General features: G+C 41.4%; 2 protein-coding genes across 2 annotated transcripts; one reads left to right on the forward strand and one right to left on the reverse strand.

The window, feature by feature from the left end:
* Positions 1-22,810: 22,810 nt before the first annotated feature.
* PGM5 (phosphoglucomutase 5) lies at positions 22,811-232,829 on the forward strand. The gene is made up of 11 exons (XM_019966038.2): positions 22,811-23,608; positions 44,807-44,969; positions 51,797-51,943; positions 55,070-55,195; positions 61,774-61,964; positions 62,563-62,717; positions 144,451-144,566; positions 167,695-167,830; positions 171,321-171,504; positions 187,258-187,392; positions 231,357-232,829. The coding sequence occupies exons 1-11, from the start codon at positions 23,348-23,350 to the stop codon at positions 231,444-231,446; spliced, it is 1,704 nt and encodes a 567-aa protein (XP_019821597.2). The 5' UTR covers positions 22,811-23,347; the 3' UTR covers positions 231,447-232,829.
* A 5,837-nt stretch (positions 232,830-238,666) lies between these two features.
* On the reverse strand, positions 238,667-242,337 carry TMEM252 (transmembrane protein 252). Its single transcript, XM_019966039.2, has 2 exons — positions 242,060-242,337; positions 238,667-239,010 (listed from the first exon to the last, which is right to left on the reverse strand). Exons 1-2 carry the CDS (start codon positions 242,335-242,337, stop codon positions 238,773-238,775), a joined length of 516 nt encoding a protein of 171 aa, XP_019821598.1. The 3' UTR covers positions 238,667-238,772.
* Between the last annotated feature and the right edge of the window lie 1,456 nt (positions 242,338-243,793).

A 243,793-nucleotide genomic window follows, 5' to 3' on the forward strand; every position in this document is an offset into this window, starting at 1 on the left:
TTGCTGTCCCCATTCATGTCAAGCTCACTTCTTCCTCAGGACCCTTGCACTTGCTGATTCCCTTTGCCTGGATATTCAAATGGCATTCCTTTACTTTCTTCAAGTCTCTGTCAAAAATCCCCTCAGGAGAGAGGCTTTCCCTGGCCTCCATGGTACAGAGAAGCAGAAGGCAGCTGCAAGGGGAGAGCTTAGGGCACAGCTTTTATTGGGGTTTCCATTAGGACTGGGTAGTTTGAGAAACCGGAACTTTGCCATAGAAGGTGGGGTCATGCATGCATTCACCAGGTTCTGTGTCTACGTAGACCATCTCAAGTGCTGTGATGAACTCTCATGTTCAATGGGAGGGAAGTGGTTTTCAGCCAGGAAAACTGCTTAGAGGATTGAAGATTTTTGGAGCTGACTTTGGACTTTGGCAGGAAAATAATGGAAATAAAGAAGGGAGATTCCTGGCAGAGAAGCACCTCTGGGTTTGTTTCAGGGAGAGGTTGAGACACCTATAGAATATTACAGGGGTGAGAGATGCCTGAGGGCAGAGTGGGGGGCATTCCATGCCAGGCTGAAATGTTTTGATTTTCTGTGTTTATGCAGAGGAACTATGCGAGAATGGCACACCTAGGAAGGACTCTAGAGATCATTGAGTTCTTGTTCTTTGTGTTATACAGGAGGAAATTGAGGCCTCAGTTCACACAAGTACTAAATGGCCAACATCAGGCAATTGTGGAAGGGGCAGAGTTGGAGGGATTGGCAAGCTCTTGTGATAAACACTGGTGGGTAAGGGCTAGGGGTCACTGGGTGGGGGAGGGAGCTACCCTGGATACAGGCTCCAGTCTGGGGCAAGGGAGGTCCTGGGATGCCAGCAGGGACTAAGGAAACAGGCTGAGGCAGAAGCTGCACTGTGTCCTGTTGCACGAGGTCAGCAAAGGAAGAATTAGCAAAATGGCTCAGGAGACCTGAAAAGAGGCAGGAGAGACCGAGACCATCTAGTGCAGAGAAACCAAGGCAGGAGAGGATTTACAGTAGGCAGGACTTACAAAGGGCAATCAAGGGTTCAAAGAAATTCATAGTTTGGGTTAGTTGGGGAGCAAGGAAATGGCTTTCTGTATCACTGCTGTGAGAGGCACCGAGACTGCAAGAGGGGATGGGCACCCCAGAGAATTCTAGATGTTGGCTGAAGTCAAGGAAGAGAGAGAGGATGGGCTCTTGTGGGAGTAACAAGTTAAAGAATATGTCTTTAGGAGAAGGGAAATGTACTTGTGGCTTGAGGGAATAAACTAATCTGCATAATGGGATTAAAGTTTTATTTTTCTTTTATCTCTGAGCTTTAGGTCTTTCATCTTGAAACCAGGGATTAAAAAGAATCTATGTCATAGGCTTATAAAGATTAAGTGGGAAAACACACAAAAATGTTAAGCACAGTGCCTGGCACATTCAGTTCAGTTCAGTTGCTCAGTCGTGTCCGACTCTTTGCGACCCCATGAATCGCAGCATGCCAGGCCTCCCCGTCCATCACCAACTCCCGGAGTTCACTCAGACTCACATCCATCGAGTCAGTGATGCCATCCAGCCATCTCATCCTCTGTCGTCCCCTTCTCCTCCTGCCCCCATTCCCTCCCAGCATCAGAGTCTTTTCCAATGAGTCAACTCTTCGCATGAGGTGGCCAAAGTACTGGAGTTTCAGCTTTAGCATCATTCCTTCCAAAGAAATCCCAGGGCTGATCTCCTTCAGAATGGACTGGTTGGATCTCCTTGCAGTCCAAGGGACTCTCAAAAGTCTTCTCCAACACCACAATTTAAAAGCATCAATTCTTCAGCACTCAGCTTTCTTCACAGTCCAACTCTCACATCCATACATGACCACTGGAAAAACCATAGCCTTGACTACATGGACCTTTGTTGGCAAAGTAATGTCTCTGCTTTTCAATGTGCTATCTAGGTTGGTCACAACTTTTCTTCCAAGGAGTAACCGTCTTTTTTTCATGGCTGCAGTCACCATCTACAGTGATTTTGGAGCCCCCCAAAATGAAGTCTGCCACTGTTTCCACTGTTTCCCCATCTATTTCCCATGAAGTGATGGGACCAAATGCCATGATCTTCATTTTCTGAATGTTGAGCTTTAAGCCAACTTTTTCACTCTCCACTTTCACTTTCATCAAGAGGCTTTTTAGTTCCTCTTCACTTTCTGCCATAAGGGTGGTGTCATCTGCATATCTGAGGTTATTGATATTTCTCCCGGCAATCTTGATTCCAGCTTGTGCTTCTTCCAGTCCAGCGTTTCTCATGATGTACTCTGCATATAAGTTAAATAAGCAGGGTGACAATATACAGCCTTGACATACTCCTTTTCCTATTTGGAACCAGTCTATTGTTCCATGTCCAGTTCTAACTCTTGCTTCCTGACCTGCATACAGGTTTCTCAAGAGGCAGGTCAGGTGGTCTGGTATTCCCATCTCTTGAAGAATTTTCCACAGTTTATTGTGATCCACATAGTCAAAGGCTTTGGCGTAGTCAATAAAGTAGAAATAGATGTTTTTCTGGAACTCTCTTGCTTTTTCCATGATCCAGCAGATGTTTGCAATTTGATCTCTGGCTCCTCTGCCTTTTCTAAAACCAGCTTGAACATCTGGAAGTTCATGGTTCATGTATTGCTGAAGCCTGGCTTGGAGAATTTTGAGCATGACTTTACTAGTGTGTGAGATGAGTGCAATTGTGCGGTAGTTTGAGCATTCTTTGGCATTGCTTTTCTTTGGGATTGGAATGAAAACTGATCTTTTCCAGTCCTGTGGCCACTGCTGAGTTTTCCAAATTTGCTGGCATATTGAGTGCAGCACTTTCACAGCATCATCTTTTAGGATTTGAAATAGCTCAACTGGAATTCCATCACCTCCACTAGCTCTGTTCATAGTGATGCTTTCTAAGGCCCACTTGACTTCACATTCCAGGATATCTGGCTCTAGGTCAGTGATCACACCATCATGATTATCTCGGTCATGAAGATCTTTTTTGTACAGTTCTTCTGTGTATTCTTGCCACCTCTTCTTAATATCTCTGCTTCTGTTAGGTCCATACCATTTCTGTCTTTTATCGAGCCCATCTTTGCATAAAATGTTCCCTTGGTATCTCTAATTTTCTTGAAGAGATCTCTAGTCTTTCCCATTCTGTTGTTTTCCTCTATTTCTTTGCATTGATCGCTGAGGAAGGCTTTCTTATCTCTTCTTGCTGTTCTTTGGAACTCTGCGTTCAGATGCTTATATCCTTCCTTTTCTCCTTTGCTTTTCGCTTCCTCTTCTTTTCACAGCTATTTGTAAGGCCTCCCCAGACAGCCATTTTGCTTTTTTGCATTTCTTTTCCACGGGGATGGTCTTGATCCCTGTCTCCTTTACAATGTCATGAACCTCATTCCATAGTTCATCAGGCACTCTATCTATCAGATCTAGGCCCTTAAATCTATTTCTCACTTCCACTGTATAATCATAAAGGATTTGATTCCATCATACCTGGTACATTATAAACATATAATACATGGTAGTTATTTTTTAATATTTATTTTATTTACTTACTTATTTGGCTGCTTTGGGTCTTCGTTGTAGTGTGTAGGATCTTCAGTCTTTGTTGTAGCATGTGGGATCTTTAGCTGCAGCATGTGGAATCTAGTTTCCTGACCAGGGATTGAACCCAGACCCTTGCACTGGGAGCTAGAAGTCTTAGCCACTGGACCACCAGGTAAGTCCCCATGGTAGTTATTTTTAACATTTTATTTATACAAGCTTGTGAAGGGCTCATCTTAGAATCTTGAGTAAAGTATTACTTGCATTTTAAATCTTGGTATCATATATTTATCATTTTATGGAGTCCAGTTGATAAAGAAGTACAATTTCACATATTCTGAAGAACTGAGCTGGAAATAGGCCCAAAGATGATTTCTTTTGCTCTCTCACATACCTGTGGAAGTTATAGATTTTAATTAAGTGCTATTGTGTGAGCCAAATTGCCTCCTCATGGGTGCTGGTGAGAGTTCATGTCTTGAGGGAGCATTTAGTTTTGGATTTATTACTTACATCTGCAAGAGGAGTAAGTAAGAGTAAGAACAGAACACTCTCTGATAAGCAACTTAACTATTTTTTCATTTTGATCTGAAACCTGTAGTCCAAGATTGAGGCAACTTTTCTCATTTTTTTTTTTTACCTTTTCCAAGGCTGGAATGCTCTTATTTAAGCAAAGATAAATCATAGATGATAAAGAAAATTTTCTTTTGAAGGATTCCATCTCTATTCTTTTTGATACAAATTTTGTGAAAAAGAGCCCCCAAAAGTGGGGGACTGCCAGGAAACCAAGGCACAAAATCTTTTTAAAGAAGACACCTGTGATGCCAGCTAGAGAGCAGGGCCACATGGAGTGGAAAGGAATTAGTTACAGCCCTAAAACAGGGATAAATGCATCTGGTGTCAGATTAACTTCAGCAAACAATCTTGCTTACCCTGAAGCACTCTGACTCAATAGCATGCTGATTTCAGTGTGAAAAACAGATGTGTAAAGGCGACTTCTCAGTAAGCAAAATGTGGTTGGGTGCATCTTACATGGATATAAAGCAGTGTCTTAAAATCATGATGTTGAGTACAATGATAAGAAAAGAGATTTCTAATACAGTTCCACTATGTAATTTATGCTAAGCCTTTGACTGTGTGGATCACAACAAACTGTGGAAAATTCTTAAAGAGATGGGAATACCAGACCACCTTACCTGCCTCCTGAGAAACCTGTATGCAGGGCAACAAGCAACAGTTAGAAATGGACATGGAACAACGGACTGGTTCAAAATTGGGAAAGGAGTATGTCAAGGCTGTATATTGTCAACTTGCTTATTTAACTTCTATGCAAAGTACATCTATGACATTCCAGGCTGGAGGCAGCACAAGCTGGAATCAAGATTGCCAGGAGAAATATAAATAACCTCATATATGCAGATGACACCACCCTATGTCAGAAAGTGAAGAGGAACTATAAAGAGGCTCTTGATTAGTGTATAAGAGGATAGTGAAAAAGCTGGCTTAAAATTCAGCATTCAAAAAATTAAGATGATGGCATACAGTCCCATCACTTCATGGCAAATAGATGGGGAAACAATAGAAACAGTGAGAGACTTTATTTTCTTGGGCTCCAAAATCACTGCAGATGGTGACTGCAGCCATGAAATTAAAAGATGCTTGCTTCTTGGAAGAAAAGCTATGACCAACCTAGATAGCATATTAAAAAGCAGACATTACTGTACCAACAAAGGTTGGTTTAGTCAAACCTATGGTTTTTCCATAGTCATGTATGGATGTGAGAGTTGGGCCATAAAGAAGGCTGAGCACTGATGAACTGATGCTTTTGAACTATGGTGTTGGAGAAGACTCCTGAGAGTCCCTTGGACTGCAAGGAGATCCAACCAGTCAACCTTAAAGGAAATCAATCCTGAATATTCATTGGAAGGACTGATGCTGAAGCTGACACTCCAATATTTTGGCCACCTGGTGTGAAGAGCTGACCCATTAGAAAAGACCCTGATACTTGGAAAGATTGAAGGCAGGAGGAGAAGGAGATGACAGAAGACAAGATGGTTGGATGGAATCACCGACTCAATGGTCATGAGTTTGAGCAAGCTCCAGGAGTTGGTGATGGACAGGGAGGCCTGGCATGCTGCAATCCACCGGGTTGCAAATAGTCAGACATGACTGAGCAACTGAACAACAACAAATGTAATTTAAAGCCATATATGCATACAAAGGGGCTTCCCAGGTGGTGCTAGTGGTAAAAGAACCCACCTGCCAATGCAGGAGACATAGAAGATGCCGGTTCGATTCTTGGATCCGGAAAATCCCCTGGAGGAGGGCATGGCAACCCACTCCAGTATTTCTGTCTGGAGCACCCCATGCAGGAGGAGCCTGATGAGCTGCAGTCCATAGAGGTGCAGAGTCGGACACGACTGAAGCGACCTAGCACTCATACATGCACATGCATACAGAGCAGCCCTCCTCATTTCTACAGGGATACATGCACATTTAAGGACATATCTCTAACAGAGAGGTTGCCTAAGGAATAATGCAGTTGAGTGTGGGGATCAGAAATGAGAGGACAAAAAAAAAAAAAGAAAGAAGAAAGAAAACAAGGGAGGGGATTTGCACAAACTGATAGTGACGATGTGCTATGAATTGAGTATGAATTTAAAAAGAGGTCTTTTAGTTGTTGGTCTTTTCTTTGTTGCTCTATAATAAGTCTGGTGCAAAGGCAAGTGTGTTTGGGAAAACACGCTGTCCTAGAGGGAACATGGCTTTCAAGGGATTCTTCAGAGCAGTTTATGGTGGCTTCCTGAGGTGAAAACAAAGGGACTGTTGTTCAGTTGCTAAGTCCTGAATGACTCTCTGCGACACATGGAGTGTAGCCCTCCAGGCTCCGCTGTCCATGGAATTCTCCAGGCAAGAACAACTGGAGTGGTTTGCCATTGCCTTCTGAGAATCTTCCCAGCCCAGGGATTGAACCCAGGTCTCCTGCATTGCAGGCAATTCTTTACTGTCTGAGCCACCAGGGAAGGTGTGATTTCCACCAAATGTCAGATGCAGGGCACCACCTGCAGCAGCACCCCAGGGGACATTCTTCACACAAGGAGGAATGGCTCCAACCTGCCTACTTGAGCTGAAACCCAGAGCCAGACTCCTTCAAGGGTTTTTCAGGGGCTGTATCCCAAGATATTTTACAACTAATGCTTAGACCTCGTTCTGGTAGAAAAGTTATTTTATGAGGATGAAAACAGGCTGAGAACTGGCATTTTTACATTTAGAGAAATATGAATATATAAGGGAACAGATGAAGTACTTTAAGTAGTTCATAGTTAAACTTTTTTCATCCTTAAGATGCTCGCTTCAACTTCAGCTTATTTATGGGTCTAGAAGAGTTCTTGGCATGAGTTTGAGCTTTGATCTGTATGGTATGGTCTGCCTAACTATCAGGATTCTCAAAATCTGGTCCCTAGACCAGCAGCATCAGCATGGAACTTGTTGGAAATGCAGATATGCAGGCCTCACCAGAATCTCCTAAACCAGAAACTCTGGTGCTGGAGCCAAACCATCTGTGGTTTACCAAGCCCTTCAGGTGGTTCTGGGGCAGTTAAAGTTCTAGTACCACTGATCTGGACTCTTGTTTCTTAAACTTGGCTATACAGGCTTTAATTTCTTATAACCTGCCAGCTTTTTCTAAGTGGAGGAGTTTTGAAAAAACTTAGGCCCAGATCAAACCCCAGACACTTAACATCAGAATATCTGGGAGGTAGAGCCCAGGCATCAGTATTTCTTAAGTCTCCCCAGATGGTTCTAATGTGCTGCCAGGTTAGAGAACCACTGATCTAGACTAGGGCTTCTCTAACTTTCACATGTACCTGAAACGACTGGGATCTTGTTAAAATGCAGATTCCCATTGAGTAGGCCTGGCATGGGGCCTAAACTTCTGCATTTTTTATAAGCCTCCAGAGCATACTAATGCTTCTGGGTTGCCAGCTACATTTGGAGAAATAGGATCTGGGGATCAGAGGAAAGAGCATTAACCAAGGGGTCAGTGGATGTGGCTGCCATCTTGCTTGGACTGTCACCTTAATTCTTTGGGCCCAGCATTTGTTCTGTCTACCTCCTCAGCATGTTGAGAAAACTGAATGAATAATGCAGAGTTGTTTTCTTGAACATGTGCACATATCTCATGAATTTAGAGCGTGTGTGGATAAACATTTAAATTTTTTAATAGTTGTGAATTTATTGTTATGAGTAGTTTACTTAGATCAAATGTTATTGGCCTTCAGTATATAGTAGCTCTAAAGCTGCCCTTTAAAAGACATATATTTAAGTTTAGAAAGCAAGGCCATTTAAATAAATAACAGTAGAGATAGTTGATAGAGCAAAATTATGAGGATAGGATGAGAGTGACTCAGGTTTGAGAAGTGCTGAGAAAGCAGATGCAAAGGAGGCCATGAGGGCTAAAAAGAAAAGTAGTGCTTGATTTTGATGAGTTAAATGAGTTGATATGTTAGATCATTAAGGGGGTATGCATTCTGCAGAACTCATGTACTTGGTTGCTAGAATCATTTATTCAGAAAATATTGATTGATTGCTGCTTTACATTAGATATTCTTTTGGTCCCTGGGGAGAGAGAGAGAAACAAATCATTTATGTCCTCAAGAAAATTAGAGGAGGATCAGAGGATCAGATGAAATAAACAAGTCTGCACTTTTAATTTATTTTTTAATATAAATTTATTTATTTTAATTGGAGGCTAATTACTTTACATTGTATTGGTTTTGCCATACATCAGCATGAATCCACCACAGGTATACTCATGTTCCCCATCCTGAACCCCCCTCCCACCTTCCTCCCCATACTGTCCCTCTGGGTCATCCCAGTGCACCAGCCCTGAGCATCCTGTATCATGCATTGAACCTGGACTGGCAATCCGTTTCACATATGATAATATACATGTTTCAGTGCATTTCTCCCAAATCATCCCACCCTCACCCTCTCCCACAGAGTCCAAAAGACTGTTCTATACATCTCTGTCTCTTTTTCTGTCTTGCATACAGGATTATCATTACCATCATTCTAAATTCCATATATATGCGTTAGTATACTGTATTGGTGTTTTTCTTTCTGGCTTACTTCACTCTGTATAATAGGCTCCAGTGTCATCCACCTCATTAGAACTGATTCAAATGTATTCTTTTTAATGGCTGAGTAATACTCCATTGTGTATATGTACCACAGCTTTCTTTAAAATATGAAAAAATAAAGTCTTGCTCACTAACAGCAAGGAAAGCTGTCCTAACAACAATGACTATTTTATACACAAATCAAAATCCAGGGGAGTTGAAAGTATGAATTCTGAGAGCTTCTAATGGATATATTTCATTTACTGGATGTTGGATGTATTTCATTTACTGGGTGTGGGGAACAGAGCCTGGGTTCATTTCTTGAACTTGCTGAATGCCTTTGTGTGGTATGATGCCAGAACATCTTGTGAGAGAGCCTGAGGACAGCACTCAGTGAACCTGGAAAAGAATAAGGATTTTCTGAGATTTCTAAATGAGGAGCCAAGAATGTGGTACAGTTCATCAATACCTTGCAATCCCAGGCCTCTGCCCTTGGATGTGAGTGGAAATTGTCTGTTGATCATCTTCCCTTTCATTTACTTAGGGCTTTGGGAATATATAACTTAACCTTCTTTGAGCTTCAGTGTCCTCAGCCATCAAATTATAGGATTGGGCAGTCACTAGACTCCCTAAAGGCATAACATTTTGGTATCTAGGACTTTAAATTTGAGAAGGAGTATCTAGTGGAGTATACATAAAGAAGAGTGGAGGGCTTATTAAAAGTGTAGTTACATGCTGAATTATAAGAATTTCATTTTCTACTAATATCTTTCCTCAATCAGGGTTTGTAATCCTACCTGATTATGGTATCTGGAGGAATAAGCAGATTAAAAATAAAAATGCGATAAAACAAGATGTTATTTGAACTTAGAACTTAATAATACTGCTAGTTCTTTGATTTGAGGAGGTTAAAGCTATTGAAAACGTGTCCTGAATTGGGTCTATCCAGACAAAGTAAAGATGGAGTCACTGTGTGATGAATTTAATCAATGTAGCCAATAAAAGGGGCTTCCCAGATGGCTCTAGTGGTTAAGCACCTGCCTGCCAATGCAGATAGATATAAGGGATGCGGGTTCAATCCCTGGGTTGGGAAGATCCTCTGGAGGAGAGCACGGCCACCCACTCCAGTATTCTTGCCTGGAGAATCCCATGGACAGAGGAGCCTGGTGGGCTACAGTCCATAGGGTCACAAAGAGTCCAACTCCACTGAAATGACAGCATGCACATGCATGCATGCAGCCAATAAAAAGGAAAGTTTAAACTCCTTCTTTCATCAACACACATATATGAAGGGACAGACAAAATTTTCCAATCCTAATTGTAGGGTTTGGGGAATTGAAATGCATCCACAATTGCTTGCACCTCTCCACACCTGCTTACTTGCATGCAGAAAACAGAAAGGGCTTTTCCAGGGCAGATCTCCCTACCCAAGCCTCCCTCGCCTGTAACCTGCCATCTGCAGACAGCAGTCTAAGATTTATCTTACTTTAAACAAGAAAGAGCCAAGGGGAGTATGGAAGTCTGATGACTTTGTTGCTCTGTGTAGAAAGGAAACAGATTGAGTGAATTTGTATATGATCCCTAAGGAGAAAGCATCTTTGTGCTGTATTTCTTTTTGTCCTGGAGACCCTGAAAGTAAGCTAGTTGGAAGAGGCAGTTCATAAAGTTTGGATTTGTTTGAGTTTGGGGGAGAGCCTTGATTACAAAGGAGGAGGTGCTTTATTTATATACACCAGATGTAATACAGGATTCCCTAATTTATTTTTCCAGAAACTGGGAGCCTCTGGTGAAAATCAGCTTGTCTCAAGTGGGAGTCATTCCTCATCGATCAGCAGAGCCTGATATGAACATTTCCTCCCCAGAATTTGCTGGAATCTGTGTATTAACTTCAAATGATGACAAACTAATTGCACTGGCTTCCTGTCCTGGGCACGGTCTTTCTGCAGATACTGGGGGAAATCAACCTTTCTGATGAGCCAGCTTGCTTTTCTTTGCTGACATGGACCAACAGCCTTGCACTTAACAGCTCTTACTGTAAGTGGTGCTGTTGGACCATTTTCCCGTGTACACTTCCAGTCAGTACCTAAGTGCATTTAGAGGGTGATCAGAAGGATTGTTCCTTTTGACTAGCAGAATAAGCTTTCTTCATTTAATAATCTCTTCCTCCTGAGATACGTGGAGGCAGCTCTGTCTCCTTCTAGTTTGCAAGCCTGAGATTTCTCTAGGATGTGATAAAAAAAAATTTAAATAAACCAGTAGGGATGAGTTAATGGTACCTACTGCATATACCTGTCTGTTCTAACCTAAGAGAAGGTAAGGGGTTTGAGGAAACCTAGGAGCTGGCAGACAGTACAATAGATAGTGTGGGGAAGTGGGGGAGGGCTACAGATTACAGAAAGTTAATTGGTCATTTATATATAAAAGAAGTTTTAATAAAAGGCGCTCAGAAAGATGCAGGAAAAGGAGAAAAGATTTGCCTTGATAATTAGCCAGGAGAAGTCATTATGGGCTAATTACATGTATGTAAGTCATACTTGTGTATATATATAGCTGCATATATGTGTATGTTATTTTTATAATTAGCAAATGGATTTACTTCCTTTCCCCTGGCAGGTTCCCTTGCATTTAACAGCTCATCCCTGAACACTGAAGGACAGCTGAGCTGCATAACCCAAACATTGCATGTCTAGGTAGCGCACTGTTTAGAGAAAATGTGTCACATTTTAAAACTGTGACTCATTTTTTTTTTTTTTTTTTTTGCTGTGCTTATTTCATAAACTTAAGAGACATTTGACTTGTTGTTATTTTCATGGAGAAGTGAGTTTAGTGGCTGTTATAATTGATAAACTTATTTTCCCCCAAGTGCCATCAGCTAAGGCACTGCAGCAAGAATGCGAGGATGACCAGTGCCCCTGCAGGGCATATTTGAACCGTTTTAACAGACTGAAAATGCAAGAACTTTAGTCTGGGGCAATCTGGCAGGAGAAGGCTGGTATACTTGGTTTCCTTCTGTCACACTTTTGGTGGAATGAATTAGACTTTTAAATCAGGAAATTCAGCAAGATGAGTTAAGTCTTTGCACAAAAGCAGTGGAAGATTTCCAGCTGGTTGGGGGTACAATATGGAGATGTCTTGCTAAATCGGGGTCTGGTGGAATGTTGCTCTCCTGGCAGTCAGGCTCTGTTTCTCAGCAAGCAATCTGTGGGTTGCATGTAGGATGGAGCACGCTGAGAGCATAAGCATCGCCTTGCTCGTGGAAGACTTGGTGGTTCAGATGTTTTCCATTAGAAACTGGGCGTGGGCTTTTTCAATTTAAACTAAAGCAGCAGTTCTAGTAGGAAGAAACTCCCCGATCTGTGTCTTCCGTTTCTGGATGCCGTTCCTCAGAGAGCCAGATTTCAGCAGAAAGAGTTGTTAATGGTGGACTTCGGGCAACCGAAACCCCATGGGAAGAACAAGAAAGATGGAGAAAGAGGGGGTACTGTCATGATCTTCAACACTTTATTAGAGGCTGTTGATGCTAGAATAATCAGTCAAGATGAACAAAGGCACTCACTTTGGATGAAAATGTTACCTTCTCTTGCATTTCAGGTAATACTGAGTTCTAAGCCTTACATAACCACACATTTTCCTAACTGATGGCCGATTTTTCTGGTTGTGCAAGCAGTGTCGAAGTGATTAGGCAAATAGCTGGTTCCAGAACAAATATTTTGTACTGTACTGAGACAATCACAAATTCTTGCCAAGGTAAGGCCTGATCTTTCCTTTCTCTCCATCATATAATTTCTGTGTGTTAGGTATGAACTTCCTCTTGGTTTGGAGGATTGACTCTGATTTAACCTGAATGAAGCTCTTAATATCCTTTTTCAGACAGAAACACAATTTGACTCATGGTTCCTGAGTTCATATTCATGTTTCTTACTGCTGGATACCTGGGACTTTTCTGCCAAAGGGCTAGATGTTGCTGTACTCAAGGCTATATGCTCTATCCAGAATTGTGGCATGGCGGGAGGGGCTGCTGCTCAGAATTCAGGATACAAATGGGCGGGTGTGAAGGTGGGTGATCCTGCAGATTCTTGTGTGGGAGAATTAACTGCCCACACTCTTCCTGGCAATGTGTGTGTCCTTGGTCAAAGAAGAGCTAGATGAGAATGTTTGATGAAGAGATGAAACTGATATTTATCATCATATTAAAAGCAACTCAGATAACTAGTTTTCAGACAGTGATCAGTCGCTGATCCCTTAGTTAGGGCATGTTGAAGAGAAAACCGTGGGGTGAGTTTTCTTTGTCACATCCTATCTTGCCCCTACTCCTCAGGGATGCCCCCTGCTCACCCAATCTGACCCTCCCCTCCAGTGCCTTGCCTTAACAAGGGGAACCAACAAATTTCCCATTGTTAGCATATATTTAGTCTTTCAAGATTTTTATTTCTATTTTTATTAGGGAGCTCTAGGAGAAGAGCTGAGCACTCTAAGCTCTTAAGTTAAAAAATCTGAAATGATGGACTTCTTTATAACAAAGGGAGATATTTGGGGGCAAGTTGAGCTTTCTGGATGAGCGGGGAGTGTGGGTGCCAGCTTCTTTGGTACCTGAAATATGCCTTCATTTTAATAGGGCATTTCCACTTCCTCTTTTTCAAAATTTGGGACAATACTTATAGTGGTTAGGTGATTGGAACCTGAATTTTGCTATTTACCAACTGTGTGACCTTAAATAAGTCACTTAATCACTTCAAGCTTCAACTTCATCATGTACAATGGTAGTAATAATAGTATCTTTTCAACGAGTTTTTGTGAGCTTCAAATGGGTTAATGCAAACACACACACATATATAATTTATATGGAATATTCTTTAAGGATAGTAAAAATCTAGAAACATTTATTTCTAGATTAACAAGGAGATAAACAAGGGCAGTACTGGAAAACTTCATTGCCCTTTTGTATTTTTTGAATTTTGAAACTTATGAATGTACAATTTACATACAGTATTAAAATTAAAATGTCCCTAAATAAAAAGAAACACAAGCTGGAATCAGGATTGCCGGGAGAAATATCAATAACCTCACATATGCAGATGACACCACCCTTATGGCAGAAAGTGAAGACGAACTAAAAAGCCTCTTGATGAAAGTCAAAGTGGAGAGTGAAAAAGTTGGCTTAAAGCTCAACCTTCAGAAAATAAAGATCATGACATCTGGTCCCATCACTTCATGGGAAATAGATGGGGAAACAGTGGAAATAGTGTCAGACTTCATTTTTGGGGGACTCCAAAATCACTGCAGATGGTGATTGCAGCCATGAAATTAAAAGACGCTTACTCCTTGGAAGAAAAGTTATGACCAACCTAGATAGCATATTGAAAAGCAGAGACATTACTTTGCCAACAAAGGCCCATCTAGTCAAGGCTATGGTTTTTCCAGTGGTCATGTATGGATGTGAGAGTTGGACTGTGAAGAAAGCTGAGCGCTGAAGAATTGATGCTTTTGAACTGTGGTGTTGGAGAAGTCTCCTGAGAGTCCCTTGGACTGCAAGGAGATCCAACCAGTCCATTCTGAAGGAGATCAGCCCTGGGTGTTCTTTGGAGGGAATGATGCTAGAGCTGAAGCTCCAGTACTTTGGCCATCTCATGCGAAGAGTTGACTCATTGGAAAAGACTCTGATGCTGGGAGGGATTGGGGGCAGGAGGAGAAGGGGATGACAGAGCATGAGATGGCTGGATGGCATCACCGACTCGATGGACATGAGTTTGAGTGAACTCTGGGAGTTGGTGATGGATAGGGAGGCCTGGTGTGCTGCAGTTCATGGGGTTGCAGAGTTGGACACGACTGAGCGACTGAACTGAACTGAAATAACTTACCAGGAATTTGGTTAATATAAAGTAATGCCATCTAAATGGTGACTGTCTCTTATTCAGTGCAGGTTACTGATGAGTGCTTCACAGAGCTGGCCTCATTGAATCCTCACAAGTGTTGTATGGGGGAGATGTTCTAGAGGGACTCATGACTGGGATATCAAAGTAGGGACTTTGGCAGCTATATTCTGTATGTGTAATAATTTAAAAATATGTTTGTCATAAAATACTTAAAACATACAGGAAAATATGCAGAAGTATTTTTCTATTATTATTTAAAGTGTTCTGAAAGGATGGTTATAGAACTTAGTATCCAAACTGGAATACTCTTGAGAGAGAAGGGGCTGCTGTTGCTAATTATGCTGGGATAACAATGCAGCCCCAGGCAAACTGAGTCATACGGTCACCTGGAAATCAAGCATTACCATAACCGTTGAAGCTCCTCTTTAGGCCTCTTCCTGGCCCATGTCTCCCTTGCCTCTCAAGGCAATCATGATCTTGATATAGACGTGCACACTGTTCACAGTTTGCTCATTCTACGTACGTGTGCATAATAAACTGAACAGAGTATTCCTTTGTGTGTTTCCAAATGTTAGATAAATGGTATCTTATGTTGTCACTTTTTCCTTCTTTTTCTGAAAAATTAGAGGAACTGGGCCAAGGAATAATGATGTATTAGCTAAGGTTCTTCTGACTGAAAGCAGCAGAAACTAATTTTGGCTAGCTTAAACCAGGGAGGGATTTCATGAAGAACCTTGGGACGTCTTAAGTACCTCATGACTGGGAAAGAGCATTCAGGCCAAGTTCTGGGATCTAAGCAACAGGTAGATATAGATTCTATTGCTCCCACACCTGTCATCAATATCAATATGGCCACAGTGGCCCCCAGTTTCTGTATGTCTGGGTTCCAATATTCAAGTTCCAGAGACAGTAAAGAGAATCCAGTTGGGCCAGCTGTCCGTCCTAGTCAACATCCTGTATATGGTCAGGAATGCAGGGTGATACAGAAAGGAAATAACCACCAAGAACTTGTCCATTTGGGGCTGTTCCCAGAGGAGGAGAAATTGTGAGCAAGCAGGGCATCTAAAGAGGTGACAACCATAGTGAGCAGAGAAAATTTGGAGATGAGAATGAAATTTCTTATGTTTATGGCTTCTTCTGAAAAGGAATATAGGGAAAAACACTTGTCCATTTGGGGATTCCTTTCTGGCATTTCTGAGGGAAATTTAAATGGACTCCAAAATTCTAGATTCTGAGAAAAATCAGTTGAAAAAAAAATTGGAAGAAATGTTACAGTTCTCCTGTGAGAATTAAAGCTTAAAAGTCCATTACTTATTTGAAGAAATTCACTGATTTCAAGTTGAAAGCAAGAGCAGGAAATATTGCTGTGTAGGATCAAAGGTCAAGGTCAGCATTTCTGGGAACAAGGACATGAGCAGTGGAAGGAAAGCATCAGTGAGACTTTACTGCATCTTCTGCTCTAAGTGTGTTCATGGCTCTGTCCACTGCCAACAGTGTATTATTCTTACAGATAAATATTAGTAAGTTTATAGGTCTAAGATACCTTTTACAATCCTATGGTGGTCTAAGACATACCAGGTATTGGAAGCAAGATACATCCTTAAATTGACTTCTGACATTTGCTTCTCTGTAGTACCCTTGACCTTGCCTTCAAATATTACTTGAATTCTATTGGAAAAAACATTTGATGCTTTATGGGGTTAAAAATTTCATTTAAAGAATAAGAGTCTTTGAATGTTTGTGGAATTATCTTCCAATTTAAAGATTATTTTTATTTAGCACCATTTTGTGTTAATGTTCATTTCTTTTTAATGTTTTCTATTATCTTGTGTGTCTATCGGGTGGAGATCATTTTTATATAGTATTGGATTTTATAATCTCATTGCAATTTGTTGGTTAATTATAATAATAATACTTTTTATTATTAAATACCAAAATCCATACTTTTGGTATTATATCTTTAAACAGAAGACCATGAAAACTTTTCATACAGTCCTATCACGGAAAAATTATTCTCTGCTCATTATTACGGTCACGTAATATTTTTAAGAAACATGTAAGTACAAGTGCTATGAGAATTACAGAATACTGACATGAATTCTGGAATTTCTAAGAATTCTCAGAAAGTCTGTCTCCTCACTCTTGAATCCCAATGATTAATACCTGTCAGAAATTTGGATACAGTGAAAGGGAAGAACACCCTCTGTTGATACCTGGCAGGTCAGTGATGGAAGGTTACTGTTAAGCTCTGAACTGCTGTTATGAGCAGTGTCCCTGAGTCAGTCACACTTGTTGGGGGATGTCAGATACACGAAGAGAATTGTTGTTGACTGCAAACCTCTGGGTTGATCTTGGCTCCTACTGAAAGTTGGAAAAATCAATTCCATGATAAATGAAAAGTGACTACTTTCTGGCTTTCAAGGAAATACTAGAAACAGGGTGAAGAAAAATGCCAGAACAATGAAGATACCCTTGGGAAGCTGGGAACTATATTTTAGGCTATGAAATGCTAACCACTGACACCACTTTTGGGTTAAAACAGCATGTCCAGAAAACTCTAGGTTAAACTGCAATGATCATGGTCATGTACATTGTTTCTCTATTTGGTTGAGTTACTTTTCAAATATGTGTCCTCTGTAGATGTGCTCTGAGGGAATGAGAGAAAGGCTGAAAGGCTCTCATGGAGAAAACTGACCTGTCAGGGTATATAGAATTATTAGGCACAGTGGTTCCTGGTTAAGTGGGTGAGTAAAACCTGAGTTGAACCTTGGCTGAGCTAGAAGGACTTGAGGATGGCATCAAACTGATGGGTCCTGATAACACAGTATTTCACTATCAGTCATGCAGACTCATTCAGAAGGCTTATATGGCAAGCCATGTTATTTAGCTCCATGAAATAGATGGATATAAAATTGCTTTTTAAAAATGACTACATAGGAATATTAAAATATTTATTCAGAGATTAGCCATATATGGGAGGGGGGTCCCTTTCTAAAACCCAAACATAAAAACCACCAAAGGAATATTTGATATAGGCTGTGATTGCAAACAACTATTGCAATATAATGTAAGTAAAACTTGGAGTATACATTTTCTTTTTAATAAAGCTCTAAATTGTGTTCCTTTTTGAAGCCTTTAAAAACAAAATTCATCTGCTGAAAAGTATTGAGATTCCTCTAGAAAAGTAAGCTTTTTTTTTTTGCCTTTTATAGAATTAAGAACTTTGATAAAATTCTTTCTAAAGTTTTAAATAATCTGTTACTGTAATCATTGTCATTCCTAGATATTAAAGGGGGACACATGGAAATGGTATCTTTATTCTTGGCAGATCAGAGGCCTATTATTTTTAGGTAAAACTGAATTAAAATGAAAACTTTTGCTTTCCCCAAACCACCATTTTTACAAGTTAGTTAACATTAAGTGTTTTTCAAAGTTGAGGCCAGGGCATGCAGCAGTCAAGAGACCACATCTGCATTGGTTAAGCCAATCACCTCTTGTGCTGGTCTCAGGAGATTTATAAACAGCATTTCAGTGTTCCTAAGCATGACTGAGAGACTGAACTGAACTGAACCGAAGCATCCTGTGGTTACCTCCAAAAACAAACTCCAGAGGAACTGGAGTTCCATGTGTGAGGCTGATGGCTCTTTTTGCACATTTAAGGGTCAATAAGAATAGTTTTTTTCATCCTTAACCCTAGTTTCCTGATTTTCATGTGATCTCATACAGATACTGTCCTACAAAGGTTATTCAGACATAGTATATTGTTGCCTCAAAGACAATACTATCTGATACAAAGATTAAAAAATTATTATAGTAATAATAATTGTAGTAGTTATTATAGTAATGATTATAATATCAGTGATAATTACTTTGTTGATAGTAATATTAATATAATAATCACAATAATTACATCAAGCACTTATTAAGCCCTTAAAATATTCTAGGCCCTGTGCTAAGCAGTTTTTACATATTAGCTTTTTGAGTATGGTCATAAACCCTAGAAGGTAGGTAGTATTGTGTCCATTTTACAGATTCAGAAACTGAGCTTTGGAGAGAGTAAACAACTTGTCCAAGGTCATGTGGGTGGTTGCTTATGAAGGTGGGAAACAGAGTTTTGAAGCCCAAATGTGAGAAATCAGAGACAACCGCACAAACATTTATAAGATACATATGTGACATGCGCCTTTCCATCACTTGAACATTCACTCAGTGGCTTTATACTGAAGGAAGTAGAGAAGCAGTAAGTTCTGTTGGAATTAGTGTGTGTTATTTCATTTGTTGGGGGACAGAAGGCTTAGTGGAAGGTAGTGTTTTAGGAGAAATGTGTAACTAACTTTCCCCACTCACCAGAAGATGTTGGGTAGATTTAAAAGGGAACTGGCGCTTCCTTAGAGGACTGCCTCATGATATTTTCCACCTGCTTTTTCTGCCTCTAGTCCTGCACTTTTGGTGTTTCTTCTGCTCTTGGAGTCAGTGAGTCTACTGCATGTTTTTAACATGCCCTGTGTGCACAGAAGCAGACTCAGTAGGAATATAGAACTACTAAGGGCCAGACATGTGTGCCTGCCTTTCCTGTCAGCCAGGAGATTAGGGGTGGGGCAGAAAATAAAATTATATGTATATGTGTGTGTATATATATATATTATGTATGTAAAATTCATTTTAAGTCTCAAAACCATTTAAGGATTTTTTTTAAAAGTGGGCAATTTTATCTGCTCCTGTTTGCATATTCTGATAAGTTCCTAAATGGAAGCCTGATAGGAATTAATCTTTTAATGTCTCATAAGTAAAAAAGCAAATCATAGAATGATATGGCTGGAAGGGACCCCAGAAAGCTAAAGAGTTTCATGGAATATTGATGACCTTGATCTCTTAATAGATGATTTGGAAATGGACCCCAGGGTCAAATAAAATTTAGAAGTGCTGGGTTAAAGTTAAATAGGTTTTTTTCCTATGGAACTTCATGGAGTCTTTCATATGCTAATATGCTTTGTGAATCTACAAGAGGGTGGAGAAAGTCTGAAATGTTTCAAGACTGATTTTACCCAAATTCCCTTTTGGGAAAGGCTGATGTAGCTGAGCTGCTAGCATAGTCTCTACAGGAAGATGGCAACTGACACCTTTTTGAGAACAAGGAAATCCCAAGGGGAAGGAAGGATATAACAGTGGCCTCTGTTTCAGGCCAAGAATTCTCAGTGAGAGGACTTTACCTGAAGACTCAGGAGGCTAGAAGGCACCTGCAGGCAAACAGGACACGCTTCACTGTGACACACTGTAGAGAAATTGTGAATTCAGTGCAAAGGGGTGACCAGCCCATTAGAATCAGGACAAAGTATTTATCCCTGACCTAGCCCACTGAGGACACAGGAAGGGGGAGGAGATTGTCACCAGCTGCAGTCCCAAAGTCTGAGTCTGAGTCCCTTTCCCCAAGCAAATTGGTTGTGTGGGTTTAGGTTGCAAAGTGCAGGTTTAAAAAAAACAAAACAAAACATTAAACTTGTATCTCTTTTTGCAGAGCCTTTCAGAGGTTTCAATATGAAAACACACATCAGGAAACTCCAAGAATGAGATACAGCATACAGGATTTTTAAAAGTTACTTCACTGTGAAATGCTTGTTTGTGCAGCATTTGGAAGGCACTCATGTTCTAAGGAAAACCCTTTGGGAAACACTGATCTCATCAGACCTCTTTTACCTGTGAGCAACCATGGGCAGGCATATCTTACCTGTGAGGCCCTCTCAGATTCCTTTCTCCATCAGTGACACATTTATTGGAATTAACTTGATCAAAATTGGGGGCAACTTTGAAGAGATTTCTTTAGTTCAAAAGCCCTTTTTTCTATGTTTCAAGGACAAATATTCTATATACCTTGAGTTTCCATTGTCAGAAACTACAGAATAATTCAGCCAAACTTTATATAATATCACCTTTGCTCAAAGATGTTTAAGTACAGTGGTGGTCTATAAAGATATAAACTGTAGTTCTTACTATATAGGACATTAATCGTAATGACAAATACATTGCTGGCAATAATATGAATATCTAACATTTACTGAATGCCTTTCTATTTGTCAGGCACTGTACTAATATTTTCATCCTCCCAGCAATTTATGAGGTTGGGATTATGATAATCCCCATTTCACAGTAATGATTCTTAGGTGAAGAGAAGATAAAGAATTATTCCAAGCCACATATAGTTGGAGGAGAGAAAACCTATTGCAAGATTTAGCAGCACATGGAACATTCCTTTTGAATGATACCAAGTGCTATATGAATTCAGGGAAAAGAAAATTTTTTGAAAGACTTGATCAGTGGAATTTTCAATTGTGTGGTGGACAATTATGGTTCGTTTGCCCATCTTTCCTCCTTTTGGGGACCAGTACCCCCTGACTTTGGAGGAATTTTTTCCCCTTTGACTATGGGGTTCCTGCTATGTGGTTGGGTGCATTGCCTCAAACTGGACCAGTCAGAGTCTCTGGTCTTTGGGGATTAGACAAGGAAAGAGGCTTTCCTTTAGGCTGGTAAAGCTCTAAAGTCGTGTCTGAGATGTACCTGACTTGTCCTCAGCCCTGGGGAAGGAGCTGGGCTGTGTCAGGAGAGAATGATGGTGATGTCAAAATAGAGGCATGCCTTGAAAGTGGAGAGATGGAGTCTTGGAGACCTTCTGGTTATCTGTGAAGCTTGAGGGCCGAGTCGCCAAGTCTCCAAGTCTGAAGATTGTCTTTTCTGGGACTGAGCACTTAACAACTTTGTCTTGTTTGGGGAATGATGCTGTGCTTCCCTGCAAAATGAAGTGTTTTTAGATAGTGATTAAAAGAATCCCACACTGTAATAGAAGGGTTGACATTCTATTTGGTGCTAAGGCTCCCTCAACCATAAAGTCAGGAACTTTAATTTACAGGGGAATGGACTTTTGGGTGCCTGAGGATAGGGTGGATGCAAAACAACAACAATAACCACACACACAAACACAAAAAATCTTTGCTGTCAATAGGATTCAGTTAATGACTTCACACTTTAAAGATATTAATAAAAAGGGGAGGGGCCATGTAAGAATTTGGACTGAATGTAGGCCATCTCCTCCACTTCCTTCCACCTCACAGAAAGCCTTCTTTCTTATCTGTAAAATGGGAATGATATGAATGCCATTACTACTTATTTTAGATGTTTTGAGTCTCTAAAGACTGATGCAAAGCCTTTTGTCAACTGCAAAACAGCACATAAGTGTGAACTGTTATTCACAGTCCTTTTACTATGATCAAATACTTTATAATCCTGCAGCAAATTGAACTTAGTCCCAGGAAGTGGATGATATTTAGAGAAGAAGCAGCAGCAGGAGATTTTAGTGACTCTGTTGGGTGCAAAAATGCTTTGAGGGTGAAAAGAGAAACAAAAATAAGAACTGTTTCTTGGAACTTGCCTGGTGGTCCAGCAGTTAAGACACTGTGCTTCCACTGCAGGGGACACAAATTTGATCCCTGGTCTGGGGACATGCTGCATGGCCAAAAAGTTTAAAAAAAAGAAGAAGAATTGTGTCTTCTGTTTTGGGGCTTTATGCTTTTTGCCTGTTTTCTCTTCACTCTGATTTTCTACAGGGAATTTCTTGAATTGGGACATTTTGGTGGGCTTTATGGAAAGAAGGCCCTCTTTGAGCCCCCTTCCCTCCAGAATGCCAGAATGCCTGTGAAAGGAACAAGCCCAGTTCCTGGTACCCAGTCCTTGTTTAGTTTGGGTTTGTTCATTCATCCCTGATAGGACCTTACAAAGGGCTTTACCCTCCTCCCAGTGAAAGCAATGGATCCTGGTGAGAGCTCAGCAGTGTGGACAAGTACAGTGTGGGACAGCCTGTTGCTAAGCAGGAGCGGGGCTAGGGAGGGTGAGAGGGTGAGAATAAGGAAACAGGCATCTGTGCGTCAGTGTTGCTGCTGTTGCAACCACCACAACAAACAAGCAAAAAAATGTTTTTCCTTCCTGAGAAGTGTGCTGCCTTCAGACAGCCTGGGGAAGTGTGGATAGCTGGGTGGGTCCTGCTGGATTGAAGGGCCTGACAGTATGTGATTCCCTGCAACAAATGGTAGTGGTGGGGGTGTGTGTACACACACACACACATTCGAAGCGCCCAGCCTCCAATTTCAGCGCTGGCAGAAGATAACAATTCTCAGCTCGCCTTTCCAGGGTTATTTTTGGCTGGGGCTGTTCTCTGATGGCAAAAGGTTTCAGCCCCCTCCCAACTCCACCCCTGCCCTTGTTCAAAAGAGAAACCGGTGCTTGTGAACCGCTCATTCCCTGGGAGGCCGGGAGGCTGGACTGCCAGGTGGAGGGGAGAGGGGCTGTGGGTGCAGGAGCGGACCCCGGATCCTGCTCAAACTTTCCCCACCCCGCCGTTGTTTTCTAAAGGAGGGTGTGCGGGAGAGACGCTATCACCCGGGGAAGGCTCAGGTTAGGCCAGCCAGGAGGCGTCCTAGAGTCAGTGAGGGTAGTTGGCACTGGGAACGGACTTTTGGGACACCCCGAAAGTGAGTCCAGCAGAAAGAAGAAGCTTCGGGCACATCGAGCTCTCCGGCCAGAGAGGAAGTTGGGCGGGAGCAAACTTTCTTGGAAGGTAGAGGCCAAACTCTGCCGGGGCAGCTAGGGGCCGCGCGCAGAGGGAGGAGCGGTCTGCACGGCGGGAGGGCGCCGGGCGCGGACCGGCCGCGGAGGGGGCCGCTGCGCGAGGCGGAGCTCGGGCGCGCCGCCAGGCTGGTGGGGGCCCCGTCGGGCTGCAGATTCCCTCCGGCTCCGGGAGCCGCGGCAGGACCGGCCAGGAGGCACCATGGAGGGGAGCCCCATCCCGGTGCTGACGGTGCCCACGGCACCCTACGAGGACCAGCGGCCGGCCGGAGGCGGGGGGCTGCGGCGGCCCACCGGGCTCTTTGAGGGCCAGCGCAACTACCTGCCCAACTTCATCCAGAGCGTGCTGTCGTCCATCGACCTGCGCGACCGCCAGGGCTGCACCATGGTGGTGGGCAGCGACGGCAGGTACTTCAGCAGGACGGCCACGGAAATCGTGGTGCAGATGGCTGCGGCCAACGGGGTGAGTGACCCGCTGTCCGTGGAGTTCGCCACCCCCTCCTCCAGCCAGCCCCGACCCCCATCCTGCTCCTCGGCTCCGCTGTTCTCCCAGGCCCTGTACCCTTGCCCCACCGCTGTCTCCCCCTCAGCGTCCCCAGCGCACCGGGGACGCCTGGGCTACGTTGTGTTAGCCACTCCGAAAGGCCTTAGGAGTTCCTAGCCTTTCTCTGAGCCCCGCCGGGCATCCCGATGGATGCCACATCGCCCTCACCTCTCCCTGGACTCTGACCATGTTCTGCACCTGCTCGCTGTTCTTTTCAACTTTCTCTTCCTCCGTCCTTTAAAAATATTTGCTCTGATTGCTTTCACTACCCTCCAGCTACCAATATAGTTCTACCCCCACCACTCGTGTATTCTGTTTGCAGTCTTCCACTCTAAATCTTGGCTCTGCCAAATTTAACAGTAGTGTTGGCTCAGAACACACACACACACACACACACACACACACACACACACACACAGTGTTTATCTCTGACATATTTGGCAAGCGTGAAGGTTTTTAATATCATTGGTTTGTGGAGTTATTTCATAATTGATTTGACTAGGAAAGGGATAGGGGCGGGGGTCAATTTGAAACTATACAGACTGGGATCTCAGTTCCCCGGAGGAAAATCTAAATGGTCGGAAATGAGATTTGCCATGCTTTTCTTAAAGCTATTCCCAATTTCTCTCCTAGATGCCCTTTGACAGTTGACAACATTTCAGGCCCCTTCTCCCTTGCAGTTTTCATTCTGTCCCTTTTCCCACGACCTATGTAGTCTCCTTTTGCTATCTGAATTCTCAGACCTTGAGTTTTTTTTCTTTCTCCCCTCTTTCTTCCTGTCCTACAATTTGATGCACCTTTTGGCATATCCTCATACCCTGATTTCCTCCTTTCCAGAGCCAGCAGCATCTCAAGGGGAATACCTAATTTCAAGGGTCCCTGAGTTTTCTGTGGGAAACATTGTCTAAATGAGGAATTTCAGCCTTTTTAATACAGTCAGATCCACACACATAGAACTTTTCTCTAAGGGAAGCCTCTGCAGAGGTTTAAATAAATGAGTATAAATGAATATGAACATTTTAAAAAGTGAAACCAAACAATTACCTGGCATTTGAATTTCTTCCCCTCTCCTTTCCAACTCGTTTTTAATTTTCTCATGTCTTGCTTAAAAAAAAAAAAAAAAAAAAAAACAGCTCTAAGGTTGTTCATTGTTTACATTTATCTACTATAATTCCCACTTCTCAGTGTTTCCGGGAGGGGAAAGAGGATTTTTTTTTTTTTAATAACCAAAAAGCAGTTGGGAAAAACAGGGCCTGGTTTGGGTGGAAGTGGGGGTGAGGGGACTGGAAGCCCATTCGGTTGTGGAGTTGTGATCTCTAACCCCAGCAGATGCTGCTGCCGAAGATACAAGACTTGTATTTCTCTCTGGCTCCTCACTTGGGATTGATGAAAGTTGGCTTGAATCAGACAGTTGGAGAGAGGTTGACAAATAGTCTTTTACTTTTGTCTGACAAAGCTGTTCCCATGGAATGATGGAGAATAATGAGCCTTGGAAGAGCTGTGGCAGCTTTCATACTCCTTCCTGGGCCAGTTTTTCTAAGGAGAGAAACATAGCCTGTCTAGTATTTATTATGGGTCTGGATATTTTTGAAGCTATGGTTGGTGATTTTCATTGGCAAATTATTATTATGCTGTATTATTTATTGGCACACTTTACCCTAAGGACTCTTCAGTCTCTTACTTCAGTGCGTCTTCTCTGATAAATGCACATTAACTTTAAGAATGGAGTTAGTTTTAGGAGATAGTTAGCATATGTTAATATATATGCCTAAAATAGAGTCAAATTTAATCTAGCAGTTACAAAGGAAAGAATAAACTAAAGTCCACACAGAAGCACCATTTCTTAAATAATCTGAAAGTACTTCTAGGATGGATGAGCATGGGGGAAAGGGATGGTTGACTTTATCAAGATTTCAAACAACCAATTTTTTCCAATCTTTTCCTCATTTTGTTCACCTTCTTTGGAGCTTTTGATAAAGCAAAGTGGAGAATCAGAAGGCTGCCTTCAGGAGAAAGGTTGTTCAAAGGGACCACTGTAAGCGAAATTGGCCTTGCGTGATTGCAAATTGATGGGGATACACTTACCTCCTGACTTGACTTGCTGACTATACTCAGGAATAGGGAACTTAGATTCCAAATACTTTGGCCATTTTTTATTTCCCATTGGATATTCATAAACTACCTAGAAAAATAGTAGAATCTAGAATTTATTCTCTTTGAATTGACTTGAATCTGACCAGGTGGACTGAATTCTCTCTCTCTGGAAAATCTTGATTTTAATAGAAAAAGTTAATTTTACAAAGCACATTTTCTATAAAAAATGATAGTTGGTCTTTGATTATATAGTAGCTGGATGAAAACAGAAGTTTTCAGAATTTCTAAAATGATAAAATACACTTGTTGTTGTTCAGCTGCTAAGTCATGTCTGGCTCTTTGCAACCCCATGAACTGCAGCATGTCAGGCTCCCCTGTCCCTCACTGTCTCCCGGAATTTGCTCAAGTTCATGTTCATTGAGTCAGTGTTGCCATCCAGCCATCTCATCCTCTGCCATTCCCTTCTCCTTTTGCCTTCAATCTTTCGAAGGTAAAACTACACTGTTAATGTTTTAATATCTCATAGAGTTTGAAATAGATTGGACAAATACCTGTACAATTTGAGATTTAAAGAATTTTTGTAATAAAGCTATGAAACTCATAAGCTTTCAGCAAAGTGGAGATAATAAATTACAACATCCACATACCCCTGTCCTGGATTGTTCACATTTTTCTATATTTGATTCATCTTTTTGAGGAGCTAAAGTATATTTAAAAAAATGAAATTTTACCCACAAGTTCTTCAGTATGAATCTCTAAAAAAGAAGAACATTTTACTTGATAGTTATAATATCGTTAGGGCTTCCCTTGTGGCTCACCTGGTAAAGAATCCCACTGCAATGCAGGATACCTGGGTTCGATCCCTGGGTTGGAAAGAACCGCTGGAGAAGGGAAAGGCTACCCACTCCAGTATTCTGGCCTGGAGAATTCCATGGACTGTATAGTCCATGGGGTTGCAAAGAGTCAGACATGACTGAGCGACTTTCACTTCACTACAATATCATTAACATCCCAAACAAAATTTAAAAAATATTTCTATATATTAGTTATGACCCTGTCTACCTTCAGATTTCCTCAGTTATTCTGAAATGTCTTTTATACCTGATTATTCAAACTTGTTTCTTATAATCAAGGAACACACATTACATTTGTCTTTGGTCTCTTTTAACCTAGAAAGTACCTCCCTCTTTATTTTCATTTTGTTAATGAAATTGACTTGAAGAGACTAGGTCGGTTGTCTTTCTATAAAATGTCTCCTCCACCTCCTTTCTGGAATTTTATGATTGCTTCTTCATGGTGTCATTTACCTTTTCATTCTGTTTCCTCTGTGTGTGTGTGTGTGTGTGTGTGTGTGTGAACTAGAAATCAGTCTAGAGGCTTAATTAGATTCAGGTTTAATACTTTTCTTTTTCCAAGATTATTTCATGGCAATGGTGTGTATTCAGTTGCATAATATGAGAAACATAATCTCTGGTTGTTTCATCATTCGTGATTCTGAGATGATTATAGAGATATGGTGGTATGGTCCATTATTTTCCCCTTTGGGACTAGCAGTAGCCTATGGGATTAATTCATACCATGTGAATATTCAGTTCTTTATCAACTTTTACCCGATTGTTTTAGCATTCATTAATGTTACTGACTTGAACTGATTATTTCATTAGAGATTTCAAAATGATGACTTTCAAATTCTCTAATTCCATCTGTATGTTTTAGCTGACATTTTTCTATAAACTGGGTATTTTTCTCACTAGTAGGCTCTTTGATTATCCTGTAATATAGTTCTTTATAGAAAGACAGAAGGTATGTTTATTTCCCTCTCATTTTTTAATTACTGATTTTCAGAGTAAGAGTTCATTGAAATAGCCACCTCCATTGGTATGAATTTTTTTTTTTTTTAATATAATGGGGCTTCCCTGGTAGCTCAGTGGTTAAGTATGTTCCTTCCAATGTAGAAGACACCGGTTAGATCCCTGGGTCAGGAAGATCCTCTGAAGAAGGAAATAGCAACGCATTCCAGTATTCTTAACTGGGAAATCCCATGGAAAGAAGAGCCTGGTGGGCTACAGTACTGGTTGCAATAGAGTCAGATACGACTTAGTGACTAAGCAATAACATAAATATATTGTTGGATTTTTATATGATTAATTTGAATAGGTTAATGAAAAATGTAAAAAAACTACCTTTTTACAGTAGTTTTTATGGGGCTATGTGAATTTATCTGAAAAATCTCCAGAAGTATTTAAATCCCCCTTTAAAGATTATGTCCTGCTATATAGAGCAAAAAACAAACTATAGAAAACTAAGTACATGGAGTAAATAGTGTTATTTAAATGAAGTGTGATTAAACTTAGTTTGTAGCGAGTTTATTTTTATCCTATTTCTATTTCCAACAGCTTTAGATACTCCTCAGGGTATCTAAAGTTGATACTCTATGTATCAACTTATTCTAATGTTTTAAAGAGTTGAAAAGCTAAATGGATTATAATATTAGGCTATAAGAATGCCTTTGCCCTTCCCTGGGTAGATCCATCAATGGCTAAGACCACCTGTCTATTTTCTCCTCTTTGTTACATTCTTCTTTTTTAGTCCTAAACTATCTTTAATATTGAACAGATGACAGCACTGTGCCTGCCTTAAGATGTTTCTGACTTTTTCTAAAGTCTTCTTTCTCTAAGATGATATTGTATATCAGCACTGTCTAATAGAACTTACTGTGAGAATGGGCATGTTCTGAAATCTGCACTGTCTTAGCCAACTAGGACACTTCACTGTTGAATACTTGACATGTAGCTGATGCTGCTAAAGAACAAAATTTTACATTTAATTTAATTAATTAAGATTTCAACTTAGCCACAGGTGGCTAGTAGCTACCATACTAGACAGCACAGTTGTGTAACTTAGCATTTTAAATGTATGTGTGTGTTTCATGGAGCCAGATTGTTATAGCAATTATTATTTTTTTTTTAGCAATTATTGATTAGGTAAAATAAAAGTAGGTCACCAAGTCCTGTGCTGTGCTATGCTGTGCTGTGCTTAGCCACTCAGTCATGTCTGACTCTTTGCCACCCCGTGGATTGTAGCCCACGAGGCTCCTCTGTCCATGGGAAGTCTCCAGGCAGGAATACTGGAGTGGGTTGCCATGCCCTCCTCCAGGGGATCTTCCCAACCTAGGAATATTACCGGGGTCTCCTGCATGGCAAGTGGATTCTTTACCAGCTGAGCTACCAGGGAAGCCCCATTAAATACTACAGATACAGAATTGGCAAACCCAAACCTGATTTCTTCATATGATAACCACACTGTCTCTTGACTTTAGTCCAAGAGGCATGAGGTATGGTAGAGAAAGCACTGAATCAGCAGCTGGAAGGCTTGCCTCATTTTCTAGCTCTGCCAAACAAGTTGCAGTCCAAAGCTTTAGCCTCTTGACATACCTAGGAACCATTTGTTTTCTCATCTATAAACTGTGTATGACTGCATTTCTGAATTATCCTGGGAATCAAATGAAGCACTGCTTATGAAAACATTTTGTAACATCCACAAAACTAAGAAATGCAAGGGGGTATTATTATAGTCAACTGAATACATCTCACATAATAATTTGACTCTATGTATGAACTGAAACAATGTAGAGCTCTGTTACAAGATTTAGCCAAGAGAAAATCCATTTTTTGGCTAGTCATGCACTGTACTGGCCACATGATGATCAGCATTAATGATAGTAATATTGGCCTGCAGTGCAGCTTACAGAATTAAAGAGCTTCTCAATGTCTTGTGAAATCTTTTAGAGGTAGAAAATAAAGTGAATATGAGGAATGCTAGGTCAGCAAGGGACTTGGGTGTGCTCTCTGGATAGAAGCTGTCACAGATTGTATTTGATTCCAATAGATCGTGAAGAGGTATTTGCTGCAGAGAATGAGAATATATGAACCTTGGCCAATTATAAGAACTATCTGAGGAACAAATTTTGGTTTGGTGCCAAAGACAAGGAACATTCATTTGGAAGAGAAGCAGATTGGGATGTGGTGGTGGGTGGCAAGTAAGGAGGAAAGAAGAAAGAAGCAAGAAGCAAGAGAGGGAAACATGTACTTCAACACGAAGGCTTCCTTCCGGAAATGGATCTGGAAATCTGGGTTTGGCTGGCTCCAGGTCCTGTCTCTAGAAGGGAAAAGAACTGGATAGTGATTGCTCTGTATTTTCTACTCGTGTCAACTTCAGAATAGGTGAATGGAATGGTCTACTATGGCTCAGACATTAGGAAGGACTGGTGTAGTACATTAGAAAAGCCTAAAGGACTCACCATAACTTTATCTTGCTTCCCTTCCCAAATCTTCATCCCAGAATTGTGGAAATAGGAAATCTGTTATATAAGCAATAGCAAGTTTTAGGGAGCCCTTGGTTCCATCCATCTCCCTGTTTGGGTCAGTTCATTCTTTAGTCTTGTAGCCTTAAGTCCTCGTTTACTTTTTTATGAGGAAGTAAAAGGAGTAGGAGAGGTTTTGAGAACAGCTGGGCCCTCCCAGTTGCTGGGGTGGGTTATTTTAAGCTTTGTTTAATGTGTCCACAGACCCAGATGGCATTTTTAACTAAGCTGCTTTATTAAATCTTGTGATAAAACATAATGATGTTTGTTGAAAAGGCAGATACATATCAGCAGCATTATGCTTGAAACTTGCCCTAAAATTCTTCTGTAAAACATCTGTTCCCTTTGTGAACTCTGGAAGTTTGTTAATTTCTGTACAGCCTTGAGGAATAGAAGTTGGAACCTATTTAGGGGGAATCTAAGCAGAGGTATTGGCTTTAGCAACCTTAACCTTCATCTTTTGGGCCTTGGCCACTCTTCTTTTAGACAACAGTGACATGAACGAACACTGTAATATTGAATATGATTATTTGAGAATAATAGGCAGCAAACACACACACACACACACACACACACACACACACACAAACAACAAAAAAGATCTATGTTGCCCAGGGATTTTTAAATTGAAGGTAGAAAGCTAGTACTGCAATGTCCTTTGTTAGTGTACAGCCTTGACAGCTAATTGCAAATACTCAAGATTTGGCCAATACGCCTTTACTGTTTATATTTGCATAGCCAAAGGGAAAGTTTTGCGTTCTTTCATCTGACTTGACTCACACTAGTTATGAATAAGAGGATATCTAGGATATACACAAGACTTGTTAAAGCCCACATTTTCTGAGTCTTTAAGTATCTTTCATCTCCTACATTGTTAGTGACATCAAATTTTAGAGTAATGCCTGTAGTTTTTAGGAATATTCAGTCCCCAAAGACATTTTTTTCTTGGCATAAGGTCACAATTTTCTTTCCTTTTCCAAGTCTCTACTAATAGGTATTTTGTACAAATAGAACAATTATTGCCTTTCAGTTGTTTTCCTCTAGTGAGAATCTGGTTTGCTAACTAGGGATATCTGGCTTTGTATTTAAGATATTTACAATGAAAAAGAGAAAGGAATTTGAAATCATAGGACCAGAGTTTATCCTACTTGACAAAAGACCCCACAGAATATTGGGAGGAGAGTTTTACAGCAAATGGCTAGTATCATAATATATGAAATGTTTCTGAAATTAATAAAAAATTCAAACAATTTATAAGAAATATTGTCAACAACTACCAATGTATGAAAAGATGATCAGTGTCACTAGTAACCAAAGAAATACAAATAAAAATAATCCATTAATTTGAAAAAACATAGAAAATACTCAGCTGGCATAGATGTTGGAAAATTGTCATGTTTGTTCACTCTTGGTGGAAGTTGAATTGCTACAACTTTTTCGTCAGGCAGTTGGTCAGTATGTATCCAAATTAATAGAATACTTGTCCAATTATCTAGGAATCCCTGAATTTAAGAATCCATCCTGTAAATTTCTAATACAAATGTGGAAACATTTATGTACAAGAATATTCACTGCAACATTTTGCTAAAGAAAACTTGAAAACAGTTTATATGTTTAGCAGTAGAGAGCAGGTACATAATTTATGACACAACTATACCAGGAATGCATCAGTATCCATAAATAAAGGAAGTGGGTCTATATGTGACTTGAAAAAGATGTGGATTATAGTTTGTTAAAGTGAAATAAAGCAATTAGTAGAAGATCATGTGTAGCATGATGTAGCATGATCCTACTTATGTGTATATAATTAGGTATATAAAGTACGGTTGGAAGGACATACTGCCTACAGTTAACAGTGAATATATCTAGGGCATGAGGGTGTGTGTGGTCGGGGGAGAGGAATCCTTTCCCTTTCTACTTCATATATGTCTCTTTATTAAGTAATTACACACGTATGTATGCATTACTTTCATAGTTAAACACATCCCTAAAAAGCAGTGAAGAAAGGAGATGCTCTGAACTTGAATTATGGTACTACTGTTTGCAACATGTATGACTGTGGGGAAGTTGCCTAGATTTCTGGGATTTGTTTCCTCATTTATAAAACTAGGGAATGTCATAATACTTCTCCCACATCTTCCAGGGGTTTTGGGAGGATTGAATGAGGTAATGGATTATTATCAATTATTTATTGATTCATATGACTCACTTAAAACCAAACTATCCCTCCAGGTAAAAGAAGGACATGTGCATATGTGCTTTTTACGCTGAGTAGCCTTACTGGTAGAAGGTGCCTGTTGATCACAGTCCCATAGGCACGGCTTTTGGCATTTCTGCAGGCTGCTGGCTATGGCTTGGGAGGCACCTGCTCAAGTCATGATCCTCTCCCCTCTCACACACGCGTGCACGCACGCACACACACACACACACAAATACACACGCACATGCACCCTGTCACGGTCCTTGAGGTGGCAGCAGCTGCTCTGGCATAGACTGTAATTCAACATACAAGACTTTTTTTTTGCATGATCTGTGCATTATTTCTTGTTATGAATCAGCTGAGTCAATGCCATGCTTTTCAATCTAAAATCTTTCTGAGGCTTAGACTGTGCTAAGAGCAGACCCACCCCCTCTATACCTGCTCCACTGAGGCCAGATCGTAATCTGTTCATTTCATGAGGATTTTAAAGCCTAATAGACTGGACCATGTGAGAGATTACTGAGAGGAACAGACTGAGCAGAGGCTAAGAAACTCCATGTTCATTTGCTGAGTCGTCTGAAAACGCACAGCTGCAAGCTCTAGTGATGCTTTAAAGTATTTTGTCAGGATGTTTGTCAGGGTGCCTATTCCTGCAGTCCTGCTGAATGTTTGGTTAGGAGGCATAATCTTTTTTTGGACAGGATCTCCCAAATGTAAAGTGACAGATGCTAATGTGGAATATAATACAGAAGACCCAGCTTTGCTGTCGTAAATAACAGTAAATTGTTTAATCTTGCTGAGTTGTAAATCTATGATTGCCAGAAGTCTTTAGTTCATTGGAAAATAGTATAACGGATTGAGTCATTTAGCAAATGGACAGTAATTACTTCCCAACCAGATATTGGTCTGATGGAATTTATTTAAAGATCCACATATTTGTATTTTAATTGACTGTGACAACTATTCATAGCTATAAAGAGAGACTAGAGCATAGCTATAAAGAGAGACTGAGATTTTTCTGGGAAAAAATATATACATATACTGGAATATGTGTAGAATAATACGCTATTTATAAAAATGCTAAAAATACTGAGTTTTGGGTATTATATATATAAAACAAATATTTATGTGTGTGTGTGTATATATATATATACATATATACACACACATATATATATATAATTCTCTCTACCTATAAAGGTTCCAAATGGAAAGTATTCTTAAGCATTTATATAGTTTATCAAGTAGCATATATGTGTGTATATGTGCCTGGGACAGCCTATCCCCAAAGATACATGTTCTTCCCTGGGTATATTCAAGGAGAGTGTGGAGCAGAGTCCCAGATGTCAGAAATATCTGAAGACAGCACAGAGTTGAAGGAAGTGACTAAATGTTCCCAAATGCCCTATGTTTCTGTGGTAATAAATAGAATTTGTGCTAGAGCTGGATGGACTGCTAGTAAGAAACATAAGTAATATAAATCTTGCTATTCTAGTTAAGAACTAATCTTGCATGGACAGCTTTCTACTGTGAGCTCAGCAACATGGGCAGGTTAGCAGCCTGGCATGGGACATACAAGTGGATGGTGCAAGTCAGAGGCATAGATGGGGCAATGAAAGAAGAAGATCTGGGCCAAGACAAGGATACAGACATGGTCCTTTCACTCCTCATCATGGACTTCAGCAGTTTTTTAGTGAGCAGGTTTGGTGGTTAAAGGAGAAAGAAGACATTTCACTTGTGCAGATTGTAGACATGTTATAGGGGCTTCCTTGGTGGCTCAGACATTAAAGAATCTGCCTGCAGTACAGGAGACCTGGGTTTAATCCCTGGGTCAGGAAGATCCCCTGGAGAAGGGAATGGCTATCCACTTCAGTATTCTTGCATGGAGAATCCCATTGACACAACTATTTTTCTATTTAATTAGTGGCAAACTACTTTCAGTTTAATTTATTCCATAGTGTGAGTTAGTCCTCAAACATTTTTTCAGTTCAGTTCAGTTAAGTTGCTCAGTCGTTTCTGACTCTTTGTGACTCCATGAATCGCAGCACGCCAGGCCTCCCTGTCTATCACCAACTCCCAGAGTTCACCCAAACTCATGTCCATTGAGTCGGTGATGCCATCCAGCCATCTCATCCTCTGTCGTCCCCTTCTCCTCCTGCCCCCAATACCTCCCAGCATCAGGGTCTTTTCCAATGAGTCAACTCTTCGCATGAGGTGGCCAAAGTATTGGAGTTTCAGTTTCAGCATCAGTCCTTCCAATGAACACCCAGGACTGATCTCCTTTACAATGGACTGATTGGATCTCCTTGCAGTCCAAGGGACTCTCAAGAGTCTTCTCCAACACCACAGTTCAAAAGCATCAATTCTTCGGCACTCAGCTTTCTTTATAGTCCAACTCTCACATCCATACATGACTACTGGAAAAACCATAGCCTTGACTAGACGAACCTTTGTTGGCAAAGTAATGTCTCTGCTTTTGAATATGCTATCTAGGTTGGTTATAACTTTCCATCCAAGGAGTAAGAGTCTTTTAATTTCATGACTGCAATCACCATCTGCAGTGATTTTGGAGGCGAAAAAAAAATAAAGTCTGCCACTGTTTCCACTGTTTCCCCATCTATTTGCCATGAAGTGATGGGACCAGATGCCATGATCTTAGTTTTCTGAATGTTGAGCTTTAAGCCAACTTTTTCACTGTCCTCTTTCACTTTCATCAAGAGGCTCTTTAGTTCCTCTTCACTTTCTGCCATAAGGGTGGTATCATCTGCATATCTGAGGTTATTGATATTTCTCCCGGCAATCTTGATTCCAGCTTGTGCTTCTTCCAGCCCAGCGTTTCTCATGATGTACTCTGCATATAAGTTAAATCAGCAGGGTGACAATATACAGCCTTGACGAACTCCTTTTCCTATTTACGTATAAAAACTTAGCTAAAAGAGCACATTTATATTGGTCAGTAAACCATGCTACCTTTAAATAATGGAAGACTATACAGCACTAAAATAACGTTGTGGAAAAATATTCAGTGAGAGAGAAAGATAGGCTCCATGGAAGGAGTAGATATATTAAGTGAAAGATGTTGGCTACATCTTTCCCTTTTGTAAAAATATATAAGTATGTAAATGAAAGAGAGAGGAGGATACACAAAGACACATGGACAAAAGGTAGACACTGAAATGTTTACTGTAATCACTTTTAGATTTACAGATGATTTTTTTTCTTCTTAAGAATAATTCCTAAATGTCATATATTCCACATATGTATTTGTCATATATGTATAAATGTCACATATAAAATATATAAATGTCATATAGGGCTCCCCTTGTGGCTCAGCTGGCAAAGAATATGCCTACAATGTGAGAGACTTGGGTTCAATCCCTGTGTTGGAAAGATCCCCTGGAGAAGGGAATGGCTACCCACTCCCATATTCTGGCCTGGAGAATTCCATGGACTGTATAGCCCGTGGAGTAGCAAAGAGTTGGACATGACTGAGTGACTTTCACTTCACTTCACTTCACTTCTTCAAATGTTATATATATATATATATATGATTAAAAAATGACTGCAGGTTAGTAAAACATCAAAGTGTTCAATTACTGTGAATTAGAAATTCATAATTAAGAATTAAGAAATGATACCAGCAAGGAAGACAAAGGAAATACATCAAGGATTTATTGGGTGCCAGACACTGTACTGGATGGAGTTCAGCTTTGTTGCTATCTTTCACCCTACATCTTTTGGGTAACAAAACTGAAATACAGAGATTTCAGAATCTTTTCAAAAGTCATATAGTTGGTAGGTGGCAAATCTGTTTTTACATCATTTCCCATTGAATACCAAAATCTCAGTTTATCTCAGGGCACTCAATCCTGCCTTCTTGACCTGGATAGATCCAATAGTTCTTATCCAGGTATCCAATGGCTTGATCACTTTGAAAAGCGGCAGCAGATAGGCCCTTTTTTTATTTCAGTGAGCCATGTCCTCTATCTTAAGGTAGAGTTCAGTATCTTCCAAGCACCTAATTACCAGTAGGAACGTAAGCTCCAGTTTTGTTGCCCCCAGTTTGTACTTAAGGAAAGCTTGATATCTGCTCAGTGAGACCTTGAGGATTGGTGGACTAATTGAGGAACAGAACTTGGGCCAAACTTGCAGATACCTGTGACTTTTCTACACCTGTAGAGAGGTTTGGAATTGAATGTGAAACCCATATTGGTTTGGATCTAATGAGAGCTCATCTCTCCTTCTGGCTCCTGGGTGTGTGTCAAGACTTCGAGGGCAACAGGCAGCTGAGGATGAGCTCTGTTGCTCCCATCTGGTCTCCCCGTAACAAAGTGTGTAACTGCACAATTATCCATGTGCAAATGGAGAAGTCCCTTGATGTTTGGATAATCACATCCATGTCTTAAGTTTGTTATCTCTCAAAATTCCACTTCACCATCTCCTGCTTACTCGTGTGCAGCACTGGTCAGGGGCTGGCACTCGTCTCTGACAGCTGGGACAAGAGCCTGAAGCCCTGCCATCCACGGCAGTTTGACTCTGGGTTTCCTTCATGGCTTTTGTTTTTTGTTTAACCAAGAAGATGAGAAACAGGCATCTTTGTGTTTATGACTTTCCATGCACTTCGTAGGTGGATGTGGTGGAGGCTGTGTGGTCCTGACCAGCACTCTCTGTGAACCATCAAGGAAGTTTCTGTCTCGTGTGCTCTTTAACTCTCTCTGATTCACTTTCAGAATTACAGGGATGTGACATAGTGAACAGAGGATACTGAAGAATGTCATGCTTACTTTTTCTTTTCTCTCTCTGGGACTCTTTATTTTTTATTACTCATTTAAAGTTAAAAGGAAATCATAAAGGGGAAATCTTATTTACGGGAGTTTACACATGAAAACAATCCTGCTTTCATTAGTGTTACGTTGCTGGGGAATAATCATTTGGAATCAAAATTCTGCATCTACTTTGAGATTTTAGCCCCAGGGTTTAAATTATATATTGCTGCTCTCTAGAACTTTAATCTGAGTTAATTAGAAACTGAACTCATACTAAATCTAATTTTGAAGAGTAGTTGTTAATATTCTGAAAAGAGGGAGCCATCAGAAATAAAAGCAGTTAAATAATTCGTTGTATATAGCACGTGGTATAAAGTATGGACATGCTGGGAGAAAGCTTCATATAATAAAATTTTCTCTTTCTCAGGACACTGGTCTTTGGTGTGTGGAGGGGCATATCGAATCCTGAGGTACTTGCTGTGCCCATTCATGGGTGGAGTAAACAGTGATGCAATCTAGGTGAAGTTTAAGAGTCGGTGGAAGACATTGGAATCTAGAAGAACAGACTCAGAGGGATTATGAGTAACTGCATCATGGGATATGATTGATGACAATTGTACATGGGTACAGCCGACACCCTCTCTTTCCCAAGCATTTAGAAGTTAAGACGGGGTGACAAGTTCGTGCTGGCTCTGTGGATCTGTGTGTCTGGGGAGGGGTGTACCTCACGTGTGTCTGCAGGCGCCTGTGTGACAGTGTTCTCATGGCTCCCCGTGGACCCTGGGGCCTGTGTCTGTGTGCCTTCATGTGAATGTGCGAGTGACCATGACTCGGGTCTACTTTGCCCCCTTTCCTAGTGGAACTGAAAGACGTGTTTCTCAGGGGCAGCAAGGCCCACCCAGGTTGGTGCAGGGCTGGGTGGGATTTCTCTTCTTCCAGCCAAACACAGACATTATCACATACAGTTCAGAGAATCCTCAATTTACAAGAAACTCTGAAATGTATTTGAATTCTTAAGAAAAGGCCTCCAAAATTCTTACTAAGATTTTTAATAATCCATTAAGTGAGGCCTAGAATATCACTTTAACAATAGGACTTTGCAAATTGAAAGACAAGCCAACCATGTTACTGAAGTGCCCCTTCACTTAAAGGAACTTGTTGAATGTGTTAAAAAAGAATTAATGAAAAATGTATCCTGTTAAGTGTCAAGGCTATTCTCAAAATAAAACAATATCACTTAACAGGAAAACAAATTCTAGTTGAAGTATATAATTGTTAAGATAGTTGTTATGGCTATTTTTTGAGATGGATTTCATCCCTTAAAGAATTCAATTCTTGTACAAGGATTTTAGTAAATAAACTCTTCCAGCATGGGAACATGAAATCATCACATGGAGCATTGAAGAAGAATGGAATAAAATTGATAACAAAACAAACAAAGAAAAGACAGATCATATGGTGTGGGCATGGATTTCCTCCAGTGCCCCTTTGAGAGGGTCAGTGAGGGAACAGCAGAGTGACACAGCTCAGACCTCCCCAGGCTGCGACTGGATTTCACATGTGAGTAAAAGTCAGATGTTGCCTACTTTAGTGCTGTAAACAAAACCAAAGCCAGTATTGGAAGTAGACCATCTTTTCTTTGCAAGGTAGCAGTCTGCAACATTGGCAGAGGATGGTACTTCTAAGACTTTCAGAAAGGGAAGTGGTAGTTTAAAGGATTATCTAAGGTCTAAAATTAAATTTTAAATGGGGGAGGGGAGACAATTTGGGTAAGGCAATAGCATGATTTGTGTCATGTTGAAGCTCATAAAGGGTTTATGTAATCCCATCTTAAGTAACTTTTCATGACTCTGAACCTTCTTGACTTTGCAGATGAAGAACCCAAGCCTCAGAGAAATTACATGATTTGCCTTAGATCAGGGGTAGAGCCAAGACTTAAATCTAGATCTTTTAACTTTTGGGGTGCTTTTTACTTATACAACAGGGCTTCCAAAGGTTATATTTCTTTAACCAGTTATTAGATCTTGAAAGCCATAGCTTTTCTGATGACATTTGCCTTGGTTCCACATTGGGAAAGGAGTACATCAAGGCTGTATATTGTCACCTTGCTTATTTAACTTATATGCAGAATATATCATGCAAAATGCTGGACTGGATGAAGCACAAGCTGGAATCAAGGAGAAATATCAATAACCTCAGATATGAAAATGACATACACTTATGGCAGAAAGCAAAGAGGAACTAAAAGCCTCTGATGAAAGTGAAAGAGGAGAGTGAAAAAGCTGGCTTAAAACTCAACATTCAAAAAACTAAGATCATGGCATCTAATTCTGTCCTCGTGGCAAGTAGATGGGGACACAATGGAAACAGTGGCAGACTATTTTCTTGGGCTCCAAAATCACTGCAGATAGTGACTGCAGCCATGAAATTAAAAGATGCTTGCTCCTTGGAAGAAAAGCTATGACAAACCTAGACAGCATATTAAAAAGCAGAGACAGTACCTTGCCCACAAAGATCCATGTAGTCAAAGCTACGGTTTTTCCATAGTCATGTATGGATGTGAGAGTTGGACTATAAAGAAAGCTGAGTGCCGAAGAATTGATGCTTTTGAACTATGGTATTGGAGAAGACTTTTGAGAGTCCCTTGGACTGCAAGGAGATCCAACCAGTCAATCCTAAGGGAAATCAGTTCTGAATATTTATTGGAAGGACTGATGCTGAAGCTGAAACTCCAATACTTTGGCCACCTGATGAGAAGAGCTGACTCCTTTGAAAAGACCCTGATGATGGGAAAGATTGAAGGCAGGAGAAGAGGATGACAGAGGATGATATCGTTGGATGGCATCACCAACTCAATGGACATGAGTTTGAGCAAGCTCCGGGAGTTGGTGATGGACAGGGAAGCCTGGTGTACTGCAGTCCATGTGGTCGCAAAGAGTTGGACATGACTGAGTGACTGACCTGAACTGAACTGAATTGGGAGGGGGAGAATTCACAGAGGAGAACACAGACACACAGAGGTGATATGAACACAGGTGGAGACTGGACTGAGGGTTGGTCTCTGCTGGGGGCAGATGGAGTCCTCAGTGGTAGGTGCAGCCATGTTGGCCTCAGTGTATAGAGGTCCATGTGGTGAGCCCATGCTTGACCTCTGTCCCTGCCATCATTGGCCACTGTGTTCACGAGCCCATTGGACAATGACAGGAGTTGCTGGGGAAAGAGGCTGACTGGTACTGACGGAGCAGGTCATCTTAGCCCCTTGATTAAATACTCTTCTGCTGAGGGCCCCTTTTGGTGAGCGCTCCTGTGGTACACAAATATCTTCATGATTTTCCTTGTCTTATCTTAGAAGCCTCATCACTTATTCTCCTCCGTCTCCTCCAGCACTTGTTTCCTTTTAGAATTCTCTCAACTAGAGTTATCCTCAGTGTCCAGCATTGCTGTATTTTGGGGGGCATATTAGGGGGTTAATGAGTAGATCTACACAGGTAAAATTTCCACTGATAACTAAAATGTTTTAGGTTGAAATTTTATTCAAGTGTATTTTTTCACTTTAAACAGATTAGATGTTATCTTTAAAAAAATTCAAATTTAACAAGATAAAGATATGTTTATAATCTTTGCTATTTAACAAACTATACATTTTTATTTCTTTGCATATTTATTTATTTATTATTTTCTAAGTGCTAGCCCCAAAGTGTACATAATTGTACATTTTTGTGATAGCTTAAAAGTTATTTGATTTCTGCATTTTTGACTTAGCATTAAATTATTGTCTATGTTCCTTCTCTACTGCTTAAGAAAATGTAAGTTGTTACAGCAAATAAACTTGAAATTTAGGCAATTTTTATTGCCTTAAAACAATAGAAATTTTTATCTCACTCACATAATAGTCCAATGTGGATGTTGCTGGTGGGCAAAGACTCTTGTCCATCCAATGAAGAGGTAGGGACTCAGGTACTTTCCACCTTCTAGTGCTGGCATCTCCTAGAGCTGCATGGTCACCTGTGTTAAGCTTTTGAAAGGGGAAATAAACAGTGAGGAGAAAGGTGTATTAACGTCTCTTAACATGTTAGCCAGAACAAATGTTTCTAGCCAGAACAAACACGCATTACTTCTGTTCTTTCTCACACTGGTTTTTCCCTCATTTTGAAAATTGGTCACATGGCCACACATAGCTACAAGGGTGGGTCTGGAGAATGTAGCCCTTGGCTGGGCATCTGTTGCCCAGCAACAGCTCTGCCCTATGGAAGAGGAGCATAACTCTGGACTGTTCACCCAGTCTGCCCAACTGGTCGATCTTCATGATTACCCTTGTAGATGGCTGAAGAATATTCCTTAAGTTCAGACATCACACTTTGATAGGTTCTTCATTATTAGACATTTATAGGAATTGTTTAAAAATTTTCACCTCTAATATCTAGATCCCACTGTAGGAAATGTGTACACACACATAACTTTCCGTCCTTTGAGAATTATTTCTATAAGAATAATTCTGAAAAAATGGGAGAGAGAGAAAATAATGAATTTAAGTTACAAATATTTTTCAGGCTTTGGAATATATAAGCCTACTCCTTGAGAATAGTTGCATTGCTGCATATGCAAGGTCTTCAACATTGCTTGTTTCATGGTAATACTCAAAATGAGTTGAATGATGAAATTAAATATAACAAAAGCACCTGGAACATGATTTATCATGGCTCTGGAAAAAATGAATGTAATTTTTGTCCTATATCTTTCCCATCTTAATAAATGTTACCATCGTTCATCAGATTATTAAAGGTAGAAGCTGGGAGTTGACTCCTTTCCTCACTGTCCCTGTTTTATTTATTTCTGTGTAAGAAATTATGACAAAACTTACAGGCTTAAAATAACAATGGATATTTATTATTGCTCACAGTTTCTATGGGCGAGGAGGCAGGTTGTTTTGACTCAGACATAGCTGCATGTCGGTGGGGTCTAGACGGTCCAGTGCAAGATGGCTCACCTACACACTTAAACATAGCTGGAAAGTGATGCTGGCTGTTGGTGGGAGAACTCAGGTGCTCTCGGTCCAGGTGGCTGCACAGGGCCTCCTTGAATGTCCCAGTGACATGGTGGCCACTATTTCCCAGAGTGAGCAATCCAAGACAGCAAGGCAGAAGTGGCAGCGTCATTTATTGGGAAGTCACACACCTTCACTTTTGCAGTGTTCTACTAAACACCCAGATCTTCCTTATTCACTGTGGGAGGGGACTGCACCAAGGCATGAATGCCAGAGGCATGGATTGTTGGGGGCCATCTTGAAGGCTGGCTACCGTAGTGTCTCCATTCCATATTTCATTCTACCCACATGTTCTGTTCATTCTCCTTCCAAAGATACTTTCAGATAGAATCACTTCTCTTCATTTCTACTGCTTCTAGTCTAGTCTAAGACAGGGTCCACACTCAGCTCTGCCGTGATAGCCTTCCATCTGATCTTTCTCCTTTTTCTCTTCTACTTCTCACTCTCTAATGCATTTTTTTAACATCGCAGCCACTCACTCATCATTCATTCATTTTTTTCTATTCATTAATTCTATTCATTTTTTATTAATGAATAAAATTTTTAAATTAATGAATAGAATTAATTAATAGAAAGCCTATTCATCACTTATTTTTTCTATTAATTCTGTTAAATATATTTATTGCATACTTACTATATGCTAGATTTGTTCCAGAGTCTCAAGAGTATAGCAGTGAAACTTATATGTAGTGAGGAAATAAGATGGAAAATATTAAAGGGTAATGTGTGTAACCCAAAGGACTAAACAAAGTAAGGAAAATAGAGGACAAAAGGAAATTAGGGACTTATGTGTGCTGTACTATATAGGACTGTCATGGGTTCTGTCTTTGATTAGTTGACATTGAATAGTAACCGAAAGACAGGAGGAGGCAGGCATATGGATACTTTGGTAAGCGTGTCCTAAGCAGAGGAAAGAGCAAGCACAAAGCATGTTTGCTGTGTGTGAGGAACAGGAGACCAGCCAGTGTCATTGGAGCAGAGAGAGGAAGGGGAGTGGAGAGTGGCAGGTGATGGGGTCAGATCACGGAGGGCCTGGTGGACTGAAGACTTTGACTTTACCTGGGGTTGGTGGGACATGAGGACAGTCGTTGGAATGCTTTGCTAATATGATATGACTTGCTTTTTAATAAGATCTTTTGGATTGCTCAGCCATGATCTTTATAACTGATAAGGTCACTTCTAGTGCTTAAAACCCTTCCATGGATTCCTGGAATACCTAGAGTAAAATCTAAGCTCTGTTAGCTATTATTACTATAATTGTTATGCTATTATTAAAATTAACACCCCATTATTGTCACAGATCCCACTGATTTTTTTCTGGTATTTATCCAACTAGTAATTACTATTAATACTACTATTACTATTACCACTACTACTAGGTTTATTTGTTTATAATCTACCTCATCCACTTGAGAATATATACTCTGGAGATGTTGTAGCTGAGTGTCTTTCCATACTAAATTATCCCAAAACTGCTTTATTTTTGGAGCTCTTGTGTTTGATCTTTAAGAAATTTTTTTTCCTATATCTTTCCTCATTGTTGTATTTGGTCAATGACTTACTTCCAGCAATGCTATTATTGGTGCCAGGGTAACTTTGCAATTGTGCTGGACATAAGAGCTGGTCTTGGCTTCAAGGCTATGCCAGTACTTCTCAGACTTTAAAGGACAAGTGAATTATGTGGAAGGGTAGGGATCTTGCTAAGTGTGGGGTGGGCCTTGAGGTTTGGCATTTCTCCCAAGTGATGCCCATGCCACTGGTTTTTTGAGTAAGGAGAGGGTTTGATCACCAAACTTGACTGGATGTTGGAAATGCCTGTGGAGCTCAGGCTCCTCCCCTGCCATGCCTGATCCTGAGGCACTCTTAGTAGTAAGAATCTTCCGGTTCTCATTAATGATTCTAATTGGTAGCAACATTTGAGAACCACTGCATTGGATGACACTGGGTCCTATTTGAAAACAAAGCACTCAGAGTAATGCTCTACAGGGCTATGCTGCTTTCTTTCTTTTTTAAAACTCAATTTCATGGCTATAGAGTCTGGCCACACAGATGGATGACCTCCAGATCACTGCCTAGCATGGCTGGATTTCCCCAGTGTCCCCAGCACATGGTATCACTTAGTGGCCAGAATAGGACTTCTGCCCTCAGGAAACTGGGGCTTCCAAGTGCAGTTAAAATACACTTGCTGACAACAAGGCTGTAGCAAGTCAGGTCCCTCCTGTGTGAGCTTGTGCTGAGGCAGGGAAGGAAGGTGAAGCAGAGAAGTGCTCTGTTTTTCTTTCTTGTAATTTCCAGAATGTACAGGTGCAGTTTATGAGCCAATAACAAACTAAGAACTTCTTACATGAGTCAAGCTAACCCTTTGGTCATCAGAATCAGGTGTTTTAAACTGCTGAAAAGCAATGAGGCATATCTCCCTTACAGGTTAATAAGTGACTACGAGACATGGGTGTCCCATATGGTCTTGGAGATATTGGGCCAGAGAGGTGCCTCCCCGTGCCCCCACACATCTCTTCCCACCTGAAGCCCACTCAGTTCTTTTTGCCAAGTGACCAGTATGTACTAACAGAGCCTGGGACACTTTCTCATAGAAATGTACTTCAATCCCATGTAACCAGATTGATTTTTTTTTTTTTTCTGGCTAATCTAGATTGGTCGACTGATCATTGGACAGAATGGCATCTTGTCGACGCCTGCTGTGTCCTGCATTATCAGAAAGATCAAGGCAGCTGGTGGAATCATCCTGACAGCCAGCCACTGCCCTGGAGGACCAGGAGGAGAGTTTGGAGTGAAGTTTAATGTTGCCAATGGAGGTATGTGGTTCAGAATATGCCTTAATTGTCATGGTTTCTTTCCTCTTATATCATGGTCTTACAATGACCCCATGATGTCATACAAGCAAGGCAGAGAGGGAATGGCTCAGAAAAGTCTAGTGAGGTGCCTGTAGTAGTCAGGGTTTTCCAGAGAAGCAGAACCAGTAGGACATATAGATTGTCTCCAACTTAATGATGGTTTGATTTAAAGATTTTTTTGACTTTATACTTTATAGTATAAAAGCAATATGCATTCAGTAGAAAGCTTGTTTCACTGGAATTTCAAATTTTGATCTTTTCCTCGGCTAACAATGCTGTATAATTCTCTCTCGTGATGCTGGGCAGCAAGTGCAGCTCCTACCCGATCACAAGGGTAAACAACCAGTACATTTACAACTGCTCTGTACCCATTCAGCTCAGTTGGTAAAGAATCTGCCTGCAATGCAGGAGACCCTTGTTTGATTCCTGGGTCGGGAAGATCTGCTGGAGAAGGGACAGGCTACCCACTCTAGTATTCTTGGGCTTCCCTTGTGGCTCAGCTGGTAAAGTATCTGCCTGCAGTGTGGGAGACCTGGGTTTGATCCCTGGGTTGGGAAGATCCTCTGGAGAAGGGAAAGGCTATCCTCTCCAGTATTCTGGCCTGGAGAATTCTATACAGTCCATGGAGTGACAAAGAGTCAGACACGACTGAGTGAGCTTCACTTTCACTTTGCACCCATTCTGTTGTTCTCTTTCAGTACAGTATTTGATAAATTAAATGAGATATTCAGCACTTTCCTATAAAACAGGCTTCAGGATAGATGATTTTGTACAACTGTAGACTACCAAGGTGTTCTCAGCATTCTTATGATAGGTTAGGCTAAGCCACGATGTTAGGTGTATTAAATGCATTTTTGACTTATGATATTTTCAGTTTACAATGGGTTAGTCAGAAGGTAACTTGTAAGTCCAGGAAGATCTAGAAAGAGATTTATTTGAATGAATTGGCTTATGTGATTATGGAGGCTATGAAGTGCCAAGATCTTTCCAGGAGAGTGGATGATATAGGTCTGATCTGAGTCTGCAGGCCTGAGAAGCAGCAGAGCTGATGGTGTGAGTTCCAGTCTGAGTCCGTGTCTGAAAGCCGGGCGGCACCAGTGTGTCAGGTGGAAAGGGAACTCTCCCTTCCTCAGGCTTTTTGTTTTGTCCATGCCTTTGGTGGGGTAGGTGAGGCCCAGCCATGCTGGGGAGGGCAGTCTGCTTCACTCAGTCTACTGTTAATCTCATCCAGAAACCCCTCACAGACATACTCAGAGTAACATTTAACTGAACATCTGGGCTCTCTGTGACACAAGCAAGCTGACTTGTAAAATTAAGCATCATGTTGCCTCAGGTGATGTGACAAGGAAGGGGCACAATGGGGTCTTATACCCATTTAGTCTCTTGGTCCCCTGCACTCCTCAGCACAGTGAAATGGTTGAATACTGATGCTTATCTGACATGGAAGGACCCTGGATTTTAAAGTTGAAGCAGACCCTCAAAGTCATTTAGATGATTCCCATCATTTTACAAATAGACAGATCAAAGCCCTGAGAGGCTGTTTGCTCAAGGTCACATTGGCAGACAGAGGACTTCTTAGCATAAGTCCTACCTTCTCCCTTTCCTATAGTGTTGACTTTCTCTTACTAACCTGCTTAGAATTATTTCACTTTTTCTTGTATTTATAGAAATTTATAGTTTAGAAGGGCTTCCCTGGTGGGCCAGAGGTAAAGAATCTGTCTGCAGTGCAGGAGACTGAGGAGACGCTGGTTTGATCCCTGGGTCGGAAGATCCCCTGAAGGAGGGCATAGCAACCCACTCTAGTATTCTTGCCTGGAGAATCCCATGGACAGAGGAGCCTGGCAGCTACAGTTCATGGGATCACAAGAATCGGACACAACTGTAGTGAATGAGCATGGACAGTTTAGAAGTCCTAGTGGGGTGGGATATGTGTATAAGGGTGAATTAAAACATTTTTGAACATGTATAAAATGTAGGGTAGGAAGGATAATAATAAATGGATACCATATATTCCTTACTGTTTTTCCATTTGCTTTTTTCCCCTAAAGACTTTTAAGGTAAATTACAGCATGAAGGCTTAAATATTTCTGACTACATCTCTTTAAAATAAAGATGTATTTCTGTATAACTATATGATCATACCTAACAAAAATCAGTAATTCTCTAATGTCATCTAAAATCTCATCTATATTTAAAATTTTCTGAGTGTCCCCCAAATGTTGTTTACATCTGCTTTGTTAAAGCCAAGTTTTGTCCCAGAACCATGCGTTGCATTTGGTTTTTAAGTCTCTTAAATCTCTTTTAATCTAGAACACTAAGTCTTCATGTATATGTGGGTGGGAGCTGAATTTTAACCAACAACTGTTGCCCTTAGGAAGCATTCCTGGCCCAGGCACAGTAGCACATCTTGAAAAGGAAGTACATGATTGCCCCCTCCTTGCAGCCATTTTGGATATTATTCAAAGAAAGAATGTTACTCAAGTCAAGTGTTTAAAAAAAAAAAACAACCTTTTATGAAGAGCCTTATTTTTGAAGGTATGATTCAAGAAACCCTGCTTCACCAAAAAGCACACCTTGGGCCAACATTTAGTCTTGCAGAAGCTACTGAATATTTCAGGAAAAAATATGCAAAGTGCAGGTATTCTATATACTTATAATATAGGACATTTCATGTACTCAGAATATGGCAATGAAATGTAATATATAAGTAATATAAAAGTTGCTAAACTAAATAATGTATTTAAATATTTGAATTAATATCTGACTGAATATCTTATAAGAGAATCTCAGTCATCTCTGTGATAATTTGTGAGGTATAAAAGGAAAAGATACTATTTAAATAACCATTTTTTAGACTGAATTTCAGGAGGTTATGAGACTTGCTCAGTCATATCCTGAATAGGTGAAGGGGGTTGAATTTATCATTTAGCCTTTAACTATGTTGAAAGTCTTTCCTTTTACATTTATTTCTTCATGTTTACATGTCTTGGTGTCATTAATGAGACTAACATTCCTGCTAGCATGGAGAGATTCAGTTGGCTTCTTCCTGCTTAGAGTGAGTTTTATCATGACATCTTTCATCCGAAGTTGCAAGTTGCACACAGTCATCTCTTCCATTGAGTGTCATACAGATACATCTCATGGAATAAGTTAAAAGGCAAAATGTCTACAGAATTGGTAGGTACATCCAGAGAAATAGGACACATCTAAAGCTATGTTGCTTTTAAATTATTTATGGAACAGGACTTTTCTGAGCATGTTTGTAAATAGGGGAGAAGATGCTAGAGGACAAAAGGAATCAATAATAAAAATACTTTTTTAAATACTTAGAGTGTACCAAGCTACATACTCGGAACTTTACATACATGTTCTCATTTAATCCTCATAACAGCCTGATGAAGTCACTGAGGAATAAAAGTGGCTTAAAAAACTTGACCAGTATCACAGAAGTCATGAGTTGTGGAGCTCATTTGGAACCTAGATTCCAAGAAGTGGGCAGAACTTCTGAGTGAAAAGGCAGAGCTGGGGGAAAGAAGCATCTAGAGGGGTATAGAATGCAAACTTTGGGAAAGAGTTGCTTATCCCTCTTGTAAAGGAAAAGGAGGAAATGTTGCCTGTCAAATTTGTCAGTCCTAAGGAAAAGGAAATCAGTCCTGAATATTCATTGGAAGAACTGATGCTGAAGCTGAAATTCCAATACTTTGGCCACCTGATGCAAAGAACTGACTCCTTGGAAAACACCCTAATGCTGGGAAAGATTGAAGGCAGGAAGAGAAGGGGATGACAGAGAATAAGATGGTTGGATGGCATCACTGACTCAATGGACATGAGTTTGAGCAGGCTCTGGAGTTGGTGATGGACAGGGAGGCCTGGTGTGCTGCAGTCCACGGGGTTGCAAAGAGTCGGACATAACTGAGCAACTGAACTGTACTGAAGATAATGGAGCAAGGATAGCTAAGGGACTTGGGATAAATAGAGATGTTTTCTAAAAGGTCCTCTGGGGAATTTGTTGAGGATACCTGAGGAATTGTGGGGATCAAGGTAAACTTAAGCAGCCTCATTTTTTGGGGTAACCAGTTTGGATTGTTTCACGACTGCCTTCAGCAGCACGTGGGAGTCTGGTAATGGCAGCAGTGGAGCAGATGATGGCGGTGGGGAATGACAGTGTGGGCACGGCAGAGCAGCAGGAGAGCTGGTAGTTGTTAAGAATGTCTGAGTTGACATTAGACTCTTACGATTCAAACCCACCCTCTGTTATACCAGTGATGTGGCCTTGCTTAAAGTCATCTCTTCCAAGTTCAGTTTCCTTATTTGGAAAATGAAGATATTAATAGTTCTCACTTCATATACTTTTTGTGTGTGCTAAATTCCACATAAGGCATGAAATGTGTTATGTGTAAATTTCAACAAATGTTGGCTTGTCTTATTATTCTAACAACGAACAGAAAGGCTCAAATGCTAGACCAGAGGGTCCTTCTGGGATAATAAACCAGTGAAATGAGAATGGACCAATAGTCTGGGAGTAATCAAGTGATGATGGACTTCTGTATAGGAATGGAGAGCAGGTTCAGCAGGAGTATGGAGTAGAAGTAGGGTAGATAGAAGATTAGGAATTTGTGGAATGAAGATACTCAAATTTGATATTTTTGAAATAAGAATTTCAAGAGACAGTTTCTGGCATGACTGTACTAGGAACTGACTTAAATGAAGAAGAAGTCATTGGAGCAGAAGATGTTAAGAACTGGGAGGATGTAAAGAGATGACAATGGAGAAGGGAATGGCAACCCACTCCAGTATTCTTGCTGGAGAATCCCATGGATGGAGGAGCCTGGTAGGTTACCATCCACGGGGTCGCAAAGAGTCAGACGTGACTGAGCTACTTCACTCACTCACTCAAAGAAATACAAAGGATTTTGATGACCTCAGAGGTTATCAGCATGGCTGACTAAGCAGCATCTAGCTGGTTACAACTTGTTTTACTTTTGGAAATCCGTGTGCTTTGGCGTAACAAACTCAGACAGAGACTTTTAAAATGTGATGGAAGTATCCCAAGAACATAACGCAGTACCTGAGGGATATTCATATGTCATCTGGAAAGCTTAAAAAAAATGCAAAGATAAGTAACTCTATTTAATTTTTTAAGTTTTGCAAAAGAATGAAAAATGTAAGGAGTGAAGTTGAGAAGGACTATGTTTATTTCTTTGTGGACTTCACTTTTCTTGTAGAAGAACATGGGGGTATTAAAATATATTAGGCTTTTTTCCATCCAGTGAAATGGTGCTATTGCTATTCCTTTCCCCTCTCTCCCCACTTCATTGAGGTGTAATTGATATATTAAAAACCTGTACATATTTAATGTATGCAGCTTGATGAGTTTGGTAATTATTCCTTTTTATATGTTCAAGGAACCTTTTTGGGAGGTGATAACAGTGAAATGGGCTTCCCTGGTGGCTCAGTGGTAAAGAATTCTCCTGCCAATGCAGGAGACTCACGTTTGATCTCTGGGTCAGGAAGATCCCTTTGAGAAGGAAATGGCAACACACTCCAGTATTCTTGCCTGAAAAATCCCATGGGCAGAGGAGCCTGGAGGGCTACAATCCATGGGGTCATGAAGAGTTGGACATAACTTAGTGACTAAAACAGCAACTACCATGCTATATTCTAAGGCAGCACTGTCTAATAGAAATATATTGTAAGCCATACATGTAATTAAAAATTTTCTAGTAGCCACATAAAATAGTAAAAAGAAGCAGATGAAATGAATAAAATATTTTATTTCACTTGATATATCCAAAATATTATCACTTCAACATGTTACTATAAAATTATGAATATAATCTATTCTGGTTTTATACTATTCAAAATTTGGTGTGTATTTTATAATTATAGCACATGTCAGTATAACTAGTCATATTTCAAGTGTTCAAGAGCCACATGTGGCTAGAGGCTATTGAATTGAATAGCATAGTTCTAAGGGCTGGGATAGAAGAGAAATGAAGAAACAATTGCAGTTCAATGGAAAATTGTAACTAGTGAGTGAGATCAATACACAAAGCTATCTATCTGTCAATCATTTATATTTTAGATCTTCAATCTACTTATTTACTTGATTCCCAAACTTACTGCAAAAAATCCAAAGTAGCTTGCAGTAAGATATAAAAATTAAAAAGAAAAAGGAGGACAGCTATTGATTTTATGTTCAATTCATTTAAAGCCTATCACTTCACCTTAATTGTCAACTTGACCTTGTGAAGATGTGCGTCAGATATTTTAAACTTCACTTTGAAAACTTGGGAGTCACTAGAGAGTATGAGTTGGGAAAACTAACGTACCCTGGTCAACTTATACACCAAATAGGCAGCAGACCTGGGAGTAGAAGCCATACTTTCTCTGGGTGCACTTGGGAGGCTGCAGTTTAACCCTGGAGTCCCTCACTTCTGTCAAATGCATATCCTGTTTGTGTCTCATATCCTGAATAAAGCTGATGACATAACCGGGTCTCCCTGGCAGGTGTGCAACTATTTTTAGGGAAGACGTCTCATTGCTTAGAAGTGGATTAAAACAAAGCAACATGTGGGTTATTGGCCTGCATGAACAGGTGAGGCTGGCCCCGTTTCCTCCAGAGTGGATGGATAAGAAATACTGAAGCCATTTGAACTGTGAACTGTTGACTGTTGTCTAGAACACAAAGAAATCTTGCTCCTGCTTGGTGGAGGAAGAGCTAACATTTCTCTGATTTATTTTTTATGCAAATTTATTTTTGGTGGCGTATTATTTTCCAATTTTAGGTCCTGCTCCAGATGTCGTCTCAGACAAAATCTACCAAATCAGCAAAACAATCGAGGAATACACTATATGCCCTGATTTGCGAATTGACCTGTCTCGACTAGGAAGACAAGAATTTGACCTGGAGAACAAATTCAAACCATTTAGAGGTAATCGGGAAATTGTATTTTGAAGAAAATTAGAACTCTGTGGATGGAGGTGACATTTTTTCTTCAGAGGAGAGCACATACAAAAGTGATGGAATTATCAATTTTAGGAGTGGCACTTGATAAATAGATATAAACTGAGTGTGGTGCGGAGGGAAATGAGAGCAGCCAAGATATTTGGAACTGGCAACTTTCAACAACTGCTTTCCAAATTCTATCATTTTTGACATAGGGAACATTTCACGGCTGACTCTTTTACAGTGTTCCAAGAATAGACTGTGAATTGCCAACACATGTCTTTACTTTTCTAAGCAATTAAGGTGAAGATGCTGAAATACTTTAGATAATTAAAAAGAGACCCAACAAGGTAATGGAGTTATTGAAATTTCCCATGGAAGATAGGTGTTTCTTTTCCAAGCTAGGATCATGTAGTTTATCTTGATTCAATTCACGGTTGACCACCTGCTCTATACCATGCTCCATGATAGAAGATTTTACAAAGGAATTCACTAAGTACCAAATGGATTTAGGAAAATGGTTCAAAAATTGAAAACCAGGATGAAGTTGCCAAAAGTATTATCCTGTATGGTAGAGTGAATAAAATTTCTAAGTCCTCAGATTTAACCTTTCAATTTGTAGATTAGTATTGAACCATGTAATAACATTAATACCAAGTAAATGCATATTATTATTCACCCTCTATTTTATCCTGTTGCTTTCTCCTAGAAGGCATACAAGTAGCAATAAAACAAACTTTTTTTTTTAACTCCTTCAGTGCCTCTATCAGCTTAAATCCAGTTTGTATTAAGATGGTATCCTTATTTTACAAGTAATTTATTTAGTTCAAAAGGTGAAATACCTAGTTCATGGCCACATGGTATTTTAGGGACAGAGAGGAGCTTGAAATATACTATTTGGAGACACAGTGTTGGGCCAACTCTTCCAGTTTTCTTGGAAGATTTTGAGTCAATTGCTTGCTTAGCTAGTGAGCAGAAGTTAATTGAAAGCCATGTGATACTTACAGGATGCAATGATTCCTGATTTTATTGATCTAGTTGGGAGTATTCATACACACAATGGCTTGACAGCTAAAAGCAAGGGATATTTTATTTAACTAAGTGATTTAAGTATACTTGATTACATATGTGTGGATGTACTGGAAAATAAGATGACAGAAAAAGCAGGTATTATTATATTGTCAGGAAGAAATTTTGTTGGTTGATTGAATCTTCACAGTTGTGTTAGTTGTCCAAGAGACCCAGATCTTTGGTGGCTCAGATTCAGGGCCACTGTTCCAGCTACATTGCTCGCTTGGTGAGTTTTCTACGGGGCTGCAGACACCATGAGGTAGAGGGAGACATTCCCTGGTCTCAAGACTTGGAAAATGATTGGGATAATTTATGTGCTGTATTCTTGCTATTTAAATGTTGAGCAAGGCTTGAGTTAATTGGAAACAATTTAGTCTTTGGCATTTCATCTTAAAGGATGAAGAGCAAGAACCATGTCATGTGAGCTTTCAGTTTTCATGGAAATCTACTTGCTTCCTTGTTTTTTTACATTTTTGTTTGGTATTAATGCTATTTACCTGCTATAAATACCAAATGTATTTAGGCAAGTAGTTTAAAAGTTAGACCCAGAATGAAATTGCCAAAAATATTATGCTATGTTGTAGAGATAGTAAAATTTCAAACATATTCACAAGCCATAACCTTTCATTTTATAGATTAATTTTTTATTGTGATAAAATATATGTAATGTACACTATGTTAATAATTTTTAGATGTATTTTGTATAAACTTTTAATTAATTTATTTTATAGATTAGTATGGGCTTCCCTGGTGGCTCAGTGGTAAAGAATCCACCTGCAATACAGGAGACGCAGGACATGCAGGTTTGATCCCTGAGTCAGGAAGATCCTCTGGAGAAGGAAATGGCAACCCACTCCAGTATTTTTGCCTGGAGAATCCCATGGACAGAGGAGCCTGGTGGGCTATAGTTTATAGGGTTGCAGAGTCAGACACAACTGAGCATAGATTAATATCCTCCTCCTATTAAAGATGATTAAAAACTATCTGTGTTCTTGAAAAAGTTATTATATTTGAACTTGATTTAAGTGCAATGAAAGTATTTTTAGTGTGTATTTGACCAGATGAAGGGATATTTTCATGTTACATATAAAATCTCACCCACTAAATATTACACCTAGATTTACTAAAAATTATTAAAGGTGGATTGGTAATATCTTTAGTGCAGGTTTAAATGTTTCAAGGTTCCAAAGTAGTATGTGTTTGAAAAATTTGAAAAACAGCATACATAAGTTTCAAAATTTAACTACAAATTTCAAAAGCAGAGCTCATGGACAAATTTTAGTGCCTGAAATAAAATATTTATTATTTCTGGGAAAAATATTTTCTGGTTACTAATTACGTACTGATCACCAAGTTTGAAAAGTATGATGTATTCTGGGTTTTATGAATCTGTGAAATAAATGGAAAAGACTTGATTTGGTTGTCTGGTCATTGGGTGGTGCAAGAGAGCATGTAAGTTTAATGAAGATTTCTAAATATCTGGCACTCACCCTGAACCTGGTAATAGACTGGGCACATGGGAAACTTTACACAAACTCAGAAAAATATCCTTTATCACCAGTTCAGAACCTGAATCTGCTTGGTACCATGGCATTTAGAAAGTAGGGGTCACTGCTGAGGTTACTTCTTGAATTGTTTCAGGCCAGCTGAGTTATTTTTTGGCCAGTCCCCACAGGAGAGGCAACGGGTTTTGCCAAGATGCCTCTTAGCATCGAGGTGTTTGCAGTTTGTGGGAGGGAGGTGATGGAATGAGAAGAGTGGGGACAATAGGCATAGTTTTATCTTAATTACTTTCTTCTTGTGGTTGATTTTGCACTTGCAAAGAATTTGCAACTTGATATTTTTTATACCATTTAATCATCTGCGAAGTTTGTAGCATCTTGATTGTGCTTTGTGATTTTCTCTGCAAATGGGCACTTTGCTTCCCATGAAAATGTGTGGGGTTATGATGGGATTGTGATCAGAATTTCATGCTTTTTTATGCTTCCAAGAATCCCTCATGGATAGTCATTGGTGTCTCCTCTGGCTTTCCTATCCATAGTGGAGATAGTGGACCCAGTGGATATCTATCTCAACCTCCTTCGGACCATTTTTGACTTTAATGCCATCAAGAGTTTGCTGACCGGGCCCGGCCAACTGAAGATCCGAGTTGATGCCATGCATGGAGGTAAGCATGTGGTCTTCTATCAAGTGGTGAACAAGAAATGGTAAAGGAGACCTCAGTGTGTGTTGGGTTTCTGGGATTACAAGGAAGGTTGGATTCATAGATATTCACATGACATGTATACGTTCAGATAGATATGTGGGATACTCTGGAAGGCTTCAGGGCTCTGATCTGTCTTTTTTGATGCAACTGAAAAAAAAGCTTGAGCATATGATTTTCAGGCTATGCCTGTTAGAGTGTGGAGTGGAAATAGCAAGATTGTAAATTAAAAAAAAATTTTGATCACAGTACATAGTTTAAAAAGTCAGATAGTTCATAGCTTGCTATGAAAAAAATCCTTCACAACTCCTTCCCCCAATTTTCTACTTTCCAGGGTCAGTCTTCTGTTTTGGGGAGGGGGATGGTATTTATCTCTCTATTGCTAAATACTATGAATATACTGCTCCTTGTTGATTTTTCAGTTTGAGGTGTTACTGACTTCATACCATGGAAGATGAATCTGTAGTTCTTTTTCACTGTCTCCACTCACTAAATCCAAGCACACTTCCTTAAACAAGTTCTATCATCATTTTGGTAAGATCAGTATGCAATGTCTGGATTATCATAACGTGGTTGAGCCATGCAAAATACTGTAATTATATTTTCCTTTCAGCACAACTTTTTAACTTCTTTGGAATTAGTAGTCATCTTGTTTTCTCATTATTCAGTTTTTGTGAAGTGTATTTACCACTGTTAACCCTCATACACTTCTAGTGTCAAATCTTCTCTCACTTCACTGTCCTGGAGACCTGGAATCTCTATCTGCACTGGTAGTTCTGTGAGCTGCTGTTGTCCTGAAATCTCCACTTAGCATCATCCTGTAATTCCCTTTACGCCTTTCTTATGTTGACTCTCCTATTTCTGGATCCTTTGCCTTTTGCTTTCTTGATTTACTCCTACATTTTGGAGGAGCACATTCTCCAGTTACTCTGTGAGAGAGAGCTCATGGGAGGTAAATGTTTTGAGTCATTGCATGTCTGAAAATGCCTGTTTTCTATGCTCATTCTGAATTGGTATTTATCTGAATATAGATATCCAGGTTGGATATTATTTTCCTTCAAAAGTTTGAGAGAATTGCTCTATTGTCTTATAGCCATTCCTACCAAACTCGAGAAATCTGATTTTTAATTCATGTTTTGAAATCTTCCCTTTTTTCTTTTCTAGAGGCTTTTGGGGCCTTTGGTGTGTGTTCAGTGTTCCTTCTTTTCACAACGATGAGTCTTAGTGTGGGACTATATTTCCCTATTGTGCCAGGCACTTGGAGGATCCTCTGAATCTAGAAACTTATGTCCTTTCATTCTGGGAAATTTTCTTGCATTACTTCTTGGATGATTCCTCCATTATTTTCTCTTTCCTTTCTCCGTAATGGCTATTGTTTAGATGTTGACTCTACTAGACAGATCTTTTAATTATCCTGTTCTTTCCCCCAACACCCATTTTTCTCCTCTTTGTTTTGTGCTACTTTCTGGCAGATTTCCTCACTTTAGCTCCAAGTCCTTCCGTTGTTTTTCAGTTCCACTGTCATATTTTTAATTTCCCAAAACATTTTTTTTTGTTTTCCAAATAACTCTTTTTAAAAATAACTTCCTATTCATGTTTCATGAGTACCATATCTTTTTAAAATAAGTCAGATGTATTGAGGTATAAAATTTATTTGCAGTAAAACTGATACTTTATTGGTATATAGTTTGATGAAGTTGGACAAACATGTACAGTAATGTAACCACTCAGACAGTCAAGGTATAGAATATTTCCCTTGTTTCCACAAATTCTTTTCCATCCCTTGAAGTTTAACCTCTCCTCTTTCCCCTAGTCCCTGGCAATCACTCATCTGCTTTTTGCCCCATAGTTTTACCTTTTCCAGAAAGCCATATGAATGGAAACATACAATATGTCGCCATTTTCTTCAGGCTTTTTTCACTCAGCATAAGGTTTTAGAGATGCATTCATGGTGTTGTATGTATCAGTGGTTATTTCTTATTACTAATGAATAGTATTCCTTTATATAGATGTACTACATTCTGTTTATCCATTCACCATTTGATACAATTAGGGTTATTTCTAGGTTTTCACTACTATAAACTGCTACAGACATTTGTGAAAAAATCTTTATAGGAATATATGATTTCCTTGTTTTAGATAAATACCTAGGAGTGAGATTGCTGGGTCATATAATGTGTATATTGAACTTAATAAGTAATTGCCAAACTATTTTCCAGAGTGACTACCATTTGCACTAACAGCAGAGTATGAAGGCTCCAGTTTCTCTATGCCCTCACCAATACTTGGTATTCTCAGTCTTTTCAGTTTTATAGCCAGTCTGCCACATCTTGTTGATCTCTATTAGGATATGACTGATACATACTTTAAAGGATGTCTTCTCCCTGTGTAGTTTCTCTTTCTCCCATGTTGTTCTTTACTCTGTTTGTTTGGTCTCATATTAAAGAGTGAATTCAGTTTAGTCACTCAATCATGTCCAACTCTTTGCAACCCCATGACTGCAGCATGCCAGACTTCCCTGTCCATCACCATCTCCCAGAGCCTGCTCAAACTCATGTCCATCTAGTTGGTGATGTCATCCAACTGTCTCATCTTCTGTCGTGCCCTTCTCCTCCTGTTTTTAAGAGTGAGGTGCTAAAAATTTTGCTGGGAGCTCTGAGCCGACGTGTGGAACTTATCTTCCAAGGGCTTTACTCTAAGGTTTTCTTCCTGGGCTGTTTTGTTCTTTCCTATTCAGTTCAGTTCAGTTCAGTCGCTCAGTCGTGTCCGACTATATGGGACCCCATGAACTGCAGCATGCCAGGCCTCCCTATCCATCACCAACTGCCAGAGTCTACCCAAACCCATGTCTATTGAGTCGGTGATGCCATCCAACCATCTCATCCTCTATCGTCCCCTTCTCCTTCTGCCCTCAATCTTTGCCAGCATCAGGGTTTTTTCAAATGAGTCAGCTCTTCACATCAGGTAGCCAAAGTATTGGAGTTTCAGCTTCAACATCAGTCCTTCCAATGAACACCCAGGACTGATCTCCTTTAGGATGGACTGGTTGGATCTCCTTGCAGTCCAAGGGACTCTCAAGAGTCTTCTCCAACACCACAGTTCAAAAGCATCAATTCTTCAGCGCTCAGCTTTCTTTATAGTCCAACTCTCAGTTCCGTCCATGACTACTGGAAAAACCATAGCCTTGACTAGATGGACCTTTGTTGACAAAGTAATGTCTCTGCTTTTGAATATGCTGTCTAGATTGGTCATAACTTTCCATCCAAGGAGTAAGAGTCTTTTAATTTCATGACTGCAGTTGCCATCTGCAGTGATTTTGGAGCCCCCCAAAATAAAGTCAGCCACTGTTTGCACTGTTTCCCCATCTAGTTGCCATGAAGTGATAGGACCGGATGCCATGATCTTCATTTTCTGAATGTTGAGCTTTAAGCCAAGATTTTCACTTTCCTCTTTCACTGTCATCAAGAGACTCTTTAGCTTCTCTTCACTTTCTGCCATAAGGGTGGTGTCATCTGCATATCTGAGGTTATTGATATTTCTCCCGGCAATCTTGATTCCAGCTTGTGCTTCTTCCAGCCCAGCATTTCTCATGATGTACTCTGCATATAAATTAAATAAGCAGGGTGACAATATACAGCCTTGATGTACTCCTTTTCCTATTTGGAACCAGTCTGTTGTTCCATGTCCAGTTCTAATTGTTGCTTCCTGACCTGCATACAGGTTTCTCAAGAGGCAGGTCAGGTGGTCTGGTATTCATATCTCCTTCAAAATTTTCCACAGTTTATTTTGATCCACACAGTCAAAGGCTTTGGCATAATCAACAAAGCAGAAATAGATGTTTTTCTGGAACTCTCTTGCTTTTTCAATGATCCAGCGGATGTTGGCCATTTGATCTCTGGTTCCTCTGCCTTTTCTAAAACCAGCTTGAATATCTGGAAGTTCATGGTTCACGTATTGCTGAAGCCTGGCTTGGAGAATTTTGAGCATGACTTTACTAGCATGTGAGATGAGGGCAATTGTGCGGTAGTTTGAGCATTCTTTGGCATTGCCTTTCTTTGGGATTAGAATGAAAACTGACCTTTTCCAGTCCTGTGGCCACTGCTGAGTTTTCCAAATTTGCTGGCATATTGAGTGCAGCACTTTCACAGCATCATCTTTTAGGATTTGAAATAGCTCAACTGGAATTCCATCACCTCCACTAGCTTTGTTCGTAGTGATGCTTCCTAAGGCCCACTTGACTTCACATTCCAGGATGTCTGGCTCTAGGTGAGTGTGAGTGATCACACCATAGTGATTATTTGGGTCATGAAGATCTTTTTTGTACAGTTCTTCTGTGTATTCTTGCCACCTCTTCTTAATTTCTTCTGCTTCTGTTAGGTCCATACCATTTCTGTACTTTATTGAGCCCATCTTTGCATCAAGTATTCCCTTGGAATCTCTAATTTTCTTGAAGAGATCTCTAGTCTTTCCTATTCTATTGTTTTCCTCTATTTCTTTGCATTGATCACTGAGGAAGGCTTTCTTATCTCTCCTTGCTATTCTTTGGAACTCTGCATTCAAATGGGTATATCTTTCCTTTTCTCCTTTGCTTTTCGCTTCTTTTCTTTTCTCAGCTATTTGTAAGGCCTCCTCAGACAGACATTTTGCTTTTTTGCATTTCTTTTTCTTGCAGATGGTCTTGATTCCTGTCTCCTGTAGTGTCACGAACTTCTGTCCATAGTTCATCCGGCACTCTGTATCAGATCTAGTCCCTTAAATCTATTTCTCACTTCCACTGCATAATCATAAGGGATTTGATTTAGGTCATACCTGAATGGTCTAGTGGTTTTCCCTACTTTCTTCAATTTAAGTCTGAATTTGGCAATAAGGAACTCATGATCTGAGCCATAGTCACCTCCTGGTCTTGTTTTTGCTGACTGTATAGAGCTTCTCCATCTTTGGCTGCAAAGAATATAATCAATCTGATTTCGGTGTTGACCATCTGGTGATGTCTTTGTGTAGAGTCTTCTCTTGTGTTGTTGGAAGAGGGTGTTTGCTATGACCCGTGCATTCTCTTGGCAAAACTCTATTAGCCTTTGCCTTGCTTCATTCTGTATTCCAAGGCCAAATTTGCCTGTTACTCCAGGTGTTTCTTGACTTCCTACTTTTGCATTCCAGTCCCCTATAATGAAAAGGACATCTTTTTTGGGTGTTAGTTCTAGAAGGTGTTGTAAGTCTTCATAGAACCGTTCAACTTAAGGCTGGTTATATTCCACAGAAATATAACTTTGGGCTGGTTACATTCCGCAGAAAGGGCTCTTTCCGTTTCTTGCCTTAGCATTATCTGACCTAGAGGGAAGAGAGTTTCTCTTTCCAAAGAGTTTGAAAATTGTTTCTGGATTTAAGCCTCACTGCCTAGCTTGTACCATGTGTTCATCTCTGAATCAGTCACTCTGGTTGAGGGATGGAGGATTGGCAGACCTAGGTCACCTCCCTAGTTTTGGGGGAAGTAGGATTCAGCCACACTCAGATTACATGAACTGAGATAGGAAAAGGATTGGTTCTCTAAAGAAGACCCAAAATACTGCTATCAGAGGAAAGGAAAATGGGTGCTGGGCAGGCAAATCAAAGTGTGTTCACTGTTTGTGGTTTGTATTCTATTAGTTGAAAATAAACGGAAAGTGGAACTTTTATGTATTTCAGCCAACAGGATTACATGCTTGTCCCCAAATGTGCTGTGTGTTCTACCTCAGGTCCCTTCCCTTGCTCACAGTGTTCTTTGCATTTGGATAGCATCCTTACTTCTGTCAAATTTACATTCTCCCATGTTCTCCCAGAAAGGCTGCTCCATTTTGAAGCCTTGCCTATAGTCATTTCTCTTTTAAGCTGTTGGATTTCTTTATTTAATAAATACATTACACATTGAATTGAACTAGTTGTACAAGTCCAGTCACTCACCTGCAGATGTGACTCATCCCACTGCCAGGCTGAGAGCCCAGACTGAGAGCACTTTGTGTTCCTGGATACCCTCTGTTCTTCACATAAGAGTTCTGGGTTAGGCACTCCATGAATGTGTGTTGAACTGGAAAACACAACTCCTTAGCATTTATTTTGTAAAATGTACTTAGTTGTATATGCTTCAGTGGTTGGCAATGTTTAATTATACACTTGGCAAAGTTAAAACATCTGTAGAGACAAAACATCGCTAGAGCCTTTAAGTGCTTTTGCATATATTTAACTAATGATTTTAATATAAAAAGTAACAGCCCATGAATTATTATTAGGTAGTTGATTTCTTTTTGGCAGTATTTTCGGAAAGTTTTGGAGAAAAATTTCATGCAGCTGGATTATTGAATACAACTTCTATATGCCTAACATAGTCACTGGCACATAGATGCTCAATGAGTAGTAATTGAAATAACCATTTTTCTGTGCTTGAAAAAACTTGTAGAATTTATCTTCTTTTTTCTTGTGCTATGAAGTAGCCTTCTTCTAAGAAGAACAAAACACCCTTGGGGGAGGAGTTCTGCAAAGATCTCACATTGCTGTGTATCTTTTTTAAGTTATGGGACCCTATGTGAGAAAAGTTCTGTGTGATGAGCTGGGGGCCCCAGCCAATTCTGCAATCAACTGTGTTCCCCTGGAAGATTTTGGAGGGCAGCATCCTGACCCAAACCTGACATATGCAACCACCCTTCTGGAAGCTATGAAAGGAGGGGAATATGGATTTGGAGCTGCATTTGATGCTGATGGGGTAAGGAGGAAAGCTTTCTGCCTGCTGATCCTTTTGATGTATAATGAGCCAAACACTGGAAACCAGAGAATTATTGAATACCTCTGGGGCTGACACATATGGGGCATACGAACCTTAACTGGCTCTGCATCTGCCCTTCTATTTAATGGCCTAGTATTGCACGTAAATAGCCATTACTTTTCTTTTTCCAAGTAGCAATATCTTATAAAGTTGTTATTTCTTTTAAAAAATTCATGCAGTACATCTTTATTTATAGCTGATCTTGTTGAGATCACCATGTTAAGAAACCAGCTATTTTAGTAATAATCTCTGTTCTCCATTATGTTTGGGGGAAATGTGAATGAAGAATGTAGAGGCTACTAAAGCCTGAGGAAGTCATCCACATTTCGACAGGTTGGATATTTTCCTAGTGGTGTCAAGATCCTGGGCCCTGCAATATTCAGGGATTTTAGTTTCCCACGCCCTCTTTGCCCTCTTTCAAGTGGTTTTACATTGTTTAAATGTGAGGGTGGCAGTAAGTGCCTTGTGATGATGATGGGAATGGACTGCTAGCAGCAGATGCCTTTGCCTGAACATTTTCACACATTCTTTCCCACAGGACCGTTACATGATCCTAGGCCAAAATGGCTTCTTTGTGAGCCCTTCCGACTCCTTGGCCATCATTGCCGCCAACCTCTCTTGCATTCCATATTTCCGTCAGATGGGAGTCCGAGGGTTTGGAAGGAGTATGCCCACCAGCACAGCCCTCGACAGGTAAGCAAAATGTCACTGTGGAAAACTGCATGACAGGCCTCTGATGTCATTGTTCCCTCTGCTGTGGCTATCACTCATTCTCCCCTCTCACTTTGGGAATATGTTGAATTTAGAGATATGGGAATTTAGAGACATGGTATAGTTAGTAGAAGTGTGAAAAATCAGGTGGCCTGAACTGGGTTCTGCTACATCTTAGCTCTCAGGAACTTGGGAGACTTATTTGATTTCTGTGTCTCTGTTTTCTTATCTTTAAAATGAGCATGATAGTAGTATCATCCTTACATGGATTGTTTGAGGTAGGAATGAGGTGATTCTTATAAACCATGTAACAGAACGCATGGTTCATAGTAAATGCTTCATAAATGTTGGGTAAGAAAACTTACTAAATATGTAAGCAAGGTAGAAAGATCAGATAATATTATTTTAAAATGCTCACCTATCTCAGGCTTCCCTGGTAGCTCAGCTGGTAAAGAATCTGCCTGCAATCCAGGAGACCCCAGTTCAATTCCTGGGTTGAGAAGATCCCCTGGAGAAGGGATAGACAACCTACTCCAGTATTCTGGCCTGGAGAATTTCATGGACAGGGGAGCCTGGCAGGCTACAGTCCATGGGATTGCAAAGAGTCAGACATGACTGAGCAACTTTTACTATATCATCATTAGTTCTGTAAAAACAGGGAAGATAAGTTTGTTGTGAGAATGAAGCAAGATACACATGGAAAATGTTCAACAGGAGACTCGGTAGATAACAGTCTAAGGTTTCTTTCCCCGGCTCTATCCATCCATCTTTTACCTTATCTTAGAAAACAGTGAATTTCAGAGTCTAATATTTTCAAGCAATGTATATTGTTGTGGAAGCAGGATTTGTTCACGATGGAAAGTTAAAAAAAAACAGAAAACTAGGAAAATGTAAGCAACTCTGCCTGAGCCGCTTATGTTAATTGATAAATGTATATTCCCCACTGAATCTCTTTATATACATATATAATATATATGCATAGTTATAAATCATATATAACATACATAATATAATATGTATAATATATATTTGCCTTTTTGTGAAACAGAAAAGAGATCTGAAAGTACATACTGCCTTGTAACTTTTTTCCCCATCAACAATCTCCAAGTCTGTTAATACACTTTGTCTTAATACACTTTTATATCATCTAAAACCAAGATCATATTCAAATTTCCCCCAAGTGTCCTTGGAGTGTCTTTAATGGGTGATTTTGCCCAAAGCAGCATCCTGTCTAACATCATACATTGCATCTGGTTGTCACATCTCTTAAGTCTTTTAGAATCTAGCATAAGCCTTTTATCTTTTAGTTAATGATTTTTGAGGAGACCAGACCAGTTGTCCTGAAGAATCTCGTCTTCTGGATTGTGAAGTTATTTTCTCATGGTGTTACCATTCATTCAATCATTCCTGAAGTAAATTTTATATGCAGTGAAGTGAGTTAAGGGTACAATTCAATGAGTTTTGGAAAAGGTGTACATCTGGGTGACAACCAATGAAAATAAGATATAGAACATTCCCACCCCCCCCCCAAAGTTCCTCCTTCCAATGCTCCATTGTTGTCATTTCTTCTGCCATATTTAGGCTTTGCCTGTTCTTGAGCTTCACAAAAATAGAATCGTATACTACATACTTGTTACTAGTATTTTCATTTAATATATTTTTTTATTCATACACATTCACTGAATTTGTAACTAGTCCATTCCCCTATGTTGCAGTATAGTAGATCAATGCATGAATATATCACAATTTATTTTTCCAGTATCCTGTTGATGAACATTTGGGTTGTTTTCACTTATTAGATACTATAAATCATGCCATTATAAACATTCTTACACATGTCTTTTTGTGTATGCATCTACATTTCTTCAGTTAATATCCAGGAGTAGAATGCTGATTGTAGATAGATGTATGTTTAATTTAACAAGAAACTGCCAAACTATTTTCCATTTTATACTCTTATTTGCAACGTGTGAGAGTTTTAGTTGCTTTATGTCTTCTACAGCATTTGGTGTTATCAGTCTTTTTTATTTTAACCAGTGTAGTGAGTGCAAAATACTGTTTCATTTTGGTTTAAATTTGTATTGTTCTAGTGATGTTGAGCTCATTTTCATATGCTCATTGTCCATTTATGAACTTCTATGTTATGTACCTGTTCGAAATATATTTGCTCAGTTGAAGGTGCATTATTTGTCTTTTTGTTACTGATTTATAGAAGTTCTTTATATATATTCTCAATAATAAGTTTTTTTTTTTTTGTCCATACTGCCAGCTTGTGGGATCTTAGTTTCCTGACCAAGGATTGAACCCAGGCCCTCAGCAGTGAGAGGCCTAACCACTGGTCCACCAGGGAATTCCCTGGATATAAGTCTTTTGTCATATATATGTATTACAAACATTTTCTCCACGCCTGTCACTTCCCCACTCAAATTCTTAATTGTGTCTTTTGATGAGTGTGAGTTTTAAATTTTGACAACGTCCAGTTTTTTTCTTATATAATTGTGTGCTTAGTCACTCAGTCAAGTCGGACTCTATGCAACCCCATGACTGTAGCCCACCAGGCTCTTCTGTCCATGGGACTTCTCCAGGCAAGAATACTGGAGTGGATTGCTATGTCCTCCTCCATAGGGTTTTCCCAACCCAGGGATCAAACCCAGGTCTCCTGAATTGCAGGTGGATTTTTTACTGTCTGAGCCACCAGGGAAGCCCAAGAATACTGGAGTGGGTAGCCTATCCTTTCTCCAGGGGATCTTCCCAATCCAGAAATTGAACCAGGGTCTTCTGCATTGCAGGCAGATTCTTTACCAGCTGAGCTGCCAGGGAAGCCCTCATATAATTAATATATACTTTTTTATCCTCTGTAAGAAATCTTTGCTTATGCAGAGGTCAAAAAGATGTTTTTTTTTCCTGTCCTTTCTTCTAGAATCATTGTAGTTTTAATTTTGCATTTAAGTCTTTGAGGATTTTGAATTAATTTTTCTGTGGTTTATAAGGCAGGGGTTGAGGTTCACTTTTTCCCTATATCCACTTGTTATTGAAAAGAATTTACCTTTCCCTTGATGTGTCTGTCAAAAATCAGTTGACCACATATATATGTGAGTCTGTTTCAAGATTATCCCTTCTGCTCCATTGATCTATTGTCTATCCCTATGCCAATATTTCCTTGTCTTGATTATTGAAATTTTAAAGTAATTGTTTAAGTCAGATGACTCCCCCAACTCTTATTTCCTTTTTCTTCATATAGAAAAAATTATATATCTAATGTCCTTTGCATTTCTATATACATTTTAGAATCAACTTGTTATTTTCTACTAGGGCCTGTTGCAATTTTGATTGAAATTGTGTTGAGTCCACAGAGCAATTCTGGAAGAATTGCATTTCAATAATATTGAGATTTCTAGTCCTTGAATATGATATATCTCTCATTTTATTTAGTTTTCTTTAATTTCTCTTACATACTTTGTAGGTTAGTTTCTCTTCCGTATATTTTGTAGTTTAGCGTGGAAATCTTTACAATTTTTGTTAAATTGACTCATGAGTATTTTGTATATTTTGATGCTAATGCAAATGGAATAGTTTTATAAGTTTGATTTTCCAGTTGTTTTCCACTAGTAATTAGAAATATAATTGATTTCTGTAAATTGATCTTTTAGTCCTCCCCCAGTACAGAGATGAATCAGATGACTTTTGGATGCCCGCTATGTTCCTTCTTTCCCTCAGGTGATACTGATGTCAAATCTGTGATAATGAACCAACCACAGTTTAAAATTCTTGCCTAGCAGCTCCAAAGTGTGGGATGTGTAATTCTATTCTTCCCCATTTGCCTTGGTTTATATCTTTCCTTTTAAAAACAAATCAACAAAACTTGTAGAAAGCAAAGCAAAAACCAGACTGTCTCTAGAAATGGAAAACCCAGAGTCATAGAGCATCCTGAGTTCTATGCAGGTTACTTAATATTCTGGGAGGATATATAAGGTGGCTCAGTGGTTGGTAAAGAATCCGCCTACCAGTGCAGGAGACTTGGGAGAAATGTGAGTTCAATCACTGTGTCAGAAAGAGGAAATGGCAACCCACTCCAGTATTCTCTCCTAGAGAATCACATGGACAGAGGAACCTGGCAGGCTGCCGTCCATGGGGTCACAAAGGGTCAGAAAGACCCAGCAACTGAGCATGCATGTACACTTATACATAATCTTATAATTTATAAGGAACTTTCATTAATTTGAACTCACTTGATCTTTGCAGTAATTTAGAAAGGTATTGGGTAGACATTACTCTCAGCATATTAAAGATGCTGAACCAATTATCAGAGAGATTAAGTGACACAAGTTTACACAGCTAATAAGAAAGTGACCTGGGATTTGAAACTATTGCATCTGCCTAGTAACTGCAACTTAATCAGGATGGTTTCTGAGAGACCAGTTGCGAATATTGCTCAGCTTTCCCGTGGGGTAGTCAGCAGCTTCCCAAACCCTGGCCTGGAACGGCCAGTTTCATTCTGACAACACAACCCATTTGTGCTCTTTTCTTATGGAAATTTCCCAGTTGTTCTTGGGTTCAGTTTATCCCTCCTTCCCAATGAATCTCTGTTTCAGTCAGAAACCAGAAGCCTTGCTTAGAAAGTTCACAGAGGACCTGTTCTGATACCTAAGTGACCATTTAAAAGGATTATTCATGCTTGCTGGTTGGGATTCAGAATTCTGTGGGACTCTGAAGTGGTGATTTGTTTTGGGTATTTGATCTCTTGTGGAGTCCCTGGTGGATTCTCCTGATAGACACTTTATAAGTTTCGTCTTCGTGAAAGAAATGCTGCCTCAAAATTTTATCTTGTCAGTAATTTCCCACTTAGGTTATTTTTTAATTAATAAAATCATAGGAATCTGCCCCTAAATGCCAGACCCTGGAAGAAAGACAGCGAAGTGACTGAGATACATTCCATGGTACACTTGCCCAAACTCTTCGGATTGCAGAATAAGGGAGGCCTGCACCCTTGATGCTGATGAATTATTCAGACAAACTTCCATTGTTTCATGGATAATTGTTGTTCCCCAAGGGAAGACTTTCAGTATCTTTCATTTCTACTCTTACAATATCACTGAAACAAGGATTCCATTTACCCCAGAATAATACCGTCTCAGCCTTGAAAATGGCATTCTTTTGGGCTTTGTCATTCTGAATGTGTCTGATTTGTGGTTACAGATGAATCTGTGTTGCTGAAATAATTTTGGTTCAAATTATTCGAGAAGTAAGCACATTAGAAGTATATTTGTGGCCCAAGATTTGTCTTTACCCTGTGAGGCGGTATTAAATAATCCTCTGTGTTATCATCCTTCAGTAATACTTATGAAGCACCCATCTGTGCTTGGTCCTGTGCTGAATGCCATGTTAAGCAAGGCAGACACGTGCAGACATGAACTCTCCTCATTAAGAGATATTTAGAGCCTCAATCAAGGCTAGGATGCTAGTATACACTGCAAGGGAGCCATATCTAGAAAGTATGTTTTGACTACCGGGAGGCCATATGAAGTCCACCACCCATAAACATGATGGAAAAGAGAACTGGGACTCTTCTACTCTCTTTTTGCTTTTTGTGTCACTCCTGTTGTTCACCGTTTATTCACTCAAGAAATATTTATTAAGGGCCTTCTATATCCTAGACAATTGTCTCTTGCCCTGATGGAACTTACTGTCTGATGCAGAAGATGTATAATAACAAGTAAAGAAAAAGCATATAAACACAAATTGTAATGCATGTTCAGGGGAAATGAACTTGGTATAGTAATAATTGGCAAGTGTGGAACATCCTCCTTGGTAAGGTAGATAATGGACTTTCTGAAGAGTTTATGGGTAGGACCAAAGACTAGAAACATGCAGGTAGACCTGGCTTTGATGCTGAGATTAAAAATGGACCATTAAAAAAAAAAAAAAGTGAAGTTGCTCAGTCGTGTCCAACTCTTTGCAACCCCATGGACTGTAGCCTAGCAGGCTCCTCCACCCATGGGATTTTCCAGGCAAGAGTACCGGAGTGGGTTGCCATTTCCTTCTCCAGGGGATCTTCCCCACCCAGGGATCGAACCCAGATCTCCTGCATTGCAGGCAGACGCTTTACCGTCTGAGCCACCAAGGAAGCCAGAAATGGCCCATAGCACATGTGAAAATGCTTGTTTTTTTCAGAATGTAGTCTACAACTATTTGTTGCCAGTCCCCAATCTGAAATATGTACTGTAGGTTTATCTTGAACATACCCAGCTGGTCATTGGAATCTAGACAGTGTTAAACCAGCAAGTATGCAACATCTACTGATCTACGATGAACTTGGTCCTTGTTACACACTTTAAATCTATGTTATTTTGTCTCCAAGATCAGTCAGGATGCACGGTGGTAAGGGGGAGAGAGTGTTGTGAGCTGATATGTAATTATCCAGTCTTCCATACATCCCCTTAGCAGATAAATATGTTCACGTGTAACCTATATTAAAACAGAAAAGGGAGAAAAAACTCTTTATAATAGTAGTTATTGCCCTAAAACCATCCATAGCTGTTTAATTCATGGTCGAGGGAGAAAGGAAATGGCACCATCAAAGGGGTTTGCTAAAAAGAATTTAGTAATAGTAGCTTTAATAACCTGGTCACAGAAGTATGAACAAAGATAATGAAGGAAACAAACAAAAAAAAAGCAAGAAGTGATGGAGAGACATCCCAGGACTCACAGTATCAGAAAGCTAGTAATCCCCCAGGACTGAAGAGTCAGGGAGGGATTGGGTAACCATAGCCTGAGAAGATTTGGAGTTGTCGGGACTGATCTTGTCAGGGAGGTATAAATACCCTAACTTCTCTCTTTTCCCACCCTCCAGTCTCTTGGTGATGCCTCCTCTGGACCAAACCCCACAGGAAGCAGGGGGCAGCCCTTGCAGCTCAGCCTCCTAGGGAAGCCGACAGGGCAGAGATGGGCGTTGAATGAAATGGGGGACTCTTGGGTGGAAGGGGGCAAACAAGGAACAGCCAGCACAATGGCCAGTCTTTTTGGTAATCTCTACCTGCTTGTCTCCTAGTCTCATCCTCTCCCCAGTTTTTTGGACCTCAGGTGTAACCAGCTGAGTTAATCATGCTCATCATTGAACAGTCCTTTCATAATGTGTCCAGTGGGAGACTCGTTTCTTATTATTAAAAAATTAACGTAGTTCTCTTTTCTTTGACTACCCTCCTCCCAGAGACAATCACAAATGTGTATTTGTTGGGTATCCTTTTGTTTGCGTATGTTGTTTTATTTGCATGTACTTCAAATGATTGTGACTAGTACTATAAATAGACTGTATTTGGTTTCTTATTCTTTTCCACTACAGACTTTATGTTCAGATCCTCTCAGTGGCTAAGTGTGCATGTAGTGTGTTGCTTCTGACTGCTGCATAGTAGTCCATGGTGTGCATCCACAGGTTACTTCCATTCCTGCTCCTCTGAACACTCAGGCTGCCTCTTACCTCCCACATCAGTGAATGATGCTCAGAGCCCCCTTGGGATTTATGTGAGTTTCTTCGACATGGGTATCCAAGAGGAGAATTGTTGGGTCAGGAGTACTGTCTATACTTAATTTGACCAAATCCTGTGTTAGATTGTACTTCACTAGTCTGCTTCCCCTGCTAGTTTCTGCATCTTCAAGTCCAGACCAATGCTTTTATTGACTAATGGAAGAGTCAATGACCAGTGGAAGAGAGAGTAATATACCATTGCTGTACTAAATTTTCATTTCTCATATTACTAATGAACATCTCTTCAAATGCTTGATATTTGGGGGTTTCCTTTCTATTACTGTCTGTTCCTATACTTTGCCTGAGTTTGTATTTAGGATTTTCTCCCCTTTTTTGATGGATTTCCATGAGCTCATTGTACATTCTATGTATTTGTTGCTGTCGTTTAGTTGCTAAGTTGTGTCTGACTCTTTTGTGACTCCATGGACTGTCGCCCACCAGGCTCCTCTGTCCATGGGATTTCCCAGGCAAGAATACTGGAATGGGTTGCCATTTCTTTCTCCAGGTGATCTTCCCAACCCAGGGATCGAGCCTGCGTCTCCTGCTCGGCAGGCAGATTCTTTACCACTGAGCCACCTGGGAAGCCACCTGGGAGAAGTTTCCAAGTTTGATGACCTCTCACACTCCAGTACTCTCACCTGGAAAATCCCATGGATGGAGGAGCCTGGAAGGCTGCAGTCCATGGGGTCGCTAAGAGTTGGACAGGACTGGGTGACTTCACTTTCACTTTTCACTTTCACGCATTGGAGAAGGAAATGGCAACCCACTCCAGTGTTCTTGCCTAGAGAATCCCAGGGATGGGGGAGCCTGGTGGGCTGCCGTCTATGGGGTCGCACAGAGTCGGACATGACTGAAGCGACTTAGCAGCAGCAGCACACTGATGTACCTTTGCATATCCTGTTCTCTTTCCTTGAAATGTGTTCCCTTCACCTTGTCCCACTGCCTACTTTGTTCTTCCTGATCTTTCAAGACTTGAGTCAGCATCACCTTCTTGGTAGTACTCTTTTGATGTCATATTTCTCCATCCAAAGCAGCACATAGAACTTACTCTTCAGAGGTCTCTTCATCACAGTTGTCACAGACATTAAAAACATGTGTTTGTCTGATTCCTAATGTCCTGTAAATCCCCCACAAGCAAGGGTTTTGGCCAGTGCCTGGCATAGGATAGGTTCTCAAAAACGCTTACCAAATGAATGAATAAGATTTTTTTCCCTTTTGGAATATTTTTTATTTGAGAGAAAAAGAAGCTTGAGCTCCACAGATTTAATCACATAATTCTAAAAGTTAACTGCCATGATATATAAACAAGCTTCTTTGAAATTTTTTACAAAATAAATTTGTCAATTTATTGGTTGCAGAGGAAAATAAATATACTGAGTGATAAGGAGAAAAGGAATGATGTATAATTTGTTAGTCTTTTAGGTGTCTAATAAAACTATGCCTGACTTATGGTTTTCATTTATATTTAGGTAAATTTGAGGTGAGTTGAATTTTAGTTATGCTATGTATTGATAATAAAAATGAGATAAAAGGAAGCAATGGCATAGCACTTATTTCTCAGTCAGTAGGTAAACACACTTACCAGAGCCTGAACTTAAGCTGAGGTTTCTTTATTCCTTTTCCTGGTAGGTAGGGTGAGTACTGATTTCATCCTAGGTTAAAGGATACCTTCTTCTATGCCTTTTGTGTCTACCTTCTGGAAAGGATGCTGATGGTGATTCAAGCCTGTTTGTCAGTATTTCTATGAGTTGGTGTCAGATGAGAAAGCAATTTCATGCCCACATTAAGTAGAGGGCATTTATAGATTAATTACCTAAAGTGAGAGGAATAAATTGATAACATTTAAGACTAGAATCTACAAGAACTTTGGAGATGTTGGATAAACCATCTTTTGTTCAGTTGTTCAGAGCTGTCTTGGTTGGGTGTTTGCTCTCTATGTTGGTCAGTAAAACAGTTTTGAATGAACAATCAGTAACCTGAGTTCCAAAACATATAGTTATCATTACCCCTACATGTGGTCTCGGACAAACCATTTTTAGGAATTGGCTTTCTCTGGCCTGCTATATCTGTAGGGACTCCTGGCCACTCTTCAGTTTTGTTTCTGGAAAGGCATAGTCATTAATAACAGTTCCAACATCCTATCCTCAGTCCTTGCATTCCCATTGGCACTTGTTGGCATTTGGCAAATAATTTTGACCACTGGTGAATTCTGCCAATACTGAAAGAAATTCATGTATACCACCCTGGGTGATTGGGAATTAAAGATCACTTAAGGCTGGGTTCCAAGGCCATCTGGTCTACAGCATATAACTAAGTGGCATGTAGTTGTTCTCCAATGCAAATGTAGACTTCATGACCTGTCTTTACTTATAATCTCAGTTTTGGTTTTTGAAGGGTCCATTTGGCTAAATATCCTCCTTTCTTTTTTGTGACTTCAAATACTTATACATTTTAAAAATCAATCCAATTCATTATTGCAAAGAGGTATGAGGTAACTTTTTGGGCTGATAAAAATGTTCTGTATCTTAATTATGGTAGCAGTATTAATAACACAACTCTATCTGTGTACCTATCTATCAAGATTTATACAACTGTATACTTAAAACTGGCAAATTTTATTTTATATCAGTAATACCTTGATAAAAGTGATAAAAATAATCAAATCCTATTTATTTGGAAACAAACCAAAGAACTTCTCTTGGGTCTTCCTTTATGATTAGGGTCATGGATCATGACTTGGTTTGAGTGCCTCTAGTTCCTAGCATCAAGGTTTGCATTTACCAGACTATCAATACACACTGGCTGGGTTCAAGTGAGACCAGTGGTCTTTGGAATTGCTGTCCACTACTTCCTTCTCTCTGGTGAGCCAGAACATGAGTACACTATTTTCAGTCTTGTCTTGGGAAATATTTACATTTAGAGTTGAAAGTTCTAAGATTTCAAGGTCATTAGTCAAATTTATTGGTGGCATAAAGATATAAAGAAGATAGGATAGCCCAGCAAAACTGAACTATATGCTTTGTCAGGCAGCCAGAGAAGCTTGGCACTTGACAATGATTTTAAATGATGGAGGATAGTGATGAATCATCTCAGGCCTGAAGATCCTTTTGGAGTGAAAGAGCTTTTTGTACAAAAATGTACTTTTGGTGTATGCTTTATATTTTGAAATGAACTTTATAAATTTCACCCAAAAAAAGTTTTTTATTGGATTTTAAACCTCAGCCTCTTAGGGTAATCTTAAACTGAACCTGTTGGAACACTGGTTAAATTGCCAAGTCTATCAATTTCACTTTCCAGTAGGGCTGAGGTAAGAATAGTATCTAAGAAAGATGCACAGGAGAATAAAGCAACTCTCCCCAAATTTTGCCTGCTCAACACAGAGTAAGAGGGTGAATGTATTTTTATTTATAGTGGATTTCATTACAGTTTCTTATTCAATGGTCATGGAAGCCCTCAGAAGTATTTGCGTTAAGTGTTATTATTGAAGCTTTATAGGAAAAGTATGATATTGGGAGATTAAGTAATATGTTTCAGTCCATATTAACTGAAGTAGACTTGGCCTCAGGTGGATCTTGACCTAGCAACTTGGTGATACCTGAATAATCCCTCTCTGCTTTGGCCATTATGATGGCCCACAGTTGCCCATCAAAAAGGAAGCAGTCAAGACTGGTACTAGATTGTCAAATTTCAAGTCTCATAACGTCTTTGCTGTTCCTTATTGCTGAGAATAGGAGAAATTCTGATTATATCTTGGGTGAAAGTCATTTATGTCTATCAGTGTGTGTGTTGGGGGACCTATGTGTGTGGTGGGTGACATCAAACATACATAATTTATTTTGACCCCAAAATGTCTTGTAATTTTGACCTTAAACATCACTCTTGTTTAGTAAAGCTCTGGAAGAAGCAATTCTTGGCTGTAATTTAAGACTTCCAGGAAAATGTTGACTGGAGTTCAAGGTAGGGTTTGAATTTTATACCCTTACCTCAGGATCTGCTTGAAGTAGTAAGATCAGCAGTGGTTGTATGAAAAAACCCTTATCACGTTTCAGCAGCGTTTCTCCATAACATTCTGTGTAAAGTGGGCTAAACTGATATGATTCCTTTTAAGAGTTTTTAGTCTTAGGCAACACTGATGAGCAGAAACATAAAAGTTACCAGTTAAATAAAATGGGATATTTTAATATGAAATGTGTTAGTGGTTGGTTATAAGATATTTGATGCTTAGAAAAAGAAAAGAAAAAAAAATTGTGTAAGCCCCTGTATGTATGTCCTACACAGGTGAGGGTAGATTTCAGACCTGGGGAGTCATTCATCTCATCTCTGATCAGGTTTCTGCCCGAGGTTTAAATTTGTCATTTGGAATTCCAAGTTCTTTTAGAGTCCTGGATGACATCAGTGTTTTATATCCTAGCATAAAAGAAAATTGTTTGGTGAGTTGGTGATTGTATTTAAGAATGCACATTCTCTATCCAGGACTCACAGAGAGATTGTATCCGTCAGGATCTTTGCCCTGCAGATGAGAGAACACTAGTTGAAATGGGACCTAAATGATAAAGGGAATGTTTCAGCCCGTATTAACTGAAGTAGACTTGGCCTCAGGGGAATCTTGATCCAGCAACTTGGTGACACCTGAATACTCCCTCTCTGCTTTGCCTTAGAAGGTATCACTTTCATCCTCAGGTTCCCTGCCTCTAGCTCTCTAGGCTGTCTCTTTGAGGGAGCAAGTTTTCAGCCCTCAACCGCTTATATTACCTTGTCTAGGAGGATAAAGTTTTTTTTTTTTAATCAAAGTATATTTGATTTATAGTTGACAATGTTGTGTTGGTTTTAGGTGTACAACACAGTGATTCAGTTATACATGTGTATATGTATATATATATTCTTTTTTTTTTCAGATTCTTTTCCATTACAGGTTATTACAAAATATCAACCATAGTTCCCTGTGTTATACAGTTGGTCCTGTTCTTGTTGGTTATATACGTTATGTACAGTAGTATGTATATATTAATTCCAAACTAGGAGGATAAAGTGTACACACATGTGTGTGTGTGTGTATGAGACAAAGCTTTTCTAGAAAGAAGTAACTGAGAACATGCCCTTGAGTCTTGACTTTGTGGGTGTTTTTATCATCTCTGACCTTTTGACTCACTGAGACCATGGAGTGTGGGAGAGACTGAAAGTTTTAAGCCCTTTCTCCTCATTTAGTGGAGTTGGGAGGACAGTTATTCCTTCCCAAACCAAGTGACAGAGAATGGATGCAGTTGTCTTCCAGGGCAAGCTCTTTCTTCCTCCTTCCAGAATGAGTAATGGTAGCAACTTGAGACCCAGTAGGTGGCCAGGGATGTGAGCTAGGTGAGTGTACTGTGGTTCAGTTCTGAAATGAGAATTCAGGACCTGGTTAAGAACTCCAGAGGCCCTTCTTGTTTCCTCCTCATATCCCTGCTGATCCTCTGCTACTTTCCAGTAACTGACAACAGTGTTAGAATTTGAACGGTGGTGCTTGCCTCAGGTCTCTGCATGTGTTCAGGAATTCATCTGTCTTTCTTTCCCATCCTTTTCTGTCTACCCCTTCCTTCCCTTCCATCTTCCTTCCTCCATTTCTCTTGCTCTTTCCCTCTTTCTCACTTTTTCCTTTCTCCTTCCTTTTTTCCCTGCCTCTATCCACGCTTCCCAGGTGGCGCTAGTGGTAAAGAACCCACCTACCAGTGCAGGAGACATAAGAGACATAAGGGTTCGATCCCTGAGCTGGGAAGATCCCCTATGGGAGGGCATGGCAACCCACTCCAGTATTCTTGCCTGGAGAATCCCATGGACAGAGGAGCCTAGCGGGCTACCATCCATAGGATCACAAAGAGTTGGACACGACTGAAGCGACTTATCATGCACGCATGCATCCTTACCTACCTTCCACTTTGTCAATTTTCAAAAACCATTTTTAGTACCTGCTGTGTACCGAGCCCACTGCTAGGTGCCGAATACATTGCTGAAGTTCTTCTCTTCCACATTCTTTCTTCCTTTGTCAAACTTCACCATCAACAAAATTTATTAATATTCTCTCTGGAAGGTATTCTGCTAGATTCAGAAAGGTTCATGACTTCAATCTGAATGTTAATGAGAGATTTGGAGTGTTTCTAGATCATGATGTAGTATCCTGCAGATTGCCTTACACAGATTCTGCTACCTAAATTTAGGAGTGGGAGGGAAAAAGAGAGTATGTGTGCTACTGGGAGAGGACACAGGTTAAGGAGGGAAGACATTCCTGCCTGCCAGTACACACAAATGTGCTCATGCATGGAGTGGAACATGGCACTCTTTGACTTTCATTGGCTTCTGCATTCGAACTACCTGGGTTTGAATCCTCTGCTCTCCGGTTGTATGTCTTTGGGCTGGTTCCCTAATCAGGTTCTCTCCTGCTAAATGAGATAATAACAGCATCATTCTCACTGGCATTAAATGAGGTAATGTATGAACAGTGCTTAGAGCAGTGCGTTCACAGTAAGAGCTCAAAGAAGGTTAGTTGTTATCATCATGATGTTGAAATTTCATAGGTAGCAAACTCAAACCAGCCCCAGTTCTTTAACACTAAGGAACTGGGACTAGAAATTTAACCAGTGGCTGCGTTTAGACCCAGTATCCCCCATGTAGATACTGGTGATTGAGTGGGGGTTCCTTCTATGGGTTCCTCACATTTCATAGCACAACAAGCTTTTAGAAGACTGCTGTTGTGATCCTCAAGTATCTGTATTTGGTAGTTTTTCAGATTACTTTGTAAATAATGATTGTTAATTTTCTTTAGCTCTTCTCTAGCTGTAAATGGAGCATTTCACTAGTGACCCAGAATTAGACCCATTGTTATTTGATCTTTGGCCTTTTTATTAATATTCTTTAAAGTTGTTACAATGAGAAGTTCTTTGTTCACAGAAGTAGTGGACCCTGAACTATCGAACCCTGATCATCTCATCTTTTTAGAAAAATTGTCTTTCTGGAAAAACATAGGGTTTCTTTTTTTCTTTTAAAACACACCTGTGTCTGTCTGTATTTGGGGCAGAGCAATTAAACCCACATATGTGTGTGTGTGTGTGTGTGTGTGTGTGTGTGTGTGTGTGTGTGTGTGTGTTAGTTGCTCAGTCGTGTCTGACTCTTTGAGACCCCGTGGACTGTATCCCACCAGGCTCCTCTGTCCATGGAATTCTCTGGGCAAGAATACTGTAGTGGGTAGCCATTCCCTTCTCCAAGGATCTTCCTGACCCAGAGATCAAACCCAGGTCTCCTTCATTGTGAGTGGACTCTAGCATCTGAGCCACCAGAGAAGTTCTTTAAATCCCCATACAGAATTCAAAGATTTTTCCCCTACTGCTACTTCTGCTGCTAGTATTTTTATATTGTGTTATATATACATCCAATTAAAACATATAGTGCAATTTGTTTGCATAATATAAGTACTTGCCCATTTCACAGTCTGTTCAGTATTCATCCAAAAGCTAAAAAGTAAAATAAGAGAAACACTAGGACTAAATTATCTACTCTATGATATACCTGTGTGTGGGGAGGAGAGGACAGAGGAGACATTTGTGAAAGTGGCTTTCTTTATTACTAATATAGTGCTAGCTACTCCCTTTCTTAACAGTTAACATCTAAATCCCAATTTCTTGTTGTAATGGTTGTTTCCTGCATTTATAATGACTTCTTAAAAGTTTATTAGCTCCTCTGTAGTCCATTTATTTGCAGATTCTTTAACCAAGTCCTCTGGTGAACTAGGAAGAGGCTTGGGAGGTAGAAGGATGAATATTCCTCCCCAAATGAGGTTTATTTATGTGAATCCCATTAAGCAGGTGGGTGCCAGGAGCATGAAAAATTTGAGAATGAGAGTTGGTTTACACAAGGCTGTTTGGATTGTTGGAGGAAACTTCCATCTGAGGACCAACTCTTGAATTAGGTCAGATATCAAAGACTGTTGTGGCTCTGCGTGGGCATGACATCAAGCCAGTGTGGGATGACTAGAGTGAGCTCTCAGGGAGATACAGTAGAATAAAACAGAAAAGAAGATATATGTGTGAGCATGTTGGTACTTCTGATTTTATCAGTGATACTTATCATTTCTCAAAGCTGATTCACTCCTTCCAGAAGGGAAGTTGTCAGGGCTCGTATAGTGGCTCTTCTCCACAGAGCTCTCAGGGACTCATGTTCCTTCTAGCTTGTTGCTCTGACTCCTGTGGGTGTAGATCTTACTCTCAGATTTCAAGACTGCAGGAACTCCAACAACCATGTCTGCGTTTTAAGCAGCTACTGGAGTACAGGATAAAGAAGGGCAAAAGGAAGAGCAAAAACAGACACACTATATATTTAAAGAGGTTCACAGGGTAGACATTTGATGCTTTTGCTTATATCCTGCTGGCCAGAACTTAATGATATGGCAACACCTAGCTGCAAGGGAAGCTGGGAAGTGGATGCTTCACTTTGAATGACCTGTGCACAGCTCAAATTCAAGTGTTTTCTTATCAAGAAAGAAGAGGAGAATAGTTACCATGGAACAACTTACAATTTCTGCCATGGGCTTAGATGATATCCTAAATATTCTGTGCAGGATAGTGTAGTCTATGCAGATATAAAATATTATTTGATCTTTGACATGATGAATTTTTTTTCTTAGGCTAAAGAAGTTAGAGTGATGACATAATTGATGATGATGATATTAATGATGACAATGAGGAAGAGGGCAAGATATTCCTTATTTACCAAAGAAAAGATAAAAGATTTTATAAATAAGCAAATTGATGCTTGGAGCAGGAGAAGCCCACTAATACCCATCCTTACCTATGGAATTATGATGTAACAACAAAGCCTGGGAAGCAGGGTTAGGGGAAAGGAAACAAGGTGATTTTTAGTTTCAAATAACAGAAACCTGAATGAACTCCAAATGATGTAAACAGTAAGGAAAAACTGTAGCTCACGTGTTAAAATGTCTAGAAGGAACTAGCTCCCAGGTAAGGAGGCTAATTCACTGCCTTGGTCTCATCATTAAGGAGCTGGGTTCTGTCATCCTCAGGGTGTGGTCTTTGTCCTTGGTGAGCTTTCCTCATGGAGCTGCTCCAGAAATTGTAGCTCTTCCCCTATATATGATGTGGTCTTATGGAAGAAAAGAGGCTGCTTTTTATTCATGCATCTTTTGAAAGTCAAAGAAACTTTCCGGGAAACCATTCAGTGCAGTAGTTTTCCTTTCCTATGGTATGTTCACTTTTGCTTAGGATAAATGATAAAGCCATTGTTCTGTTAGTGAGGAAATCAGTGACTTTGGGAGGGGAACTGTCAGTAGCTGCTAACTCATTTAAAGTGTTTGCCCAGCATTAAAAGACATTATAGAATTATGGGTGTTGCCTGAAAATGCCATTGCTTTGATGTCACTTGCTTATTAGAGTTTGTTCACTTACTCATCAGTATACATTTATTGAATATCTTCTCTGGGTCAGATGGTGTTATAAGTGAGTACAATTTGTGCTTACCCTAAAAAAAAAATTATGACTCAGAGAGAGAAACAGATATCCTGAGTAACACTTAAAATGCAGCGTGAGGAATGCTATACCAGGGGCCATGAAGTGCTGAGAGGAAACCATTTATGTTGGCCTAGTCCAGGATCAAGACTATGGTTGTAATGGAACTTTCTTCTCTAGGTTTATGAATGTCTCTCATGGGAAGCTCTTGAATGAGCTTCCTTTTCTTCCTTTTTTAACCCAAATATAATGGTTTGAGCATAGTATTAATCATTCCTCATGGTGGTAAGCAGGGGTGAGTCAAGTCAGGAGAAGAGAAAGTGTTCTGGAGCAAACCATCCATTGTGACCAGAAAAGATGCTACAGCATGACTATAAAGACCTTTAGAGTCACAAAGACCTGAGTTCAAGTCTGAGATCTGCTGTGACTTAGCTGTGTAAATGTAGGGAAGCTACCTAACCTCTCTGCGCTTGTTTTCTCATCTGTCAAATGGAAATTAGAGCACTTAACTGCATCAGATTGTTGGGTAACTCAGTTGGGATAATGTATGTAAAATGATCAGCAGAAAATAGGCATTTGTGGACATTGCTGTTATTATTAGTTAATAACATAGTCTACCTTATTTTTTCCTCCCTCATCTAAATCTTCGATTTTACTGAAGTGTTTGTTGAGGAAAATTCTTTCCTTCAATCAGAATGTTTCTGGCAACTGAAAGTGAGCCTTTCACGTACTTCCTGATACTTTAGTTTGAGAGTCATCGAGTTAACAGACATTTATAGTGTGATTCTGACAAATATCACATGCTAATATTTCCTACATTCTGTTTATTTAGTGTTCTCTATTTCCTAAAATAGGAAAGGGTGCACAGCTGAAGAGTTGCCAACTGTTCTCCACAAGTGGCTGGGTTTTCCTTAATTGATGAAATCACCCTTTGTTGATTGGACCCATTTCCACGGGAATCTCCAGATCTCAGGGCCCACACTCTGCATCCCCTGTCTATCCCCTAAACCTGTTAGGTATTTTTAAGCCAAGAGTGTCAACTAGTCATGGCAGCTGCATGTCAGAGACCTATTTCCTTTAATTGGCTCTGGGGGCCATTCTCTTAATAGTTTCTCCCTTTTATAAAACTTTGTGCCATGTTCCATTTATGAGAAGAACACAGAATTCCAGAGCACGTTGTTTAGGAATAACTGATCTAGCAAATGGAACAGTGACGTTAAGGAGAAATCCAGTTACATGGAGGCCTCTGGTCTTCTGTGTGGCTTGAAGAGATGAAGGACGCTGATGTGTTCTTTAGGGAGAGATATGCAGTTTGACAGGAAACATCTGCTTTCATCTACTCCAACATCAACACGACCGATGTGGTAGGAAACCTGTCGTGACTGTGTGTTCCACTTCCCAAGCCAGGGCTGGGCCTGAGATCAGGACTGTTTGAACAGGCAGCACAGTGTGGCCCCATCTGTCCAAATGTGGACATGGCAAGCAGCAGAGTATCCTGAGCCTATTTCTTATTTAGAGGGAACCATTACTCTCTTCATGTACCTCTCTTCTTTATGGTTTCTCTCGTCACATTTCTATTCTAGACTTTGGTGATGAGTGTATACTTTTCAACCTTCATTTTATACCATATCCTCACTCACGAGTAAGGATGGCTCCCTGTGGAGGAGGATTCTCCCTAAAAATATAAAAATATCTGGGAAATGAGTACAAATAGAGAGATTCACATCCACTCACACACAATTTAGAGATTGTCGTCTACTGCTTAAGATATGTCTGCCTCCCCTCCCCACCTTCAAGATTACTCAGTTCAGTTCAGTTCAGTCTCTCAGTCGTCTCCGACTCTTTGTGACCCCATGAATCACAGCATGCCAGGCCTCCCTGTCCATCACCAACTCCTGAAGTTCACTCAGATTCACATCCATCGAGTCGGTGATGCCATCCAGCCATCTCATTCTCTGTCGTCTCCTTTTCCTCCTGCCCCCCACCCCTCCCAGCATCAGAGTCTTTTCCAATGAGTCAACTCTTCACATGAGGTGGCCAGAGTACTGGAGTTTCAGCTTTAGCATCATTCCTTCCAAAGAACACCCAGGGCTGATCTCCTTTAGAATGGACTGGTTGGATCTCCTTGCAGTCCAAGGGACTCTCAAGAGTCTTCTCCAACACCACAGTTCAAAAGCATCACTTCTTCGGCACTCAGCTTTCTTCACAGTCTCAAGATTACTACCTACAATTAATTACAGCTGTTGTTACAGTATCATTATATAATTGGTTTGCAGGAAAAACTGCCTTGTTTTTCAATATCCATAAGAGTCAAGTTGGTATCTCATAGTGTTCAAAAATATTAAACATTATTCTAAAGAGTAAAGTCAGTATTTGCCTCTGAAGAGTTCAAAGTAAATGAAACTGCCATCAGGTCCAAAATAAATTGTGCTTGCTTCTGGGAAGATGTAAGATCTGAGGAATTCCTTCTACAGATGCTGTGACTTCCTGCTATTCTCAGAAAACCCCATATTGAAATGGTAAGAAAAAATTAAATATTAGATGAAACACTTTGAGTCCAAGGGAGTCTACACAAGGAGTTACGGATGGCTCTGTTGTGACTGCTGCATGAGTGCCTGATGGCGTATAAACACCCCTGTTCCCCTGCCCTTCAGTGGAAGCCTGAGACATGTATTTTCACAGTTTCCTAGAGCATCTTTGCAGGACTAAATTTCAACCACTGTAACAACTGGTTTGAGAACCCAACCTTTATTAGCTTTCTTCCGTCCCATATCTTACTGTTCTTCTCCCCAGTCTATACTCTCTCCAGTTGCTTCCCCCTCAGATTGATGTGTGCACCTGAACCCCTACTTCAGGATTCAGATCTGCTCCTGGGGAGCTCAAACTAATACATCAGAAATATTTATTGTCTTCCTTCTCATTTGGGTTGATACATTTCAACATCCTAATTTCCCCTAAGTATGCAGATCCAATTGTTTGTGCCTGGTTTATGAAAAGTAGGTGATGAGAAAATCAAGGCATGCAGAGAAACTGCACAGTTACGGTGGGATGACTCAGAAGTGTGCCCAGCTCTAGAACTTTATCTCTGCCTCCTCTGAGCAGGAAATCTCAAAGGGGGGGGTGCTTCTAGCTTTCATGATTATGTGTGATTTTGTTATTTTATGAAATCTACTGCTGTGCGACTCTGTTGAGAAAAGACACTTGATAAAGCTAGAAAAATATACATCTGCCACAGAAGGAATTTTATCTCAAAACCACTATTTCCTCCTCAGCTCTGAATGTTGACAGATTCTTTCTTTCCTCATGGGGTTCAGCAGGTTGGCTAGAAAGCCAGGATCAAATACCATTGGGAGGTGTGAAAACTGGGCAAGCTCGGCCCCATGAGTAGCTGTCCTCTTGCTAGCTTCTCCATCCTGATAACTGCCCTCTTGATGGGATACGGACCTGCTAGTGTCTTTATGGTGTCTGTCACAAAGATAGACAAAGTAGATATAGCTTTTAAATTAGGTTTAGCAGAAGGTTCCCTTGAAATAGGGTTTTCTTGTCAAAAAATGGTGAGACATAGTGACAGATTGTTTTTGGAGTCCCTTCACTGACAGTGGTGTATGCTTTTAACTGTCAGGCTACTGCTGAGAAGGACATGTGATAGCTCTCCACTCACTCCTGGGTTTCTGCCAGACCTGGGACCCTCCAGGAAGCAGCAGTTAGAGTCAGAGCACGTGGGCATGTGCTCTCCTGGGCCCTCGGGGGAGAATGAAATGCTGGTGCTTCATCTCCATTTGTGGAGGATTTTGATCAAGTGCCTGCATGACCTTTTTGTGTGAACCATTGGGTCACATATCCTCTCATTTCTGTCATTTAGGGCAATATCCAAAATGGAGGATAGGCATTTTGTAACCACAGAGTTGAATTGAAAAATGAAACAACTGCTGGAAAAGGTATTGCTGCTGCTGCTGCTGCTAAGTCGCTTCAGTCGTGTCCGACTCTGTGTGACCCCATAGACGGTAGCCCACCAGTCTCTCCCCAGTCCCTGGGATTCTCCAGGCAAGAACACTGGAGTGGGTTGCCATTTCCTTTTGCAATGCATGAAAGTGAAAAGTCCAAGTGAAGTCGCTCAGTCATGTCCGACTCTTCGGGACCCCATGGACTGCAGCCCACCAGGCTCCTCCGTCCATGGGATTTTCCAGGCAAGAGTACTGGAGTGGGGTGCCATTGCCTTCTCCGAAAAAGGTACATTATATGTCTAATCAGGCAAGAAGAGGCTAAAAACATATGGTGGTTTAGTCGCTTAGTTATGTCTGACTTTGCAACCCCATGGACAGACAGGCTCTTCTGTCCACAGGATTCTCCCAGGCAAGAATACTACAGTGAGTTGCCTTTTCCTTCTCCAGAGGATCTTCCCGAGCCAGGGATTGAACCTGGGTCTCCTGCATTGCAGGCAGATTCTTTATTGTTTGAGCCACCAGGGAAGCATATGGATGCTACTACATTCTGGGTCAGAATCTATCTTCAAAACCTGTTCAGTTCAGCTGTAGCCTCTGAGCCTTTCTTTTTTCCTGGCTGTCAAGAAAGATTTTTTTCTTTTGTGTTTCTGGAATTTGATGGCATCTGCCAAAACTTGAGGGGAACTGGGGAAAGGGTCTTAGCTCTGCCTCAGTTGAACTGTGTCTCCAGCCTACCCCTGGCTTTTTGGGGACTTGAATTTCACTTTCTGTGTTATGGAATCTTGGGCAGTAACTGCTCCCTGCCTGGTTTACACTTCATTTGAGACAGTTGCCAAAGCCCTCTCTGACACCACCAGGGAGAAGGAATTAATTCTCCTGCCTTTGATCTTTCCTTTTTGCTCTGTTTTTGTCCTGACAAGAGCCAGAACTGTTTTTCTTGGGGTCACTGAGGCCTCTCGCTCTGCTTTCTTCTTCTGTCTGTCACCTCCTTGGATTATGGTCTTCTTGCACTTAAACCTGCTTGCAGGGTCCTGTGTTTTGTTTGCTGAGTTTGACCAAAGGCACCTCAGGCTTGTTTGAACCCCAGAGGCCAGATCTCCCTGCCAAACCCCCATGCCCCATTTCACTGGGCAGTCCCACTACAATGCTTTTTTATTTACCTCTGTGCACTCAGAGGAGGGAGTCCCCTGAGATTTGCCCCGCTAGGTTTCTGCTGCCTCCCCTGCCACTCTGCTTCAGTTTAGACAAAGGCCTCCTGAGCTCTGAACCCACTCAGCCCCTGTGCTCAGCTTGACAGACAAGTGGTCTTATTTTTAGCTTGCAGACCTTTTAGTTGACATCCTGTCCCATTGAGGGTGTGAGAGAGAAGCGCTTTGGAAATCAAACCCTGTCACTGATAGCTTGTCCTGAACTCAAAGGGCGATAAAAGAAAGGATGCCTTATATTTAAGAAAGAAAGAGAACTGGGCGCTGCATGGCCACTGCAGGCTGCTTCTGTTTCTCTCACCTCACCCCTGCTCTCTGTCCAGATGACTCGCTGCTCCTGATGCGCCTGCCCCACGAGGTGCTGTGCTTAATCCCGTCTGAGCCCAGGGGAGTCGGCTGTTATCAGCTGGCTGGTGGGAGTGAGCCATGGCCAGCACCCCTGTCAGGGTCAGGACCCCTCCCTCCTTACCTGCCTGGACCCCCCCTCCTACCAGCACACAGCCTCTTAATTTGGGTGTCTGAGTCTGCCGGAGGAAAGAGGTGTGAGGAGACCAAAGTAGAAGGGAGACTGGGACAGCATGAGGCACCAGACTTATGTAATCTTAATGTCGATTGAGAAAAGAGAATGTGGTAAAGATTTGGTGGACTGTTTTGAAATAGCTGTAACTTTTACTTAATACTTTACCAGGTACCTCCCCCTACCTCCTCTTGGTGCATAGAAATAAACCTCTGCTTTGGTATTTTGACAGAAGAAAAGCAGATTAAAGAAATCTTATGAAATTAACATGGTTTAATATAACACATAATTTATCTCAATTCCAGAGCATATTACTATTTCTTTAGGAGGGAGATACAGGCATTGGGATAGAAGTACACTATGACATACTTTCAATTGAGAGAGAAGATAAACAGAAGGTAATATGCCTTGAGGGTTTTTTTTAAAGGTTTGAAAGCTTTGTGGCTGCTCATAATTTTCCATAAACATGTGGCGTACCCATCACTGGACATCTTATGGACACAACACAGATTTTTTTAAACTTAATTACTGGTATATTTTAATTTTAAAATTAATTTATTTAAAAATTTTATTTTATTTTTTATTGAAGTATAGCTGATTTACAATGTTATGTTAGTTTCAGGTGTACAGCAAAATGATTCATATGCATATACGTATATACATATATATTCTTTTTCAGATTCTTTTCCCTTATAGATTATTACAAAATATTAAGTACAGTTCCTGGTATTATAAAGTAGGTCCTTGTTGGTTATATATTTTATATATAGTAGTGTGTGTATATTAATCCTAAACTCCTAATTTATCCCTCCCCTACTTTGTGCTTTGGTAACTATAAATTCATTTTCTGTGTCTGAAAAGACACATCGGTTTAACGATCAGCTCCCAGACCTCAGCTTTATTCCTCCTCCATTTCTATCACCAGTCAGGCGTCCAGACGGACAAAGGCACTCTGCTTGGGAAGTTGGTTGTGGGTGGAGCCTTGTCTGGGGAGATTTGGCCTCAGCCAGAGCCAGAGTGGGTATTGCTCAGACCCAGCTGGCATTTTGAAGCTGAAGTGGGTGAACCCATATTAGAGAGGAGCTAGGAGAGGAAGCAGGACCCAGAAGAATCCCACAGCTCTTCTGCAAACCATCTCCTTCTGTGACACTCAACTTTGTTTAGAAGCCTTTCATGGGAACCAATACCCACTGCTCCTTTTACACAGCACTTCAATGCTCCCAGTCTGGAAATGTCAGTCACCCGAACTATGCCCTCTGCATATTCTCAGAGTCCAAACAGAACATTTTCATTGTAGAAATAAGAGAACTTTTGGTGTCACAGCTAGGACATACTTTATGTCTTTTGTGAGATGGCCTTCTTCCCTTCCCCTCTGGTGAGAATTCTGTCCGAGTCCGACATTGTTGAGAAATCCTCATTCTGCTAAGTGCTAGCTCTGCTGGAAGACTGTCACAGTCAGATTCCAATCAGGCTGTGGTGCTCCATACCCAATAGTGTGACTGCTTTTGATCTGTAGTCCTGTTTAAGGATAGTTTCCAAAGGCATGGAAAGTGCCTTGATTCCAGTATTTGCAGCTGACACTCCTTGCAGACTCAATCAAGTTATCATCAAGCATTTTATGCAAAGGTAACCCAGGAGGAATACCAGCTATTTAATGGGATTGGCCATTCCTGCCTTACTGGTGGCAGGCACAGCTCAGCCCTCCTTCTAGAACTCTGAAGACCCTGAAAGACTCTGTTACTCCCGGGAGCAAACCTCTGATGTATGGTGTATTCCAGAGTCAAAGCTGCTTTGTCTGTGATTTGGAGGGTCAGGGAAATAGTTGGAAATAGTCAGAAATAGGTCACATCTGAAGAAAAGTCCTCTAATTGGGATATTGAACACAAATGAAGGAAATGGATCCCTTTGAATTCATATAGTAGATCACACAACTCATATTACATACAAGGAATAAAAAAAAACCACCATCCCCTGACTTGAATTTATTCACTCACAATGCCAGTAAACTAGATATGGGTTAGTTACCATGATGCATTTCAGGAATATTATTAGATCACATGGGAAAATGAGGAGCACCTTTGTAAGCTGTCGTGCACTGTACAAATTATTGCTAAGATGAATTTTTCTTAAAATGGGTAACTTGAAGCATAAAGTTAATTAAGAGAGGCCATAGCCTGGGATTAACTTAATATAGCCTTGATCTTAGTCTTAGCCAGATGTGGTAACTTAGAGCCTAGAGGTCTTACTTTGCTTGCCTGTGACCTTCAGGCATTCATCAGTAGCCAGAAGATAGTCTGGTCTTGGTGCCTGGAGAATCTAGGACTCTGGACCTGTTTGTGCAATGCATTAGGTTAGATGCCTCAATCTCTCTACAACTGAGAATGTTAATACACACATTGCCTTGTGGTGGTTGTGAAAACTAAAAAGTGCATGGATGGTTTTGAATGTGATTTGAAACAGTGGAATGTTACAGACATGTAAGGTATTATGATGATCATAGAAGCTTTGAAAGGTTTTAAATTAACTTAGGATTCATATTTTGGTCATGGATAATTTCTTCCTTGGAAGATGAGGCTGGGGAAAGATAGATGAATGAATAATGTGATATGTGTATGTGAGTGCATGCATACGTGTGCTCGCGTGGGTGCCTGTATCCCTGACGGAGAACATATTGTGACAAATATGAGGTTAGATGTGTTCTGGCCAGCTCCACTTTTACACTAAGATCCATTCCCTGCTCTCCCCCTCCTTTGCCCTGCATCTCAGGGAGCAGTGTTTCCCTAAGGTGTCTGTCTGCTACCAGCTTGCTCCCTTACCCCAGAGGTAGGAGGTAGTTCCTTCTGGATGGTTGTAGCACCTGGGCTTCTCCTGTTGTCCCTGTAGCCCTGCAGGTTGTGACCATTTCCTGTTATTGCAAATCTTTGTTGGTCTCATTCTCTTCAGTTTGGCTGCTTACTCCTCCATCTCCTGGATTCTCCATTATTAATTTCCTACTGTTAGAAATACCTACTTTCCTGATTGGACCCTGACTGGTACAAGGTATTTGCTTCATAGGTGGATATTAAATTAAGACATGAGTACCAGCAATTTGTAGAGAGGAAAGATTATATAGAATTTTAAATGAATATTTAGCAAATGTATAGGTCTGTCAATTTGGTTATCCTATTTTAAAACAGGGTACTGTGTTGAGTGTACCCTGAATCTGCTTGAAAACTTAATTAGAATAAGCAGTTTAGCAAAGTTTGTGATCTAATATTCTGGAGCAGATTTTTTAAAGTTTGGTTAACAAGAATTTTTCCCTTTAAAATCCTCTTTTAAAACTTAGAGTAACCAGCCAGATGTTTTATAGTGCCTGGGTTTGCTAGATCTTAGCTTGGATCTAAAACGTGGGATAAAATCTATATCATCATGCAGTAAACATCAGTTCAGTTCAGTCCAGTCACTCAGTCGTGTCTGATCCTTTACGACTCATGAACTGCAGCACACCAGGCTTCCCTGATCGTTACTGACTCCTGGAGCTTGCTCAAACTCATGTCCATCGCGTCAGTGATGCCATCCAACCATCTCATCCTCTGTCGTTCCCTTTTCCTCCTGACTTCAGTCTTTCCCAGCATCAGGGTCTTTCCCAAGGAATCAGTTCTTTGCATCAGGTGGCCAAAGTATTAGAGTTTCAGCTTCAGCATCAGTCCTTCCAATGAATATTCAGGACTTATTTCCTTTAGGATGCACTGGTTGGATCTCCTTGCAGTCCAGGGGACTCTCAACAGTCTTCTCCAACACCACAGTTCAAAAGCATCAATTCTTTGGCCCTCAGCTTTCTTTATGGTCCAACTCTCACATCCGTACATGACTATGGAAAAACCATAGCTTTGACTATATGGACCTTTGTTGGCAAAGTAATGTCTCTGCTTTTTAATATGCTGTCTAGGTTGGTCATAGCTTTTCTTCCAAGGAGCAAGTGTCATTTAATTTCATGGCTGCAGTCACTGTCTGCAACATGAATGAAATAAAAACTCAAGCTTCATTTTACAGAAAGAATACTGAAAGAGATTATAAGGTAAATCTGAGTTCATTCATATTGTATTTACATATGGTTAATTCTGGGTTCTGCTTATGTGTTTATCTTATATATTTGAGTCTCTGTGTCTTTATAAAATTAAGAATAGTATGTAATTTCCCAAGTTCTTAATCATGGGAGGGGCTGGGGATGATTTTAAATGACCGCATTGTACTATGTGATTAATGGACTTTCCAATTTCAAAAGGCAGTTGAAACAGCATCTTAAGAATTCTTTGAATCTTAGAAAGCTATACAGTTCTACATTTTCTTTTTGTCCCTAAGATCTTAACATTTCTGTTACATCTGGGAGAGACTTAAACATCTGTATTGAGGTTCAGAACAAGTATGAGAATCAAATGATGAGTTTTAACTTGGTTTACAGTATCCATATTAAGAATGGAAATGACCAATTAAAGGCTGTTGATTAAATAATCAAAATGCCAACCTTTAAAGTATTAATGTACAAGAGAAGTTACTCCTAACCTTTTATAAAACATTGCATACTGATTATAATTTTTTGAAGTTTAAAGAAGGTTGTCTAGAATCTGCATGTTGTAAGTACTCAACAAATATGTGTTGAGTGAATAAACCACAAATAGAATTCAGAGCAGGATGTACTACTGCTAAATCACTGAAGAAAATAAAAGCAGTAAGATTGAGACAGAATTAGCAAACAAGTATAAAGTACAGAAAGTACAGAACAAGAGGACAGAAGGAAGTCCCTGCTTTGTGTCCATGTATGGATTGTAAATGTAAATGAATTAATATATCTTTTTAAAGGACAGAGTCTCAGAATGGAGTTTAAATAGTTAAGTAAAATGTTAAGCAAAGATATATTAAAAAAATTAGGAGAAAAAAAGCAAAAATCAAGGTAATAAAATGTTAAAGTAATGAAGATGGTTTTTATTGTTTTAAATTAACTTTTATGGGCTTCCCTGGGGTTCCATTGCTTGAGAATCTGCCTGCCAATGCAGGAGACATGCGTTCGATTCCTATTCTGGGAGGATCCCCCATGTTGCAGGGCAATTAAGCCCATGTGCCACAACTACTGAGCCCATGCGCTGCAACTTCTGAAGCCTGTGGGCCTAGAGCGCATGCTCCCCAAGGAGAGAAGCCACCACAGTGAGAAGCCCATGCACCACAATGAAGAGTAGCCCACACTTGCTGCAACAAGAGAAAAGCCCGTGCAGCGACAAAGACCCCAAAGATCCAACAAAGCATAGCCAAAAATTAAATAAAGAAGAATTCATTAAAAACAACTTTTATTAATATTCATGTATTAAATAATAGCATCAAAATATAGAAATATTCTTAAATATGCAATAAACTTAAAAAAAAAAACTCTATAGAAGTGAGAAAACTCACTGAAATTCTGCAAACTTTTGACAGAGCAAGTAAAAGGAAAAATCCCCAACAGTAGTAAAATAGTGATTTGATGACTTAACAAGGTATTTAATAACATCAATTAGTTCCAAAATATCTGTATAGGAAGATTATAGTCATAATTTTCAGAAGAGGTCTTGAAGAGTTGTCTTGAAACTCAGTTTGCATATGAAGAACTCAGTTTTTGTTCACATTTAGTTAAATTATTGGGAGGGATTGAAGGAGATAAGAGTGAGGCAAAAGCTGCCACCCAGTCTTGGTAGCACAACTGATCCTCAAGATTCTCTTTATTCTCTGGTGCTCCCTCTTCCCCATTTAGGAGAGTGAAAAAGGTAAACACATTGGTGAGATGATTAAAGGTAATAAAATAAATTAGCATACTAATAGGAAAAGCAGTAATAGGAAAAAGCATTCTGCAAAGGCAAAAGTACTTTTAAAAACACACACAATAATCTGAATTTAAGAGTAGCAAAGTTCTTAGGATGGCAAAGCTCCTTTGAAGGGAAAACAGCTAAGGAGCAGGGCTGAAAAGCTTTGCACAGTCACAGTTTGAATCAGGGAATAATAGGAATGATGACAGTTTCAGGCAGGCCAGTTCTCCCACTCTCCCTTTTCCCTGGGGCCTGAGGTCCTTGAAGATCCGCTCTAATTAATCCACGAATAATTAGAGACAGCCCTCAAATTCCGCAGCACATTTGGAGTGGGCAAATCATGGTGTGCAGATACATAAGCCTTCCTCTTCCTCCTCTTCTTTCTCTCCTTGCCATGGGAGGAGCAGTGAGTGGATAGGAAAATAGGGCAGCGCTGGGGACACAAAACTAACTTAGATGTAGAAGACGGGGCTGAATTTGAGGAGGCTGAGTGTTATTTTCAAACTCATGCAGGTGTCAATGCTACCATGTCCCTTGACAAAATTAGAAGGAGATGCAGTTTGCGGTCATTTGTCTCCTAACATCTTTTCAGAATTCCTCTCCCTCCCCACATCTACCCTTCAGTCACCCCTGACAGTGTGATGAACAACAAGGGTGAAGTGTCTGGAAATTTTTCCTATGAGGAGCTCTTGACAAAACCAGAGATGTTTAGCAAAGAAAAGACTCAGCTCTGGGATTCCCACAGTGTTTCTTCGAACACTACTCCTGAGAAATGTTAATGGGTGTTCCCCAGCAAGGCAGAGGGATTCCATAGACAAAATACATTTGAAAAGGGATGAAGTAAAGGCAGAATAGAGTTTTTCATTTGTTTTTAAAAAAACTTTTCACAGCCTTTAATGGTTTCTGTGATTCTCCGATAGAGGAGTATAGAGTGCTGCTGCTGCTACTGCTGCTAAGTCGCTTCAGTCGTGTCCGACTCTGTGGGACCCCAGAGACGGCAGCCCACCAGGCTCCCCCGTCCCTGGGATTCTCCAGGCAAGAACACTGGAGTGGGTTGCCATTTCCTTCTCCAATGTATGAAAGGGAAAAGTGAAAGTGAAGTCGCTCAGTCATGTCTGACCCTCAGTGATCCCATGGACTACAGCCTTCCAGGCTCTTCCATCCATGGGATCTTCCAGCCAAAAGTACTGGAGTGGGGTGCCATTGCCTTCTCCGAGTATAGAGTGCAGTCTCTCCTAAACTTATTTGAGCAAATAATCCCCAACCCAGGTGCACCTGTGAACATCTGTTAAAGACTAGGGTTGGAGAAGACTCTTGAGAGTCCCATGGAGTGCAAGGAGATCCAACCAGTCCATTCTACAGGAAATCAGCCCTGGGATTTCTTTGGAAGGAATGATGCCAAAGCTGAAACTCCAGTACTTTGGCCACCTCATGTGAAGAATTGACTCATTGGAAAAGACTCTGATGCTGGGAGGGATTGGGGGCAAGAGGAGAAGGGGACGACAGAAGATGAGATGGCTGGATGGCTTCACTGACTTGATGGATATGAGTCTGAGTGAACTCTGGGAGTTGGTGATGGACAGGAAGGCCTGGCATGCTGCGATTCATGGGGTCACAAAGAGTCGGACATGACTGAGTGACTGATCTGATCTGAGGATTCCTTGGGAACCATTTGGGAGAAATCTTAACCTAAACCATTAAGTGGAAAAGCAATGGGTTTATTCTGTTTTTAATCAGAGGGCAGATGCTGGTGAAAGTTTTAGGGAGAGACAAGATTTAATTCTATATAAGAGAAACGTTAATTATTAATTCTGGTCTGAAAAGGAGTTAAATGGATATCCTTGAAATGGAAGTGCTGAAACCCACAGAAGCTAGTGGGCTCTATTATCCTCCATTACAGGAGGGAATTTATATTGGGAGGGAGGATGAACTATATTTGATTTTAAAGACCTCTTCCAGAATCTGATACACTGATTTCAAGTTGCTTTCCCTACTCAGACATGTCTTCTGATGTCCAAAATTGGCTTTCTTCCTTCTTTATCTGAAATTAATATTATTATGTGATTAAACACATTTCTGGCAAGGCAAATTTGGTATTAGTCTCTGGATGTTCATTAGCTGTTCATTAAAATAATGAAGTTTCTTATTCCAAATAAAAAAATAATTCAAGAATTATAATGAAAGATTTTTTTTTTTTTGAGAATTTTTCTGTATGTTCTTTGCAATGTGGGTCACCTCATCCTTGTTTTCTGCCCTTTGACAGGCAAAAGGACAAGCTTAGAAACAAGCCAAGGTTATCAAAACTTATACATCAGTGAGGGAAAAAAAGAGCAAGAGAAAGACAAGAGAGTCAACTCCCTTGATGACGTGGTAGAAACATCCAAATGGCTATGGTGTTTTCAAAAGGCGACAAGCAAGGCTTATGGTGCAAGTATCCCATTTGGTTAATGATATCATAGCAATCCAATCTACCATAAGAAGGGGAGAGAGAGGTGAAATGTAGACTAATGCAGATACTACTCCAAGGTACTGTTGCTGGTAAGGGGCATTGTCAGTCAGTTCAGTTCAGTTCAGTCGCTCAGTCGTGTGTGACTCTTTGCGACCCCATGAATTGCAGCATGCCAGGCCTCCCTGTCCATTACCAACTCCCACAGTTCACTCAAACTCATGTCCATCGAGTCAGTGATGCCATCCAGCCATCTCATCCTCTGTCATCCGCTTCTCCTCTTGCCCCCAATCCCTCCCAGCATCAGAGTCTTTTCCAATGAGTCAACTCTTCACATGAGGTGGCCAAAATACTGGAGTTTCAGCTTTAGCATCATTCCTTCCAAAGAACACCCAGGACTGATCTCCTTTAGGATGGACTGGTTGGATCTCCTTGCAGTCCAAGGGACTCTCAAGAGTCTTCTCCAACACCACAATTCAAAAGCATCAGTTCTTCAGTGCTCAGCTTTCTTCACAGTCCAACTCTCACATCCATACATGACCACAGGAAAAACCATAGCCTTGACTAGACGGACCTTTGTTGGCAAAGTAATTTCTCTGATTTTGAATATGCTATCTAGGTTGGTCATAACTTTCCTTCCAAGGAGTAAGCGTCTTTTAATTTCATGGCCGCAGTCACCATCTGCAGTGATTTTGGAGCCCAAAAAAATAAAGTCTGACACTGTTTCCACTGTTGCCCCATCTGTTTCCCATGAAGTGATGGGACCAGATGTGGAGACTTTGAATTGTGTGTGTATCTTGGAGCAAGTGGGCTTGGATTTTAGCAAATGTACATTTGATAGTACATTCCTTGTATCAATATAGTACTGATACTATATACATAAGGGAGAGAGAAAGTCAAGAGCATACTCTCAGAGAACATTGGGGTTGGATCAAATCCTATCTTAAGTATTGTCTTATTTTGCAGTTAAGATACCTAAATTCCAGATATCTTTAATACAGTGCGGCATTCAGATGAAATGATTTTCTGCTTGGCATGTGTGAGGGAAACCATCTTGAAGCCATTGTATTCCTTGGTTAGACAGTAGGATAACACCTTAGCAACTTTTATTGACTTATAAGTTAAAGCAAAGTTTTAAGTTTCACTGTCAGTAAACTGAGGACGCACAAACAATGACAAAGGATGACTAAAGTGACTTTCTACAACTAGGATCAAGAGGAGATTGAATTAAAAGCAGACTAGGATTCTTATTTTCCTGATTTTCAGTTTTAGATAAAAAAGAAGCACCTCCTCAGTTCAGTTCAGTCACTCAGTTGTGTCCGACTCTTTGGAGCCCATGAATCGCAGCACGCCAGGCCTCCCTGTCCATCACCAACTCCCACAGTTCACTCAAACTCATGTCCATCGAGTCAGTGATGCCATCCAGCCATCTCATCCTCTGTCGTCCCCTTTTCCTCCTGCCCCCAATCCCTCCCAGCATCAGAGCCTTTTCCAATGAGTCAACTCTTCACATGAGGTGGCCAAAGTACTGGAGTTTCAGCTTTAGCATCATTCCTTCCAAAGAATACCCAGGGCTAATCTCCTTCAGAATGGACTGGTTGGATCTCCTTGCAGTCCATGGGACTCTCAAGAGTCTTCTCCAACACCACAGTTCAAAAGCATCAATTCTTCGGCGCTCGGCTTTCTTCACAGTCCAACTCTCACATCCATACAGGACCACTGGAAAAACCATAACCTTGACTAGAAGTACCTCCTAGTTCTCAGCAAAGTTGATTATCGTTGTTATTTGGTATGTGAAACTCCTCAATGCTACTCTACATATATTTTTTAAGTTAAATGTACTACTTAAAGCACTTTAAATTATTTAAATATCTATTGGGTTAGCCAAAAAGCTTGTTCAGATTTTTCCATAAGATGTTGTGGAAATACCCAAACAAAATTTTTGCTTTCCCAAAATGTTGGTAATTTAAAACCAGCACATGTTTTGTCTATACTAGCCCAGCAATGATTTTCATTTTCTAGAAACAGAGTAGTATAATGGAAAGAAGGACTTTGAGATTATATGTCTTTCTAGTGTTTAAGCTTTGTATTCTAATCTTCATTCTTTAGGCATTAAAAAAATGTGGCTTCATAATCATACTACTTATTTCCCAGAGTTGTTGTAAAGTATCACAGAAGAGAATATGTAAAAGCAGCTTGCAATTTTCAAGTTCCTTACATATCCATATAATTACTTTTTGTTCCTTTCTGATCTTTGTTTACATATAAATGGTTCCAATCACCGTACCTTATACAAATTTGTGTTCTATTTTTTACATCTAACGTTAGGTTGTGCTGTAATCTACTAGCTTTTTTTCTATTGATGGACATTTAAATGGTTTACAGTTGCTCCCTATTATAATAATGTGGTGAAAAACATCTTTTTACATTTAGGCTTGGGTTTTGGGGTTTTTTGTTTTTTGTTTTTTTTGACCAATTGCTCTGGGACTAGTTCCAGAGGAGAGATTATGGAGTCAAAGTGAATGAGCAGGTTTTTTGTTTTTTTTAATCTATCCTGTCTTTTGAGCTTTTCCCTTCATCCAACTACTCCTCCCTTTGGTAACTTTCCTAGAATGTCACAGAATGTTTAAATGCCCTCTTGAAAGCAGCCAGCAGGATTCAGACTCCACATTTGGTGGCCATATTTCCATCTTTAGGCTCTATCAAAATGATTCAACTGTGAGGCCTCCCTCTAGACTACAGGGTCCTTCAGGGCAGGACTGTGTCTTAATCATATGCATCCTTGCGTGGCCTGGCCTGTCATAAGATCTCAGTGAGTGAGTGTTCATTGGAAATGAACTGAGCAGATGGCTAATGCAGGATAGGCTCCTTGCTGTCACCTGACTTGCTGAAACATTCATTCATCAAAGGATTGTTAAAAATGCCAGACACTGGTGCTAGAAACTGGAGCTAGAGAGGCAAATGCAGCACAGGTGGCCTCATTGCCCTAAGAGCAGAATTCCCAGTGGGAGGAGAAGACTTTGGTCTTCAGTCTGCGAATTCCCCGAGAAAGGGTTGCAGGCTGGAGCTGGCCTGACCCATGTAACATGATTTCAGGGAAGCCTCTTGCTCTGGCCAAATATTTTAATCATCTCCCCTCTAATATCAGTCATTCTGTAAGCAAGATCTTGTTACAGAGGTTGCGATGACAGAAGGGGCCTCTCCTGTGGTGCTTGAGAACCATATCCTGTGTCCAGAACTCCATACTGTGCTGTAAGAGCCAGTGAAAACAGAATTCCTTGACAAAGCAGGGCCAGGGAGGATTTCCAAATCCCCTCTGGAGCAGAAAATCCCTTTTTGATCCCATTGAGCATCATAAGGCCACCTGCTGTGGGCATGGATGCTGGGGGGTCTCTGGCCAATTCAGGGGAGATCAGAGCACTGAGCTTTTGAGTTGTGTATAAATAAGTCCATGTTTAAATATCACGTGTATGCCACTTGCCTATTGCTGGACAGCCTTGATAAGGGGAGTAGAAACTGAGTAAACAGTTCAGAGAAGTTTGCCTTGGCCTCAGACTCTGGGTTGTTTTGCAACCAATTCCTCTGGAGTCTCTCTAATTTATTGAAGGCTGGCTGAAAGCCAATCTTGGGTCTACCCTGAAGCCTCCTGTAGTGCTGGCTTAGCTTGAACTCTGAGGGCAGAGGTTGTCAAAGAGGACAGCTCTGCTCCAGAATTCTAATTATTCTTGTTTACTGTGGAAACCCTCAGAGAACTCTGACACGTTTTTCAGACCCCAGATTGTTTGGACATTCACGATTGAGCAATGACTTGGAGTTCTCTTTATGAGACAGAACATTGCAGCTTTCCTTTTACCATATTCTATTAAAGAGCTACCCAAATTTGGCTAAAAATTATGCTGTACTTTTTTATGCTTTGTGGTACAATCATCTGTAGAGTTTAGTAAAAATAAATGTATTGGATCTTACATACAGATGAAATTCAATATGATAATATTAATTAATTATTCTAATTTGACCAGAAAGATGTTATTTGCCCAAGATTTTCACTTAACTTGTTGGGACTAAACAATTTTTCTATGTTTCAGACAGAGTATTAATGATCTGCAAGTTTTAACTGTAAAAAGGGAGATGGATATAGCACAGCTGTCTTGCATGGCGAGTAGGTGGCAGTTTCATATGTGCTGATTTAGTTAGAGGTTTGGTAGGTGTTTGATTTACTTTTGACTACCCATAGGTGGTTTCATTATCCCAGATTTATACTGATGAGCAAATGCTTTCAAACTTTCTCATCTCAGCTCTCGTTTCAAAGGTGCCTGTGTGTCTTCTTTTCTTTGCCTCTGGTGACTGACTTTTAGGCAGGCATAGTAATTCTTTTTTCCCCTGAGCCAGGATCACATCCTGTGTTTCAGCTGCAAGCTAGCAACCTGTCGGGAGTATGGAAATATAGATCTGGAGTTTGTGATTCTGCACAGAATCAGGATTTCCAGGAGTGTCTGTTAGAGGAAACCTGTTCTGTGCTTCTCATTTCTTAATGTTGGCTCTTAATGTTAATTCAAAGCAGCTGCCAGAGACCCAATTTCCCCTGGAAGTTGCTATCTCTAGTTTTCACTTTCTGCAGTCTCACATACACAGAAATCCAATGCAACTGATGAAATTTCTAGGAGTATTTGTGTTTTGCATAACATGCCCCACAATTTAGATTTTCTGCATAGATTCTACCACATAACTGGTGAAATGGAATCCATGGTGCCAGGGTGGGTTCAAATGCCAACTCTATTCTTACTAGTTGGGTAGTCTTAGACAAGTCTTCTAACCATTCTGTCTCTTGCAACATGAAGAGGAATACTGTCTTGGTTTAGTTTTGTCAAGTGGTTCAAGGCATATGGGTAAAGCACTCTAGGGTCTGCTTTAGTAATTGTTCTGTTGTAAGGATTATACCAGTCTTGCTGTAAGGATTATATGAAGTAACACTCTGAAGTTTTTAAAACAGTTCCTAGCACATGGTAGGCTTTTGGTATGCCTTAGTTTCTAGTATCATCTTAAGGATCTCAAGAAAATATTAATTCTTTCTCTCTGAAATGAGCACTAATTGAATACATGCCTACTGTGGGGAGTTTACCTTTTCTTAATTTCTACAGGAGTAAATACAATCAATTGTTAAAAATAATCAACTAATCAATTAACCAACAAAACCAACTAACAAATCAACTAACAAAACCAGTCAACCAATTAAACCAATCAGTTCATATTCTAAAGCAGTAGAGTGACACTTAACTGTACTTCCTGTTAACACAAGGTTCATAAAACACAATCTTACATCAAAGAATTAATCCAACTGCCAATTAATACTCTCCCTTTAAGAAGTATTTTTGGCTGTTATGTCCCACAAAAAACAAAAATCTTTGCCTGACAATGTTGTTTGTCAGTGTTTTTGGAAGTTAAATGAAATAAGTGCATTTTGGAATGAAATAGTATAAAATACATTTGGCATGAAATGTGGTGAAGAATTTCCCCCAAGTACAATTTTTCATTGGTTCCTAGGAAATACACTGTCTTGGATTAAAGAGTACTTGTTCTGTTTGTCCCAATATCTGGAGAAGAACAGGCGAAAGTTCTTTCTCAGACCTCCATCCTAGAGTTTAATCGCTATCACAGTTCTGAATTCTTTCTGAAAAATAATCTATGTTGTTGTAATTCAAGGCAGTTTCCTTTTATTCTGTCTTCCACACTGATCCTTTGAACAACTGCCAGGGATGAACTTGAACCTCACCATCCTGTTACATAGGGAAGAATGCCAGTGAGCTAGAATAGGACTTAGTGTTGGCATTGCTGTGAGGAGGAGCAGTGTCTGGGTATCTGAGGTTGCTTATAATTTGCTTTATTCTCTTAACACCCTTAGGCTTTATTTGAAAGGCAAAACCCAATTGAAAAACTTCTGTTGTTATCTTGAGATATATCATTTGAAATGTAGAAATAACCTGAAAAATAGTTCTCAAAAATTAATACTTTGGGGAATTGGTTTCCTTTTATCTTCACTACAATTTTAAGTTTAACCTTGAGATAGCTGTCCTCATTCTACAGGTTGAGTTTTCCAGCCCAGACTAGAGTGGCTGTTGCTGTTCTGTCTCATATCCCAGTTCTCGTGCTCGCAGTGGTTGTGCATGAGCAATCCACCAAACAGCTCCACGTCTCATGGATAATCAAATAAAGGCATTTCATGCTTTTCCTTTTCAGAGTGTTTACTCTGTTCAAGTAAATTCTACTTACTGATGTTTTCAGTGTTTGTAATCTCTTCTAGTGTATCACTAGTACAAGAGGTAAATCATTAGAGAAAAATTAGGAGAACATTTACGTATATCCCTTTCTGACCTTCACATTTTCTTATTCCCTAATTTAGTCATGATTTTTTCAAGACTCAATGACATTAAATTCATCCATCAACTTTTCAGGAATTAAGTTTACTTGGATATTATTTCTAATCTGGAGACTTGTAGCCCTCATTACCATATGTAGAAATGGCTTCAGCTTTCTCATCATAAGCGAAATCTCAGATTTCCTTTCCCATACCTGTATGTGTATATACTTGAGTTCTCCATGTCTTGTCTCTTATGAGCAGAAACAAAGACAGACAGAAGGTTTGAAAACTTTTAGGTGATTGTTCTTTCCTGATTAGAGTATTACTTTCTCACTTAAGTCTTTCCTTGAATTCAAGTTCTTTATCTTTTGAAATTAAAAAAAATCAGTCATTATATGCATATATGCATCTGATATTCAAATTTTATCAATAAGTAATTTTTGTAATGAATTTTGATCTTTTTTTCCCTCTAGTTTTATAGAAATATAATTGACATATTACACTGTGTAAGTTTAAGTTGTACAGTGTGATGATTTGATAGATATATGTATTGAGAAATAATCACCACGATGAGTGAGTTAGCGTATCCATCTCCACACATTTACCCTTTTTTATGCTGAGAACTTTTAAGATCTATTCTCTTAGCAACTTATAAGTCTACTACAGAGTATTGTTAACTATGGTCACTGTGCTGTACATTACATCCTTGGAACTTACTTATAACTGGATGTTTGTACCCTTTGAATATCTTCACTCATTTCCCTCAACCTTCCCCCTACCTCTGGCAGCCACCAATCTACTCTCTCTTTCAATGATTTATTTTTTAGCTTTCACACATAAGGATTTTATTTTTTCTTTTTGATTCTGTTGTAAATAGACTGTTTATTTTTTTTTCAGATAGTTTGTTGTTAGTGTTTAGAAACACAACTGATTTTTGTTTGTCGATTTTGTATCCTGCAACTTCATTGAATTCATTGATTAGTTCTTTTTTTTTTTTAATTTTATTTTATTTTTAAACTTTACATAATTGTGTTAGTTTTGCCAAATATCAAAATGAATCCGCCACACGTATACATGTGTTCCCCATCCTGAACCCTCCTCCCTCCTCCCTCCCCATACCATCCCTCTGGGTCGTCCCAGTGCACTAGCCCCAAGCATCCAGTATCGTGTATCGAACCTGGACTGGCAACTCGTTTCTTACATGATATTTTACATGTTTCAATGTCATTCCCCCAAATCTTCCCTCCCTCTCCCTCTCCCACAGAGTCCATAAGACTGTTCTATACATCAGTGTCTCTTTTGCTGTCTGGTACACCGGGTTATTGTTACCATCTTTCTAAATTCCATATATATGCGTTAGTATACTGTATTTATGTTTTTCCTTCTGGCTTACTTCACTCTGTATAATAGGCTCCAGTTTCATCTACCTCATTAGAACTGATTCAAATGTATTCTTTTTAATGGCTGAGTAATACTCCATTGTGTATATGTACCATAGCTTTCTTATCCATTCATCTGCTGATGGACATCTAGGTTGCTTCATTGATTAGTTCTTAAAGAGAGTTTTTCGGTGGAGTCTTTAGAGTTTCCTATGTATAAGATAATGTTATCTGTGAACAGAGACAATTTTACTTCTTTCTTTCTAATTTGGATACTTTTTATTTATTTTTTATTTTACCTGATTGCTTTGGTTAGGACTTCAATTACTCTGTTGAATTAGAGTAGTAAGTATTCTTGCCTGGAGAATTCCATGGACAGAGGAGCCTGGCAAGCTACAGCCCATGGTGTCACAGAGTATGACATGACTGAGTGACTAATGCTTCACTTTGCTTTCTTTTTTTGTAGTGTCCTTATCTGGCTTTGATGTCAGAGTAATGCTGGCCTCATAAAATGAGTTTGGAAGTGTTCCTTCCTCGTCAGCTTTTTGGAAGAATGTGAAAAGGATCGGCATTAATTCTTTAAATGTTTGGTGGAATTCACTAGTAAAACCATCTGGTCTTGGGCTTTACTTTGTTGGGAGATTTTTGATTACTGACAATCTTCTTACTCATAGGTCTGTTCAGGTTTTATATTTCTTTGTGATTTAGCCTTAGTAGGTTTTATGCATCTAGGAGTTTATCCATTTCTTCTAATTTGCCCAATTTGTTGGCAAATAATGGTTCCTAGTTGTCTCTTATGATCCTTTGTATTTCTGTGGTATCAGCTGGAAATGCTCCTCTTTCATTTATAATTGTATTCATTTTATTCCTCTTTTTTTTTTTTTTTTTTTGGGTGAGTCTAGCTAAAAGTTTGTCAATTTTGTTGATCTTTTCGAAGAATCAACTCTTAGTTTTGTTAATCTCTTCTGTTTTCCTTTTCTCTATTTCACTTATTTCTGACCTAATCTTTATTATTTCACTCCTTCTGCTAACTTTGGGCTTCATTTTTTTCTAATTTCTTAGGGTGTACTGTTAGGTTGTTTAAGAACTTTTTTCTTAGTGTATGCCTTATACACTTTCTTCTCAAAATTGCTTTTTCTGCTTCCATTTTCATTTGTCTCAAAATAATTTTTAAAATTTCCTTTTTCATTTCTTCTTTGATTTACTGTTTGTTCAGAAGTGTGTTGTTTAATTTCCATGGGTTTTTTACTTTTTCAGCTTTCTTCCTGTTATTGATTTCTAATTTTGTACCATTGTAGTTAGAAAAGATACTTGATGTAATTTCTGTTTTCTTAAATTTGTTTAGACTTGTTTTGTGGCCTAACATATGATCTGTCCTGGAAAATATTCCCTGTGCACTTGAGTAGAATGTGTGTTCTGTTGGTGTTGGATAGAATGTTCTATATATGTCTATTAGGTTCATTTACTCTATAGTATTGTTTCAATCCTCTGTTTCCCTATTGGTTCTCACTGTGATTCTTTTAAATACAGTTCTATGAATATCATATCTGCCTGTTCCCTTGGAATATTTTGTGACCTGAATAAATTCTGACCTCATGTGACCAAGTTTCAGGGCTGTGTGCCATTCAAAGAAACAACCAAAAGCAAATGAACAGCGGTTCTAAATTTTGCTTACAGTTCTCAGAACATGTTAAAGTGGATCAAATGTACAGAACTTGTCTATGATTCTCATACTGTTCTTGCATTTCCTTTTTGTTGGAGGCCACCTGAAGCCTTCTTCTATATTTTCTCTTTTCCATGTCTCCCCAGTCTCTCCACTGTTTTTTCACCTCTTGGATTCTTTTGAGTCCTACCTGTTTCTTCCCATTCTTCTTATTCTGTGTCACAGGAAGCCAGCAATTAAGTTGGGAAGATAAAAAAAATCTCTTCAGAGGCTAGGCAAAGAGGAGACAATAAGCAGGAAGAGACAAAATTATCTTTCCTGGGGAGCAGAGGCCTCCAGGGTTCAGAGTGAGGCTAGGAATACTCAAATAATAATAAATTTTTTTTCTGTCTCAAAAGCATTTTTAAAAAGAACACAGGGATTTAATATAGCTATTAAAGCTCTTGCTTTACTTAGCTGAGGTTAAGCTTTCCAAAAGAGGCAACTTATCCACAGTTCTTAAGCCTATGGCAACGGAATGTGTGCTCAGAGAAACCTCAGATAATATATTTACAATATTCTTCTAGAATTGTAACAGATACAGGGGTAAAATGCACTATTAAGAGTCTTAGTCTATTCCATCTCACAGGGAGGGTTGATTTTCCAGGAGTCTGTGCTGTGATTTTCCAGAATTTCCCTCTAGGAATAGGTAAAGGGGGCAGCTGGTTGGAAGGGGGCAGTGCTGGGGAGAATGATACTCGGGTTTGAAAGCACTGTGTACAAGATAGACAGAATATAATTTTTTCACATCAAAGAATGCATGGAGTGGTGGTGACTGTTGGAGATCAATGCGGTGCCAAAACTACCCCCATGTCCCACCCAGGGAATTCCTACTGCTCACATGTGAGCTCTTTACAGCCCAGGAGCCTTTCCTGAGTACCATATGCCTCAGGTTACTAACATATTCTCAGATTATTTTATTATTCTTGTGGGAGACTTTTTGTAATGTTACTTTTTGTTTTTTAAAATTCCTCCCTCAGTTGTATGTGGCTTTCCAGACGTACGCATACACGCACACACAGACATGTGCACACAGTTTTAATTTGTTTTTTAAACAAACAAGAAAATGAGGTCATACTCACTCTTTGATCTGAAAATTGCTTTTTTCACTTTACAGTTTTTCATGAATATCTATGTCAGAATATTTAAATGCACTATATTGTTTTTAACAGCTGTTTTATTTCATTATATGGTAATAGAATCTTGTACTCAATAATTTCCCCATTGTTGGACATGTAGGTTGCTTTCACCTCTTCATTCTACAAACAGTGGTGCAGTGGATGTCCTAGTATATATGATTTTTACATATTTGTGCTGATATTTCTATACTATGAATTCCTAAAAGTGTAATTTCTATCTTAAAGAGAGTGTGCCTTCAAAATTGCAATTGCTCTTGCAAAATTAACACCTCTCTCCAAAGAAAAAAAACTTTTGCTCTCAAAGGCATGGGTTCTAATCTGAATTCTATTACCAAGTTATACACTTGGAGCAGGTTGCTTCTTTTCTCCTTTGTGTTGGCTTCCTGTCTGTGAAATGAGAGAATGGAAGCTATTTGACAGTCTCTGAGTTTCAGTGGCCAATGAATCTTTACATTTACAAACTGATATTGCCCATTTCAGAGAATTGTTTAGGGCAGTCCCTAACCAGTATGAAAATCTCCTCTTTAAAATATTGTGAAAGCAGAGGTAATTTAAGTTCCTTCTGATTTAGCTTTTATTAATAAACAAATCTGTTAACCCCCTGGAAGATTCTTTTGAGACATTCAAGCTGTGAATTTTTCTTTCAAGGCTTTTTGAAAACTGAGAGACATAACTGAACAAACTCCCATTTAGACCAGATTTTGTTTATTTTGTCCAATTCAAATCAGTTTGATGGCTATGTGTTTATGTGTGCTCTTAAACATTCCCCAGTACTTGGAAAGGGCACATTTGACCTGTTGGTCAATGAACAGATTTAGTTTTAATCAAGTTCCAAGTCAATTATAGCACTCATGTGATGGTAATCTTTCATTTAATGGCCATGTTTTGCGTACTGAACCTTGTAAAAATCAAATACATAAATAAAATGAAGAGGTTGGGAAAGATGTTAAGTTTGGTTTCTTTTAACCTTCTGCTTTTGAAGGGCTCAGAGCCAAAAGAAGTGGAAGGGTAGAATGATGGAGACTTTACTCTTTATTTACTTAGCTGAACAAATCTGTAGAAGTCTGGAACTATCTTCTGGAAAATACAGTATTCACCAGTTCCTAGGAGTCCGTCAAGGAAACAGTCCAGGTTTAAAACAGCAAATATCAAAGTGGATTTGAAAGCTATTCAAACCAATACAGGTATGGTTTAGAGTTAGCATTGGTTAATACTTTCACACCTTCTGTGTGAAAGACTATTTGCAAATAATCCATGTGCTAGTTATAGTTAGCTAAAGGTCTGAAATCTAGTGTTAGAATTTTTAATTTCTCTGTGATGTTGGAACCTAACCAGAGTGAGTGTGCATCATAGATTTTGCCAGTGAATGATATTAATTTGATTTTTAAATGAATTTGAGCCATAACAGATTAGGTCAAGGATGGGCAATTAGCTCAAATGGGGCTTTTTCACATATTGGTTAGTATCCTTTGAAATAGAGGGAAAAAGTATTCATAAACAGAAAATTAAAACACAATCAGATTCTTTTTTTTTTTTTTGTAAACTTGAATTTAGTAATATTAATATATAAGAACCAGGTAATAATCCTCCTTAAACAGGAGCAGAAGCTTTTAGGTCATAAGGTATTAATAGAAAGAATCTGGTGGGGCCATGATGGTCATGAGTGAGTGGGAGTTATAGATAAGTCAGAGTAATGAAAAACAGAACCTGGAAGATAAAGTAAGAAAAATACATATAGAATGGAATATGTGGCTGCCAGTGAGAAGGGATAGCTGGGTTAGGGTGGTGACAAGCCATATGACAAGTCATATGCCCTCCTTGGATTTTGAACTCAGTTGTATTTCCTGCATATTCAACGTATATGCAGAGTACATCATGAGAAACACTGGGCTGGATGAAGCACAAGCTGGAATCAAGATTGTTGGGAGAAATATCAATAACCTCAGATATATAGATGACACCACCCTTGTAGGAGAAAGTGAAGAAGAACTAAAGAGCCCCTTGATGAAAATGAAAGAGGAGAGTGAAAAGGTTGGCTTAAAACTCAATATTCAGAAAACGAAGATCATGGCATCTGGTCCCATAACGTCACAGAAAACAGATGGGGAAACAGTGGAAACAGTGAGAGACTTTATTTTGGGGGGCTCCAAAATCACTGCTGATTGTGACTCCAACTGTGAAATTATAAGAAGCTTGCTCCTTGAAAGAAAAGTTATGACCAACCTAAAAAGCAGAGACATTACTTTGGCAACAAAGGTCCATCTGGTCAAAGCTCTGGTTTTTCCAGTAGTCATGTATGGATGGGAGAAGGCAATGGCAACCCACTCTAGTACTCTTGCCTGGAGAATCCCAGGGACGGGGGAGCCTGGTGGGCTGCCATCTATGGTGTCACACAGAGTTGAACACGACTGAAGCAACTTAGCAGCAGCAGCAGCATGTATGAATGTGGGAGTTGGACTATAAAGAAAGCTGAGTGCCAAAGAATTGATGCTTTTGAACTGTGGTGTTGGAGAAGACTCTTGAGAGTCCCTTGGACTGCAAGGAGATCAATCATAAAGGAAATCAGTCCTGAATATTTCATTGGAAGGACTGATGCTGAAGCTGAAACTCCAGTACTTTGGCCACCTGATATGAAGAACTGATTCCTTGGAAAGGACCCTGATGCTGGGAAAGATTGAAGGCAGGAGAAGAGGATGACAGAGGATGAGATGGTTGGATGGCATCACTGACTCGATGGACATGAGTTTGAATAAACTCCGGGAGTTGGTGATGGACAGGGAGGCCTGGCGTGCTGCAGTCCATGTGTTCGCAGAGTTAGACATGACTGATTGACTGAAGTGAACTGTATTTCCTGACGTAGATGTTTAACTTCAGTTTGGATAGCAATGTGCTTCCACCATTTAAGTGAACCAGCTTGGAATTAAGTGTAAATTCATATTTATTAATGAATTTCTTCACTAAAATTAAAATATGTCATATTTATACAGAAGTAACTCCTGATTTTCTATTATTGACAATAACAGAATTGGTTTATATATAAAAATGTTTGTAGCATACATTTCACTTCATTATCCCTGTCAGGTCACATCACTTTGAAATTAAAATCAAATGAGACATGTCACATACCCTTCAGTAACTTGCAAATTAAAAATTCTTGGCAACATAATGTTTGAGATTTTTCTTTCTTTTACAAATTTCCTCCACTTCATTTCCTCTGAGTGCTTGTTGAAAGAAGAGGTTTTGATGAAAAGATATTCTTAGTGGGGGAAAAAAGAATCTTGGCAAGTTCCATTTAATGTTTTACCTTAAAGAAAAAGGAATTCTTAGTAACACCTCAGGGAGCCCAGTTCACAGGCAACCATCTATAAATTGGTAAATAGCTCTTTCCAAAAACACTTTATACATGTTGCTACATCACAGAGTTTTCAAACAATGAATAGTTTGGCTCCATGTAAGAGATCTTTAGGTATTCAAGGACAGAGATCAAATTTTTCAAAGGAATACACACAGACTCACATAAACATGCACACACATATGCACATACTAAACATATGCATAGTTCAGTTCAGTTTAGTCGCTCAGTCGTGTCTGACTCTTTGCAACCCCATGAACTGCAGCACGCCAGGCCTCCCTGTCCATCACCAACTCCCGGAGTTCACCCAAACCCATGTCCATTGAGTTGGTGATGTCATCAAATCATCTCATTTGCCCCCTTCTCCTCCTGCCCTCAATCTTTCCCAGCATCAGGGTCTTTTCCAATGAGTCAGCTCTTCGCATGAGGTGGCCAAAGTATTGGAGTTTCAGCTTCAACATCAGTCCTTCCAATGAACACCCAGGACTGATATCCTTTAGGATGGACTGGCTGGATCTCCTTGCAGTCCAAGGGACTCTCAAGAGTCTTCTCCAACACCACAGTTCAAAAGCATCAGTTCTTCGGTGCTCAGCTTTCTTTGTAGTCTTAACTCTCACATCCATACATGACCACTGGAAAAACCATAGCCTTGACTAGATGGACCTTTGTGGACAAAGTAATGTCTCTGCTTTTCAGCATGCTGTCTAGGTTGCATAACCAAAGTACTTTATAGAAATGCTACCAGTTTCTCTCTTGGCCAAAAAGAGCAAATTGATGCTCTGCAGTTACATTTTTTAATTATTTGGCTATCATTTAAAAATTAGGAGATTTTGTATGAAAATCCAGATTGTTACTGTTTTATTGAAAAATTAAAGTTCTGGTGCTACTGGACCTGCATTCCCCATAGGAGTGGTTGTTCGGAGCTTATCAGAGCCCTGGCAGAACTGGGCTTTCTAGTTTACCACTGTCCTTATCATTTTTTGGTGTCATAGGTCCAATTGGCTGCTTGACCTCTGTGGCTTGTGGAGGCATGTGAGTTTGCAATCTTTGATTAAGGACCCAAATTCCTTAAACTTTAGCCAATATTAGGGTGATCTGGGGTAGAATCTGAGCAGCTGCAGGTTATCTGTAGCTGCTTGACTGTATTCTGAGAAATGGCTCTCCACGGCAGTTGTGCATCAGCGTCTCCTATGGAGCTCTCCAAAAACCTACATTTTGTCCTCCACTTCCCTGCTGCTGCTGCTAAGTCACTTCAGTCGTGTCCCACTCTGTGCTACCCCATAGACAGCAGCCCACCAGGCTCCCCCGTCCCTGGGATTCTCCAGGCAAGAACACTGGAGTGGGTTGCCATTTCCTTCTCCAATGCATGAAAGGGAAAAGTGAAAGTGAAGTTGCTCAGTCGTGTCTGACCCTCAGCGACCCCATGGAGTGCAGCCTACCAGGCTCCTCAATCCATGGGACTCTCCATGCAAGAGTACTGGAGTGGGGTGCCATTGCCTTCTCCACTTCCACTTCCCAGTTCCCCTTTAAGAGCCTGTAGGTCTGGTGAGAAGCCGGGGAATCTAAAGGCTTAAAAAGCTTTTCTCTTGTTTCTGATTTTAAGTTAGATGATGTATGCATGTTTTATATACCCTGTCTTCCACTGAAAGCAGCTATAAAATCTGGACAGGAATATGGATTGGCTAATTGAGGACTCTGAAAAGTAAGTAGTAGACAGATTGAGGAAGACCATAAATTAAAGCACTACGAAACTGGTAATGAGTTTACCTTTTGTGTGTATCTAGAATCTTCCAGCCTGAACTCATTGCAGCCTAAAACCTGGACATGCACATCAGCGCAGATAGAACTCCAGATAAGTCTTCTACTTCTGGTTCAAGGAGCCTAACTCTTACAGAGTTTGTGTGAGAAAGCTCCCCATTTTTCTTGGTTCCCTCTCTTTTTTCCATTCTCTCATGCCATAGCTCCAAAGAAGTCCAGGGGTAGCAGTAACAGTAGTAGTAAAGTGACTAACTGGGGCCTAAAACTTAGGGGGAAGGAAACATTCCTCTTACCTGGACAAGTAGTTCCAAGACAGTCGGGGAAAATACGACTGCTTTGTTTTTCTTCTGTCTTCCCACTGCTTGACTATCCCTACCCCCAGAAACGGGGGCAGACATGGGAAGTGTATGGTAGAATGGAGTAAAGAAAGTGCCAGCTTTCTGGTCAGAGTACCAAAAAGAGCCCTAGGAAAGTTGGAAAGTATCAGGGAGATAAAAACGAGCTAAGTTGCTTCAGTCGTGTCTGACTTTTTGCAACCCTATGGATCATAGCTCGCCAGACTCCTCCATCCATGGGATTCTCCAGGCAAAAATACTGAAGTGGGTTGCCATGCCCTTCTCAAGGGAAAATTACCAGCCCAAGGATAGAACCTGTGTCTCTTGCTTATGTCTCCTGCATTGGTAGGTGGGTTCTTTTTTATTATTATTATTAATTTTTTATTGAAGGATAATCGCTTTACAGAATTTTGTTGTTTTCTGTCAAACCTCAACATGAATCAGCCATAGGTATACACATATACCCTCCCTCTTGAACCTCCCTCCTATCTCCCTCCCCATCCCATCCCTCTAGGTTGATACAGAGACCCTGTTTGAGTTTCCTGAGCCATACAGCAAATTCCCCTTGGCTATCTATTTTACTTATGGTAACATAAGTTTCCATGTTACTCTTTCCATACATCTCAACCTCTCCTCCTCTCTCCCCACATCCATAAATCTGTTCTGTATGTCTGTTTCTCCATTGCTGCCCTGTAAATAAATTCTTCAGTACTATTTTCCATATATATGTGTTAAAATACAATGTTTTTCTTTCTCTTTCAGACTCACTTCACTCTGTATAATAGGCTCTAGGTTCATCCACTTCATCAGAACTGACTCAAATGCATTTCTTTTTATAGGCGAGTAATATTCCATTGTGTGTATGTACCACAACTTCTTTATCCATTCATCTGTTGATAGACATCTAGGTTGCTTCCATGTTCTAACTATTGTAAATAGTGCTGAAATGAACAATGGGATCCATGTGTCTTTCAGTTTTGGTTTCCTCAGGGTATATGCCTAGGAGTGGAATTGCTGGGTCATATGGTGGTTTTATTCCTAGTTTTTTAAGGAATCTCCATACTCTCTTCCATAGTGGCTGTATCAATTTATATTCCCATCAACAGTGCCAAAGCGTTCCCTTTACTCCACACCCTCTCCAGCATTTATTGTTTGTAGACTTTTTGATGATGGCCATTCTGACTGGTGTGAGGTGATATCTCACTGTGGTTTTGATTTGCATTTCTCTAATAATGAACAATGTTAAGCATCTTTTCATGTGTCTGTTAGCCATCTGTTGGGCTTCCCTCATGGCTGTTAGTAAAGAATCCGGCTGCAACGCAGGAGACACCTGTTCAATTCCTGGGTCAGGAAGATCCACTGAAGAAGGGATAGGCTACCCACTCCAGTATTCTTGGGCTTCCCTTGTGGCTTAGCTGGTAAAGAATCTGTCTGCAATGCAGGAGACCTGGGTTTGATCCCTGGGTTGGGAAGATCCCCTGGAGAAGGAAAAGGCTACCCACTCCAGTATTCTGGCCTGGAGATTTCCATGGACTGTGTAGTCCATAGGGTCACAAAGAGTTGGACACGACTGAGTGACTTTACTCACTTTAGCCATCTGTATGTCTTCTTTGGAGAAATGTCTGTTTAGGTCTTTTCCTTGCTTTTTGATTGGGTTGTTTGTTTTTCTGGCATTGAGTTGTATGAGCTGATTGTATGTTTTGGAAATTAATCCTTTGTCAGTTGTTTCATTTGCTATTATTTTCTCCCATTCTGAGGGTTGTCTTTTCACTTTGCTTATATTTTCCTTTGCTGTGCAAAAGCTTTTAAGTTTAATCAGGTCCCACTTGTTTACTTTTGTTTTTATTTCCTTTACTGTAGGAGCTGGGTCATAGAGGATCTTGCTTTGATTTATGTCATTGAGTGTTCTGCCTATGTTTTCCTTGAAGAGTTTTATAGTTTCTGGTCATGCATTTAGGTCTTTAATCCATTTTGAGTCTATCTTTGTGTATGGTGTTAAGAAGTGTTCTAATTTCATTCTTTTACATGTAGCTGTCCAGTTTTCAGTAGTTGGGTTCTTTACCGTTAGCACCACCTGGGAAGCCCCCAAAAGAGGATGGAGTCAGGTAAAATAACCCTCAAGTTATGCATGAATTACTGGGTTCACTCCTGAGCTGAGCATGCATGGATATGACTCTAAACAGTATACACTGGCTTTGAGAACTCAGAAGTACTGCAAAGTCTTTGAAAAACTGAAATTATATTAGACCACTTTACTGAAAGAATTTACTAAAAGTACATAATAATCCTAAATGTATTTGCTCCTACTAACAGAACTTCAAAGTACCTGAAGGAAAAATGGACAAAAGAGGGAGAAAAAATAGAGAATTCCAAAATTCTAGTTGAAGAAATCAACAGTTTTATCCCAGAAACTTATAGAGCAGCAAAATCAGATAGATTAGACAGAAAATCAGCAAGTGCATGGAAATACTGAACAACACTATCCATCAACTGTGTATTATTGACATTTATAGAACACTCTTACCATCTGCAAAATAAGTATTCAAGTGCATGGAACATTCTCCAAGGGAGACCATATATCCTGGGTCATTAAGACAAACAATAATAACAAAATGTAGAAGAATTGTATGTTCCCTCACCATAAAGGAATTAGACTAAAGTTTGGTAAGAGAATGATAAAAGGAAAATCTCGAAATATTTGGAATTTAAAGAACAGTCTTCTAAATAACCTGTGGATCAAAGAGAAAGTTTCAAGGAAAATTGAAAATATTTTGAACTAATTGAAAATAAATATGACACAGAAAAAATTGTGAGAGGCAGATAAAGCATTACAGAGTGGGAAATTATAGCATCAAATGCCTATATTAAAAAAGCAGACAGTTATCAAACCAATAATGTATGCTTTCACCTTAAAAAACTAGAAAAAAAGGAGCAAAATAAATACAAATCAAGGAAAAGACAGGACATAATAAATATAAGAGCAGAAATCAGTGATACTGAACATAATAAAACAATTATAAAATCAACATCCAAAAAACTGGTTCTTTGAAAATATGAATAAAATTGATAATCTTCAATTTTAATTTTTTTAGTCTATTAATGGGCATCTACAAAATAACCCACAGCTAAAACTATAGTTAATGGTATAAAAATGAATGCTTCCCCCCTCAAGATCAGAAACAAGACACAGTTGTTCACTCTCACCACTACTGATCAACATTGTCCTGAAAGTTCTAGCAATGTGATAAGACATGAAAAGGAATTAAAAGGCATATAGAGTAGAAATTGGAGAAGGAAATGGCAGCCCACTCCAGTGTTTTGCCTGGAGAATCCTGGGGACGGCAGAGCCTGGTGGGCTGCTGTCTCTGGGGTCGCCAGAGTCGGGCACGACTAAAGCGACTTAGCAGCTTAGCAGAGTAGAAATGAAGAAATATGACTGATCCTATTCCCAGGTGACATGATTGGCTACATAGAAAATCCCAAGGAATCCACAAAAAAGTCCCAAATCTATTAAAGGAGGATAATAGGATACAAGTCAGTGCTGAAAAATCAGTTTTATTTCCATATACTATCAAAGTTCAGTTGGAAACTGAAATGAAAAAAATGCAGTGCTAGTTATAGTGTTCAGAAAAATAAAATACTTAGCTATAAATTTAATAAAACAAACAAGGATCTATATGCTAAAAGCTACAAAACATTTGTGAAAAATACCTAAATTGGAAGGGACGTATCATGTCCATGGATTGAAAAAATCAACACAGCAAAGGTGTCATTTATTTTCAAATTGATACATATATTTAATGCAATTCCAATCAATGTTCCCATAGGGTTTTGGTAGTTATAGACAGATCAACTCTAAAGTTTATATTTAAAGGTAAAGGAACTAGAATAAGCAAAATAATTTTGAAAAAGAAAAAGCTGGATGAGTCAGATTTTCTAATTAGTGGAAAGTGATGTGGTACTGTCAAAGGGATAGACATACATGTCATTGAGATGTGATAGAGTCCAGAAGTAGACCTAAATTAATATGCCCCGTTGATTTTCAACTCAAGTGCTAAAGCAGTTCATAGAAAAAGTATAATTTTTCAAACATATTGGAAGAATTGAAACTGTCAATCCAATTAAAAATGAGCAAAAGACTTGATCTGAAGAAATGTATGAATGCCAGATAAGCACATTAAAAGATATTCAACATTATTAACCTTAAGGAGATGCAAATTAAAACCAGGATGATCACTTTTTGTCCTTTTGGTTAAGATCAAGTGTAAAACCGGGATGAGACACCACTACATAATGATTAGAAAGACTAAAACAATCCTGCTAATACCACATGCTGATGAGGGTGCACATCTGGAGCCCTTTTACAGTGTTGGTGGGAATGCAAAATGGGAGATATGGCTACTCTGGAAGACAGTTCATCAGTTGCCTATAAAGTTAAACAGATCATTATCATATACCTCTGTAATCTGTGTAATCTGTAAGCCTGTGTACTTATTCTAGAGAATTGAAACTTTAGGTTCGCACAAGAACCTGGACACAAATATTTATAGCAGCTATATTCATAATATCCTCCAAATGGAAATAACCCCAAATCCTTCAACAGATGAATGGATAAACTGTAATATATCTGTTGCAGGAAGGAGGACCCCTTCCAGGGCCCGAAACTGGACTCTTATCTAACACTAGGAAATGAATTGTCTGAGGAGACACATGTGCTGACAAAGCAAGAGACTTTATTGGGAAAGGGCACCCGGGTGGAGAGCAGTAGGGTAAGGGAACCCAGGAGAACTGCTCTGCCACGTGGCTCGCAGTCTCGGGTTTTATGGTGATGGGATTAGTTTCCCAGTGGTCTTTGACCAATCATCCTAATTCAGAGTCTTTCCTGGTGGCGCACGCATCACTCAGCCAAGATGGATACTAGCGAGAGGGATTCTGGGAAGTGGACAGACACTCGGTGTCTCCTTTAGACCTTTCCCGAACTCTTCCGGTTGGTGGTGGCTTATTAGTTCCATATTCCTTGTCAGGATCTCCTGTCATAAAACAACTCACGCAAATGGTTACTATGGTACCTGGCCAGGGTGGGCGGTTTCAATCAGTGTGCTTCCCCTAACATATCCATACAATGGAATACTATTTAGCAATAAAAAGAAACTACTGGTACACATAACAACTTGGATGAATCTCAGGTGATTGTGCTGAGTAAAAGGAGCCTGACTCAAAATGTCACATACTGTGTGAATCCACTTATATGGCATTCAGAAAGACAAAACTAAAGAAACCAGTGCAGTGGTTACCAGGGGCCAGCACAGGTGAACGGTGTATAAAGGTGTTTTTTGTGGGTGATAGAAATGTTTTGTCTCCTGATTGTGGTGCTAGTTACATGAATCTATACATATCTCAAAATTCATAGAACACAACACATCAAAAACTCCACCTTATTGTTGATTAATTTAAAAAACTACATTTAAAAATCTTTCCTTTTAGTACTGAAGTGCTGTCTGGATTGAATAGCACTTCTCTGGAGCAATTACTCGATGATGGGCCTCTTAAACAACAGAGTTTTAGAACTCTGCTTTAAAAACTTAGATTTGTTTTAGAGAATCACAGTAAATAGTAAATAACCTGCAAAAGGAGACAGGAAGCCATTTCAAAGCAAGAACAGTAAAGAATCTGAAAGTTTGCCTTGTTGCCAAGTCAAACTGAAAACACAAATATTTGTATAACTTTGTAACAAAAGAGCCATATGGGTTTTGGCAGAAAGACCTCTTAATGGCATTTATGGCTTTAAAATAACAAGCCTTGCTCCTATTATGTGGAAATTGCACGCAGATGTCCTGCATGTCAGGGACCATAGTGCTGCCCTGGGGAGAGGACATTAAAGATAAAACCCAGACTGACAAGGAGGAGAATCTGTCTACTTGTGCAGATGTGGTGAGCCCAGTGACTTCTTGGCACTGAATCTTGAGATTGCGTGCACTACTTAGAAGAGTCATTTGGATCACTTTGCAGTTGTGGGTTCATAATTATTTCTATTTTCAGCTGCACAGATAGTATCTTAAGCCTTTTAGTTTAGGGGTGGAGTGATTGGGGATCAAAGGCAAAATACTAGGCTTTCTGGAAAGAGTAGTGTGGTGGGTATTGATGAAGATAGGGGTTTTCAGTACTGCATCCCCACTCATCCAACTGCAAACTCTTATATCCTTTCTGCTTCCAACAAAGATATTTAACCCCAACTTCCCTTTCTGTAGGATTGAATCAAATGCTTGCCTGTTTATGGTTTTGGGTTAAGAAAACCAGGGGTCAAGTAGAGTTCTTGGCATATAAATGACAGGCCAGTTTTAGGTTACTTAAAAGGAATGCAGTGGAAGGATAAGGAGTAACTCTCAGAATCAAAGGAAAAGCTGGTTTTAAAAATAATAGGAACCTGAGGTCAGAGGTCTCCTTTAGCATCAAACCCCTTACCCACCAGAGATGCTCAGAGGGCTCAAACAAACCTTGTGTGCACTGGGACCCAGAGACCCCACAGAAACTGAGTCAGAACTGTGTTTGAGTGTCTCCTGCAAAGGTATGGGTCAGCAGTGACCAGGAGCTCTAGGTGCAGCAGACCTGGGTGTGGCATATGCCCTCTTGGAGGAGGTCACCATTAACCCCATCATAGAGCCACCAGAACTTACACAGTACTGGGGTAACAGAGTCTTGGAGGGCACAAACAGAACCTTGTGTGCACCAGGACCCAGGAGAGAGGAGCAGTGACCCCACAAGAGACTGACCCAGACTTGCCCGTGAGTGTCCAGGAGTATCCAGCGGAGGTGTGGATCGATGGTGGCCTGGTGCAGGGTCGGGGGCACTGAGTGAGGCAGTGCATAATGGGACCTTTTGAAGGAGGTTGCTGTTATCTTCATTGTCTCCACCATAGTTTGGCCTCAGGTCAAACAACAGGATGGGAACACAGTCCCACCCATCAACAGAAAATTGGATTAAAGATTTACTGAGCCTGGCCCCACCCATCAGAACAAGACCCAGTTTCCCCCTCATTCAGTCTCTCCCATCAGGAAGCTTCCATAAGCCTCTTATCCTTATTCATCAGAGAGCAGACAGAATGAAAACCACAATCACAGAAAACTAACCAAACTGATCACATGGCCAAATGCCTTGTGTAACTCATTGAAACTATGAGCCATGCCGTGTGTAGGGCTACCTAAGATGGATGGGTCATGGTGGACAGTTCCGACAAAATGTGGTCCAATGGAGAAGGGAATGACAAATCACTTTAGTATTCTTGCCATGAGAACCCCATAACAGCATGAAAAGGGAAAAGATAGGACACTGAAAGATTAACTCCCCAGGTCGGTAGGTGCCCAATATGCTACTAGAGATCAGTGGAGAAACAACTCCAGAAAGAATGAAGAGATGGAGCCAAAGAAAAAACAATACCCAGTTGTGGATGTGACTGGTGATGGAAGTAAAGTCCAATGCTGTAAAGAGCAATATTGCATAGGAACCTGGAATGTTAGTTCCATGAATCAAGGCAAATTGAAAGTGGTCAAATGAGATGGCAAGAGTGAATATCAGCATCAAATTTTAGGAATCAGCAAACTAAAATGGACTGGAATGGGTGAATTTAATTCAGATGACCATTATATCTACCACGGTGGGCAAGAATCCCTTAGAAGAAGTGTAGTAGCCATCACACAAAAGAGTTGGAAATGCAGTGGTGGTGGTCGTTTAGTCACTAAGTCGTGTCTGACTCTTGGACTGTAGCCTGCCAGCCTCCCCTGTCCATGAGGATTCTCTAGGCAAGAATACTAGAGTGGGATGCCAGTTCTTTATCCAGGGGATCTTTCCAACCCAGGTATCGAACCCAGGTCTCCTGCATTGCCAGAAGATTCTTTACCAACTGAGCTACAATCTCAAAAACGACAGAAAGATCTCTGTTCATTTCCAAGGCAAACCATTCAGTATCACAGTAATCCAAGTCTATGCCCCAACCAGTAATGCTGAAGAAGCTGAAGTTGAACGGTTCTATGAAGCCCTATAAGACCTTCTAGAACTAACACCCAAAAAAGATGTCCTTTTCATTATAGGGGACTGGAATGCAAAAGTAGGAAGTCAAGAAACACCTGGGGCAACAGGCAAATTTGGCCTTGGGGTACAAAACAAAGTAGGTCAAAGTCTAACAGAGTTTTGCCAAGAGAACGCACTGGTCACAGCAAACACCCTTTTCCAGCAACACAAGAGAAGACTGTACACATGGACATCACCAGATAGTCAACACCGAAATCAGATTGATTATATTCTTTGCAGCCAAAGATGGAGAAGCTCTATACAGTCAGCAAAAGAAGACCAGGAGCTGACTGTGGCTCAGATCATGAACTCCTTATTGCCAAATTCAGACTAAAATTGAAGAAAGTAGGGAAAACCACTAGACCATTTAGGTATGACCTACATCAAATCCCTTCTGATTATACAGTGGAAGTGACAAATAGATTCAAGGGATTAGATCTGATAGAGTGCCTGAAGAATTATGGATTGAAGCTCATGATACTGTACAAGAGGCAGTGATCAAGACCATCCCCAAGAAAAAGAAATGCAAGGCAAAATGGTTGTCTGAAGTGGCCTTACAAATAGCTGAGAAAAAAAGAGAAGCTAAAGGCAAAGGAGAAGAAGAAAGATATACCCATTTGAATGCAGAGTTCCAAAGAATAGCAAGGAGAGATAAGAAAGCCTTCCTCAGTGGTCAAGGCAAAGACAGAGGAAAATAATAGATTGGGAAAGACTAGAGATCTCTTCAAGAAAATTAGAGATACCAAGGGAACATTTCATTCAAAGATGGGCACAATAAAGGACAGAAATGATATGGACCTAACAGAAGCAGAAGATATTAAGAAGAGGTGGCAAGAATATGCAGAAGAACTGTACAAAAAAGATCTTCATGACCCAGATAACCACAATGGTATGATCCAGACATCCTGGAATGCAAAGTCAAGTTGGCCTTAGGAAGCATCACTATGAACAAAGCTAGTGGAGGTGATGGAATTCCAGTTGAGCTATTTCAAATCCTGAAAGATGATGCTGTGAAAGTGTTGCAGTCAATATGCCAGCAAATTTGAAAAACTCAGCAGTGGCCACAGGACTGGAAAAAGTCAGTTTTTTGTTTTCATTCCAATCCCCAAGAACAGCATTGCCAAGAATGTTCAAACTACTGCACAATTGTACTCATCTCACATGCTAGCAAAATAATGCTCAAAATTCTCAAGTGAGGCTTCAACAGTACGTGAACCTAGAAATTCCAGATGTTCAAGCTGGATTTAGAAAAGGCAGAGGAACCAGAGATCAAATTGCCAATATCTGCTGGATCATCAAAAAAGCAAGTGAGTTCCAGAAAAACATCTATTTCTGCTTTATTGACTATGCCAAAGCCTTTGACTGTGTGGATCACAGCAAACTCTGGAAAATTTTTAAAGAGTTGGGAACACCAGACCATCTGGCCTGCCTCCTGACAAATCTGTATGCAGATCAGGAAGCAACAGTTAGAACTGTTCATGGAACAACAGACTGGTTCCAAACAGGAAAAGAGTTATGTTAAGGCTGTATATTGTCACCCTGCTTATTAACTTATATTCAGAGTATATCATGTGAACTGCTGGACTGGATGAAGCACAAGCTGAAATCAAGATTGCCGGGAGAAATATCAATAACCTCAGATATGCAGATGACACTACCCTTATGGCAGAAAGTGAAGAAGAGCTAAAGAGCCTCTTGATGAAAGTGAAAGGGGAGAGTGAAAAAGTTGGCTTAAAGCTCAACATTCAGAAAACTAAGATCATGGCATCCAGTACCATCATTTCATGGCAAATAGATGGGGAAACAATTCAAACAGTGACAGACTTTATTTTCTTGGGCTCCAAAATCACTGCAGGTGGTGTCTGCAGCCATGAAGTTAAAAGACACTTGCTCCTTGGAAGAAAAGCTGTGATCAACCTAGACAGCATATTAAAAAGCAGAGACATTACTTTGCCAACAAAGGTCCACCTAGTCAAAGCTATGGTTTTTCTGGTAGTCATGTATGGATGAGAGAGTTGGACTATAAAGAAAGCTGAGACTGAAAAATTGATGCTTTTGAACTGTGGTGTTGGAGAAGACTCTTGAGAGTCTCTTGGACTGCAAGGAGATCCAATCAGTCCATCCTAAAAGAAATCTGTCCTGAATATTCCTTGGAAGGACAGATGCTGAAGCTGATACCCCAATACTTTGGCCACCTGATGCAAAGAACGGACTCATTGGAAAGATTGGGGGGATAAAACTGACGCTAGGAAAGAGTGAAGGCAGGAGGAGAAGGGAACGACAGAGGATGAGATGCTTAGATGGCATCACCGACCCAATGGGCATGAGTTTGAGTAAACTCCGGGAGTTGGTGATGGACAGGGAAGCCTGGCGTGCTGCAGTCCATGGGGTCGCAAAGAGTTGGACAGAACTAAGCGACTGAACTGAACTGAATAGCAGAAAAAGCAGTTTTCTAAGACCTGGACCAAGACCAGAACTCCCAAAGTACAGTGCTAAGAGGTGGCAGGAGGATGCCACAGTGAGTCAGTCACTCTTCCTGGACCTCTGCTTTCCTTATTTACAGAGTGAAGAGGCTGAATTAGATATTCCCTAAGATCCCTTTTTGATAACAGATCTTAAGAGAAATATATCTTGGGGCCAGGGTCATGACTGTATACCTAAGCTGCGCATAAGACTTAAATTCAACAGTTTTCTGAGTGCTTACAGCGTGTGTACTCTGTCGCTCAGTCGTGTTCTATTCTTTGTGGCCCCATGAATTGTCGCCTGCCAGGCTGCTCTCTCCATGAAATTTTCCCGGCAAGAATATTGGAGCAGCTTGCCATTTCCTACTCCAGGGAATCTTCTTGACCCATGGGTTGAACCCACGTCTCCTGTGTCTTCAACATTGACAGGCAGATTCTTTACCATTGTGTCACCTGATGATTCTTAAATGTTTGCATGCATAGGAGTCTTTGGGGGGTTGGTTGGGGAGAGATGTTCTTATTAAAATAAAGATGCCAAAGCCATATAGATAGAAATTCAGATTCAGTCATGCAGAGTGGAGCCCAAGTGTCTACATTTTAAATGAAATGGTCAGGTAGTTCTGATGCAGGTGATCAAGCCTTCAGACTTGCATGCCTGCTGTTCAGTTTTCAGTCAAACAAAAGGAAACCTCCTCAGTTGGAGCTGCAGGTATTTCAAAATGTTTAAAGTAGGCAACAGGCATGGCCCTGAAAGCTCCCTCCTAGGTCCCCTAGATAGTGTGAAGATGCTGGGAAGACAGTGAACACCAGGGTAGCCAGGGGCTCCATTGTTCAAGTATTCAGGCATAAAAGACACAACTACCCAGGGTTCCTGCATTTTCTCCTCATGCTTCTCACACTTTCTGCCTCAAATGTGGCTGTGTAATAAAGCTGTGCAGTAGAAAGTTGGCCCTGAATACCTTGAGAGCTTCCCTTATCGTGCCAATCCTATGAGGCTGTTAAATATACCTTTTTAAGTGAAAACATGTTCTCGGAGTCAGCAGAGTTTGATTTCTGAATTTCTAGTTTTAAGAAATTGAAACTCCAGGCTACACTTTCACGTTCAACACATCTCATCTGGGGAGTTATACTGAAGGAATCACGGTCCATTGTTTTCTTGAGTCTTGTAATTTGTACCACACTCTCTGTCTGAGGATCTCCCAAGTGCTTTTTTCGAGTATTTCACTCAAGGTGCTCTATGCACACATCATTTTAAATGGTGAAGGAATATGCTTTATGTGTATAAAATGCCTGACTCTTTCTCTGCCTGCTAGCTTGTATGTGTATGCCAAGTTGCTTCAGTTATGTCTGACTCTTTGCGACCCTGTGGACCATAGCCCACCAGGCTCCTCTGTCCATGGGATTCTCCAGGCAAGAATACTGGAGTGGATTGCCAGTACAACATGCCATTAAAACCTATAATGGACACCCCAGGGTTCCTTGGCTTTTTGAAACATGATAGAAGAATTTTGTTATTTGGACCAGCCTACGCTTTGAATAGATTCCGAGTCCTGACCAAATGAAAGTAAGGTATAGTCAAGGTGAAAGTAGTTTAAATAGCAGTGTAGCTTATACTTGGTTATAGCCAGGAAACCTACTTGTGTATTATATAATACACAAAGTAATAGTCACTTGAAAATTATATTACTAGGAAGATACTAACAAGTGTTTGAGTTAACTGTGGACATCAATGATTTATGATGTACAAAGCACTTTCCTATATTTTCCCGTTTGATACACCCTCTTGTCTTTATTGATTCCTCTCTTAGGAGCAAGTTTGGATGGAAAAACTTGGTCTATAGCTTCTAACAAAATAACTAAGACCATTTATAGATAAGAACTCTTTGTATTTGTAGCTGACTGTTCCTAAATAGGACTTTATCCTGTTTATCTGTTATACTTCAAATGAAATGGTCCTTTCTTTTCAGATGCTTGAATGGTTGTATATATGGTGTGTGTATGTGTGTCTTTGTGTGTACTGAATGGAGAAACAAAGGCTGGAGCTGGAGGGGTAGATAGATATATGAAGAAATTCTACAAATTTTAATTCTTGCTTTATTTTTCTTTTTCTCTGATACTTGGGGGAACTCAGCATATTCTTTGGCTTTAAGAAATGTTGATATTTGAGAGGAGCAAAAATGTTTATTCTTCAGAGTTAAAAAAAAAAAAAAAGAAAAGAAACCTCAGCAAGTATGCATTCTGATCCATTTGGTCTTGGAAGTCCTTTGCCAGGGAGATGAGCTTTATATCTTCTCTCTGGTGAAACATCCCCATGTCTCCTGATGGACATTCCTCCACTTGCACGCTTCATAAATTAGGAGGGAGGGTGCCATTGTCATACTTGACCATATAAGGGAAAGAGAGGCCCCACGTTATGTGGTCCTGCCCTCATGGCAGAACTGTATGTGCTCTCAAGACCTTTTAAGGGAACGCGGTGTGTGCAGGCAAAACATCCCCAGGCACTCCATCCATTTTCCTCTTGCTGCAGGGCTGCTGCCTGCAGGCTCTGTGTCACTTGGAAGTGTGAATCACAGGGCAGCGCTGGCGCCGAGCGCCATGGAGGAAAACCTCAGAGGACCATGCTCACTGCCTAGTGTTGTCAGTCTCTTCACTTTTATTAAAAGCCTATCTCACAACGTGGCCTTCTGACTTGCAGTGAGAACATCGTAACTTATATATCCATATTCATCTGGACACTCCCCACCCTGCTCCTCGTTAGGAATTACTATGACAGCTACAGCAAGGAGACCACGGCTTCCTTTAGATTTCAGATGAGTCTTGTCTGCACTGTAGCATTTGTCTCTGTACAGCATGAGATCTCGAGTTCAGGGAGGCTGGCCTTGAACCACAGAGCTTCCTCTTCCTAGCTCTGAGACCTTGGCCATGTTACATAACCTCTCTGAGGTAATGACTGTGTGTCTCCTGCAATGTCTTTATCTAAAAATTTGGCATATAAATGTGATAAAATCCAGTTTAAAGTGTTTAGCACAATGCCTGGTGCATAGTAAATGCTTGATACCTCTTAGCTCTTATTATCATTACTATGGCTGCTATGCTGTATCATTACTATATCATGACTAAGAGCAGAAAGCTGTAGTTCTGCTCTTTGCGGCCAGAATTTCCTATAGCTCCCACTGCTCTGATCCAGCACTCTTTTTACAAACATTTTCTTTAAATGCAACACACATCCAAAACTATTCTTAGCTGCCCTGAAGAATGTCTTGGCACAGTTCATTGTACAAAAAATAGGTTCTGGAATCAGGCAGGTCAGGGCTTGAATCCCCACCCAGCCACTTATCAGTTACGGCACTGGACAAACGACTTAATCTCTTGGTACCTCGGTTTTGTGGTCTGTAGTCTGGTGATAATGGTCATTTACATCCACACATTTTGGTTGCCAAGAGCCAGTACAGAGAAAGGGTTGATTGCAGACCTACTAGAGATTTCATGGAAATAAGCTGCAGTTCTGAGGGCTCTTTACTGCCAATGGTAAGTGAGGTGGAGACACTTCTGCTGTCTGTGGTCCAGTGTGACTCCATGTACCAGGTGCACACCTGGTTCAGCCTTGGTCCAGTCAGCTCAGATCACCTGTGCCCCAGAGCCTCTGCACTGGGGTGCTTCCTCTAGAAGAGGCAGCAAGTAATAGACCATGATGAGGAGGATGGTGGTACTTCCCTCCTGGGACTGCTGGCGAGAGTCAGTGCATAACCATAGGGCACCGAGCACGGTGCCTGGTCTGAGGGCAATGCTCACTAAATGTTCACTCTGTCCCACTGTCTCCATAACTCCCTTCCCCAAGAGGAGACACTCCACTCCTGGAGCCATAGCACCACAAAAATGGAGAGGAAACAGAGCACTGATGTCAATTCTAGGGTAGAAGGCAAAGGGAAAGAGACAGCTAAGTTTGGGGAGAGAGGAGGGAAAGAGAAGCCTTAAGAGGAGGGGAAGCTTCTTTCTACTTGTAGGCACACAGACTGTCTCTTCTGGTTACAGTTAATCCTATACTCACTTCCTTCTTTGAATTCTACCTGTTTGAGCTACATTTCCCAGGAAACAAAGTCCTTCAGGATAAGTCAAAAGGACAGAAACACGACTGTGTGTCTCCTGCAAACCCTGGTCCAGCATCAGCCATGCTGCCAGGACAACCAAGTTCACCCAAGCCAAGGGGCCATTGGAGGGTGCACTTAGGGAAACCTGCATAGGACGTCCCTTCAGTGCAGAGCCCTGGTCCCATCCAGAGGGTTCTATCCAGCACCTCAGAGCCCCCTGCTAATTTCATTAAGAAGCCTCCCTTCTATTCTCAAGTTAGGTCAGAGGTTCTCAAGCTGCTTTTCTGTTCACATTTATAGTCCACTCCCATCAGGAGCACCCGTTGCTCCCTGCAGCAGTTCTGAAGCAGATAAAGCTTGGGGGTTAGAATCTCCCCACCTCTGAGTTTCTGATAATCTTTCCTTACCCTGTTAAAATGTAGCTCAGAGGTTGTTTTTCAATCATCAATATCCCTCAAGTACCTGTTAGTACCTAGCCCTATTCAAGAGTTGGTCTTTAGAGAAAGACACAGCCCTGATCCTCCTGAAGGTGTTGGAGGAGATGCTAATGCTAAGTCACTTCAGTCGTGTCCAACTCTGTGCGACCCCATAGACGGCAGCCCACCAGGCTCCTCCGTCCCTGGGATTCTCCAGGCAAGAACACTGGACTGGGTTGCCATTTCCTTCTCCAATGCATGAAAGTGAAAAGTAAAAGTGAAGTCGCTCAGTCGTGTCCGACTCTTAGCGACCCCATGGATTGCAGCCTAACAGGCTCCTCCGTCCATGGGATTTTCCAAGCAAGAGTACTGGAGTGGGGTGCCATTGCCTTCTCCATTTGGAGGAGATGGACCAGGACAACGATGTTTTGCACAAAGCTATGGGAGAACAGAAGAGACACTTGTGGTGGGGTGATCTTGTCACTTTAAGGAACCTCTGTGGGTCTGGAGGTTCTTCCCAGAAGCTGAGACTTAAAGGACATTTAAGAATTGGCTAGCTGAAGTGAGGGAAGATGTATCCCTGAGTCTTGGGGGACAGGAAGCCTGGCTTACCTGGAAATTGCAAATATTTGGAGTCACTGGAAGGTAAAATTGAAGAGTATTTCTTCAAGGGAGGACAGACTCTTTCCTTCAATGCAGAGCTCAGCTATGAGTGCCCTGAGGCCTCCAAGGTCATAGCCTTTTCAGTTCCCATGCCACACCTTCTCAGGAAACACTCTGTGCCGGTCCACAGTGGGGAGAAGCAGGGTGGTGGTAGGTCCTGATTCGACATAGCCATCTCTCAGACTCAGACCCGTCTGGCAGCCCCCATTTCCTTTTAGGCTATCACTAACAGGTGAGTCACTTTTCTTGGAAGCCTTCAAAAGACCCACTTATCCCAGCGAGGATGAGGATTTCTGCCTGTTAAATCGTGCTGCTTTTCTGGCATGCTTACTCTGTGTCATCTCTTCCTTTGAGGACACCGAGACTCACAGAAATCCAGAGACTTACCAAAATAAGTTATTGAAAGATGAAAGATGGATTCAGGATTTGAACCCAGGTTGGTTGATCCAAGAAGCCCAAGCTTGTTCCATTTTGCTGCCCAGTCTCCCTAGAGTGCTATAGGAAAAGAGAGTGGGGAAGTAAACCCATTCCTCTAAGTAGCAGGTATTGCTGTTATTCAAGTTTCTTGGATGTAAACCCCAAACAAGAGAGGATTATGGCCTGTGAGGTTCACAGGACTAAAAGTGTAAGAGCTGTGCTTTGAACCCAGGCTTGTCAGATTTTCAAAGACTGTGCAACACTTGAAGGTTAGGGCTAGTTGTCCTTCTCGCATTTACAGGGAGTGCTGTGGTGAGATGAGAGCTGAATCTCAGCCTTCCAAGGTTTGGTTGCCATCTTCCGTGTCTCCACAAGATAGACTCACGTCTAGGCGAACCCTGATGCTCAGTATCAATCTGAGTAATTAATATTCTCTGAGGACTTCTTAAACCTTGTGCAATATGTACATAAAATTTTGTTTATTAATATTTTGAATACACATACACATGTATATATGTATATCATATGTATTTGTCATGTTTTATCCAAATACTTTATTTATCTTTAAAGGAATACACTAGTTGTAAATAAAGGTTTTTATCTTGTCCAAAGCCTATAAACGTATATAATTAACTTATATATATATAGTTGCATAGGTTAGTTCATCACCACCATTTGTATATATTGATAGTTTTTCTTAACTCACAGGTTTTTATAAACCTTCCTAGAATAAGATTCCTAGAATCTTCTAGAGATAAGAAATACTACTTGTTATACGTATAAACACCAAGACCTACTAATTCAAGATCTTCTAGGAGAGGCCTTTCACTTTCATGCATTGGAGAAGGAAATGGCAACCCAGTCCAGTGTTCTTGCCTGGAGAATCCCAGGGACGAGGGAGCCTGGTGGGCTGCCGTCCATGGGGTTGCACAGGGTCGGACACGACTGAAGCGACTTAGCAGCAGCAGCAGCAGGAGAGGCCTAGCAATCTGTATGTTTACTAAGTACAGACGATGGTTATTATCAAGAAAGAGTGGGAAGGAAGCACTGACCTGTTCTGTGAAGGTGAGTGAGTAAGTGCCACCAGCTATACAAAGGAAGAGGAAAGCTTTTCCAAGCTGTGTGCTAGGCGAGGCCTTTGAAAAACACTATCTAGGTGCCCCATAGAGGTATTTGTACTCTTAAGTCCAGGGTCATTTTACTCTAAATTTATAAAAGTTCACATCGTATGAAGTCATTTTGCCACTTCTCTTTGGGCTGAATATGCATGTTTGGTTTCACGAGGGGATAAAACCCCAGTGGTCATATTTCATCAGCTAGAATGTCTGTTACAACTGAATGATGATGTATTTTTCTGACCCTTGGAGCACTGCCTTGAAATTTTCCAAGAAACTCAGTCAGCAGCCTAGTGCCAGGTTAGCGCGCTGGGCTTGCACTGCATCCATATCTGGCTTTCCAGATGGGCATACTTAACTGCATTGGATATTGGCAGAGAAAGCGGGAGCTGGTTGAGAGAATTCTGGGATGGAATGTTCAGAAATAAATTTGTAAGACCTGCTGAAGATAAGGATAGTATACGCAGAATGTGGTGGGGATGAGGTGAAGGAGAAGATGAAGCACTCCCCGTAAAATCTTACTGTACGAGAAACTACCTAAGGTTCTGACGACAGTTATGCTGCCTTGCCTTGCCCCCAGCACCCACACACTCATCCACACAGGACACATGCATGCAGCCATATGACGTGCATACACATGCCCATCCCCACACACATACTCACACACACACAAGCACACACATGCACACACACGCCCACATGCACTTGGGGCATTTTATTCCTCCTTGGCATTCTTGGCTTTTTGCCTAGGCCCTTTGATATTCATGAACTTAAAAGTAGAGACCTGAAAACAATTATGGTTGACCCTTGAGCGACATGAGTTTGAGCTGCACAAGTCCACTTACACACAGATTTCTGTCACTAAACACCTACTACAGTAACACATGATCAGTTGAATCTGTGGATGCAGAACCATGGATTCTGAGGGCTGACTGGAAAGTTATACATGGATTTTCAGCTGTGCGTGGTAGGTGGCCCTACTCCTACATTTTTCAAAAGTCAACTGTATTAACTCCAAAATGAGGAAAACTGCAATATCAGCATAATTAACTGCCTAGTTTAATGCAAAAAATGTAACATCTTGTCACTCTATTATTAAATTTAGTATCCGAATAATCAGCGCTTAGAAATAATCTGTAGTGTATATGTTCTCATTTTGAAAGAATTCCCAAGTGTGCATAATAGATGAAAAATCTTGTCAATAGTTAATTAAATGAGTGACTTGTAGCGTCATTTCAAAAACAAAATTATAAAAATCCTTTCAAGATTCTTTTGAAACAGAAAATCAATTTTTATGTGAGATGTGGATATTTTTTAATACGGTCAGTATGATATGGGTTGAGGCCTTAACAACACGTGCACACTCACGGAGTGACTACTTCTGAATGCCCTTGGTCAGGGATAAGAAAATGTGCCATTTAAAGCTGTGTCTTCAACAATCCAAAGACTGTGAAAGACTTTAGGGTTCACCCTTAGTTAAATGACCACGGGGAGGGTTCCTCTGCTATGCCAGGAATGTGTTTAAGGGACTTAAGGGCTGTAGCTTCCACTCTGGCTGCATTCAGGTGAAGCGGATGGAGAGCTGCCGCATCCAGTTGCACAGGCTGTGCCCTGTGTAAGGCCCATACATTCCAAGTGGGTAATGCTCACACTGAGAACACTTACATTTACATATTTACTATGACAGAGTTTCTGCAGTTGGCATGAAAGTTCTCTCTTCTAAGAGAAGCAGTGTGTGACAATACCTTTTGAAAGCTGGAAATTACTGGGGTCTCAAGACATTATAGTAGCTCTAGCCAAGGGCACTGCTTCGTCTGCAGTCCTAGGCTGACAGAGAGAGTGGTTCTCCTACTGCTCGTCTGTATCATCCCTTCACCATAGGAAGTGGGATCTTGGCTTGAAGAGATTTGTTCCTCTCACACAAGACTCTTCTCCCACAGTGGCTTTCAATGCCCGGAAGCCATCATGTCCTCTCCCGACCTTGTCCCTCATCTGTGGGCCCCCAATTAGGCTGAGGCAGCATCAGCCTAAAACACAGAATAAATCCACACAGGGGATCTGTGCCTCAGTCTCTGAGAAGGGGGACAGAACAGTTGAGTGGCTTTCTGATTCCCTGTGGAGACTCTGCTTCTTCAATTAATTACAGGAACTGTGTGTTCTCACCAACCTATTTTGGTCCCCATTCCCCAGAGACCACTAGGCCCTCAAGAGAGAGTCTGTCCCACTGCAGGGTCACCCTGAATGCAAACAGCTGCTTTCCCCATCTCTTTCTTCTTCCCCTACTGCTTCCCAGGACCAGACTTACACAGTGAAAAGCCCTGCCATCCATCACCCCCACTAGCTGTGACACTAGGCTGCCTCTCTCTACTGAATGCAGAGCTTCCTGCAGTCTGGGACCTGGTAGAAGGGTATTTGCCTCTCTGGGATGCCCTTCCAGTTAACTCATCTCTCAAACCTCTTTGGGAAAGGCCTCTTCCTGAGAATCCTTGATGTGACTCAAGGCCATTTGACATATTTCTTCTCCCTTGCTTTTCAAAACTGTTCAGTGGGAGTAAAGTCCTTTGAGGCACACCCCTGCCATAATAATATAGGGGATATACTTGGTTTATCTTAACCAGTGTTTTCCAGTATGTTTTGCATGGAACATCAGTCCAACGAGGTGCTACTTATACACACGAGAAATATGCACACCCTCCCCTGTCTTTAAAGTTTTACAGTGAAGTAAGCATTTACTTCTGTGAAATCCCACCAAGGTAAAGAGAGACCGGTTTTACCATAAATCTCCTACCTTTTCACAGTAAACTTAATATAGCACTGGACTTGGTAAACTAACATACCGTTATGTAGAAGTAAGGTTATCAATCTTTTTAGCCAACTGTTTATACGTAATTCCATTTGGAACTTCATCTACCACAACTTAGTTTTATCCTGAGCTTTCAGTGGTCTCATGTACTTCCTCCCTCTGGTATTTGAAATACTTAGTTCTGGAATCTAAATGACATTGGTACCCATGTAGGAGAAGTCTGTGTTCTGATAGACCCTACGATACTTGCATAGAATTAGCAAATGTCACTAAGTACTTGCTCTATACCAGGCAATGTCCTTGCCTTCCAGGGGCTCACAGATTAGAGGGGGTCAGCTGTCCCAACATCTAATGTAGTACCCTGTGCTGACTGTGTAACTGGTGGGGAGAGGTGCTGTGGTGGCACAAAGAAGGGACGGGACAGATTAACGTGGACAGTCAAAGTAGCCTGAATCTGGGGGGCCGGCTGAAGTGTGCTGGTGTCTTCCATTTGCGCCAGGATCCCTCTCCACGCTCTCCCTACACTCTGGCCCATAGGCTGACCTCTATGGACTGTCTTCCCTCCTGATTCTAGTTGGGTTTGGAGCATTGGGAGTACTGCAGATACCAGATAGACAGAGGAGAGTGCAGTCAGGAATTGCTTCCTCTCCGTATTGCGTTTCTGTAGGCTGGCAACATGCCCCCTCTGAAGGTCACGGCTCCTGCCAGGCAGCCCTGTCCACCCAGTTCTGTCTCTGATCAAGGGATGAGCCTGGGGGTGAGGTAGTGCTCACCCAGTGTTACTTGCCTGGGGGTCCTATGCGGTCCATTGTGTGCCCACACCTGTGTAGATGGCGCCTGTGTTAAACTCCCCTCAAACTACTCCATGTGCGTGTGTCATCTATTCCTGTTGGGACTGTAGCCCCTGTCTGCATGAGCTCTGTGTGCCAGCGTCTGAAGCTGCATGGTGCTCTAAGGAGGCTCTATCATCTCAGTTTGCTCTGGCCAGAGGGCAGAGGGAAATGCAGGAAACAGCCCCTGGAGAGGTAACAATGCTGCCAGCTGCCGCGCTGTCTGTCACTGCTCTGGGTGTCCGGGGCTTCCCAAGGATCACCCCATTTAGTCCTCCCCGTATGAGGAAATTCACTGTTATTCCATCTCACAGGTGAAAGAGTCTAAGTAACTTGGCCAGCCAGCCTAGAAGAAGAGTATCTGGGTGGGCACTCAGGCAGTCAGAATTCAGAGTCCATTCTGTCATCTATGCAGATGTATTTGGACTTAATTCCACAGTAGTGTGTGTCTGCCTGCCTTTCCTGTCTACTCAGCTTTGCCTTGTGCTGAGAACATCATTTCCCACAAAAGAGCATCAACTCTTTCAGTAGTTTCTTTCCTTATAACTATGTCTCATTAGATCAAAACTTTTAATGAGGCATGAGCTTTCTTTATACTTAAAGACATTAAACCCAATCCTGAGTAAGAATGAGCATCCTGGAAGAGTAAGTGCAGTCTTGAATGTGTGGTACCTCTCAGTTGGGGTGACTGCTTCTGTGTCCCTTTATAAATGCTCATTTTCTCAGAGTGCCTTTAGGGATGGCTGCCTGATGACTTGACCTGGCTTCCCAGGAAACAGCAAGCTGGGTCATACATTAAGCCACAGATCTTTGAGAAAACTGAGAATGCCCAATATTTCAGTATTTACCTCTGCTTATGGTATTACCCATCGCACAGTGATTATTATACAATCACTATACAATTGATTATTATACAATCAATACAATTAGTATACAATAATATACAATTATTATACAAAATACTTGTTTTCTCTGGGCTTTGTTCTTCCTTTAAAATGAGTATGCATTTATAGCTGCTGTATGTTTATTTGCTGTTCCATCCCCATATGCCCCATCTCTCCTGTTTTATGACATAGGATCAATAAGATTTTTTAATACCATCCAGGAAAAGATGCTAATCGAATCCAGAAGTGGAAGCACAGAAAGAAACAGAAGCTTTGTGTAGTGAGATGTTTTATCTCCTGGGTTAGAGCTGATACATCATTTTGTATTTACTACTTTTAGTCTATAAGTGTAATTGATTCTAAATCTTCCAAGGGTATATAGGCTTTTTAAAAAGCTTCAATGAAGTGTCAGCATACTTTAAAGCAAAACAGAAAGACGAAGATGATTCACTTTTTGCTCTTCAGGGAGCAATCTCATGGGAATCTGAAGGACAGCTGACAGGCATCTCTTTATCTCTCAGCTTAACTGGAACACTTTGGGCTTAAAATTTGCCAGCCCTAGTCCCTCAACAGTTTTTCTTCTTTGAAAATAAAATTAGAACCAGGAGCAGTTTACATCAAAGTGCTGAAGCATCAAGATGGTAAACATAGAAACTTGTTGATTCCAGACATAAGGCTCTGGATTAATTCTAGCTTATGAGAGCAAACCTGTGATTATTTCAGTTTTACGTATTTTTCTCTTGAATCTTTGGTCACTTTCCCAAAGCCAATTTTTTCTTTTAATAAAGATTCTCAAAAGTATGCGTGCCTTATGTTTCCTAACAAAATTAAAAATCATATTGGGAAGGATCCTATTTTCCTTTATAACACCTACCTAAAAGGAAAGTAACCCACTCCAGTGTTCTTGCCTGGAGAATCCCAGGGACAGGGGAGCCTGGTGGGCTGCCATCTATGGGGTCGCACAGAGTCGGACACGACTGAAGCGACTTAGCAGCAGCAGCAGCAGAAGGAAAGTGCCATAGCTTTTAGATAAAGCAGCCAAGGCAACTGGCTTTAAGGTCCACCTTTGTTTTACAGTTGCCCTAAATCTAAAATTTTATAGGAAGTATGAGACATCCTGTTATATTTTTTTATTATAAATATTCTTTAAATGGTATGTTTATTTCCCTTTGGATTAAATGAAAGATTCAATACTCAGAACAGTAACAACAAAACACTGCAGGACATTTTGCAGTTGTTAGAACTCTTTCTTTTCTTTATATACCATCTCATTTGAGCCTTATGACCTCCTTGATAAGGCGGGCAAGTGAGGTATTATTTAATATGTGAGCTTTATGGTTTAGTCTAGGCTGCCACAGGTCCCAGGAACAGGCAGGTGTCTGCTAAAGTTTATAGATTTATATAATATATACAATTTGAATAACATAATAAAGATATATATGAATATATAAAAATGTAAATTGTAGGATAATTTCTTTACAGTGTTGTGGTGGTCTCTAGCATACATCAATGCAAATTAGTTATATATATATATATATATCCCTTCCCTCTTGAACCTCTGTGACTGCCCTGTCCCACCCGTCTCGGTCATCACAGCGTGCCAGGCTGGGCTCCGTGTGTTATATAGCAGCTTCCCGCTAGTTATCCGTTTTACACATGATAGTGTACCTATGTTGATGCTACTTTCTCAATTTGTCCTGACCTCTCCTTCCCCTGCTGTGTCCGCAAGTCCATTCTCTAGATCTGCATCTCCATTTCATCTCTGTAAAGAGGTTCGTTGGTACTGTTTTTCTAGATTTTATATATATATATATATATATACACATTAATATACTGTATTTGTTTTTCTCTGACTTTACTCTGTATCACAGAAATATATAAAATTTATATATAAATGTACACATTTATACAATATATATTTATAATATGTTATATATATTTACATATAAAATACATTATATATTAGCTATATATGTTTGAAAAACTTTTGTGGTCATCTTATTATGACAGCCTCATGTTTTATACTTACTTTACTTAGAAGTATGAGTTGCTATAGAGCTTCCCTGGTGCCTCAGTGGTAAGGAATCTGCCTGCCAATGCTGGAGATGAAATCCCATGGAGCCTGGAGAACTACAGTCCACGGGGTCGCAAGAGTCAGGCACCACTTAGTGACTCTCAACAGCAACAACAGTGAGTTGCTCCATCCAAAAGATGAGTTGAAGAGTGGACTTTGAGATTTGCTATTGGAGAACAAGGCTTAGCTGAACTCTGGCTAATTTTTACTTATGAGCTGAGAAGGCTGCCTTAGATAGGCTTTTAACCTGCAAACTCACTTAAGCCTTGTACCTCAGAGCAGTTCTAGCCAGCGGTACCAGATATCAAAGAAGGGATCCGGGAGTGGACTCATCAATGTGGAAAGACTGAAGGACGGACTCGCTGGTAGTTTTGTTACATGTCTACTAGACCTTAGCCCACCATATCCAGATGCTATTAAACTCCATCTCCAGTGATTTGTTTCTTGGGATGATGTAAACATTACTAATTCAAACATGTACTTAGTCATGAGTACTACAGAGGGATTTTTCTTCTAAATAAATGTTTCATTGAAGCATAATGTATATTTTACATGCATGAGGCACAAATGATGCATAGCTCAAGCACTTTCCATAAAGAATATGCACCCATGTAATTACCATTGTAGATTAAGAAACAGAACCCATTCCTGAAGCTCTCTTGATCCCCATTCCAATTACTGCCTTCCACTCCTCCCAAGAGATAACCTCTATCCTGACTTTGTCACCAATGACTAGCTTTTCTGATTATTTTTTTCCTAACTGTAGAAAAGTGAAAGTGAAGTCGCTCAGTCATGTCGGACTTTTTGTGACCCCATGGACTGTAGCCTACCAGGCTCCTACGTCCATGGGATTTTCCAGGCAAGAGTACTGGAGCGGGGTGCCATTGCCTTCTCCAGGAGATCTTCCAAACCCAGGGACTGAACCCAGGTCTCCCACATTGTAGGCAGACGCTTTACCATCTGAGCCACCAGAGAAGTCAGGGAAGTTTCTAACTGTAAGATCAGATCAGATCAGTCGCTCAGTCATGTCCGACCCTTTGCGACCCCATGAATCGCAGCACGCCAGGTCTCCCTGTCCATCACCAACTCCCGGAGTTCACTCAAACTCACGTCCATTGAGTCGGTGATGCCATCCAGCCATCTCATCCTCTGTCGTCCCCTTCTCCTCCTGCCCCCAATCCCTCCCAGCATCAGACTCTTTTCCAATGAGTCAACTCTTCGCATGAGGTGGCCAAAGTACTGGAGTTTCAGCTTTAGCATCATTCCTTCCAAAGAAATCCCATGACTGATCTCCTTCAGAATGGACTGGTTGGATCTCCTTGCAGTCCAAGGGACTCTCAAGAGTCTTCTCCAACACCACAGTTCAAAAGCATCAATTCTTCAGTGCTCAGCCTTCTTCACAGTCCAACTCTCACATCCATACATGACCACAGGAAAAACCATAGCCTTGACTAGACAAACCTTTGTTGGCAAAGTAATGTCTCTGCTTTTGAATATGCTATCTAGGTTGGTCATAACTTTCCTTCCAAGGAGTAAGCGGCTTTTAATTTCATGGCTGCAGTCACCATCTGCAGTGATCTTGGAGCCCAGAAAAATAGTCTGACACTGTTTCCACTGTTTTCCCATCTATTTCCCATGAAGTGATGGGACCGGATGCCATGATCTTCGTTTTCTGAATGTTGAGCTTTAAGCCAACTTTTTCACTCTCCACTTTCCACTTTCACTTTTCACTTTCCACTTTCATCAAGAGGCTTTTTAGTTCCTCTTCACTTTCTGCCGTAAGGGTGGTGTCATCTGCATATCTGAGGTTATTGATATTTCTCCCAACAATCTTGATTCCAGCTTGTGTTTCTTCCAGTCCAGTGTTTCTCATGATGTACTCTGAATATAAGTTAAATAAACAGGGTGACAATATACAGCCTTGATATACTCCTTTTCCTATTTGAAACCAGTCTGTTGTTCCATGTCCGGTTCTAACTGTTGCTTCCTGACCTGCATACAGATTTCTCAAGAGGCGGATCAGGTGGTGTGGTATTCCCATCTCTTGAAGAATTTTCCACAGTTTATTGTGATCCACACAGTCAAAGGCTTTGGCATAGTCAGTAAAGCAGAAATAGATGTTTTTCTGGAACTCTCTTGCTTTTTCCATGATCCAGCGGATGTTGGAAATTTGGTCTCTGATTCCTCTGCCTTTTCTAAAACCAGCTTGAACATCAGGAAGTTCACGGTTCACATATTGCTGAAGCCTGGCTTGGAGAATTTTGTGCATAACTTTACTAGCGTGTGAGATGAATGCAATTGTGCGGTAGTTTGAGCATTCTTTGGCATTGCCTTTCTTTGGGATTGGAATGAAAACTAACCTTTTCCAGTCCTGTGGCCATTGCTGAGTTTTCCAAATTTGCTGGCATATTGAGTGCAGCACTTTCACAGCATCATCTTTCAGGATTTGGAATAGCTCCACTGGAATTCCATCACGTCCACTAGCTTTGTTCGTAGTGATGCTTTCTAAGGCCCACTTGACTTCACATTCCAGGATGTCTGGCTCTAGGTCAGTGATCACACCATCGTGATTATCTGGGTCGTGAAGATCTTTTTTGTACAGTTCTTCTGTGTATTCTTGCCATCTCTTCTTAATATCTTCTGCTTCTGTTAGGTCCATACCATTTCTGTCCTTTATCCAGCCCATCTTTGCATGAAATGTCCCTTTGGTATCTCTGATTTTCTTGAAGAGATCTCTAGTCTTTCCCATTCTGTTGTTTTCCTCTATTTCTTTGCATTGATCGCTGAGGAAGGCTTCCTTATCTCTTCTTGCTATTCTTTGGAACTCTGCATTCAGATGTTTATATCTTTCCTTTTCTCCTTTGCTTTTCACGTCTCTTCTTTTCTCAGCTATTTGTAAGGCCTCCCCAGACAGCCATTTTGCTTTTTTGCATTTCTTTTTCATGGGAATGGTCTTGATCCCTGTCTCCTGTACAATGTCACGAACCTCATTCCATAGTTCATCAGATACTCTATCTATCAGATCTAGGCCCTTAAATCTATTTCTCACTTCCACTGTATAATCATAAGGGGTTTGATTTAGGTCATACCTGAATGATCTAGTTGTTTTCCCTACTTTCTTCAATTTAAGTCTGAATTTGGCAATAAGGAGTTCATGGTCTGAGCCACAGTCAGCTCCTGGTCTTGTTTTTGCTGACTGTATAGAGCTTCTCCATCTTGGCTGCAAAGAATATAATCAATCTGATTTCGGTGTTGACCATCTGGTGATGTCCACGTATAGAGTCTTCTCTTGTGTTGTTGGAAGAGGGTGTTTGTTATGACCAGTGCATTTTCTTGGCAAAACTCTATTAGTCTTTGCCCTGCTTCGTTCCATATTCCAAGGCCAAATTTGCCTGTTACTCCAGGTGTTTCTTGACTTCCTACTTTTGCATTCCAGTCCCCTATAATGAAAAGTACATCTTTTTTGGGTGTTAGTTCTAAAAGGTCTTGTAGGTCTTCATAGAACTGTTCAACTTCAGCTTCTTCAGCATTACTGGTATATTGAGGTATAATTGACAGATAAAACTACAGCATGATGATTTGATAACTCATACACCTTGTGATGTAGAAGGAAATGGCAATCTACTCCAGTATTCTTGCCTAGAGAATTCCATGGACAGAGGAGCCTGGCAGGCTACAGTCCATAGAGTTGTAAAGAGTCAGACACAACTGAGCGACAAACATACATTGTGAACTGCTTATCACAATCAAGTTAATTAACTCACTCATCACCTCACATAGTTCCTCTTCTTTTTTTGTGAGAATTCTACTTTCAGCAAATTTCACGTATACAGTACGTATTAATAACTATAGTTACCAAGCTGTACATTAGCTTTTCAAAGCTTATTTATCTTATAAATGGAAATTTGTACCCTTTGACCAATATCTCCCCATTTCCCCACCCACCCCCCTAGTCCCTAGCAACCATCAATTTACTCTTCATTTCAGTGAGTTCAGCTTTATTTTTTTAGACTCCACATTTGAGTGATACTGTGTGTAAGTGAAAAAGTTGGCTTAAAGCTCAACATTCAGAAAACGAAGATCATGGCATCCAGTCCCATCACTTCATGGGAAATAGATGGGGAAACAGTGGAAACAGTGTCAGACTTTATTTTGGGGGGCTCCAAAATCACTGCAGATGATGACTTCAGCCATGAAATTAAAAGCCGCTTACTCCTTGGAAGGAAAGTTATGACCAACCTAGATAGCATATTCAAAAGCAGAGACATTACTTTGCCAACAAAGGTCTGTCTAGTCAAGGCTATGGTTTTTCCTGTGGTCATGTATGGATGTGAGAGTTGGACTGTGAAGAAAGCTGAGCGCCGAAGAATTGATGCTTTTGAACTGTGGTGTTGGAGAAGACTCTTGAGAGTCCCTTGGACTGCAAGGAGATCCAACCAGTCCATTCTGAAGGAGATTAGTCATGGGATTTCTTTGGAAGGAATGATGCTAAAGCTGAAACTCCAGTACTTTGGCCACCTCATGCGAAGAGTTGACTCATTGGAAAAGAGTCTGATGCTGGGAGGGATTGGGGGCAGGAGGAGAAGGGGACGACAGAGGATGAGATGGCTGGATGGCATCACCGACTCAATGGACGTGAGTTTGAGTGAGCTCCGGGAGTTGGTGATGGACAGGGAGGCCTGGCGTGCTGCGATTCATGGGGTCGCAAAGAGTCGAACATGATTGAGCAACTGAACTGAACTGTGCACTATTTGTTTTAACAATAACAATTCTTTTAACAATACAAATCTTCACCAGCTCTTGGCAATAACACTTTCCCCAGCATCTTTTCATGTGCTAATCTGTCACTTGAATATCCTGTTATGTAAAGTGCCTTTTCAAGATTTTTGCCCCTCTTTTAAAGGTTATCTGCTATTTTCATTGACTCATAAGAGTTTTTATATGCAAACTACATATAAGTCTTTTGTTGGACATATGTGATGCAGATGGGCTTCCCAGGTGGTGCTAGTGGTAAAAGAACCCACCTGCCAATGCAGGGGATTAAAGGCATGAGGGTTCAGTCCTGGGTTGGGAAGATCCCCTGGAGAGGAAGGCATGGCAACCTACCATGGCTGCCATTTCCTTCTCCAGAAGATCTTCCCAATCCAGGGATTGAACCCAGGTCTCCCACATTGTAGGCAGACACTTTACCGTCTGAGCCACCAGGGAAGGCAGGGAAGTTTCTAACTATATTGAGGTATAATTGACAGATAAAACTATAATATATTTAAAGTGTACAGCATGATGATTTGATAACTGATAACAAATTGTGTTGGAGAAGGAAATGGTAACCTACTCCAGTATCCTTGCTTAGAGAATCCCGTGGACAGAGGAGCCTGGCAGGCTACAGTCCATAGGGTCGCAAAGAGTCAGACGTGACTGAAGTGGCAGCATGTACGCACAATGCAGGTATCTTGTAATCTATGTAGATGGACGCTTTTTAAAAAGGGGCTGAGAGTTCAGTGTGTAGAAAATAGGACCAAGAAGTCTGCTAAGCTCTTTAGAAAGTGGATGTTTGAAGATAAATCAGAAAAAGAGGGACCTGGATCTTGTCCTTTTTTAATCTATTGCAACTTTCTTAAAGTAGAATTCCAAGAACAGCTGTTTCTGCTTGATATATTTGCTATAATTAGTCATTGTTTATTTGGCTGTTCTATAGCAAGGTAAGAGAGTCATTAATAACCATTGGCATTCCAGTAAAATATTATTGCACCCAGTGATGTAACACTGTACAATTAGGTTAATAGATATTTTAATACTTACTATGGGCATGCACTGTGCTGGGTGTGGGAGGCACAAAGATGGATATGCTAGCACTTATATATGTAGTGAGCTTTTAGGGATTTTTCAGGGTACTTTTGTATTTGTTATGTTGTTCGAGCACATGAGGGTAAGGTGACTACCGAGACTGGGAAGATAAAATAATGTGTCTTTCTGCCCTTCAAACCTTTGATTCTCATATATTCACTGCAATAATTCTGTTCTAAAGTCTTGACTTTCAAGAAATGCCTTTGTCTTATCCTGATAGCTGTGTACTGCTGCTACGTATGCTGTTTAGTCGCTCAGTCGTGTCTGACTCTTTGTGACCCCATGGACTGTAGCCCTCTAGGCTTCTCTGTCCATGGGATTCTCCAGGCAAGAATACTGGCATGGGTAGCCATTCCCTTCTCCAAAGGATCTTCCCAACCCAGGGACTGAACCCAAGTCTTCTTGCATTGAAGGCAGATTCTTTACTTTCTGAGCCATCAGAGAAGCCCTGTCCTGATAGTCCCACTGATTAATACCTGGAGAAATTCCCTTTACTCAAAATGATTAAGTTATAATCACTTAATTACATCTTAATATAAGGAGCAGAAGATATTAAGAAAAGATGGCAAGAATACACAGAAGAACTGTACAAAAAAGATCTTCACGACCCAGATAATCACGATGGTGTGATCACTGACCTAGAGCCAGACATCCTGGAATGTGAAGTCAAGTGGGCCTTAGAAAGCATCACTACGAACAAAGCTAGTGGAGGTGATAGAATTCCAGTTGAGCTATTCCAATTCCTGAAAGATGATGCTGTAAAAGTGCTGCACTCAATATGCCAGCAAATTTGGAAAACTCAGCAATGGCCACAGGACTGGAAAAGGTTAGTTTTCATTCCAATCCCAAAGAAAGGCAATGCCAAAGAATGCTCAAACTACCGCACAATTGCATTCATCTCACACACTAGTAAAGTTATGCTCAAAATTCTCCAAGCCAGGCTTCAGCAATACGTGAACCGTGAACTTCCTGATATTCAAGCTGGTTTTAGAAAAGGCAGAGGAATCAGAGACCAAATTTCCAACATCCGCTGGATCATGGAAAAAGCAAGAGAGTTCCAGAAAAACATCTATTTCTGCTTTACTGACTATGCCAAAGCCTTTGACTGTGTGGATCACAATAAACTGTGGAAAATTCTTCAAGAGATGGGAATACCACACCACCTGATCCGCCTCTTGAGAAATCTGTATGCAGGTCAGGAAGCAACAGTTAGAACTGGACATGGAACAACAGACTGGTTCCAAATAGGAAAAGGAGTACGTCAAGGCTGTATATTGTCACCCTGTTTATTTAACTTATATGCAGAGTATATCATGAGAAATGCTGGAGTGGAAGAAACACAAGCTGGAATCAAGATTGTTGGGAGAAATATCACTAACCTCAGATATGCAGATGACACCACCCTTACGGCAGAAAGTGAAGAGGAACTAAAAAGCCTCTTGATGAAAGAGAAAGTGGAGAGTGAAAAAGTTGGCTTAAAGCTCAACATTCAGAAAACGAAGATCATGGCATCCGGTCCCATCACTTCATGGGAAATAGATGGGGAAACAGTGGAAACAGTGTCAGACTATTTTTCTGGGCTCCAAGATCACTGCAGATGGTGACTGCAGCCATGAAATTAAAGACGCTTACTCCTTGGAAGGAAAGTTATGACCAACCTAGATAGCATATTCAAAAGCAGAGACATTACTTTGCCAACAAAGGTCCATCTAGTCAAGGCTATGGTTTTTCCTGTGGTCATGTATGGATGTGAGAGTTGGACTGTGAAGAAAGCTGAGCGCTGAAGAATTGATGCTTTTGAACTGTGGTGTTGGAGAAGACTCTTGAGAGTCCCTTGGACTGCAAGGAGATCCAACCAGTCCATTCTGAAGGAGATCAGCCCTGGGATTTCTTTGGAAGGAATGATGCTAAAGCTGAAACTCCAGTACTTTGGCCACCTCATGCGAAGAGTTGACTCATTGGAAAAGAGTCTGATGCTGGGAGGGATTGGGGGCAGGAGGAGAAGGGGACGACAGAGGATGAGATGGCTGGATGGCATCACTGACTTGATGGATGTGAGTCTGAGTGAACTCCAGGAGTTGGTGATGGACAGGGAGGCCTGGCGTGCTGCGATTCATGGGGTCGCAAAGAGTCGGACATGACTGAGCGATTGATCTGATCTGATCTGATCTGAAAAGGAGCTTTAAATGAGAAAACATCAAGTAGAGATACTTTCCTCCTTGCTATTCAACAATATTCCTTAAATAGTAGATATTAAGTCAACTGAAATCATACAGACTTTATTGAGGGCAAGTCTGACAAGGTACTTTGTTATCCTAGACATTGAAGAGGTATAAAGGTATGTAAGATGTAGCTTCTGCTCTCAAAGAACTAACACATTGGTGGTGGTGGTAGTGTCTGTGTGTGGAGGGAAAGTGTTAAGGAGGTAAAAGCATATACAATGACCACGTGAACATAAAGACCCCATACATACCCAGAGAGGAAGCCTAAGGCAGGAACGGCTACTCTGGGTTGATTATGGCAATGAAAAACAAATTGTATTATTATGATAGTAGAGCTGCTGCTATAAAACTAATCCCAAAATGTACAATGGCTCAAACACAGCAAAAGGTTTTTTCTCAGTTATTAAAAGTTAAAAACAAGTGTTCCTGATTGGTGATGAATTCTCTTCCAAATGGTGATTAAGAGATCCAGATTCTTCCAACTTGTAGGCCCACCATCTTTAACATGTGGTTTCTAGGATGGTGGGGCTTGTCCACATTAAACTGGCAGAAGGAGAAGAAACAGGGAGGATGGGAAGTTTTAAAGCCATATCTGAAAAGAGTATGCGTTATCTCCACTAGAGTTCCACTGGCTAGAACTCTACATGGCCACAACGAACCTCATGGGAGGCTAAGAAATGTAGTCCAGCTGTGTGTCCAGGAAAAGATGCATTTATTGACCACTAGCAGTCTTTGCCACAAGATTCATGATGGCGGGACATTTTAGATAGGTTCTGAAGCAGTGAAGTATTCTGAGAGACTGGAAAGGAGGATTAATCCATGTAACATGAAAAGTACGAAGAAGGACTCAGAAATCAACAACAAAAATGCAACAGCATATTTAAAAAATAAGAAATGATTGGGACTTTCCTGTTGATCCAGTGGTTAAGACTCTGTGCTTCCATAGCAGGGGCTCCAGTTTGATCCCTGGTTAGGGAACTAAGATCCCACATGCTGCGTGTTGACCTCCACCCCCGCAAAATAAAAGAAAAAAAGAGTTCAGTTTTTTTAAAGGAGCATGTGGGAGGGGTCATGAGAGAAAGTGTTGGAAAGGCAGATTGAGGCTATTTCCAACCTGAAGCCACATTTTTAGAGGTTTTAAAATCCACAATGAGGAGCCTGTATCTACCATGTGTCTTTGTTTTCCAGTGTTTTTCCTTTTTGCTGTGAGAGCTCACTCCCATTTTTAGGAAAATTTTGGCCCAGATTCACTTTCTTTCTTTTCCTTCTGGTCTTCCCTAGAAAGAGAGGTTTGTTTGTCTCAAGCATGTCATGGTGGGAGGCAAAAAGAGGGGAGCAGACCCTCAGCATGAGCAGCTTCAGTTTTAGCTTTTGTACCAGAGAGTTTCAGAGACTCCACCGGGGCCTCCTGCCAAAAAGAGGCCAGGCTCCTCCATTCAGCCTGGTATCTGCTGAATGCAATGTTTGGGATGGATCCCAAGTTCAGTAGAAGGAGAAGGGAGGGGAATTCCTTTCTGACTTTAGGACACAATCAACTCATGCTTGGGATCCTGGAATTTAATTACCCATATTGTTATCTTAGCTTGTATAACTGCAACTGTGGCTCATAGTTATAAAAAGTATCTAGTCCTTTAAAATCCAACCTCAGACTTTAGCCTAATGACCTCCTAAGAGTGATTAACTGAAAAGGGTGGAGTTGGGGAAATCCTTTCTCCTCCCTTAAGTTCTGCCAACTTGGCTTTGAACCAACAAGAAAGTTTTAACCAGAGAATATATATCTCACACCCTCTAGCCTTTCTCTTACTCTCACCTCTGCCCCAGTTGCATTCTATTTTGTGATCATATACATTCATTTTAGCTAAATTAATTTTGAGCCAGCCTTCACTGTGAACTGCACTTGAAAGCTTCTGTGTGAATGATTTCTTCTTTGTTGAACTTCTGACTGTGAAATTAATGGCTTTGAAAACTTTTTCTCTCCAGTTTGGGGAGGCTTTATTCCACTATTACTACCAGGATGTAAGCATGATTATGTATTTTTCTTGGAACATTTTGAGAATAAGAGAAAATCAACATTTCTAGCAGCTCATAGAAAGAATGTTCCAGTGCTACTGGCTCAGTTGGTAAAGAATCTGCCTGCAATGCAGGAGACCCAGGGTTCGATTCTTGGATCAGGAAGATCCCCTGGAGAAGAAGGCAATGGCAACCCACTCGAGTAATCTTGCCTGGGAAATCCCATGGACAGAGGAGCCTGGTGGTCTACAGTCCATGGGTTTGGAAGAGTCAGACACAATTTAGTGACTAAACCACCAAAGTGTGTGTGTGTGTGTGTGTGTGTGTGTGTGTGTGTTGGGGGGTAAGCAGTGTACCACAGGGTCTACTATTTTCTAGGAGTTGAATTGCTGGTTCATGGGATGTGTATATATTAATCTTTAGTATGTGCATGCTAAGTCACTTCAGTCATATCCGACTGTACAAGCCTTTGGACTGTAGCCTACCAGGATCTGTCCTTGGGATTCTCCAGGGAAGAATACTGGAGTGGGTTGACATGCCCTCCTCATATTCATCTTTAGTAGATAATGTCAAACAATATTCCAAAGTGTTTGCACCCAAATACCACCTTACTTTAGATTCTCAGATACCCAGTTGGATCTTACCACAAAGGTTAAGGAATATATATAGAAGGGAAACATACATGTGAGAATATGCTATCCATAAACTTTCACCTATGGCTTCACATCTTGAAAACTGTCCATATTGTTCAGGTGTTCTAAAATCTAGTTTATGGCATCAACAAATCTTAAAGACTTGCTTATGTAATGAGAAAAAAAGAAAGGAGAAGTATGGATTGATTGTTGCCTTAAATTCTGTTTTTCAGAGTGGCCAAATCAATGAAGGTCCCTGTGTATGAGACCCCAGCTGGATGGAGATTCTTCTCAAATCTGATGGACTCGGGCCGGTGCTCTCTGTGTGGAGAAGAGAGCTTTGGCACTGGTAGGCTTTATTGGGTTGGTATTACTGGAGCGGGTGGCTGCAGCACTCTGTGACCCCAGTTTGGAAACCTGTGACTCCACTGTGAATCAGAGGCTGGAGAAGGAGTTAGAGGCAAAAAAAAAAAAAATTAGAATAAACCTAGTGGGATACATGCTATGACACACTCACATCTTCTGCCCATTTTTCCTTCTTTTAAAAAATTTCCCTTTCTTTCAAAGCTTTCTATTATGGAAATTAAAATATATATATATGTACATATATCTTATCTTTTGGCTTGCATAGTTCCCAAGAAAAGTGAAAGTTGCTCAGTCATGTCCGACTCTTTGTGACTCCATGGACTGTACAGTCGTTGGAATTCTCCAGGCCAGAATACTGAAGAGGGTAGCCTTTCCTTTCTCCAGGGGATCTTCCCAACCCAGGGACTGAACCCAGGTCTCCCACATTGCAGGCAGATTCTTTACCAGCTGAGCCACAAGGGAAGCCCATAGTTCCCAAGAAGTCAGCTCTAATTACTACTGTTGCTCTGTATTCAAATTTCCCCTACCTCCCATTTCTGTTAACAGTTTAATTATAGTATATCTAGGAACATGTATTTTTTAAATTCTTCTTGGGGTTCTTTGGGATTCTTGGATCTGTTGTTTGTTGTCTTTCATTAATTTTAGAAAATTCTCAGCCATTATCTTTTTTAATATCTCTCTTTCCCTATTCTGTCATCTCCTCTGAGGCTCTAGTTACTCGTATGTTAGATAATTTGTGTCCAACATACGGACAGAGCTTTTACAAGCAGTATTTGGTTTTGTTTACTCTTTTTTCTTTTTGTGTTTCAGTTTAGATAATCTTTAGTGGCATATTACTGATTCTTTACTGAGCTGTGTCCAGTCTTTTGCTGAGCCTAGGGAAGCATTTCTTCATCTCTGATACTGTGTTTTTTATTTCTAGCATTTCTTTTTGACTCTTCTTAAATAATTTTCATCTCTTTGATGCATTTCTTGATCTGTTTATGTCTGCTATTTACCTTTTCCATTAGATTACTGAACATGTTAAACATAATTATAAACTTTCTGACTGATAATTCCAATATCTAGTTCTGGTTCTCTTGATTTCTTTGTCGATAAAGCAATGGTTTACTCGTTCTTGATTTTTGTGTATCCTGTAATTTTTCATTTAATGCTGGACTGTATGTCTATAAAGAAAGCAGAGACTAATGTAAGTAATATTTACACAAAGAAAAGGGTGTTACCTTTCTATCGGAGCATCAGTGTGCAAGGTTAAGCTAAATGTAACTAAGTCTTGAGCTATGTTTGAGTTTCATTGTTTCTGTTATAATCTTTAGTGTGTCACAGGCTTCAAATTCTCCCAGGAGTGGGATATTTGTACTGTGTACTGAAAGTGAGGATGGGTTATGAAAGAGATTTTTCAGTGTTTCTGTTTCATTCACAGCTTTCAGCATGTAGGTGATACAAAATAGACCTCTTCTCACCAAGTACTTGACCCTTCTCTAATGGTAGCAGACCTCTGCTTAGTATTGGTATAGAATTCTGGGCCCAGGATTTCCTACCCTCTCTCCAAGGTTTTTTACTTCAATTCTTATTTCAGTAGCTGCAAATCTTTGCCTGGGTCCTAGGCATAAGAAGGTTTGCAGCTCATTCATCCAGGAACTTTAGGCTTTCATTTCCTATGAAAGAAATGTTTGGGGAACGAGAAGGGTTTCATGCTTATCTCTTGGGCAGAAGTTGATTATATCCTGCATACCAGCAGTAACAAGTCTCTCTTTTTCCAGCCTTTCCTGAGTACCCAATGGAACCTACGAGAAAAAACTTGGAAGTGTGCCCCTTATATCTGGGACTCCAGGCAATTTTAAAATAACATGATAAAAGCTATACTTGGCCCTTACAAATTTTTAAAACTCTTATATGACGTCTTATCATTCACTTGTATGGAAGCATCTTCTTTTTCCTGTCCTCTGCCAGAGATGAGATGGTTTTGTGTCCTATCTTTCCTTGAAGGGGCTTGAGACTCTTTGGAATCCACCTTATTGCTTGTGACATCAAATCTCTAATCAGTTCCCCAAAAGTTGTGATTTTGCAGATTTCCTAATCTTTTCTTATTACTGGAATGGGTGTGGCACCGTCTTGTAGATTTTTACAGTCAGGATACAAACGACTTTACATTGTAACTGGTTAATCTCTCTTGAGTTCAGTTCAGTCGCTTAAGTGTCCGACTCTTTGCCACCCCATGAATCGCAGCACGCCAGGCCTCCCTGTCCATCACCAACTCCCGGAGTTCACTCAAACTCGTGTCCATCAAGTCAGTGATGCCATCCAGCCATCTCATCCTCTGTCGTCCCCTTCTCCTCCTGCCCCCAATCCCTCCCAGCATCAGAGGCTTTTCCAATGAGTCAACTCTTCACATGAGGTGGCCAAAGTATTGGAGTTTCAGCTTTAGCATCAGTCCTTCCAATGAACACCCAGGACTGATCTCCTTTAGGATGGACTGGTTGGATCTCCTTACAGTCCAAGGGACTCTCAAGAGTCTTCTCCAACACCACAGTTCAAAAGCATCAGTTCTTTGGCACTCAGCCTTCTTCACAGTCCAACTCTTACATCCATACATGACCATTGGAAAAACCATAGCCTGGACTAGACAGACCTTTGTTGGTAAAGTAATGTCTCTGCTTTTGAATATGCTATCTAAGTTGGTCACAATTTTCCTTCCAAGGAGTAAGCATCTTTTAATTTCATGGCTGCAGTCACCATCTGCAGTAACCTAGGAGCCCAAAAAAATAAAGTCTGAGACTGCTTCCACTGTTTCCCCATCTACTTCCCATGAAGTGATAGGACCAGATGCCATGATCTTCGTTTTCTGAATGTTGAGCTTTAAACCAAGCTTTTCACTCTGCTCTTTCACTTTCATCGAGAGGCTTTTTAGTTCCTCTTCACTTTCTGCCAAAAGGGTGGTGTCATCTGCATATCTGAGGTTATTGATATTTCTCCCGGCAGTCTTGATTCCAGCTTGTGCTTCTTCCAGCCCAGCATTTCTCATGATGTACTCTGCATATAAGCTAAATAAGCAGGGTGACAGTATACAGCCTTGACGTACTCCTTTTCCTATTTGGAACCAGTCTGTTGTTCCATGTCCAGTTCTAACTGTTGCTTCCTGACCTGCATATAGGTTTCTCAAGAGGCAGGTTAGTCCCATCTCTTTCAGAATTTTCCACAGTTTATTGTGATCCACACAGTCAAAGGCTTTGGCATAGTCAATAAAACAGAAATAGATGTTTTTCTGAAACTCTCGCTTTTTCGATGATCCAGCGGATGTTGGCCATTTGATCTCTGATTCCTCTGCCTTTTCTAAAACCAGCTTGAACATCTGGAAGTTCACGGTTCACGTATTGCTGAAGCCTGGCTTGGAGAATTTTGAGCATGACTTTACTAGCGTGTGAGATGAGTGCAATTGTGTGGTAGTTTGAGCATTCTTTGGCATTGCCTTTCTTTGGGATTGGAATGAAAACTGACCTTTTCCAATCCTGTGGCCATTGCTGAGTTTTCCAAATTTGCTGGCATATTGAGTGTAGCACTTTTACAGCATCATCTTTCAGGATTTGGAATAGCTCCACTGGAATTCTATCACCTCCACTAGCTTTGTTTGTGGTGATGCTTTCTAAGGCCCACTTGACTTCACATTCCAGAATGTCTGGCTCTAGGTGAGTGATCACACCATCATGATTATCTGGGTCCTGAAAATCTCTTTTGTACAGTTCTTCTGTGTATTCTTGCCACCTCTTCTTAATATCTTCTGCTTCTCTTAGGTCCATACCATTTCTGTCCTTTATCGAGCCCATCTTTGCATGAAATGTTCCCTTGATATCTCTAATTTTCTTGAAGATATTTCTAGTCTTTCCCATTCTGTTGTTTTCCTCTATTTCTTTGCATTGATCACTGAGGAAGGCTTTCTTATCTCTTCTTGCTATTCTTTGGAACTCTGCATTCAGATGTTTATATCGTTCCTTTTCTCCTTTGCTTTTTGCGTCTCTTCTTTTCACAGCTATTTGTAAGGCCTCCCCAGACAGCCATTTTGCTTTTTTGCATTTCTTTTTCATGGGGATGGTCTTGATCACTGCCTCCTGTACAATGTCATGAACCTCCGTTCATAGTTCATCAGGCACTCTATCTATCAGATCTAGTCCCTTAAATCTATTTCTCACTTCCACTGTATAATCATAAGGGATTTGATAATATCTCTCTTAAGTCTCTTTTAATCTGCATTTATCTCCTCTATATTTTCTCTTTCTAATTTATCCATTGAAGAAACTGAGTTATATGTCCTATAGAGATGTTAATAGCTTTGATTTTAATGTTCCTTTCTAATTTGTTTAGTGTTACATAAAGAGAAACTATTAATTTTTTTTTCTGGTTTGCAGCCATGATAACAGATTCTGTTATTGACTATGGTATTTTCTTTTGTAACACTTCTACATTTTTGGCATTCATTTTATATATACAGTCTTATAATTTACAATTGAAAGATTTTTCATGTGTTTTCTACTATTTAGACCTTCTATTTTATAGTCTTATATCATTCCATTATCTACAATATTAAAAATAATATTAAAAAGCAATTGTGATAGCTCATGATTTTAATGGAAATTAATTCAATATTTTACCATCTGTTTTGATGATTGCTTTTTAATGTTAGTAAAATCCTTGTCATGCTTATGTAATACCCCCTCCATTCTCATATTACTTAATAAATGGCCGCTGGAAGATGCCCTTTCAGAATCAAGTAATATATTAGTGTTTTTTCTCCTTTATTATGTGAATGTAATTTTTACCAAAATTAGTTAGATTCTGACAGCATTAATGGTACAAAAGGGTTGGCAGGAAAAGGAGAAAAGGGTTCCAGGAAAAGGGTCTCCTGGAAAAGGAGAGACTGTATTAAGCTCTCTCAATGATTATGTTTGATATCAGAATATGTGGCTGGCAAGTCTGGTTAGGACAGTTAAAACTGTTACATTTTTTTCTCTGCTGATCCTTTGAAAAATAGGTGTTCTGTATGTCTAAACCAGTGACTGTGACTCAAAAAACTCAGGAATTGTACACTGTATATAACAATTCTGCCTAAAATTGTTCTGCCCAAATAACACAAATCTAGCAACTGGGATAGAACTGGTAAGTCCAGATTATCTCCTTTCTCTCTCTGTTTGTCTTTATAAACATTTACCAAGTGCTTACAATATACCATAAATTTGTAGTCTTTAAAATTAAAGAATAAAATGTTGTATGTATAAATCCATATTATACCCTTAATAACAAATATTTGCTGACTTCAGTGTAATAAACATTTATTCTGTACTTACAGAGTACAAGGCACTATATTGGATGATATATAGAATACAAAATGCTTAAGTTCATACCTTTAAGAAACTCAAGATCTTTAGGATACATAGAAAGATGCACAGATAACTTTTCTACAAAACAGAAAATTTGAAGTTCCACAATAGAGGAATAGAAAAAGTACTGTGGCAGATAGGAAAAGGAGAAAGTAGTTTGGAACTGGAGGCTCAAAGCAGACTTCTTGGAAGAGATGGGAGTTGGATAGTTTCTAGAGAATGGGAAGGATTTGCACATTTAGAGATGACAGGACAGAGGCAGAGCCTTATTAGATGGAGACAGCAATGTCAAGAAAGTAATAGAAGTGGGAGATGAGAGGACATGTGTTGTAAGTAGCTAGCTGTTTAGTTTATCTAGAGAAGTGTTTTCCAAATATGAATCAAGGCTAAATTGGGATCATGAGATTGGTACAGTCATGAACAACTTTTTAAGACAATATAATAGACTAGAAACTATCAGATGCCTTGCATTTAGTAAAGGTAAATGTTATTTTGGGAAATTTTACATACAAATATACACACAGGTATCTGTGTGTGTAGTAGGTCTTACTGTAAAATATATTTATTGTGGGTCATGGCCAAAAACTGAAAAAGACTGGTCTATACCAGGGATTGGGAAACTTTTTCTGTAAAGGGCCAGGTAGTAAATATTTGAGACTTTGTGAACTGAGAGGCTATGTAAGATCTCTTCCAGAGTTACTCGACTGAATGACCGTAGCACAAAAGCAGCCATAGACAATACATACATGAGTATGGTTGTGTGCCAATAAAAATTTACTTAAAAATAGGCCTAAGTCCAAATTTGGCCTGTGGGCTGAAGTTTACTAACCTCTGACATACAGGGTAGGATTGAGAAGGGAGTATCAAGAAACAATTTCTTCCAGTCAAGAAATTGGAAATGCCAGTGGCGAGGGGCTCACTTTAGAAGCCCTTTGCCTGCCTAGCTTAGATGTTGAGTGTGCTCAGTTCCCCAGTTGTGTCTGACTCTTTTGCGACCCCGTGGACTATAGCCCGCAAGGCTCCTCTGTCCATGGAATTTCCCAGGCAAGAATACTGGAGTGGGTTGCCATTTCCTTCTCCAGGGGATCTAGGAATCCATCCATGGTCTGCAGGGGAGGAGGGATATCTGTTTGCAACCACTCTCCAGCAAGCTTTACTTTCAGATTGTTATGCTAGTTGCAGCATGTAGGCCGGACTAGAAGGGAAAATTTAAAAGTCTCTCACTGTTCTGTTTGCCCGTCATTCTCCTTTCAAGGAGCACAACAGATTTTTCAATGTGTAGAACCCAGCCCCACCATTCTTCAGGTTCAGATGACATTAGCCTGATTTGATAGATGAAGCTCCTGAACCCAAGAAGCAGTTAAGTGACTCACCCAGGGCCCCAGAGCCTGGAAAAGGCCTCTACTTGAATTAAATTACAGTTGAACTAACAGCCAGGTCTCCTGCCCTACGGTGCATACTGCTTTCCACTGTGCCAATCAGTCTTCCCCATGAAAGCAATGGCTAATTCCGTCTCTCCAGCACTTAACAGTAGATGACTGTTATAAGGCCCGAGGAACTGGACCACTCATTCTTGGAAGGAGAAAGTGGCTTCACGCTGTTCCTTATTAATGCTGGTTCTTGGAGAGGCATTGAGCTGGATATGTTAAGAATCACCTGGGAAGCTTGACAAAAATATAGATTTTCTATCCTACCCTTGCTTGAAATCCCTGACTCAAGCCTGAGAATCTGCATTTTAAGTAAGTGTCCTTACGTGATTCTGATGTGCAGTCAAGAGCAGGGAACGTTGCTCTGGTGAGAACTGGTATTTGTTTTTCATCAGGAATGGTATAACAAGTATCTCTGAGATGTGACGCCAGGTTCAGCTCAGAAAGTCTAGAGGCCCAGGAACATGAGGCTGATGATCACCTGCCTCTTACAGACAAACCACGTGGCCTCTCTGACCCCTTATATTTCCTGCTTGTAAAAGTCAGCTGCTCACAGGTGCTTCCCACCTACCTTAGGACATAGTTCTCAAAATCAAGTGAGCTAATAAGGGAAGGAGAAAGCAGAGAGAGGGAAAGATTCTAAACCTGAGACTGGGCAGACACTTCTAAAACTTATCAAAGCTTTCTCTAGTGAGTGAAGTAAAAGTTGCTCAGTTGTGTTTGACTGAGCACAGTGGACTATACAGTCCGTGGAATTCTCTAGGGCAGAATACTGGAGTGGGTAGCCTTTCCCTTCAGGGAATCTTCCCAACCCAGGGATTGAACCCCAGTTACCCACATTGCAGGTGGATTCTTTACCAGCTGAGCCACAAGGGAAGCCAAAGCTTTCTCTAGTGGTGGCCTTATTTCAATGCCCTTGGGGCATGGAGCTGTGTACCAACTAGGAATGCAGACTTTAGTGCCAGGAAAGCTTGAAAATATGGATCTGCCTCAGGCTCAAGATGCCAAGCTTTTTGTCCAAGATGAGCAAGATATACCTTGAGTGGGAATTTCCCTTACCAGCATCTTGAACTCCCAGAACTTTCCAAGGTAACAAGCTAGCGGTAAGATCAGAGTCCATGCTTCTTGCCCATGGAAAGGTACGAGTCTCAGATAATAGGAAACCTGTATTTATTGCTCTGTCAGAGAACCAAGGTCATTTCAGAAGCAAAATCATCTTTTGTGCTAGGAAAGATATTCACCCGCTTCCTTGGAAGGGCTTTGGAAAACTCTTTTCAGAGGGAAAGGAGAACATTTCATAAATCCTTAGCTTTAAATAGAAAGTAACTGTTCCTCTAAATGGCTTTCTAGTTACTTTTCTCAAGTTCCAAATTGGGAGGAATCTGGACTCGTTCCCACACACAAAAGGGGGTACTAAAATCCTAAGAGTTAAAAAACCAACAAATTTGAAGTTTGGGAGCATTTGTTGATGATGTTCTACTGGTTGCCATCATTCTCATCAGTTTTCTAAGAAGTCACACCATCTGGGGAGTGTATGAACTACCATGCCTAGAACTTGTCCCTTTACAGGTAATGCAAGGAATTGCTGGGTTTGTGATGGCCTAGAAGAGCTCCAAGCTGACCACCATCTTGAGTATTACTGTTACTTTTGTTATGTATTTTTAAAAAGCTAATGTCAATAGTCAAGCAAAATAAGGCAGTACAATAATGTTTACTTTGCCTAAGAAAGTGTTCTCTGATAAGTTTTCCACAATAATAATAGTTGTCTTTTACAATTAGCACTTAGTATGTACCAGAGTGTTGCTAAGCCTTTTGTATACAACCATCTCTTTCTGGAAATTTTGAGTTGAATCCAGGTCTCCTGACACCAACATGACTGTTTATACTGTGAACTCTGGAGTTCAGCCTGGTGCTAATAAAGTTGGCTCCTTTTATAGGCTGTAGCACAAAAGAAAGAGGCCCAGAGTATGTATGTACTTCATGTCACAGGAAATCACAAGTATCTTTCCAGTGTTTTGAGATTTTTCTGGATCCCTCTGCTTGCCATGTGACTATAAATACCCTGAGAACAAAAGCCATATCTATCTCGCTCAGCTCTATTTTGTTTTATATATGATAGGCTTTGAGTATTCATAGGGTAGATGGAAGGATAGAAGGAAGGGAGGGAGGGAGGGAGACTGGGAAGATGGATGAAGTAAATGGATAGAAAGAAAGAAACAAAGAATTTCCATTTTGGTATGTTTTCTTTGCATTATTAGTAATTATATTTTTACCACTCTTGAGTGGTTGTATTTCTGGAAGTCTAGGCATTAGGGTATCCCAAGATTTGGGAGGATTCCTAAAAACAAACCCACATAAACATAGGCCATTTGGAAGGGGGTGAGTACGATGTTGTCCCAGGTGGCACTAGGGGTAAAGAACCCGCCTGTCAATGCAGGAAACGTAAGAGGCGTGAGTTTGATCCTTAGGGCGGGAAGATCCCCTGGAGGAGGGCATGGCAACCCACTCCAGGATTCTTGCCTGGAGAGTCCCACGGACAGAGGAGCCTGGCAGGCTACAGTCCATGGGGTCACAAAGAGTCGGACACGACTGAAGAGACAGCACACACACATAATTACATAAAATTTTAAGATAAAGTTTTAACATTTTCAGTCACCCTATCATTATTAGCACAAATTAATAGCTAGCAGAGTATTTCTAGGAACACTTCATCCCCACATCTGTGTTAATGAAGATTTAAAATTTTAAGTACTGTTAAGTATTTGTAATTCAAGTTGTATTACCTTATTTTCTTCCTGTGGTTGGGTGGTTGGGGGCTGCTGACAATTACTTGTAAATAGCCATGTTCAATAGTGCCTGGGTTCTAGTTTAGTGATCTTATGTATTTACTAAATTGTTACAGCATAGACATTCTCTGCTCTATTGCCTTATGGTTTATATTACTGACTTCACTCTCCAGTTGCCTTGTGAATGGACATTTTATTTCCTCTAACAGGTAAACAGTTTATAATACTTTCAAGTTCCATACCTCTTCCTTTGTTTATATTTCACACATGAACTATGTACATCCTAACTCAAGGTTGGGTTTTCAGGAGCACTGTTAAACAATATTGAGTAGGTTGAACTGTCTCTAATTTATACATTTATTTTTATTTAATACCATATTTTTTAAAGGTATGATAAAGGAAAACTTTAGTTCTTTCCCCATTTAGATAATCGTTAGTTCTTACATTTTGCAGTTTTCAAATCTATCCAGTCTCTAGGCCAGCGAAGGAGACCCATGTATCTGTGAATTTCAGATTATCAAGGTTCCACCACAGCTCTTTCTCTTGTTTGGATAGCAGATGTGACATGAGGACGCTGTGATGACAGCATTATCAGCACTAGGAGAGCAATTTCTTTCCTGGGCAAGTTGAAACAGGATGTATGTACATGTGCAGTTCAATCTAGGCTGGGCTAGAGCACAGAAGTGCTGTGATTGACACGTCCCAAGAGCCTCCTTGTAAACTCTGAAAACTGAAACTCTCATTTGGACCTCTACAAACTCTCAACCTGTGTGTTGGGAAAGAGAACTCCCACTTGGAGTGGTAAGAATGTGTCCATCAGAAAAAAATCTTTTTCCTGATGGCTCCACAGTTCCAGTTCCTCTGACCCTTTAATTCATCCTGCAAGCTGATGAAAAGTGGCAAGAGCGAGTGTTGTGTGAAACTCTAGTGTGGGGCAGAAAGGAATGGGCCTCCATCTGAGGCTGTGTCCATGCTTACCAGTGCATCTTGGGACTGGGAATCCTGGGAAACCATCCTTCAGTCCTTACAGATTGAAGAATTCCAAACAGACAATAAGGGTTTCTTTTCACAATTTCTAGGGGACTTTTGGGCTTCTCTCATAGCTCAGCTGGTAAAGAATCTGCCTGCAATGTTGGAGATCTGGGTTTGATCCCTGGGTTGAGAAGATCCCCTGGAGGAGGGCATGGACAGTCCCCATGGACAGAGGCAGCCGACAGTCCATGGGGTCACAAAGAGCTGGACACAACTGAGCGACTAAGCACAGCACAGCACAGGGGACTTTTAACAAGGGGGCCATCCCTTGGTATTTAAGATGCAATCCCTAAAGTTGTGCTTTGAGGCTCCCCCGACCCCCCGCCACACTGTCTTCCAGTTGCCAGTTGGCTCCACTGGGAAGTAAGTACAATGACTAAAGAGTGACAGGTCCTCAACTCTGTAGTGCAGGCATTAAACCCCGTGGAGAGATTTCTGGTTCAGCTAACAACTGCTGCTACTGCTAAGTCGCTTCAGTCGTTTCTGACTCTGTGCGACCCCACAGACAGTAGCCTACCAGGCTCCCCTGTCCCTGGGATTCTCCAGGCAAGAATACTGGAATAGGTTGCCATTTCCTTCTCTAATGCATGAAAGTGAAAAGTGAAAGTGAAGTTGCTCAGTCGTGTCTGACCCTTAGCGACCCCATGGACTGCAGCCCACCAGGCTTTTCCGTCCATGGGATTTTCCAGGCCAGAGTACTGGAGGAGTGGGGTGCCATTGCCTTCTCCGACTACTGAGGAACAATTCTTAGAGAATTGTATTGTTCCCACCAGCACTGGCAGTACGAGTCAGAAGGCCCCCCTGTCCTATATACGGGCGTACTTGTGTAAGGGAAAAGTGTCAGATGGCCAACCCGATGTTAACGCTTTCTCCTCCCCTGGGATGGATGGCCCGGCTGCCTTAGGGCCTGTGTTAATGCAACACTGCTAACACTTATTATTTACTGAGCACCTCCTGAGTGATAAGTACAATGCCTAGGGCTGCCTATATGACATTTCACTGAGACTTTTTGACTCTAAAATGAACTGCTGCTGCTGCTATTAGCGACCATAATAAGTCCAATTTTATAGACAAGGTCATGGAGGACTGGGGAGGAAAGTTGGCCACAGACCAATCTCACATGGCAGAGCCAGGATTCAAAGCCAGTCTCTTTGGCCCCACTGTACTCTGCTGCCTCTTTTAAGGACACGCCAAGGGGTCCTTCTCCCTGGTCTGGTTAATTCTTTTGGATGGGATGAGATGCATGCCAGGAGACGTGGTGTCATGTAAACAGCACAGTACTAGGAAGTGACCCAGTTAGGCCCCTCCTCTCTGTCATTGAACTACCTCACACAGATCACTTAACTTCTCTGGGCTTCAGTTTCCTCATTTATAAGATGACTGTGTTCAGTGGGATGATCTATAAAATTTTTTCCCATATTTTTAGATTGCTTCCAGCTTTTTGTGAGGAATGAATCTGATGAATTATATCAAACTGCGTACTAGAGTTTCACCTAAGCATTCATTTACTCATTCAACATATGTTTACTGTGCACTTTCTATGAGCCAGGGTCAGGATAGAATGATGAGTCATTTCAGATACAGGCCCTTCCTTCATGGAGTTTGCAGTGTTTTGCAACAGTCAGGATATTAGCCAAAAGCCCTGCTGCATTATTGTGTCAAACACCATCACCATCATCAAATTTATTGTTACATTTCTTTGGGAGGCAGTATGTCCCCCAGGCATCGTGAGCTACACAATCAGTTACTGCTGTCCTTCGTTTCTGAGCTGACAGCTGCCTCCAACCCACCTACAAGCAGGACAACTTTGTTTTGCAGTTGGTAAACATTTTAGAGCATTAATTTAAAAAAAATTTCTTTTTAATCATGGAAAAGTGACAGTTTTTCCATGAGCCCTGATTTTTGGCCAGATTTGAAGAGCTGAACACAAGCAATTTGAGACATGGAAAAAAAAAATAACCTGTCACAGTTCAGTAACACGTTCTCGAATCTCAGATTCCCTGCAAGGGGTGCCTCCCAGTGTTCCCTCATAACTTCTCTATTTTAAAAGACAGATCTTTGAGTGGATAAAATGAGGATGGGAAGAATTTCCCTGCCCATTAATGAAAGCTTCACTTATAGATGAAAAGAATAAAGTGATAAGAAAAGAGAAGTAAAGGGAAATTTAGCATCTTATCCTGAATGTCTGGGGAGGAAAAAATGCAAATCCATCATGCAGATATTCAGAAGGGCCCTCAGGTCTAACCACACGCGGCATTTTATCTGCCTCATTGCGGCTCCTGAGGACCACCAGCATTACTGGGCATTTCCAGCGGTGGTTTTGTCCACAGACGTTGGAGCCAAACTGCCCAGGTGTGAAGCTTTTCTTCACTTAGTGGCCATGTGACTTCATACAAATGACCTAACCTCAACCTCTTATCCGTAAAAAGAAGCTATCAAATTGTCCAAGTTAGATAATAGATGTGTAAAGTACTGAGTGAAGTGCTTGGTACCTTGCTGTTATTCTTCTAAAAATGGAATTTAACTTGCTGTGTCATTCTGCATCAAGAGTAAGTATATAGAGAAATTTCCCATCATTTCTGGCTCTAGGAAGTGTGTGTGCTTAGGTATGTGCTGTATATGCACATATTCTAAAAACCATCAGGAACCCCTTTAAGCGAGTGGCCTTCCTTATCAGATGGCCAACCATCCTGGTGTGCCTGGGATGGAGAAGGTTCCTAGTACATTGTTCATTTCCTGCTAAAACAGGGAAAGTCCTAGGCACACCAGGATGGGTTGATTACCCCAAATTTGGCAAGGCTGTCAGTAGATTTCCAGGCAAAAAGGAGAAAAACCATGATATTAAAGCTGGCTCCAGTGAGAGGCCCCTACCTGACTAAGGCCAGGGGCATCCACTGAACTAGAGACCGATGGGCACTTTCCTTTAGTGCTAAATTTGAGCAAATAGAGGAAGAGGCCTACTTCACTGTCCCTCAGTAATCTGCTGCCAATATTGGACTATTTTGAGTAACCTTCTCTGAAAACAATGGTTCTCAACTCTGGCTGCCCATAAGAATTACTCAATGAATTTAAAATACTAATGCCTGGCTCCCATTGCCAAAAATTCTGGTTTTATTGGTCTGGGGTGGGGCCTGAGCGTTGGTATTTTTTAATAAGTTCTTTAGGAGCCTACAATGAGCAGCCTGGGTTGAGAAACACTAACTTATTTCTAGCTTGGAGTTGGCAACAGGTGCACCATGATTTGTATTTTCCTGAATGACAAAGTCAGACTTTCCTGATCAGAGTCTCAACTGAGATGACTTGATCTGTTAGTAACGTGTGTGGTGTTTTATTGAGTTGATTTGCCCATGCTGGCATTTCCATTGGAGGAAAATTCCTTTGAGATTGAGTACTCTTCTTTCTTTTCCCCATTTATTTTGTGAGGGCGGTGTACTTACAGATATACTGCCTAGCTCAAAGTAATATGGTTTTAAAGCTTGAGAAAACTCAAGTCTAATTTGAGGGAATAGGGGAGTAGGGATGTTTCTGATGGGAAAAAAGTAAACCTGTCTTTGGAGTCAGTTTTTCCCCAGAGTTGTGGCCAGAGAGCCGAGCTGGTATCTTGGTGAAGATGGCTGGTTCTCTGTGCTGGTCAGAGTGAGTCTGAGTGGGCTTCAGGCTGTGTTAGCTTGGATAGGGGAAGGGCAGTTGAGTGGTACTTACAGGCTTTGGAAATATGAGTTAAAGCTTCTTGCAGTGTCCCGAACCAGGTGACAAACTCTGGCTGCACTACAAGCCAAGTATCCAGAGAAGCAAACTTCAAAATTTGTACTGTATTATTTAATTCTAGGGCTTCCCTGGTGGCTCAGATGGTAAAGAATCTGCCTGTAATGCAGGAGACCTGGGTTTGATCCCTGGGTTGGGATTTTCCCTGGAAAAGGGAATGGCTACCCACTCTAGTATTCTTGCCTGGAGAATTCCATGGCCAGAAGATCCTGGCGGGTTACAGTCCATGGGGTCACAAAGAGTTGGACACAACTGATAAGGAGAAATGAGCTATTAAGACATGAGAAGACATCGAGGAAACTTAAATGCATATTACTCAGTGAAAGAAGCCAAACTAAAAAGGCCACATATTGTGTGAGTCCAATTATATGATAATCTGGAAAAGACAAAACTGTAAAGATAATAAAAGGCTTACTGGTTGCCCAGGGCTACAAGGGAGGGAAGGATGAATAATCAGAACCCAGAGGACATTTAGGACAGTGAAACTTTACTGTATGATATTATAATGGTGGGTACATTTGTTAAAGCCCATAGAAGGTACAACAGCAAGAATGAACCCTAATGTGAACTATGGACTCCAGGTGATACTGTGTCACCAGCGTAGGCTCATCATTTGTAGCAAGTGTCCCATTCTGGTGCGGGATGTTCATGATGGGGAGGCTGTGTTTGTGTGGAGACAGGGACTATTATGGGAACTAGTACTTTTCATTCAGTTTTGCTGTGAAGCTGAAACGGCTCTAAAAAATAAAATCTGTTTAAAAAATTTACTGGCAATAGTATGCTTATATAAATGTTAGTGTCAAAGAATTTTTTCTGGAATCTCATGTCCTAAAGATGGAACAGATGTGAATATATGAAATGAGGAAGTGAAAGAACTATTTTATTTGCTTTTTTTTTTCCCCAAACAGCTGTTTGTAGAGTGTAGAGATTTTTGCCTGGGAACAAAGAGGGTGAAACAGCCTGGATGAATCCCTCTTCATGCCTGGTCAGCAATAGTGGAAATGCTCAGGGGCCTTTGGGGATGAATCTGAAACTTTGTTTTTGAAGGTGGGGTCTCCCTGTGAGGTGAACAAAACCCATCCCCTAAGCTCAGCTTCCCCCAAGGCCAGTGTTAACAGCTCAGCAGTGCACCACCCTCCCTGTCCTCATTTTCTGTCAAGTCCTACAGCCATCTATTTGCCATGAAGTGATGGGACTAGAGGCAGTGATCTTAGTTTTTTGAATGATGAGTTTTAAGCCAGCTTTTTCACTCTCCTCTTTGACCTTCATCAAGACTCTTTAGTTCCTCTCCACTGTCTGCCATTAGAGTGGTATCATCTGCATATCTGAGGTTGTTAATAAGCTGATTTTTTAACATTTATTAAACTTGGATAAACATCATTACACCCATTACATGTGTTCCCAAAGATTCTTATTCAATATTTTATATGCACAACAAGTTTTGGTGTAGATTTTCCATAATTTCCTATTCTTTAACAATTAGTATTAGGACTTCCCTGGTTAAGATTTCACTTTCCAATGCAGGGAGTGTGGGTTCCATCCCTGGTTGGAGAGCTAAGATCCCATATGCCTGTGGCCAAAAAAGAAAAATATAAAACAGAAGCAATGTTGTAAAAAACTCAAAAAGACTAAAAAAATTTGTATTCATTTTTCAACTTTTACTCTTCTTTTAAAAAATATTTTTTGTTTGTTATTATTTATTCAACTTTCCCTCTTCTTTTAGCTGCTTTGGTGAATTTCCTTTTGACTAAAGGTTAAGAAATAGAATAGCTGGGTCCAAAGCTGGGCACTGTTTTAAGGCTATTGATCATTACTGTTGTTCATTCACGAAGTCATGTCCAACTCTTTGTGAACCTATGGACTGCAACGTGCCAGGCTTCCCTGTCCTTCACCATCTCCTGGAGTTTGCTCAAACTCATGTCCATTGTGTCGGTGATGCATTCAATCATGTAATCTTCTGTCGCTTCCTTCTCCTCCTGCCCTCAATCTTTCCCAGCATCAGTCTTTTCCAGTGAGTCAGCTCTTTGGGTGGCCAAAGTATTGGAGCTTCAGCTTTAGCATCAAACCTTCCAATGAATGTTCAGGGTTATTTCCTTTAGGATTGACTAGTTTAATCTCCTTGCTGTCCAAGGAACTCTCAAGAGTCTTCTCTAGCACCACAATTCAAAAGCATCAGTTCTTTGACATTCAGCCTTCTTTATGGTTGAACTATCTCATCTGTACATGACTACAGGAGAAACCATAGCTTTGACTATATGGACTTTTGACAGAAAGTGATGTCTCTGCTTTTGAATACACTATATAGGTTAGTCATTGCTTTTCTTCCAAGGAACAAGCGTCTCGTAATTTCATGGCTGCAGTCACTGTCCACATTGATTTTGGAGCCCCCCAAAATAAAATCTGCCACTGTTTCCATTTTTATCCCATTTATTTTCCATGAAGTGATGGGACTGGATGCCATGATCATTACTGCCAAATTATCCTACCAAACTGTACATGTTTACACTGGTACTTTGCTAGTGCTAAGTGTTCCCCTGCCCCTGATGAACCCTTGCTGATTTGAGAGTCCCAAATGGGATTCCATTTTGTGGACTTTTCTTTGACTGAGGTGAGATTGAACATTTGTTCAAATGTTTTTGACTATTAATATTTTTCTGTCTGACAGTTGCTCATATGTGCAACAGTTTTCTATTTGGGTCCCTCTTTTTCGGATTGACTTATAAAAACATTTTTAATATAAAGTTTAGTGGTCCTGTCATATATAGTATGAGCATACCTTCCCTCCATTTTTCACTCTTTATAGTGGGGTCTTAGGAAATCATCTGATGCCTTTGTTTGACTGTTTAATTTATCTGTCACTGTTACGGCATTATAGTTCACTTGCCTTGAAGTTATTAAAAGGAGAGCTGTTTCCCCAAAACCCCCTCTAATGTACTATGAGAGTTCAGTGGAAACGTGTGCAAGTAATTGCAAATCATCAGTGTTTCTATCCCCACCTCAAAGAGTTATGAAGAACATGGTTGATTTTACTTGATCGTTGACCCCTTGTGACTCTTGGCAGTGTTTAACTTGTAAGTGAGGATATCCAAGCCAATTCACAATTTATTATGTGGTTGGCTGCTAACAGTTGAGGTGAGTTTGTATGTTTTTTATATTTTTGATCATGCTAAAATAACTCTGTGTCTCTCTACCCTAAATTATGACATCCTATCAGATGTCAGACTCAACAGCATCTCATGGGTCTATCTCCAGGTAATGTAATCCAGCTGGAGATTCAGAGTATGCAAAGCCCATGTTTTAGAACAAAAAGGTATTTCTCTCTAGCCAGTAAATGAAAGTGACTTTTTTCAGCTATAAAAGGACGAAGGATTTTGAAATTATCCCACTGGGCAGGGCTTCCTAGACTTGTTTTTTTGGCACTAGGCCATGGAGCTAACCCAGCATCCTCTGAATTTCTTCCATTTTTGTAGCAATGTGCACAGTTCCTTGGATGGGACTAGAGTCATTCCATGCTGTGATAATTGAAAGCCCAAAGTCTTCTCAGGCTAGAGGCAATGACGACCAGACATCTAAAAGTGTCACTAGCAGACCATTGATCGGTGTATGGAGGAGCCAAAGACTTGATCATTTCTCCTTTTAAGGATTTTCATTGCCCTCTCAAGGTTGTATATTTTCCTTTTTTGAGGAAAAACATTTAACATCGCAAAAGTAACAAGAAGTATAAATGGTTCATAGCTTTGGTGAGAAGTTCTCAAAGATGTCTAGTTTAACGAAGGTATTATTTCAGCCTATCTTCAAAGTTTAAACAGCTCAGTGTCATTGGGTCTTCCTTTCTGGGTTATGTTTCATAACTCTGAAACCCAAGTATCCATTCTCATTACTCTACTGAAGGAAGAAATGATCCACCCCATGGTCCTCGTCCCATTTCTTGTTGTTGTTGTTCAGTCGCTAAGCTATGTTCCACTCTTTGCAACCCCATGAACTGCAGCACTCCAGGCTTACTGTCCTTCACTATCTTCTTGAGTTTGCTCAAATTCATGTCCATTGAGTCAGTGATGCCATTCAACCATCTCATCCTCTATCACCCCTTTCTCCTCTTGCCCACAATCTTTCCCAGCATCAGGGTCTTTTCCAATGTGTTGGTCCATTGTATCAGGTGGCCAAAGTATTGGAGCTTCAGCTTTAGCATCAATCCTTCCATGAATATTCAGGATTGATTTCCTTTATGATTGACTAGTTTAATCTCCTTGATGTCCAAGGGACTCCTGAGAGTCTTCTCTAGTACCACAGTTTGAAAACACCAGTTCTTCAGCACTCAGTCTTCCTTATAATCCAGCTCTCAGCCTTCTTTATGGTCCAACTCTCACACATCCATATGTGACTATGGGAAAAATCATAGCTTTAACTATATTGACCTTTGTAGGCAAAGTGATGTCTCTGCATTTTAATACACTGTCTAGGTTTGCCATAGCTTTTCTTCCAAGGAGCAAGCATCTTTTTATTTCATGGCTGTATTCACTGTCTGTAGTGATTTTGAAGCCCAAGAATATGAAATCTGCCACCATTTCCACTTTTTCCCCATCTATTTGCCATGAAGTGATGAAACTGGATGCCATGACCTTTGTTTCTTGAATGTTGAGTTTTAAGCCAGCTTTTGACTCTCCTCTTTCACCTTCATCAAGAGGATCTTTACTTCCTTTACTTCATTTTCTGCCATTAGAGTGGTATCAGCAGCATATCTGAAGTTGTTGATATTTCTCCTGGTAATCTTAATTCCAGCCTGTGAGTCATCCATACAGCATTTCACATGACATATTCTGCACAGAAGTTAAATAAGCAGGGTGACAATATACAGCCTTGCCATACTCCTTTCCCAGTTTTGAACTTGTTTGTTGTTCCATGTCCAGTTCTGACTGTGCTTCTTGTCCTGCATACAGGTTTCTCAGGAAGCAGATAATGTGCTCTGGTATTCCCATCTCTTTAAGAATTTTCTCTACAGTTTGTTGTGATCCACACAGTCAAAGGCTTTAGAGTAGTCAGTGAAGCAAAAGTAGATTTTTTTTTTAATTCCCTTGCTTTTTTTATGATCCAGTATATGTTGACAATTTGATCTCTGGTACCTCTGCCTTTTCTAAATTGACCTTGTACACATGGAAACTCTTGACCCACATACTACTGAAGCCTAGCTCAAAGGATTTTGAATATAATCTTGCTAGCATGTGAAATGAGTGAGTTTGTACAGTAATTTGAACCTTCTTTAGCATTGTCTTTATTTGGGACTGAAGTGAAAACTGACCTTGTCCAGTCCTGTGGCCACTGCTGAGTTTTCCAAATTTGCTGGCATAATGGGTGTAGTGCTTTAACAGCATTATCTTTTGGGATTTGAAAGAGCTCACCTGGAATTCCATCACCTCCACTAGCTTTGTTTGTAGTGATGCTTCCTAAGGCCCACTTGACTTCACACTCCAGAATGTCTGGCTCTAGGTGAGTGACCACACCATCATGGTTATCTAGGTCATTAAAAGCTTTTTTGTACAGTTCTTCTGTGTGTTCTTGCCACCTCTTCTTAATATCTTCCGCTTCCGTTAGGCCCTTGCTGTTTTTGGCCTTTATTGTGCCTGTCATTGCATAAAATGTTCCCTTGGTATCTCCAGTTTTCTTAAAGAGATCTCTTATCTTTCCCATTCTATTGTTTCCCTCTATTTCTTTGCATTGTTCATTTAAAAAAGGCTTTCTTATCTTTCCTTGCTATTCTCTGGAACTCTGCATTCAGTTGGGAATATCTTTCCCTTTCTCCTTTACCTTTCACTTCTCTTCTTTTCTCGGCTATTTGTAACGTCTCCTCAGACAACCGCTTTGCTTTCTTATGTTTCTTTTTCTTGGGGATGGTTTTGGTTACCACCTCCTGTATAGTGTTATGAACCTCGGTCCATAGTTCTTTCTTACGACATTGCTGTTTGCTAAAGTCAGAGGATAAAAAGTATGTGAATAACTGAGAACACTCGGTCTCAAAGTGTGTACTGAATCAGCACCATGTTGGTGCTTTATGTGAATTACCAATAAGAACAACAACCACCACCACCACCACTTATGGTAACCCAGTCATTCACCTTAATACCTAGGCATAATCTAGTCACTTCCTCTTGATAGTAACCCATGGGGTAAGGGCTGTTCTTTCCCTGTGTTAGAGATGAGGCCAGCAAGTCACACAAAGGTCAGTGGCTGAGCCAGAATTTGAACTTCAAACAATCTGACTCCAGAGCCTTCCCTCTAAACTTGATTAAATTCATATGACAACCCCTCAAGATGGGCCATGGTGTCCCCATTTTACAAATGAGAACCCTAGACTCAGGTTAACAATTTTGCAGTAACTTCTCACACACCTGAGAAGTAGCAAAGTTTGATTTTAAACCCTGATTCCAAAACCCTCCTCATGCCTTCCCCGTTGAACTATCTTTCTTACACTACAACACATTCCTTTGTGTTTAGGACTTTATTCACTTCCAGAAGACCTTACAATTGGCCAATAGACAGATACTTAAATGAGCCTGCAGCACATTCCTCTGGGTTCTTTTTGCACAAGAAGCTACGTGTTTAGCCGGCATGCTTCATTGTGTGAATGCTTCAATACAAGCTACCTCTGTAAATAGCTGTAGGAATAAGCTTCCCAGTTCCTTCCTGCCTCAGGACTTTGTACTGCTGTCCCTCAGCATGGAAGACTTTGTCCCGAGATCTCTGCAGGGCTGACTCTTCTCAGGTATCAGATCAGATGTCGTCACCCCTGTGGGGCTAACCCTGACTCCCTGTATTTGTTTCCTAAGGCTGCCACAAAAATTTACCCAAAACGGGGTGGCTTAGAACAACAGGAATTTATTTCTTATCATTCTGGAGGCCAAGAGTCTCAAATCAAGGTTTTGGTAGAGCCATGCTTCCTCTGAAGGCTGGAGGGGAAAATCTTTTCTTGCCTCTTTCAGTTTCTAGTGGCTCCATCCATTCTTTGGTTTATAGCAGCATAACTCCACTCTCAATGAAAAAGGTGGTAAGACTTAAAATTAATAAAACTAAGATCATGGCATCTGGTCCCATCACTTTATGGCAAATAGATGGAGAAGCAGTGGAAACAGTGAGAGACTTTATTTTGGGGGGCTCCAAAATCACTGCAGATGGTGACTGCAGCCATGAAATTAAAAGACGCTTGCTCCTTAGAAGAAAAGCTATGACCAACATAGACAGCATATTAAAAAGCAGAGACATTACTTTGCCAACAAAGGTCCATCTAGTCAAAGCTATGGTTTTTCCAGTAGTCCTGTATGGATGTGAGAGTTGGACTATAAAGAAAGCTGAGCGCCGAAGAATCGATGCTTTTGAACTGTGGTGCTGGAGAAGACTCTTGAGAGTCCCTTGGACTGCAAGGAGATCCAATCAGTCCATCCTTAAGGAAATCAGTCCTGAATATTTATTGGAAGGACTGATGCTGAAGCTGAAACTCCAGTACTCTAGCCACTTGATGCGAAGAACTGATTCCTTGGAAAACACCCTGATGCTGGGAAAGATTGAAGGCAGGAGGAGAAGGGGACAACAGAGAATGAGATGGTTGGATGGCATCACCGAATCAATGGACATGAGTTTGAGTAAACTCTGGGAGTTGATGATGGACAGGGAGGCCTGGCGGGCTACAGTCCATGGGGTCGCAAAGAGTTGGACATGATTGAGCGACTGAACTGAACTGAACTCCACTCCACTCTCTGCCTCAGTCTTCACATAAACTACTATTTTGTATTTCTCCCCAGTCTTTTTTTCTAAGAACACTTGTCATTGCATTTAGGGCCTACCTGGATAATCCAGGCTGATCTCATCTAAGCATCTAATTATATGGGCAGGACTGTTTTCCCAAACAAGCTTACCTTCACAGGTTCATGGCGGGCCACGGGGAGCAGTGGCATATCTTTGGCAGGGGGAACATAGGGTGCCATTCAACCTGCTCTAGGAAAGCCGTGCTGCTCTAATAAAGCAGCCTTTGCTGATGTCATGCTCTGTGGCAGCATCACCCAGTTTAATTTTTTTCACTGTCCTTGTGCTTGTTTGATTCATCTTGTTCTTTTGTCTACTTTTCTGTTGCTTGTCCCTGCCTACTTGAACTCCAGCTTTATGAATAAAGAGCTGTCTTATTCACTGCTGGATCCCTATCACCTCACTCAATGCTTGGTGTAGTCTAAGGATCACCAAATATTTGCTGAATGAACAATACCATTAGTCAAATGTGACATCAGCTTGGCTCTCTGATCCTTTCAACAATTTCCAGGGTTTTCTTTTTTGATATTATTTATGTTATTTGATGCTGGGAGGGATTGGGGGCAGGAGGAGAAGGGGACGACAGAGGATGAGATGGCTGGATGGCATCACTGACTTGATGGATGTGAGTCTGAGTGAACTCCGGGAGTTGGTGATGGACAGGGAGGCCTGGCGTGCTGGGTTATTCATGGGGTCGCAAAGAGTTGGACACGACTGAGCGACTGAACTGAACTGAACTGATGTTATTTGAATTTCACTTGCGTATTTTTGGAAACACAAGTATATTATGGGATATATATTTAACACAATAGATAAATATCAATATATATGCTATCATTTCAATATAACACTCAAGTTCTAACTGTCTTAATAGTTCATTTAGCTTTAACTTTTCCCCCATGAGAAAATCTTCAGAATAATATTTCTTTCTCCCATAGGCTCTGATCACCTCCGGGAGAAAGATGGCCTCTGGGCTGTCTTGGTCTGGCTCTCCATTATTGCTGCCCGGAAGCAGAGTGTGGAGGAAATTGTCCGAGATCACTGGGCCAAATTTGGCCGCCACTACTATTGCAGGTGAGAAGGCTAAGGGTCTCCATATGGACCTTAGGAAATTCCTTTTAGAAAAGTTAAAAAAAAAAGGCGGGGGCTAGAATCTTATGAAGGTAGCATCTGTCAGGGAGATCTGAGGAATGCAGAGGCTAGAGCCACATAACCCCTGAGAGGTGGTTGGGGGTGGTATCAAGGTAGTACCAAATTAGAGGATACAACTTTCCCTACCTCTGGTGACACCTGTCTGTAATCTTTTCATCAGTGCCTATACAGTGGGCAGCCATCCTGAGATGAAATTTGAACTGTAGAACCTTGAAAGGTCCTCTGGCAGCCATTAAAAGTTGCACAGTCAGACCAGGGGTTTTTCTTGTTGGTTTTCCACCCATACTTATCAAGGAAATGGGGGAAGAGACAGAAGCTGCCACAGGTCAGGGTGCTTGTTGTAATCCTCTCCCTACCATCCTTTGTCTTACCTCCCCACTAATGGGCCACATAGTGACTATTCGTGGGTTAGGAGTCTCAACTACCTTCCTGTTGTTGAAGTAAGCAAGGGGGGCAGTCTTTGGCTTGTGGCTGCCAGCTAGATATGTGTACCTAGAGATGCTATTCATGTATAAATAGTACCAAACCATGGTTTAGGAGGAGCAGTGATCTTAAAAGATGTTAACTGTAAGGCTGTGGAATTAGGGCAGATAATCTTTGCGCAGTCTCAGCAGCTCTCAGTGTATTAAAAACAGACACTGTACCTCATTTGCTTTGCTTATGAATAGTTAACTACTTGGAGGTTTGGTTGCATTTCAAGAGCTTAAGGGACAGAAAGAAAGCTTTAGACTTCCCTTATAAGGTGATTGTTTCTTCTCTTAAGAGGTCATTTACTTAGATAAACATCAGAGAATAAGAAGGCTTGCGATATTACTCATTAAAATCAAAGAGGCTGCAGTACTCTGGGAAATGGAGACAGCCTCACATTCTTGGTTCCTATCTAGTTAAGAAGGCTAAGGATGTGACAGCCTGCAAATCATCTCGAATTATTCATTGTATTATAAAATAAAAACTGTAAAGGCAGGTAGGAACTTGTTTTATTCACTAGTATTTCTAACAGCTGCCCCAAATCCTGATTCTTATGGGCTTTTTTGGCATACCAGAGGGGCCAGTTGGCACAGAAAATCCTTTTATTGTCTGAAGCTGTGCCATAAAATCCAACCTGATCAAATAAATTTTGATTGCCAACCTCTGGCTTAATGAAAGCACTTTGAGTCAGGGATGTGTTCCTCATAATTTGTGGAATGATTATCTAGCTTTCTGCCAGCATTTTGAAGACATGGTGTTATGATAAGTGTATTTATGATACAGTTCATTTTTTTTGTGGCCAAGAGCTTACATGATAATTACTTTTTTCATAACAAATACCATATTAGAGAATATAATGCAGTGGAGATATAAATTCTTGTAGGGCGTTCAATTATGATTCAGGTTTCTGACCAAAGAGATCACAGAGATAAAGAAAAAGGGAGGAGGGAGTAGGTAAAATGAAAGCAAACACTTCCTCCAGCCTCCGGGAAAGGTAGGTCGCAATGCTTGTGAAGGAGAACTATTTATAGCCTGTTTTCTTAGTGGGCAGAAGACAATCAAATTTGGTTTAACTGGTACTGAGCCTGAAGAACCTAGATGATATTCCCTGTATGAGTGGGCCTCAGAAAGAATTCTCGATTGTAAAATTTCTTTCCTTGAACATGCGTTGGTAGTGGTGATGGTCAGAAGGGCTTGTTTGGGGGAGTGAGGGGAAGTTGTGGCAGAACTTGCTCGTGTATGAAGATGAGTGTTGGGGCAGCTGGTCTGATGATCTCAGCCATGGCTGAGCGTGACCTGTCACATTTGTGTGTTTTTTCAACTTCTCAGACTCTTTCAGAGCCTCTCTATCTCCTCCTAGAGCCTCTTATCCCATCCTCGTGCCCTTTTCTGCTTGGCTGGGTCTTTACCTTCCCAACAAACTACTGATAAAGAGAATCTAGGCTTAGAGCACAAGCTGAGAAAGAATGCTCTGAGAGCATTCCCTGTTGTTTTGTTCTCAGGCTGGGAGGACACACCTTCTGTAGGAGGGAGAGAATAGAAGAAGGAGGGGATGTAGGTGCAGGGGACCCATTGTTAGACATGGTTATCAGTCCATGTTGGTCAATAACCTGATGTTTACTGAAGTCTCAAAAGATCTTGGGTGGAGAAAAACTGTCAACTATTCAGATCTTCCTTCTTTAGTTCACTCTGAGAACTCACCTTTCCTGTGTTAAAGAGGCCCCAAATTTGAGATCCCACCACTTGAGCACAGCTACCCCTCCTAGGGTTTCCTTCTTAAACAGACCTCCCTTAGTATGCCATTAGGACTTGGTCAAACCCATCTGACACTGGGAAAGACCCTATAGTTTCTTCATGATAGTGACTAAGAATAAAAGTAAGAGCTTTAAGCACCAGTGTCTGGCATTGTGCCAACTACTTGGTATGTATTATCCTATTTAAACCCAGCAACAACAAATGAGATAGGTGTTATTTTTAGTCTTTTTTCCCCCTCTAATCACCTCCAGCCCCATTGTTCTATGTGATGTTCTTGGCTAGAAGGACCTTTTTTTTTTTTTTTTTAAATGGAACAATTGTAATATATCTTCCAAGTTTCCAAGAGAATTTTATGGTACATTGAGTTCCCTTCCCCATCTCTCTTCCCTGCCTTGATTCCTCTCTCTCCTCCCTTTCTGCCTTCACCTCCTCCCATATTCATTCCAGTGCTTACAAAACCCACTACTTATCAGAAGCAACAGAGAGAACAAAACAGAGTAGATCTCTGCCCTCCTGGAGCTTACAGTTCTCATGAGCAAAGACAAGAAATAAGTAAATTAATATATAAACAAAGCAAATACAGATTGGGGTAACTACCAAAAGAAGATGTAAAGGATGATGAGCGATGGGGAGAGAGAGAGGGGAGGTGCCTTAGATGTCTTGTCAGAGAAAGTGTTTCTAGGGGTAACAGTAAATTTGAAAACTGAAGGAAGGAAATGCATCAGCTATTGGAATAGCCTGGAGAAGACTGTACCAGGGAGAGGAAGCAGCAAGAGGAAAGGCCCAGAGGGTGGAGCATCTTTGAGGACTGGAGAGGAGGCCTGTATGGCTGGAGCATAGTGAACAAGGGCCAGAGTGAGACATAGCCAAGTCAAGGAGGTGGGCATGTCGTATCCCACAGTACTTTATAGTCTGTGGTTAGTGTTTTAAATCTTAATCTCAAGATGATGGGCACTTTTGGAGGGATTCAAAGGAAAGAATGGCCATGATTTAATGTTTACAGGATGCTGCTGTTGCTGTGTGGGGAATGAGTGAGGGACCGGGGGAAGAGGTTGACCAGCTGTGGGTGCTTTTCTGTGCTGTTCTTCCACGGAAACAAAACCAGTGATTAGACAACTTGAGAGGCCCTCCTGGCTGCTGTTTCTCTGATTAGATTTGTCTTTAGCCTGTGTCCTGTCCCCCTCACCAGGTTTGACTATGAGGGATTAGAGCCCAAGACGACCTATTACATCATGAGGGACCTGGAAGCCTTGCTCACAGATAAGTCCTTCATCGGCCAGCAGTTTGCTGTGGGGAGCCATGTGTACAGTGTGGCGAAGACAGACAGCTTTGAATACGTGGACCCTGTGGATGGCACCGTGACCAAGAAACAGGTACTTGCTAGGACATTGCCAGAACAGGTTATCAAATGATGAGAGACCGGGGGAAATGCAAAATGTCCTATAACCGGAGAGGTCTTCAGGGACAGTCTACTGTGATCCCTTCATTTTATAAATGAGAGCCCTGTAGCCAGCGGAGAGGAAAGCCCTTGGTGAAGATTACCTACCTACTTAATGGCAGTGGGTGGATTAGAACACAGGGCCCTGGCTCTCTGTCCAGTCTTCTTTCCACCTGGTAACTGATAGGCCTCAACACCATGAATAGATGTAGACTCAACATTTCTTCCTGAAATACTTGCAGCCTGAGTCTCTCTATGTAGCGGCCATGATGGGTGACAGATTCAGAAAAGTTTCCAAGAACAACAGAAGGCTTTTCCTTGGGACCCGCAGGTGCAGGGATGGTTCACCTTTTATTACCTTATGTCTTTGAGGAATGAAGGGAGCTTAGCCAGATGGGTTTGTTGCTCCTGATAGGGGAAGAAAAAATTAGAAATTTTGCCCCACAAACCCAAAAAGAAGATCTATGGTTGAGAAGTATCATGAAAGATAAGTGGCAAAATCGACCACAATTTCTTCTGTGATCTCATCTCTGTGAATTGTGTAAGAGACATGGAAAGCAATTACAATTATTTTTCTTCTCGATTTTGGCAATGTTGGTCACTCTGGGAACATATTTTATCATTTATAGTCTGAATAAGACATTCTGGGTAATGTTAAGAAAAGTTCCATTATAAAATTCCCCAGTTCTTACCTTCTTATACATGCTTCATCAACTACAGACAACAAAATAAATCAGATGCTGTAGTTTGAGGGGACTAGATATAATGGTAGATATTGCTGTTTTTACTTTGACTGGTGTTTTATACCTAGTCCTTGTCCTAGGGTCCTCTGACTTGCTGATGTTCCAAAGCCTAGTGCCCTCCTGTTACTCTGTATTCTGAGAATACTCTGTTGTATTCTCAGTCTAGTCTGCTTTAGTTTTACAGTGATCTTTCATCTCTGTCAAAATGTCAGTCTTTCATTCTAGAAGGCCTTCCATAGCTGGACAAATTCATCACAGTCTTACTTTAGAAAGGTGTAGGATAGTGGAAAAACTAGTCATGAAGAAGTTTGAAGACCCAGAATTGAATCCTGCTCCCGCCACTTACTAGTTGGAAGAGTTGTTAGATTTCTTTGGTCTCTGGTTTCTTTCTCATCTGTAAAACATCTGTGTCACAGAGCTGTTTTAGAAATAGAATGAAATAACATATACAAAAACTCCTAGCCTTTACACAAGGAGTGCACCATGCATCTTTCATGGCTATGATTTGTTTTGCACAAGAATGCTTTCTTGTAGACGGGATGAATTCTCTCTAAAATAATACCAGTGAGTCCTGGAGATGTGAAGCCAGGAGCTCAGCACATCCTTGAACCTCCATGGCTCAGATAAAATTCTGTTCCAGTTTTGTACCATATTCTCACTTCTATTTCATACAGAGTCCTCAGAACAAACTTCCCTAATCTAAGACTCATTTTGTTGTTGTTGCATAGAACTCAAGAGTCGTAAAATACATGCTTTCTAAAGTATCCCTGAGAGGTTTTTTCTTCCCTGATGAGGCAGTCTTGAAAACCGTTCCTTGAAGGGGTTGTCTAGTCATTGGTAGGTTCTGAACTTGATCTCCTTATGCAAAGCTTGAGCTCATTTGTTTTGTTGTTAAATCTACTAACACTCTGCTTTGTTTCTTCCTCAGTGGCCTCAGCATTTGGGTGCTTTTTTTCTTGACTCCTCTTTAATCTTTCATATCAGGCTAATTCTTCAACTGGATCTCAAATGTGGCCTTTGATTTATTCCATGTCCCTCCCCTTCAACCCTGAATATTGGTTTCCATTTTTACTCTAGAATTTATTGATTTTTTTTCCATATTCTTTCATCTGGGGTTCCCTAGTGGCTCAGACGGTAAAGCGTCTGCCTGCAATGCAGGAGACTTGGGTTCAATCCCTGGGTCAGGAAGATCCCCTGGAGAAGGAAATGGCAACCCACTCCAGTACTCGTGCCTGGAAAATTCCACTGATGGAGGAGCCTGGTGGGCTACAGTCCATGGGGTTGCAAAGAGTTGGACATGACTCAGTGACTTCACTTTCACTTTCATATGAGCTCAAAGGTGACCATAAATACTATCAGAACCTGCTCTTGGGAGTTTCTCTAGTAATGAAGGAAGGATGGTTGTTCATCTTCCCAGATTCTAGGACCCAAGTGATGCCTTCATCAGCTGGTGTCCCAGACTCACACTGGAGCTTTCTGCAGGTCTGGGTTGGACTCATTGGGGATTTGGGGAGATCAGTTTACACACAGGTTCATACCTGTTGTCAGCAAATCATAGATGGTTCTTTCACCACAGATGATCCTGTTGGCACACAGGGGAAATTCCTCCACAGGTGGGGCCATTGCTAAGCTTTCACTCCCAAGGCCTATGTCTAAGAATTCCTGGGATATCAGGATTATCAGCATTCACTTCTGGGGACAATTGAGGCTGGGGAAATTGAGGCATGGTTGCAAAATACACTGCTGCTGCTGCTGCTGCTAAATCACTTCAGTCGTGTCTGACTCTGTGCAACCCCATAGACGACAGCCCACCAGGCTCCCCCATCCCTGGGACTCTACAGGCAAGAACACTGGAGTGGGTTGCCATTTCCTTCTCCAATGCATGAAAGTGAAAAGTGAAAGCAAAGTTGCTCAGTCGTGTCTGACTCTTTGCGACCCCATGGACTGCAGCCTACCAGGCTCCTCCATCCATAGGATTTTCCAGGCAAGAGTACTGGAGTTGGGTGCCATCGCCTTCTCCACTATCCATTCCTAAAAGACATATTTGAATTTAAGTAAACTGGTATTATTTTAAAATATCTATAAAATAAAATGCTTTGGTGCATTTATTCAGTAGATACTTTTTGTCAGTTCAGTCACTCAGTCATGTCCGACTCTTTGTGACCCCATGGACTGGAGCATTCCAGGTCTCCCTGTCCATCACCAACTCCCAGAGTTTACTCAAATTCATGTTCATTGAGTCAGTGATGCCATCCAACCATCTCATCCTCTGTCATCCCCTTCTCCTCCCGTCTTCAATCTTTCCCAGCATCAGGATCTTTTCACGTGAGTCAGTTCTTTGCATCAGGTAGCCAAAGTATTGGAGTTTCAGCTTCAGCATCAATCCTTCCAATGAATATTCAGGACTGATTTCTTTTAGGATGGACTGGTTGGATCTCTTTGCAGTCCAAGGAACTCTCAAGAGTCTTCTCCAACACCACAGTTCAAAAGCATCAATTCTTCGGTGCTCAGCTCTCTTTATAGTCCAACTCTCACATCCATACATGACTACTGGAAAAACCATATTTCTTGAGAGCCTACCAAATGTATATAATTGGTTTTTCTCATGGTGCAGTTTTTTTACTGAAGTATAGTTGATTTGCAATGTTGTATTAATTTCCGCTATACAGCAAATTGATTCATTTATACACACATGTACATTCTTTTTTAAAATATTCTTTTCCATGATGATTTATCATAGGATACTGAATATAGTTCTTTGTGCTATACAGTAGGATCTTATTATCCATTCTGTATATAATAGCTTACATCTCCTAAACCTAGTGGTGCAGTTTTTAAATATAATTTTATAACAGCTTCACTGAGATAAATAATTCACATAACGTGCAATTCACCCATTTAAAGTGTACAATTCAGTGGTTTGTAGTAAATAGACTTGTTCAGTTGATGCCATGTGCTGGCTGGGTGATCTCAGTCAAGTTACTCAACTTCCCTGTGCCTTTCTGTCTTGTCTGTGGAAATAGGAATAGTAATTGTGGCTGCCTCATACAGCCATTGGGAGAATTCAATCAGATAATACATATAAAGTCCTAGTATATAATACACATTAATAAATGATTAACTTAAATAAGTTATATTAAAAGAACATCCTTGGGAAAGCGAGATTTTGGCATTTAATGAACTATGCATGCGTGCTAAGTTGCTTCAGTAGTGTCCGACTCTTTGTGACCCTATGTAGCTTGCCAGGCTTCTCTGTCTGTGATAAGAAAAGCAGGGGAAAGAATTCAACAACATACAGCTTTGCAGGGTGTCACGTGAAGACATGGGAAAGCCCCTCAGTTTCTGTGTTATCTGTGAATTGATTCAAACTCACATTTCTCTGCTTCCCCCAATATCCTCTGTCCTCTGTCACACACACTTCGCTTCAAAAAGAAAAAGGATTTTTAAGGCAGCTCTGTTTCCTTTTTGTCCTTCATTTGAGGTCAGAGTCAGGGAACAGACCGTGGGAAAATAAAGTTGTTTCACATGTATCTCTAGAGATAAAGAAGAAATGTTTCTCCATCGAAAATGAAATTAAAATCCTGTTCTGGCGATAAGCCACTCCCCCATCCCCCACCCCCGTCCACTCCACTGCTATGAAAAAGTTCAGCAAAGTCTGTCCTGCCTGTGAGATTCTGCGGAGCCTCAGGGAGCAAGAAGGAGGGACTTCCCTGGTGATCCAGTGGCTAAGACTCTGCATTCCCAGTGCAGGGGGCCTGAGTTCAATTCCCAGTCAGGGAACTAAACCCCACGTGCTACAACTAAAAGATCCTGGCACAAGCAAATTGGAAAAAAAAAAAAAAAAAAGGAGCAAGAAGGAAACCCCTCACATGAATTCCCAGGGACTTCACTGGCCTTACTTGGCCTGTCAGATCTCATGGGATTTATTATGGCTGCCTCCGAGTGTCTGATATTTTTGTGACTGTGGGCACCAAGAGAAAAGTTGATGTGTGCTTTCCACTAACAGGACCCAAGAGAGATTCTGATTTAGAAATAGCAATTGAATGAGGTGTGGTTCAACAATAGAAGCTCATCCTTTGTGGTCCCAAGAGGATATGTCACTGGTTATTTTCTGGTTGGTAAAATCTAGTAACATGAATGAAAGATGTTGGTTTCTTCAAATGCAAGTGGAAAAAGTAGCCAATAGCTAGCTACTCTAAGAATAGGGGTATGCTGCTGCTGCTAAGTCGCTTCAGTTGTGTTCGACTCTGTGCAACCCCATAGACAGCAGCCCACTAGGCTTCCCTGTCCCTGGGATTCTCCAGGCAAGAACACTGGAGTGGGTTGCCATTTCCTTCTCCAATGCATGAAAGTGAAAAGTGAAAGTGAAGTCGCTTAGTCGTGTCCGACTCTAGCAACGCCGTGGACTGCAGCCCACCAGGTTCCTCCGTCCATAGGATTTTCCAAGCAAGAGTACTGGAGTGGGGTGCCATTGCCTTCTCCGAGAATAGGGGTATAGTTGTTGATTAATAGTTGCATAAAGGGTGGCCTAATCTTTTCTCAAGGATGGATTCATTGTGCAAATATCAAGATTTTCCCTGGTGTTTGGCACATTCTCTCTTCCCTCAACAGTCACTATCCGGGGGGGCATTATAGATACCCAGATTTTCTCTTACCATTGTCCTTCCTCATCCCCTCCTTATACCCCCAACTATGAGACTCTCCTGGTTCTGGGAGAAGGGGTGCTCCAATCCCAGTTCTGGGAAAGAAAGACAACTTGACAAATGGTACCAGCACCGAGTGAAGGCATATTGCCACCAGAATGGGCATCAATCCAGAACTATGACCTGTAATTTGAAAATTAGCTTTGAAATGAGAAACCTTGCTACTTTAGGAGCAAAATTTAACCAACTGAGTCTCTCTTTATGACTCATCCAGCTCCCATATTTCTGTTTACCAAGATCAAAATCATTAAATTCTATGAGTGCTGAAGTAATTTGCAAGTAGAAGTTCAGCTGATATTAAAAAAAAACAAAAGAAAAAACTGATGTAAATAAATGCATACCAGTTAGCTGATGTGGAAAACCAAATCCAATTTGATTATGTCAGACTAACTCTGAACTTATTAATACCTCTTCAAGTTATGCAAGCTGTGTGGAAACATTTTGATGTCGTCCTCAACCTGGAAAAAAGAGCCATTTGAAATTAGTTCAGAGAAAAAGTACACTTTGAAGACTGATTCTGAAGTTAATTTGCTTTTAATGTTGTTATTTTAATATGCAGGGAGGTGTCTGTACTTTTTAATTTCAGTGTTTAGAAATAATAAAGATAGCAAATCAGCAATCTTGAAATCACATTTTAGTCTGACATGTGGTACTTTAATATATACCATGGTATTGCCGACTCCTGGTCAACAGATACAGAGGTTTACTGAGGCCTCGTTTCTGGCAGTCTCACATGAAGGCAACTGAACAGTGTCAGCTGAAAAATCTAGGGCTCTGGAGGGGCTCTCTATTCAGAGTTAACTGGTCAGCCTTTAACTTCAAGCTTAAACTTTTATTATGTTCCAATCAATGAACCAACTAAGAGACTGTCATATTAACAGCCCTTGTCCTATAACATGGCATTTTCTGGAGTGTGGTTTGCATACCTAGAAGCAGAATTGAACATATCACTTCAGTCAGACTTATTATCCCACCTATAGATTTAGTTAAATCTGAATGTTAGAACGCATTAATGGTCCTCCTGTGTCAAGTGACACACATGTTTAGGGAGTAAAGTGTTATCATTACATATATACTGTGATCAAATCTGGGTTAACAAACCCTTTTTCTGGGCTTCTCTGGTGGTCCAGTGCTTAAAACTCTGCATTTCTAATGCAGGGGTTACAGGTTTGATCCCTCGTCATGGAACTAAGATCCCACATGCTACATGGCACAGCCAAAAATTAAATTAAATTAAAAAAAAAAAAAGGAAATCCTTATGCTGTTACAAGTTGTGGTTGATTAAAAAATTCCTCTTAATAAATATATGTTTCTTTTCTACCTTAATACAGCATGGTGAAGGTAGTAGAAGTTTGTGTGGTTTGTGTCCGACTCCATTGAATGACTAGTTTTCAGATACCTACTGCGTGCCAATCAGCTTGCTGGGCATTAAGGATATAGCAGCGCATAGGACTTGCTAGCAGGAAAGACAGACTGCCATTAAACTTGCAATGACTACAAGGTTTATTGAAGAGCATTACAGAGAAATTACTTATTTGGAAGTGCATAGCAGAAGGAGGGCTTCCTTGGTGGCTCAGACAGGAAAGAATCCGCCTGAAGTGTGGGAGACCTGGGTTCAATCCCAGGGTTGGGAAGATCTCTTGGAGGAGGGCACTCAAGTATTCTTTCTTGGAGAATCCCCGTGAACAGAGGAGCCTGGCAGGCTAGTCATGGAGTCACAAAGAGTCAGACATGACTGAGCAATTAAGCACCGCACAGCAGAAGGAACGAACCTAGACTGGGGCTCTGGAAAGCTCTGCATGGGAAGGTGATATTTAAGCTGTGCCCTGAAGAGTGGGTGGGGGCTGGCTCAGGTGAAACTGTCTTATCAGACTACTGTGCATGTTTTTCTCCCATCAACTGTACTTACACTGTTTGTTTAGCTTTCCAGAGAAAGAGCTGAGTTTCCTATGTGCTGTCACATTCCCAGTGGGATGTTACAATGGCTGCGATTATGATTCCAACTGCAGTGCTCATTCTACAGCACAGTAGTTGTCGGAAATAAAGATAATTGGGCCTCTTGGTAGATACTTTGAAGCTTATGGATTAAAAATTGTTTTTCCTGATGGGTACTTTTCCTTGATTTTGCCTGTTTGCCTTCCAGTCACTGAACATGTATTCAGTGCTTTGTAATGACCTGTTGGCTGATTCGGAAAGAGAGAGAGAGAGACTATTTTTGGTTAGTTGGCAAGTTCTGACTCCCCTCCTTCTGATTCATTTGGGTTTTGTTGTAATGAATTACCTTTTCCTGACATAATTGATTGCTTTAGTATTATCTTCTAAAATGTTGGTAGTATTGATAGAAACCTGCTAAGATGTGTGATAAGAATCTAAGCATTCTGGAATGGCATCCCAGTAAATTCCTACTGAAGTACTAATGTGTGTGTATAGTCAGGAGGGCAGCCGTCCCCAGGAAAATTAACTATTAAAGGAAAAAGCTGCAACCTATCACAGGAAGTGAGGGAGGACAGTACCCCTGTTGTCTGGGTAGAGTATGTCTGAATCCAAAATATCCCAGAACCAGGCCTGGTGTTGAGTGAACAGATATCAGCAGCCATCTTGGCTAAAGACACAGGGAGATGGAATGTGTATGACCTAGGTCCATTGTTACAAACTTGAGAGTTGAAATCTGGATGAGGACTAGCTTGTCAGTCTTCAGTTTCCAAGTAGGCTTCTCATCACTAATGTGATTTTTGCTGGGTAGGTGTTTTAAAAGTGTACTTAAGAAGCCATTTGACCTTGACTTTTTTCTAGATAAGCATTTGCAATTGTTGGTTTCCAAGAGTGCTGGTTGTTTATTTAAAAGTCTAGATGAGATTTGCTCCCAAGGTTAGGGCAGCTGGGTACAGCTATGTAGTCAGTGCACTGCACAAAGGCAGGGGCCTAACTGGGGAGGAGAAGCTAAAGTCCAGACTAGCCAAGAGGAAGGATGCTTCTGTGTAATTTGTCCACCCAGAAGGGGCACTGCCTGTAATTTATATAAGGGCATAGATTGGACTAGCAGCTCCCCAGCTCAGCCACTATTGAACTCATGCTCGCAGCTAACTCTATGACTTATACAAAGAAAAATGGGGTAATTCTAGGTAATTTTTTTCATGGCAAGAAATGTCTATCCAATCCAAATCTTCTGCTTTCTAGGCTGCATGCTTTCTTCTACAAAATATGGTTCAGATGTTACAAAGTGATATTTTCACCTTGAAGCTTTCCAGATAAATCACTGGGATTTCCTGTGGGAAGTAACATGTGAGTCAGTCTCGCAGAGTCTCTCTCTTCCAAGCCTGCCCTGTCTTCAGGTTCACATGCCTGGGGTGGCCAACGGGCGGGATAGGTGACACTGTACGGATTTCAGGGCCATACGCTGTGTTCCCTTGGAATTCATCCTGAGTCAGTATTTGACTAGGGCAGACGCTGCCAAAGAACTGTTGGTAATGTACAGTTCCTCCTTCCCCGCCTGGCTGCAACATGTCACAGAGTCTCCAAACCCACATCTGGCTGCTCTGTTTGTACTTAGCATCTTGCAGATTTCCCTGCATTGATTTACACAAGGGCTTAAAAAAAAAAAATTCATGTATCAAACATTTATCAGATACCTACTCTATGTAAAGCTCTGTGCCAGTTTTGGGGAACCATACAAAGTCACAGGAGGTACTGTTCAAATATTTCACATAAAAGCAATGAATGGCTATCAGTGGTTTCATATGGTTCAACTAAGATTACAAGCCTGGAGCCAGAAGAAAAGGGTAGGCTGAAGCCCTGGCTCCTCCATTTACTGGTTGTGTGACCCTGAGCAAGTTTTCTAACCTCCCTTTTTTTAGTAAAAGGAGAAAGTGGCCTGGATTACCCTAAGGTCTTCCTTTCAGGACCTTAAAATTCTAAAATTGGCCAACCAGGAAAGAGTTTTGTTGTTTGTTTGTTTTTTTTTTTTGGCCAAAAAGCCATTCAGTGGGAAGCATGAAGAAGATAAATGGTAACATATCTGTGTGTTTAGTAGTGATTTCAGAGGACATGGCAAAGTTTTAACAATAAAATTAATTTTAACTGCCCAATTTAAAAATACATATGTAGCATTGCTAGGAGACTCAGGTTTGATCCCTGGGTTGGGAACATCCCCTGGAGAAGGGAATAGAAACCCACTCCAGTATTCTTGTCTGGAGAATCCCATGGACAGAGGATCCTGGAGGGTTGTAGTCCATGGGGTCGCGAAAGAGTCAGACATGACTGAGTGACTAACACACATATACACACATTTAGCATTACACCACAAACCATTGCCATTTAGGCATTATACAGCAGTCTTTTGCAAAATCTGTAAAGTTGGACAAATTAGAGCACAGCACCATTTTCACTAAGAGTTTTAACCTAAGAAAAAGAATTCTCTTTACATTCTCTTTACAGCAGCAGTGATTTGTAATTTTTAAAGCCCTTCTCACATACATTTTCTGATCTGATACAACAGCCCAGTAAGCCAGGCTGTATTATTTTCATCCACTTTTTAGGAAACTAAAGGTTGGAGAGCTTAAGTGACTTACTCAAGACCACCGGCTGATAAAGCTAGCCAGAATTCTAGTCCCGTTCTCTCTCTATCGTTGTTATTCCTGTATCACTTCCACACTGACTCTCCACCAAGAGCAAACCAAAAAGGGGCAGATATGGGGAGGAAAAGAAAGACTATAGAGGTAACTGGAAGCAGATTGAAGGATTTCTGGGTGGAGCGGCTCTTTAACAATTCTTTTTCATTGGGACAAAGATAAGGTGGGAAAACCTACCCTGGTCACTGAAGCATACAGCTATGGTCACTCCAAGGGGGAAAAAACCCTAGGCTGGAAGTGCAATGCCCCATCCCATTAATTAACATTATCTTCTAATGGAGGAGGGCATCTTTCTCCCTTCTTTGAGTGTGGCTGTTGTGTCATCATGGAAATTTCAGCTGCTATAGCTGCTGCAGTAACAGTGGTATCATGGATCCCTTCAGTACTTCAGGAATTCCTTAGGCAATCGTGCTAAAAAGTTAGTGTCAGATGCTCAAGAGGAGATGCTTCTGGTGCTTCTGCTGCTGACAAGGCACTAGGAGGAGGCTTTCAGGACTCAGCAGCAACGTGATGTTTCATTAGGTCCCTGTGTTATGGCCTCCTAAGACCCCAGGTGGCTGGTAGTGTATGCCAGAAACCTCAGTTCATAAAGGCATCTTCCTTAAGACTGACATGTAGGATAGTCAGTCGCTTGATACATGAAGTAGGTGACCCAGAGAAAAAAAGACTACTAGTCTGGTGTCCACATATGGCTACACATTAGAATCGCCTGGAGGGCTTTTACAGCACCGATGCCCAAGTCACACCCCATACAAACTCAATCACCATGTCTGTGTGAAAGCCAGGTACCACTGTTTTTAAAGACCTCTGGCTGATTTCAGTATGTATTAAGTTTTGCAGTTAATGGGCTAGCTAACAATTTTTACAAGATCACACAGCTGCGGAAAAGAACTTACCATGGTTCAACTCCATTGTTTTTAACTGAAACTGATCTTTGCCCTAAAAATGAAGAATGAGTAGACACAGTGTCCTTCACAGTTAACCTTCAGAGCGAATATGTTAGCCCCAGTTCACCAGTGGAGAATATGAGTGTGTTTCCACTTGGCCTTGTAAAATGTGGAAGGAGGCCTTCTGGCAGCATTCATACCAGTTGTGGGACATGTAATGACAATCACTCAACAAGTATCAGTGGAGGGCCTACTGCGTACTGGGCTTGTCCTAGGCTGTATCAATAAATGGTGAGCAAGGAACATACGGGTTTGCCCTCCCAGAGCTTATCAGCTAAAAAAGGACCCAGATAAAATTCAGTGATTCCAACACTTTAGGGTTAAGACTTTAAAGGGAACTTATTTTATTCATTTGCCCTAGGCCTTGTTTCTTCAAGAGGATTTGTGGCAGCAAACACACACATAATGAAATTGTTAGAATATAAATAAGAAACAGAAATCAAGACTAGGGAAAATATAAATAAGAGTAGAGAGTCAAGAACAGAGGAAGAAAAACTCATAATTATGCAAATCATAAGGATCCACTTGGGCTTAACCTCAAATTTGGCATAAAGTATCCTGGCAGCCATATTGAAAAGGGAACCATGGTTAGTTATAAAGTTCTTGTTGTCAGAAAGACAAAAAAAAAAAAAAAAAAAAAACCCTAGTTCCTCAGGGGAGGAAAGGCTTTCCTAACACTTGGCTCTTGAGGAGATGTCTCATGTGGAGCTTCATACAGTCTCCTATAATGACTGCAAAAAGTAGATTTTATAACTGCCGTGCAGACCCTGCAATAAAAGTGAGGACTTAAAACTAAAATGTAATTTAATAAATCCGTTTCTGTCACGAGTAGGTGATCAGAAGTAAGTTGATTGAGGCCAAATATATGTCCAGGTGAACAGTGACTAGAAGTTGGGGTACCTGGAGGACACCCTTATAACAGTCCTCATAATTCCTTTCTACTGGGATTTCCATAGACTTATGGTTATATTTTCAATTTTCTAGGGTAGAGTTGAAAGGGTAGAGTTATTCCATGTTGTGGATAATGGAATGGTTATATGAGGGGTCAGCAAATATTTTCTGTAGACAGCCAGATAGTAAATATTTTAGCTCTCATGAGCCAGACAGTCTGTCTTAACAGTTCAGCTCTGCAGTTGTAACACAAATCAGTCATAGACAACACAGAAATGAACAGGCATGGCTGTGTTTCAGTAAAACTTGATTTATAAGAACAAGTGGCAGGTCAAATTTGGCTGACAGACTATATCACTAAGCCTGAGTTTAACCTAAAAAAAAATAAATAAATAAAAAGCAAAGTATATTATTGGTATTTTTTGTTGGAATTATGGAACATTTTGAAACTTGGTAAGTCTTGGTCAGTGGTGATTTTGGCCTCATTATTTAGTTGATAGCAGGTGATGATACATGCTGGAGAGAACATGGCTCATGCTGAGGCTGCAAATTCATAAAGTTCACCCGAGCAACGTGCAGACCCCCAAACAATCCAGTACAACTATTCGTACATCCAAGTGATGCTCAACAGTCATGGAACTATCAGGTTGTTGCAGCACAGAGCTGGACTCGTTCTACGTATTTTTTTGGTTCCATGTGGAGAAAGAGAATTCTTACGTTCCTCACTGGGAGGTCTAACAAAGCAACGTGGATTCTCTATTAAGATCTCCTTAGGAAAGAGAGATGACATTGACATTGAGTTATTTCCAGCAACTTGATGTGTGCTATTCACTCCTTTAACATCTTTTCAAGTGCAAAATCTATTTCAAACTACCCAATGTAGATTCTAACCGAACTTCCATGAGTATAGCCAAATATATGGCTACACGCAGGGGTAAAAAACAAACAGCAACAGAAAAAACATCATTTCACTATAAAAAAGGACTTAGCTATGAGCAGATAATAAACCATGTTGATGGTTTATCATGGCCTGAATTCTTAAATACCCTCTGATGCTGGGAAAGATGGAAGACAAAAGGAGAAGGGGGAAGCAGAGTATGAGATGATTTGAATGCATTGCCAACTCAGTGGACATGAATTTGAGCAAACTCCAGAAGAGAGTGGAGGACAGGGAAGCCTGGCATGCTGTAGTCCAGAGGGTCACAAAGAGTCGGACAAGACAGCACCCGAACAACAACCACAGTGGCCATAAACTTACTTGGGAGGTTAATTGTGTAATGGAGCTACCTTAAAGGGTTAAGTCCAAGAGGTCATCAGAAGAGCTGGCTTCAACTGATTTAGCATCTGCAACAAGAGGTGCTTTAGGGCTTCAACTTTGAGGTTTTTAAAAACATGGCTATGAATACAGTGGTGGAACCAACCCTTGAGGTTTCATTATCAGTCTGTACAGAATTTGGTATATCATACTTTCTGGGTAGCAGAGAAATTGGTTTGTTTGCTCCATTCAGAATTTCCTAACTATTCACTTATCCAGCAACACTAGATGGTTAAGAAAATAGTTTTGCTCATTGTAATAGAATATTTTAGGCTCATAGAGAGCACATACTGTCTTTATCTTCATATACCCAGGGCTTAGCCCTGTACCAGATCTACGAGGGTCACTGTAAAATACATGCCCATGAATGACTCTTGGGCAAAACTATCCTGTTTGCAAAACTTGTGCCACAGAGCAATGGAAAGCACATTCCAGGAAGGGACACGGCTCCTTGTTATTACACAAATTGTGGCAGACATTGAACCACTCAAAAAGAGATTAAACTTTTAACTTTGCAATTGGAACAAAATGTACTTACAAAACTTAAAAAGCAGAAAACTGCTCAGATGGAATCACAGTGTTTCCCAGCAATATCACCAGATGAGGGTAGGGGTAAGAGATTAGCAATCAGGTTCATGTGGCATGTATGAATATTTTTATTAATGGCTTATTCTTGACAAGCACCCAGAGAAGTTTCCAAGTAAATTTCTTAGGGAAAATGTCTCCTATCAATTTGCCTGAGACTTCTACTTTTTCAGAATCAACAAGCAACCAGACATATTATTTTGTTCCTGCCTCTCTTTCCTCTGGCCCCTGTCAATATGCTTATTTATAACAATAACTTTATCAGTTGTCTCAAGAAAACAAATTTCCTTCAACGGAAGTCACAATGTGATCTCACAGTCATATTTTTTAAAATGTCGCTGCCATTAATAAGAGATGCATAGAGAATGGATGCTGTTCTGAGCCAAAGTCAAATACTGGGCAGTGTGTGAGATGCTGCTGCAGCTCTGCCCCCACCACATGCTGGTGGCCAGGTCTTACGAGCAAGAAGGAAAAAGAGAACCAAGAGGATGAGGTTGCACAGAGCAACCCTCAAAACCCAGCCAAAGCTCCAGCCCTGAGCATTTTACTGTAGGACTCCATGGATCCCAGAGGAGTGTGGGAATGTGGGCAGAAACAGAGAGGAGGTGAAGTTAAAGCCAAGTCTAACATCATATGGGGGAGCTTTGATGTGGATAATTTGTCTCGCTGTAACAGATAAATTGCCTACCTGATTGCATCCAGCAGGTTCCAAAGAGAAAAACTTTGGCTCCAGTGACACTCATTAAATATCACCCCATCCTTGTTACCTCCACCTCTTTCTGATTTCCACATTGCCAGACCAAGGGAGCTTGAGCATCTGTTCATAGTGTTGCTCCTAATCCCACCCTCCCCAACATTCACCAGAAAGCAAAAGAAACAGAATAGAGATGAATAGATAACCTCAGGGAGCATCTGGATTTACCTCATTGTCCCACTGGAGTGAGTATAGAGAGCCAGTTGTAAGTTGTCATGATGCTGAGCATCTTTGGAGTTGAGTCACTCAGTTGTGTCCGACTCTTTGCAACCCCATGAATCGCAGCATGCCAGGCCTCCCTGTCCATTACCAACTCCTGGAGTTACCCAAACTCATGTCCGTCGAATCAGTGATGCCATCCAGCCATCTCATCCTCTGTCAGCCTCTTCTCCTCCTGCCCGCAATCCCTCCAAGCATCAGGGTCTTTTCCAATGAGTCAATGCTTTGAATGAGGTGGCCAAAGTATTGGAGTTTCAGCTTCAGCATCAGTTCTTCCAATGAACACCCAGGACTGATCTCCTTTAGGATGGACTGGTTGGATCTCCTTGCAGTCCAAGGGACTCTCAAGAGTCTTCTCCAACACTACAGTTCAAAAGCATCAATTCTTCGGCGCTCAGCCTTCTTCACAGTCCAACTCTCACATCCATACATGACCATTGGAAAAACCATAGCCTGGACTAGATGGACCTTTGTTGGCAAAGTAATGTCTCTGTTTTTGAATATGCTATCTAGGTTAGTCATAACTTTCCTTCCAAGGAGTAAGTGTCTTTTAATTTCATTAAAATTAATGATTTTAAATTAATGATTAATATTAGTGATTTTGGAGCCCCCAAAAATAAAGTCTGACACTGTTTGCACTGTTTCCCCATCTGTTTCCCATGAAGTGATGGGACCAGATGCCATGATCTTCGTTTTCTGAATGTTGAGCTTTAAGCCAACTTTTTCACTCTCCTCTTTCACTTTCATCAAGAGACTTTTTAGTTCCTCTTCACTTTCTGCCATAAGGTGGTGTCATCTGCATATCTGAGCATAGAAATATGCTAATCTCCGAAGTCAGTATTCATCATTTTTACATGTATAATTATTTGTTCACTGATCCATCCTCGATGTTCTTGCTCTTAGGGCCTGAGGATCATTTTCTCTGATGCATCTCGGCTCATCTTCCGGCTCAGTTCCTCCAGTGGTGTGCGGGCCACCATCAGACTATATGCAGAAAGCTACGAGAGGGATCCCAGCGGTCATGACCAGGAGCCCCAGGTAACAAAACAGAGCTGTACTCTCAGCATAGTGTATCTTACGCTCATGGCAAATTTCAGTAGCTCCAGTGGGCCTTTAGTGAGGGTGATTTTGCTTTCTAGAAAGGCATATGGATAGCTCCAGCCAAAGGCACATTTAGAATGACTCGAAGCAAATTTAACTCTTTCATTGCAGTGTTTGAAACAGAAAAATTGCTCTCGAGCATCTATGAGTTTAGACCAGCGTTTCCCAAAGTACTTGCTTCCCGACTGTCCTGTAGTTTTTGGATTGTAGTGACCTCAAGAGAGGCACCTTGTATAGATAAGTTGAAAAAATTTTGAGTTAGAGTCAAGCTGGTCAAACTCCTCAGAGCCTTGACTGTACTCATTTAAATGATCAATTCCCAAGTGTTTGGAAAGCTCCAAGTTGGATGATGACCTTGAGGTGCCAGTACAGGTGCTAGCCTGGACTTCCTCCCTGAGGTTGCTGCCTGGCCCAGCACGAGAAGAGGGGCCAGGGCTGCTCTGAATTTAAAGTTCAGGGAGGACACTGACAAAGCTGGGCTGGCCTGAGTTTAGCAGAGCCCTCTCAAGTTGTCAAAAAAGGGCTAATTAAAAACTCACTTAGAAGAGCAACAGCACAACCATATCCCCACTCCCAAATTTGTTAAAGCTCCAGGCAACATTAAGCAATACCAGAAACCCCCCACTCTAATGTTGGGTACTTCCAGCCACTCTGCAGGCTGCCTCTCCCTGCCTTGATCTCTAGTTTAACCTGGGTTTTGAAGCAGAATCCTTGATGAGATGGTTCCTTGCGATTAAATCACTGGTTCCCTCTGCAACGCTTCTTTTGTGGAGAAGGAGAGGAACAAAAAAAAAACTCATTGCTTCTCAGTTTAGTGATGCCCAGAATTTTTGGTTATAATTTGCCAAATTTGTGCCCTGGAAGGAATAAAATACCAGGAAGGGTTATCTTTCTTTGTCAGTAATTTAGTGGTTTTTAATTAAAAAAAAAAAAAAAATGCCTCTTTCTTTGGAGAATCTCAAAGAATTTTATAAAAATGATACCATAGATTCTTACACCTGACCCTGTAACCAGTAGATCTGTCTGGAGTAAAATTATCTAAAACAGGAGACCGAGAGCTATTGTTGGGATCACTGAGAGTGTGAAGGGCAGAGCGCAGGGCCAGCATTGAGACTCTGGCCTTTCCTTCTCAGGATCCCAGACTTTTCATGCAGGGATGTGCCACTGTCTGCCAACATAATTTGTTAGTGAGTACTTTTCATGCAAGATAGTACCTAATCGTGCAAGAATTGGAGGCCATATAAAAATTCCATATAAAACTCTTCTACATTTCATGTTGGGAAGTGAGATTAAAGTGAGGGCCTGAAAGTCCAGAGCTACGTACAGGGTGAGGAATGATATTCCTGGCGTCACCAACTCTGACTCACTCTGACTCAAGGCCTCTGACTCACTCTGACTCGAGGCTATTTTTTCTCAACATTCTTTTCCCTATTTGCTTGGAGTAAGTGGTTATGATGTTTGCTTATTTTTATTTACCTCTGCACCAAGTGCAGAAGTATGATGTCTAGGCCATTAGACGTGTGTAAAAAAAATCCTATGCACATATGAGTGTCTCTCTGAGGTAGTCCCACAAAGCCAAGTGGTGCTAGTCTTTCTAAGGCTTCCTTTGAAACTGAAAGCCATCACAGGCCTGCTGCGAGAGGATTGTGGTAAGTATCTACATCAGTCTGTGGGTAAAAAAAAATAAAAACATAAGTAATGCTGGTTATAGTCGCCATGGCTATGTTATTATCCATTCCATTGGTTGAAAAAGTTTGCCATTTTGAATGACTTAGAAATCCTTTCATTGATACGGGTTTTCGTCTCATGACTGCTGTTCCCTTTCTAATCCTAAGTGAGGGTTTTCTCAGTCCTTGCTAGATGGGCCTCAGAATGTTAAACTTATGATCTAGCTAAACATTTTAGCTTAAAAATAGATTTCCTTATTCAAACAATAGACTTCATTGACTCATCAACTTCAGCCATATTGCATGATACAGTTCAGTCAAGATAAAATGTAGAGTAGATTTTAAAAGACATCTAATCCCCTAAGGAAAAGGAAACAGCATTTCTCTGCAGGCCCACCTGGCTCAATTACTGCTAACTGTACCTCGGCATCTAATTTTAACCACCCGGGGCCCCCTTCCAGCATTGCTTTCCAGGACCACTTGCCTCTGCCTTCCAAGAGCTCTGGAAGGAAAAGCCTGTGGTTAACTGTTAACAGAGATCAAAGATAAGACCTTCTGCTCCAGCTGCTAAGATTATTACTGGTCCAGGTTGGCCAGGCAACACCAGCTTGTGATGCTTTCTCAGTCACAGAGACCTCTTCCATCCTTCTAGCTTGTTCTGACTTACAGCCTGGAAAGCAGAGAACAGATGCCCCCACCCACCCTCTCCTTGCACTCAGAAGCCTACAAAAGTACCTCTCTAATCTATAGAGGTTCTATTGATACTCTTATTTTAATTCAACAGGTATTTATTTTGATGTTTTACCCACCCTAATTTAATACTGTCTCCATTTAAGTTATTTAGTAAGAAGATTCCCTTATTGTTGTTATTCAACAAGAGTTCTTCCCAGGTGGCATGGTGGTGAAAAAAAAAAAAAACCCACCTGCCAATGCAGGAGATGCAAAAGACCAGGTTGGATCCCTGGGTCAGGAAGATCCCCTGGAGTGAGAAATGGCAACCTACTCCAGTATTCTTGCTTGGAAAATTCCATGGACAGAGGAGCCTGGCAGGCTACAGTCCATGGGCTGTGAAGAGTTGGACACGACTAAGTGCACATGCAACGAGTTCGCTTTAACTAACTTATCGGCATCTGGCTCTTTTACTTTGCATGTGGATAGTTTCTTTTCCAGACATTTTAAACACATGTGAACAGAACATGTTTTAAACATTTATGCTGTGGTTGCCTTGTGGAAGTATTCATAACTATGCTGGTGATGCAACTAGGAAAACTTGTGATACAATCTATATGCACACAAGTCTCTCCTCCTGTGAGTAGATTTTCCATTTGGGTCCTTTTGTCTAACAGTAATTATACCATTTGTCTTAAGTTGTATAAAATAACTTTTATCTGCATCAGATTAAAAAATTCTGTGTATATACACCTGTGGGTTGATAGTGAGGGGAGAAAAAGGTGGGGAGGGCTCTGAGGAGATGAGGAGGCGCTTGCCTTGCCCTCACCCTGTGCCCTTGGTAAATGAGGAGAGAAAGCTTCCAAGTCCTATTTCTGGAAGATTACATAGTTTTAAAAATACAAGATTACTTTAATTTTACTGGCAATCAGTAGGGCTTCAGTGAACCCTCACACCAGCTGGGAATAATTTGGAAAAAGGGATGAGCCAAACTAATTTAAATTCACAGGTAACCAGAAACAGTCCAGTTGTTTCCATTTTCTTTCCCATCAAGTTTATTATCTCTGCCACTAGATTAACCTTTTTTTAACTTCTTTCCTTGTCCCTTTGAGCCTGAGGGTGGAGTAGCTAATGAACAATTAAAGATCCAAAAGGAAAAGGAAGGAGAAGTTTTGCTAAGTCCTGGGGTAATCACAGGCTGATAATCAGCTCCCTACTAATCAGCAGCTGGCTTTGGTACTTCAGTTGCAGAATATAACCATGCCCCACCCCACCCAGTCTCTTGAAGGAGACATATTTTCTCTAACCCTCCTTACAAATTGAGGAAATGTATGTATGTATTTCTGATAAGCTGTACATAGAATATTTTAAAAGCTAATATCTAAGTACCAGAAGTCTCTACACTGAATTTATCTGATATTTTCTTCTACCTGTTCTTATTATGACTTTATAATCTAGAAATATAAAGCCCAGAGCCCTTTTGTATTATGTTGGAAGAACATATAATTTATCATCTAAACTACAGTACTTCTGAGAGTGAAATGGGGGCACTGATAATCACTATGTTGAGACTATCCCCAACACACCAAAACAGATGGTTCCTCTAGCTACAGACCTCCTTGCCACCTTAGATCTGCAGGCCTCTTTGCAGACAGGTTCTTAAAAGCATCAGCAATATAAGCCCAGTAGTACAAAGAGAGCAGGCCAGAAGAGTTAGATCAGTGGTTCTAACCCAGACTGCACATCAGAACCACTTGGGGGCCTTGGTGAGCATACCATGACTGGGACTACTCCCAGAGACTGACCTTAATTATTTCTATGTAGGCCTCTAGTTTTAAAAAGCTTCCTATTGTCACGCGAGTGTATGTTCCTCGGTTCTTTGTCTCGTCACAACAAAGATTTGGAGCAACGGACATTAAAGCCCTTGGCGCGTCACAGCTCTCAGGTCTTGGACAAACCGTGCTACAGCTCTTAGGCAAATCAATGTTACAGCTCTATTTTATTTAGAAGATAGCAGGAGAGTGAGAGAGAAAGAGAGAGAGAGAAAAGAGCGCACGCACGCAGGAGAGAGAGTCCATCAGAAAGCGCTTTGGCTCCTCCTTTTATATGTTTTTTCCTCCACCTGGGCCTGCCCTATGCAAATTGGGCTTAGCCAGGAGTGCTGTTTGTTCTGCCTGAAGTCTTCACTCTGGTCCTCGGACCTTCCTTGTCTTTTAGCCACAGCCATTTTGGACTCCTTTTCCCTATTCTACCTACCTAACGTTCCCCCCTCAAGAGATGGGAGGCCCAATTCTTTGGGATTAGGGGCGTCGAGGTCTTTCTGGCTACTTCCTGCTGAACTGGGGCGGCGAGGGGTATTGGGCCTCTCCCTCTTGTTAGTCTCAAGCCTCAGAGTCCTTATAGCGGTGTCCAAGGGTGTGTGATATTTTCCGTGGTCAGCTGTAGTTTTATATCTTTGTTGAACTGGCACTGCATGTTGTAGCTGGTTGACCTGGGCAGAGACAAAACAGGTTAGACAATTGACAGTACATGGAATAATCATAAGCATCATCAATATAGCATAACAAGGACTAGTAGGGACATTAGTCAATTTTAAATTCACATCGCCAGGATAGCTCAAGTCCCTCCTTGTTCAGGGATCAGAAGATCTATCTCCTGTCTGTTTTGGAGTACAGTCTCTGTCAAGCTGTGTTGGCTTCTTAGAGTTATCCTGAGAAATCTTATCCCCAGAAACCAGATTTGGGGGGTGTTCATTAGAATAACACTCATTGGTAGTTCTGAATAGGTATCTGAGATCTCCCAGGGGCTCACAGGTGTACTGAGTGTCCTCTTCTGTTTTCTTCCATGGCTTGACTCATGAGTAGTGAATCCAGGAGTCATGTCCTGGTACCTTGACTGCTGTGGGGGTAGAAAGTATTACAGGGTAGGGGCCCTTCCATGTGGGCTGGAGTTGAGCCTTTGGGGACCCATCTTTCCAGACTTTAATTAGGACTTGAGTTCCTGGAGCATATAGTGGTGACTCTTTAGAATCTTTTGGGTCCTGCTTCATACCCCACAAGCATATATCCTGTTGGAATTGCCCAATGGCCATGGTATAAGACTGGAGGGTCTGAACCTCTGGATCTAGGAAGAGGTCATTGACATGAGCAAAAGGTCTCCCATATAGCATCTCATAAGGACTAAGACCAACCTGTTCCTTAGGGGCAATGCGGGTGCGGAGGAGAGCTATTGGTAAAGCCTCCTTCCATCCCAGGGAGGTCTCCTGGGTTATCTTTTTTATCGCTGATTTTAAGAATTGATTGGCCCTTTCTACTTTTCTTGAAGACTGAGGCCTCCAGGCACAATGGAGATAATAAGTAATGCCCAATGCTTTAGAGACCCCTTGGGTGACCTTAGAAGTAAATGATGTCCCATTGTCACTTTGTAATGACCTGGGCAGACCACCACCTCCTCAGCCTTCTCAGTCCAGGTGGGAAAGCCTTCAATCCATCCTGTGAATGTATCTATCATGACTAATAGGTATTTATACCCTTGAGAAACTGGCATCTGGGTGAAGTCCATCTGCCAGTCCTCTCCTGAGTAGGCCCCATGTCATTGGATGGGCTGGGCCAGCTGGGGTCTTCGAGCTCCTTGGGGGTTGTTTAATTGGCAAGTGGGACAAGAGGAGACCACCTGTCTTATAGTTGTGTGGAGGCCTGTTCCTCTGAAGGACCTTTCTAGTAATATTTGGAGGGCCTTTTCTCCTAAATGAGTAGTGGCATGTAAGGAGTTAACCAACTTCCATTGGAGGCTTCCAGGCAGAAAAAGGAGTCCCTCCTTTTGGAACCACCCCATATGATCTTCTTGAAAGCCCTTGCTCTTAGCTTTAAGAGTCTCACCTTCAGTATATGAAGGAGTTTCTGGCAAATTAGTCTGTGGAACTAAGGTGGCAATCCCTATTAGGTCATGGTTCTGTAATGCTGCTCTCCTACCTGCCTGATCAGCTGCTTGGTTCCCTTGTGCCACTTCCGTGTTCCCTTTTTGGTGTCCTTTACAGTGGGAGACTGAAACCTCAGTGGGCAGATGGACTGCCTCCAAGAGTCGAAGAATCTGATCACCATATTTGACTGGGGACCCTCTAGTGGTCAAGTGGCCCCTTTCTTTCCAAACAGCTGCATGTGCATGTAGCACCAGAAAGGCATACTTAGAGTCAGTGTAAATGGCTATTCTTTTTCCTTTTCCCAGCTCTAAAGCTCGAGTCAGGGCTATGAGCTCAGCTAATTGGGCTGAAGTACCTGGTAGCAGAGGCTTAGCCTCTATGGTCTCAAAATTGGAGACTACTGCATACCTGGCTCTTCTTTTTCCACCCAAGACAAAGCTGCTTCCGTCAGTGTACCAGATTTCTTCAGGATTGGTCAGAGGATCTTCTGACAATCCCTCTCGGGGTTTTGTCCAGTGGTCCAAGGTTTCTAGACAAGAGTGAAACGGGAGAGAGCCCTCGGGGGTAGGTAGGAGGGTGGCTGGGTTAAGAACCTCACAAGGGGATATAGTGAGGCCTGGATTTTCTATCAGCATTACTTGATATCTGAGGATTCTTTGATCAGACATCCATAAGTGGCCTCTCCCATTTAGGAGTTGTTTTACTTGGTGGCTGGTAAAATAGTTAGTTTGCCCCCAAAGGAGAGTTTTAAAGCATCTTCTATCATGATTGCAATAGCTGCAAGATTTCAAAGGCAGGGGGGCCAGCCTCGGGAAGTTGGATCGAGCCTCTTGGATAAGTAAGCTACAGGCTGGGGCTCAGATCCCAACCTTTGAGTTAACACTCCCAAGGCTATTCCCTCTCTTTCATGGACATAAAGTTGGAATGCTTTTTCTGGGTCTGGCAACCTCAAGGCAGGTGCCTGAGTTAAGGCCTGTTTTAGTGTAGTCTCTGCCTCTTTTTGAGGAGTTCCCCACACGAGTGGGATTGAATCATCTCGTCCCTTTAAGCTTTCATATAAGGGCTGGGCAATTAGACCATAATTGGGTATCCAGATTCTACAATAACCAGTTAGCCCCAGGAAAGCTCGCAATTGTTTTCGAGTCGTGGGGGAGGGCAACTGGAGAATTCCTTGTACCCGATCATAGGACAGCCTCCTGGACCCGCGTGTAATCTGAACTCCCAGGTAAGTGACTTTTGTCTCGACCATCTGTGCCTTAGCATGGGAGACTTTATATCCCCTTTCTGCCAAGAAGTTTAGAACCTGAATTGCATGTTGTTGGGCACTTTTCTCATCTGGAGAGCAGATTAGTAGGTCGTCTACATATTGTAATATTTTCCCATTAGGTCCCAGGTCCAGATCTAGGAGATCCTGGCCAAGGGCCTGTCCAAACAGGTGGTGGCTATCTCTGAACCCCTGAGGTAATACTGTCCAAGTCATCTGTTTGTGTTTTTCTCCTGGGGCCTCCCACTCAAAGGCAAAAAGGTATTGGGATTCTTTAGCCAGTGGTATGCAAAAAAATGCATCTTTGAGATCCAAGACAATAAACCATTTGGCACTGGGTGGGATTTCTCCCAAGATTACATAGGGATTGGGTACTGTGGGATGGAGGGGAACTACAGCTTCATTTATGATTTGGAGATCTTGAACCATTCACCAGGTTCCGTCTTTTTTCTTTACTGAAAGGATTGGGGTGTTACATGGCGAACTGGTAGGGACCAGTAGCCCACAAGCAAGGAATTTTTTTATTAAAGGCTGTAGTCCCTCCCGAGCCTCTCTTTTGAGAAGATATTGTTTCCGGTTAGGAAACCGAGTGGGATCTCGGAGGACAATGATGACCGGTTCAGCTTGGTGGGCTCGTCCAGGAATCCCCTGGTCCCACACCTGGAGGTTAATTTTGTCTTCCCATAGTTTTTGGTCCCTCTCTATTGAAGGTATAATGGGTTCTTCAGTAGTAACCAGGAGCTGTAGAGCTCTATGGGCTGAAAAACTTCCCATCACAGGGGTGGTCCCCAGTTTAGTGAGTATATCTCTTCCCAATAAGGGGGTAGGACACTCAGGGACCACCAGAAACTGGTGGGAAAATATTTGTCCATCCCAGCAACAAAGAAGTGCTTGGGTGAATCTTTTAGTAGTTGCTTTTCCTGTAGCACCCAAAATGGTACAGGTTTGGGAGGAGAAGGCTCCGGAGTAGGAGATGAAGACAGAGTCGGTAGCCCCTGCGTCAACCAAGAAATTCTCGGACCTTCCTGCCACATCCAGTTGCACCCTTGGCTCCAGCACCGTGATGGTTATCTGTGACAGGAGGGCTGGCTGGAGCAGGCCGCTTCAGTCCTCTTGAACCATCGTGAGGGTAGGCTTGGCACTTGACCTTGAGACTCTTGGGTCCCCGGGGCAGAGTGCCGCCCAGTGTCCCAGTTGATGGCATTTGTGGCAAATTTGTGGCCATTTCTAGGAGACTTGTCACGGTTTGGACACTCTTTGGCCCAATGCCCCACCTGTCTACAGATCAGGCATCTGTCTCGTGCCTTGTCCCTCAAGAACTCAGGGTTTGCCATAGGGCTTCTCTGGAGGGCAGCCAGCATCTGGGCATGCCTTGTCTCTTTCTTTCTCTCCTTCTCCTGGGCCTTGGCCTCCTTCTCCTGTTCCCTGTTATAAAAGGTATTGGTGGCTGTCTGGACCATCTCATCTAAAGAGGTAGCAGGGTCCTGCTGTTGTAGCTGCTGTAACTTAATTCTGATATCTGATGCACATTGGGACAGGAATTTGTCCTTTAAAATCACTCGTCACTCGTAAGAGTCTAAGTCCAGGTTGGTAAACTTTTGGAGTGCCTCTTTTAGCCTCTCCAAAAAGGCAATGGGGTTCTTATTGGGCTCCTGAGTTACTGCTGAGACTGGGCACAGTCCCACAAGTAATAGGCTTCTTTATGTTTCCATAGGTAGACTTCCTTAGGGGTGAGTCTTTCTGAAGCTTATCCTACCCAGAACGGTTGCAACCTGAGAGCCAGGCGTCCCTGGGTCAGGGTGCAGATCCCCAGGCAGGCTGAGGCGTGACAGCCTCCTATAGATTGAATCCCCGGGCAGGTCGAGGCGTGACGGCCTCCCGAGGATTGAGTCCCTGGGCAGGTCGAGGCGTGACGACCTCCTGGGACCCCTGGGACTAGAGGATCCCCGAACAGGTTGAGGCGTGAAAACCTCTCGAAGACCGATCCCTAGGCAGGTCAAGGCGTGATGACCTCCTGGGACCCCCCGGACTGGAGTTTGGGCGTCCCCAAGATCTCCAGTGTGACCAATGCTGGGTAGAATTAAGAGATTTGTAACTCATTGCTAGTTTGCCCATCGTGGACAGGAATAGATACGATATAAGTTCATCTTACCCAGAACTGTTGCAGCCTGAGAGCCAGGCGTCCTCGGGTCAGGGTGCAGATCCCCAGGCAGACTGAGGTGTGACAGCCTCCTAGAGATCAAATCCCCGGGCAGGTCGAGGCGTGATGGTCTCCCGAGGATTGGGTCCCTGGGCAGGTCGAGGCGTGACGACCTCCTGGGACCTCTGAGACTAAAGGATCCCCGAACAGGTTGAGATGTGATAACCTCTCGAAGACTGATCCCTAGGCAGGTCAAGGCGTGATGACCTCCTGGGACCCCCCGGACTGGAGTTTGGGCGTCCCCAAGATCTCCAGTGTTACCAATGCTGGGTAGAATTAAGAGGTTTGTTTTGCCCACCGTGGATGGGAATAGATATAATGTAAGTTCATCCTACCTAGTACTGTTGCAACCTGAGAGCCAGGCGTCCCCGGGTCAGGGTGCAGATCCCCAGGCAGACTGAGGTGTGACAGCCTCCTAGAGATCAAATCCCCGGGCAGGTCGAGGCGTGACGGCCTCCCGAGGATTGAGTCCCTGGGCAGGTCGAGGCGTGACAACCTCCTGGGACCCCTGGGACTAAAGGATCCCCGAGCAGGTTGAGGCGTGACAACCTCTCAAAGACTGAACCCTAGGCAGGTCAAGGCGTGATGACCTCCTGGGACCCCCGGACTGGAGTTTGGGCGTCCCCAAGATCTCCAGTGTGATCAGTATTGGGTAGGATTAGGGGTTGGATATTATAGAGTTATTTCCCTCCCAAGGCCAGCTTGTAGAGACCTTGTGGGTCTGGATGGGGCTCAGGAAAAGAGCATGAAACAGGAGGGAAGGGGGCAGAGCACAAACTTTGAAACCAATTAAAATCAATTGGGTCCAAGATGACAAATCAACTTCAAGTAAACCTTAATCCCCAATCTATAAGCCAACAGACACACCCAGAGGTGGCAAGACAGCTCCAAGGCACAAGGTCAGAAGAGGGAGAAGTGGGTGGTTCCCCAATGGCTGGGATGATCCTCTCACTCATTAGCATATGAATTCCATCCCCTCACAAAACCTAGCCAGGCCTAATTCCATGGCTGCAGCCCTTGCCCTCGGCAATGGTTCACACCCTGAAGGGTGGCTTCTCTCTGGATCCTAACAAATCTACCTCTTATCGCTTTGTCTCTCAATGAATTTTTGCAATGAGACATTAGAGCCTGAGTTTCACTAGTTTTGTCTGGGCTTGAGTCCCGGGAGAGAGCTGAAGGACAGGAGGAAAAAGCAGTGGGAAGAACGTGCCAAGGAATCCCCTTCATAGCCCGCCGAAAAATTTGCTAAATATCTGACCGGTACTCACAGTTTCATTGGTCTAATCTTTGGCACAGAGAAGAGAAAGGACAGAAGAACCCCAACGGCTTGTGTAACAGCTATTGGGGCTCAGCAGATAGCACCTTTGGGACATGCTGAGGAGTAGCCTCTCCAGAGTCCCTCAGTTGTGCCCCTTGCCGCCCGCCTGTTTGCGGGGGGTTCGAGGAAACAAGAAATGAGAAATTGTAAAGGTCCCTCCAGCCATAGGAACGAGGACCTCTTACCTTAACCGGAGGTCTTCTGGAATCTGAGACTGGGCCGCGTGAGCTTTCTGCTGAGTTCGTTTTTCGCTGTCCGGTTTCCAGCACGATGGGCCTTCCCCTGCGCTGGCTTTCTCCGCCTTCCGCTTCTAGCGCGGGAGCTTCGCTGAGTTGGGGTCCTGTTGTGCTTGGCCTCTTCCATGTAGAGGTTGTTTCAGCCAGGTTAAATCCGAGTCACGGCACCATAGATGTCACGCGAGTGTATGTTCCTCGGTTCTTTGTCTCGTCACAACAAAGATTTGGAGCAATGGACATTAAAGCCCTCGGCGCGTCACAGCTCTCAGGTCTTGGACAAACTGTGCTACAGCTCTTAGGCAAATCAATGTTACAGCTCTATTTTATTTAGAAGATAGCAGGAGAGTGAGAGAGAGAGAGAGAAAGAGAGAGAGAGAAAAGAGCGCACGCACGCGGGAGAGAGAGTCCATCAGAAAGCGCTTTGGCTCCTCCTTTTATATGTTTTTTCCTCCACCTGGGCCTGCCCTATGCAAATTGGGCTTAGCCAGGAGTGCTGTTTGTTCTGTTTGTTCTGCCTGAAGTCTTCACTCTGGTCCTCGGACCTTCCTTGTCTTTTAGCCACCGCCATTTTGAACTCCTTTTCTCTATTCTACCTACCTAACACTATTAATAGGTGATTCTAATTAGATAAGCGTATTAAATACTTATATATATATATATATATACTTGTATACATATACAAGTATATATATATATACAAGTATACATTAATATTCTTGTGTGTGTGTGTGTGTGTGCACATGTGCACGTACATGCACTCCATCATGTCCAACTCTTTGCAACCCGATGAACTGTAGTCTGCCTGTGAAATTCTCTGTCCTTGAAATTCTCCAGGCAAGAATGTTGGAGTGGGTTGCCATACTACAGGGGATCTTCCCAACCCAGGGATAAAACCCACATGTCTTGTGTCTCCTGCATTGGCAGGTAGATTTTTTACCACTGAGCCACCTGGGAAGCCCAAGATACTTACATACATATAAGTATGTATTAACATACATATACTTTGGTATACATATGCTTTAATGTGTATAAGAATCACCTGGGGATCTGGCTAAGCTTATGCTGACTCAGGTTTGAGGAAGGCCAGAGTCTACATAGAGTTGAATTACTGTGATATTGAATGGTTTGCCTTGGAAACAAACAGAGATCATTCTGTTGGTTTTGAGATTGCATCCAAGTAGTGCATTTCGGACTCTTTTGTTGACCATGATGGCTTTTGATGACCATGACCATTTCTTCCAAGGGATTCCTGCCCGCAGTAGTAGATATAATGGCCATCTGAGTTAAATTCACCCATTCCAGTCCATTTTAGTTCGCTGATTCCTAGAATGTTGACGTTCACTCTTGCCATCTCCTCTTTGACCTCTTCCAATTTGCCTTGATTCATGGACCTAACACTCCAGGTTCCTATGCAATATTGCTCTTTATAGCATCGAACCTTGCTTCTATCGCCAGTCACATCCACAACTGGGCATTGTTTTAGCTTTGGCTCCATCCCTTCATTCTTTCTGGAGTTATTTCTCCAATGATCTCCAGCAACATATTTAGCACCTACCGACCTGGGGAGTTCCTCTTTCAGTATCCTATCATTTTGCCTTTTAATACTGTTCATGGGGTTCTCAAGGCAAGAATACTGAAGTGGTTTGCCATTCCCTTCTCCAGTGGACCACGTTCTGTCAGCCCTCTCCACCATGACCCGCCCGTCTTGGGTGGCCCAACACGGCATGGCTTAGTTTCATTGAGTTAGACAAGGCTGTGGTCCATGTGATCAGATTGACTAGTTTTCTGTGATTATGGTTTCAGTGTGTCTGCCCTCTGATGCCCTCTCACAACACCTGCCGTCTTACTTGGGTTTTTCTTACCTTGGACATAGGGTATCTCTTCACGGCTGCTCCAGCAAAGCGTAGCTGCTGCTCCTTACCTTGGACAAGGGGTATCTCCTCACCACTGCGCCTCCTAACCTTGAACATGGAGTAGCTTCTCTAGGCCCTCCTGTGCCCACGCAACTACCGCTGTTTGGAAGTGGGGTTGCTCCTCTTGGCCACCGCCAAGACCTTTTACAACTAACACCCAAAAAAGATATCCTTTTCATTATAGGGGACTGGAATGCAGAAGTAGGAAGTCAAGAAACACCTGGAATAACAGGCAAATTTGGCCTTGGAATATGGAATGAAGCAGGGCAAAGGCTAATAGAGTTTTGCCAAGAGAACGCACTGGTCATAGCAAACACCCTCTTCCAAGAACACAAGAGAAGACTCTACACATGGACATCACCAGATGGTCAACACTGAAATCAGATTGATTATATTTTTTACAGCCAAAGATGGAGAAGCTCTATACAGTCAGCAAAAACAAGACCGGGAGCTAACTGTGGCTCAGATCATGAACTCCTTTATTGCCAAATTCAGACTTAAATTGAAGAAAGTGGGGGAAACCACTAGACCATTCAGGTATGACCTAAATCAAATCCCTTATGATTATACAGTGGAAATGAGAAATAGATTTAAGGGACTAGATCTGATAGACAGAGTGCCTGATGAACTATGGATGGAGGTTCGTGACATTGTACAGGAGATAGGGATCAAGACCATCCCCATGGAAAAGAAATGCAAAAAAGCAAAATGGCTATCTGAGGAGGCCTTATAAATAGCTGTGCAAAGAAGAGAAGTGAAAAGGAAAGCTATAAGCATCTGAATGCAGAGTTCCAAAGAATAGCAAGGAGAGATAAGAAAGCCTTCCTCAGTGATCAATGCAAAGAAATAGAGGAAAACAACAGAATGGGAAAGACTAGAGATCTCTTCAAGAAAATCAGAGATACCAAGGGAACATTTCATGCCAAGATGGGCTCGATAAAGGACAGCAATGGTATGGATCTAACAGAAGCAGGAGATATTAAGAAGAGGTGGCAAGAATATACAGAAGAACTGTACAAAAAAGATCTTCACAACCCAGATAATCACGATGATGTGATCACTCACCTAGAGCCAGACATCCTGGAATGCGAAGTCAAGTGGGCCTTAGAAAGCATCACTATGAGCAAAGCTAGTGGAGGTGATGGAATTCCAGTGGAGCTATTCCAAATCCTGAAAGATGATGCTGTGAAAGTGCTGCACTCAATATGCCAGCAAATTTGGAAAACTCAGCAGTGGCCACAGGACTGGAAAGGGTCCGTTTTCATTCCAATTCCAAAGAAAGGCAATGCCAAAGAATGGTCAAACTACTGCACAATTGCACTCATCTCACACGCTAGTAAAGTCATGTTCAAAATTCTCCAAGCCAGGCTTCAGCAGTATGTGAACCGTGAACTTCCAGATGTTCAAGCTGGTTTTAGAAAAGGAAGAGGAACCAGAGATCAAATTGCCAATATCCGCTGGATCATGGAAAAAGCAAGAGAGTTCCAGAAAAACATCTATTTCTGCTTTATTGACTATGCCAAAGCCTTTGACTGTATGGATCACAAGAAACTGTGGAAAAGTCTGAAAGAGATGGGAATACCAGACCACCTGACCTGCCTCTTGAGAAACCTATATGCAGGTCAGGAAGCAACAATTAGAACTGGACATGGAACAACAGACTGGTTCCAAATAGGAAAAGGAGTACATCAAGGCTGTATATTGTCACCCTGCTTTATTTAACTTATATGTAGAGTACATCATGAGAAACGCTGGGCTGGAGGAAGCACAAGCTGGAATCAGGATTGCCGGGAGAAATATCAATAACCTCAGATATGCAGATGACACCACCCTTATGGCAGAAAGTGAAGAGGAACTAAAAAGCCTCTTGATGAAAGTGAAAGAGGACAGTGAAAAAGTTGGCTTAAAGCTCAACATTCAGAAAATGAAGATCATGGCATCTGGTCCCATCACTTCATGGGAAATAGATGGGGAAACACTGGAAACAGTGTCAGACTTTATTTTTCTGGGCTCCAAAATCACTGAAGATGGTGATTGCAGCCATGAAATTAAAAGCTGCTTACTCCTTGGAAGGAAAGTTATGACCAACCTAGATTGCATATTCAAAAGCAGAGACATTACTTTGCCAACAAGGTCCGTCTAGTCATGGCTGTGGTTTTTCCAGTGGTCATGTATGGATGTGAGAGTTGGACTGTGAAGAAGGCTGAGTGACAAAGAATTGATGCTTTTGAACCATGGTGTTGGAGAAGACTCTTGAGAGTCCCTTGGACTGCAAGGAGATTAAACCAGTCCATCCTAAAGGAGATCAGTCCTGGGTGTTCATTGGAAGGACTGATCCTGAGCTAAAACTCCAGTACTTTGGCTACCTCACGTGAAGAGTTGACTCATTGGAAAAGACTCTGATGCTGGGAGGGATTGGGGGCAGGAGGAGAAGGGGACAACAGAGGATGAGATGGCTGGATGGCATCACCGACTCGATGGACATCATGAGTTTGGGTAAACTCCAGGAGTTGGTGATGGACAGGGAGGCCTGGCGTGCTGCAGTCCATGGGGTGGCAAAAATGTCAGACACGACTGAGTGACTGAACTGAACTGAACTGAACTGAGAGTCTACATTTCTAACAAGCCCCCAGTCGTGTTGTGCTGCTGGTCCAGGGACTACACTTTGATCAGCAAAGAGTTAGATGAACCATGAAGCCCTATAAAAAGACCTTGAAAAAAATTTTATGGAGGAAGTTAATTTTTACTTAAGTTTTTCTCCATTTTCGGAATTCAGCTTTTTTTTTTTTTAAAAAGTGCAGTTGATTGACTTTGAAATTTTTAAATGGCAGAAGGGGCAGCATCTGTTTTTAGTGCCCTTCACTGTCCTCTAGACTTCCCAGTTGCCCACTGGGCTCCACATGAATGTTTTCTAGACATCTCAACTTGATGTGTGGAAAACTGAAGTTCTGCCATCACCTCCCCCTTCCCCCTCCAACCCCTGCTTCTTTCAGTTTCCTTATCTCAGTAAATGGCATTTTCATCCTTCTAGTAGGTTTTGTTAGAAATCTAGGATTCATCCTTGACTCCTTTTTCTTCTCCCTTTCCTACTGCACATCCAAGAGCAGGTCCTATCAACGTGACCTTCAGAACTCAGCCAGAGTCTGAGCCTGTCTTCTGCCCCAACTGTTGCCACCCTGGGCCAGGCTGCTCTCCTTTAGAGGCCTACAGTGCTCTCCTTCCAGGAGGCCACAGACCTCCTTCCTTCCACTCTGTCCACTCCTGCGCACACCCTCGCCTCAGCACAACCAGCAGAAGAATTGCATTAAAAAACATGTTAGATCACCTCCTTGCTCTAAAGTCCTTCAGGGCTCCCCATCTCACTCAAAGAATTGCCAGACCCCTTACTGTGATCTCAGACGCTGCTGGAAACGGCCCCTTCTCCCTTTCACCTTATCTCCTCCCTCTCGTCCTGTTTCTCTCGCCACTCCAGCCATAGTTCGATCAACATGCGAAGAACACTCTGCCTCAAGACACTTAACAGTGGCTGTTTCCTCTGTCTGGAAATCTTTTCCCTCTGAAATCTTCATGGCCTGCCCCTCGTTTCTCCATGAAGGTTCCCCTGGCCACCCTACATAAAATAGCCCTCACAGCTGAGTGCAGCTTAGCTCCCTTGCCCTGCTTTACTTTTCTTTGTAGCTCACAGTCCCATTGCACATATATATTTACTTACTTGTTTTATTGTCCGTCTCCACCCAGTTGAAGAAAAGCATCAGGAGGCCAGGGCTTAATTGTTTTCACTGCATCCCTAATGCACAGAGTAGCACCTGGCATACGGTAAATGTCCAGTACAGTTTTGCCAAATGAACAAAACATACAGTCCCCCACTTATGATGGTGCAACTTGATTTTTCTACTTTCTGATGGTGTGAAAGCTATGAACTTTCAGTAGAAACTGTACTTTGAGTTTTGACCTTTTCCCAGGCTGAGCTTCACCTCCCAGTCAGCCACACAGTCTCAAAGGTAAACAACCGATACACCTACAACCACTCTGTATCCATACAAGCACTCTGTTTTTCACTTTCAGTACAATATTCAATAAACTACATGAGTTGTTCAACACTTTATTATAAAATAGGATTTGTGTTAGAGCAATTTGCCCAAATATAAGCTGATGTAAGTACTCCAAGCATATTTAAGGCAGGCTAGGCTAACTGATGATGTATATGTTAGGTGTGTTAAATGCATTTCTGACTTTTGGCATTTTCAGCTTTGTTGTTCCCTCGATCAGTCACTAACTAGTGTCCGACTGTTTGCAACCCCATTGACTGCACCATGCCAGGCTTTCCTGTCCTTCACTATCTCCCAGAGTTTGCTCAAACTCATGACTGTTGAGTTGGGTGATACCATCTAACCGTCTCATCTCTGTCACCCCCTTTTCCTCTTGCTTTCAAGCTTTCCCTGCATGAGGGTCTCTTCCAGTGAGTCGGCTCTTTGCATCAGGTGGTGAAGGGTGAAGTATTGAGTTTCAGTGTCAGTCCTTCCAATGAATATTCAGGGTTGATTTCCTTTAGGATTGATTGGTTTGATCTCCTTGTAGTTCAAGGGACTCTCAAGAGTCTTCTCCAGCACCATAATTTGAAAGCATCAGTACAAAGTGCTCAGCCTTCTTTATGGTCCATCTCTCACATCCATACGTGACTACTAGAAATATCATAGCTTTAACTATACAGATCTTTGTCAGCAAAGTGATGTCTCTGCTTTTTACTACACTGTCTAGGTTTGTCATAGCTTTCTTTCCAAGGAGCAGTCATCTTAGTTTCATGACTGCAGTCACCATCTGTAGTGATTTTGGAGCCCAAGAAAAGAAAATGTCACTGCTTCCATTTTTTCCCCTTCTACTTTCCATGACATGATGCAACCAGATGCCATGATCTTTGTTTTTTGAATGTTGAGTTGTAAGTCAGCTTTTTCACTTTCCTCTTTGAATTCATCAAGAAGCCCTTTAGTTCCTTTTCACTTTCTGCCATTAGAGTGGTATCATGATTTGCGTATCTGAGGTTGATGCTTCTGCCAGCAATCTTGATTCCAGCTTGTGATTCATCCAGTCCAGCATTTTGCACGATGTACTCTGCATAGAAGTTAAATAAGCAGAGTGACAATATACAGCCTTGTCTTATACCTTTCCCTATTTTGAACCAGTGAGTCATTCCATCTCCAGTTCTAACTGTTGCTTCTTGTTCTGCATACAGGTTTCTCAGGAGACAGGTAAGGTGGTCTGGTGTTCCCATTTATTTAAGAATTTTCCACAGATTGTTGTGATCCACACAGTCAAAGGCTTTGGCATAGTCAATGAAGCAAAGGTGGATGTTTCTCTGGATTTCCCTTGCTTTCTCTATGATCCAACAGATGCTGGCAATTTGATCTCTGGTTCCTATGCCTTTTCTAAATCCAGCTGGTACATCTGGACGTTCTCGATTCATATACTGATGAAGCCTAGCTTGAAGGATTTTGAGCATAACCTTACTTTCATGTGAAATGAGTGCAATTGTATGGTAATTTGAACGTTCTTTGGCATTGCCCTTCTTTGGGATTGGAATGAAAACTGACCTTTTCCAGTCCTGTGGCCACTGTTGAATTTTCCAAATTTGCTGTCATACTGAGTGCAGCACTTTAACAGCATCATCTTTAAGGAGCTGAAACAGCTCAACTGGAATTCTATCCCCTCCACTAGCTTATTTGTAGTAATGCTTCCTAAGGCCCACTTGACTTCATACTCCAGGATGTCTGAATCTAGGAGTGTGACCACACCATCATGGTTATCTGGGCCCTTAAGATTGTTTTGTATAGTTCTTCTGTGTATTGCCATATCTTCTTAGTCTCTTTTGCTTCTGTTAAGTCCATACCATTTCTGTCCTTTATCATACCCATCCTTGCATGAAACGTTCCCTTGATATGTCCAGTTTTCTTAAAGAGATCTCTAGTTTTTCCCATTCTATTGTTTCCTCCCTTTCTTTGCATTGTTCATTCAAGAAGGCCTTCTTATCTTTCCTTGCTATTCTCTGGAACTCTGCATTCAGTTGGGAATGTCTTTCCCTTTCTCTCTTCCTTTTTGCTTCTCTTCTTTCCTTAGCTATTTGTAAAACCTCCTCAGACAACCACTTTGCCTTCTTGCATTTCTTTTTCTTTAGAATGGTTTTGGTCACCACCTCCTGTCCTGAACCTCTGTTCTGAACCTCTGTCCACAGTTCTTCAGGCACTCTGTCTACCAGATCTAATCCCTTGAATTTATTCATCAACTCCACTGTATAATAACAAGGGATTTGATTTAGGTCATACCTAAATGGCCTAGTGGTTTCCCCCACTTTCTTTAGTTTAAGCCTGAATTTTGCAATAAGAAGCTCATGATCTGAACCAGCCAGCTCCAGGTCTTGTTTTTGCTGACTGTATAGAGCTTTTCTCCATCTTTGGCTGCAAAGAATATAATCAGTCTGATTTTGATGTTGACCATTTGATGAGGTCCATGTATAGAGTCATCTTTTGTTTTGTTGGAAGGGAGTATTTTCTATAACCAGTGTTCTATTGAGAAAACTGTTAGTCTTTGCCCTACTTCATTTTGTACTCCAAGGTCAAACTTGCCTGTTGCTCCAGGTATCTCTGGTCTTCCTACTTTTGCATTCTGATCTCCTATGATGAAAAGGACATCTTTTTTGGTGTTAGTTCTAGAAAGTGTTGTGGGTGTTCATTGAACCAGTCAACTTCAGCTTCTTCAGCATTAGTGGTTGGGGTGTAGACTTGGGTTACTGTGATGTTGAATGGATTGCCTTGGAAATGAACCAAGATCATTCTGTTGTTTTTGAGATTCCACCCAAGGACTGAATTTCAAACTCTTTTTTTGACTATGAAATGTCTATTCCATTTCTTCTAAGGGATTCTTGCCCACGGTAGTAGATATAATGGTCATCTGAGTTAAATTCCCCCATTCCCGTCCATTTTCGTTCACTGATTGCTAAGATTTTGATATTCGCTCTTGCCATCTCCTTCTTGACCACGTCCAATTTACCTTGATTCATGGACCTAACATTCCAGGTTCCTATGCAATATTGTTCTTTATAGCACCAGACTTTATTTTCACCACCAGACATATCCACAACAGAATGTCGTTTCCACTTTGGCTCATACTCTTCATTCTTTCTGGACCTGGTTTTCTGCTCTTCCCCAGTAGCATATTGGACACCTGCCGACCCAGGGGGCTCATCGTCTAGTGTCACATCTTTTTGCCTTTCATGCTCTTCGTGGGGTTCTGGCAGTAAGAGTACTAGAGGAGGTTTCCCATTCCCTCCTCCAGTGGGTCACATTTTGTCAGAACTCTTCACTGTGACCTGTCTTGGGTGGCCCTGCACAGCATGGCTCATAGCTGCATTGAGTTACGCAAGTCCCTTTGCCATGACAAGGCTGTGATCCTTGAAGGGGAATTATCAATATATAAGTTTTTAAAAAAAATCATTAAAAGAATAACATTCTAAATACATACCAGTTATGTTTTATACCTAATAGGAAAATGAATAGTTAAAAACTTGGAGTATGAAGTTAGAAATTGAAATAATGTGTGTGATTGTGGAAGTTGGAAATACAATGGAGTTCAGAAGTGACACATAAATGCACACTAACTTAGACATTCATTTTTTTATATGAAAGTGTATATATATGCATATTATGTGTACATATGGTACATGTTTGTGTATGTGGTATATATGTATATGCTCTGCTGTGCTTATTTGCTCAGTCGTGTCCAACTGTACAACCGCGTGGACTGTAGCCCACCAGGCTCCTGTCCATGGGGGGTCTCCAGGTAAGAATACTGGAGTAGGTTCCCATGCCCTCCTCCAGGGGATCTTCCCAACCCTGAGATTGAACCTAGATCTCCTGTAATGTAGGCAGATTCTTTACCATCTGAGCCGCTAGGGAAGCCCATATATGCATATACACATCATGTATACATATGGCTTTGGAATCATGCTAGGTAAATATGTATGAAAAACACTGTGTTGTATTTAAAAAGAGAGCCAGCACAGGGATGTGTTAATAGACATACATGCAAGGAAAACCTTAAATGCTTCATTTTTCTCCTCATAGTTTAGCCTGTATTGCTGTGGTCTGAAAGTATAGGGAGGGTGGGGTGGTGTAGAGAGAGTTTAGAGAAGAAACACCCGGTTGACGAGTTGGGATGTACACTCTTTGGCCAAGTTAAAGAGTTGGCTCATTTTGCTTGAGAGAGACAGCCGTGACCTGGAGGTATTCAGGAATTTAAAGAATAATATGATGCTGAGAAAGATGACCAGCTGTTCTCCATAACTGATGAATATGTAATTTGAGGAAATAAATTCAAGCTGAATTGGAAAGAATTCAGACTGACTATTAGAACAATTTCCCAACTATGAGGGCTTCTGCCCAATTAAGATGGCTGGTCTGTGTTTTTCTGGAAGTCTCCATGACCACATAGATTCAAATAATTTTTAGAAGTGGGCAGGGATGGAAGGGGCAGAAAAGATAACATTTCTATATGTTCTTCAGCCTAAAAATTTTGATTCTGTGATTATTCGTTTTAAAAAAAAAAGAAGTCCTAGTTAGATGGATTAGATTTCCCTCTAGTGGCCTAGAAAGGAATTAAGTACAACTGTGTTCTCACAGATCAGAGTCACTAGGAGCCAAATTAAAATTGAGAAGTAAACATGTATGGGTTTTCTTTTCTTTTTTTTCATTTAGGTGAATTTTCCTCTTAAATAAAACATCAAGCAGTCCTTATTTTTCTTATTTGGATGTTGATATCTGGACTCATGTTCTGCCGTTACTGTGATTGTTTTCCCTGGAACTGAGACCCTTCCCTGGGATGGTCAATCTGACGGTGTGTGATAAACTCCCTTGGTTTGGTAATTTGGCAGGATTGTGACTAGTGACTGTCACAATCCAGGGCTGTTTAGGATTTTGATGACAATGGGCCTTTCCCTTGGCCTCTGCTGAGATCACAGTTCTCTTCAAGGTACTGAACACATACTGGCTTGGGACAGAGACCCACCCTGTCTACCCACACTGTGGTCATTCTAGGACTAGAGGGAAAGTATGTTCCTTGTTGACAGCTTACTGCCACTGTAAGCCACTCATGTCAGTCCCACCAATAAAGCCTATCTCAAGTCCTCCTTTTTTATATACCATATAACCCCCCTCCCCCTGCCCTTGTTCCAAATCTCCTAAAGGCTATCTTGGTATTGCTGATTTATCCCAAGAACCTAGTGGTCTTAAGAAGCAGAAGAGCTAAATGTCATGCCTTGATCCTGACTTTGGGTCAATTTTGAATTATTGTTTAGAGACACACAGCTCTGAAAATAAATTATATTTCCTCTCCCTATGTCCCCATGTGTCATTCAAAATAAAAAACAAAATTAGCTTTAAAAATAAATGTAAGGAAATCTAACAACACTTCGACTTGTTTTTCCTTATGAGGCTTTTTGGTGCTTCTACTTTGCTGCGCCCAAAGCACATGTTTAACCAGCTATTGGTTAACCTGGTGCTGTTTCTGTACACAAATCAGAGCCTTCTGGATCTTGTTTGGATCTCCTCTGAAAAGGGAGCATGAATGAATTTGCCTTGGTCACACAAGTACAGAGGGTCACTGGCTGTAACTCCTCTCGCCAGATGAATGGATTTGACAGGCTGCGGCCAGCACAATCTGGCTTTCCCAGCATTCTCTTTGTTCCAGCCCAGATGCACAGCACAACCAAGTTTTCATGCCTTTCAGCAAAAAGCTACTGAAGGCTCATTGGCTGGCAGTGATTCAGGCTTTCTTTGAATCAGTGCCCTTATTTGGTGGATAGTAAAACTTGCGCTCAAAAATAAGAGTGTATCTTGGCAAATTAACACTGGTGGTGAACCCAGAGATTGTCTGTGACCTTCAGAAGAAGGCTCAGGAGGAGACCATGCACACAAGCAGCCTTAGGAGGAGGAAGCATCATCCGGGTTCCCCACCATGATCACACGTTTTCCCCATGATGAATGCAAGATCTGGGCAGTCAGGTGAGGAATATACCCGTTTCACTCTCCTATCTGCTCTTAGCTGATTTTAAGTTTGATGCCCTAATCTTCAGAAGAGACACCCTATTGAAGAAGCAGAAGATGGTGTTGAAGAAAAGATGGGTTCTCCATCCTTTGTTTTTGCTTCCCAAGAAAGTTGCAAGGTGGGACACACTTCAGAGAGCAGCATTTCACTACCTTGAAGAATGCTTAGGCCTTAGGCAGGAGGGGAAAGCAATGGAAGGTTTATGAAACTCTCTCTTTACTATTATTGTTTTTGTTGGGGGGCAGGAGTGGTGGTTGGTTAGTTTCATTTCTGAGCATTTTTGTTGGTGGAAGTCACTGTGTCAAGGCATTGTTTGGTAAGTATTCCAAACTTAATTATAGGGGGTGGGAGGTAGATGAGGCTATGAGAGTGTCTTAAAATATAGGTTTTGTTACTGTTTGCGTATGGTGAGGCCAATAGATTAGGACATGATTTGTCACTGAAAAGATAGCTTGTTACTCACCATTCCCAAGATGAGGGGCCAAGTCACTCCATGCAAGGCCTCAGGAGGAAGCACCAGAATTGGTTATGAGGCAGAAGGAATGTGGGGGGAAATGTAGGTAAGAAGTTTTATTGTGGTTTCCGTGAAAAGGAAGAAGTGAGGCAGGGTTCATAGGCTTAGAATTGGCTAGTCTGAATAATTTCAGCAGGTTCTGGGGTATAGACACTGTTCTTAGTTGTCCAGCACCTGGCCCTGGGGTCATTAGGGCTAGGAGATAGTGGTCTGAGTTTGAGAGCCCAACAAAGGAGATGGTTGGGGTATGCGCTCTGGATTGGTTGATGTGATTATGAAAGGTGTGCTTCCAAGAGAGCTATTTGCTATTTCTAGAAATTAGCTAACCCTGAAAGAGCAGTCCCTTCCAATGTCAACAACATCCTGAGACGTCAAAGCATCAGAATGAAAGACATGTCTAAGACAAAGAAGTAAAAAACACAGTCACTTTTGCAGATGAATAATATTGTGAAGGCATCAAGATTTTGTTTTTTTTTTCATATACTATGTTGAGGCCAAATGACCCACTGTTGAAAGACTGGGCTTCAGAATCCTACATCTTTGATCTTGAGCCCCGGTTCTGCCATTTTCCAGTTTTGTAATCTTGGACAATTAGTTTCTGTAAATTTCAGTTCCTTTATCAATCACAGAGGAATAAAAATACTTTTTATTTCATAGGATTATAGTGGTGATTACATGAAATAATTCATATAAATTGTTTTGGACATGCTTGACACATAATATTATTGTTCTTGCCATTATTTTTATTAATAGCAATGTAGACCATATTTCTGATCATGTGAGGATCAAAAAGGCCCAAAGTAACTAGTAATTTGTTTTGAAAATGAACTTAACCTGTTGTGTCTTATCATCTTCCCTTAAATTCTCTGAGGACCAACTGGATCTATGGGAGATGTCCCAAGAGAACTGGCAGCCACTAAGGATGTTGGTCTTATGAGAGGGTGCCAGGGCTCTGTGGCACAGTGTTCTGGTTACACAGCACTGTTTTGAAAGGTTCAGAAATGAATTTGAAATTCCTTTCCTGTCTCTCCATTCTCCTTTCTTTTTCTCACTCCTCCCATTATTGAGAACTGGTAAATTCACGGAGCTAGTGGAACTAATTTGCCACCTTCCTGGCTTGATGCAAGAGGTACTGAGTTGGGTTGTTCAATAATTCTGTTTTATCCAAGATAATGTGTAATTGGTTGGTTGTTCCCATCTCATTTGTAGGAGAAAAAAAGATGATTTTAAAGACTAGAGTAAGTGTGAGATACAGAAAAGATTTCTGGAGTCTCTGTTGCTGGTCATGAGGCATGTGCTTGCTAACCTCTAAAGCATTAAATGCAAAAATTAGTCCCATGAATTGGGAGATGGGTATTGACATTACTATACACATTACTGTGTATAAAACATAAGGACCTACTGTATAGCACAGGGAACTCTACTCAATACTCTGTGATGTCCTACATAGGAAAAGAATCTAAAACAGAGTGGATTTATGTATATGTGTAACTGATTCACTTTGCTACACAACTGAAACTAACACAACATTGTAAATCAATTAAACTCCAATTAAAATTTTTTTTTTTAATTAGTCCCATGGAGTAGGTGTTAGCAAGCTTTCTCTGTAAAAGCCATATAGTAAATACTTTGTTTTGCTCACTGTATTAGTTTCTTAGGGCTGATGTAGCTACCACAGATTGGGTGTTTCAACAACAGAAATGTATTGTCTCACACAGTTCTGGAGACTAGAAGTTCAAGGTCAAGGCATTGGCAGGATTGGCTCCTTCTAAGGGCTGTGAGGGAAGGATCTGTTCCAGGCTTGTCTCCTGGGTTTGTAAATAGTTTCCTTCCGCCTCTATCTCTTTATATGATCTTCCTTCTATGTGTGCCTGTGTCCAAATTCCTCATCTTATCAGTAGACCAGGCCTACTGGAGTAGGGCCTCCCCTAGTGACTTCATTTTAATTTGATTGCCACTGTAGAGAACTTGTCTCCAAAAATGATCACACTCTGATGTACTTCAGCACGTCCAGACTTCAGTATGTGGATTTGGAGGGGGACGCAGCTCAGCCCCTAACGCTTGTCATACAGTCTGTGTTGCAACTTCTCACCTGCTATTGTAGCATAAAAGCAGCCACCAACAATACATAAATGAATTAGTAAATTTATTTATTGAATTCAGAGTTATTGAATTTCATGTAACTTTCACAAATAACAAAATACTCTTCTGATTTTTTCCCAACCATTTAAAAACACAAAAACTAGTCTTAGTTTACAGGCTATACAAAAGCCAGGTAATAGACCAGGTTTAGTCTGAGGACCATAGTTTGCTGACGCTGGCCTTTTTTAACTTTATGCACAATTTCTGATTACATTCAGTGAAGCGTACATCCAAATGAGTTTGGTTCAACAATGGATTTTGTAAAAGGTACAGTTACATTTGTATTCACATTTATGTTTACATACAGAGGTGAATTCTAATGTTTTTTAAAAAAAGTATCAAATATCCCTGGAAATCTCCAAAATTGGCCTTCTGAGATGGAGCTCTCTGGCTTTTGATTGCTGCAGAACATGAAAGAAAAATGTCTTTGAGCGTGTTTGTTTCATGAAATTGAATTCCTTTTTCAGGTTTTTGGTTTCTTCTAGGAAGGACTCCTTCTTTTTCCTATTTAAAGCAATTGCTTATAAATGATTTTCAGATGGGCAGCACTAGAACTATGTTGAAAGACAAAGGAAAACTATTCAGGAAGGACTTCATGGATAAATGGAATGAAAAAAGAAAGATATGGGAGAGAGCTCTGGTCAGTACTTAGAATGCATGGGCAGCAAGTGTGGGCTATTTTAGTGCTTGTGCACACCCAGGAGTGCCCTTGTGTGTTCTGGTGTGAATGAGGCTCCCAGGAGTGCCTCACAAGGAGTGATTGCATTTCAGGTGCTTTCCCAGTGACCTTCAAACCACTCCCCACAAAAGCCCCAGATCCCTTAGGAAGCCAAGTCTATTGTTGCTTTTTGATCTTGGTTTGCTTTGTTACAAAGTTGCTTTGCTTAGTTACAACCTCGGGAACTGCAGTGAAGATGGGCAGTGTGGTATTCCACAGAAGTTAAGATACCTTGGTAACTGACTAAGATTTTCCGGTTGTACATTTTGTACTGTCTTTAACCACATGGGCATTTCTCTACTAGTGAATCCAACTGCTGACCCGGACATATTAACATAGGGTATTTCATTTTGATATTGCTCAGAATTTGCAGTCCTGATGAATTCACCATGCATGTAATGAATAAGATTTACTAAAAAGTTTAAAACAGATGTAATTTATATTCTTTCTGTCAGTATTTGAAACTCTTGCAACTTAAAGAGCAGTCCTTGGCCAGCAGCATCAGCACCAGTTTCACCTGGTTGCTTCTTGGATGCAAAATCTCAGGCCCCACCCCAGACCTGCCAAATCAGATTTTGCATTTTAACAAGCTCCCTGAGGGCATCTGTGTCCACTGAGCATTCCAGCTGTGGCAGTCTTCAGGGTCCTTATCTCCTCCACTTCTGCTTGGCAGGATTGACTTTCCCTTCAGACCAGATAGGGCGTCCCTGGTAGCTCAGATGGTAAAGAATCTGCCTGCAATGCAGGAGACATGGGTTTGATCCCTGGGTCTGGGTCAAGAAGATCCCCAGGAGATGGGAATGGCTACCCACTTCTGTGCTCTTGCCTGGAGAATTCCATGGACAGAGGACCCTGACAGGCTATAGTCCATGGAGTCACAAAGAATCCAACATGACTGAGCAACTAACACTTTCACTTTCTTCCAGACAAGTCCCTCTAAAGCCCAACTGCTAGGAGGCATGTGTAGCGGTAACTGGCCTCTGCTACTATCTCCTCTTCCTGGAAAATTACCAGAAGTGCAGAAAATAACCTACAGTGTCCCAAGAGCTTTGAAGACCTGTTTCTGCTTCAAAGAACACTTAACAAAAAACGAAATAAGAAAATCAGTTTCACTTTGCATCTCCATAGAAACCCTACCTCAGTATCAACTCCACACATTAGACTGTGTTTTCTTCACACAATTACATTAGTCAAACTGAGAGATTCAAAATAACCAGAATGAAGAAAGTTCTGATTCAGTTTTAGCAAGATAGGAAACCTTGCTAAAGTTGTGGCAGTCTAGCACTACTTCAGTTATTCAGTTCAGTTCAGTTTAATCGCTCAGTCACGTCCGACTCTTTGCAACCCCATGAATTGCAGAATGCCAGGCCTCCCTGTCCATCACCAACTCCCGGAGTTCACACAAACTCATGTCCATCAAGTTGGTGATGCCATCCAGCCATCTCATCCTCCGTTGTCCGCTTCTCCTCCTGCCCCCAATCCCTCCCAGCATCAGAGTCTTTTCCAATGAATCAACTCTTTGCATGAGGTGGCCAAAGTATTGGAGTTTCAGCTTCAGCATCAGTCCTTCCAATGAACACCCAGGACTGATCTCCTTTAGAATGGACTGGTTGGATCTCCTTGCAGTCCAAGGAACTCTCAAGAGTCTTCTCCAACACCACAGTGCAAAAGCATCAATTCTTCGGCACTCAGCTTTCTTCACAGTCCAGCTCTCACATCCATACATGACTACTGGAAAAACCATAGCCTTGACTAGACAGACCTTTGTTGGCAAAGTAATATCTCTGCTTTTCAATATGCTATCTAGGTTGGTCATAACTTTCCTTCCAAGGAGTAAGTATCTTTTAATTTCATGGCTGCAGTCACCATCTGCAGTGATTTTGGAGCCCCAAAAAATAAAGTCTGACACTATTTCCAGTGTTTCCCCATCTATTTTCCATGAAGTGATGGGACCAGATGCCATGATCTTCATTTTTTGAATATTGAGCTTTCAGCCAACTTTTTCACTGTCCTCTTTCACTTTCATCAAGAGGCTTTTTAGTTCCTCTTCACTTTCTGCCATAAGGGTGGTGTCATCTGCATATCTGAGGTTATTGATATTTCTCCCGGCAATCTTGATTCCAGCTTGTGCTTCTTCCAGCCCAGCGTTTCTCATAATGTATTCTGCATATAAGTTAAATAAGCAGGGTGACAATATACAGCCTTGACGTACTCCTTTTCCTATTTTGAACCAGTCTGTTGTTCCATGTTCAGTTCTAACTGCTGCTTCCTGACCTGTATACAGGTTTCTCAAGAGGCAGGTCAGGTGGTTTGGTATTCCCATCTCTTTCAGAATTTTCCACAGTTTATTGTGATCCACACAGTCAGAGGCTTTGGCATAGTCAATAAAGCAGAAATAGATGTTTTTCTGGAACTCTCTTGCTTTTTCCATGATCCAGTGGATGTTGGCAATTTGATCTCTGGTTCCTCTTCCTTTTCTAAAACCAGCTTGAACATCTAGAAATTCATGGTTCACATACCGCTGAAGCCTGGCTTGGAGAATTTTGAGCATTACTTTACTAGCGTGTGAGGTGAGTGCAATTGTGTGGTAGTTTGAGCATTCTTTGGCATTGCCTTTCTTTGGGATTGGAATGAAACCGGACCTTTTCCAGTCCTGCGGCCACTGCTGAGTTTTCCAAATTTGCTGGCATATTGAGTGTAGCACTTTCACAGCATCATCTTTCAGGATTTGGAATAGCTCCACTGGAATTCCATCACCTCCACTAGCTTTGTTCGTAGTGATGCTTTCTAAGGCCCACTTGACTTCACATTCCAAGATGTCTGGCTCTAGGTGAGTGATCACACCATCGTGATTATCTGGGTCATGAAGCTCTTTTTTATACAGTTCTTCCGTGTATTCTTGCCACCTCTGCTTAATATCTTCTGCTTCTGTTAGGTCCATACCATTTCTGTCTTTTATCGAGCCCATCTTTGCATGAAATGTTCCCTTTGGTATGTCTAATTTTCTTGAAGAGATCTCTAGTCTTTCCCATTCTGTTGTTTTCCTCCATTTCTTTGCCTTGATCACTGAGGAAGGCTTTCTTATCTCTCCTTGCTATTCTTTGGAACTCTGCATTCACATGCTTATATCTTTCCTTTTCTCCTTTGCTTTTCGCTTCTCTTCTTTTCTCAGCTATTTGTAAGGCCTCCTCAGACAGCCATTTTGCTTTTTTGCATTTCTTTTCCATGGGGATGGTCTTGCTCCCTGTCTCCTGTACAATGGCACAAACCTCCGTCCATAGTTCATCAGGCACTCTGTCTATCAGATCTAGTCCCTTAAATCTATTTCTCACTCTCACTGTATAATCATAAGGAATTTGATTTAGGTCATACCTGAATGGTCTAGTGCTTTCCCCCACTTTCTTCAATTTAAATATGAATTTGGCAATAAGGAGTTCATGATCTGAGCCACAGTCAGCTCCCAGTCTTGTTTTTGTTGACTGTATAGAGCTTCTCCATCTTTGGCTGCAAATAATATAATCAGTCTGATTTCAGTGTTGACCATCTGGTTATGTCCATGTGTAGAGTCTTCTCTTGTGTTGTTGGAAGAGAGTGTTTGTTATGACCAGTGTGTTCTCTTGGCAAAACTCTATTAGCCTTTGCCCTGCTTCATTCCGTACTCCATGGCCAAATTTGCCTGTTACTCCAGGTGTTTCTTGACTTCCTACTTTTGCATTCAAGTGCCCTCTAATGAAAAGGTAAAAGGTCTTCATAGAACCATTCAACTTCAGCTTCTTCAGCATTACTTCAATTATTAATACCAGGTAATACCATAGTGTACTTCAAGTACCTAAGGGTGATATGGCAGCCCAGTCTCAAAGGCGAAGTCCATAGAACAACACATTCTTTTGTTAAAAGTGGAAGGCCCTGTCAGTCACTGCACACATTAAATGCATATTCACCGTCCATAAATTCCACTCCCAGTCTTTCTGTCTCGAGGAGGACATCCATTAATTCCACTCACACTCCTTTATGTCTCGAGGAGAGGTCGCTCCTACCATCTTAGAGCCTGGAGTTGAGGATTCCTCTCTAAGGCTCAGGCAGCCTCACAGCACAAGTTCTCTTTCTTCTCTCGTTGCTTTGGCTTCTCACACTCTGGGTCGTGGTCCTTGCTAACTCGCCGCTCTAGACGCAGATACACCCTAAAGGAATGTGTTCCGAGTGCAGCCATGTCTGTTCCTTTGTTTTCAGCTTTGTCTTGTTCACCTGCCGTCTAACTGTATTCATGCTGGCTGGATAGAGGAGCCACGGGTGAACACAAGCAAAAAGGAAGGGATTTCCTGGGGCCCAGAGCATCTCACTGATGCAGAGAGATTTTAGTTCTGACTGGAGCGGCCTTAGGTGTCTTTCATTCAAAGAGCTGAGTATACTTGTGATATTCTTCATCTTCTTTTATCTAAGCTTCTATCAAGAAAGATCATATGAACTTCATTTTATGGGCAAGGAAGCAGAAAGCAGTGGGGTTATTATGTGTCTACCAAAGGTTGACCTGCTAGGGCTAGAATGCTAGTCTACTGACTTCTGCCATGTTGTTATAGCAAGCCAGGCTTCCTGCTTCAAGAACAACAACAACAATAATAATACTCATTAGCATGTATCACATACCTGCCTGTATTAGGCTGGGTGAATGCTGCATGTTTTGTGTGTGTTATACCTAATTCTCACCACCAGTCCAGTGGGATAGGTACTCATCCATTCTTGTGCAAATGAGAAAACTTTGGCCCTGAGAATTTGAATAACCTACTCTTTCTAAGTGGTATAGCTCTGCACTCATAAAGTATATATTCACTGTCCATAAATTCCATCCACAGTCTTGATGTCTCTGGGAAGACTCTTAGAGTAGAGGGCTCACTTCTATCATTTGAGAGCCTGGTGTTGAAGATTCTGCTGCACTGTCTATAGAATGAGATGGAGGATGCTAACAGTATCCTAGATCTCAAGTTATTTCTGTATGTAATTTTTTCAAACAAAATGGTCGTTAAACAATAAAAGATTATAAAGCACCTGAAGAGACAGAGCAATGTGCACCACAATTAATAGAAAATATAGACTAGAAAGACATGTTAAGGATACATTGAGGTCTAGCATAATTTAATTGGAGTCTCAAAAGGAAAGGAGAGATTGCAGTATAGGTAAAACTTGAAAACATCATAGCTGAGGATGTCCCAGAACCAATGGAAGAAAACAGTCCACTGATTCTAGAAGCCCAAGCAGGATAAATAAAAATAAATTCACACCTGGACACATCAGACTAAAACTTCAGAAAATCAAAGACAAAAAATTAAAATCTAAAAATCAAAGACAAAGTTGTTTGATTGAGAGCTAATTTTTCAACAACATTGAAAATCAGAAGGCTGAAATAAAATAACTGACAGTCTAGAAACTATCTCTCTAAATTGAAAGCAACATACATTTTTAGACAAATTAAAAACTGAGAGAATAAGCTACCAGCAGACCCACACAAAAAAAAGATTCTCAAAGATATTTTTCAGTGAGGAGGGAAATTATCCCACATAAAACTTAAGAGATGCATCAAAGAATAAAAAGCAAAGTTAATAAGACCGGTTTTTATGAACATTAGCTATGTAAAACATAAATAGTAATGTCATGATGCTGAAATTTTTATCATATTCATATTATAAAGAGCTAAAATATTATAAAGAACTAAAATAATATTGTAAAGCCACAAAGCTTCCCTGGTGGCTCAGTGGTAAAGAATCCACCTACCAATCAGTAGATGCAGGTTCGATCCCTGGGTTGGGAAGATCCCTTGGAGAAGGAAATGGCTATCCACTCCAGTATTCTTGCCTGGGAAATCCCATTGACAGAGGAACCTGGTGAGCTACAGCCCAGGGCTGGCAGAGACTTGGATATGACTTAGTGTGCACACAAAATGTACAACCACAAGAGTTCTAAGAACCAGTGAGAGTAATCATAGTTAAGGTATATTAATATCCTTGCATATCTTGGGAAAAAGTAAAAATATGGATCATTATTAAACTTTGATAGATCAAGAAATGCTTTTGTAATTTCTAGGTAACCATAACACACACACACAAATAGAAAGGATAGAACTTCTGATCTAAGAGAGGAAAACAGAGAATAGCTTTAAAAATCAAGACAAGAAAGAAAAAAAGAGCAAACAAAAAGCTTGTAAGATGGTAGATTTAAATACAAGTGTATTTGTCATTGCATTAAATGTGGATAAGCTAAATGCTCCAGGGAAAAGACAAAGTCTGGATTTTTTAAAAAGGCAAAAGCTGTTTATAAGAGACGTGTTAAACAAAAATACAGAAAATTTGGAACTAATAATAATCAAAAATCTGACTTTATTAGTTTCAGGTTAAAGTCAAAAGTATTGCTAAATATAAAGAGGAACTCTTCACAATGATCAAAGGTTTAATTCCCCCAGGAAGATCTAACAATTTTATATTTATAAGGCAAAAATTTGATAAAAGATAAGAATAAATAGAGAAATGTAAAACAGCCTTGGAATATTTTAGTACTGCTGTCAGGAATTATTAGAACAAGGTGACAGAAAAATTAGTAAGGCTATGGGATAGTTGAACGGCATAGTTAACATGCCTTATGTATGGATGCTACACCAAACAACATCCACATGTAAATTCTTTTCATGCCACAGGGAACATGTATGAAAATTAACTATATACTAGGGAATAAAATGATATGGAGTATTATCACAAGGGCAATTAATTTAGAAAATAATAACAAAGTGGATACAGAAAAGCATTTGACAGATGCTTTTTAAAATCATCTATATTCATGATAAAAAATTCTGCACCTAGGAATCAAAAGGAAGTCCTTTAATCTCATAGAGTACTGCTAAAGAAAACTCTTGGACATAGGCTATAGGTGTTGACAGGATGTCATGCTAATTAGGGAAACAATTTGATGTGTTCATGTAGAACTTAAATCCTCGAGGGCCCCAGAAGTACAAGCATCAGGTATAACTTTTACGTACTTCCCTGTGATTGCTGTATTTCACAGTACTGTGAACAGAGAAACCTTTTACAGCAAGGCATGAAAACATTATTTTAAATACTCATAAAATGGAAACATTTTCCTCAGTAGAAGGGCAGTGTAGGGTAGTGAGATACAGCCCAACTTTGCAGTTAAAATCATGGCAGTGACTGGGTTCAGAGCTCAGCCCTGCCATCTACCAGCCGCATGTCTTTGAGCAAGTGATGTAATGCCTCTGAGCCTCAATTTTCTCACCTTTAAAATGGGGCTAATACTACCTACCTCACATAATAGATATATCTATCATAGATTATATAAAGATATAACCATCTACTATAAAGATTAACTCAGTGCATGAATTTGGCATACTGCTTGGCATGCAATACATAGACAGTGTCAGCTATTAAAAACTGCTAAAGAAGAATAAAAACTTTAGCACCCAAGGCACAAACTATAGATGAAAGCAAGAGAAGGCATTTCATTTTCCCACGACTTTTGCAAGCCAGTAAATCAATTCTCTGTTTTCTTGTATAGCCGATTCTATTGCCTGTGACTTAAACCCAGCCAAGAAACAGAACATCTTCTGGCTTCCAAGACTGCTTAGACAAGAGCAGGGATTATTTGATGTTCATATGTGCAAGCTACATGTTTAGCAGGGTGAGGCCTCCTGGCAGCCTTCAGTGATGGAGCCACAAGTGCAGGCGGGGCTGCTGCTGAGGGCCAGGCTGTATCTCATTTCATGCTTACAACAGTTCTGTGGAGCAGGAACTATTCTTAGCATCCCAGTTTCAAAATTGATGCACAGAAAAAACAAAACAAAACCAAGGATACACAGAGACATTAAGCATCTTGTCCGTGCGTGCTGGAGGGGGATTTAAGGCCAAGCCTAATAGATCCCGGTGTGCAACCAACATACTATAAGTCCTCTCATTGTACTCAAGTCTTAACTTCTTGCCCCACTTCCTGAGTGGTCAAGCAGTATATCAACCTAAAACACTGCTTGGATGGTTCACCTTTCGCTCTGATTGGCTGCTCTTGCTTCACAAATCACCCTAACACTTGGTGGCACCCTACAACAATGATTTCAGCATGCTCATGGGGCCTGTAGGCTAGGAATTTGGGCATAACAGAGTTGGGTGGCTTGCCTCTGCACCCGAATGTCTTAGAATCTCCAGTGGGAAAACTAAAAAAAACTGGGAGTGACTCAGATGGCTGGGAGCCGGAATCTTCTGGAGACCTCTTCACCATTTTGGCCTTGAGATAGTCATCTTCTAACACAGGAGGTTGCTGAGGGCAGTGTGGGGAAGCTGCCAGGCATCTGTGACCAAGACTCACAAGTCATAGAACAGCACTCCTGCCAAACTCTATTGGCTGAACAAGCCTGCCAAGTTTCTAGAGAAGAGGAACTAGACCCCACCTCTTAGTGGGAAACTGTTAACGTCATTTTTATCCTTTTAATTTGGATCATAATATCAATATAATAAAGAGGGTCCCAGGCCTAAAAGCCAATGATGGTTCAGCAGCATAGAGTTCCTAAGACATATTCTCTTTATCTATACCTTCTGGTTTGGAAAATGTTTTTGAAATAAGTGTTATAAGTGTTTATACAGCAAACAAAAAAAATTGTGTTTAATCACAAATGAGTGTGATTTCAATAGCTATGTGTGCACCAGAATCATTGTGGGAGCTTGTTAGAGCTACACATTCCCTGTCTGGTCCCTAGATCCACTGAAATGGCATCTCTATGATGGGAGCCCAGAGGAGCATCCCCAGGTGATTCCTATCTCATCCTCAGGTAGCCATCTGCTGACCAGTCTTTGGGAGACTGCTCCTGATGCTTTTAATCTGTCTCTAAGGAGCAAGGCATTCTGGGATCTACATGCAGAAACGCAAGCTGAATCACATTATTGTTCCAACCCTAGGAATCTAGTTGTCTTAAAATGGCTATGACTACTTATAACCTAGATCCTGGCTTCAAAAGAGGAGGTGAACGACGACAAAGAGAGTCCCTTGAGAACATGAACTGGAGAGTGTTGTGTGTGTGTGTGTGTTTTAGACCTCTGCCTTTAATCTTGGAGTTCAGTTCAGTTGCTCAGTCATGTCCAACTCTTTGTGAACCCATGAACCTCAGCGTCCCAGGCCTCCCTGTCCATCACCAACTCCCAGAGTTCACCCAAACCCATGTCCATTGAGTCGGTGATGCCATCCAACCATCTCATCCTCTGTCATCCCCTTCTCCTCCTGCCCTCAATTTTTCCCAGCATCAGGGTCTTTTCAAATGAGTCAGCTCTTTGCATCAGGTGGCCAAAGTATTGGAGTTTCAGCCTCAGCATCACTCCTTCCAATGAACACCCAGGGCTGATCTTTAGGATGGACTGGTTGGATCTCCTTGCAGTCCAAGGGACTCTCAAGAGTCTTCTCCAATACCACAGTTCAAAAGCATCAATTCTTTGGTGCTCAGTTTTCTTTATAGTCCAACTCTCACATCCATACATGACCACTGGAAAAACCATAGCCTTGACTAGACGGACCTTTGTTAACAAAGTAACATCTCTGCTTTTTAATATGCTGTCTAGGTTGGTTATAACTTTCCTTCCAAGGAGTAAGCGGCTTTTAATTTCATGGCTGCAGTCACCATCTGCAATGATTTTGGAGCCCAGAAAAATAAAGTCAGCCACTGTTTCCACTGTTTCCCCATCTATTTGCCATGAAGTGATGGGACCAGATGCCATGATCTTGGAGTTACATTTTGCTAACAGTTTTGCAAGTGGGGAGGTGGGCAATCTAGTTTCCCTTTAAACCAGCAAGTGTATTCTCATCAGGAAAACCTTTGCTGTCTATTGTGGAGTTACCCAGTAAAGAGAAACATGGAGACATGCTTGGGACATTGGAGGAGGTAGGCAGATAGTGTGGCAGTTTGAACCAGTCAGTCATTTCCCATCTTTTGCCATGTTTTGGGGGCAGATAGAGGGATAGAAAGAAGAGAGGAAAGAGGGAAAGGGAGAGAGTGGCCAGGGGAGCAGTTCTATGACAGGGAAGCTGTGAACTCTTGCAGGTCGGTCTGTGTTTGCACAACAGGACAATGAAAGGCCCCCAAGATTCTCCCGGCGCCTTTCAACCGTGCCCCCGAATGCTGGCCAGCACGTGTGTGTGTATTCTCTCCTTCTCCAGCCTAACATGCTTCTGAGTGTGGACCCAAAGGTAGCTCCAGTTTGAATAAGTAGGAAGAATGGCTTCAGGACTCTTCTGCTTGATTTTGGATTTGCGACCTAAGTGCTGCCGCTCACCTCCTAAAGCCCCAAGTCAGTCGTAAAGATGGGGGAGGGGGTAGAAGGGGCCGGGCAGGCCTGGACAGTGTGGTTTCTGTCAGGCTCATCACTGCACTCCCGGGACGCTAGTTTAGTTTTTGCTTTGATTGAACTTCTTTGGGAGTCTCTCCTCGCTCATCTCCTGAGATGGTTTTCTCCCCCTCAGAAGAGAGCATTTATGGAGGCCTGTTTTTTTATATTTGCAAGATAGATGGGTACCCTCAGGGAGGGAGCTTGCGCTTGGAATTCAGATTTATCTATAGTCATTTTTCATATTCTGTATTTTGGTTAATTTTAGGTCCATTTTGGATCAAGACACATAGATTTATTACATGAAAAGGGGATTAAATTTAGGAGCATGGTTGCATGCATTGTATTAATAATAAAAGAGCAAAATGTTTGCAGTGTTTAGCATTTTCAGTTAACTTTTATTAGCAAAAGAAATCATTTGATATTTGCTTTCAGTAACAGTTTCTCTTCTAGATGCTTCTCAAATGGATTTGAAATAACCAGTCATCTTTGTTAGTTAAAATATGGGCTCTTGGAAACAGGGCGGCATCTAGCCTCTAGGGCTCCTTTTTGTGAATTAGAAAAAGCCCCCTCAGGAGGAATGCACAGGATAGTGAGGCTGGGAAAGTGCATCTTTGTGAAAAGGCAAAGGCAGCCTGTCCTCTGATGCAGATCCTTGTGAGGACGCCTGCCTTGCTGAGAGGAGCTGGCATACACTTCCACCCTCACTTACTCTTTGGGCCAGGCCCTTATAAAGTGGCCCTGACTGTTAGTTACAGATCCCAGGACATGGCTCTCTCTGGTACATTATGTGAGTGTTTGGGATTTGAGGGTCAATATAATCAAAAACTTTCTCCCTACTGTAGAGCACAAGGAACTATACTCAATATTTTGTAATAACCAAAAGGGAAAAGAATCTGAAAAAGAACAGATATATACATATATATGTATAAGTGAATCACTTTGCTGTACACCTGCAACTAACACAATATTATACATCAATTATACTTCAACTTTTAAAAAGTTCAGAAAAAAAAAAAAACCAAAAAACCCTTTCTACAACACTGAGCTGTATTGGAAACAAAGCCAGAGGATGCCTCCAAGTTTATAATCTCAGAATCTCAGCAGGTTGCTCTGACTCCTAGGATGCAGGAAATGTCACATTCCTGTATTGTATGGGTCTCTAACTCCCATCTGAATTGGCAAGAAGCACAGCAGCGGCCATCTGGGGCTCCTTCCCTTTTCCAGATCATATGAAACAGCTCAGAGGAGATGGAGCAGGGAGGTGGTGCACGCCATCCTGGGGAAGAGTGCAGGCCTCTGTGGTTGTCTTCCCCTCCGCGTGTTGTCCGTCCTCTGTCTGGGGCACTGCTCTGGGCGGGGGTGCAGGGTCTTCTCCCTAACAGTCCTCTCCATTGCCCACAGGCCATCCTTTCTCAGTGTGTCCCTCCCTCCTTGGTGGTGCTGCGTCCGAGGGGGCTGGGGCTCCCACCAATTCCAGAACTCAGAGATCTTTTCCCTTTACTGCTTTCTTGGATTGGATAGCTTTCCTTTTCTTTGAACTCTGGATTGTGAAGGTTTCGCCCAGCTCTAGCTCCACGTTTACACTTAGTGCTGGTTGGAACCATCCAAATGCCTGTTAACCCTTTATAGGCAGAGCAGTTCCTGGCCTCTGTTTGGCCTTAGGAGCGGGCAGGTGGGGGACTGGATGGACAGTTTCATCTCTACCTGGTGAATCTTCCTGATGAAGAGGATGCAAAGCCCAAGGTAGTTTCTCAGTAGATCACCCACTGCATTAAGCACTCAAAACAACATTCCAAACCCACCATTTTTGTTTAGATCTCTCATAGGCAAGACACGTAGTATTTGGAAGAAAACAGACACATTTAAGAAAAAGTTTGCCTTTTGTAGCTTAGACTTTGGTCAGAGAATGGAGAGATCTTGCCTGGGAATATCAGACAGACTTCGTGAAAAAGGCCTTGAGGGATGGGTGAGATTTCAGCATCAGTCCAAAATGAGAGAACAAGACACGTGAAAGTGGAGAAGAGCGTGTGGGCTGCCTCGGGCTGAGAAATCAGAGTTCAAGGGGTACAGTGCAGTGAGACAAGGGGCAGGCGGAAGACTGGGGAGGTATTGTGAAAAGGAAGGGTGTATTCATTTCTTCTGGCTGTTGTGTAACAAACTACCACGAACTGGGTTACTTAAAACAATAGATGTGTATTCCCTCAGAGTTCAAGAGGCCAGAATTCTGAGCTCATGGTGTCAGTAGGCACACACTCCCTTTGGAGGCTCTGGGAGAGGATCCTTGATCTTCCGTCTTCTGGTGGCTGCAGGTATTCTTTGGCTTGTGACCACATCCCTACATCATCTCATCTCTTTCTCCTCTGTGTGCATGTGATCTCCCTCTGACTCTCTCCTATAAGGACTCTTGGCATTGCATTTAGGGCCCAGCTGAAAAATCCAGGATAATCTTCTCATCTCAAAATCTTTCACTTAATCACATCTGTTTTCCAAGCAAGCTCACATTCACAGATTGCATGGAATAGGACATTATATCTTCAGGGGTTAAGAGGTACTGTTCTGCTTGAGATGAGGGTGAGGTTAGCACAGTGCAAAATTTAAGGGAGTGCCAAAAAATTCAGTACTCAAGATAAATATTGTAATGCAATACTTTTTTAAATGCAAAAAAAAAAAAAATCCATGATAAACGAAGTATCCAAATTTAAACTAGAGACAGACTCCATTTCCCTCTTTAGGCTTATTAACTCAAGATAACAGCAAAATCCACTCAACCATCCAAGGTAGAGGAAGAACACTAGAACTGTGGTTTGAGCATGGTCGAATGGATGCCTTGCTGACACAGTTGGCTGCAGAATGAGCACTCACTGTTTCCTACTCGAGTGTAGAAAAACTATGTCAAGCACTCCAAGAGACACTGGAAACAGGAAAAAAAAAAAAAAGAGAGAGAGAGAGAGACTTTATTTCTAACGGATTGTAGTCTCTGTTAATTTATTTCCTTTATTCACGAAGAGTCATCTTGGAACTTCTAGTACATTCACAAAATGGGAAATGCTCTTCTCCCCACTGTCCACTGCCCACCTGTTCTCCCCACTGTCTACATGGCCCCTCGTTTGACATGGGACTTGTCTGGTACAGTGGGCTGATGATCCTACTATTTCTCCCATCTCTCCCCTTAGGCTCATCTTGTCCACTCTAGTTTTCCTTGTCATGCACAGGTCTCACGTTCAAAATTGGGTCATAGAAAGAGCAGTAGAGGAGGAACCAGTGTTACTTATCCCAGCTTAGCCACCAGACAGACATGTAACCCTGGGCCAGTCATATCTCCTCTATGAACTCCATTTCTGCATCTGTGACATGAATGAGTCAAAATAGACCATCCTGTGCTCCTTTCTGCTTCTCAAGTGCTGTGTCCAGCAGCTCCTCAGAAATCTCATATCAACAGGCTTCTAATTTTTCATCCCTCTTCTCACTCCCCAATCTGAGAGCCTTTGCAGTTGCCTCAAGAAGATTCAGTTCAGTTTAGTCGCTCAGTCATGCCGGACTTTTTGCGACCCCATGAACCACAGCACACCAGGCCTCCCTGTCTATCACTAACTCCTGGAATCCACCCAAACCCATGTCTGAGTCGGTGATACCATCTAACCATCTCATCCTCTGTCATCCCCTTCTCCTCCTGCCCTCAATCTTTCCCAGCATCAGGGTCTTTTCAAATGAGTCAGCTCTTCACCTCAGGTGGCCAAAGTATTGGAGTTTCAGCTTCAACATCAGTCCTTCCAATGAACACGCAGGACTGATCTCCTTTAGGATGTACTGGTTGGATCTCCTTGCAGTCCAAGGACTCTCAAGAGTCTTCTCCAACACCACAGTTCAAAAGCATCAATTCTTCGGCACTCAGCTTTCTTTATAGTCCAACTCTCACATCCATACATGACCACTGGAAAAACCATAGCCTTGACTAGATGGACCTTTGTTGGCAAAGTAATGTCTCTGCTTTTGAATATGCTGTCTAGGTTGGTCACAACTTTCCTTCCAAGGAGTAAGCGTCTCTTAATTTCATGGCTGCAGTCACCATCTGCAGTGATTTTGGAGCCCAGAAAAATAAAGTCTGACACTGTTTCCACTGTTTCCCCATCTATTTTCCATGAAGTGATGGGACCAGACGCCATGATCTTAGTTTTAGCCCTATCTCTCTTCCACGATGAATGGTTGATGATATGAGAGCAGTATCTGGAATTCACATATATTAAAGATGTAATTTCTAAAGAAAAACGTGATAGTAAAAATTCTGATCCTCCTGCTCACCCAGAGTGCCCTTCTTGAATAGCCACAGAAGTCTATCAGCCTCATCATTTTCTTTTCATCAAATTGATATAGCATCCTTTCTGCCACCAACATTTATTCAGTGCCTCCTAAATAGCAGCACTTTTCAGTGATACCCTCTTGGTGTGATCATTCTAGACCATGCATTCTGTGTGCACACACAAATACACAGTTCTGTCTCTCTCTCTCTCTCTCACACACACACACACATACACACTCAAGCAAGAAAAAACACACATTAATTTATGATCCTTAATCATGACTTGAAGCTCCCATTTTACAGGGCTGGCAAAAAAATTCACACTTGGGCATATTTAGGGATCTCAGAATTCCCAAGGTTCCTCCAAAATATGTGGAAGGATCCAAGTGATGTTCACTCCGAGGTGATCATCACTGACGCTCTTCTTCCCAAACCCTCACAGTCTCTTGAGGGGCACACGGTTCCACAGTTTCTGTGTCAGGTTGGCCTGGGGCTCAAAGTGGGAATTCTTGTGTTTAAGGTCTTTCTCGTAGGGGGTTTTCAAAAATGTGTTTCCTTCCTTTCAGTTTTCGTAATTACCATGGAAGCCTTCTTCTATGACATGGTCAGGACAAGGGATAACTGCTTGGTTCATTACAACAAAAAGGGAGTTGAGAGGTAATTAAATGCATTTGTATCTTGACCATTGTATTTTTAGCACAAAACAAATTACTTTTACTTTTTCAAACTGAGGTAGCATTCTTTTATTCTATCAATATTTATTCAGCACCTCCTAAGTAGCAGGCACTTTTCTAGCCTTAAATTAGACAAAGTTCCTGCTTTCTTGGTGTGACTCCTTATATATATATATATATGCTAGAATTTGGTCCAAGACCTTTTCTTTGAATAGGGGCGTACTGTTTGGTGTTATAATTATCTTTCTTCAAAAGATTCCCACTCATAATTCATCATCTGTAATGTCCACCTTTAAATTCTTTATTGTCAGTGAGAACTTAAAGCCACTTATGAGGCAATCTGAAAAAAGAATTTTCTATACCTTAAAAAATTCTCCCCAATATTTTACAGCATCTCAAAGTTACATCTCAAATGTAACTTGACAGGCATAACTAATCACCATTATCTAATTCTTCCCAAAGCACTCAACTTAATTTGCATTTAAAGAACTCTTCCTATTTATTCTCACATTTCACTGGTTTACATATAATTTAATAAATTCAAAGTTTCAATAACAAGTACAACAGGCATTAACATGTTTAGGAACAAATGTAACTGACTCCTAATAAGCACATAGCTCAGCTGCTGAGGCAGAAGCAGGTGACTATGTTAGAGAACAGTGGCATCAGTCAGGATGTTTTACAGAAGAAATGGGGAGGATAGGTTCATCTGTAGAGTTCAGCGGAGATCTGTTAAGAGAACACCTGCAGTGTTTACAATACTGATTTGCAACTGAGTTGCCCTCACCTCTTGCCAATAGGTACCACCATGTAAAGGTATGGCATAGAAAATCCTTAATCTTGAAACTTACAATGATGTCAAACAAACTACACCAGTGCTCTCCATGGAAAAAATAGTATTCCTTGATAAACTCACTTGATAAATAAAAGAGTAATCCCTTGATAAATAAAATTTGCCATAAAAATGAATTCAATAAAAACATACAGCAAATATTGCCTTCTATCTCACTAACTCTTGCCTGAGGCATGTTCTGTCTTGATAAATGTGTTAAAAATTGGCAGCAAGTAGAAATTTTCTCTTTGATGAAATTAGGAAGATTAAAGAAGAATGGAAAACAGTGACTTTTTCAGTGTTCAAGCAGCACGTCCAATGCACCATGGAAAATAATCCCCTGTACCCCTAAAACCATCTTGAACAGTGTGTGCTCCTCACTTTGGAAAATACTGCCTGCATCCTATGAAATGACGAGCAGCTGAAGGGCAAGACACAGTTCATCCTCCCCTTCATGTCCTTTGCTTTTCCAAGAATCTATCCCCTAGGCCCTCAAAGCTCCCTGCCTCCTCCTAAGGGACACCAAGGTGCCCCGTGAGCCGCCGTGTTACAAGATGGGAGGAGACAAGCCGTTATTTTCTGCTGCACAAGCTGAAGGGTTGGCCTTTCTCTGAAACATCAAGGTTCTTCAGGCCCAGGGACTTAGGATAGAGAATGCATGTTTTTCCTCAAGTTCACGTAGAGGGGCAGGGTGTGTGTTGTGGGGTGTACATGTGGAGGAGGGCGCTGTCACAGAGGAAAACTGAGGGGTTTTCTGAACTTCCTTGAATGACAGCGCTATGATCCTAGAACACTCCAATGTTCCAGTAGTTGGACTGTGCAAGTTCCTGTCTTAGAGCAGTGTTTGGGGAGCTAGATAAGACTTTGGAGATCATCTTGTCCCTCTCCCCCCCGCCACCCTGCCCACCCTGGCCTCCTCTTACAGAAGAGGAAACCAAGGACCAGAGAAAGGGTGCCCTGTTCAAGACGACTGCCTGTGCATCGCAAATTGGAACTGAATCCAGATGATTGGAGTAGAAACCCATCCCTGCGGCCCTCCTGGGACTGACGTGAGTTGTTCACAGACTTTCTTCCTTCTTTTTCAGGCAGTGCTGAGCCCTCTCATAGCCATTGCGCTGAAAATATCCCAGATTCACGAGAGAACTGGCCGGAGGGGCCCTACCGTCATCACCTGAATGGAGGAAAGATCACTCACCAGGGCCAAAGAGTGCGCTCAGCGGGGGACACTTCACTCATGCCTTCTTGCTTCCTGTTTGTGCCTCTTATGACTTTGAAAAAAAAAAAAAATGATTTGCTGGTTGTGGGGGGTGGGTGGGTGTAGGTGGGGGAAAAAAATCTGTTTTGTTTGGGTTTTAGTCAGTTTCTGCAATGCAACAGGGTCTTCGGTTGTCTGTGAAAGCCACACTGCCTTTCGATACCTGTGCTTTGTCACAAGAGGGAATTTGCCCTTTTGATAGAAAATAAGTGGGCCAGGAGCAGTCAGGGTATCTGTGCATCATTGGTGCCAGGTGAGAGAAAGTTCTGGAATAGCGGAGAGGGCAGTGCCAGAAGTCAGCTGACCCTAAGCCCAGGTCCGCTCAGGCAGACCTAAGAAGACTCTCCTCCTTTTCATCCCAGGTTAGGTCTCCCTTGGGCAAAAGTTGTGCAACTCCTAGTAGCCCACCTCATGCCCACCAACCACTTTATGGCCACTCACTCTCCTTCCCATCTCCAAAGTGCCTGTGCCACCCTCTTCACATCTTCTAGAGCTTTCCACAAACCACAATGGCACACTTTCAACAAAACATATCAAAGGGTGTTTTTTCTCTCTTATTTTGTAAATAGTATTAGCTATTAAGCTGGCTGCATTCCTTCAAATTCAGCCATTCATTATGCAGGCGGGAGGCAGTTTCCTGGCAGGATTCTGAGAATGAATGCTGAACATTTTCAGGCCCTTCCTTGATTATATCACATGGGTTGATACATGGGTCGATCTGATTCCCGTTGAGATGGCAAAATACCACCACATCGGCTCTCTCTCTGACTTTCTCTCACTGCTGTCTTATCTCCCAGTGAGGGTCTGCACTTGTTTGGACACTGTTCAGATCTTACTTATCGTGGCTGTCAAAGGAGACAGTGACATGCTCCACAAGTAGGAGATGAAGCGGATGCTGGAAGAGAACCTGACTGGTGGCACCGGGTGATGGCCCTAATGAGATGGAGGGGAGAGTGGGGCCCCCTGCTGGAGAGCAGAGGGTCACAACTGGCTTTCTTGGCCCAGAGAAAGGATATTGCAGCCCTGGCAGCCTCCATCAGCCCTCTCAGCCAGAAGCCTGGGTTCACGGGACCTGTTTGCGCATGTTTTGCTTCCTTGGGAACGGCAGTCACTTGCCGTGTGACTGGTGAGATAGGTTATGCGCTTTGACTGTTCAGCAGTGTGTTATTGCTGTAGTCAAGATTAGGGCAAGCAGGGAAACATCCCCAGCAAGGTGTTTGTTTCCATTTTCTATCTATGCTTCTGTCAGATACTTGCTAGGACCTTTATTAGCCAATAAAAAAAATTTCTGATTTCAGCCTTATGCAAGAATTGTGGATTTTTGCTTGTTTTGTCATTTGAGAAACTCCAGTAGTGGTCACTCTTCTGATAGGTTTGCCTTTTGGAACACTTGCAGGGCTGGTTTTCCTTATGACGACCTTGGAAATTTAGTAAATAGAACTGAGAAGGCACAATGCTCAAAACCGCCTTTCGGCATCAGAAGCATGGTATCTAACCTTTCATCACAAGTATCTTCATTTCAAAATAGTAGGAGAGTGGCTTTGAGCTGAGAGTCTGAGGAACTAGTTATAAAATTCATCAACAGTGGAATACAACTTGTCTTGTTGCTTTGGTTCTCAACATGTTTAAAGTGGAGGTCCATGACAGTCAGCATGACTGGGCACACCCTCAGGCTTAACAAAGCCTATGTTTTTCTTCAATATTTTTTTCTCAAGTTTTTGAACTTTTCATCATCTCTAATTTTGAAGTCCCCAGGTAAATCAATCCTCACTTTAAAATTCTGTTTCTTTATTTCAGTGTGGAGTCATATGTGTCCAACAGCCCAAATATGCATTCATTCATTCAGCAAGCACTCCTTGAACAACTGCTCTATGTGGCATCCTGGGTTTCTTGGTGCAGCACATGGATGCATAAGATTCTATTCCTACTCCTGTGAGTTTGTAGTTTGGAAACAGGAGGCTGTGGTAAACATGCATAAAGAATCAGGTAGACATGAACTTTACAGCAGCAGCACAAGCAACCTGCTGGAGAGTACACAGAAAGATTGACTCCGAGATGGAAGGTAGTAGGCAACTAAGGTGTTTCCCAAGGAGTGGAGATTCCTGAGCCTGATAATTGCTTACAGAATTTCGTCAGGGGTGAATGCAGCAAGAACAAGGCTGGAAATTGAGAGGTAGAATGACTGGAGAGGAGGCTTGCTTTGAGTCTAGTGAGAGGTTGGCTTGGATGAATGGGATTGAAGCAGACACAGCATTACATATATCAGACCGAGCAAATGCTTGGGTCCAGCTTCGGAAAGCAGCAGCTGCACAGCCACCTATTTTTATGAGCTTTTTCTCAGCAAGGCTCCCAAAGGGAAGGTCCTGTAGTGGCTCAGGACCCAGCCTGCCTCTGGATCCTGCTCAAATTCACATTGCCAAAGTATGATTTCTGCTCTACATAGAATCCAAGCTTCTCTTGCTGAGCTGTACGTGGATGTCCTCTTGCTTTAGCCTCAGGAGAGGTGAAAGACAGGAAGTCACCCTTCTGCACATGATGTTCCTCGTGTTCTTAAAGATGGAGCTGCAACTGCCAGTCTCACTTAAGAGTAAATGATTAGAGAGGTCCAAGAATGTTGTGGGGACTGCAGGAGATGATCCTAGAAGGGACAATGAGTAGAGTGTGGCAACTGTCTGGACCACCCTTATGATCAGCTAGTATTGAGAGATTCACTCACTACACCATATGCAACAGTGTATATAATGCAGTGATTCTCAAATAGGGCAGTGCCACTACCCACCCAGGGGGTGTTTGGAGATGTGTGTGTATATGTGCCAGGGAGGTATTTACTGGGAGGGAAACAAGGACGTGAAATATCCTGCTTAGTGTCAGCCAGCCCCCTAGATCAAAAAAGTTGTTTTGCCTCATCTGTGATTCCTGAGTTTATTGGCTGACCTTGGAAATGGATAGACAGTCATTATTAAAATAAGATCCCTTATCAATTTTACTGATCTGAGATGCAGCCCACATCTACCATATTCACGGGATGAATAGTGCTGAATAACATTGCAGGCTGAAGGGTTTGCGTGTGACCTGAAGGTTTTCCACACAGGAAGCCTCAGATTGATGACCCGTCCCACGGCGGCATAATGGGCTGACAATTGGCTGCACTGAGCCAGCGTTCTCTGCAGGCAACATAGGCAATGACAGGGTTAATGGCTTGGTAACTTCTGATTGGCCAGTGTGGCTCAATGTAAGGCATGTCCATCACTCGTGTAGGGCGTGGGGAATTTGAAACGCACCTGTGAAAACCGGTAGCGCTACAACAGGTGCCTCCATTTCATTGGTTGATCACGCACCAGGTACTTGTGAAACACATGGGAGCTGATATTCCAGATACCAGCCTTGAAGAGGGTTCCATTCCTGAGTGGTGAAGGGTTACAGAAATCATGCACCTTTGGAAATGAACTTACTGCTAGTGTTTCAGTCTTTGGCCCTTCAACAGTTAGACACAGCAAGAAATTATCCAAGGCAACAGAGCTACAGTCCATGGGGTCTCGAAGAGTCGGACACGACTGAGAGACTTCACTTTCAGTTTTCACTTTCATTCACTGGAGAGGGAAATGGCAACCTACTCCACTGTTCTTGCCTGGAGAATCCCAGGGACATGGGCTGCCGTCATATGGGGTCGCACAGAGTCGGACACGACTGACGTGACTTGGCAGCAGCAGCAGCAGAGCTCAGCTGAACCCCTGCTCCACTCGCACCGGCTGGAGACTTCAACGGCCGATGGCTCCTGCGGCTGACGGCAGGCCCACTCGGTATGTGAATCAGCCTAAGTTGTCATGGAGCATTATAGAATATGTTGAAGGGCCGTGGTGTAAACCCATATCTTTTATCATCTTTCCGTGTCTTTTAGCACCTAGTAGGTGTCTTGGAAAATAGATGAGCAAAGGATGGATAGGATTGTTGGTAAAAGTGCTTGTGAATTTTTGAGTGGAGGGGTCAAAAAAGCGCACTTGACGCCTCTGTTGTGTGAAAGATGCAGCACGCTGTGCTCTCTAACTGGCCGTGTCATGCTCGTCTTTGGGGCGGAGGTGGCTGCTTTCACTTGCTACTTAGAGAGACGTGGTAATGGCGAGGACACCCCTGAGTATTCCCCCTCCCACTGACACGTGAGCCCGCTGTTCACGTTGGAGAGGAGGGGACCCGCAAAGCCTGCACTTTCTCAGTCCCAGCGCTCTCCCTGCCTTTCACAAAATCGTGGTTCTCAGTTCCTGGTATTAATTTGATTAATTTCATCATAAACTTTAGGAAGAAAAGGGGATACGTTGTCTACTTCTCCTGAGTGAATCCTCTGGGGAGGTGAGGGGTCGGGCAATGAATTCTTCTTAATCACAACGGGACACTTTTGTTTGATTTGCCCAGTGGGTTTTAATAGCTTCTGAAAGGCAGGATTTGTTGTGGGTAATAATCACGTTCTTGATGCTTGCTTTAGAGTAAATTTGTTTTTGTTTTTTTAAAAGGCAGTTCACACCTGTCAGTCATATGTCCTCAAAAAGCACTGGGCTTATTTTCTGAATCAATAGTTGATGTTCAGTAACGTTAGGTTGTTAGGCTTTGCGAAAAGGTTAACTCATCTAGATGCTGTGTTAGTTTCACATGGAAAATAAAACTTTGACTTATGTTCCTCTATTGATTTTTTTTTTTCCTGATACAAAACAGCAAAAAGGGGAAACATTTAAGTACAAAATTTATTGCAGTAAAGAGATTAAGACAATTTTCTCATATAAATGAAAATTATATTTGTCTCAGTGGTATTTAGAAAAAACATCTATTACAAATTCAAATTCTGGACAAAAGCCCAGTGACAGAGCTTGTTCTAGTCAGTGAATGTGCTCAGACCCTAAGGAGAATTCCAGGGTAACCGTCTCAGTAGAGGAATAGAAAGAGATGACAAGAGAGAAATTATAAATTGCCTTGCTAATAAATGACCACCTTCCTGTTCGGCAACCATGAGTGACATTCATGTCCAGTTATGCTCCTGATGTCAAGGATTCAAATCACAGATGCCCAAAGTCCTGCTTTGTGTAAAGGAACCAGGATTTCCTCTTATGGTTTCCTGTGTGTCAGGACATGCTTCATCTGAGCGCTCAGCAATAACCAGAAGGAGGAGGCCACAGGGTCCCCATCTCATCTCTACAACCCTATCCTCCTCCAAAGCTCTTCATCTCTCCCTCCAGCATCCAAAGCCCTACTGTGCCCCTTCACCAAGGCTGTCTGTTATCAAGAAGGAGCTATCTTTCATCATAGTATAAGAATCAGATGGGAAAAAAAAAAAAAAAAAGCATCAGATGAAAGGAAATTACAACTTGGTGAGGGCCAAGCTCCTAGGCAGAAAAACTGAGGAGGGTTTATTTACATTTTAAAAGAGAAGCCAGCCGGTTAACACTAAAGTTAACTTTTGCTGCCTCTCTAAGGGCTTCAAAATAATGCTGCTACCCTGGGGCTCCCCTTCTTGTTAAGGCCTATTCCTGAAGAGGGAGACAAGTCTTAACTTTTCCTTGGAAGGAGGGAAATAAGACAGGATTAGCACAACCGGAGAAGGCAATGGCACCCCACTCCAGTACTCTTGCCTGGAAAATCCCATGGACGGAGGAGCCTGGTAGGCTGCAGTCCATGGGGTCGCTAGGAGTCAGACACAACTGAGCGACTTCCCTTTCACTTTTCACTTTCATGCATTGGAGAAGGAAATGGCAACCCACTCCAGTGTTCTTGCCTGGAGGATCCCAGGGACGGGGGAGCCTGGTGGGCTGCCGTCTATGGGGTCACACAGAGTCGGACACGACTGAAGCAACTTAGCAGCAGCAGCACAACCTAGCACAGAAGTGTGAAGTAAAGTCTTCACGTGCTCTTCTATGGACCTTTCTTCACCCTCGTGGAAATAACTATGTTGTTGGAAAGGTTTAACTTCTCAAAGTCTCAATTTATGCATCTTTTCAATGAGAATAACCACAGAACTTATCTCTGCAGACTATAATGAGGGCTAAATAAAAAGCGTAAACAGTTACAGTAAAGAGCACGCCTTATAAAAGGTAGTCCATAATTGTCATACATTAATCCCAGCGTAAGGTCCTCACCTGACAGGGCAGGAAACTGAGGCCCAGAGAGACGAAGTTTCTTTCTCAAGCTCTAAAGCATCAGGCTAATATCCTCCCACCACTCTGCCACCTGACTTGTCCTCTTGTATTAAAACTTATAATAAGATCATAAGACATAATAAAGCTGAAGAGGAAGCATTGGGCTTCAAAATAAATGTATTAAATCTAAAAGTGTCTGGATCTGTGTTTTGAGACACAAAGAACTGTCTGTTAATAATTAAGGTACTACATTATAGTCTCCTTTCTTTCAAATCCTAGAGATTTACAGGGGGATTCACTGAAATATATGGGTATTTTAAAGCTTTTCAAGATTTATGTCTTCTGTATTAATACAACCTATGGCTAGCACATTCTTTTTTTCCCCTGAATCCTGTGTATTATGAATTTTTGAATATTCTCTTTATTCAACTTGAGTGTCTAAGAAATCTTCTTATATATGCTTGTAAAACCATCCCGTTCTTAAAATACTTATTTAAGATTTTGTGCTTGAACCATTTTGAAAGTAAGTATTGAAGTCACTTTCCTTTCACATAGAAATAAAATATACATACTTAAAGTCATACAAAGTAACATTCATGGGTTCCAGGGGCAAATCTCTTACAATGTGTGAATTACCATGCCACTGGCGTACGGTAAATGAGGATAACTATGAAACCAGCCAGCAGAACCCACAACTTAAACGATAATGACCGTTGGTGGCCAGCTTGCCTTTTCCCTTTGTGAGTATTTGTGATGCAGTCCAAGAAGGTGCATGGTGTCCAAACAGCATCTCTTTCTCCCTGCAGCCGGTCAGGAGATGGGAGAAGTGTTGGGGAAGAGCAGAAAGGCTGTCTGTGGAGCAGAGCTCTCACAACAAAACCTTTGCAGTCCAAAAGCTTCCTGGGTTGGGGTGGCTGCGAACCCTTTGAAATGCTTGCCTGCTGCCCCACCCTGCCCTTGCAGGCCAAGCACATACGCGGAATTGCACTGGCCTCACATGGTCCCACTGCGAGCTCTCGTGTGGGGTCACTGGTGTAGCTTCTCCTCCCACAGTCCCTGCCTGTGTTTATTATTAGCAGCTGCCTCCCGTGAGGGTACGTCGTGAGGGCTGGCGCACTTCCCCTGCTTCAGCACTCCTGGCTTCGCCTCTGAGCATCCTGCCACGGCCTTGCTGCCGCCACCCTCTCTGCCACAGACTCGTCATAGGGTGGTGGGGCCTCTGGGTGGGCCCCATCTTCATCCTGAAATTCAAGGCCCATCTCTGTGTACGGAGGTGGAGGAGCATCCGAGGTCTCTTGCTCTGTGTGACAGGCTCGCTTGTCAGCAGCAGGACTCTCTTCGTAAGCTGGAGGGTAAAAACCTGGTCTGGGGGACAAAATGCCACAGACATTCGCGTGTTATTTAAGTAGGTCGTGCCAAGGAGGCATATGTCCGCCTCTCCCAAATCCCACTGTGTGAAGCTAAACTGTTAGAAAACATTGATTCTGAAACAGATGTTCTTCCTCCCTGACATCCCAGGTTTTTTTTTTTTTTTTTTTTTTTTTAATGTGCTGCTCTTCCAGCAAAACCCTCTTTATCAGCCATGGGATGTATGCCTCTATAGTCATACTTTCCCCAGTGGGTTATTCCACATTATCCCCTCTCTCTTACTCATTGGAACCCAGAAATTTCAGTGGGAGATCCTTAGCAGGGGTATGGGACAGGCCTTGACTCTGGAATGTCTCTCTAACCAGTTATTTAGTTCATTCACTTCCTTGTCCCCATTCACACACATCATCTTCTAGTCAGCTGTACTCATGGTCTCAGAGCCTCACAGCCAACAAATAATGAATGAAAACCAGCTCCATGAAGATTCCTGAACAATATCAGATGCTTCTCTTCCCTATTATTCAAATTTCAAGTATTTTCGCCCTGCCCCATTTCCATGCACACACACAAAATACTGATTTCTCAACTATTCGAACTGACAACTTTATGTAGATTTCAGTAGCAGCCCTTTCCATGCCAACAGGCCGATGGCTAAAGGAGCCTTTCATGCAGGAGTTGATGTACTCATCAGTAATCTTGCCCAACATTGCTAATTGCTAAATCCTCTGGCTTCTCCATCATGAATGGGATAGGGGGTGGCACAGATGTGAAGAAGAGTGAGGGTGAGCTTGATTGGGCTGTGTGATTATAGAGTGAACCCTTCCAGAGCCTGCAGGGAGTGTTTGTGGTGTGTAACCACAACAGAACAAGGACTGCCATTTGCAGCCACAGCTCCGTTCCAAACGTTACCAGGCCCAAAGCCAAGGAACTGAAGGAGCCATCTACTGTACAGCATAAATCTCAGCCTTCACTCAGAATAGCCAAGGCCGTGTCATGGGGCACATGCATAAAAGCATTGAAGACACCAAAGTGAGACACCAATCCCTGGACTGATTTGAGAGGCTCCAGGATGACTGCCGCCTGCCCCACATCCCTTCTCCCAACCCCCGCCCTCCCCTCACCACTTCACAGTCCCAGTGTCCTGAGTTCCACCTTTGCAGACCCCTTTGCTTTGAAGTCTCATTCTAGGTACCCCTTTCAAATGAAGATACTTCTGAGAAGTATGACTTACCATTTACTGACCCCCTAGCCATGCTAAGTGGGCTGGGCATCTAGAGACGCACTGGAAAGAGGCAGTAAGATGAGGGTGTTGTGACACCATCGTTTAGTGTTTCAGGACAATAGTATGCATGTGCTTGAAAATTTAAGCTACATCCTTAAGGCAATTGGTTACTCTTATCAAGATTCACATTCTGGAGGCAATCATATAACATTTATACCAAAGGAAAAAAAAGAAAACATCACTCTAGAAGCATCTTCTGCAGTCACTTCACCTTTAATTTTTTTTTACCAAATCCAAAGACTTTGCAGTTAGTGTAATAACATTGGAAATAGATTTGGGTCATTGTAGTTAGTATCTTATTAGTAAAAAATATAGTATCATGTATCATAGCATCATGTCAAAAATCAATTGTCATGGCTAATCACTCATATTCAAAATACATGGAGTAGCTAAAATATTTTAGACAAAGAGGACAAAGAATTTATGGAGTCTCGCTTCCCTGGTGGCTCAGATGGTAAAGAATCTGCCTTTAATGAGACAGACCTGGATTCAGACCCTGGGTCAGGAAGATCCCCCGGAGGAGGGCATGGCAATCCACTCCAGTATTCTTGCCTGGAGAATTCCATGGACAGAGGACCCTGGCAGGCTAGAGTCCATGAGATGGCAAAGAGTCAGACACAACTGAAATGACTTAGCATGCACGCATGCAGCCTGTCTGTATCTTAAGAATGATGCCTGGGGTTTTATCCCTAATGATTCTGTGTTTAGCTAAAAATTAGGAGATTTTTGGTTGTCTGATACTAATTTTAGGTAAGGTTAATCAAAATTATTTTTTTGTTATCAAGTATAAGTGAAGTCGCTCAGTTGTGTCCGGTTCTTTGCAACCCCATGGACTGTAGTCTACCAGGCTCTTCTATCTATGGGATTTTCCAGGCAAGAATATTGGAGTGGGTTGCCATTTCCTTCTCCAGGAGATCTTCCCAACCCAGGGATTGAACCTGGGTCTCCCGCATTGTAGGCAGATGCTTTACTGTCTGAGTCACCAGGGAAGTACCACTTTAGCTATTTTAAGTGTACAGTTTAATGGCATTAAATACATTCACATTGTTTTATAACCATCACCATTATTCATCTTCAGAACTTTTCCACCATCCTGAACTCAAACTCTGTACTCATTCAACAGTAACTCTTCATTCCCTCCTTCCCTTGGTAACTGGTAATCACTGTTCTACATTTAATCTATGAAATTTGACTGCTCTAGGTACCTCATATAAGTGGAATCACATAGTATTTGTTTTGGGGGCCTATTTCTGGCCAGTTTCACTTAATATAATGTCTTTAAGGTTCATTCATGTTACAGCTGCATCAGTATTTCCTTTCTCTTCAAAGATGAATAATATTCCATCTTTTGTATGTACTGTATTTTGTTTATCCATTCATCCACTAGATGGATATATGGGTTGTTTCCACCTTTTCACAAACATGAAGAATGCTCCTGTGAACACTGATATACAAGTATCTGTTCAAAGCCCTGTTTTCACTTCTTTTGTCTGTATACCCAGAAGTAGAATTGCTAGATCAAATGGTGATTCTAGGTTTAACGTTTTGAGGCTCCTTCATACCATTTTCCAGAGCAGCTACACTATTTTACATTCCCACCAGCAGTGCACAAGCATTCCAATTTCTCCACATCCTTGCTAACCCCATGGGACTTGTAAGTTGCTCCCCAGTAAACTTTTAATCCCCAGATTAAAAGTCATTGACCTTTTCCAGAACTCAGCCACACCACAGCCCTCCCCAGTCCTCAGGCTTCTGAGCACATACCTGTCCACTGTGGCCAGGGGCAGGGCCCCCTGAGCATGGTACTGTCCAAGCACACGGTTGAAAACCCCTTTGCTTTCACTGGCCTGGTGGTAGGTGCTCCAGAAAATTCCACCCAGAAGGATCACAAACCCCAGAGGCAGAAGCAAATAGGCCAGGGTCAAGTTCCCCTGGCAGTTGAACAGGGAGGCTGAGGAAATGAAGAAGGCCCCCAGGCAGATCATCAGGAAGCCCGTCAGGAGGGCAAAGACACAGAGAACTAGACAGGTTCTGTTCTGCATCCCTGATCCTTTGGAACCCAGGTCCCTGACCCTGCCACCCCCCTTCTTCCCCTGCTCAGAGAGAATGCTCTCATTAGCCTGCTCACAGCTTTATATGCTCTGGACCAACTGGCCTTTGGACAATTAAATGAAGCAGGCTCTTAGAAGCTATTCATTAACCATTGAAAGTAACTCTAATATCCTTGGATGATTAACCTAAAAACACAGCCTTGTGTCCTGCAGGAATGGGTGTCCTGCAGGCACAGCTGTCTTGTTCTTCTGAGCTGGATGGGACCCTAGGCTGACCCCAGTTATTTGAAAGAAAGTCTCTCATCCTTTGATTAAAAATGTCTCTTGATCTCCAGGGCAGGTGATTCCAAATGAATGCTAGAGAAATTAGCTTTCCTTGCTGAACTACTTTCTTTGTGGTTTGGCAGGTAGTCCTTTCCTAATTGCTTCTTCCTTTTTCTATCCTAAAAAGATATTTTTAAAGGCTTTTATCATATTTGTCTTGCTTCTCTCAATAAATCTCTCTTTATTGACCTCACAATATGATGTTGGAAAGATTCCAAAAAAAAAAAGCCCAGGGGTGAACTCCCTGATTCAAAGAGGGGTGTCAGCAGGAGAGGGAAGAGAGTGCTGGCAAGGATTGTAATAGACAGAGCTTCAGGAATGCGAGGGAATTTCTGAGGGTGGTTGTCAGTGGTAGTGATCTGGTGACTTCTGCTTTGATTCTGTGTCTTTCCCATTTTGGGGGCCCAAATGTTGAAACCCTAGGTCATTTTTATTTAATATATAGGTGTTAGATAAAATTATTTTGCTTACTGTTCAGCTATCGGCCACCATACTTTCCTCACTGGAAATATTTAAACCAGATCTCACCCTTCCTCCTCTCAAAAAGGCCACTGATATTTGATAAAAGTCCCCTAAACATTTGTAGCAAGTTTCCACCTCCATGCAAAACAGCTCCGTATAAGAAGTGCTGCCTGTTCAATCCTTACTCCCTGCCCCGCCTCCACTATGTATCTTAGGGTTTCACAGAGTGCACTAACGTATTAAAGGCTCTGAAAAGTCCTGCATTTTTTTCTCTCATAAAATAAATATTAAATGAAATTTGTTTTAGTAGATGCTACTAAGGGACTTCCCAGGTGGCACAAGTGGTAAAGAATCTGCCTGCCAATGCAGGAGATCTAGGTTCAAACCCTGGGTTGGGAAGATCCCCTGGAGAAGGAAATGGCAACCCACTCCAGTATTCTTGCCTGGAGAATCCTATGGAAAGAGGAGCCCGGTGGGCTGTAGTCCATGGGGTCTCAAAGAGTTGGATATGACTGAAGTGACTTAGCACAGCACAAATGCTACTAAAAATCATTCCCTCCCTCTCCCCTGTACCATTGCTCTATGAACCATTGCCTTAAAAATCTTTCCAGAACCAGTCTTCTGTTTTCTGTCTAGAATTTGTTTCTTCTGTCTTGTCTGT

This window comes from Bos indicus, chromosome 8 (assembly GCF_029378745.1).
Source record: "Bos indicus isolate NIAB-ARS_2022 breed Sahiwal x Tharparkar chromosome 8, NIAB-ARS_B.indTharparkar_mat_pri_1.0, whole genome shotgun sequence".
Taxonomy (NCBI): Eukaryota; Metazoa; Chordata; class Mammalia; order Artiodactyla; family Bovidae; genus Bos; species Bos indicus.

Excerpts from the sequence above, each read along its gene's own strand:
- PGM5 (XM_019966038.2), top strand. The coding sequence starts at position 23,348 with ATGGAGGGGAGCCCCATCCCGGTGCTGACGGTGCCCACGGCACCCTAC. Across the intron at positions 51,944-55,069 it reads CAAATTCAAACCATTTAGAG|TGGAGATAGTGGACCCAGTG; the intron begins GTAATCGGGAAA and ends TCCTATCCATAG. Across the intron at positions 61,965-62,562 it reads CTGCATTTGATGCTGATGGG|GACCGTTACATGATCCTAGG; the intron begins GTAAGGAGGAAA and ends TCTTTCCCACAG.
- TMEM252 (XM_019966039.2), bottom strand. The coding sequence starts at position 242,337 with ATGCAGAACAGAACCTGTCTAGTTCTCTGTGTCTTTGCCCTCCTGACG. Across the intron at positions 239,011-242,059 it reads CCCCTGGCCACAGTGGACAG|ACCAGGTTTTTACCCTCCAG; the intron begins GTATGTGCTCAG and ends TTTGTCCCCCAG.